Here is a 220,364-nt window from a genome sequence, read left to right as displayed (position 1 = left end):
TCTTTTAATATCCCACCTTCTGGAAGATAAGTGTCTTACCAAGGCATCTGACATACTTGCCATTTCCTGCTCAACCAGTCCAATTTGCATGATGTTATCAATGTGGCAGATCAATATAGTGATGTTTTGAGACGTTTAGCTGGTCGGATCTCTTCAGATTGTTTTATGATAGAGGGAAAAGAGAGCGCTTGTAACATGAGGGTCTTATGCAGCCGTACTCATGCCCAGCTAATTTTTATTTCGTAGGTAGAAATGGTGCTCAGGCATGGCCGGGCTGGTCTCAAACTCCTGACCTCAGGTGATCCGCCCGCCTGAGCTTCCCAAAGTGCTGGGATTACAGGCATGAGCCACTGCACAGCCCAAAACATTTTTGCCATCCCAAAATAAAACCCTATATCCATTAGAGAGTTCCTCCCTATCTCCTATTTCTTGCCTCTGGCAAACACTAGTCTTTCTATTTCTATGGATTTACCTATTCTGGATAATTACATAAATGGAATGATACAATGTATAATCTTTTATGTCTGACTTCTTTCAACTTAGCATAATATTTTCAAGGTTTATCTATGTTGTAGCATGAGTTAGTACTTCATTCCTTTTTATGACTGAATAACATTCCACTGGATTCCACAAACTGCGCTTTTTTTTTTTTTTTTTTTTTTTTTTAAAGGTGGGGTACTGCTCTGTCACCCAGGATAGAATGCAGCGGTGCAATCATATCTCACTGCAGCCTTGAACTCCCGGGCTCAAGCGATCCTCCTGCCTTAGCCTCTCAAGTATCTGGCATTACAGGCACTTGCCAGAATGCCCAGCTAATTTTTTTTTTCTTTGAGACAGAGTCTTGCTCTGTCACCAGGGTGGAGTGCAATGTCGCGATCTTGGCTCACTGCAACCTCCGCCTCCTGGATTCAAGCAATTCTTCTGCCTCAGTCTCCCAAGTAGCTGGGACTACAGGAATGAACTACCATGCCCAGCTAATTTTTGTATATTTAGTAGAGACAGGGTTTCACCATGTTGGCCAGGATAGTCTCCGTCTCTTGACCTGGTGATCCGCCCGCCTTGGCCTCCCACGGTGCTGGGATTACAGCCGTGAGCCACTGCGCCCGGCCTTTTTTTTTTTTTTTTTTTTTTGGTAGAGGTGTGGTCTTGCTTTGCTGGCTAGGCTGGTCTTGAACTCCTGGCTTCAAGCAATCCCACTGCCTCGGCCTCACAAAGTGCTGGGATTATAGCCATGAGCACCTGGCTACTGCAAATTGTTTACCCATTCGTCCGTAGAGGGACATTTGGGTTGTTTCCACCTTTTGGCTATTGTGAATGGTGCTACAGTGAACATTCTGCACAAGTATTTATACTTGTTTGAATACCTGTTTTCTTTCTTTTGAGACACGGTCTTTGTTGCGCAGGCTGGAATGCAGTGGCCTGATCACAGTTCACTGTAACCTCAAACTCCTGTGCCCAAGTGATCATCCCATCTCAGCCTCCTGAGTAGCTGGGACTACAGACACCCACCACCATGCCCGGCTAATTTTTAAAACATTTGTATTTTTTATTATTATTATTACTGTTTTATTTTTTTAGCGATGGTATCTCACTGTGTTGCCCAGGCTGGTTTCAAACTTGGCCCAAGTAAGCCTCCTGCCTCAGCCTCCCAAAGTGCTGGAATTATAGGCATGAGCCACTGCTCCTGGACATTAAAAAAAATTTTTTTTTTTTTTTTTTTTTGAGATGGAGTCTCGTTGTCACCCAGGCTGGAGTGCAGTGGCCGACCTCAGCTCACTGCAAGCTCCACCTCCCGGCTTACGCCCCATTCTCCTGCCTCAGCCTCCCAGAGTAGCTGGGACTACAGGCTCTCACCACCCTGTCTCGGGCTGTTTTTATATTTTAGTAGAGACGGGTTTCACCTGTGTTAGCCAGGATGGTCTTGACCCCTGACTGTGATCCGCCTGCCTCGGCCTCCCAAAGTGCTGGGATTACAGGCTTGAGCCACCGCGCCCGGCCAAAAATTTTTTTTTAAATGTATAAAGAAATTTTGTTTTCGTCCAGGCTGGCCTGAACTTAATGGGCTCAAGTGATCTTCCTGTCTCAGACTCTTGAGTAGCTGAGACTACATGTACCTGCCATCATGCCTGGCTAAGTTTTTAATTTTGATGAAATCCGATGTATCTATTTTTTTCTTTTGCTGCTTACACTTTCAGTGTCATGTTTAAGAATGAAGCCAGGCACAGTGGCTCATGCCTATAATCCTAGCACTTTGGGAGACCGAGGTGGGCAGACCACCTGAAGTCAGGAGTTCAAGATCAGCCTGGCCAACATGGTGAAACCCTGTCTCTACCAAATATATACAAAATTAGCCGAGTGTGGTGGCAGGCGCCTGTAGGTCCAGCTACTCAAGAGGTTGAGGCATGAGAATCGCTTGAACGCAGGAAGTGGAGCTTGCAGTTGCAGTGAACTGAAATTGTGCCACTGTACTCCAGCTCAGGCGACAGAGCGAGACTCTGTCTCAAAGAAAAAACAGAATGAATCAGCTGCCGATTGAAAGAAAGCTGGAGTGACAAAAAAAAAAAAAAAAAAGAAAGGGAAAGAAAAGAAAAAATTAACTGCCAAATTCAAAGTCATGAAGATTTACCCCTGTGTTTTCTCGTAAGAGTTTTATGGTTTAACTCTTTGGTCCATTTTGAGTTAATTTTTATATACGGTGTGAACTTCCTTCCCTTGCATGTGGATGTCCTGTCATTGCAGCACCACTTGTTGAAGAGACTATCCTTTCCCCATTGAGTGATCCTGTCACCCTTGTTGAAAATTAATTAGCCATAGACATATGGGTTTATTTCTGGACTCTCAAGTCTATTTTGTTGGTCTATATGTCTATTTATATGTCAGTTACACACACATTTTTTTTTTTTTTGACATGGAGTCTCGCTCTGTCGCCCAGGCTGGAGTGCAGCGGCGTGATCTCGGCTCACTGCAAGCTCCACCTTCCAGGTTCACACCATTCTCCTGCCTCAGTCTCCTGAGTAGCTGGGACTACAGGCGCCCGCCACCAGGCCAGGCTATTTTTTTGTATTTTTAGTAGAGACGGGGTTTCACTGTGTTAGCCAGGATGGTCTCCATCTCCTGACCTCGTGATCTGCCCGTCTTGGCCTCCCAAACTGCTGGGATTACAGGCGTGAGTCACTGCGCCCGGCATGTTACACACATTTTGATTACTGTAGCTTTGTAGTAAGTTTTGAAATTGGGAAGTGTGAGTTACTCAACTTTGTTCTTTTTCAAGGTTGTTTTGGCTCTTCTGGATCCCTGGTTAATTCCATATGAATTTGAAGGTGTTTAACTTTATTGGGGTTATATTTGTATAAATATGTTATTAATATATGTTTCAGAATTGTCTGAAATTCCTAAAATTCTGATGTCTTAATATATGTTATCAATAATAATTACAGTTATTTTGTCAAATTGTTATATACTACAGAAATAACTATATTTCTTTATCAATTGTGTCATTAACCGTGGCTGGAATAGTCAAACCAAAAGTCTTTTGTCATCCACAGACAATTGTTGTTTTACTTTGATTCTTCTCAAAAAGTGGTTTATGGTTGCGGCATGGTGGCTCACACCTGTAATCCCAGAATTTTAGGAGGCTGAGGTGGGAGGATTGCTTGAGTTTAGCAGTTTTAATTCAGCCTGGGCAACAGAGCAAGACTCTGTCTCAAAAAAAAAAAAGAAAAAAAAAAGAGAGAGAGAGAAATGATAAAAGAAAATAACTTTTTTGGCCGGGCGCGGTGGCTCATGCCTGTAATCCCAGCACTTTGGGAGGCCAACGTGGGCAGATCACCTGAGGTTGGGAGTTCAAGACCAGCCTGACCAACATGGAGAAACCCTGTCTCCACTAAAAATACAAAATTAGCCTGGCATGGTGGTGCATGTCTATAATCCCAGGTACTCGGGAGGCTGAAGCAGGAGAACCACTTGAACCCGGGAGGTGGAGGTTGCGGTGAGCTGACTTCACGCCATTGTACTCCAGCCTGAGCAACAAAGAGCGACACTCCATCTAAAAAAAAAAAGAAAAAGAAAAAAAAGAAAGCTTTTATCTGAGGAATGCCAGTTCTTTTAATTATGAGGCCCTGAGATACATTAAATTGAGACAACAGACCGGGCATAATCCTAACACTTTGGGAGGCCGAGCTGGGCAGATCACCTGAGGTCAGGAGTTCAAGACCAGCCTGGCCAACATGATCAAATCCCACCTCTGCTAAAAAATACAAAAACTAGCCAGGCGTGGTGGTGGGCACCTGTAATCCCAGCTACTCAGGAGACTGAGGCAGGGTGAATTGCTTGAACCTGGGAGGCGGAGGTTGCAGTGAGCCGAGATAGCACCACTGTACTCCAGCCTAGGCTACAGAGCGAGACTCTATCTCAAAAAAAAAAAAAAAAAAGACAACAATCACGTCCTACTCCCCCCGTTTGAGCTGTGTATTCATCTCTTGAAACTGCTTGCTTGCTGGGCAGGGTGGCTCATGCCTGTAATTGTAGCATTTTGTGAGGCCAAGGCAGGAGGATCACTTGAGGCTAGGCATTCAAAACCATCCTGGGCAACATAGTGAGATATTCTCTCTAAAAATTTTTTGAAAAGAAAAAAATCTACTTGTGACTGCTGCTAATCAGAGTGTATGTTTAGGACAACTTCAATCTGTGCTCCTGAGTTGTAATCCCCAAGAGTGGCCCAAACAGACTGTCTACTTAAACATTAATTTTGGCCAGGTGCGGTGGCTCACGCCTGTAATCCCAGCACTTTGGGAGGCCAAGGTGGGCAGATCACCCGAGGTCGGGAGTTCGAGACCAGCCTGACCAACATGGAGAAACCCCGTTTCTACTAAAAATACAAAAAAATTAGCCGGGCATGGTGGCCCACGCTTGTAATCCCAGCTACTCGGGAGGCTGAGGCAGGAGAATCGCTTGAACCCAGGAGGTGGAGGTTGTGGTGAGCTGAGATCAAGCCATTGCACTCCAGCCTGGGCATCCAAAAGCAAAACTCTGTCTCAAAAAACAAAAACAAAAAACAAAAAAACATTAATTTTGCCTTGGCTTCTTCCTTTTAGTTTGATGTATCTTCATGTGGTGATCTCAAAACATGCAACTTTGCTGAATTCATTTAATTTTAATAGCTTTCTTATGAATTCTTTGGAATTTCCAATATATAGTATTTTAGTCTACTCAGGTTGCTGTAACAAAATATCACAGACTGAGTGGCTTAAACAAGAGAAGTTTATTTTCTCACAGTTGTAGAGGCTGGAAGTTCAAAATTTAGGTGCTGATAGGATTGGGTTTTGGTGAGACCGCTCTTCTCAGCTTGCAGATGACAGGTTCTCTGTATGTCCTTACATGGCCTTTTCTCTGCGCACATATAGAGAGAGCTCTGGAGTCCCTTCCTCTTCTTATAGACAACAATCCTCTTGGATTAGGGTCCCACCCTTATGACCCATTTAACCTTAAATTAATCAGTTAAAGGCCCTATCTCCAAATATAGTCACACTGGGAGTTAGGACTTCAGCATATGAATTTTGGGGAATACAATCACTCCATATCATTTTGCTCTCTGCCCCCTCCAAATTCATGTACCTCTGGCATGCAAAATACATTCACCCTATCACCCCCACACTCTCTAAAGGCTAAAACCATTTCAGCATCAGTTCCAAGTCCAAAGTCTCATCTAATATGTAAATCAGATCAGGTATGGGTGAGGCTCTAGAAATGATTCATACTGAGGTAAAATTTCTCTCGAGCTGTGAATCTATGAAACCAGACAGACTATGTGCTTCCAAAACACACTGGTGAAACAGCCATGAGATAGATACTCTCATTCCAAAAGGTAGAAATCAGAACGAAGAAGGTGATGAGCTCCACACAAGTAAAAAAATTGAGCAAGGCAGGCTGGGCGCAGAGGCTCATGCCTGTAATCCCAGCACTTTGGGAGGCCAAGGCGGGTGGATCACGAGGTCAGGAGTTAAAGACCAGCCTGGCCAAGATGGTGAAACTCTGTCTCTACTGAAAATACAAAAAATTAGTCATGTATAGTGGGGGGTACCTGCAATCCCAGCTACTCGGGAGGCTGAGGCAGGACAATCGCTTGAAACCAGGAGGCAGAGGTTGCAGTGAGCCGAGATTGCGCCACTGCACTCCAGTCTAGGTGACAGAGAATGAGACTCTGTCTCAGAAAAAAAAAAAAAAAAAATAGAGCAAGGGAAACTATTAGATCGCAAGCCTTGAGAATAATCCTCTTGGCCGGGCGCGGTGGCTCACGCCTGTAATCCCAGCACTTTGGGAGGCCGAGATGGGTGGATCACGAGGTCAGGAGATGAAGACCATCTTGGCTAACACAGTGAAACCCCGTCTCTACTAAAAAAAAAAAATCCAAAATAATCAGCCGGGCGTGGTGTCGGGCGCCTTTAGTCCCAACTACTCAGGAGGCTGAGGCAGGAGAATGGCGTGAACCCGGGAGGTGGAGCTTGCAGTGAGCTGAGATCGCACCACTGCACTCCAGCCTGGGCGACAGAGGGAGACTCCATCTCAAAAATAAAAAAAAAAAGAAAGAAAAAGAGAATAATCCTCTTTAGCTTGATGCTTCACGGTCCAGAGTCACTGGGGTGGCAGTATCACCTCCATGGCACTAGGTGAGAGCATACTGGAGTGTTGAAACCAGGGTTTCGTTTGAATACTCATAGTATTTTCCTATAGTCCCTTCTATTTTTGTATGGTTGGTAGTAATGTCTTCATATTTATTTATTTATTTATTTATTTATTTATTTATTTATTTTTTGAGATGGAGTCTTGCTCTGTCGCCCGGGCTGGAGTGCAGTGGCCGGATCTCAAGCCTCCCGAGTAGCTGGGATTACAGGCGCTCGCCACCTCGCCCGGCTAGTTTTTTGTATTTTTTAGTAGAGACAGGGTTTCACCGTGTTAGCCAGGATGGTCTTGATCTCCTGACCTCGTGATCCTCCCGTCTCGGCCTCCCAAAGTGCTGAGATTACAGGCTTGAGCCACCGCGCCCGGCCAATTATTTTTAATTTAATTTAATTTATTTTATTTTTGAGACGGATTTTCACTCTTGTTGCCCAGGCTGGAGTGCAATGCTGTGATCATGGCTCACCGAAACCTCTGCCTCTTGGGTTCAAGTGATTCTCCTGCCTCAGCCTCCCCAGTAGCTGGAACTACAGGCATGTGCCACCATGCCTGGCTAATTTTATATTTTCAGTAGAGACGGGATTTCTCCATGTTGGTCAGGCTGGTCTTGAACTTCTGACCTCAGTTGATCCGCCCGCCTTGGCCTCCAGTGCTGGGATTACAGGCATGAGCCACCGCGCCTGGCCTATTTTTTATTTTTATAGTATAGAGACAAGGTCTCACTATGTTGCACAGGCTGAACTCAAACTCCTGAGCTCAAATGATCCTCCTGCCTTCACCTCCCAAAGTGTTAGGATTACAGGTGTGAGTCACCATGCCCAGGCTTCATTTTTATTTCTGATTTTAATTATTTGTCTTCTTTTTTCTTAGCTAAGTGTTTGCCAATTTTATTGATTTTTTTCAAATAACCAAACTTTTGGGTTTGTGTTTTCAATCTGTTGAAAGCCAGTGGGTCAAAGAAGAAATCACAAGGAATATTAGAAAATACTTTGAGATGAATGCAAATGAAATCACAACATATCAAAACTTACTGGATGCAGTGGAAGCAGTGCTCAGAGGAAAATTTGTAGCTATAAATGCCTACTTTCCAAAAGAAGAAATAGTCCAGGAGCGGTGGCTCACACCTGTAATCCCAGCACTTTGGGCGGCTGAGGCGGGCGGATCACCTGAGGTGGGGAGTTTAAGACCAGCCTGACCAACATGGAGAAACCCCGTTTCTACTAAAAATACAAAATTAGCCGGGCATGGTGGCACACGCCTGTAATCCCAGCTGTGTGGGAGGCTGAGACAGGAGAATCGCTTGAACTCGGGAGGCAGAGGTTGTGGTGAGCCAAGATCACGCCATTGCACTCCAGACTGGGTAACAAGAGCGAAACTCTGTTTCAAAAAACAAGCAACAACAACAAAAAATTAGCTGGGCATGGTGGCACATGTCTGTAATCCCAGGAGAATAGCTTGAACCTGGGAGGCGGAGGTTGCGGTGAGCTGACATCGTGCCATTGCAGTCTGGGCAATAAGAACAAAACTCCATCTCAGTAATAATAATAATAATAATAATAAATAAAACAAATAAGAAATATCTCAAATCAATAATCCAACTTTATATCTTAAACTAGAAAAAGAAGAGCAAACTAAACTCAAAACTGGTAGAAGGAAGGAAATAAAGACGGGGTCTCTCCATGTTAGGCAGGTCTCAAACTTCCTTCCGACCTCAGGTGATCCAACCGCCTTGGCCTCCCAAAGTGCTGGGATTACAGGCGTGAGCCACCATGCCCAGCCTCTTGTGCCATTTTTTTTTTTTTTTTTTTTTTAAGGTGGAGTCTCGCTCTGTTGCCTAGGCTGGAGTGCAATGGTGCAATCTCGGCTCACTGCAACCTCCATCTCCCAGGTTCAAGAGATTCTCTCGCCTCAGCTTCCCCAGTAGCTAGGATTACAGGCACCTGTCACCATGCCCGGCTAATTTTTGAATTTTTAGTAGACACGATGTTTCACCATGCTGGCCAGGCTGGTCTCGAACTACCAACCTCAGGTGATCCTCCTCCCTCGGCCTCCCAAAGTGCTGGGATTACAGGCATGAGCCATCAGGCCAGGCCCCTCTTGTGCCATATTTTAGGATGTGACTACTATTCTTTTGTGTTGGTTGAGGACATCCTTGTCAATCCACAAATTAAATATTAGTAAACATTTATTAGATACATATAAATTGAACATCTAATATTTTCTTCTCCCATCCTAATAATGGATTTTCTCACACACCTCCTAATGTAGGTGGTCCTCATTTTGGAGACCACTGGTCCATATTTGCTACTTCCACTTCCTTATCTTCCATTCTCTGCAGCAGTGCAATCACAGTTTGCTGCAGCCTAGACCTCCCACACTCAAGCGATCCTCCTATCTCAGCCTTCCAAGTAGCTGGGACAACAGGCGTGCACCGCCACACCTGGCTAAATTTTTTAATTTTTGTAAAATCACAGCTTGCTGCAGCCTAGACCTCCTGGACTGAAGTGATCCTCCCGTCTCAGCCTTCCAAGTAGCTGGGACAACAGGCGGTACACCACCACACCTGGCTGAATTTTTTATTTTTTGTAAAGATGGGGGTCTCACTTTTTTCCCCAGGCTGGTCTTGAACTCCTGGCCTCAGGTGATCCATCCGCCTGGGCCTCCCGAAGTGCTGGGATTACAGGTGTGAGCCACCCTGACCAGTCACCCATTTGTCTTCTGATGAGTATATAGATTTAGGTTTTGAGCATCCAGAGTTGTGACTATCACAAAAAGAGATACCAGATATTACGTGTCTCCTGATGGAAGAACTCACCGGCTGGGCGCAGTGGCTCACATTTGTAATCCTAGCCCTTTGGGATGCTGAAGTGGGTGGATCACGAGGTCAGGAGTTCAAGACCAGCCTGGCCAAGATGGTGAAACCCCATCTCTACTAAAAATACAAAAATTAGCCAAGCATGATGGCGGGCACCTGTAATCCCAGCTACTCAGGAGGCCGAGGCAGGAGAATCACTTGAGCCCAGGAGGTGGAGATTGCAGTGAGCCGAGATTGTGCCATTGCACTTCAGCCTGGATGACAGAGCAAGACTCCATCTCAAAAAAAAAAGAAAAAAAAAAGAACTCACCACTGTTTATGAAGTAGTCTTACCAAAATAATCAAATCTGAATTTGATCAAATCTTTCAATCCAATACCAATTTACAAAAAATCCATAGGACAGAGGAAAGATGGCACACAATCAGCAAAATCCAGAATGCAGGAAATTATATAGGACAATAATCTGTTTTTTTTTTTTCTTTTTTTCTTCTTTTTCACCTGGAACAGTGAAGGAGATACAATCCAGTTTTTTCAACAAATAAATTGCAAGAGAAAAAAAAAATACCTCAGATGATTTTTTTGTCTATTTCCCCTGAATAGCTCCAGGACAGGAAACGCCTGAGACAGTCATTGCAAGACTGCTGTTACAAGAATAAGAAATATTTTCATTATCTAAGAGCATATTAAATTCCTTTAAAAAATTTTTTTAAAGTTTATATATGCTTAAAATATATCTGAAGGATATACAAGAAACTGGTTCTAGGAAGAGGAGCTGAATACAAGACTTTACTATACATTCTTTTGTACTTTTTATATTTTGTTCATGTTTTATGTGATCAAAAATAAAATAATTGGAAAGGAAAGAAGGAGGAAGGAAGAAAAATTTTAGACCGGTTGTGTTTCTCTATAACTTCTACCAAGCAAGTCTAATTCTATCCTCTGGTTAATCCCTCTTGTATATAACAACCCTTCAGACCTTTGAAAATGTCTCTCTTTTCCCCTTTAGTTTTCTTTTTAATTTAATTTTATTTTATTTTATTTTATTTTATTTTGAGACAAGGTCTTGCTCTGTCACCTAGGCTGGGGTACCGTGGCACAATCATAGCTCACTGCAGCCTCAAACTCCTAGGCTCAAGTGATCCTCCCACCTCAGCTTCTCGAGTAGGTGGGACTACGGGCGTGCACCACCATGCTTGGCTAATTTTTAGACGTTTTGTAGAGATGGGGTTTCCCTATGTTGCCAAGGCTGTTCTCAGACTCTTGGGTTCAAGAGAATCTGCCTGCCTTGGCCTCCCAAAGTAGTGGGATTACAGGTATGAGCCACTGTGCCCAGCCTTTAAAATATTTTTATTTTTAATTTTTAGAGATGGGGTCTTGTTATGTTGCCGAGGCTGACCTCGAACTCCTGGACTCAAGGGATCCCCCTCCCTTTGCTTCAGCCTTCTAGGTAGCTGGGACTACAGGTGCATGACACCATGTCTGGCTTCCCTTACGTTTCTTTCCTCCAACTAAACATCTCTGTGTCCTCATTGGTCTTCGAGTGACTCAGTTAATAATCCCTCCTTGCTGGGCACGGTGGCTCACCCCTGTAGTCTCAGCTACTTGGGAGGCTGATGTGGGAAGATCACCTGAGCTTGGGAAGTCAAGGCTGCAGTGAGCCAAGATCGCGCCACTGCACTCCAGCCTGGGCAGCTAAGCGAGACTCCGTCTCAACAAAACAAAACAAAACAAAATAAAACAACTTAGTAGGACATGGGCCGGGTGCAGTGGCTCACACCTATAATCCTAGTACATTGGGAGGCCAAGGAGGGCAGATCACTTGAGGTCAGGAGTTTGAAACTAGCCTGGCCAACATGGCAAAATTCCATCTCTGCAAAAAATACAACAATTAGCCAGGCGTGATGTTGCACACCTGTAGTCCCAGCTATGCAGGAAGCTGAGGCAGGAGAATCGCTTGAACCTGGGAGGCGAAAGCTGCAGAGCGCCTGGGTGACAGAATGAGACACTGCTTTAAAAACAAACAAACAAACAAAGAAAAACTTAGTAGGACATGGACAACAGAGACAAAGAAAGAGAAGGTTTGGACAAAAGTGGGGTAGACGTAGAGAGCCTCAGAGAGCAAGACATCATGTTTTTGAAAACTACCAAAAAATGGCAGACGGAAGAATGGAGCTCAGTCTAGGTAGGAAAGCCATCTGAACAAATCCTTCAGAAAAATTAAATTTATATAAATGTTAGCAACAGAAGAGTATCGTGTTAAATTCCACACAAAGTTACTATAAGAAAAAAGAGAATTGAGGCCAGGCACGGTGGCTCATGCCTGTAATCTCAGTACTTTGGGAGGCCAAGGCGGGCAGATCACCTGAAGTCAGGAGTTCGAGACCAACCTGGTCAACATGATGAAACCCTGTCTCTACTAAAAATACAAAAATTAGCTGGGCATACTGGCAGGTGCCTGTAATCCCAGCTACTTGGGAGGCTGAGGCAGGAGAATGGTTTGAACCCGGGAGGCAGAGGTTGCAGTGCAGTGAGCCAAGATCATGTTATTGTACTCCAGCCTGGGGAACAAGAGTGAGACTTGGTCTCGTTAAAAAAAAAAAAAAAAAAAGTTAAAAAGAAAAAAGAGAATTGAGAACAGGTAGGTTTAAAAAAAAGAAAGAAAGAAAAAGGAAACAGATAATGAGGACAGAAAAAGATTCATGCCAGAGAGATGCTCATAAAACAGATGAAAATCATAACATTGTATTTTAAAATGAGCTAAAAGACCTTAAGAAAGTAATATAAAGCCAGGTGCTGTGGCTCATGCCTGTAATCTCAGAACTTTGGGAGTCTGAGGCAGGCGAATCACAGCACTTTGAGACCAGCCTAGCCAACATGGCAAAACCCCGTCTCTACTAAAAATACAAAAATTAGCCAGGCATGGCAGCGTGCACCTGTAGTCCCAGCCACTTGGGAGGCTGAGGCAGGAGAATCACTTGAACCTGGGAGGTGGAGGTTGCAGTGAGTTGAGATGATGCCACTGCACTCCAGCATTTCAGAGCGAGAGTCTGTCTCCAAAAAAATATGAAAGAAGCTGGGCGCTGTGGCTTGCACCTGTACTCCAGCCAGGGCAACAGAGTGAGACCTCATCTCTAAAATTAACAAATAAATAAATAAATGAAAGAAAGAAATTTTTTTTGAGACAGTCTTACTTTGTTGCCCAGGCTGAAGTGCAGTGGTGCAATCTTGGCTCACTGCAACCTCCACCTCCCAGATTCAAGCGGTTCTCATGCCTCAACCTCCCAAGTAGATGGGGTTACAGGACTGCACCATGACACCTGGCTAATTTATGCATTTTTAATAGAGATGGCGTTTTGCCATGTTGGCCAGGCTAATCTTGAACTCCTGAACTCAAGTGATCCAAAGTGATCAAGTGATCTCATTTGTCCAAAATGACAGATATTATAATCTGAAAAAGATTATAGGCAACTGCCACCACACCTGGCTAATTTTTGTGGGGTTTTTTTGGTAGAGATGAGGTTTCACCACATTGGCCAGGCTGGTCTCAAACTCCTGATCTCAAAGTGATTCGCCTGCCTTGGCCTCCCAAAGTGCTGGGATTATAGACGTGAGCCACCACACCTAGCTGACATATTTTAAATATTTAAGGAATAACAAGCCGGGCGTGGTGACTCAACGCCTGTAATCCCAGCATTTTGGGAGGCTGAGGTGGGTGGATCACCTGAGGTCAGGAGTTGGAGACCAGCTTGTCCAACATGGTGAAACCCCATCTCTACTAAAAAATACATATATATGAAATAGCCGGGCATGGTGGTGTGTGCCTGTAAACCCAGCTACTTGGATGGCTGAGGCAGGAGAATCGCTTGAACCTGGGAAGCGGAGGTTGCAGCGAGCTGAAATCGCACCACTGCACTCCAGCTTAGGCAACAGAATGGGACTCCGTCTCAAAAAATAATAATAATAAATAAATAAATAAATAAATAAATAAAAAGGAAGAACAGGTGAGCCAAAGCAAAGCTAACCTTCAACTATAATGGGCACAGACAAATTGTCATCAATACATAGGGACTCAGGGATTATTGTTCCCATGACCCCTTCCTGAGAAATCCACTAGAGAATGCACTTTAGACAACCAAACTGGCTAGAGAGATGTCAGCATAAGGGCTGAGGGTCAGTACCGTATATTAGCTACTCATGGAAATGAGACTAAATGAAGGTAAAAGAGAGAGAGCATAGTATGTAATGGCCATATGATCTGATAATGTAGATATTATAACCATAAAAAATAGGAGAAAGGGAATAGCATTTACAAAAAAAGTTTAAATGTTTTTAGTAATCATAATGATGAAGGTATTAATACTAGTTATTCTGAGACTGTTTAATGTATTGTGTAGGATAAAACAAATGAGGAATTATGGAATGTTCTAATTCTCTCATTTCTGTGTCCATAAGAACCATGACTCTTTTTTTTTTTTTTTTTGGTAAGACGAAGTCTCGCTCTGTCACCCAGGCTGGAGTGCAGTGGCCCCATCTTGGCCCACTGCAAGCTCTGCCTCCCAGATTCACACCATTCTCCTGCCTCAGCCTCCCGAGTAGCTGGGACTACAGGCGCCCGCCACCACACCTGGCTAGAACCATGACTCTTGATGGAAGAAAGAAAACACAGACTTTTTGTAGTTTCGTAGTCCCAAATTTGACAAACCCAATAGTAATGAGCATCTTCAATAGTAATGAGCACCTGGTGCAGAGATGGTAGTCTCTAATTACCTTTTTTTTCTCTTTTATAGTTGAGTCTCACTCTGTTGTTCAGGCAGGAGTGCAGTGACACAATCATAGCTCACTGCAGCAATCCTCCTGTCTGAGCCTCCCAAGTAGCTGGAACTATGCGTACATGCCACAGTGCCCAGCCAAGTTTTTTCTTATTTTTTATTTTTTGAGATGGAGTTTTGTTATTGTCCTCTAGGCTGGAGTGCAACAGCATGATCTCGGCTCACTGCAACCTTCACCTCCCAGGTTCAAGTGATTCTCCTGCCTTGGCCTCCTGAGTACCTGGGATTACAGGCACCTGTCACCATGCCCAGATAATTTTTGTATTTTTAGTAGAGATGGGGTTTTACCATGTTAGCCAGGTTGGTCTCGAACTCCTGACCTCAGGTGATCCACCCTCCTCGGCCTCCCAACACCACACCTGCCCCCCACCAGCCAAGTTTTTAATTTTTGTAGAGACCATTGGGCACTATTGTTCCCCAGTCTGGTCTCAAACTCCTGGACTCAAGTGATCATCTTGCCTCAGTCTTCCAAGTCACAGGGATTACAGGTGTGAGCCACTATGCCTAACTCTAATTATCATTTCTCATTAAAGAAACCAAGATTCTTGAATAAATATGTGGAGACTGCTGGATGCTGGGGAAATGGTAAGACAAATGGATTGGAGTGAAAGTGAAGGACACAAATTGCTGAGGTGGGTATGGTTGAGTAAGTGAGCTAAAAGGGAAGTTATTGGAGATTTGGGATTGAGATTTCTAAAATGGTACAGTTTTTGGTGATGCTAAGGTCTAAGTTGAGGCCAAGGCAGGCAGATCACCTCAGATCAGGAGTTTGAGACCAGCCTGGCCAACATGGTGAACCCTGTCTCTACTAAAAATATAAAAATTAGCTGGGCGTGGTAGCAGGCACCTGTAATCCCAGCTACTTGGGATGCTGAGGCAGGAGAATTGCTTGAACCTGGAAGATGGAGGTTGCAGTGAGCTGAGAGTGTGCCACTGCACTCCAGCCTGTGCAAGAGAGTGAGACTCTGTCTCAAAAAAGCAAGAAAAGCAAAGGAAAGGGAAAGAAAAGGAAAAGAAAAGAGAGAGAGTGAGAGGAAAGAAAGAAAGCAAGAGGCCAGGCGTGGTGGCTCACGCCTGTAATCCCAGCACTTTGGGAGGCCAAGGCGGGAAGATCACGAGGTCAGGAGATTGAGACCATCCTGGCTAACATGGTGAAACCCCGTCTCTGTTAAAAATACAAAAAATTAGCCAGGCATGGCAGAGGGCACCTGTAGACCCAGCCACTCAGGAGGCTGAGGCAGAAGAATGGTGTGAACTTGGGAGGCGGAGCTTGCAGTGAGCCGAGACCGCACCACTGCGCTCCAACCTGGGCAACAGAGTGAGACTCTATCTCAAAAAAAAAAAAAGAGAGAGAGAGAGAGAGAAAGAAAGAGGGTCTTGCTATGTTGCCCAGGCTGATCTCAAACTCCTGTCCTCAAGTGATCCTCTGCCTTGGCCTCCCAAAGTGTTGGGATAACAGGCATGAGCCGCCTGGCCTGCATCTGATTTATCTTTGAAACATCCAGGGACTAGTAAAATTGGTGTACCCAGACCAATTTTTTTTTTTAAGACAGAATTTTGCACTTATTGCCCAGGCTGGAGTGCAATGGCGCGATCTTGGCTCACTGAAACCTCAGCCAAAGAATTCAGGCAGCCTTTAGAAGCTGAAAAGGGAAGGAAATAGATTCTCCCCTAGGGCCTCCAGAAGGCACCCAGCTTCGCTAACACCTTGTAGTCCTGTAAGGCCTGTTTCGATTCTGACCTCTAGAACTATAAAATAATAAAACTGAGTTTGTGGTAATTTATTACAGCACCGAGAAGAAACGAATACAACTGCCTGCCACCTGCATCCTTCCCATGCACTCCCATACATGCATGCATTCATTCATTCATTCATTCATTCAGTGTTATGTGTTGCTCCAAACACTGAAGACACAGGAGAACAAGAAACAAGTTTCTGCCTTCAAGGGGCTTACATTCTAGAGAGTGCAGACAGCCAATGAACAACTCAGGGAATAACTTCAGTAGTAAGTGGCATGAAGAAAATGAGACAAGGTACTAGGAAGGTGAGCACTGCTGTGCACCTGGAGGAGCTAATTTAGATAGAATGGTCAAGAAGGGGGGTCTCTGACGCAGTGTCATTTGCACCAAGCTTTAAATAAGAAGGAGCCAGTTGTGTGTTGACCTGAAAGAAGAGCATTCCTGGCAGAGCAACTAGCGAGGGGACAAGGCCTGAAGGAAGAATGAGCTTGGAGGGTCTGAGCAACAGAAAGGAGGCCAGTGTGGTGGAATAGAGAGAATCATAGGGAGGCCATGGGAGAGGAGGTTGTTAGAGAGGAAGGGAGGGGCCAGACCATGCAGGGGCATATATACCATAGTAAGGAGTGTAAATTTTAATTACAGAGAGAAGCTTAAGAATTTAAGTTGGGGCCGGGCGTGGTGGCTCAAGCCTGTAATCCCAGCACTTTAAGAGGCCGAGACTGGTGGATCACAAGGTCAGGAGATTGAGACCATCCTGGCTAACACGGTGAAACCCCGTCTCTACTAAAAAATACAAAAAACTAGCCGGGTGACGTGGCGGACGCCTGTAATCCCAGCTACTCGGAGGCTGAGGCAGGAGAATGGTGTAAACCCGGGAGGCGGAACTTGCAGTGAGCTGAGATCTGGCCACTGCACTCCAGCCTGGGTGACAGAGCGAGACTCCGTCTCAAAAAAAAAAAAAAAAAAAAAAAATTAAGTTGGGGAGTAATGAGATTGTATTTTTGTATTTGTTTTTTTTTTCTTTTTTCTTTTGAGACAGAGTCTTGCCCTGTCACCCAGGCTAGAGTGCAGTGGCTCAATCTCGGCTCACTGCAACCTCCGCCTCCTGGGTTCAAGCTATTCTCTTGCCTCAGTCTCCCAAGTAGCTGGGACTACAGGCACGTGCCACCACACCTGGCTAATTTTTGTATTTTTATTAGAGACAGGGTTTTACCATGTTGGCCAGGCTGGTCTCAAACTCCTGACCTCGTGATCCACCGCCTTAGCCTCCCAAAGTGCTGGGATTACAGGCGTGAGGTACCACTCCCAGTTTTTTTTTTTTTTTTTTTTGAGACGGAGTCTCGCTCTGTCGCCCAGGCTGGAGTGCAGTGGCCGGATCTCAGCTCACTGCAAGCTCCGCCTCCCGGGTTCACGCCATTCTCCTGCCTCAGCCTCCCGAGTAGCTGGGACTACAGGCGCCCGCCGCCTCGACCGGCTAGTTTTTTGTATTTTTTAGTAGAGACGGGGTTTCACCGTGTTAGCCAGGATGGTCTCGATCTCCTGACCTCGTGATCCGCCCGTCTCGGCCTCCCAAAGTGCTGGGATTACAGGCTTGAGCCACCGCGCCCGGCCTTTTTTTTTTTTTAAGAGTCAGGGTCTTGCTCTGTTGCCCAGACTGGAGTGCAGTGGCACTATTTTGGCTCACTGCAGCCTCAACCTCCCAGGCTCAAGGGATCTTCCCACCTCAGCCTCCCCAGTAGCTGGAACTACAGTCATATACCACCATACCTGGCTAATTAAAAAATTTTTTTTTTTTTTTTTTTTTTTTTTTTTTTTTTTTTTTTTTTTTTGAGACTGAGTCTGGCTCTGTCTCCCAGGCTGGAGTGCAGTGGCCGGATCTCAGCTCACTGCAAGCTCCGCCTCCCGGGTTTACGCCATTCTCCTGCCTCAGCCTCCCGACATGCTGGGACCACAGGCGCCCGCCACTTCGCCCTGCTAGTTTTTTGTATTTTTTTTAGTAGAGATGGGGTTTCACCGTGTTAGCCAGGATAGTCTCGATCTCCTGACCTCATGATCCGCCCGTCTCGGCCAAAAAATTTTTTTTGTAGAGATGAGGTTTCACCATGTTGATCAGATTGGTCTGGGACTCCTGGACTTAAGGGATCCTCCCGCAGCACTGGGATTACAGGTGTGAGCCACCACACCTGGCAGCGGTTTGCTTTTTAAAATAATCAGCCTTGGCTGGGCGTGATGGCTCACGCCTGTAATCCCAGCACTTTGGAAGGCCGAGGCAGATGGATCACTTGAAGTCAGGAGTTCAAGACCAGCCTGGCCAACATCTTGAGATCCCGTCTCTACTAGAAAAAAAAAAAAAAAATCAGCCGGGCATGGTGGCACATGCCTGTAATCCCAGCTACTTGGAGGCTAAGGCAGAGGAATCGCTGAATCTGGGAGGTGGAGGTTGCAAGATTGCGCCACCGCGTTCCAGCCTGGGTGATAGAGCGAGACTCTGTCTCAAAAACTAAACTAAAATAAAATAATCAGTCTTGTTGCTGTGTGGTAAAGGAACTGTGGTGGACAAGAATAGATGCAAGAAGGCCGGGTAGGAGGTCCCAATATAATTTAGGTGAGAGATAATGGTGACTTGGATTAGTACCACAGCACTGAAAAAGAAGTCTGTCTTCCATTTGTCCTCCAGTCACCCAGTTCTTTTCCCTGGAGGCAACAACTGTTAATAATTTCTTGAGAATCATTCTGGAAATATTCCATGCACAAATACAGCAAATGCATTTGTAACTTTTTTTTTGAGACGGCGTCTCGCTCTGTTGCCCAGGCTGAAGTGCAGTGGCATGATCATGGCTCACTGCAACCTCTGTCCCTGGGTTCAAGTGATTCTTCTGCCTCAGCCTCCTGAGTAGCTGGGACTACAGGCGCCGCCACCATGCTCGGCTTATTGTTTGTATGTTTAGTAGAGACGGGGTTTCACCATGTTCGCCAGGATGGTCTCAATCTCCTGACCTCATGATCTGCCCGCCTCAGCCTCCCAAAATGCTGGGATTACAGGTTGTAATTGTTTTTTAAGAGGAGGATTTAGAAAGATTACTAGAAAATGGCCAGACGCGGTGGCTTATGCCTGTAATCCCAGCACTTTGGGAGGCCGAGGCAGGCGGATCACAAGGTCAGGAGATCGAGACCATCCTGGCCAAAATGGTGAAACTCCATCTCTACTAAAAATACAAAAATTAGCTGGGCGTGGTGGTGGGTGCCTGTAATCCCAGCTACTCTGGAGGCTGAGGCAGCAGGAGAATGGCTTGAACCCGGGAGGCGGAGGTTGCAGTGAGCCAAGATTGCGCCACTACACTCTAGCCTGGTGACACAGCAAGACTCTGTCTCAAAAAAAAAAAAAAAGAAAGATTAGTAGAAAATTAGCTGGGCATGGTGGCACATGCCTGTAATCCCAGCTGCTCAGGAGGCTAAGGCAAGGAGAATCGCTTGAACCCAGGAGGCAGAGGTTGCAGTGAGCTGAGATGGTGCTACTGCACTTCAGTCTGGCAAGAGTGAGACTCCATCTCAATAAAAATGCCCCAAGAAACAAAAACAAAAAAGATTACTAGAAGTATATCTTGTTTATAGAGTCAAAGAGAGTGTGTCGTTTTATACAGAAATGATTATCTTTCCTAGATAAAACTGTTCCTAGAGTAGAGGAGCAATTTACTACGTCAGCCCTAATCCTGTGCTGATGAAATAAGCCTTAGTTTTATAGTTTGGTCTCCCGAGTTAACTTCCTGGACAGGAGGGACTATCCCAAGAAAGTGACTGATGTTAGTTGTTTATTTTTTTTGAGACAGAGTCTCAATCTGTCGCCCAGGCTGGAGTGCAGTAGTACAATCTTGGCTTACTGCAACCTCTACCTCCTGGCCTCAAGCGATCCTCCCACCTCAGCCTCCCGTAGTACTGGGATTACAGGCATGAGCCACCACACCTGGCAGTGGTTTCTTAAAAAGTTAAGTGTATTCCCTAGGAAGCAGACTCAGAGGAAAAAAATAACGTTAAGTATATGTCTACTGTACAACTCACCCAGCCAGTACTTCCACTTCTGGATACAGCCATGCACCATATGACGACATTTTGGTTGACAATGGCCACAATAATGATGGTGGTCTCATAAGATTATAATGGAGCTGAAAAATTCCTATGGCTTAGAGCCGTAGCCATCATAACATCATAGTACAACACATTACTCACGTGTTTGTGGTGATACTGGTGTAAACAAACCTACTGCACTGCTGGTTGTTTAAAAGTATAGCATATTCAGTTATGTACATCATACTTGATAATGATAATAACTATGTTACTGGTTTATGTTTTGTTTTGTTTGTTTGTTTATTTGAGACAGTCTTGCTCTGTCGCCCAGACTGGAGTGCAATGGCACGATCTCGGCTGACTGCAACCTCTGCCTCCTGGGTTCAAGCAATTCTCTGCCTCAGCCTCCCGAGTAGCTGGGATTACAGGTGTCTGCCACCACGCCCGGCTAATTTTTTGTATTTTTAGTAGAGACGGGGTTTCACCATCTTGGCCTGGCTGGTCTTGAACTCCTGACCTCGTGATCCACCCGCCTCAGCCTCCCAAAGTACTGGGATTACAGGTCTGAGCCACTGCGCCCAGCCTGGTTTACATATTTACTACATTTTTTATCATTATTTTAGAGTGCACTCTTTCTGCTTAAAAGAAACACGTTGGTCAGGCACGGTGACTCATGCCTATAATCCCAGCCCTTTAGGAGGCCGAGGTGGGTGGATCGCCTGAGGTCAGGAGTTCAAGACCAGCCTGGCCAACATGGTGAAACCCCATCTCTACTAAAAATACAAAAAGTTAGCCTTAGGCATGGTGGCACACACCTATAGTCCCAGCTACTTGTAAGGCTGAGGCAGGAGAATCACTTGAAGCCAGGAGACAGAGGTTGTAGTGAGCTGACATCGTGCCATTGCACTCCAGCCTGGGCAACAAGAACAAAACTCCGTCTCCAAAAAAAAAAAAGAAAAGAAACAAGTTAACTGTGAAACAGTCTCAGGCAGGTCTTTGGGAGATATTCCAGAAAAAGACATGTTATCACAAAAGGTGAGTGTTATTGCCCCTGAAGATCTTCCAGTGGGACAAGATGTGGAGGTGGGAGGCCCAGGTGGGTGGACTGATGATCCTGTCCCTGGGTAGACCTAGGCTAAAGTGTATGTTCATATCTTAGTTTCCTTTTCTTTTTTTTTTTTTTTCTTTTTGAGATGGAGTCTTGCTCTGTTGCCCAGTCTGGAGTGCAGTGGCACAACATAGGCTCACTGCAAGCTCTGTCTCCCAGGTTCTCGTCATTCTCCTGCCTTAGCCTCCCGAGTAGCTGGGACTACAGGAGCCTGCCACCACGGCCGGCTAATTTTTTTGTATTTTTTAGTAAAGACGGGGTTTCACTGTGTTAGCCAGGATGGTCTCGATCTCCTGACCTCGTGATCCACCCTCCTCGGCCTCCCAAAGTGTTGGGATTACAGGTATGAGCCACCACGCCTGGCCTCTTTTCTTTTCTTTTCTTTTCTTTTTTTTTTGAGAAAAGGTCTTGCTCTGTCGCCCGGGCTGGAGTGCAGTCGTGTGATCTCAGTTCACTGTAATGTCTGCCTCTGGGCTCAAGCAATCCTCTCACCTTACCCTCCCAAGTAGCTGGGATGAGAGGCACACGCCACCATACCTGGCTATTTTTTTTTTTTTTTTTTTTTTTTGTGGAGACAGGGGTTTCACCATGTTGCCCAGGCTGGTCTTGAACTGGACTCAAGCAGTCCTCCCATCCTGGCCTTCCCAAAGTGTTGGGTTTATAGGCGTGAGCTACCATGCCCGGCCATGTCTTAGTTTTTATTTTTATTTTTTATTTTTTGAGACAGAGTTTCATTTTGTCACCCAGGCTGGAGTGCAGTTGTGCCATCTCGGCTCACTGGAACCTCTGCCTCCCAGGTTCTAGTGATTATTGTGCTTCAGTCTCCCGAGTAGCTGGGATGACAGATGTGTGCCACCATGTCTGGCTATTTTTTTGTATTTTAGTAGACACGGGGTTTCACCATGTGTCCCAGGCTGCTCTTGAACTCCTGGCCTCAAGCAATCCACCCACCTTGGTCTCCCAAAGTGCTGGGATGACAGATCTGAGGCACTGCGCCCGGCCCATGTCTTACCTTTTAATAATTTTTTTTTTTTGAGACAGAGTCATGATCTGTCGCCAGGCTGGAGTGCAGAGGCAGGATCTCGGCTCACTGCAACCTCCACCTCCCAGGTTCAAGTGATTCTTCTACCCCAGCCTTCCAAGTAGCTGAGACTACAGGCGTGTACCACCACGCCCAGCTAATTTTTGTATTTTTAGTAGAGATGGGGTTTCACCATGCTGGCCAGGATGGTCTCGATCTCTTGACCTCGTGATCTGCCTGCCTTGGCCTCCCAAAGTGCTGGGATTACAGGCGTGAGCCACTGCACCTGGCCAAAAAAAAATTTTAAGTAAAAAGATCAAGAATTTTTTTTTTTTTTTTTTTTTTGAGACGGAGTCTTGCTCTGTCGCCGGGGCTGGAGTGCAGTGGCCGAATCTCAGCTCACTGCAAGCTCCGCCTCCCAGGTTTACGCCATTCTCCTGCCTCAGCCTCCCAAGTAGCTGGGACTACAGGCGCCCGCCACCTCGCCCGGCTAGTTTTTTGTATTTTTTAGTAGAGACGGGGTTTCACCGTGTTAGCCAGGATGGTCTCGATCTCCTGACCTCATGATCCGCCCGTCTCGGCCTCCCAAAGTGCTGGGATTACAGGCTTGAGCCACCGCGCCCGGCCAATAATTTTTAAAATAGAAAAAAGCTTACAGAATAAAGATATAAAGAAAGAAATATTTTTGTGTAGCTGTACAATGTGTTTGTGTTTTAAACTAAGTATTATTACAAAAGAGTAAAAAAGATAAAACAGTTAGTAAGTTTATAAAGTAAAAGAATTACAGTAACCTGGTGCCAGAGGCAGTGGCTTGTGCCTGTAATCCCAGCACTTTGAGAGGCCGAGGTGGGAGGATTGCTTGAGCCCAGAAGTTCAAGACAAGCCTTCCCTACTAGTTGAGTAAGATCTTGTGTCTACAAAAAAAGAAAAAAAAGAAAGAAAGAAAGAAAGAGAGAAAAGAAAAGAAAAATTAGCCAGGCATGATGGAGCATGCCTGTAGTCCCAGTTACTCAGGAGGCTAAGGCAGGAAGATCCATTGAGCCTGGGAGGTGGAGGCTGAAATGACCCATGATTGTGCCACTGCATTCCAGCGTGTGTGACAAGAGTAAGACCCTGTCTTTGGGAGAAGAAAAAAAAAAAGTTACAGTAAGCTAAGGTTAATTTATTATTGAAGAAAAAATATTTAAAATAAATTTGCTGGGCACGGTGGTTCATGCCTGTAATCTCAGCACTTTGGGAGGCCAAGGTGGGTGGATCACGAGGTCAGGAGTTTGAGACCAGCCTGACCAACATGGTGAAACCCCATCTCTACTAAAAATACAAAAATTAGCCGGGAACGGTTGCACATGCATGTAATCCCAGCTACTCAGGAGGCTGAGGCAGGAGAATCGCTTGAACCCGGGAGATGGAGGTTGCAGTGAGCCAAGATCGCGCCACTGCACTCCAGCCTGGGTGACAGAGCAAGACTCTGTCTCAAAAATAAAAACTAAAACAAATAAATAAATAAATAAATAAATTTAATGTAGCCTTAGAGTCTTTATAAAGTCAATAGCAGTATACAATAATGCCCTAGGCCTTCACATTCACTCACTGCTCACTGACACACCCAGAGCAGCATCCAGTCTGGCAAACTCCATTTATGGTAAGCACCCATACAGGTGCACCATTTTTAATCTGTTTTTTTTGGAGACAGAGTCTCACTCTGTTGCCCAGGCTGGAGTGCAGTGGTGTGATCTTGGCTCACTGCAACCTACACCTCCTGGGTTCAAGTGATTCTCCTGCCCCAGCCTCTGGAGTAGCTGGGATTACAGCTGCCTGCCACTATGCCTAGCTAATTTTTTGTATTTTAGTAGAGATAGGGTTTTGCCAGCTTGGCCAGGCTGGTCTTGAACACCTGACCGCAGGTGATCTACCTGCCTTGGCCTCCCAAAGTGTTGGGATTACAGGCGTGAGCCACCATGCCTGGCCCCATTTATTTATTTATATTTTTTGAGACAGAATCTCGCTCTGTTGCCCAGGCTGGAGTGCAGTAGCGTGATCTTAGCTCAGTGCAACTTCCACCTCCCGGGTTCAAGCAGTTCTCTGCCTCAGCCTCCCGAGTAGCTGGGATTACAGGCGCTCGCCACCACACCCGGCTAATTTTTTGTATTTTTAGTAAAGATGGGATTTCACCATGTTGGCCAGGCTGGTCTTGAACTCCTGATCTCGTGATCCACCCACCTCGGCCTCCCAAAGTGCTGGGATTACAGGCATGAGCCACTGTGCCCGGCCCATTTTTAATTTTTTATGCCATATTTTTACTGTTCGTTCCCTCGTTCCCTCCTTTTCTCTTTCTCTCTCTCTTTTTCTCTCTCTCTTTCTCTCTGTCTCTTCTCTCTCTCTCTTTCTTTCTTTCTCTTTCTTTTTTTTTCTCAAGATGGAGTCTCGCTTTGTTGCCCATCCTGGAGTTCAATGGCGCGATCTTGGCTCACTACAACCTTTGCCTCCAGGGTTAAAGCGATTCTCCTGCCGGACTGCAGATACCTGCCACCACGCCTGGCTAATTTCTGTAATTTTAGTAGAGACGGGGTTTCACCATGTTGGCCAGGCTGGTCTTAAACTCCTGGTCTCAAGTAATCAGCCGCCTCAGCCTCCCAAAGTGTTGGGATTACCGGCATGAGCCACCGTGCCTGGCCTACTGTATCTTTTCTTTTCTATGTTTAGATATGGTTAGATACACAAATACCATTATGTTACAGTTGCCTACAGTGTTGAGTACAGTAGCATGCTGCACAGGTTTGTAGCCTGGGAGTAGTAGACTCTACCATATGGCCTTGGTGTGTAGTAGGCTATACCATCTAGGTTTGTGTAAGTACAAAGATGTTCATATGACAAAATTGCCTAAGGATGAATTTCTCAGAACATATCCCTGTGCTTGAGGACACATGACTATATTTACACAAGAGAAAAGAAAGCATATGTCCACACAGACTTTGTACACAAATGTTTGTAGCAATGGTTTTTTTCTTTTTTTTTTTTTTTTGAGTCTCACTGTCACCCAGGCTGGAGTGCAGTGGCGCGATCTGGGCTCACTGCAACCTCCACCTCCCGGGTTCCGGCAAGTCTCCTGCCTCAGCCTCCAGAGTAGCTGGGATTACGGGCGCCTGCCACCATGCCCAGCTAATTTATATGTTTTTAGTATACACACATATACACTGTAGGATTCCATTTATGTACAATTCTACAATTCTAGAAATGCAAACTAATCTATAGTTGCAGAAAGCAGGTCAATAGTTGCCTGGGGACAGAGCTGGGAGTGGCAGGATGGTGAGATTACAAAGGAGCAAGAGACAACTTCTGGGGTGATCTGTATGCTAATTATCTTGAGTATGGTGATGGTTTCATGGGTATACACATATGTCAAAACTTTTTGGCGAGGCACAGTGGCTCATGCCTGTAATCCCTGCACTTTGGAAGGCGGAGACAGGCAGATCATGGGGTCAGGAGTTCGAGACCAGCCTAGACAATATGGTGAAACCCCATCTCTACTAAAAATATAAAAATTAGCGGGCGTGATGGCACATGACTGTAATCCCAGCTACTTGGGAGGCTGAGGCAGTATAATTGTTTGAACTCGGGAAGTGGATGTTGCAGTGAGCCGAGATTGCGCCATTGCACTCCAGCCTGGGTGACAGAGTGAGAGTCTGTCTCAAAAAAACAATCAAAAAACTTTTCAAATTGTACACTTTAAATACCTACAATGTATTGTACTTCAATTATCCTCAATAAATCTGCAAAAAAACATTGTTTTTTTAAGACTTACAAAGAGTAAGACTGGGCCAAAAATAGTAACCACTGCCATTTGTAATGTTGCATTCACTGGCAGGTTCTTTGCAAAGTCCTTTGCATAGATTATTTCATGTAGTTCTCAAAATGCTCTTGTGAAGTGTTTTTAAATGAATTTTTGGAGGTTTAGATAGAGTAACTTACCCAAAGCTACACACAAAGCTACCAAAGAGCAAAGGAAGGATTCAAACTCAGGTCTGTCAGACGCTGAAGCTGGGCTCTTAACTCCTGCACGATACTGCCCTCTATGGTCATCCCGAGGTACTAACATCAGTGAGGCCTGGCTTCCTACCCATGACATCATCTTTAACTGTAGCCTGAGGAAGTCACCTAATTTTCTTTTTCTTTTTTTGAGAAAGAATTTCGCACTTCTTTCTTGCCAGGCTGGAGTGCAGTGGCACGATCTCGGCTCACTGCAACCTCTGCTCCCGGTTTCAAGCTATTCTCCTGCCTCAGCCTCCCAAGTAGCTGGGATTATAGGCACGAGCCACCACGCCCAGTTAATTTTTTATTTTTTAGTAGAGATGGGTTTTCCCCGTGTTGGTCAGGCTGGTCTCAAACTCCTGACCTCAGGTGACATACCTGCCTCGGCCTCCCAAAGTGTTGGGATTACAGCCGTGAGCCAAGGCGCCTGGTCCGGAAGTCACCTTTCACTCAGAGTGCCTGGATCAGGGTAAATAGTGCCTTATACTAGAAAAAAGGATGTGTCTTCAGAACTTCTTTTTGGGGTCCAGGGATGTGGGAGGGAGACTGTATTCCTCCTCCCCACCCCAATCTATCTCCTTTCCTAGTGCTCCCCGCACCCCTCCCAATGTTTCTGGGCCTATCTCACCTTGCTGCTTTCCCACACATTATCATATTTCAGAAACGATGAGTGCAACACTGATCTAAGAGAGTAGAGAGGTTAGGAAAATAGCCTTGGGAGGCAGCTGTGAAGTCAGGGTCCCTGGACCTGCAGATAGTGAGTTGGGACTCCAGGTCACACTGCACACTTGGCTTGTGAGCATGATGTTCACCAGGGCTCAGCTGCACCTGTTCATGCAGTCACCACCAGAAGCCCAGGCTTCCAGCTCATTCCACATCTCTCAGATTCTGGTTCTCATGCAGCCCTTTCTGACCCCATTTGCACTGTTACCCATCTTCTGAAACGTTTTCGCAGCTTTCTGGAACCCAGGATTCATCATCAATAAAATCCTCCAAATTCAACATTCCTTTCACCATCTGCTCTGCAGTATAGTCCGCAGACCAGTTGCATCAGAATCACTTGGGACACTATTAAAATGCAGATTCCTGGCCAGGCGCGGTGGCTCACGCCTATAATCCCAGCACTTTGGGAGTCTGAGGTGGGCTGATCCCTTGAGATCAGGAGTTCAAGACCAGCCTGGCCAACATGGTGAAACCACATCTCTCCTAAAAATACAAAAATTAGCCAGGTGTGGTGGCGGGCGCCTGTAATCCCAGCTACTCGGGAGGCTGAGGCAGGATAATTGCTTGAACGCGGGAGGCAGAGGTTGCGGTGAGCGAGATTGGGCCACCGCACTCCAGCCTGGGTAACAGAGACTCCGTCTCAAAAACAAAGTTTGGGATTATCAAGATGAAAAACTAAGTCAATTCTTACCAGCTAGGTTCTTGAAAGTAGAATCCAGAGACAGAATCAAACAACATACTCTGCACTTAGAACGTAGAGTATGTTGTGAGTTTGTAAACTCATAGAAGAGATAGTAGTTAGGACCCATGTGACAGGCTGTGCCTCTAGACACTTCAAGAGGAATCTTGGATCAGCTCTGTAAGTACACCCACAACCACGATTTACTATTTGAATCTGGTTCTGTTGAGCAAGCTGGACTTTGGGATTCAGTACCCATTTTTGCCTTGGACCTCTAATTTTCTTCTATTACTTCCTATTTACCCTTGGTGTGATCAGGTTACTACAGTATAAAGGAAGGAACACTGATGTCTTGAGCCTCTCTAAAGGATGTAGATTATCGCCTACATTCAGTGCTCTTCCAGACTCAGGATTTGCCACAGCTATTTCAGTACATACACTGGTATATTGAGTCAAGTCAGGTTAGCAGTTCCTGTCTGGGATTTCTGTGGGGGAGTGCATTCCAATTAACAGGACAACCTGCACATTCTGAAATACTCTACCCCTTTCTTAGGCTGGGCACGGTGGCTCACACCTATAATCCCAGCACTTTGGGAAGCTGAGGCGGGTGGATCATTTGAGGTCAGGAGTTTGAGACCAGCTTGGCCAACATAGTGAAACCCCATCTCTACCAAAAAAAAAAAAAAAAAAACTAGCTGGCGCACGCTTGTAATCCCAGCTGTTTGGGAGGTTGAGGCAAAACTGCTTGAAACGGGGGAACAGTGCAGGTGACACCCAAATGTCTAAAATCTCCAAGCTATATAGGTGTTACCTTTCACTGGCAAAGTCAGTAACAACAATTCACTCCTAAAGAGATTTTTTTCCTGAATTCTAGAACAAATAAAACTATTGTCACACAAAAATAAGGTAGTGGCTGGGCGCGGTGGCTCACACCTGTAATCCCAGCACTTTGGGAGGCCGAGGCGGGCAGATGATGAGGTCAGGAGTTCAAGATCAGCCTGACCAACATGACGAAACCCCATTTCTACTAAAAACACAAAACTTCGCCGGGCTTGGTGACGCGCGCCTGTAATCGCAGCTACTCAGGAGGCTGAGGCAGGAGAATCACTTGAACCAGGGAGGCAGAAGTTGCAGTGAGCCGAGATCATGCCACTGCACTCTAGCCTGGGTGACAGAGACTCCGTCTCAAAAAAATAAAATAAAATAAAAAATAAATAAGGTAGAGCCTTTCTCTATACTTTCCAGGATGTCTCATGTTTCTAGAAATGCCTTTAGTAGGCTGGGTGTGGTGGCTCATGCCTGTAATCTCAGCACTTTGGGAGGCCAAGATGGGCAGATCACAGGGAGATCGAGACCATCCTAACACAGTGAAACCCCGTCTCTACTAAAAACACAAAAAATAAGCCAAGCATGGTGGCAGGCGCCTGCAGTCCCAGCTATTCGGGAGGCTGAGGTAGGAGAATGGTGTGAACTTGGGAAGCAGAGTTTGCAGTGAGCCAAGATTGCACCACTGCACTCCAGCCTGGGCAACAGAGCGAAATACCGTCTTAAAAAAAAAAAAAGGCCGGGCGCGGTGGCTCACACCTGTAAATCCAGCACTTTGGGAGGCCGAGACGGGTGGATCATGAGGTCAGGAGATCGAGACCATCCTGGCTAACACGGTGAAACCCCGTCTCTACTAAAAATACATTTAAAAAATTAGCCGGGCGCGGTAGCGGGCACCTGTAGTCCCAGCTACACGGGAGGCCCAGGCAGGAGAATGGGGTAAACCTGGGAGGCGGAGTTTGCAGTGAGCTGAGATCCAGCCACTGTACTCCAGCCTGGGCTACAGAGCAAGACTCTGTCTCAAAAAAAAAAAAAGAAAAGGAAAAAAAGAAATACCTTTAGTGTCTTTTCCAAGGTAGGAAAGATGAGCATCTGGACATTAATCCTTTTATGCTCTGAAGCTATCCAAGTCATATACCTATTATTCAACTCGCCCCCCTTCCAGGGGTATAAACACCTCACTTTAAGTCACTTCTCAATGTGCTCCTCACTCAACTAATAGCTTTTCCTCATTCTCCTAATGTTTATCCATTTTTAGGATGTCAACTTAAACTTGATGCGGTTAAATCTAAAATTCACAAAATAAATCTCCCTTTATTTTACACAGCTATGCAAATTGAGGTCAAGGATATGATCACACACAATTTAAGGTTTAAATTTACATAAATAGCTGGGTGAGGTTGGCTCAAGCCTATAATCCCAGCACTTTGGGAGGCCAAGGCAGGTGGATTAACTGAGGTCAGAAGTTCAAGATCAGCCTGGCCAACATAGTGAAACCGTCTCTACCAAAAATACAAAGATTAGCCGGGCGTGGTGGCAGACGCCTGTAATCCCAGCTACTCAGGAAGCTGAGACAGGAGAATCACTTGAACCCGGGAGGCGGAGGCTGCAGTGAGCTGAGATCGCGCCACTGCACTTCAGCCTGGGCGACACACTGTCTCAAAAAAAAAAAAAAACTCAAATAAACTTTCCTCCCCATCAAAGTAGTACGTGTCACATCACACCTGGTCCAACACACACAAAACCCCCACCCTATCTGGCACAGATACACTTAATATGCGATATTAAGTACAATTTCCATTTTATTTTTCTCCAGAGAATAGTCTGTCTCAGTCTTTAAGGACTCAGCTCCTTACATGGGCTTTGGTGGGGGACGTGGGGCAGCACCCTGAAAGACAAAGAAACAAAACAGTAAATTAAAACCCATGGATTCAAGATTCCCTTCCCCGAAAGAACTTGATCACCATCCTCTCACTAACAATGTATTCAAGCTACAAATGCATGGGAAGCTGGTAGAGGTGGAGGGAGAACAATAGTCTGCCGTGTCTCTAAGCATGTTCAGGTGTGGGTCTCACCTGCCTTACAGCTTAACCTGAGGCAGAGACCTTAATCTTATATCCCCTGCACCACAGGAGGATGCAACTTTTTTTTATTTAAGAGATAAGGTCTCACTTTTGCCCTGGCTGGAGTGCAAGTGGTATAATCGTAGCTCACTGCAACCTCAAACTCCTGGGCTCAAGTGACCCTCCTGCCTCAGCCTCTCGAGCAGCCGGGACTATAGGTTCGCACTGTCATGCTTGGTTTCCTTCTAAGTATTTTTTGAAAACATGGGGTCTTGAACTGTTGGTTTCTAGCAATCCTCTTGCCCCAGCCTCCCAAAGTGTGAGGTTATAAGCATAGGACACCGTGACCCGGCAGAGTGAAATTTTTTAAACCAACACTCCCCTGGCTTCCATTCTTTTTAAATACTCACCGCAGGTCTAAATCGGGGAGGGGGTGTTCGGTCCTTGCGGGCTTCACGAGATCGATTTCTGACTACTTTGCTGTGAATTGCACAACTCACACAGTAATGCAGCTTCACATACAGCTTGGGAAGCACATAGGCTAAGGAATAGAAAATAGAGTTATACTAGTATTATACACCTACCTTGCTTTTTTGTTACATGATCTTACATGTTTACGTCAATTAAAACTAAACCTATTTAAATGCCTGTCCCGCACATAAAAGCACCCCCAAAGCCCCTGTTCTTGAGCACATGTACCTGAGCACATGTGTTCATCTTGACACTACAAAGACCAGACTGACACTCTAGATGCAATAAACCAATAATCCAGTTCCTTCTACAGCTACACCCGCCCTAATGCCTACCCTGAACCTTGCTCTTTCTATAAAAATAACTTAAGGAAAAGAAACAAAGCGACGTTCTTATGGCTCCAAACATTATCCTTTCACACCAAACTAGACTGCCTCCATTCTCGAAACGTTGAAGACACTCTTCCTCACCTGTACATTTTCACAAGTACTCAAATAATCATAATATAAGAATTGTCAAATTTACCAAGTTTCCAGTTTTTGGAATCTCATAACCGAAACAGACAAACGTTTACCTCAGAGTAAAGGCTGTGCACTCTATCACAAAAACTAACCTTCTGCCCAGAAAAGAATCAAAACAACAAACATGAGTACATAATATTCTTTTCTACCAGCAACAACCTTACATACGTGGAAAGTGCCTGAGAGGCTCCAACGAACAGAGCCTGCAGAAGGGCGAGGTTGGGTGAAGGCTTTTAAGGTACTGGGATCCTCAAGCAGTTCTAGCCGGTGATCCACTCACCATCAAAGACGCTCGCTTCAGAAATGTCCCTGACCGCTGCGGCCTCCACTATGTTTCGAATGACGAATTTCTTAATGGCCTTGTCCTTGGGCACGCATCGGGCACAGTTAGTGCAGCGAATAGGCTGCACATGGCCGCGGCCCTTTTTGGCACGACCGTTGTTCCTTCTTTTCTTTGTCTGCATCAGGACGGAAAACCTGTTAGGAAGGCGGCGCAACTTACCCAGCCTCAGCCCCTTTCCGGCCACAGGCCGCACCGGGAGCCTACAAGAAGGCGCCGCTCGGATCTCCTGTTTCTCCACAAATCCCGCCAAGCCTCAGAGCAAATGTACACTGTCCACCCCTCAGCTGTGTTCCAGGATCTCAAATCCCCACAATCCCAGGGTCCGCACCCGAACCACCATCCTCACCACGCAACACGACTCACCATTTCGGACGTACGGACCGAAGAAAGGAGGCGGTGCCTGGCAGAGCCCTCTTATATAGCATGAGATCCCTACGCGCACACCGGGAGAATCCTTAGGAGACGGGCGTCAAGAATAGCAACTCACTTTACTCAAATATTCCCTTATATTCAGCATTTGTGCTGAAATCTAGGGTGAAAATGCGTTCCTAGTGTTTATTTATCTGTGGAACAATGTGCACATGGGACTATTTAGCCGGCTGGCGGAAGAAAATCGAGGTTATGTGTCTCCCAGCAAGCCTTGCGCCGCGCCGCACCGGACGCAATGCTGGACGACGCAGTTTTCCGGTTTACGCGATGGTAGGCGTGGAAGTTGCCCGACGCTGGACCACAAGGCGCAGTCCTTATTAGAGGCCAGAGAGGGAGAGATGCTTGGTGGGAATTGTAGTGCGAAGCCAAGAGGCGCCTCTGGCCCCAAGTCCTTAGACCGAAGGCGGCGCTGCGCCACCGGGGGACGCCCTGGGCTTATTTCTCTGACAGTCCTGCTACTAGGTAGGTGTAGGATTACGAAGAGGAAGGCCTGAGAGGAAACAAGCATTTTGTGAATCCCTCCTTCCAATATGGAGAAAACCCCACAATGAAGTGCATTGAGGCTGGGGCTATTTCTCATTCATTTTTTAATCTCTGGACCCTGTTGGCACAGTGCCTGGCACTGTGGTAAGCGCCTTTATAAATATTAACTCATTTAACTTTGAGCAAGCTTGTAGGCAGGTACTATTATTATCCTTACTTTAAAAGTTGAAGAATTTAGCCGGGCATGGTGGTGGGCACCTGTAATTCCAGGTACTCAGGAGGCTGAGACAGGAGAATCGAACCTGGGAGGCGGAGGTTCCAGTGAGCCTCTGCACTCCAGCCTGTGTAACAAGATCGAAACTCTGTCTCAAAAATAAATAAATCAATTTTTAAAAAAAGATTGAAGAATTGAGGTGCAGTAGGTATTCTGGCTCCGCTGTACTATGCTGTATGTCACCTAACAAGTGGGTGGAGGAAATAGCCTGGACTAATGACTTAAACGTTTTTCAACACGAATACATTTTACACTGGTACCCGGTACACACAAACATGATTACATGCACATGCAGAACTGAAACACAAGCTTCATGAAACGATACTTACCCTTGTCATAGGTGTGCTTGTATGTTCTATTCTCTATTTTATATTTTTCTGTTCTCTATTTTATTTTAATAAATGCTGATCAAAAACCATGAAAGTTATTTCACCACTGATTAGTGAGTCTGACCCCTAAGTGAAAGATTCTTGTGTATAAACTCCATTTACCTCTGGAGAGCCATCAGAAAGACTTAAGCCTTAGGCTGGGTGCAGTGGCTTACGCCTGTAATCCCAACACTTTGGGAGGCCAAGGCGGGCAGATCACCTGAGGTCAGGAGTTTGAGACCAGCTGGCCAACATGGTGAAATCCCATCTGTATTAAAAATACAAAAATTAGGCCTGGTGGCACACACCTGTAATCCCAGCTACTCGGGAGACTGAGACAAGAGAATTGGTTGCACCTGGGAGGCGGAAGTTGCAGTGAGCCGAGATTGGGCTACTGTGCTACAGCCTGGGCAACAGAGCAGAACTCTGTCTCAAAAAAAAGAAAAAAAGAAAGCTTCAGCCTTGAGCAGGAATGGCTGTCCACAGACAGCCAACCACCCAGTTGTCTCCAAAGCTGAAGACACTAGGGTGGCAAGGGGGCCTCCTAGCATTGAGACCCAAGATGGTACAGATGGAAACCATTGTTCGTTCATGACTCACTCTAGAGTCTGAACACACCAGATTCACCTTCCCTCCAGCAACCCATCAGGCATCATGGTTTCTTTTAACCTTTAACCCACTTTTTGGTGCTAAAATCTGTTTTCTTACTTTCTTTTTCCTTTTTTTTTTTTTTTGAGACAGACTCTTGCTCTGTTACCCAGGCTGGAGTGCAGTGGCGCCATCTCAGCTCACAGCAACCTCTGCCTCCTGGGTTCAAGCGATTCTCCTGCCTCAGCCTCCCAAGTAGGTGGGACTACAGGTGTGTACCACCATGCCCAGCTAATTTTTATATTTTTAGTAGAGACAGGGTTTCACCATGTTGGCCAGGATGGTCTCGATCTCTTGACCTCATGATCCATCCACCTCAACCTCCCATAGTGCTGGGATTATATGTGTGAGCCGCTGCACCCGGCCCCAGCTAATTTTTGTATTTTTAGTAGAGACAGGGTTTTGCCATGTTGCCCAGGCTGGTCTCGAACTCTTGAGCTCAGGATATCCACCTGATTCGGCCTCCCAAAGTGCCAGGATTACAGGTGTGAGCCATTGTGCTCAGCCTTTTTTTTTTTTTTTTTTTTGAGATGGAGTCTTGCTCTGTCGCCCAGGCTGGAGTGCAGTGGCTTGATCTCAGCTCACTGCAACTCCGCCTCCTGGGTTCAAGTGATTCTCCTGCCTCAGCCTCCCAAGTAGCTGGCACTACAGGCATGCGCCACCATGCTCGGCTAATGTTTTGTATTTTAGTAGAGATGGGGTTTCACCATGTTGGCCAGATAGTCTTGATCTCCTGACCTCGTGATCTGCCTGCCTTGGCCTCACAGAGTGCTGGGATTACAGGCGTGAGCCACCGTGCCCAGCCCTTTTTTTTCTTTTTTAAGATGGGTCTGGAGGCTGCAGTGGCATGATCACACTTCAGTGCAGGCTCGACCTCCTGGGCTGAAGTGATCCTGCCGTCTCAGCCTTCCGAGTAGCTGGGACTACAGGCATGTACCACAATGCCTAGCTAATTTTAAAATTTCTTGTAGAGATGGTGTTGCCCAGTGTTGCTGAGGCTGTTCTCAAACTCCTAGGCTCAAGTGATCTTCCCAAGTAGCTGGGATGACAGGTGTGCTCCACCACTCCCAGCTTTCCTGTCTGTTTTGACTTTGAATTTGCCAGTTTCAATGGGACATGGAAAATAATAGACTCTAGATAGGAGTGTCTCTAGATTTTCACTTCACTGTAATCTCATGGAAAACAAGGCAGACATTACTATATGGAATAGCAATGAGGTAGATGGAAGAGAACAGAAAAAGTTCAGAGTAAAGGGAACAGAAAATAGTTACTATTTAAGACAGAAACAAATTGATGTTCCTACTTTGGATTTTTCTAGCTTAGGGGTTTCACTGGCTGCATTTCCTGGTGTAAAGGGATGAGCACATGCTTTGGAGTCACACACCCCTGGGTTCAAATTCTGGTTCTGTCACTTACTGGCTGATGAGCCTTGGACAAGGTATTTATTCTCTCTTGGGCTTTTATTTTTTCACGAATAATTGTGATCATCCTTTTGTAGGTGTTTCTACAATTCAATGAGTACTTAGCATTTATGAGATGCTCAAGCAGTGGTAGACCCTATGATTATCATCATTCACATTATTTTACCCTGGGCATAGAATGTGTTTTGTGCACAGTAGGTACTCAACAAATGTTTGATTAATTTCTACTTTGGGTAGACAGGCAAGTCAGACTTTCTCTCCTATCCTGAAGGCACTCCTTCCTGGTAGGAAAATCTCCTCCATTTCCCAGTCTAGGCTGAAAATTCTTCGTTTTTATTCACCTCCTAAACTGTTCAGTAGTTGGTATAACATACTGCAAGGAGGACCCCTCCCTCTTAGTAGAAAATCAAGGCGAAGGAAGTCTGCAAAAACAACCAGAGGTGTTAAATTACTCATGTTTATTTATAACAGACTTTCAGCCAGTACAGTACAAAACTTACAGTAGTATATCTCCATTACACAAATATTTACTTACAATATATTACATATACAAAATGCTTTGCAATAAGTCTCAAAAGCTAGTTTAACTCCCCTTGAGAAAGGAGAAAAACTCTTTAAAAAAGTGGGGGAGGGGAAATCAGAAGAAGAGAGGAGGAGGTGAAGGGGTAAAGGTCAAAAGAGACACCAAACATAGGCTACAAAGGAAACCCTAAGAGTAAGGGAGAAGAGAGGTGGTATTGCACTTGCTTCTGTGTTTATTTTTTCTTTTTGTTCTTCATAACTTCTGATTAAAAATATATATTTATATATATATATTATGTACACAAGGAAAGAAGCTGCCAGAGGTATTACAAAATCCTATCTGCAGCTTGGACACTGACACAAAAAAACAAAGGTCTGGAAAAGTGTCTACTTAGAAATTTTTTTGTTTGTGGTATTGATTTTGAATAGCAATATAAAAGGAAACACCTCTTTTCTCCATGTGGGTTTCAGTGTGTGTGTATTTTTTTTTTTTCTTTTTCTTTACTTTTTTTTTATGCAAAAGGAGCTGGGAGAGAGCATGAGGATGTTTGAGGTTCCAGAGCTGGAAGGCTCTGAAAAGTAGGATTTTGTACCTAAGACCCTGGTTAAAGTGCAGTGATGGTCTGGAGAGAGACAGGATGCCCCCTCTCCCCTCCTTAGCACCTGGTCTTGCCCTTCCAGTCTCTGCTCTCATGGGCACAGAGTATAGCCTCAGAGCATAGTCCTTCATGTTCCGGGAGGTTACAGGTGCCACAGTTGACTGGGGAAGGGGATGAGGGCACCCTAAGGCTCTGATACCCCAGAAGGGACTAGTCCTTATGAAGTGTCACCAAATACACAGCAGACACAGAAGAGGTGGGAGGGGGTAGGTCTAACAGGAAAGGCTCAATAACCAGAATAGTTCAGGAAAAGCCCAGATATTAATCTCAGCTCTGCTGACATTCTAAAACGGAGCTAGCACCCGAGGGTGCCGTTGAGGATTCTTCCTTTCTCTAGAGACCACTCTGCTCTGAGCTAACCTCCCCATTCTCTGCCCTTGGCAGCATCTATTTATTGCTACATTGTCAAGGAGGAACAATCACCCCACAATGCTTCTCCCTGCCAATCTGGTTCTCTTGTGGAAATCTCAGAGTGGGGGAGAAAAAGGAGGACAAAGAGGAGAAAGTTTTTTAGGGTCTCCCTTCCCATAAGAAGGTAAGGTAGACTCCTCTCAGAGCCCTTAAGGCCCTAATCTCAGGATCTGTTCCTTAGCCCACCCTTTACCATCCCCCAAAAAATATCCCTGATAGGGAGTGAGAAAAGTAGGAGGTAAAAGAGCCAATAAGGAAAGGACATGTGGAAAGAAAGATGGAAGGGGAAGGAAGGGAAGAGAAAAGGAGAGAGAGAAGGACCAAGAGTTACAACTTGTGAGGTGTTGTGTTTGGTTTTTACTTTTTTTTTTCTTTAAACATAGAAAAACAGCCTTTGGTTTGAATCTCAAGGAAGCAGAGAGTGGGATGGCTGTGACCTCGGGCAGAAAACTCTTGTAGAAAGAGACCTCCACTTGCAGTGGAGTTGTATCTCCTTCTGCCCCTTCTCACTAATCCTTGGTTACTCAAATAGCCAGGGGTCTCTGCAGTAGCCAGAAGTACCCTCTCCTACCCTGTGTTTGGGAGCTGAGTGTAGAAGGGGGTAGTAAAGGATGACCCCATTTCAGTTGTACCCATCCCAGTCTTGCTGGAACAAGGGTGGAATGGGGTGAAGGGCACATGCCCATGCTCATGCTGGGATAATTTTTGGTTATACTGAAAATTAGAAGAGAGAAAAGAGATACCCGTTTCTCCCTGCCACTGATCCTAAGAACAGGGCCCAGGAGCCCGGGAATGAGAGGGTGAACCCTGCTGGGAGGGAGCAGCAGAAGGCAGCATGACTGAGGGGCTGAGATAACCCCTTGTCATCAGGCAGCAACCCACTAGTTTCTCATAGGATGGGGACTGAAGGAGCCCCTGAGAGCCTAGGAAGGTCACTATAGTGAAGAAGTTTGAGAGGTGGAGGAGAAAGAGAAGAATTTTGACCCACCCCTTTCCCATGCCCTGGTTCCCAATTAGGCACCTGAGGCTCCCAATGTGTCAGAGACAGAGGGTTATAGACCTAGCCTTGGCCCCTGAGAATATAAAATTGGGGCACTCCAAGGAGAGAAAAGCCACCACTGAATAGACCGGTAGGTTGAAGGGACTAGAGCGTGTGGAGGGGTAGTTCAAGGAGAGGGACCAGATCTGTCACATCCTAGAGGGAGATCCTGAATGTAGGCTTTGAGAACTCATATTACTAGGGGAACATCAAGAGGACCCTCAGTCCCACAGTGCCTGGGGAGAATTTCTTCAGCCCCTCCTACTTCCAAGTGAGGAAATAATTCTTCATTCATTCAAGAATAGTGCAAGCTGCCTAAAGTGAGAGGGCACAAGAGGTATGGAGTACCAGGTTGAAGAGTCCCAGAGAGGAGATATAATGCCACAGAGCTAAGGTAGGGCTGGGGGGAGGTAAATCAGCATCAAAACTGAAGAATTAGATAATGTAAAGGGTGAGGACTTAAAGCAAGAAGCTTGAAGTCTCTTAGTACTAAGAGGAGCTTCCTACCCCTGGGGCTGCTGGAAGATCTAAGAGAGAAAAATTGACCTAAAGTGGAAAGGAGCTGTGGACAGGAGGGTGGGAGAGTGGCAAGTGACTGATATAAGTTAAAAAAAAAAAAAAGGCAAAACTAAATCAACTAATTAATAAATAACTCAGTATGCTGGGATGAGAGAAGAGAAAAAGGAAAAACATAAGCAAAAGACCTGTTTCATCACAATGCTTAAATCGGTCAGGATAGAGGAGGAGAATAGGTGAGGAGGGGTCAGGGTCAGGCGTGAGGTCAGGTAGCCAGTAGTGAGGGCTACAAAGCAAAACTCCTTGGGAAATGGTGGGGACAGGGATCAATGCCTGTAGGCAGGGCAGTGGAGTGGTGGACTGAGGGGAGAGGGAGAGGTTGCTAGCCCACCTTATGCTCCCCCCGGACAATGTGGGAAGAGAATTCGTACCGGTCCTGGCTGTGATAACCACAGATGTTGCACTCAAAAGGGTCTCTGAAGCCATGGCAGCCCATGTGGATAGTGAACATGACGTGGTCCAGGAAGAGGATACGGCAGTGCTCACACTTGAAGGCCTTCACAGGCTCACCACTCTCGCCCACCACCCGAAGCACTTCCTTGGAGGGGCCTGGGGTGCCCCGCAATAATCCCTCCTGTGGCTTGGGGTCCTCTTTGGCGTAGGCAGGACTGTGCCGGCCCACCACAATGGTGGGAGGTGGCTGGGGTGGGGGACCCTGAGGGAGGGATACCACCCCTGCAACCCGATCTTCGTGGTTGCTTTCTGTGTCTGTGGAGTCCTGGCAGCCATTGCTGGGGGATGCCCCAGGGTCAGTCAGGGGGCCTCGGGCCCGGTAGAGGAGGGGACCTCCATCAGCCAGGTCCTCAGGTCCCTCACCTGCTTCTCGGGATCCTGGAAGCTCCAGTCGACCAGGGAGGGGCTGCATCTGGGTGTAGACAGAGCTGATGACAGGCGTGAGTTCTGAGATGCAATTGGTGGGTGGAAGGCGGAGGGGACGCAGATGCTCTGCACCCACAAAGGCCAGGGAACTTCCAAAGCCAGGTTCCAGGCTGTGGTGTGCCACCAACTCCACATCCTTTTCGTAGCCACCCGAGTTCACGTCATAGGGGAGGTCTGAGAGGCTGAAGCGCATCTGCTTTTCGCCTGTGGAGAAGAGGAACTCAGCAGGACTGGGTTTGGAGAATTCCTACACTTTCCTCAGGATTCTTTGTTTTCTTACCTGCAGGGCTGTGTGTAACATTATTTACTATGCTGCATTTACTTTCCCAGGGTCAGGTCCTTTGGGGGACTGCTCCCTGACTCTGGGCTGTAATCTTAGAGAAGGACTCAGTCCCAGGCCACTGATTAGTAATACTTCATTTTCTTACTCTCCATAAAGCTCCAGGTCCTTAGAGAGCTAATGACTAGTGCTGGGGATAGGGGGAACCACATACTTATTTCCTCTCTCTGACTCTCTAAGGGCCCACACAGAATGAAGTTCTTGTTATTCTTAAAAACTGAGACAGCCTGGGCTGGGTGCAGTGGCTCACGCCTGTAATCCCAGCACTTTGGGAGGCTGAGGTGGGTGGATCACAAGGTCAGGAGATCGAGACCATCCTGGCTAACACGGTGAAACCCCGTCTCTACTAAAAATGCAAAAAAAAATTTGCTGGGCATGGTGGCGGGCGCCTGTAGTCCCAGCTACTCGGGAGGCTGAGGCAGGAGAATGGCATGAACCCAGGAGGCGGAGGTTGCAGTGAGCTGAGATTGTGCCACTGCACTCTAGCTTGGGCGACAGAGCGAGACTCTGTCTCAAAAAAAAACTGAGACAGCCCGATCCCTCAACCCTGTGCCTTAAAACCACCACAAGTCTTCAGTGCTAACCCTTCTCCACTCTCTTTGAGTACATCCTCCCTCTTTACTTTCCTCCTGTCCTGAGGATAGATTTTGAGTAACAGAGGCCACCAGACTGCTTTCTTTCCTTTTTTTTTTTTGAGATGGAGTCTCGCTCTGTCGCCCAGGCTGGAGTGCAGTGGCACGATCTTGGCTCACTGCAAGCTCCACCTCCCAGGTCCACACCATTCTCCTGCCTCAGCCTCCCGAGTAGCTGGGACTACAGGCGCCTGCCACCACGCCCGGCTAATTTTTTATATTTTTAGTAGAGACAGGGTTTCACCGTGTTAACCAGGATGGTCTCAATCTCCTGACCTCGTGATCTGCCAGCCTCGGCCTCCCAGAGTGCTGACATTACAGGTGTGAGCCACCGCGCCCGGCCCACCAGACTGCTTTCTTTCCCTAAACCAAATCTCCAGACCACACAGCTCAGACTTATTTGGGCTGTGGCTTAAAACTGATACCTCTTTCCAACTGGACTCTTACCTACAAACTTCTGGGGTGTGGAACGCTTGCGTTTGGTGAGGCTGTTGGCCAGACGATCAATGAAAGTTGGCCGCTCAGAGGATGAGTGCAGCATGGAGTCTGGCACCATCTCCAGGTCACGTATTTCGTCACCTAGTGGGAAGGAGGTGAGGACAAGTAGTAGCAGTTGAGTAGGGGTGGCATTGGCCCCACAGCCTTTCTCTGGAGAAAACCAGCAGGTCAGTAACCAAGGAAGGTCATACCAGATGCCTGGGAAACTGGGCTCTGTTTACCCTACCTAAAGCTCACTCCAGCAACATTTCAGATCATTTGGGGACAATCATACATATCTGGCCCTTGGTTACTTCTTGTGTTTTCTCTCTCCCATTAGGCCAAGGATATAGACCCAAACTTCCCCTACCTCTCGATCTCCCTAAAGCACCCACCACAGACAAGGCTCTGCACCAACTGGGGTACCTAGAATGGGGTGTTCGGCAGCTTTACTGGGATAACCATCCCCTGTTCCACAGACTTCATCCCTCAGTGCGGGAGATACTGGAATCACCCTTGTCCAGCACTCCCTCTCACCATCCCCTTTTAACTCCCCAGTAGTACATCAACAGCTCTACCTGGTTGGCCAGCCAAAGCTTGGGCTTCAGTGCTGAGACTCTGTAGGTAGTTATGGCACCGCTCCTTGTGCTCCTCCAGGGTACTCTGCTGTTTGTAGCTCCGGCCACAGTAGTTACACTTGTAGGGCTTACCCACTGTGGGAGAGGAGACTGGAGGAGAGCGGAAAGATGGCATCAGAGCTACTTCTCGCTGTGCCCTGGCTCTGCAGATTCAGCCAAGAGCAAGTATACACTGGCATGGGGAGGAAAGGATGTTGCTAAATTGAGTTCTTCTGCTTGTCTTTCATTCCCCAGCTTCAGCTGCAACCATGAACAGATGAACCATATTTGATGATGAGGGATAATGTGCAGTTATGGGAGCAAGGGAATCCTAGAGCATGTGGCTTCAGACTGGTGGTGGGCTTGTTCAACATGGCCAGATTGCTGCTCAAAAGCAGTGAGGACCCAGGGACTTTGTAGGGGATCATCCCTAGCAGGCAGGCAGGCCCCACTGCAGGATCTCAGAGACTGGGGCCCAGACTGTGGTTTAACCTTTCCATTTGGCAGGCGGATGTAAGTGCTGTTTATCAGACAAGGGGATTTTTTGCTTTTTATGAACTATCTGCTTTGGTTTGGGGGAAACTGGTGGGCTGGCATGACAGAAATGAGAGCCCTTAGATCTGCCAATGTGGGGAGGGGGCAGTTTTCATTGACCTTTACTTGTATTTTGACCTCCAGCCCTAGCCTGGTTTACTGATTATTTTGTCTTTCTGTCTCTCTACACTGAGATACCAAGAGAGCTCTAGAAAGCCCATCACTGATGGAGTAATTCTGAAAAGAGAAAAGGAATAAAAGAACAGAGAATAAAATAAACAAGAGTAAAAAAAAGAGAACACCAAATTTGGGTTGTTTTGTTTGTGTGCTTATAATAAAAGAACAGGTTATAAAGATCTTGTTTCTACTGAAGAAAAAAAAAATTGGAAAACAGAGTGGTACTTTATTTAAAGATAACTCTTAAGACATATTTGTGAGAGGAGAGAAACAAGGTATTGTATATTTGATGTATCTTGCTGCTATTGAGCAGGGAGACAGGAGAAGATATCTCTAGGAAGTTGGTAATTACTGTTCACCCCTAACCCTGCCATGCCAAAACTGGGCCTTGACTAAATCAACCTACTCCATTTTACTCAGGCTCTGTAAACCCTTGTATTTTAGGGATGAAATGAACACCATGAATCCCAGTACTTTGGGAGGCCGAGGCGGGCGGATCATGAGGTCAGGAGATTGAGACCATCCTGGCTAACACGGTGAAACCCCATCTCTACCAAAAACACAAAAAATTAAGCCGGGCATTATGGCAGGTGCCTGTAGTCCCAGCTACTCGGCAGGAGAATGGAGTGAACCCGGGAGGCGGAGGTTGCAGTGAGTCGAGATCACACCACTGCACTCCAGCCTGGGCGACAGATAGAGACTCCGTCTCAAAAAAAAAAAAAAAAAGAAATGAACACCATGGTCCCTGTCCACCCAAAGACCCTTGAGGAAATGGTTTAACATCTGGGAGAGGAATGATCCTCCAACTGCTTTCTTATTTTTCAAATTTTAATTGATAATTGATACATAATAATTATACATGCTTATGAGATACATATGATATTTTCATACATGTACACGATGTGTAATGATCAAATTGGGGTAACTGGCATATCTATCACCTCAAACATTTATCTTTTTTTCTTCTTTTTCTTGGAGACAGAGTCTCACTCTGTCGCCCAGGCTGGAGTGCAGTGGCACAATCTCGGTTCACTGCAACCTCCACCTCCTGGGTTCGCGCCATTCTCCTGCCTCAGCCTCCCGAGTAGCTGGGACTACAGGCGTCTGACACCATGCCCAGCTAATTTTTTACATTTTCAGTAGAGACAGGTTTTCACCGTGTTAGCCAGGATGGTCTTGATCTCCTGACCTCATGATCCATCTGCCTTGGCCTCCCAAAGTGCTGGGATTACAGGCGTGAGCCACCGTGCCCGGCAAACATTTATCATTTCTTTGTGTTGGGAACATTCAAAATCATCTCTTCTAGCTATTTTGAAATATACAATAAATTAATGTTAACTACAGTCATTCTACTATGGTGTAGAACACTACAACTTATTCCTCCTATCTAACTGTAATCTTCTACCCATTAACCAGCCTCTCCCTGTCCACCCACTCCCAACCCTTCTCAGTCAGCCTCTGGTAACCACTGTTCTACTCTCTACTTTTTTTTTTTTTTTTTTTTTGACATGGAGTTTTGCCCTTGTTGCCCAGGCTGGAGTGCAATGGCACGATCTTGGCTCACTACAACCTCTGCCTCCTGGGCTGAAGTGATTTTCCTGTCTCAGCCTCCCGAGTAGCGATGATTACAGGCATGCGCCCCCATGCCTGGCTAATTTTGTATTTTTAGTAGAAACGGGGTTTCTCCATGTTGGTCAGGCTGGTCTCGAACTCCTGACCTCAGGTGATCCACCCGCCTCGGCCTCCCAAAGTGCTGGGATTACAGGCATGAGCCACCGTGCCTGGCCTTTTTTTTCCCCCCACCAAGAAGGGGTCTCACTCTGTCACCCAGGCTGGAGTACAATGACATGATCACAGGTCACTGTAGTCTTGACCTCCCAGGTTCAAGTGATCCTCCCTGTCTCAGCGTCCTGAGTAGCTGGGACTACAGGTGTGTGCCACCACACCTGGCTAACTTTTTGTTTGTAATAGAGACAGAGTCTCACTACGTTGCCCTGGTTGGTCTCAAACTCCTGGGCTCAAGTGATCCACCCGCCTTGGCTTCCCCGAGTGCTGGGATTATAGACGTGAGCCACTGCGCCCAGCCTACTCCATACTTCTATGGGATCGACATTTTTAGCTCCCACATGAGTGAGAACATGCATCCAGTCTCTTTTTTCTTATAATAGGGGTTGCAACAGAAAGCACTTCACAGAGATGGGACCTGACAGTATATCTGTGTCTGCTTCTGTTGTTAATAATCTACAGATCAAAATCCAAAATCTACCCAGTTGACCTCACAGCATAGTTGGTAAGAATTCTAGGGGCCAAGCCATCCTTGTTCCAAACCAGCAGGAGGAGCAGCCCCTTTTATGAGGAAAAGGAGTACATATTTCTGGCACTGGAGCTTGATGGGGTTCCAGCTAGGCTGCAGAATAGCTATGTGACCCACAACTCATTTCCCCCCCAACAGCTTCATTTCCCTTGTCAACAAAATGGGGATAATCACATCTACCTTGGAATTGTTATGAGGGTCACATGAAGAAACATAAGTGAAATGCTCTGTAGATATAAAGCATGAATCAACGATGATCTTTCTCCCTGTTTCTCCACATACATAGAGATAAAGAGGTCCCAATTACAAGGTGGGAGAACCTGAAACAAGGTAAGTGGATGGAGAAAGTAGAAGGTGGTGAAATGATTGCTCTGTCCCTTTAAATCCTGGCTCAGGAGAGTTTAAGAAAAGAGAAAAATAGCCAGGAAAGTTTCCAAGGACAGACCCTACTAATTCTTTCCCCCTTCCTTTCTTCCTGCCTTTTCCCAATCTTGAGCTCCCTCCTTCTTGCCAGCTCAGCTCCTGGCCTCTTCCCAAGTCCAAGCCAAAAGCCTAAAGCTTAGTAAAATGCCTAAAAAGTGCTATCTGTCCAGCTGATTCAGACAGATATTGATTCAAACAGTCTTGACTGGGCTAGAAAACCTTGTTAATCCAGTTTCCCAGCACTGTTCCAAACATTGATCTCTAGGCACCCTCTGGACTTTCTCTTGCCTCTGGGAAGGTGACAACCTCTTGGGATAGGGAACAGAAATAGGATACTCTTTTCCTATTTGTAAGTCCTAGGCTCCCTTTTTTGCAATTTGAGAGGCCCATGGGTATTTCCAGGAGCCAGTAGGAAGTAAAGGAGAGGATAGACTGATTGCCCAAAACCTCTGGTGGTGTGGGAGGAAGGAGGGTGAAGATGACGACAGGTGTGGGGCCTGGGGCAGATGGGAGTGAGAGGAGGGATCTCCCAGGGGCTTAGATGTTGGGGGTAATAGGGCATGGATTGTGACATCAACAATCTAAAATACAAAAGTCAGGGAAGGCCAGGCACAGTGGCTTATGCCACGCCTGTAATCCCAGTACTTTGGGAGGCTGAGGCAGGCCGATTGCTTGAGATCCAGAGTTCAAGACAAGCCTGGGCAGCATAGGGAGATCCTGTCTCTACGAAAAAATACAAAAATTAGCTGGGTGTGGTGGCATGTGTGGTCCCACCTACTCAGGAAGCTGAGGTGGGAGGATGGCTTGAGCTCAGGAGATCAAGTCTGCAGTGAGCCAAAATTGCGCCACTACACTCCAGTCTGGGCAACAGCGTGAGACCCCGTCTTGAAAAAACAAAAAACAAACAAAAGTCAGGGAAGGGTGACTGTTAACAGCCAAGAACATTGCCCCTATTCCTTTTGCTGCAAGTCACAGAATATGGTGGATGTAAAATACCCCATCAAGGTGTCTCCCAAATTTCCCATGAGGCCTTGCTGCCCAGAGGATGGGTGAGAGAGGCAGGGGGCCCTATCTGCTCTGTAAATACTCTCCCCTCCTCAATGATAGACACCGTAACTCCCCAAATACGAGAGAAGTCACTGAGCTCTACATACTGGGTATGTTGGAGCCTCATTCTCTCATCCCACTGGACAGTCACTGACCTGAGTGTGTGCGGAGGTGACCAGTGAGTGCATCACGCCGGCGGCAGGCATAGTTGCAGAAGGGACATTTAAAGGGCTTCTCCCCGGAATGCAGCTTGATGTGGCGCAGCAGGTTCCCCTTCTGGGTGAAGGAGGCACCACACTGGTTGCAATGGAAGGGCCTTTCACCTGCAAGTGAAAGAACAAATCCCAGAGGACTGCATGTGAGGAACTTGGAAGGCTGAACCTGTTGCCCCACCCTCTGTCCTACCTTGCCCAAGGGAAGGTGCTCTAAACACATTGCTGACTGGCAGAAGTGCAATGCACACAAACCCTGCTTTATCAAGATCCCTTGGGGATCCCTTGGGTCTTACTGTGGGGAAGGTGTGGATTAGAAGTGTGTGGCAGGGAGAGGGGCCTGGAACACGAGGCCAAAAGACTGTTACCAAAACCTGAGCCCCACAGGGCCCACTCTGCCCTAGGAGCCCAAGGCCTGAGGAAGCTGAGAAGAGAAGGCTTTTGTTTTCCAGTTTTTTTTTTTTTTTTTTTTTTTTTTTTTTTTTTTATTATTATTAGATGGAGGGCCCAAAGAATACCCAGGAGTCTAACCCCTATTGGACCACTGGCTCATTCTTGAGTTTACACTTTCCCCTCCCTCATATACTGAGAAAAATATCAGCTTTTCTTTATAACAGCAGTTGAGGAAAGTGCCAGGAAACTACAGGGCATTGAGGGGAACTAAATTCTGCACCCACCCCCACCCTGCCTCGTTTTGTCAGCTAGAAAATGTGCTGGGTGAGACCCTTCCCTTTCTGAGGCTACCCACTCCCTGCATGGCCTCCTCCAGCCCCATCCCTGCTGTTGTCCCAGCACTGCCCCTGCCTCTCAACCCCACCCTGGGAGCTCCTCCCAGAGACCCTCTGGCTTACTTACCAGTGTGGCTGCGCTTGTGCACCATGAGCACGTTGGGTCCAATACAGACCATACCGCAAACGTCACACTTGAGCTTGCCATTAGGCAGCCGGATGCCCCCAGGGGAGTGAGGCTCTGGCCCACTCCCATCACAGTAGCCCAAGGGCTCAGACAATGAATCTTCCACAATCACACTGTCGTCCTTTTCCAGGAGCCGCTCATCTGGCCCCAGCAGTCTGCTCGACTCCTCATCGCTGTACATCTCCACCTTGATGGAGTTGGCTGAGGGGTGGGATGGTGTTTAGAATAGAGAGAGGCAAAGGGGGAAGCTGCCCCCAGGCCAGAATGGCACTCTTTTTTTTTTTTTTTTTTGTGAGATGGACTTTCGCTTTTGTTGTCCAGGCTGGAGTGCAATGGCGCAATCTCGGCTCACTGCAACCTCTGCCTCCTGGATTCAAGTGATTCTCCTGCCTCAGCCTCCCGAGTAGCTGGGATTACAGGCATGCGCCACCATGCCCAGCTAATTTTGTATTTTTAGTAGAGATGGGGTTTCTCCGTGTTGGTCAGGATGGTCTCAAACTCCCAACCTCAGGTGATCTGCCCACCTTGGCCTCCCAAGTGCTGGGATTACAGGTGTGAGCCACTGCGCCCGGCCCAGAATGGCACTCTTAAAGTTTAAGAGGGTGTCTTTAGGCCCTGAGACATTCGAGCCTTAAATGGAACTAACACCCTAGTATCCCTGCTGCTAGAATCTGAGACAACTTTTTCTCCCACCCACCAGGCAAATAGGCTTCAAGAGAAAAAAGTTGGGCCAGGTGTGGTGGCTCACGCCTGTAATCCCAGCACTTTGGGAGGCGGAGGCGGTGGATTCTTTTGAGGTTAGACATTTGAGAGCAGCCTGGCCAACATGGTGAAACACTGTCTTTACTAAAAATACAAAAATTAGCCAGGCATGGTTGTGTATGCCTGTAATCCCAGCTACTTTGGAGGCTGAGGCAGGAGAACTGCTTGAATTCGGGAGGCAGAGGTTGCAGTGAGCCGAGATCGCACCACTGCACTCCAGCCTGGGCGACAGAGCAAGACTCTGTCTCAAAAAGTAAAAAGTTGGGGGTACATAGGATGTCTTCTGTCACTGAGGAGAGGAGGCGACTAAGGGGAGCTTTTTTCTCTACTCTCTTGTCATTAAGAAAGATGTCTGGCTTGGCCCTGGGCAGGAAGCCAGCAAGTTAAGAGTGGCGGGAAAACGGACCTAGGAAGAGTGAAGGGGGACAACAGGCCAAAGAGCAAAACTGGAAGAGAGACGTGCTTACAGTTCCCTCCCACCCCATTAGACTGAACCCCTCTACCCTCTCCACCTCCATAAAACTCTGAGGCAGGGCAGGAGGGATAAAGGAAGGAGGAACCATTGAGGAGAAGGCTTTGGCTCTAGCTCCAACCTACATTCCTGGCTATTCCAACCATTTAGAGAATGTCACAGATCTAGGGCCAGCTGGGGAGGAGCAGTCATGGGGACCCTGTCTGGGTAGGAGAATGGGCTGTGGGGAGATGGGGAGGTCCTTCTACTCTCTATTTCCTATCTAACTCCACCTGATGACCATTTCTATCTACCTGCTTCTCTAATTCCATAATTTCTCTTTGAAACCTTTACCTTAATCCCACCTATACCTCTTTTAATTCCACCCTAGTCTGCCAGTGACTATTCACTGTCCTTTCAGAAGCCAGAAAAACCCTAGACACTGGTCTCCTTATTGCTCTTACAGACTAAGCAGGAGACCAGTAGGAGGTGACGATGGGGAAATGGTTGCCAGTGGAAGGTGAACTGAAGGCCAAACGCAAAAGGGTGTGCCTACTGCCAGGAGGTGGTAGGAGGTTACACTTACCGCTGAGTGAGCGGCTGGGAGAAGAGTGCTGGCTGTTGGGGGTGCTCACCGAGGGCCCCACTGGGGCCCCGAGGAACTCCTTCTCCAGAGATGAGTCCCCGCTACCTTGGAGGAGAGAACAAGAGGGCAGGTAAAGCTGGAGCTGGAGTTATCTACTGTCCATTGCCTAATCTTTTAAAAAAATTCAGTTAAATTTCACAAATATTTCCTTCATAGCCATGTACAAGGCAGTGTTGTATGCTGGGCACCATACCTTGCGCCCCCACCAGTCTGGATGCCTGGTGCTGCCTTCCGTGAGCTCAGTGGCTGGGCCTTGCCTACCCTACCTTTATCTAGGCCTGAGGGGAAGAGCATCACTGCCTGACGTCCACAGGAAGCCGGGCTGGGGCTGGGCGTGCCAGGGCGGAGAGAAAAATGGGGGCTGCAGAAGGGACAGATGTTCAGGACAGACATTCTTCCCTACTGGTCCTCTCCGGAGCCCCCAGCCAGGTTCAGGATCTGCAGGAAAGGCAACTGGAATTGTCCCTGAATCTAATGATAATATTAGTAATCATCATAGCAGCTAATGATATTAATTGAATACTTACTATGTGCCAGGCTTTATTCTATGCACTTGAAATGAATAATTTCATTTAATCTTCACAACAACTATATAAAGTAGGTGCTAATATCATGATTTTTTCAGATGAGGCAACTGAGGTACAAAAGAGGTTATGTTACTTGTCTAAGGTTACATAGCTGCTAGTGTGGAACTGGGATCATAGACAATAAGTGTCCATGTCCTTCACCACCACCTACCGAGCCAATTGGGGGTCACCGTCTTAGTAGGGAAGAATTTGGGCCCTTTAGACTTTCTAAATTCAGCAAAAATTTGATTACTCCAGAAAGTCTCCTATTGATCTGATTCCAATCACATGTTTACTATTTGATGTCCACTGACTGTTAAGTGATCAATTTATTCTCAGTATATTTGTTTTAATTTTTTGATAAATTGCTTTGTAAAAATGCTTTTTGAGGCTTTCATGTTTTTTGAAATCAGATAACATACCTAAAGAAAGATATGAATGTCTTTCTAAAAAAAAATCCCTCCTCCCCGCAATCTTCTGCACAAATACATAGGTGAAATAAAAATACATGTAGATAAACACACACAGAGACACAGCACATATGTAGATACATATAAAGAGAACATACCTATTGGGATAAACATACTGGTAGCCTTCTACATTATCTGCTAACATGAACATGCATGGATGTGTGCACACAGGCCTAAATATGGACGAGAGAGAGCGAGAAAGAGCAAGAGAGAGTGCAAGAGAGAGAGAGGAAGCCTAAAATTCATCCCTGAAGTCCACCTATTAGTACTTTACCCAATTGCCCAGCTATGTACATACTTACTTTCACAAAATAAAGATTCCATTATAAAATGGTTGGAGTCTTGGGCCTGAGGCAAGAAATCCGGAACACACCCTCCTGAGGGATCCCTCTCCAGCTTTGGTCAGTGGGAAGAAAACAACCACTCAGGACTTTGGGACCATTTCTCATTCATATCCTCTCCTAAAGTCCCGTTTTCCCCATTTATCCCGTCAAAGCCTGAGGAAATTTGTTCACTATCTATAGAAAAAGCCTTATGGCTTGAAGCGGAGTTTTCCCAGCTGGGGATCTTTAGGTGAGCCATGGTTACCTGAAAATGTTGCCTAAAATTGGAACCACACACATATCATGAAGTGAGCATCTCAGGATTGTGGGTTGAGATTTGTAGACTCAGAGCCAGTTTTAAATATGTCCTTTCAACTAAGTGTAGGGTTTACTAGGGTTAGAAGGGCTGAAAAGGGTATCTTCTTATTCCCTTTATTAGTGCTGACTTGCCCTAAATCACTTGATGTTACTAATCAGGGAAGAACAGGGCACTTGGTTTTGAGGCCTTGACCCTAAAAGGATGAGTGAACTTGTTGGAAATCCATCGCTGGTCCCAGCTTATTCAGCTGAGGCTGCCTCTTGAGGCCAGGGACTTGCTATATGGAGGAAAATATATTTAAAGGTACACTTAGAAACACTGAGGGGAAAGTATCCTTTGTGGCTTTCCCAATTAAGGCCCAGAAGCAGGAAGAGGAGCAGGAGTCATACCAGTAATTCAAGAGGCTCTTTGATGCTATTGCCCTCCCTAAGATTAAGGTAAGGGGCCGGGCGTGGTGGCTCAAGCCTGTAATCCCAGCACTTTGGGAGGCCGAGACGGGTGGATCACGAGTTCGGGAGATCGAGACCATCCTGGCTAACACGGTGAAACCCCGTCTCTACTAAAAAAATACAAAAAAATTAGCCGGGTGAGGTGGCGGGCGCCTGTAGTCCCAGCTACTTGGGAGGCTGAGGCAGGAGAATGGCGGGAACCCGGGATGCGGAGCTTGCAGTGAGCCGAGATCGTGCCACTGCACTCCAGCCCGGGCGACAGAGTGAGACTCCGTCTCAAAAAAAAAAAAAAAAGATGAAGGTAAGGGGAAAATCAGGCTCAAGTCTACTTTCATGGGGCTAATATATATGTGTAATGAATCTGTTTCAGGAGTCAGAAAGGCTTTCGTGGGCACCAAGGATTTTGAATTCTAGCTCGGGTGAAGGGGACTAGAGTAAGATTTAGGAAGTTTAGCAGTTCCTCTCTCAGCCCCAGAAACCCCAGTATGGGAATTTCAAAAGTCTGGGACTCCCAAGAAATCCCAGACCGTCAAAGCCAAGAATTAAGGCTGCTCTTAGGTCTCTGAGAAATGTTCTTGCTCAAAGTCATCATAGATTGGCTGAACCCCCAGAGGGCAAAGCCAAATCATGAGGTTCACATCAGAGGAACTGGGAGGTAGGTAAAGGCTGAAAAGTAGGAGGGAGAGAAAGGAACTGGGAAACAGGCCACAAGCTAAAGGTGTTTCACATGTTAAAGGAGGTCAGCCCTCCACTCCTGCTGCCTTTCCTTGAGACCTTTACATAGTGGCTACATCTAGGGAATAGCCATGAGCTTGGAGAACCTCCACACTTCTCTGCAAGGGACCTCATCATAACTGCTTTCCCTTTCTTGACCATGGGCTCCAGGGTGGCAGGATCCTAGCCTGCTAGGAGGGAATAGTGGGTAGAAGAGCAAAGAAAGACGCCCATCCTCAGCTCTTTTGTGGGGAGGAGGCTGAGGCCCCTCAGATCTCTGTTCCAGGCTGAGGCATCTGCTTGCCAAGGCTCCTCTTCCTTACCTTGATTTTCTCCACTACCCCTTCCCACCCAGGCCTGTCTCGGTATTTCACCCCAGGCAGCTCTACCTCTATCCCCAAGGCCTAATCAAGATGTCACCACAGGCTCCCACTGTCCAAGTCGCCGTCTTTGCTTAGCAACACCAAACACCCTTTCCCATCCTCCGCAAGTATAAGGAGGAACGCCCCCTCCCCCGCTACACACATACACACACGCGCGCGCACACACACACACACATACACACACACAGCCCCCATCCTCTCCATCTCCTCAGGCTTGGGAGTAGTTACTGAATTGGCTCCCTAGCCCCAGCACCCCCCTTCCTCCCTCCACTAGCCGCCTTCTGCCTGAACTTACATTATCCTTCCCTTGCCGGTGAGACCCTGGGGTGCGAACGCGGCCGCCGCCTTGGAAACGGCGAGGGAGTGCGGGTGGTGTATGCATGTCTGCGTCTCAGTGGCAGGCAGGGGTGAGCCCAGCCACTCACCTTCCAGGAAGCGTGGATTCCTGGAAGTGAGGGGAACCGCCGTCATTTCGCAGGCAGCAGCAGCGGCACGGTGAGCAGAGGCCCACGGCTGTAGCCAGCAAGAGCAGCTCAGCCCAGGGTGTATGTGTGTTGAGTGTGTGTGTGTGTGTGTGTGTGTGTGTGAGAAAGAGAGAGAGGGAGAGAGAGAGAGGGAGAGAGGGAGAGGGGAGAGCACGCTTGGATGTGCTTGGGGAGGGGGCTGGAGAGAATGTATATGTGTATATGGTGGGGGAGATGCTAGGCTACAGCATCCCTTTTCCAAGACAGTGCAGGGGGTGGGTGGTGGGTGTGTGCACAGGGAGGGAAAGGCAGATGCCGTTGCCCCTCGTGCCCAGCAGACAAAGAGGAACTGCACAACAAATGCCTGAGGGAGGCAAGAGTGTGTGCGAGAGAGCGAGAGAGAGAGAGAGAGAGAGAGAGAGAGAGAGAGAGAGAGAGGGATAGATGGATGGGCCTGCGGGTGGGAGGGAGAAAGGGGGGGCCCCAGGGAAGGCCCAATCCTCTGCCAGCTGGGGAAGCCAAGGCCCCAGAGGTCATGGGGCCCAGGACACGGACAGCTTCAAGGCTCTCAGATCGGCAGAAAGCCCCTCCCCCACCAAACTCTTTCCCTCCTCCTCCAGGAGGAAGGTTGCTCTCTAGATCTGGGGACTGACAGCCTCCTCCTTTCCAGCGGCGAGAGGGCCCAGCAGTCTGGTGTCAGGCTAGTGTTGCTCCATGGCCCTGAGACCTTTCAGATCCCAGGCAAAAAGGCTGGTATGGTCTCCCCACTTCCCCTCCCTCCTGTGCCCCTGGGGCCCCAGCAGCCGAAAGCCCTGGATGAATCCGCCCTCTATCAGGACAAGGCCTCTGCTCCCTTCCCTTTCAGAGGAGCTGCTCACTGACAAACTGACCTACTTTGGAAGACTACATTTTCTGACTCCAAGAATTTGGGGGTGGGAGGGGCTGTGAAACTTTGGGTTGCCTACCCCTGAATCCCTTTCTACCAAAGTTCTCTTAAACATTTAACAGTCTCAGGAAACGGGGCAAGCACTGCTCAGTCAATTAATGGCATGAGCTGGGTTTGAGCAACTCTGTTTCCCTTGAAAGACAGGAAAATGGAGGGGGTGGTTATCTGTGCCGTAAATTAATAGACTCCTGCTTATCTCCCCCTTTTCCCTGCCCCAGAAGGGAATGATCTGCAGCTTTAAAAAGAGAAAAGGGGAGAAAAGATGGATTTTCTAAATCATGTTCTGTGAGGAATTCAAATCTCTTGGAAGAACAGGAGAGATACCCTTTTCATCAAGTGGCCTGATGAGGGAAGGTCACCTGGTGTGGAACAGAAGAACTGTGGGGGCCTGTGGAGGTTCACAGTGTGCTTTAGGAGGGCTGCGTGCTGCAGTCTTTCCCTCTGCTTCCATATGACTCTTCCAGGAGAGATGGGTCAGTGATGAGCACAGCTTTGCCCAGTCCTAAGAGGGGTACTTTTCAGAGCTAATGGTAGCCCTACTTTGACTTTCCCCTTTCCCTTTCTAAGGTAGCTGCTGACATCTAGAATTCTCAAAGTACAGAGGAGGAGTTCCTGGCCTCCACTTCCATTCAGAAACCATCCTGTGCAAAGGCCACTTCTTATCTAGGAAATGCCTATCTGCTGAAAGCAGGGAAAACTTGGTTTCATAGCATGGTGAAGCAAATCACCTCAGTTTTCCACGAGTATCCAGTATTCTCCATAAACAGGTTTGAAAAGAGCTCCACGGGATTTGTAGTTTCTCATTTGCCTGCTTTATGGCAGGGACTGGATTTTATCCATCTGAGTGTTCCCCAGCACTAAAGCAGGGTCCCAAGTGTACTTGTTGCTCAGTAGTGGTTTTCTGAATAGGCTTAACTGAGCAGGAGGTAGGAGGACTGGCTCGCTCCTCACAAGCGCCATGACTTTTGTTCTAATAAAGTGTCTTCCAATTAAACGAGTCTGCCTGATCCCTGTCATTCTGTCAAGCATGTGGCAGGTATTGAATGCCTTTACCCATTCCAACTCCTTCCCTCCTTAAACAAGAAAGGGGCCAGAGTCAACATCTTACCTTACATTACCCGGGTGTTGCCAATGACTCTCATATGTGTGTCTGACCCATCTTGCTATCTCCTTTAGTGCATGCCAATAATTCCTTCATTGGTCCTACTTTAGAGTAAAAAATAAGCTATAGGTCATTTCCACAATGATGCTTGGGTTTCTGATAGGGATACTCATCACATCAAAACCGAGTTTTGGTTTCTATTATTTCTTTTTTTTTTTTTTTGAGATGGAGTCTCACTCTGTCGCCAGGCTGAAGTGCAGTGGCATGATCTTGGCTCACTGCAACCTCTGCCTCCCGGGTTCTCCTGCCTCAGCCTTCTGAGTAGCTGGGACTACAGGCATGCACCACCATGCCCAGCTAATTTTTGTATTTTTAGTAGAGAGAGGGTTTCACCATGTTGGCCAGGATGGTCCCGATCTCTTGACCTCATGATCTGCCCACCTTGGCTTCCCAAAGTGCTGGGATTATAGGTGTGAGCCACTGTGCCTGGCCTAATTTTTGTATTTTTAGTAGAGACGGGGTTTCACCATGTTGCCCAGGCTGGTCTTGAACTCCTGACCTCAGGTGATCTGCCTGTCTCCCAAAGTGCTGGGATTACAGGCGTGAGCCACCGTGCCCAGCCTTGAGTCATTATTTTAAAATGGAGACATTTCATATAAAAATTTGGATTTCTGATTTCTCCTAAACATTTAGAAGTTTTGGCCACACTAGATACACATTCCTGCATGATAAGTTCTAGTGGACACTGAAAGCTGCTGTCCTTTTAAGTGGGACATATGTTCTCTACTTCATGACGGCCCCCACCATTCTTTTCTGCTTATTATCCTAACTTTACCTCACTCATTCACACAACCACCTGGCCCTCGCAGGCCTTTGAGGTTTGAAACCTTGTGCCACTCTATCTGGATAGAACAGGATTTCATGTTTGGCTGGTGACCTCAGAGCAAAGGAGAAGGAACCACGTCTTCTTTCCATCTATTTGCTTCAAATTATTCTTCTAATGATGTCCGCTCATATTCCCCTCCTATTCCCTTCCTCCATCCCCCAAGAAGTCTGGAAAAGAGAATTACTATTTAGGGAATGTAAGATCACCAAAAGAATTGCACACTACCAACGGCCACCAAGCATGAGAGTTAGCTGTGTGACTAGGACATTTAGAGGCTATGTGCCTAGGCTAAAGGCTCTCTGCTCTGCTGTACAGGAGAGCATCTGCTTCCAGCCCCTAACAAACAGAACACACAGAAGGCATACCAGACATATAGGAGCGGCCATTGCAGTCTTCTATGTCCATTTTAAAGAGATTCTGTTGAAAGAGAAAATAGCTGCTATTAGAAGATAGCTCTGGGAAGGGAGGAGGCTTCTCTTTAACATTCTTGAGTTAGCAAGAAACCTAAAGGAGCACTTAAGCATGGTCTGATACTATCCTAAAGAAGAAAAACCTTAGCCAGGCACTGTGGCTCAATGCCTGTAATCGTAGTGCTTTGGGAAGAAGGTGGGAGGATCGCTTGAGCCCAGGGGTTTGAGACCAGCCTGGGCAATATAGGGAGATCCCATCTCTACAAAATATAAAAATAAATAATGCATCGTGGCATGTGCCTGTAGTCCCAGATATTCAGGAGGTTGAGGTGAGAGGATCACTTGAGCCTGGAGGTCGAGGCTGCAGTGAGCTGTGATCTTACCACTACACTCCAGCCTGGGTAACCAAGTGAGACCCTGTCTCCAAGAAAAACCTTACACTTTGTCCTGATGAAAGACAATGTACCCTGATTTACAAACCCCACTATTTCCTCCAATTTACAACTTCTGCAGGCCTCCCCAGCCTCTGAGGTGCAGACACTATCTTAATCCAGAGTGGTCCTTGATTCTGAGATTAGACCATGTATGCAGGTGGAGGTTACACCTCAGCCCTGAGGAGGCAAAGAAACAGCCCCTCAGAGGCTCTATACCTCAGTTAAAGATGGGGTAGTAGGCCGGGCGCGGTGGCTCAAGCCTGTAATCCCAGCACTTTGGGAGGCCGAGATGGGCGGATCACGAGGTCAGGAGATCGAGACCATCCTGGCTAACACGGTGAAACCCCGTCTCTACTAAAAAAATACAAAAAACTAGCCGGGCGAGGTGGCAGGCGCCTGTAGTCCCAGCTACTCGGGAGGCTGAGGCAGGAGAATGGCGTGAACCCGGGAGGCGGAGCTTGCAGTGAGCTGAGATCCGGCCACTGTACTCCAGCCTGGGCGGCAGAGCAAGACTCCGTCTCAAAAAAAAAAAAAAAAAAAAAAAAAAGATGGGGTAGTAATAAGAAGCTGGGTTCAGTCATTCAAGGGATTCTGTCTGGGAGTATGTTGTGTGAGGGATGGTGACAGGAAAAGTAGAAGATGGAGAAGAGCAGCCCACTCAGGGTTCAGTGATAAGTCCTCTACTGAAGGTGTGATAAACAAATTAAACCTGTAAATGGTTATCCCCACCCTCTCATCAATTACTCTGCTATGCTTATTTTTAAAAAGGGGGGGGGGGAGTCTGAATTTAAAATGAAGGTTAAAGTCTATTTGAGGGAAGGCAAGCAGTAATTGGCAGTAGAGTATTAAACAATCAGTAACTGAGAACACTTAAAAGTGATAATTTGTTGCAATGAATTATCTCTTTAGGAGCCTGTGGGAGGAGAGAAAAAAAATCTATCTGGTGGAAATTTACATACATCCAAAATTGCGGCCAGCCTGGTGGCTCACACCTGTAATCCAGCACTTTGGGAGGCTGAGGCAGGCAGATCACCTCAGGTCAGGAGTTTGAGACCAGCCTGACCAACATGGAGAAATCCCATCTCTACTAAAAATACAAAAAAAATTAGCCAGGCGTGGTGGTGCATGCCTGTAATCCCAGCTACTCGGGAGGCTGAGGCAGGAGAATCACTTGAACCCGGGAGGCGGAGGTTGCAGTGACCCGAGATCACACCATTGCACTCCAGCCTGGGCAACAAGAGCAAAACTCCGCCTCTTAAAAAAAACAAATCAGGCCGGGCGCGGTGGCTCACGCCTGTAATCCCAGCACTTTGGGAGGCCGAGGCGGGTGGATCACAAGGTCAGGAGATCGAGACTATCCTGGCTAACATGGTGAAACCCCGTCTCTACTAAAAATACAAAAAACTAGCCGGGCGCGGTAGCGGGCGCCTGTAGTCCCAGCTACTTGGGAGGCTGAGGCGGGAGAATGGCGTAAACCCGGGGGGCGGAGCTTGCAGTGAGCCGAGATCGCGCCACTGCACTCCAGCCTGGGAGACACAGTGAGATTCCGTCTCAAAAAAAAAAAAAAAAAAACAAATCAAAACAAAATTAGCTGGGCGATGGTGTGAGTCTGTAATCCCAGGTACTTGGGAGGCTGAGGCAGGAGAATCACTTGAGCCTAGGAGGTGGAGGTTGTGGTGTACCGAGATCCTGCCACTGTACTCCAGTCTGGGCGACAGAGTGAGACCCGGTCACAAAAAATAAAATAAAATAAAACAAAATAAAATTAAATAAATAAATAAATAAATAAAAATTGCATCCCCCACTCATCTGATGAAAACTAAACGCCCTGAGGCAGAGGCAGAAGCAAGAATGGGGCAAGGGAACAGTCTGAGTTGCTGTGGGGATTCTTGGTCTTTTTGAAGGATCTCACTGAGGCAGACGGATAAAAATTTGGTTTGCTTGTAATGGTATATTGAGAGAGGTGAGGGTGGGGGTGAGGGGGTGCAGGAAGGCACACAGAGGAAAGTATCTGTTTTCCTGTCCCCCACCCAGTTCTTGTCTGGAGTTGAGAGACTCCTTTTAAAGGCTCATGAGAAAACCTGAAACATGGGCTTACCTTCACTTCACAAAGCAATTCTCTCTTAAATTTTGTCAGAGAGATTCCTAGTATCAACCCTATTTCCCTAGGAAGCCAGGGCATAGAGAAAAAAATTCTCTAAGTTTATTAACCCTCTTTTCTTGACATCCTTCCTGGGATGGACTGAACTTTGGGACCAGACCACTAGAACAAGCCACAATAATAAGTGGTTCCTTGAAGGGTCCCTTAGGAACAATGATTAGAAGAGCCCAAGTCCACAGTTGTTAGAGAACTCATACTCTCTGGAACTAGCCATGCAACTTGAGATAGAGATCAAAAGATAAAGGAGGGCAGTCTGGTATTGAGGGCCCCTTTCGTTTCCAAATCGTTAGATTCATAATTGCCCTTTGGGGCTTTTCAAAATGAATGGAAAGCTTGAGCTGGGCGTGGTGTCCCACGCCTGTAATCTCAGCTCTTTGAGAGGGCGAGGTGGGTGGATCACCTCAGGTCAGGAGTTCGAGACCAGCCTGGCCATCATGGTGAAACCCCATCTCTACTAAAAATACAAAAAAATTAGCTGGGCGTGTTGGTGCACACCTATAATCCCAGCTACTCGGGAGGCTGAGGCAGAATTGCTTGAACCGGGGAGGTGTAGGTTGCAGTGAGCAGAGATCACGCCACTGCACTCCAGCCTGGGCAACAAAGGGAGACTCCATCTCAAAAAAAAAAAAAAGAATGCAAAGTTCAAAGTGCCACTTGAAGCTGGGCGTGGTGGCTCACACCTGTAATTCCAGCACTTTGGGAGGCTGAGGTGGGTGGATCATGAGGTCAGGAGTTCGAGACCAGCCTGGCCAACATGGCAAAACCCCATCTCGACTAAAATACAAAAATTAGCCGGGCGTGGTGGGGTGCACCTGTAGTCCCAGCTACTCGGGAGGCTGAGGCAGGAGAATTGCTTGAACCCAGGAGACGGGGGTTGCAGTGAGCTGAGATTGTGCCATTGCACTCCAGCCTGGGCGACAAGAGCAAGACATTGTCTCAAACAAAACAAAACGAAACAAAACAAAACAAAAAAAACCCCAAAGTGCCACTTGAAACTTCCCTCACACACCTCCCCATGCAGGAGAGGCAAGAGTGAGCAGGATTTTCCTGTTTTCTGCTTAGAGAAACTGAGAGAAACTGAGGCTGAGAGCAGTGAAGTTACTTGTCCCAGGGTTCATGGTGAGAATAGAACAAGAACAAGAACACAAGTTGCCTGCCTCTCTGAGGTGTCCTCCTTCTATTAAATCTTTCAAAAGCCAGGCTACTCAAGGCTTTCATGGGTTTTCTTGCTTTTCCCTGTTTTTGTTTTGTTTTTGAGATGGAGTCTCACTGTGTTGCCCAGGCTGGAGTGCAGTGGCATGAGTTTGGCTCTCAGGTTCAAGCAATTCTCCTGCCTCAGCCTTCTGAGTAGTTGGGACTACTGGCATGGACAACCACACTTGGCTAATTCTTTTCCCTGGTTCTAACATCAGGTAAGGCATCTTTTCCTTTGGTGTGATCCCTGTGGGAGTGGGGTCTGTTACTTTAAAAGGAAGAACAAGTCGAGCTGGCTCTACAGGAAGAAATATGCTCGTATTTTTTTTTGTGTGTGTGTATGTGTGTGCATGCAGTATGCCTAATGCCTCCATGAATGAAGGGCTAGACAAGCACTAGGTGGGCAGAACAGGTGAAGCATAGCATTCAGCTAGCACTGGCTCAGGAAGTGTATCTCATTCTTGGACTTCTGCCCAAATGGCCCCAAAACAATTTCCAGAAGGGTCTGAAGGAGTTGTTTTCTGAGTTGGACTTTCTTTCTAACAGCAAGCTGAGTTTTCCTGCTTAATTGCTCTTAACATGTGCTCTGTGACACATCTTGGGCAAAATCAGTACTTAGCTGCCTCCAGCTGGGTTTTTGTTTCTTTTTTTCTTTTTCTTTTTGAGACGGAGTCTCGATCTGTCACTCAGGCTGGAGTGCAGTGGCATGATCTCGGCTCACTGCAACCTCTGCATCCCGGGTTCAAGTGATTCTCCTGCCTCAGCCTCCTGAGTAGCTGGGATTACAGGTGTGCGCCAACACGCCCAGCTAATTTTTGTATTTTTAGTAGAGATGGGGTTTTGCCAGGTTGGCCAGGCTGGTCTCGAACCCCTGACCTCAGGTGATCTGCCCTCCTCAGCCTCCCAAAGCGTTGGGATTACAGGCGTGAGCCACCGCACTGGTTTTAATACCAAGTTGGTAACCCTGGAAGTGAGAGGGTATTGGATTGAAACTCTGCTGTTCTCACTCCTGGTTTTCTGTGCAAACCAGGAGCAAATCAGTAGATGTACTTTACTCTTTGCTCAAGTCTCCCTGCAGCACATCCCGCCCAGCCTTCCTACTCTCTACCCCTCAAAGCACCTCCTCCCCTGCCTAACCAGCCAGGCAGATCTTAGTATCTCCTTAGAGGAACTGGGTCAAATTAGGCAGTGCCAATTGGAGACACATTGCAAGAGGAGGAGGTATAAGGAGAGGGAAGTTAGTTACATGAGACAGTTTTAGATCAAAGATCTTGGAAGGAGATTGGCTTTAAAGCAACATAACTGTCGGCCGGGGGCGGTGGCTCACACCTGTAATCCCGGCACTTTGGGAGGCTGAGGCAGGCGGATCACTTGAGGTCAGGAGTTCAAGATCAGCCTGGCCAACATGGTGAAACCCCATCTTTAATAAAACTACAAAAATTAGCTGGGCTTGGTGGTACGCGCCTGTAGTCCCAGCTGCTTGGGAGGCTGAGGCATAAGAATTGTTTGAACCCTGGAGACAGAGGTTGGAGTGAGCCGAGATCACGCCATTGCACTCCAGCCTGGGTGACAGAGTGAGACTCTGTCACAAAATAAATAAATAAATAAAGCAACATAACTGTCACTCAGTGATGGGGGGGTAGACACATATGTACTGTAAATTGAGCTCTGAGCTGAATACAAAGCAACTAGAAACAATCAGTGTTCCAATTCAAAAGGAATATCTCTGTGAGGAGGGAGGAAACGCTGGTCATTGTAACCTCTGGAGACACAAATTTTCTTCCCTGTTCTTATTTATTATATTTACTAGAGATGGGATCTCACTATGTTGTCTGGGCTGGAGTGCAGTGGCTGTCCACGGGCACAATCACAGCACACTACAGCCTCAAACTCCTGGCCTCAAGCAATCCTTCCTCAGCCTCATGAGTAGTTGGGACTACAGGTGCATGTGCCACTGTGCCTAGCTCTTCCCCATTTGTTTGAATCCACTTGGCATAAACAAGAGTCCTCCATGGCCCTGGCTTTCTCCCACCAACATGATAACACATTTGAACAGGAATGGGCATCCTTTCCAGACAGAAGATTTCCCACCAGGCTCCCTGACAGGCAGCAGTGAGGACGAATCCAGAGTCTGATTTCCAAGAGGAGATCAGGTATCAGCTACCACCCCCCTTTCCCCAGAAACATTCTCACGGCTCTAAGTATTGGTGATAAAAATGTGAGAAAGTGAGGTTTTCTCTATGTGGTGGCTCCGATAAGCCTGAAATAAGACGGACATCACAAGTGATTAAAACTCTTCAAATACTCTAAAGAATCCTGTTGAATCCAGTAACACTTCAAAACTGGAATTTAGGCCAGGCATGGTGGTCTATACCTGTAATCCCAGCACTTTGGGAGGCCAAGGCAAGAGGACTGCTTGAGTCTAGGAGTTGTAGGCCAGCCTGGTCAACATAGTGAGACCTTAAAAAAAAAGCCATTTAGGCCAGGCGCGGTGGCTCACGCTTGTAATCCTAGCACTTTGGGAGGCCGAGGCGGGCGGATCACGAGGTCAAGAGATGAAGACCATCCTGGCCAACACAGTGAAACCCCGTCTCTACTAAACATACAAAAAAATCAGCTGGGCGTGGTGGTGGGCGCCTGTAATCCCAGCTACTTGGGAGGCTGAGGCAGGAGAATGGCGTGAACCCGGGAGGCGGAGCTTGCAGTGAGCGGAGATCGCACCACTGCACTCTAGCCTAGGTGAAAATGTGAGACTCCATCTCAAAAAAAAAAAAAAAAAAGTCATTTAGGCCAGGTGTGGTGGCTCACGCCAGTAATCCCAGCACTTTGGGAGGCCAAGGCGGGCGGATCACCTGTGGTCGGGAGTTTGAGACCAGCGTGACCAACATGAAGAAACCTCGTCTCTACTAAGAATACGAAATTAGCTGGGGGTGGTGGTGCATGCCTATAATCCCAGCTACTTGGGAGGTTGAGGCAGGAGAATCACTTGAACCCTGGAGGTAGAGGTTGCAGCCAGCCGAGATCAGGCCATTGCACTCCAGACTGGGCAACAAGAGCGAAACTCCATCTCAAAAAAAAAAAAAAGTCATTTAACACATGCTTATTGTGGCCTAGGGGGTAAAAGGTCATGAGCAGAATATTGTTGGGAAAGAGGGTGAAGGTAGAGAGAATGGCAAGGATCCATACCATGTTTGTGTTATTATTCCCAAACTATAACAGGCAGAAGTGGAAAATTTTTCTCCATTTTCCCTTAGTACCTGGGTTCTCAGGTGGAGACCAGTGGTTATTAAAAAGACAGAACTTCCCATGTGCCTTGGGTGTGAGCCATTCAGGTGCTACAAGTAGAGCAAACCCACAGCATCATCCTCTACTATCTGTGCCTTCCTGAACTGAATGAAATCTGAGCAAAAACATGTTGGAATCACATAGCTGGCTCTGCTCTCTATCAAAAGCTTTGCATAATTAGGAGGAAGAAGAGGCAAAGGGGCCAGGGAAAGGTATGGAATTAGCCATTGTCTGCAAGCTCCTTTCCAGGAAAAAGATCTAGACATCAAGCAATTTGCAGCTCTGAAATAATCTTTAGGGTCAACCTAGTGCTCTCTGAAGGAAACCCACCAATCTTAGCTCAGCTCATGTGTTTGCCTTTACAGTGGAAAGATCTGACTCATTTTTCACCAGGCTGTAGATGGTGACTTTCTGTCTACATATAATACAGTTGAAGACAGCTCAGCTTCATTATCCAAGTGCTTGGGGAGCAGTGCAGAGGGGATGAATTCCCAGGTCATCCTAGGAATGGCCAGTCTCTAAAATAAAAAGGAGTAAGAGCTGAAAACACAACACCTGGGCAGGGGGAAAATATCACCTCATTTTCTCCTTTTAGATCTCAGATGGATGCATCTTTTCTCTTGTTCTTTGTGCTTCTCTGTCCTCCCCATGTAGACTGCAGAAGAGAGAGAAGGCTAAGGTTTATGAGTGGGAGAAGAAACAATCCTATCCCTCCCATGTCTCATTTCAGGACATAAGGAACGAAGGAAAAGGGCCAAACTAAACACTTTAAATCACTAGATATGATACACAGGAGATGATACTTTTTGGGGTTTTTGGGTATACCCCGAAGTATAGCTCTCTGTTGATAGAAAGTCCTCACAAAGTCACTGCTGTTCAGTGGTATGTTTGGGCAGGGGTGGAGAAAGCAAAGCAGGGAAATTCAATTTGAGTCTTATAATAATCAGTTTTAAAGCCAAAGATGCCCAAAACAGGGTTAGTGCTCTCAAGTGAAGTTTGAAATTACAGGGAAGTCTCAATGAACTATTCTGACTAGGGTACAGTAGCAAAAAATGTAGAAGAGACAGGAACAATTGCCTTTGATTGCAATTGTAGCCAAAAGTCCCTAATACATGCTGATCAAAAAAGCTCACTGTTGTCTGGGCCAGAAAGATGTTTTCAGGCTCCACTGCTAATAGTTTTGCTCTGACAATCCAATTTGGTAAGCCTCTCTTCTTCATGTGGAGGGTCTAGGGCAGGGGTACTCCAGGACCTAAGGAATCCTGGAGCTGAAATGGAGTTGAGAGATGACCTACAATTTCCTGGTTTTTAACAGAAGAAACTAAGCCCAGAGTCACCCATCTGGTTAACAACAGAAGTAGGACATGTAGAGCCCAAGTTACCATTAGAGGGTTCTTTCTACTGGAACACTTTATTAAATCTTGCCCCAGTTGGAAGATTTGGGCCACCCTGCTTGCCTTCTTTCTTGGGTTATTAAATGAATGGTTTTTGGGTCTGCGTCTTGGTGACCTAAATCTTTGAACAGGAAACACAGGCTTATGAATGGGAGGATAAATAATCCTCTTCCTCCTATGTCTCTTTTCAGAGATAATGGACCTGAGGAAAACCCCAAACTAGATGGTCATTAAGTCTCTTTAAAGTAGAAACGGCCTCTTAGCTCGAGGACTACCCCAGCATATGTATTGCATCAGAGCCTACAATGTGGATCCTATCCCCAGCTGGACCAGGTCATTCATATCAACATTCATATCAGCACTACCCTTTCTTAGATGCTTTTGTCTGATAAACTTTGAACCTATCTCTCTGTTTCCAGAACAGAGTTCATAACTCTTTTAAGAAAAGGAAGCAAATCAAAGCCTGGAATTCAAAGCTTTCTTCAGCAGAGTCAACAGACCAATAAAGAAAGGGAGTCCCTCTGCCTGTGGTATTGTCCACACTCACAGGGTCCCACATTCTTATTTGTTCCTACAGAGTAAAATGAGGCTAGAAATACCTATCTTTCTTTTTCTTTGGGGTGTGTGTGTGTGTGTGTGTGTGTGTAGAGACAGAGAGAGGTGGCCAGTTGGGGAAAAAAATAATTCCTTTGTGGATACTGCTGTGTGTGTGGGGTAGGGTGAAAGGTGGGATAAGTTTCTCCCATGCTGGGAAGTTCAAGCTGCAGATTTCAAACTAAGAGGATATAAAGAGACTTTCAGTTGCATTTTCACTGGAAAAAAGTCAGGACTTATTTCTGAGCCAAGTCCTGAAATATGCCTTACCCTTAACCTACTCAGAGGAAGGGGATTGCCCAAAAGCTACAATTCAACTAACTAACTGCACTCAGTGGGCAACAAAGACATTATATTTTGTGTTTGAGACATGAACTTCTATTGACTAGGGCAAGGTATAATTCTGAAGCTGCCAAAATGAGGGCAGCTCTCACCATCCTGAAGCCCACCCCAGAAGCTCCAGTGAAACTTCTCTTGCTTCCCAATGGTAAAGCTATTTTCTTCTTTTAAGATTTTATTTTTATCTCAGGAGCTACTCATCTGACTGTTCTCATGATCCAAGGGGCTGTCTGGATTCTCTAGCTTTAGGCTGTTAGTAGGGAAAGCTGAAGTCCTCCTGCAAATGATGGAGCATGATTCACGGATCTACTGGCAGGTCCATGAGGAGGTGAGGGATTACCAGCTGGTGCCCCAACCAAAGGAAACACTATGCTTTCAAAGATTGTCTGATTTGGCCTTTTATCTGGCCTTATCCTCAGAATCTGAGTTATCTTAAGTGGAAATATTCTAGGTAGTCAGACAACATTTTCATGCTTCCTTAAGGATATGAACATGTATCTTCACCCAGGCAAAGTGAGCAAGTATCAGTAAGGGGAGACAGGCTTCAATGGTCATCTGGTTGACTATGATGTTGGAACACCTAAAGCTGACATGTGAGCATGTCAGGAACATACCATGCCCACCATTGATGCTTTGAGGGCACAGGCTGGGGAGACAGGCACAGTAGGAACTACTAGACATATAAGCGAGGGTTGATAAGAGTCACAACACGAGATAGTTTTGTTCATGAGAGAAGGAAATGGGGCGAAATAAGGTATGCAAAAAATTTTCTGGCCAGGCATGGTGACTCATGCCTGTAATCCCAGCACTTTGGGAGACCAAGACGGGTGGATCACCTGAGGTCAGAAGTTCGAGACCAGCCTGGCCAACATGGTGAAACCCCATCTCTACTATAAATACAAAAAATTAGCCAGGGGTGGTGGCGGGCGCCTGTAATCCCAGTTACTTGGGAGGCTGAGGCAGGAGAATCGCTTGAACCCGGGAGATGGAGGTTGCAGTGAGCCAAGATTGTGCCATTGCACTCAAGCCTGGGCAACAAGAGCGACACTCGGTCTCAAAAAAAAAAAAAAAAAAAAAAAAAAATTCTGGAAGCAGAGTTCATAAGTTCTTGACCTTGGAGGGGGATTGGGGTACAATATTTCATGAACATATCTAAAGGTCCACGTTCCGTTAAACATTTTACTGCTCCCAGACAGGACTAATCATAATTTTTTTCTTTTTTTTTTTTTTGAGATGGAGTCTTGCTCTGTCGCCCAGGCTGGAGTGCTCACTGCAAGCTCCGCCTCCTGGGTTCACGCCATTCTCCTGCCTCAGCCTCCCGAGTAGCCGGGACTACAGGCGCCTGCCACCTCGCCCGGCTAGTTTTTTGTATTTTTTTTTTAGTAGAGACGGGGTTTCACCGTGTTAGCCAGGATGGTCTTGATCTTGTGACCTCGTGATCCGCCCGTCTCGGCCTCCCAAAGTGCTGGTATTACAGGCTTGAGCCACCGCGCCCGGCCCTAATCATAATTTTTTTAAAGGCATATAAATAATATAGAAAATTTAAAAAGCGAGAACCTACAACTCTAGCAGCCAAGGGGTAAGAAAATGGGATTTGTGTGAGGAGGTACAGGGAGGGCTGTTTTGGTACACAGGAAGCAGGCAGCCTGCTTCCCAAGTTTGCAGCTCCCATCTGGATGTCTGCCCTGGGGTTTCCTCCGTTGCATTTCTTTCTTAGGGCTCTTAGGCAGTGAATCTCTTCCTTCCCAGCCTTGCTTCCCAAGTTCCCTACACCTCTCACCCTACAAAGTGCACTTCTCACTCCATCCTAAGTTTCTTCTCTACATGTTTCTCCCAATATGCTCATTGCCTCCCAGATCTTCTCACCTAGGCCTACGTCTTTATCCCCAGACTCCTGTCTTCAGCATTCCTCGACCCAATACCCGGGTCCCTCTCTTGTTTTGTTCAGATACCCTCTCTGCTGCTCCTTTCTCCTCTCTGTCCTGCTGTATACCCAAACCACATCCCCACAGAGGAGACCCGCGGCTGCCAGCTCCAGCCAGTCCTCAGACCCCTGCGGTGATCTGTCTCCCGCCTTTTTAGGACCCCAAGTCCCTGCTACCTCCCTCTTAATACTGGGGCCTCGGGCCAAACTCCCCCGGCCATGTTCCACCCCTCGGGCCCCAGCCCAACGCGCGCCCCTCTCTCAGCCTGGCCCCTTCCCCCGCCCACGTCTCCCAGCTCCTTCACGCCCAAGCCCCTCAGGCCCCGCCCCCGGCCACCGAAGCCCCGCCCTCGCTTTACCCCCCCCAAGCCCCGCCCCTCACTCACCTGAGGCGTCTCCGCGCGCGCGCGCAGGCTGTGAGGGGTGAGGGAGAGGGGACGGTGTTGGGGAAAAGGGAGGCGGGGGGGCGGGGGTCCCCCACTCTGGCCCGGGCGGCCCAGTGCGGGGGGAGTGGGGTCACTGAGGCGGCGGCAGTCGCCGGGCCGGAGCCAGGACCCGGGCGCTGAGAGGCGGCGGCGGCGGCGGCGGCTCCATCTCCATCAGCAGCTTCACCTGAGAAGGGACCTGCCCCCCCATATATCCCCCCCCATCACAGCCGTCCCCCTCCCCCTAACAACTTCCGGTCCCACTACCAGGCGACAGGCGGCGTGGCCGAACACCGAGCGTCCCCAAGCCCGGGAGACTGCTGGGGGAAAAAGGGAGAGGAGCTAGGGGAGAGTAGCCGAGCGCCGAAAGATTCAAGTCCGAAAGGCGCCATCGCCTGCCGAAGGTAACCTAAAAACTAGCCTTTAATCTGCACCCAGTTTGCAATCTAAGCACACACTGGACACCTTATGTGGCCTGGCACGTCAGGCCCTAGAGCCAAGTTTTCCCTCTGTACCTTGTGAATCCCAAAAATCTGAGACAGGTCTCAATTTAGGAAGTTTATTTTGCCGAAGTTAAGGACGCACGCCCCTAACACAGCCTCAGGAGATCCTGACGACATGTGCCCTAGGTGATTGGAGCAGAGCTTGGTGTTATACATTTGAGGGAGACGAGAGACATCAATCAATATATGTAAAGGCGGGACAATTCAAAACTGGGAGGAGGCTTCCAGGTCCTAGGTAGATAAGAGGCAAATGGGGCCAGGCGTAGTGGCTCACGCCTGTAATCCCAGCACTTTGGGAGACCGAGGCGGGCAGATCACCTGAGGTCAGGAGCTCAAGACCAGCCTGGCCAACATTGTGAAACCCCTGTCTCTACTAAAAATAAAAAACTAGCCGGGCGTGGTGGCAGGCGCCTGTAGTCCCAGCTACTTGGGAGACGGAGGCAGGAGAATCGCTTGAAGCCGGGAGGAGGTTGCAGTGAGCTGAGATCGCGCCACTGCACTCCAGCCTGAGCAACAGAGTGAGATTTCGTCTCAAAAAAAAAAAAAAAAAAAAAAGCCGGGTTTGGTGGCTCAGGCCTGTAATCCTAGCACTTTGGGAGGCAGACTGATTGCCTGAGCTCAGGAGTTCAAGACCAGCCTGGGCAACATGGTGAAACCCATCTCTACTAAAATACAAAAGAAATTAGCCCGGCGTGGTGGTGTGTGCCAGTTACTTGGGACACTGAGACAGGAGAATTGCTTGAATTCCGGAGGCCGAGGTTGCAGTGAGTGGAGATCGCGCCACCGCACTCCTGCACTCCAGCCTGGGTGACAGAGCGAGACTCCGTCTCTACAAAAAAAAAAAAAAAAAAAAAAGGCAAATGGTTGTATTCCTCTCAAAGAAGGCAATCAGATAGGCATTTATCTCAGTGAGCAGAGGGATGACTTTGAATGGGAGGCAGGTTTACCCTAATCAGTTCCCAGCTTGACTTTTCCCTTTAGCTCAGTGATTCTGGGGCCCCGAGATTTATTTTGCTTTCACAGCCTCCTAAGACAATATTGATTTTAAACTCCTAGCACCCTTTGCCTTTCCTGCCAAGTGCATTGGAATTGTTGGGGAGAGGGGTTGGAGGATACATGTTTTTGTCACCTCTCCTCTCTTCATGGTATCCTGAAGTCAATCACCTAGGTGTCCCTGCAGATACTGCCAGACCTCAGAGAAGGAAGCCCCCTCTCCCTTTTTTTTTTTTGAGGCGGAATCTTGCTCTGTCGCCCAGATTGGGGTGTAGTGTGATCTCGGCTCACTGCAACCTCCGCGTCCTTGGTTCAAGAGATTCTCCTGCCTCAGCCTCCCAAGTAGTTGGGATTACAGGCGCCTGCCACCACACCCAGCTAATTTTTGTATTTTTGGTAGAGACTGGGTTTTGCCACATTGGCCAGGCTGGTCTCAAACTCATGACCTCAAGTGATCCACCCGCCTCGGCCTCCCAAAGTGCTGGGATTACAGGCATGAGCCACTGTGCCCAGCCAGAAGCCACACTTCTTAACCTACAAGCCTACTTCCTCTGTCTTCCTCCCAAGTTTTGTTTGTTTTGGACTAATCTCATTATACATCCCAGTACAAATGCATCCTCCCTCCTGCAATAGGCTCACTCCCCAGGCCCAAGAGTCATGATCTTAAACAGACTATTTATTAGAAAAGTAGAACTGTAAAGGGAGATGGTTGTGCCCCTTGCTCTCCTCACAACTTTGCAACCTGGAGAGATAATAGTATATACACTTTTCTTACACATGCCACACACATTTCTCTGAAGAATCCAAAAAGAAAAGTAAAACAAGGCCTTGATGGCAGTAGGCATTAGAAACGGAGGTGGGGTACGAAAACAAAATAGTGCTTGTCTCCAGAATTACTTATCTCACTTCTAGCCCCTTGCTGTAACAGCTCACATTTCCTGGCACAGGTTCAAAGGCCAAGAGGGATATGTAACATAGTGTCCAAAGAGGGAGGGGCCCTGGGTGAAATGTGCTATATGTGTACTTGGGTATGGCTTAGGAAGCCAGAGTTGTGATCCAAGAAGTTGAGGGGTGGGAAAGATTTTTCTGAAGCAGTGAGGCTAATGGGTGGGGAAAGGGGTTGAGGTGGCTCTTTTCCATGCTCATGGGGCGACAAAGACATGGACACGATGCCAGGCATTGCTGAGGACACCTCGCAGGTTCCAGATTGGGGCCACAGTGTCTGGCTGCACATTGTAGCCATCATCCACAGCCTTACAAACAATGTTCAGTTCCCTTTGTCCAGCTGGCACAGGGGCTTGCAACTGCCACAGACGCCATGCCCAGGCCTTCCTGGGGCGCTGTTCCTCTCCATCCAGCTTAGCCACCTGCCAGGTTAGGCCCCCATCCAGAGACACATCCACCCGGATCACAGCTCTGCCACCACCACTCCATGCATAACCCTTGATGGTCACCTCCCCTGATTCTACAGTCTCTCCATCCCGGGGCTCTGTGATGGCCGACTGGACAGGAAGTTCCTGAATGGATGGAGCAGAGTCAAAATCTACAGTGTCCCAGTCCACAGATGGAGAGAAGCCTTTGTAATCCCGCCGTTGCCAGTGGCTGTAACTTTCCTCTGGCTGCACACTCACTCTGCCCAGCCATTTGACATGGCGGGCACCCACCACTCCAGGAACCACCACACGCACAGGGAAGCCGTGGTCACGTGGCAGAGGCTGCCCATTCATCTCATATGCCAGCAGGACCTCAGCTTCAGGGTCCATGGCCCGAGCCAGAGGGATGGATGCTCCATAGGCAGTCCCAGTAGGGTCTGAGTCCAGTCCCTCAAAGCAGACGTGGGCCTCAGTTTCACAGGGTTGGTGGCCAGCCTGGGCTAACACATCACAAAGCCGTGCCCCAGCCCAACGTGCAGTGCTGATGGCTCCTGTCCTCCACTCCAGACCTTTTACTTCTTTGACCTGAGTCATCTCAGAGCGCCGGTTGCCGGCACACTGCAGAGTGACTGTGATCTCGTACTTGGGAAAGTTGTGCAAGTCATCCAGGGAAAGGGACAGTGACTGACCCCCAGGTGCTCCTACTATATGTAAGCGATAGGTGTCTGGATCCAGGTTAGGTACAGGCAGATGGTTCCGGGTGAAGAAAATAGGGTTGGGTGTGATGTAGTTTTCTGTCAGCAGCTCAGGCGGGGGCTCTGCATTAAAGGGGCGCTGGCTGTTGACCTTCAGGGCTGGGTGACGTACAGGATCATCAGCATAAGGGTCAGAGGTCTCCACGGTGGGGGCTACTTTGTCTTCGGGGTTCAGCTCCCCAATCTTGTACTGAGCCAGTAACTCACGCACGTGGGACTGGTTGTGAACAGCATAGAGGGCCCAGAAGGGCTCTAGGGGACCCCCAGCTGCTAGCATCAGCTTTGAAGGCCCCCCTGGATGTAGGTCCACAAATTCTGTGACATCAAAGACCTCAGAGCCCAGAGTCACCCAGATCCCAGTCTCAGGGCTGGTGTGGGAACTTACTTCCTCCTTAGTGTATATGCGTGTTGACTCCTGAGCAGCCTGTCGGCAGGGAAGGAGTAAGATAAAAGGGAAGAAACTGTTAAGAAGAAATCACTCGGCCGGGCCTGGTGACTCACGACTGTAATCCCAGCACTTTGGGAGGCTGAGGCGAGCGGATCACCTAAGGTCTGGAGTTGGAGACCAGCCTGACCAACATGGATAAACCCTGTCTCTACTAAAAATACAAAATTAGCCGGGCATGGTGGCGCATGCCTGTAATCCCAGCTACTCGGGAGGTTGAGGCAAGAGAATCACTTGAACCCAGGAGGTGGAGGTTGCGGTGAGCTGACATCATGCCATTGCACTCCAGCCTAGGCAACAAGAGCGAAACTCCATCTCAAAAAAAAAACAAAAAAAGAAGAAATCACTCTAGCTCACCCTGACCCAACCCACAGTGTTGGCCACTGGGAAGTGAAGGTAGCAGATTAGCATATTTCATCTCCACTGTGCATGAAGACTGTCACTGTGGACTCTGTTGTAACTGCAAGAACACAGGTCACAGCCTGGGTTGCGGGTGGAGTTTACTAGGACTGATTCCTTTATTCTGACAATTTTTTTTTTTTTGAGATGGAGTCTCACTCTGTCACCCAGGCTGGAGTGCAGTGGCCCGATCTTGATCTCGGCTCACTGCAGACTTAGCCTCCTGGGTTTAAGCAATTATTGTGTCTCAGCCTCTCAAGTAGCTGAGATTACAGGCGTGCACCACTACACCTGGCTAATTTTTGTATTTTTACTAGAGATGGGGTTTTGCCATGTTGCCCAGGCTGGTCTCAAACTCCTGACCTCAAGTGATCCACCCACCTTGGCCTCCTATAGTTGGCAGGGATAACAGGCGTGAGCCACTACGCCCAGTCTGGTCTGACAATGAAGCACCTTCCTTACTTACCCTGCACCGATGGTCCTGATAGGCCAACACTGCACCGAGACCTAATAGGGTTCCCATGACTTTCCATCCCCGGGTGCTGGAGTTATCACCACAGAAGGTAAGGCTGGGGTACTGGGGCCGAAATGAATCATTTGTGGAGCAGGCCTGAATGTAGATCCTTGAGGGGATTGATTTGAGTCTGGAAGAGAGAGAGGTCTTAGTAGCACATATGGTCATATGAAAGGGTCAGTGAAGGCCTGCGGTCTACTTCTTTCTCCCTGGTTGGCCATTGGTTCCTTCAGTTGGAACTTAGTTTCTCCAGGGATAGGTGGGAAAAGTGGGATCTGGCTTTCTCTCTCCTCCCTGGACACACTCTCTCAACTATCTTATTTGCAAGGTATGACATTGTAAAAGACAACTAAGGGTGGGAGGTAGGGGCTAGGAGGCAAGTCCTGGGATGGGCTGGCTTACCTGCAGGCCTGTTGGAGCCTGAGGACCACAGCTCTGTGCAGCAGCAGCATTGTAGCAGACCTGTAGAAGGAAGATTCTGGGATCAAGATAGGGAGACCCTGGGAGGGGATACTAGGGAAGCCTAAGGGAATGGGTGGGAGGAAGACACAGAGAAGGTCAGCGAGGAGCTTTCTGGGCAAATGGGGAGTCCTGAAAGTGGGAGTCCAAATGGGCCCTTAGAGAAAACTTGGAGCACTTCAGAGACAGACTGTGCTGACAGGATGACAGGTAATGTGGGTGGGGAATGGGGTAGGAGGGATGGGTGCTTCTAGAATCAGAATCACCTCTCTCCCATCTTCCATTCTGAACTTCATCCACCATAGAGAACAATGCCTGGGGCAAATGGCCTAAAGGACCGAAGCCAAATGTCTACTGGCCAGATTATTATTTCTCAAGTCAGCAGAGGATGACTGTGGGTCAGACTGACTTAAACAGGGATAAAAAAAAAATAAAAAAAAAAAGTAGTGGCAGCCTAATTGGGTGAAGGAGCCCAGATTCTGGGGGCAAAATGCCTTGGGTTTGTGAAACTGGATCTTGCTATTCATTAACCATACCGATTTCCTGAGCAAGACTCCAAGCTGTTCTGAACTTGCTTCCTCATCTCTGAAATGATACCTGCCTAGCAAAGCTAACATGAAGAGTCAACAAGTACAGTAGTACCCCCTTATCTACTGGGGATATGTTCTATGACCCCCAGTAGATATCTGAAACCACAGATTGTACCAAACCCTATATTACTGTTTTTTCCCCCATACATACATACCTCTTATAGTTTAATTACTAAATTACCCACAGTAAGAGATTAACAACAGTGGCTGGCGCAGTGGCTCACGTCTGTAATTCCAGCACTTTGGGAGGCTGAGGTGGGCAAATCACCTGAGGTCAGGAGTTCCAGACAGCCTGGCCAACATGGGGAAACCCCGTCTCTACAAAAAATACAAAAATAAGCTGAGTGTGGTGACATGTGCCTGTAAACCCCAGTTACTTGGGAAGCCGAGGCAGGAGAATTGCTTGAACCTGGGAGGTGGAGGTTGCAGTGAGCTGAGATCACGCCACTGCACTCTAGCCTGGGTAACAGAGAGAGACTCCGTCTCAAAAAAAAAAAAAAAAAGAGATTAACAACAGTAACAAAATAGAAAAATTATAACATTATACTGTACTAAAAGGGCTGGGTGTGGTGGCTCACCCTTATAATCCTAGCACTTTGGGAGACCTAGGCAGGAGGACTGCTAGAGGCCAGGAGTTGGAGACCCCGTCCCTACAAAAAATAAAAAGTTAGTTGGGCATGGTGGAGTGCATCTGTGGTCCCATCTACTCTGGAGGCTGAGGTGAGAAGATCTAAGCCCAGAAGTTTGAGGTTACAGTGAGGTGACTGTGCCACTGCACTTCAGCTTGGGCAACAGAGCAAGACCCTGTCTCAAAAAAAAAACACAAAAAAAGTTATATGAATGTGGTCTCTCTCTCAAAATACATTTTTTTTTGGCCAGGCATGGTGGCTCATGCCTATAATCCCAACATTTTGGGAGGCCACGGAAGGAGGATCACTTGACCCCAGGAGTTCAAGACCAGCTTGGGCAACATAGTGAGACTGTGTCTCTAGAAAAAAAAAACAAATTAGCTGGGCATGGTGATGCCTGTCTGTAGTCTCAGTTACTGGGGTGGTGAGGAGAGGAGTGCTGAGATGAGAGGATGGCTTGAGCCCAGGAGGTCGAGACTGCAATGAGTCATGATGGCACCACCGTACTCCAGCCTGGGCAATAGGGTGAGACCTGGTCTCAAAAAAAAAAAAAAAAAAAAAAAAAAAAGCCTGGGTGATGGAGCAAGTGTCAATCATGGCTCACTGCAGCTTCAACCTCCTGGGCTCAAGCCATCCTCCTGCCTCAGCCTCCCCACTAGCTGGGACTACAAGCGTGTGTCACCAAGCCTGGCTAATTTTTCTGTAGACATGGGAGTCTCACTATGTTGTCAGGGCTGGTCTTGAACTCCTGGCCTCTTGCTGCCTCAGCCCCCAAAGTGCTGGGTTTACAGGCATAAGCCACTGTCTGGCTTCCCCTACCCTCCCCTGCCCCCGACAGGGTCTCGCTCTGTTGCCCAGGCTGGAGTGCAGTGGTGTGATCTCAGCTCATTACAGCCTCAAACTTCTGGGCTCAAGCCATCCTCCTGCCTCAACCTCCTGAGTAGCTGGGACCACAGGCATGAGCCACCATGCATGGCATTTTTTTTTTTTTTTGTAGAGATGAGGTCTTACTATGTTGCCCAGGCTGGTCTCAAACTCCTGGGTTCAAGTGATCCTTCAAACTTGGCCTCACAAAGTCCTGGGATTATTACAGGCATGAGCCACCACTCCCAGCCTCAAAATATCTTATTGAACTGTGTTCACCTATTTTCCAAGCGGTTGACCATGGCTAACTGAAACTCAGGAAAACAAAACCTTGGATAAGGGGAGACTACTATAATAACATTGTCTTTGAAGGCCTTTCAGTCCCCAACTCTCCCCCCATTCACCCTAAAAAAAATAAATTGAACCCAGCTAGGAACCGGACCCCAACCCAGGGTCCTGGACCACCTCAATCTTGTCTATGCCACTGTAGTGAGCTCAGCAAATTGAGGAATTATTGGCCAGAGTGTCAGGGGCAGGCTGAAGAAGGAAAGTAATTTTTCTGCCTTCTGCCCTGCAACAGTTTCTTCCTCACATTGCTGAACAGAGAGCACTGACCCAGCAGGGCCGGAGTGAGGACTAGTGAGAAATGTCTAAACTGCTGATGAGATGCTGGAGACCAATGTGTCGGGGTGGGTGGGTCGTGGGTAGGGAGGCGAAGAAACCTAGAGATGGGAATAGGAGCAGTCTTCACCTTGCCCCTAGGCCAAGGGACCCTTACTCTCTCTGCCACCTACCTCAATGCCAGCAGCCTGTTTGTACTAGACCAGAGCAGTGCAGGTAGTGCTGACTCGTAGGTGAACTCAGTCAACCCAGAATCCCAGGTTTGGGAGGGACAGCCTTTTGCTGTAATACAGAAATGCCACCGTTGGTGCAGGTGATGACCCCTCACTCCCCACAGGCACATTAGGTAGGAAGATACGTCCGACATCCAGGCACAAAAGGGTCTTGTGGCAACACCCCGCGATCTCAAGAGCACCCAGACAGAGGGAGTGGAGGCAGGTACTGATAGTTTTGTTGCCCTCGAGGTTCGGAGCACAGCTGGACACCAATGCCCCCTCCGCTGCCCAGCTCAGCAGCCCTTCCTCCCCAGCTTCTTTCCCACCCCCAGCCTCCTTACCGAGTCCAGTGTCCTCAGTAATGCAATTTTACCAGCCCAGCTCTCAGCGAGTTCTCGAGGGGCGGGGCCAGCGCCGTTGCGTCCCGCTGCAGTAAGGGACCACTCATTCCCCTCAGCTCAACCCCTCAGCCATTGGTTGGAAGCGAGTGGCTCAGCCATTGGCTGAAACCCACCTCCTGGAGCCGAGACAGGCAGGTTGCCAAGAAGCCTCGGAGAAGAGGCTGGCTTTTTGCTGTCACTCTCGCAACAGTCCAGAGTCCATTATACCCCTGGTGTGCAAAGAATGGGACCCTCGCGCACCGGGGCTGTATGTCCGGAGCTCGGGCAGTGTGGAAGGTGACGAGTAATCCAAAAGTTGGGCTGAGAGGTGGGAGATTTTGAGTCGCCCCTACCGCCCCTCCCTGGAGGAGGCCTTGGGATCCAGTCCAGTTTCTTCCGGCTGTCATCTCCACTTTAATTAACCCCAGGGTACATACCTCTATCTACCCTGTTGCAACTACAACCACCCTGTTTATCTTTTAGAGAAAGCAAGGTCAGTCGCTCAATTCTTATATTCCAGGAATGAGAACAGAAATGCCAAAAATAGTGGTTCCAAGAATTTGAGATTCCTTGGGCTAGTCGAATTTCTCCCCAAACAAAAATGAACCAACAACGCTGAATAGCCATCTTTTATTTTGCATAGAAAAAAAAATAATAATAATAATCGCCCCTTGGTGGTACGCGCCCGTAGTCCCAGTACTCGGCAGGCTGAGGCGGGAGGATCGCTTAAGCCCAGGAGTTCGAGGTTGCACTGAGCCAAGATCGCGGCACTGCACTCCTGCCTGGACAACAGAGCAAGACCCTATCTCTAAAACAAACTGCCTCTTAACAAGAGCAATGGCAGCTTAACACCCCGAAGTATGAAGGTTGTAGTCTCTTATCTCAAAGTAAGGGGCACAAATATAATACATTTTCTATTACCCTTTTGTCATTTGATGCGGGACAAAATTTATCAAACCTAGTCCCCTAACCCGGACAAATGTATCCTTACACTGCCCTCTACAGGCCAGGGGGTGGAGATACAATTTTAATTAGTTTAAGTGAAGGTGTTCACCTTTAATTTTGAAAGATCATTTCCTTTCCTTTCCTCTCTCCAACTAGAGCTTTTACCAGGAATCAGGGAACGGGGGTGTGGGGTATTACTAAGAGATATAAGGTAAGGGAACCGACAGTGAAAAGTTGGCTTTGGCTCTTAAGTGTTTGGAAATAGAAAGGATTTCAATCTGTATACAATCAAATCATTGGAAGAGGCTGATGCCCAACCTATCCTACTATTCTACCAGTTGTTAAAAAAAAAAAAAAAAAAATATATATATATATATAGAGAGAGAGAGAGAGAGAGAGAACAAGCTTCAACCTAGAAAAAAAGTCTCAGCCAAAGGAAGATATAGAGAAGTCAGTTAGGGATTATCTAAAAGCCTCCTTCCTAATAGTGTCTACTTTTGTGTTACACACATGCTTTACATAATTGACCTTAATCTTCAGCTTTTATTTTACAGATGAAGAAACGAGGCAGAAAGCACTAACTTGATCAAGGCCACAGTTGGTAAGTTGACAGAGACAGGCCTAGAATGCCAGCTTTGTCTGGCACCGGTCCTCTTTCCTATCCTCCTTCAGATTCTTTGGAATTTAAAGCCTCCGGCAACCACACATAATTCTATTTCATCCCCCTTCCCTCAACCTTTAGACTGTGATGGACTGAAGGGTCTGAAGTACACTAGGAGTCAAGAGCAGATCCAAGGGAAATTTTCCCGTTGAGGCAGAAGCTACAAGATGAACCAAAAAAACTAATTCAGTGATGTTTTTCAACCTTTAGGCCATGGACCCCTTTGAGAAACATATAGAAATGGATCCTAGAAGGCCGGGCGCGGTGGCTCAAGCCTGTAATCCCAGCACTTTGGGAGGCCGAGACGGGCGGATCACGAGGTCAGGAGATCGAGACCATCCTGGCTAACACGGTGAAACCCCGTCTCTACTAAAAAATACAAAAAACTAGCCGGGCGAGGTGGCGGGTGCCTGCAGTCCCAGCTACTCGGGAGGCTGAGGCAGGAGAATGGCGTGAACCCGGGAGGCGGAGCTTGCAGTGAGCTGAGATCCGGCCACTGCACTCCAGCCTGGGCGACAGAGCGAGACTCCGTCTCAAAAAAAAAAAAAAAAAGAAATGGATCCTAGAAATATGCACATACGGCCAGGGTCAGTGGCTCACGCCCATAATCCCAGCACTTTGGGAGGCCAAGGTGGGTGGATCACGAGGTCAGGAGTTCGAGACCAGCCTGACCAACGTGGTGAAACCCCGTCTCTACTAAAAATACAAAAATTAGCTGGGTGTGTTGGTGCGTGCCTGTAATCCCAGCTACTCAGGGATCAGGAAGCTGAGGCAGGAGAATCACTTGAACTCGGAAGGTGGAGATTGCTGGGAACCAAGATCACACCACCGCACTCCAGCCTAGCGACAGAGACTCCGTCTCAAACCAAAAAAAAAAAAAAAAAAAGCACATACATTTTTGTATACTACTTCAAATAGCACCCCCCTCCAATCTCATCAGTGGGCCCAAAGATCCATAGACCACACCCTACACATATACATTCCATTATGAGGATCTAAAAAGATATAATAGGGTTTGATTTGATGAACAATCTAGTGGCCTTAGGAGTGATTAAATAGCAATAGAAGGGCTATTTTCTAAACTAGATGTTTAAGAAAAGATTAAAGGGAATAAGGATGTATCAAGATGCAGGGCAAGGTGTGTTTCTGATTCAGTAAAACATTACCGGGTATCCTTTCTTCCAAATTCCTAGTACCTGACAAACAGCAAAAAAAAAAAAAAAAAAAAAAAAAGCAAGCAACACTCCAATGCCCTTTTCTTTTTTTCCTTTTTTTACTTACATTAAATACATCGGTAAATCAGCAGTCGCATTCTGTTACCACGATTGTTATGTTGGGAGAGGAAGAAAGGCAAATGCTTTCTTAGAAGCGAAACAAAAACAAAAAACCAAAACACCCCCCCTTAAAAAACTGACCAGAAGAAAAAAATGAGCTGGGAAATAATACAAAAAAATAAACTAAGATCCCCAAGCCCAACAGAGCTCAAAGGAAGGCAGAAGAGGTGGTAGGAAGTAGAGGGAAGGCAGCCGATAGGCCCAGAAGCTAAGGCCAAATCCTTTTCCTATGGGGGTGGGGGAGGGAGAAGCCTGGGGAAGTGGTTTCCCAGCCCCAAGACAATGAAACATCTTCACTCTGCTCCATGGGGGAAAGCTGCACAGAGAAAGAACTTCATTTCTAGACTTTAGAAAGCCATCCTAGTTCTTCCACTTGTAAAATAGATGCACTGGGTGCTTTGGGGGGGTCAGTGGCTTCTGGGAAAGGAAGGGGGAAATGTGTGTGTTTCAGGGCCATGGGAACTAAGGCTGCCCCTGGAAAAGGAAGGGAATTGAGGCCTAAGTGGAAGAAACTAAGCTGGGTCCTTCAGAATCTCAGCTTCATAGATTTCTCAGCTGTTGTGGGATAGAAGGTAGTCTGCAAGCCAGAACAGCAAAAAGGTTCCAATCCTAGGTCACTGTGACCTTTCCTTTCTCTTTCTTTCTTTCCCAAAACTCTAGGCTGGAACAAGGAACTTAAAGTTCTCTTTTGCCTTGATGGCTTCTCAGAGACATCTTAAAACACCTGATAAGGGATATGAAGAGAGACTAGAGATTCAGAAAGGACCAAGGTCCTCTGATAATATGAGCCAGTTGTAAGGTACCTTCAGTGCTGGTCATTCCCTGTCCACAGGAACAGGTGGTATGATATGAGGGCACCACAGGAGGCCTCTGTGGTACTAGCCCCTAGTGGTACATGGATTAAACCACTGGTTGCATGGTGGGGAGGGATGGGGAGATTAAAGATGGAGGGACTAAATTCAAGATATTAACAAAAGGGAAAAGAAACAGGGCCTGATGGGAGGCAGAGGATAGAACAGACTGTACAGTGGGAATAAAGATCATACCTATTTACAAGGAAGTAGAAAAGACATGGTAATGGATATCAAATTGAGTGTGAAACCTGGGAAAGGAGAGAAAACTCCTCCCTTTTGCCTGACCTCATTTTTATTTCCCTACCTTGGCCTGTGCTATCCTGAGACTCTCCCCAGTTGCTCAGTTAATTCTCCAGGAAAGGCAAACCTATACTCAATAGTTAGGTTGGCAAGAATATAGGTTAAGAATTAGAGTTGGAGGAAGCTAACAGTGGAGATAGGACTTGAGTAGCTGCCACTGGTACTTTTATCTATAACCTCTCCTCAAACCTCGTATTAACCTCAGATTTCATTGAATTAAGAAGGTGGGAGGGGAAGTAAATCAATCAAAACTTCCATAAAATAAGTACCCCAACTGAACTACCATCAATTAAAGTGCAAACTGCAGGGGCATATGGTGGCTGGGGCTGCGGCCATCTAAAGGCCAGAGGGAAAAAAATGCATATGTATAAATCAGAGGATGGGTACCAGAAACTGTCCCTCCTCCAATCAGATCACAGCAGAGCCAAAGATGCAGGCAACCAGTGAAGATTCTTTGGAGGACTCTGGGGTCCAATCCCCATGATAGGGGAAACACTACCTAAGAGGCTGTGTGAGGGGAAACTTGGCCTTTGAAGAGTTACAGAGCCACAGATGACACTGAACCTCCACCTCCGCCCAGTTTGCTTACAAGGCACCTCCTGCCTGGTGCCTGAGAGCTTGCCTCCTCATTCTCACCTCTGCCTAGGAACACCCTCCACAAGGCCAACTCATGGATACCACAATGTTTTCAAATATGAAAAACTCCAACCAAATAAAAACAAAAAGGAAATGTTTCCTTACTCCCTCCTGCTCTGAGCTTTATTCTCCCCCAGGGCCCTTAATGTAAATGAACTGGAAACCTCCTTCCTCAGCTCCTGGGTTCACCACTTTCTGCATCCTGGGGAGAGGAGAAAAGAGGATCAAGAACAGGGATTGACCAAAAGCAGAAGGGGAAGGGACAGGAGTCAGAAGTGTTTTCTGAAAAAATGGGGAGGAACACTAAGGAGGAAGAGAAAAGATAAGTAAGTCGCTGTCTTGTACCTATAATACAAAGTGAAGAAAGTTTGTTTTGGAAGGTAAGTCCTGGGGGGAGTTGACCCCCAAGCCCCAGAGTAGGGGGTAGGAGGCCAGTGGCAACAGCTGCCTGGTGTTGGTTGCTGAAGCGTTAAAAAGTGCCATGACGGAGCTGTCAGGAGGCAGCCCTTGGGAGCCAGGGCTCAGTGTGCTGTTACCGTAGGGGCTGTGTGCTGAGGGGTAGGGATGGAGGTTATTTCTTAGCTCTCGTGCTAGCTCCATACTTGTTTGCTGCTAGCCACCCCCTCAGTTGCTACAACACTGGCTCTTGTTCTGCTGGGACTGTTCATGGAGATCCACACCCCGGCTTCGGCATGCTGTACCTCCCAGATTCTGGGGTTCACTCTTTGGCAACTTCTTAGCTACAGATAAAAAGAGAAGAGAACAAAGTATGGTAGACTTTACTTCCCTACCCCTCTGCCCCCACCCCCCAAAAATGGCTACTGAGTTGGGGAAAGGGAGAATTTGGGAGATTAAAAGAATGTTCTGAAGATGGGAGGGTTCACTGTTGGCAAACTTTTTTTTTTTTTTTTGAGACGAAGTCTTGCTCTATTGCCAGGCTGGAGTGCAGTGGCACAATCTCAGCTCACTGCAACCTCCACCTCCCAGGTTCAAGTGATTCTCCTGGCTCAGCCTCCCAAGTAGCTGGGACTACAGGCGTGCGCCACCACACCCAGCTAATTTTTGTATTTTTAGTAGAGACAGTGTTTCACCACGTTGGCCAGGATGGTCTCTATCTCTTGACCTCGTGATCCGCCCGCCTCAGCCTCACAAAATGCTGGGATTACAGGCATGAGTCATGGTGCCCGGCCCTGAGCCACCATGCCCAGCCAGCAAACTTACACATTGAAGACAAGGGAGCTAAAGCTGCAGCCAAGGATGGAGGTCACAACAGAAAGTTAAGATATTTCCATACCTAAAGTTTTTGCAAAAGGAGATACTTGCACCTATCCTTGATTTGGGTTAGCTATAATTTTGCCTATAAATGAGGGAAAAACGAAGATCTCAGGATGTTCTGACCTTACCTATTGCCAGGAAGAGATCATTCACGTTCATAGCCGTCTTGGCTGAAGTCTCCATGAACAATAAGCTGTTGTCATCTGCATATGCCTGGGCCTCCTGCAAGGAGTGGGGGGTATTGGTGCTCAGAATATAGGGTGGGAATGAGTATTGCCTTTCCACTCCCTAGCACAACAGCTAGGCAAAATCCTAGGTTCCCTCCCCTTAATTAATACCCCTTCGAGCCAGCTAACCCAGATGCATAATTTAATGACAACTCCCTCAAGATGACCCCATGTCCACTCAGTCCAACACACAAATGTCAGAAAACTTAATTATAGGGGAAAGGGTAAGTTAGTTGGGGGCTTTTGGATTCTGACACTTGAATAGTCCCTTACCTCAAATTTAATTGCTCCCTCCTTCCCGTTTTCACACTGGTACCCCCACAGCTGGTACTTCCCTAACCCTCTGCTCTGGAATTTTCTCCTGACTCCTCTAAAAATCTCCTGGCTGTGATTAGGGTCACAGTGTTGCTGTATTTAACTTGGTGTAGAACTGGGGAATGAGACAATGAATGTCCTCAGTTGATGTTTGAATTCAGAGAGGGCTGGTTTGGAGAAAAAAAGGTCCCAGGAACAGAGGAAGTGTTAAGAGAGGAACTCCATGGGCCATCTTACTTCATACTCCACCATACGCTTGTTGGCCAGGTCAGCTTTGTTCCCTGCCAGGGCAATAACGATGCTAGGACTGGCCTGTCGCTGTAGTTCCTTCACCCATGTCTTTGCTCGGGCAAAGGTTTCCTAGGAAAACATGAAGAGAGTGAGTAGGCTGGAATGACTGCTAATCCATATCCATCACCTTTTAAAGTGAGTCTCAAAATTCACCTTTTCTAGGTGGTCTTCCCTCACTGAAACCACAGGTCTCTGATAATTCATTATCTATCTTCTTAGCACTTGCAAGCATAATTTGTACTCTTATTTGCTATTTCAAGAACCCGTTTTCTGCCCCCCCAATCTAACTCCTCTAAACATAAGCAAGGACCCTCTTTTTTTTTTTTTTTTTTTTTTTTTGAGACTGAGTTTTGCTCTGTCACCCAGGCTGGAGTGCAGTGGCTCGATCTCAGCTCACTGCAACCTCCACCTCCTGGATTCAAGAGATTCTCCTGCCTCAGCCTCCCGAGTACAGGCATGCACCACCACGCCCAACTAATTTTTGTAATTTTAGTAGAGACAGGGTTTCACCATGTTGGCCAGGATGGTCTCAACATCTTGACCTCATGATCCACCTGCCTTGGCCTCCTAAAGTGCCGGGATTACAGGCAGGAGCCACCATGCCCGGCCAGCAAGGACAGTCTTCTTTGCTCACTTACCTGATTAGTAATGTCGTAAACCACAATTGCAGCTTGGGCACCCCTGTAGTACATAGGGGCTAAGCTGTGATATCGCTCCTGCCCAGCTGTGTCCCAGATCTCAAACTTGACTGTTGTGTCATCTAGACAAACGGACTGGGTAAGGAAGGCCGCTATGGATGAGAGAATGGAAGGGAAGATGCTGTAAGTGGGAGGATGAATGTGAACATCCCACTCCCCTTTAAAATATAATTGCCCTCACACTAAGACTAGTCACCACCCAGTATACTCAGCTACAGGAAAAGATTTCCAGTTCTCCTTACATTTAAGTATTGGAACCAGGATTAAGACTGCCCTTGACTAAGTCCTTCCTGCCAGAAATGTCACTGGCTAAGGAATGGGGTACATCATAAACTAAGAGGGATAGAAGAACTGGCACTTATAAGCGTCATCTTTCTTCTAACCAAAATAGGAGAATAACAAATGACAGACACAATAGCTTCAGATAAAAGTCACGTCAAGAATTAATTAGAATATTGGGCCAGGCACGGTGGCTCACGGCTGTAATCCCAGCACTTTGGGAGGCCGAGGCGGGTAGATCACCTGAGGTCAGGAGTTTGAGACCAGTCTGGCCAACATGGCGAAACCCCATCTCTACTAAAAATACAAAAATTAGCCAGCCGTGGTGGTGGGCACCTGGAATCCCAGCTACTCAGGAGGCTGAGGCCAGAGAATTGCTTGAACTTGGGAGGTGGAGGTTGCAGTGAGCCAACATGGCGCTACTGCACTTCAGCCTGGTCAACAAGAGCGGAACTCTGTCTCAAAAAACAAACAAAAGAATTAATTAGAGGATTGGCTGGGCGCAGTGGCTCACGTCTGTAACCCCAGCACTTTGGGAGGCCAAGGAAGGCGGATGGCTTGAGGTCAGGAGTTCGAGACCAGCCTGGTCAAGATGGTGAAACCCCGCCTCTACTAAAAACACAAAAGTTAACCAGTCGTGGTAGTGGACACCTGTAATCCCAGCTACTTGGGAGGCTGAGGCAGCAGAATTGCTTGAACTGGGGAAGCGGAAGTTGCAGTGGGCAACCACTGCACCACTGCACTCCAGCCTGGGCAACAGGGTGAGACTCAGTATCCAAAAAAAAAAATAATTAATTAGAAGATTTTAAAGCTTGGTGGCAAGTCCCATCATTATTAATATTATTTGGCTGTTACTTTTTCACCTAATCTGCTGCAGGTCCAGGAATACATTTCGAAGAAGACTAATAAAAAGGGGAAAGCAGCCGGGCATGGTGGCTCATGCCTGTAATCCCAGCACTTTGGGAGGCCGAGGCGGGAGGATCACTTGAGGTCAGGTGCTCGAGACCAGCCTGGCCAACATGGCAAAACCCTGTCTCTATTAAAAGTACAAAAGTTAGCCGGGTGTGGTGGTGCGTGCCTATAATCCCCGCTGCTCAGGAGGCTGAGGCACAAGAATCACTTGAACCTGGGAGGCAGAAGTTGCAGTGAGCCAAGATTGCACCACTGCACTCCAGTCTGGGCAACAGAGGGAGACTCAATCTCAAAAACAAATAAATAAATAAATAAAAATAACAAGGGGAGGGAATAATATGGAGGTTCTCATAAAAGATCCTTTATTGAATTAGCACCCTATTTTGGGGTAGTAGCAGGGAAAAGGTAGCAAAGATGAGAAAGACAGACACCCTTTGTATTTTGCATTAGTTCCAGCCTCTATTTTAACAGATTTTTTTTTTTGAAACACAGTCTCGCTCCTTCGCCTAGGGTAAAATGCACGGGCGCAATTTTGGCTCACTGCAACCTCCGCCTCGGGTTCAAGCGAGTCTCCTGCCTCAGCCTCCCAAGTAGCTGGAATTACAGGCATGTGCAACCATGCCCAGCTAATTTTTGTTGTTGTTGTTGTTTTTGTTTTTTTGAGACGGATTTTCGCTCTAGTCACCCAGGCTGGAGTGCAATGGCACAATCTTGGCTCATTGCAACCCCCACCTCCTGGGTTCAAGCAATTCTCCTACCTCAGCCTCCTGAGTAGCTGGAATTACAGGCACGTGCCACCACGCTCAGCTAATTTTTGTATTTTTAGTAGATACAGGGTTTCACCATGTTGGCCAGGCTGGTCTAGAACTCCTGGCCTCAAGTGATCCGCCTGCCTCGGCCTCCTAAATGCTGGGATTATAGGTGTGAGCCACCATGCCCAGCCTATTTTACCGCAATTTTTTTTTTTTTTTTTTGAGACGGAGTCTCGCTCTGCCGCCCAGGCTGTAGTGCAGTGGCCGGATCTCAGCTCACTGCAAGCTCCGCCTCCTGGGTTCACGCCATTCTCCTGCCTCAGCCTCCCGAGCAGGTGGGACTACAGGCGCCCGCCACCTCGCCCGGCTAGTTTTCTGTCTTTTTTAGTAGAGACGGGGTTTCACCGTGTCAGCCAGGATGGTCTCGATCTTCTGACCTCGTGATCCACCCGTCTCGGCCTCCCAAAGTGCTGGGATTACAGGCTTGAGCCACCGCGCCCGACCTTTTTTTTTTTTTTGAGATGGAGTTTCACTTTTGTTGCCCAGGGTGGAGTACAGTGGCGCAATCTTGGCTCACTGCAACCTCCATTTCGCGGGTTCAAGTGATTCTCCTGCCTCAGCCTCCCAAGTAGCTAGGATTACAGGCAACCGCGAACATGCCCGGCTAATTTTTTGTATTTTTAGTAGAGACAGGATTTCGCCATGTTGGGCAGGCTGGTCTCAAACTCCTGACCTCAGGTGATCCACCCACCTTGGCCTCCCAAAGTGGTGGGCCACTGGGCCCGGCTTCTGTTTTTATAAAGGGTTTCCATTTCTGGGGAAAAGAATGCAACTAAGAGGGCCAGCTCCATAATCAGGTCTTAGATCTCTTTTCAAAAGCCTTACCAGCCAGGCGCGGTGGCTCACGCCTATAATCCCAGCACTTTGGGAGGCCGAGGCAGGCAGATCACCTGAGGTCAGGAGTTTGAGACCACCCTGGCCAACATGGTGAAACCCTCTCTCCACTAAAAATACAAAAATTAGCCAGGTGCCATGGTGTGCACCTGTAATCCCAGTTACTTGGGAGGCTGAGGCATGAGAATCGCTTGAACCTGGGAGACAGAGGTTACAGTGAGCCAAGATTGTGCCACTGCACTGCAGCCTGGGCAACAGACTAAGACTCCATCAAAAAAAAAAAAAGACAAAACCCTTACCAAACATTCAATCTCCTCTTACCCCAAGGCACTCACCTCCAATGGTGCTCTCCTGGTACTCATGGAACTGCCCTTTGACAAAACGTAACACCAGGCTTGACTTTCCCACTGCAGATTCTCCCAGCAGCACCAATTTGAACTGGCAAATTTTGCTGGCCTGGGGTTGCCCATTGGGCCTAGCTGTGCTTCTGCTAGTCATGGCCAGATTATCAGAGTGGGAAAGGGTGGAGGGAGGGGAATGCTGTAAAGGGGGGGGGAAGGGGAGGGGATTTCCAGGCTTCAACACTCCTGCAAGAAAAAAAAAGTGAATTAGACATACATCCATTGAAGCTGCAATCGCTTTTCAGAGGAGGATAGAATCTCTTCATCTCCTTGCTCCTATGAGGACTTAGCTCTTGCAGTCATCTGCTATTGACAGGTTATACCTCTGAGAAGGTCCCAGGCAGCTGACCCTCAGTGGTAAGAGTTGGGAACAGCAAAATAAGAACTGCTTCTGGAGTCTGCCCTACCACATAATCTCTAACTGCCAAGGGAACTGAAATAGAGAGACTGAAAACTGAGAGTTTTTAATTCCCCAGTAATTCCCCACCATATCTTCAAGGTTTTTTGTTTGAGTCACACAAAGTGATCAGCCTTTAGTTGGCCTGAAGAATATCCAGATCCACCCACAGGTACCCTAGATCTCCAGTATCTCCTTGGCATCCTGGTGCTGTGCTCTTCTTTTCCTTTTTTTTTTTTTTTTTGAGACGTCACTCTTGTTGCCCAGGCTGGTGCGCAGTGGCGTGATCTTGGCTTACCGCAACCTCTGCCTCACAGGTTCAAGCAATTCTCCCACCTCAGCCTCCCAAGTAGCTGGGATTACAGGCACGCACCACCACGCCTGGCTAATTTTGTATTTTTAGTAAAGATGGGGTTTCTCCATGTTGGTCAGGCTAGTCTTGAACTCCCGACCTTGGGTGATCCGCCCGCCTTGGCCTCCCAAAGTGCTGGGATTACAGGCGTGAGCCACCATGCCTGGCCTTCTTTTCCTTTTTCTTTAGCTCTCTGTCAAAATGAGAGATTCACTCTAGGGGTGTGGGATAAGAGTCACCCCTCCTAAGGGCAGAAGGGTAGATGCTGATATATCTTTTATATATGACTGGTCTCCCTGATAAGGACATTTCTAAAGATCTAACCAGGGTCCCATTGCCAGAAAATCTATCCTTTCTCATTTTTGGTTGAAGGAGAGAAATACAACCAACAGATCACATTCATTATCAACTCTTTGTTTCATTAACAACTTTTTTCACTTTGTTTCTCCCATCTTTCCAAATCTGAAAGCCTATCAAGAGTCAGTAAGCTTGACCTACTCTCAACCTGCAGCTGTCTTGCTGGTGCCTAGGGATTAGATTACCCTCCACACCAAAGGGGCCAAACAGCTGTAGCCCTCCAAATTAGAGGCAGAGAAAGGTATACCTTCTAAAGACATGCAGGAGTCTCCAGAGGATGGTATAAGGGATAAGTCTGCAAGCGATCAATATTTGATGAAAGAATACACTGAATCAACTCCTCTATCTTCTAAGAGGGCTAAGAAAGCTGCTGGTGGGGCAGGGAACAGAGAGAAGAGTTGGGACTTTGAGATTCTAATTGTCTAAATCTGAATACATTTCATCATCCTGACTCTGAGCAGAAAGGAGCTATGAAATTCAAAGGGGAGTTAGCATGGGCAGAGCATGCAAAAACCTCTCTCCCAAACCTAAGCACTGCTTGAGAGTTGTACTTTGCTTGTTCAAATTGATCTTTCGCTTTTCCAAAGCAGATCCTAGTGACTTCACAGACATTATACTCTGTGGCATATGTGGGGAAACATTATTTTGTCACCACGATTAGTGGGTCTGGAGTTAAACTGGGGTTTAAAAATTTCAGTAATCCCACTTACTAGATAGTAAAGACAGAAAATCACATAGGAGGCAATGCAGAGGAATACAGGCTCTGGAGTCCAATTCTCCGGATTGTTTTCCAGTTCTACTTATTGGCTATGAACCTTGGGCAAGTCACTAAATATATGTGTGCATTCATTTCCTCATCTGTAAAATGAGGTAACAGCCTTATAAGCACCTACTTCAAAAGGGTGTTGTAAGGATTAAATGAGATAATGCATATAAATAACTTAAGTATTTTAAGTATTTGATATATACTAAGTGCTAAATATTAAGCTACTAATCATTACTAATATGACATAAAGAGAATTTCTCTACCTCTCTAAGCCTTACCTTCTACCTTTGTAAAATGGAAAAAATACCATCCTCATAGCTACAAAGTGAAAGATGTGTTTAGCATAGTGCTAATAGCTATTAAAATATATCTCAATATTAGTTGTTATCAATATATTCCTAAAAAGCAGCCACAGGCTGGGTACAGTGGCTCATGCCTATAATCCCAGCACTGTGGGAGGCTGAGGTGGGTGGATAACTTAAGGTCAGAAGTTTGAGACCTGCCTGGCCAACATGGTGAAACCCCGTCTACACTAAAGAAACAAAAAAAATTAGCTGGGTGTGGTACTGCATACCTGTAATCCCAGCTTCTCCAGAGGCTGAGGCAGGAGAATTGCTTAAACCCAGAAGGTAGAGGGTGCACTGAGCTGAGGCTGCGCCACTGCACTCCAGCCTCGGTGACAGAGCGAGACTCCGTCTCGAAAAAAAAAAAAAAGGCGGGCACAGTGGCTCACACCTGTAATCCCAGCACTTTGGGAGTCCAAGGCGGGCGGATCAGGAGGTCAGGAGTTTGAGACCAGCCTGGTAAACATGGTGAAACGCTGTCTCTACTGAAAATACAAAAATTAGCTGGATGTGGTGGCATATGCCTATAGTCCCAGCTACTCGGGAGGCTGAGGCAGGTGAATTGCTTGAACCTGTGAGGTGGAGGTTGCAGTGAGCAGAGGCTGTGGTGACAGAATCACTGGAGCCCAGGAGTTGAAGGTTGTAGTGAGCTGATTGCACCACTGCACTCCAGCATGGGCGACAGAAGAAGACCCTGTCTCTGAAAAACAAAAAGGAGACAGAACTAAAGGGTAAAGAGGAAGTTAGCAAAGGAATGAGAGGTGAGAATTCAAGGTCCCAAGTAGACTACATTAATACAGAGGAACATGACAATTACTTTGATTCTACTGGGTATTCTGTAGTCCCCTTGGTCAGTCAGTCCTAAAAATCCAGATATACATGTACCATTTTATGATTAAGTTTTCAATGGCCTATGACGAAAGGATCAAAATAAAGATGATACAGCAAATTTTTCATTAAGCTAAATTTATTCAATTTAAATGAGTATCTTTAATTATAACATTTTAAAATTTATTTTATTTTTTTTTTTTTTTGAGACGGAGTCTCGCTCAGTCGCCCAGGCTGGGGTGCAGTGGCCGGATCTCAGCTCACTGCAAGCTCCGCCTCCCGGGTTCATGCCGTTCTCCTGCCTCAGCCTCCCATGTAGCTGGGACTACAGGCGCCCGCCACCGCGCCCAGCTAAGTTTTGTATTTTTAGTAGAGACGGGGTTTCACCGTGTTAGTCAGGATGGTCTCGATCTCCTGACCTCGTGATCCGCCCATGTCGGCCTCCCAAAGTGCTGGGATTACAGGCGTGAGCCACCGCGCCCGGCCTAAAATTTATTTTCAATTTTTAGAGATAGTCCCACTCTGGTGCCCAGGCTGCCGTGCAGTGGAGTGATCATAGCTCATTGTCGGCTCCAACTCCTGGGCTCCAGCGATCCTCCACCACACCTGGCTAATTTTTTCTATTTTGTGTAAAGATGGGGTCTCCCAATGTAATCAGTTTATTTTTAAATTATGTATTCATTTTTTAAAACTATGAGTTATCATTTTAAAAAAAGAGTTTTATAAACACTGCTTTGGAGAGGCCTGACACTGAAAGATGGGTTAGTAGGGACGGAAATAAGTTTAGTTTCTGGACAGTCTATAGTTATGGTTACTACTCAAGCACTTCTGGACGAAATTCAGATGAGGACCAAATGATGGGCTTTCCAGGGATCAGAGAATTCTCCAACCCTGCCACTAAAGTTACAGAGCTATCATGAAAGTGGGGAGAGCCAACCTAGACAGAAGCAGTCCTGCAGAGTTGGTAAAGTTTCTGGAATCAGGCAAGATCGAGTTCTGTTCTCTGCTTTGCCACAACCCACTGTGATCTTAGGCTACTCACTCCATTTGTTTTTCTGATCCTCAGCTTACCCCTTCTTCTTTTTTTTTTTGGAGACAGTTTTGCTCTTGTTGTCCAGGCTGGAGTGCAATGGCATGACCTCGGCTCACCGCAACCTCCGCCTCCCGGGTTCAAGTGATTCTCCTGCCTCAGCTTCCCGAGTAGCTGGGATTACAGGCATGTACCACCACGCCCGGCTAATTTTGTATTTTTAGTAGAGATGGGGTTTCTCCATGTTGGTCAGGCTGGTCTCGAACTCCCAACCTCAAGTGATCCACCCGCCTCAGCCTCCCAAAGTGCTGGGAGCTTCCCCATTTATATGGATCTTTGTGGGCGAATGGAATTGGTGAAAGTGGCAAAGAGCAGAATTTGAATTCACTTCCAAAGTTCTGTGTACATTTAAGAAACTTGCTGCTTAAGGCATCTGTGAGGATGAATTACTTCTAAAGCACCTCATATTTACGTGGTATTCATACACACTGTCTCGTAGGAAAAGAGGACAGACCAGCAGAATGGTAAACTTTAAAAAGGTAAACACAGCCCGGCTTGGTGGCTCACACCTGTAATACCAGCATTTTGGAAGGCTGAGGTGGGAGGATTGCTTGAGGCCAGGAGTTCAAGACAAGTGTCGGCAACATAGTGAGACCTTGTCTCTAAAAAAAAAAAAAAAATTAGCCAGGCATGGTGGCACATGCCTGTCATCCTGGCTACTCAGGAGGCTGAGGTGGGAGGATCACTTGAGCCCAGGAGGTTGAGGCTGCAGTGAGCTGTGATTATGCCACTGCATTCCAACATGGGCCACAAAGTGAGACCTTGTCTCAAAAAATAAATGAATAGGCCAGGCGCAGTGGCTTATGCCTGTAATCCCAGCACTTTGAGAGGCCAAGGCGGGCGGATCACCTGAGGTCACGAGTTCGAAAGCAGCCTGGCCAACATATAGTGAAACCCCATCTCTACTAAAAAATACAAAAATTAGCTGGCCAAGGCAGCACATGCTTGTAGTCCCAGCTACTTGGGAAGCTGAGGCAGGAGAATCGCTTGAACCCAAAAGGCGGAGGTTGCAGTGAGCCGAGATTACGCCACTGCACTCCAGCCTGAGCAACAGACCAAGACTCCATCTCTCAAAATAAATAAATAAATAAATGAAGACAGGTGACATAATAATAATAAAAAAAAGGACAGATGATAAGCTGATCAAGTTTCCTTCAGGTGACATATATATGCTGTACTCTCAAGAAACAACAGAAAAAGTTGCTAGTTTTTTCAACTTACTCCCTCACCACATTTTTATGTATTTCAAAGCATGTGATCCAAGGGGTAGAATATTAAGCCTCAATGTTACTACTCTACAATATATGAAAATGTGGGAGTTAGAATGGACTGAATTCTCATAGCTAAACATATCACTTGAGCTCTGGGGGAGTGTAAAGACAGGAAACAGTTGCAGACACGCCTAAGTTGCAAAGTCCCTGTCACTAACTCCCAGAGATGGGAAGTCAAGCCGGAGCCCAGATGTGGTCAGCAAGCTTTCTTGCTACTAAGCAACCCTGGATTCTCAGAGATCAGTAACTACTAACTTAGAAAAGACTACCTCCCACCCTAATATGTAGCCTTAAGAATATGTTGTGGCTGGACATTGTGGTTCATGTCTGTAATCCCAGCATTTTGGGAGGCCAAGGCAGGAGGACCACTTGAGCCCAGGAGTTTGAGACCAGCCTGGGCAATGTAACAAGACCCCACCTCTGAAAAAGAAAGAATATGTCCTGCCTTCTTCCCTGTTCACAGCAATTAACGGGCCACCTCTAAGCTTTGACCTTTAATCTCATCATGTTTATAAGGGTATCATTTAAAAAATATAATAGCTGGACTCTCAAAAGATGGGTGGTACAGAAATGAAATAATACATATAAAATTCAACTGATTTATTTCCTATTCGGATTTTTTTCCCACAATTTTTTTTTTTTTTTTTTGGTAAACCAGTCAAGTGGTATGATAATTATTACCTTCAAACCTGAGGCAAAAAAAAAAAAAGGGAGACAGGGCAGGTTTTTCTTCCTTTCAACCATTTTAGCTCAGAAGAGAAGAAATCAGATTTAACTGCCCTTAGAAGTGCAGCTCTGCTGGGTGCAGTGACTCATGCCTGTAATCCCAGCACTTTGGGAGGCCGAGTTGGGTGGATCACCCGAGGTCAGGAGTTCAACACCAATCTGGCCAACATGGTAAAACCCTGTCTCTATTAAAAACACAAAAATTAGCCAGGTGTGGTGGCTGATGCCTGTAATCCCAGCTACTTGGGAGGCTGAAGCAGGAGAACTGCTTGAACCTGGGAGGCGGAGGCTGCAGTGGGTCGAGACTGCGCCACTGCACTCCAGCCTGGGCGACAGAGCAAGACTCCATCTCAAAAACAAACCAAAAAAAGACCCATTAACTAGGGAGGATTGAGGCCTGACCATGGGTTAGCCCACTGGGGGCAGGAGATGGGGATGGAGGATGTTCTTTAATGTGGGCAGCTCTCCCAAGCACTGCAGCAAAGTAGGCATAACAGGAAAGGTGTCTTAGCAGTGTCAGCTAGAATAACACTCCATTCCTCAAGCCCCCTTCCACTTGTTAGCTTTGAGTCCCTAAACCAAATACTTATGAAGCCTCCAGAAGTCTATCACCTATCAACGGAGACAGAGTTCTCGGTATATATAGCCACTGGAGTCCAACCCAGTACCAGTTGTCAGCCTTAAGGTCCGTCAGGCAGATCAGAGCCAGTCTAGAGGTCATTTAGTCCAGTCTCTGTATTTTACAGGTGAGGAAACTGAGACACACAAAATTAGTCAATTTGGGCTAGGCACGGTGGCTTACGCCTGTAATCCTAGCACTTTGGGAGGGCAAGGCGGGCGGATCACCTGAGGTCAGGAGTTCGAGACCAGCCTGGCCAACATGGTGAAAACCTGTCTCTACTAAAACTACAAAAATTAGCTGGGTGTGGTGGTGCGCGCCTGTAATCCCAGCTACTCAGGAGGCTGAGGCATGAGAATCGCTTGAACCTGGGAGGCAGATGTAGCAGTGAGCCGAGATCACGAGACTGCACTCCAGCCTGGACACAGAACGAAATTCTGTCTCAAAAATAAATAAATAAATAATAAAATAAAATTAGTCAACTTGTCAAGTGTTACCATACAGCCAACTGCTAAGTACTAAATGTAGGACTCCTAGTCAGGTACTCCTGCCTCTTTTATACCACTATACCTTTTTTTTTTTTTTTGAGATGGAGTGCAGCGGTGCGATCTCGGCTCACTGCAAGCTCTGCCTCCTGGGTTCACGCCATTCTCCTACCTCAGCCTCCCAAGTAGCTGGGACTACAGGCGCCCGCCACCACGCCTGACTAATTTTTTGTATTTTTAGTAGAGACGGGGTTTCACCGTGTTAGCCAGGATGGTCTCGATCTCCTGACCTCGTGATCCACCCGCCTTGGCATCCCAAAGTGCTGGGAACCACTATACTTTTTAAGGAAGCAGGAAATGCTGAACTGTGAAGAGAACACCACGACAGGATCAAGAGCTTAGACTGGATAGAGTTCCTGCCTCTATTTAGTTTAGGTAACTACTTGCTTTGGGACTAAAAACAAATTAAGAAGACCCAGGTCTTCCCTGGTAACTGGGATCCAGTCCCATATCCTTCTGACGTAAGAATTAATTCATCACTACTCTTTTCTAGAAGGTCTTTGACCAGCCCCTGCCAGGACAGTTCAAATAGAAGTAATTCAATGGGAAGCAGTAAGAAAACAAGTAGTAACTTTTGCAAGATTTGGTGGGCCCTGCAATTAATGTGAGAGGTTTACTAAGTAGGGAAGATAGAGCAGAAACCAGTAAATACCTTCATCTCCCTCTCCAACTTTGTTTAAACCCAAGTCACCAAAATCTTGAAATGAGAGTTCTACCACTTGGCTCAGCTTTTCATTTTGTTGATCCAATGTTACCCAATAAGTCACTGGATTAAATGAGATTCCTTCCACATCCCCCACCCTTTCCCTTATATTTCTCCAAGAGGCAAAAAGCATACTTACCTTTTACCAACATGGTAGTACAAACTCCCTATTATTGACCTAGGTAAGATTGGAATGCCCATCCCTACTTGTCTGCCTATGAAAATTCTATATATCTCATAAGACCAAGCTCAAATGTTACTTCAGTGAAATTACATAATCACCCTCTCCCCCACAGAATCAATCATTCTCTAGAGGCCCGTAGGGTCCCACAGTATTAAGACTGTATTTCTGGCCAGGCATGGTGGTGCACGCCTGTAATCCCAGCGCTGTGAGAGGCCAAGGCAGGTGGATTACTGGAGGTCAGGAGTTCGAGACCAGCCTGGTCAACAAGGTGAAACCCCATCTGTACTAAAAATACAAAACTTAGCTGGGCATGTTGGCACAGGCTTGTAATCCCAGTTACCCAGGAGGCTGAGACATGAGAATTGCTTGAACCCGGGAGGCGGAGGTTGCAGTGAGCACAGATTGAGCCACTGCACACCAGCTTGGGCAACAAAGCAAGACTCTGTCTCAAAAATAAATAAATAAATAAATAAAGACTGCTGTATTTCTATAATAGTATGTGTCACATTATCACAGTATATGAATTGTATCTGTCTGCTCTGCTACACTATGAACTTCTTTAAAAGAGGGAGTTTCTTCAGAGCACAGCATGCTGCCTGATCCCTAGTAGGTACTCATTAAATGCTCCCTAAATTAAGGCTAAGTAATTCTACTTCTCTCCCCCAATCAACTCCTCCTTTTCTGTACCATCTGGACAGATCTTATTCAATTCCATTTGGGATTTTTTTTTTTTTTTTTTTTTTCCTGAGACGGAGTCTCACTCTTGTCGCCCAGGCTGGAGTGCAGTGGTGCAATCTTGGCTCACTACAAGCTCTGCCTCCCAGGTTCACACCATTCTCCTGCCTCAGCCTCCTGAGTAGCTGGGACTACAGGCGCCCGTCACCATGCCCAGCTAATTTTTTATATTTTGTTTAGTTGAGACAGGGTTTCACTGTGTTAGCCAGGATGGTCTTGATCTCCTGACCTCGTGATCTACCCACCTCAGCCTCTCAAAGTGCTGGGATTACAGTCGTGTGCCACCGCACATGGCCCCATTTGGGAATGTTCTTAATAGGCCTCAGAGAATCAATTCTCTCCCTGACCCCTCTGTGATCTCCCTTGGATGGAGGGCCCCCTTGGGATCTTGCCCACAAGGTACTATTGCAACTCACATGGGCTAACTGCTTTTCCTGTCACCCGTTACTATGCCTCAGATGGCCTAATCACACCCAATATGTGGCCCTACACTGAGGCAACTGTGGCTAAAAACAAAGTTCGCTAAATTTTCAGTTGATGCTGAATGGTCAAAAGTTTTGGGCCACTGTCTATTAATTCCTGACTTGAGAAACACAAGTTTAAACAAAGGAGCCATTAACACCACAGAACCAGGAGACACTCTGAAGATGTACCCACTGTCCCCGAACAAAAGCTACAACCTTGCCCAGAAATGTACACACACTTTGTTCACCTGGGTAGCTCCTTCTTCAGTTCAGTGACTGTTCAGTCAATGACTAAATCTTTCCCAAAAGACTTGTGGGAAGTGGGAGTATAACATGTAGGGTTTTATGGTATCCTTCCTCAAAGAGGGCTGCTGCATTTCCTTATTGTAAGTTCACTGTCTCACACTTTGGTTACCTTCCAATCTGAAATGCTTTAGGATTAGGGAGCAATCTATATGCTTGCTTCTTCTACCCTATGCCTGCTTCTCAGAAGTAAAATTCATATCAATGAGCAATATTTGCTTTCAGTTAAAGTAAGAGAAGATACGAGGTATGTTATGCAGTACAGATTGTCCAAGAAAAAATTTTACAAAGATGTAAGGTATGACTTGAAGGGCAATGGGAAAGTTCTCTTCTCCAAATATAGTTTTGCAAATCCAGGTCTATGTATGAAATTCCTTATTGATAATTCTACTCCTAAACTCCCTCTTAAGACGTAAAAAACTGTTGGAAAAATTAGATAGGATTAAAACACACACACACACATACACACGGCCAGGCGCAGTGGCTCACTCCTGTAATCCCAGCACTTTGGGAGGCTGAGGCGCACGGATCACCTGAGGTCAGGAGTTTGAGTCTAGCCTGGCATGGCAAAATCCCGTCTCTACTAATAATACAAAAATTAGCTGGTCGTGGTGGCGCACACCTGTAATCCCAGCTACTCCAGAGGCCGAGGCAGGAAAATCGCTTGAACCTAGGAAGCAGATGTTGCAGTGAGCCGAGATCATGCCATTGCACTCCAGCCTGGGTGACAAGAGTGAAAATCTAAAAACACACACACACACACACCCCTACACACTGTCTCTAGGATAGGTAAGAAAAGTTCCTTGGGGGAAACAACTGAGGTTTCCGATGGGCACTATACAAAGGCTGGGTACAACAGAGGGCTTTTAAAGCCAGTAAGGACAAATTCAATTAATAAGGTGGTAGTTGGCCGGGCGTGGTGGCTCACGCCTGTAATCCCAGCACTTTGAGAGCACGAGGCGGGCAGATCACGAAGTCAGGAGATCGAGACCATCCTGGCTAACACGGTGAAACCCTTGTCTCTAATAAAAATACAAAAAATCAGCCGGGCGTGGTGGCAGGCGCTTGTAGTGCCAGCTACTTGGGAGGCTGAGGCAGGAGAATGGTGTGAACCTGGGAGGCGGAGCTTGCAGTGAGCCGAGATCGTACCACTGTACTCCAGCCTGGGTGACAGCGACACTCGTCTCAAAAAAAAAAAAAAAAAAGATGGTAATATGAAATGCCCCAGCTGTACTCTGACTCTTGAGATTTAGAGGAAAACCGATTTCAAATCCAGATAAGCTTGGAGCTTCTTGGATCCCCACAGAAAGACACACACTGTACTCCAGCCTGAGCAACAGAGCAAGACTCTGTCTCTAAAAATAGAAGAAAAGAAAAGAAAGACAAATACAGGGGGCTCTTAGGAGAACCATCATCATCATGGATAAGAAAGAGATAGTCAAGTAATGTGAACATGCAGAGACCATGAACATCCAGAGACCATGAATTTGAGATAAGGGTCTGAAATTCCTTTCTTTTTTTTTTTTTTTTTGAGACGGAGTCTCGCGCTGTGTCACCCAGGCTGGAGTGCAGTGGCGCGATCTCGGCTCACTGCAAGCTCCGCCTCCCAGGTTCAGGCCATTCTCCTGCCTCAGCCTCCGAGTAGCTGGGACTACAGGCGCCCGCCACCACGCCCGGCTAGTTTTTTGTATTTTTAGTAGAGACGGGGTTTCACCATGTTAGCCAGGATGGTCTCGATCTCCTGACCTCGTGATCCGCCCGCCTCGGCCTCCCAAAGTGCTGGGATTACAGGCTTGAGCCACCGCGCCCGGCCTGAAATTCCTTTCTTTAGCAGAGATGACAACAATTGTCCCAAACAAAATGATCCTTTCTCCCCATAAAGTTTTGTTCCATCTCTTTGGGCATTTCCTAGGACACCCAGCACATAACTTGGGGTGTGTGTGTGTGTGTGTGTACTGAAGGTGAATAACACACAGTACAGCCCTCTGCTTGTTGGACTTGGTAGAAGACAAAATGAACTGTGAAAGGAACGCAATAAATAACAGAGTATCATCCCAGAAGGGAAAACTGTAGAAAGAATAAGACTAGAGTTTGGTGAGAACATGAAAACAGAACTGCCTTTTGTGGCACATCCCCCAAAGCAAAGCAAGATAAGTCTGATTTGCTGTCTCTGATCCTTGACCTTCCTAAATGAAATATGAGTAAGGTATGTGTGGGAGGATTTATACTTCTTAAACTGCTGTACAGCTTCCATATTTTAAAATATGAACATATTATTTTTGTAATTAAGAAATGTAGCCGGGCGCGGTGGCTCAAGCCTGTAATCCCAGCACTTTGGGAGGCCGAGCCGGGTGGATCACGAGGTCAGGAGATCGAGACCATCCTGGCTAACATGGTGAAACCCCGTCTCTACTAAAAATACAAAAAACTAGCCGGGCGAGGTGGCGGGCGCCTGTAGTCCCAGCTACTCGGAGGCTGAGGCGGGAGAATGGCGTGAGCCCGGGAGGTGGAGCTTGCAGTGAGCCGAGATCGCGCCACTGCACTCCAGCCTGGGTGACAGAGCGAGACTCCGTCTCAAAAAAAAAAAAAAAAAAAAAAAAAAAAAAAAAAAAAAAAAAAAAGAAATGTAGTGATGGCTGGGTGCAGTGGCTCATGCCTGTAATCCCAGCACTCTGGGAGACCAAGGCGGGCAGATCATGAGGTCAAGAGATTGAGATCATCCTGGCCAACATGGTAAAACCCCGTCTCTACTAAAAATACAAAAATGAGCTGGGCGTGGTGGTGCGCGCCTGTAGTCCCAGCTACTTGGGAGGCTGAGGCAGGAGAATCTCTCGAACCTGGGAGGTGGAGGTTGCAGTGAGCCGAGATTGCACCACTGCACTCAAGCCTGGCGAGAGAGTAAGACTCTGTCTCAAAAAAAAAAAGAAATGTAGTGATAAAATATATTGGTAGAGAAGGGGAAAAGGAGGAAGCACAGTAAGGGAAAATCCAATAGGCTCCAATCTATGAGGCACTAAGAAGGCTAGCAGACCATTAAAAGTATGCAGGGAGGAGAGTACTCCACTCTTTTTTTTTTTGTTTTTGGAGACAGGGTCTCATTCTGTCGCCTAGGCTGGAGTGCAGTGGCAAGATCGTGGCTCACTGTACCCTCGAACTCCTGGGCTCAAGTGATCCTCCTGTCTCAGCCTCCCAAAGTGCTGAGATTACAGACGTGGGCTACTGCACCTCTGTATCTTTTTCTCTACTCACCATCTTCCCCAGATACTTCATAGTTTACCCAACTTTTTAACAGCACAGAAATCTGGGCTTTTGAAGTAGACAAAGAACAAGGGGTGATGCCAAGCTTTTGAAATGGAATTTCTCACTCTTCCCCAAATCTCTTCCTCAGTGATATCACCTCATAGTTTCGGACCTGTTAACTCCATTACCTGCCTGGGAAATACCCAAGTCAAGTCTAAGTCCCACAAAAGTTTCACCAACTATAATCAGAAGATTTCCTGATGGCTGAGGATCTCTAAGCCCTTTTCCAATGTAGATAATGAAATAGATTCTCAGTTCTAGGAGACATGGTATTCACTATAGACCACATTATTAAGTGGGAAAGAAGTGGACAAAACATGCCCCCAATCCAACTCTTGGCTCTTTCATAGGACAGGAAACAGTAAGTTAAGAAACAGACCGCAATATAGACCAGCTATGAAGCCAAGAGAAAGTGTAGGGGCTGAGTTTGGAGCAGCCAACAGTCATGGAAAAAAAAAATTACTTTGATCTTCATCCCTACCCTGGGAGTTTTAAAAAGCTTCAAATTACCACATCTAAATACTAAAGGGAACAAAAGAGTGTGTACTCCCAAGACCCAGAGCCTCCAGCCCACCCTTCAGCATTCCCAGAAGCTCCCATAACTGATTCAGGCCCTGCTTCCATTACTTCAACTACCTTAGTCTTCTAGATTAATACAGCCTTCTTCATTTTCCCCAGTTCTCCCTCACTGAACCCAAATCTCTCTCAGCTCAACACCATAGCACCCTCAGTTCTTTTTACAATAGGCACTTTCCCTGAAAAGAACGCTTCTTTCCAACTAAGAACCCTTCTCAGGCCCTTCCAATGAACCTCTCTGGAGGGACCCAGCTCCAGTCACCCCCGGGGCTCGGGCGACAGGTCTGACCCCTCCTCACCTCCCAGCAAATGGGCTTACCTCACCCGCTGCCCTTTCCCTTTCCCCAGCTCCTCCCTCTTCAGCGCTGCTTAATGAGGCCTGCCCCTCCCCTCACTCAAGCACCGAGCCTCCAGCGCCGGGCCCTCGGCCTGGCCGCCGCCACAGCCCAGCCGCCTTCCCGACTCACCAACTTCGGGGTCCCAGCCCGCCCAGTCCCCTCCTCAGCGCCCCCATTAGGCCTGCCGGAGCCCGGCCCCCTGCTCCCCTCTCCGGTGGGCCACTCTAACCCCTCGCTTAGGACCAGACCCGCCTCCGCTCTCAGGCCAGGTTGCTCTCATCTCCTGGGCGCTTCCGCCCCTGCCCTTTGGGGTCCATCAGCTCGGTACCTGGGGCTCCGTCTCCCCCGTCGGCCCCAAGCCTGTGTCGAACAGACAAACAGCTGCAGCTCAACCAAACCCTCCTGCCCCTCCTTCTCCTCCTCGCCCTGGGGCGGGGGCTCCAGCCAATAGCTCGATTACCCGCCTACCATCGGGGGTGGGCTATATGTGCACCCATCCACCAATCCTCTGGAGAAAGGCGGGTCTCTTTGGGCGCTGTCACCAACAAGTACGAGCAAGGGACTCGACAGGCGGGGCCACAAACCAATAGCAAGGGAGAAACCTCGAAGATGGACGAGGTAAGGAGCCATTAAAGAGCAAGCTCCTGAAGACAGGGGGCGGTACAGTGCCGACAGGCGTATGTATCCACCAATAAAATCTCGACACCCCATGACCCCGCCTTTTGACTCATAAACATCTAATCAGGTGAGTGATGGAGGCGGGTCAAAGTGAAACTTTAACCAGTACTACGAAAATACGGGACTTGACTGGCAGGCAAGGAGGGGTTGACGGGAGCCTTAGGAAGGCCGCTATTGACCTTCGCCCCTCCCCCTGGACTTGGCCGGGGCTGGCTCTAGTGCCCCGCCTTCTATGACAAATTCGCGGGCGTAAAGGGAAATACCTCTTCTAGGGATCCGGAGCCTGGGAATTTAAGTAACCCTGACATCAGCGCTTCCTCCCTTTAGTGAGGCTTCAGGGGACAGGAGTATTTGGGGTGGCCGGCGGGCGGTCTGAGATGTTTTTTGTTGGAGTGAGACAATGGCAACTACAAGAAGTGGTAGCTTGGAGACGCTTTTTCAGAATCGTATGTAAATGTAAATAAAATAATATTTGGAAAACTTTGCTGTTTGTGATATGAAACAGAAAGGAAAAAGGGCGGGCTTACTGGGAAATGCAGTGTCGAGAGGCAAATTCCCCGGGAGCCCTTTTCCTGCCGCTATGTATGTGCATGGGGGTGTGTGTGTGTGCATATATGGTGTGTATGTGGTGTGTTGTGTGTGTGTGGTATGTTGGCTGGGGGAAAGGAAGTTTGCTGGTGTGTGGAGAAAGTAGGAAGTATATAGACTTCAGTTTCCCCAGCCATAAATAGGAACGATAATAACCACTTTGTTCACTGTCAGCACTAGCCAAAATGGGGTGGGGTGGGTAGCCATGCACAGAGAGATTAGGAAAAGGGGTCCGAAATCAATGATCACATATACATATTCATATTCTGTTTCTCACCATTCTTTCAGTAAATAGGAAAGAGATGAACTATAAAACTAGGCACATTTTTTTAATGAACTACAAACTAAATTACAAATAACGTTAATAGCAAGAGCACTCAAGGACAAGGGTGACAGAAACAAATCATAAACAAAAAAAAATGCTTTTTTTTTTTTAAGCACTGTCATTACAAAACCCGAAGGTGCACATGGCAACAAATCCACCCACTCTAACCAAAAAAAAAAAAAAAAGCCAACCTTACTATGGGATATAACCTGAAATATAAATATAATTGCTCATCCTTCTTTTAAAGAAATATTTTTGCCCATGCCCTCACTCAATCACAGCCCTGAAAAAGTGTCAGTACTCTCAAAATGATGCCTAAACCCTAATTTCCAACTCCTATGGGGTAGGAGGTGGACTTCAGAGGAAAATGGGATCAGGGATCCCTGGCAACTGAAGAACTAAGAACACTAAAAGGAAGAGAAAAATTCAAACATCTCTCACCTGCCTCATAAGGCCATGGTGAAGCAATAGATTGGAATGAAGCACAATCCCTGTCCCAGGGCCTCCCAAATTCCTCATGCCTGTAGAAGGGACAAACAAGGGGACTGGGGCCAATCATTTTTCTGCAGCCCCACCCGGGCTGAGTCTTGAGTCTCCCAGCCTATTAGGTGAGGCAGAACACTAACCAGGGTATAAACTGATTGGATCTATTTTTTCAACCGAATTCTTTAAAATAGACTCCTCCCAGTGGTTTTGTTTGACTTGGTTCTCAAAAGTTCCAACTTAGCCCCCTGCTATCATTTGGCCTTTACAAACATTGCGGCAGCAGGAGGCTTGGGATCCCGGTCATCTCAAACACTGGAAATAATAATTATGGGGCATTCAGAGATTGGTACGGCAAATCTAACATGTAGGAAGGCTTTTTTTTTTTTTTCTTTTTTTTTTTTTTATAGCAACCCTCTTCAGCAGTAACTAAGAGAAGGGGGAAAGGGTGGTGGAGGCTAACTTAAGTGCATCTAATACTGAAACTTCCTTTCATTTTCACTGGTTCCTCCCTTTCACCCCTGTATTCCCAGAGTTGGCTGGCCAAGACTAGAAGGTGAGTGTTTAAGGCAAGAACAGAGGGCCCACCTGAGTCCAAATAGCCCAAGGCCAAGCCAGGTCAAGCCCACACTGGAGCAGAGGGTGAGATTAGGGCTGGGGGCTTCGAGAAGGCTATCAGAGTCGAAGATGGGGTACTGGCTTGGTCACATCCTGGAAGAAAGGGTGAGCCAGGGCTGCCTTGGCCGAAATCCGCTTGTTAGGATCGTAGTGCAGCATTTGCTAGAGGGAGAGATGTATGTTGACTTCAATCATGTGATAGTGGACTAAATGGGCAGCAGATGTTCCCAGAAATTAGGAAACCAGAACTCCTTCTACCCAAGGCGGAATTCTTACTTCCATCCTCCCATAGCTGAATCAGTGTGCCAACAGGGAGAGCAGGAACCAGGGAAACAAAATACTGAGGCCCAGATTTCAGGGTCTCATCCTTCCTTCATCCTGGAAAAGCCCTTCCCTGGGAGAAATGAATGAGGGAAAACAGGTGCCCACTCTCACCGATAACAAGCTCCGTCCATCTTCATCCAGGGGAGGTACAACTTTACTAAAATCTTGCCGGGCCCACTTGGGGAAACTTGGCTTGTAATCAGGCATAGAAGTAACTCCTGGCCACACCACCTCATCTGGGGTCCCCAGAGTCCGAAAGATCCGGAAGAGCTGGTCAATCTCAGAATCTCCAGGGAATAGGGCCCGGCGAGTCACCTGAAAATGGGGAAAGAGAAAATACCAAGACCTACGTTGACGTCAGTCAAAACTCTCCTCTATACAAAGGAGTTCCCACAGACAGTAGAAGGTCAGCAGGGCCCCATGACTCCCTCCCCAGGGCCTTTCATGGGGTCAGTCACACAGAACCTGAGACAATGAAGTCCCTTCATCTGTCTCCTCGCCCCCTCCTTCCTTCCCCCAACCATGGCTTTGCAGATCCCCAAGGCTGGGTGGGTCTGGGAGGGGCTGAATGTCTGCGATGCCACTGACATGTAGCAAAGGGATCCCAAGCCACTCACGGGGTATGGGGTAGACACTGCAGTCATCCCCCAACCTTGTGATGCAGCCACTTCTAGATAGGAGCACAGCGGGCAGAGGCTCTGTCTTCCATTTCTTCTGTGTTCCCCACAGTACCTAGCATGGTGCTGGCTACCCACTAGGTGCTTAACAAATATTTTTGGATGAATTGAGAGAGGAATACGGACAATTGTAAGGTAATGCACTGGGGGATAAATGCACATTACATATGTACAGGCTAATGGTCTTTAAGCTGTTGGTTACAACCCAGATAAAAGACAATAAAACATATTGCTGATTTGAAGCCTCAGCCTACTGCACTGCACTGTTGTATTAAAGGAGATAGGAGCTTCTACATAAAGCCAGGCCTCAAGGATCCTTCAATCTGAAAAGCCAGAGGTTGAAGGGGGACATGATCTAAATCCTTTTTTTTTTTTTTTTTGAGATGGAATCTCGTTCTGTCGCCCAGGCTGGAGTGCAGTGGTGCGATCTCGGCTCACTGCAACCTCCATCTCCTGGGTTCAAGCGATTCTCCTGCCTTGGCCTCCCAAGTAGCTGGGATTACAGGTGTGTGCCACCACACCTGGCTAATTTTTGTATTTTTAGTACAGATGGGGTTTCACCATTTTGGCCAGGCTGGTCTCGAACTCCTGACCTCAGGTGATCCACCTATACCTCAGCTTCCCACAGTGCTGGGACTACAGGTGTGAGCCACTGCACTCTGCCTAAATCTGCAGTTTAAATGAAGGGTGTGGATAAAGTGACCACAATTGTCTTTACTACATTGCTGGCACCACACAATAAGGTCTACAAGCCTTGAAATGAAGGCCTGAAATAAAAGAGGCACTAAATGGAATCATTCTCCCAAATATACGCAGACTCAGCTAAAATGGCTGCAGAAATGCTTTATGTCATTTCAGGGATAAGAGAAGTATACTAGGTACTAAGGCTGTTTGAGGATATCCTAACATTGTGGTTGATATTGGGGCAACAGTTGCATCCTTTCCCACCATTCCCCTTGGTGCTACTTTAGAGACAGACCCCTGTGATAGAAGGGCCATAGGTCTGGGCCAAGAAACAGTTCTGTTGTTCTTGAATGTGGGGAGGAGGGGGCTGGGTGAACTTGGGCAAGCCTCCATACCATCTCAGCAAAGATGCAGCCCAGGCTCCAGATGTCCACGGCTGTGGAGTAGTATTTGCAGCCCAGGAGGATTTCAGGAGCTCGGTACCACAGGGTCACCACCTGAGGGACAGGAATAGGGAGAGGTGGAGTGGTTTATAGGGTATGGAGATTCCCACATCTCAGTTCCCCAACACTACTCTGCTAACTCATGGCCTCTTAACAAGCAGTTTCCTTCCCTCCCTCTTTCCCCTCTCACTGATTTCCAGTCCATAGTTCTGGAGACCATATTATCTGAACCCCCAATTTGAGATCTTCCTGGAAAAACTTGAGACAAATGGTCATAATTTGATTTCGAAATTTTTTCTTTTTGTAGATTTGTAGAGATGGGGTCTCGCTATGTTGCCCATGATGGTCTCGAACTCCTGGGCTCAAGTGATCCTCCCACTTCAGCCTCCCAAAGTACTGGTATTACAGGCATGAGCCCAGTTAGCAACACAGTATGAATTCCATGCATGCCCTAAGACTCTTGAAGATGTCAAGAGATTATTTCTACCTAGTAAGAAACTGTTAGCCAGATATTTTTAGTAAATTTGTGAATACCCTAGTTAACACCTCTTGGGAAGCTCAGAGAAGAAAGGCATAAAGGGACTCACCTCATGGGTGTAAGTACGAACAGGGACTCCAAAAGCTCTGGCTAGTCCAAAGTCTGCTAGCTTGATAGCCCCCTCTGTGTTAATAAGCAGATTCTGAGGCTTAAGGTCTCGGTGGAGGACCCGATGAGAATGGCAGAAAGCTAGGCCCTGGAGCAGCTGGAACAGATAGCTCTGACAAAGAAGAAAGAGAGGACTGTGTTTCTCCATCACAGTGAGCAGACTGGGTTTGCTCTGTGACCCCAAAACTCTACTAAAGCCTTTACTATGTTGGATTATAGTTACATATTTACAAGCTATTTCTCCCAATGGACTGTCAGCCCAGAGAGGATAAGGACCAAGTCTTACTCAATTTTGCTTCCCTTTTCTACATGCTGTGCATTGAACAAATGTTTGTTAATAAAGTAGCTCTGGGAGTGAAGAATCCAGCCCTAAAATAGACAATAGAGACTTACTAGCTGGTTCTTCCACCAAACAGAAGGGCTTTTTGGAGGAATTTACCAAGTGCTCTCAAATCCCATTTATCTGAGTTTCATCTGACCTCCCACCTGAGTTGCTAGGTTGACTCACTAGAGTTTCAACTTTGATTGTTCAGTCCAACCCTAGGGTTAATGAATATAATGAGCAGGGAAGGAGACACAAAAAGAAGGGGAGTGTGTGTGTGTGTAGGAGATGAGGGCTCAGAAGGAGGCCAAGATCATAAAATATCACCCTGAATTGCCTGCCACCAGTCCCCCAAGACATGCCCATGATGGGAGGAGCTGATGAGAAGCATTACCTTGATGAGGGGAAGAGGAATGCCAGTGAGAGCAGAGGCATCCATGAATTTCTTGAGATCTTGGTGCAGAAATTCAAAAACCAGGTAGAGTTTATTTTCTGTGTGAATGACATCCAGCAGCCTAGAGAAGTAAAGTTTGAGGAAATGGAGCTGCGAGAGAGAGAAAAGCCCACACTGTACAGACAACTCATCCTCCTTTCCAGCTGGATTGCCTCTCAGACACATACTCACTTGACAATATTAGGATGGTTAAGCTCCTTAAGCAGAGAGATCTCTCGGATGGCAGTACTGGGCACACCCTCAGTCTCACTTGGAGAGGTTGGGAAAGCAGAGACAGGAATATGGTTACAAATATTCCCTTTTCCCCCACCTAGTCATTTCTTTCCCCCAAGGAGACACCACCCAGCACCCCCTAGGAAAGTCAGAGAAAAGAAAGGGTGCTGGAAAGAGCTAATTCTTGGGTAGTCAGGGTGTGGCTTTTGCACATATTAAGGTCATTATCTTGTCTTTTCCCAGGGGTAGGTAAGTAAAGCCGTCTGGTGCAGGTGAAGCAGGGAGGCTGTAATGAGGGAAAAAAAAAAAAAAAAAAAAAGCAGGAGTAGTCCCCAGTCTCTCCAGAGGGGCCAGTGAGGTTCAACTGCCATTCTTTGGAAAGAGGAGAGAATTCTAAGGTGAGGGTGGGGCAGTGAGGAGAGCTCTTCATTCAGAAAGGCGCTCCTCGCCGGTTCCCACATAACTCCACTCCATGGAGAGTCTTGGACCTCATCTCAGAGGCCTCCTTTCTCTCCCCGAGTCTCTGTGTTCGCACATTTGGGGGCACGATCCGGCTCAGTTTGGGAAGAAAGTTTTCCATGGATTCCACACCATCCTATACTCTCCCCAGGGAGTATAAGTATGCACTCCACCTTCTACTGGCCCCCAACCCACCTCTCCACTTCTAAAGAAGTCCGTCCCTGTTGTCTTCCGGTCCCTGGACGGCTACCCGCCCGTGGGGGATTGGGGGGGGGACAGTCAAGGAGGTCCCCAGTTAGGAGTCCCGGGTACAGAGGCCACTCACGTGTCCAGGCGGATTTTCTTAAGCGCCACCACTTCTCCCGTCAACTTGTTTCTGGCTTTGTACACAACTCCGTACGTGCCCTCCCCGATCTTTTCCACCTTTTGGAAGTTCTCCATGAAGCGCCAGCGAGTCGGGTCAGCCCGGCCCTGGAGTGGGGGCCTGGGAACCCTGCAGAAGGCGGACCCTGGCTCTCGGGGGCCGAGGAGGGGGAAACAGGGCCCAGTATCGTGCCCCCGGGTCGGGATGGAACGCAGTATACCTCTCGCTCTTGTCAATTTGGCCAACTTGAAACAATGTTGCCGCCTCCCCCCGAGTTCCCGACCGCCACCAGAAGCCCCGCCCCTGCTTCCCGCGTTTCCCTGGCTCCGCCCCCAGGCATTTCTATTGGTCAACGTCAGAGCCGGGGGGCGAGTGCAGCGCTCCTCCCCGCAAATGACCCCGCCCCAGGCAAGTTTGGTTCTTCGGGGGCTGGACAAATTTCTTTCTCGGTGGGGCGGCTGAACAGTCTTCCCAAGTACCTACTTTGGGTCCAAGTTTCCTACCTGTGTCTCTAGTCTGTAGGGATTTCTTGATTTCTAACTCACTATTTTCACCACTCCTGGGGAAAATATGTATCGACCTAAGGTTAAATTCCACCTGGCCCAGGAGCCTCCTTTGAAAAGCAGGAAACTAGGAATCTCGTTGTAAAGAATTCCTGGGCCTCAGAGGAGTCATTGCCTCTGCCTCATAGCCTACCCCGACGCTGTCTCTGTTTTGGGATGCAGGCTTCTGTTTCTGTTTTTTTGAGAAGTTCCTGGTTTAATTCACTCTCCCATGATGAACTGTTGTGTCTGGTATGTGTTATGCCTGCCTTTCAGTCAGCCCTTGCCCGGGAGTATGAGAGTGACCCAGTGAAACCAGAAACTGCCATTGAGTAGCAGGATGGGAAAGCAATGTCTAGGGACCAGGATCCCTTTGTCAGTTTTTCCTTCTTCCTCTTCTGTGGCCCCTCCCAGGCCTTCTCTGAGGGAGAAGAGGAAGGGCTATGCAAATGAGCACCCTTTATAGGGGCCTATCCCAGTCCCCCCAGTGCCTTTGGTTGCTGGAGGGAAGAACACAATGGATCTGGTGCTAAAAAGATGCCTTCTTCATTTGGCTGTGATAGGTGCTTTGCTGGCTGTGGGGGCTACAAAAGGTATGTGTGGATATGTGGACATGAGCAGGTGTGAACTTGGGGATGAATTCCCCCTGCTCTGGTTTCTCTCCTCCTAATGGGAGATAGCGGCAATATTTCAGGCGTCTCCCACTCATTTGATTTAGTGAGAATGTGGGCACCTGGGCTCCCTCCCTACATGGAGATTTGGGATTGAGCCTGAAAATAATCTCATATGCTTGGAGGGGCAGAAGAATAGAAGGTCTCTGTGGCACTGATTCTGAGGCTTCCTTGGCAGTGAGCTGGAGCAGGGGCTCCAAAGGGGTGAAATGTGCGGGAGACTCTTTTAAGAAATGTCTCTTGGGGTAGGAGATTTAAAGTGGGGAGTCAGAGAATGTAGTATTGGGTAAGAAGACTAAGGAGATACAATCCTCTCCCCTTGGGATGGGTACGGGTGAACACAGCCCAGACCTTTTGTTCTGGGGCTGGGAGAGATAGGCAGAGGGGTCTCAGCTGAGCATCACATGAAAGGGCTCTGGGGGATTGGGCCTCGTGACAGGAGCAAGGGGAGGGGGTGAGGTGGTGAGAGGGTCTGGAATGTCCCGTGCTGCTCTGAGGAGAGTTGGAAGTGGAGAATGAATGGGGTATCTTATGACTTCTCTTGCTCTAGTGGTGGGATGCTCAATGAGATGATTCCAGATCCTCCCCCAGCAGAATCAACTAGGGTTACAGCACACATTAGAAAGGGGATGAGGCCGGGCGTGGTGGCTCACGCCTGTAATCCCAGCACTTTGGGAGGCCGAAGTGGGTGGATCATGAGGTCAGGAGTTCGAGACCAGCTTCGCCAATATGGTGAAACCCCGTCTCTACTAAAAGTACAAAAATTAGCTGGGCATGGTGGCGCATGCCTGTAGTTCCAGCTACTCGGGAGGCTGTGGCAGGAGAATCACTGGAACCCAGAAGGTGGAAGTTGCAGTGAGCCAAGATCACACTACTGTACTCCAGCCTGGGTGACACAGCGAGTCTTCGTCTCGAAAAAAAAAGAAAGGGGATGAGGCCTGGCACAGTAACTCATGCCTGTAATCCTAGCACTTTGGGAGGCTGAGGTGGTTGGATCACTTGAGGTCAGACCAGCCTGGCCAATATGGTGAAACCCCATCTCTACTAAAAATACAAAAATTAGGTGGGCATGGTGGTGCGCCCCTATAATCCCAGCTACTTAGGAGGCTGAGGCACGAGAACCACTTGAACCTGGGAAGCAGAGGTTGAAGTGAGCTGAGATCACACCACTGCATTCCAGCCTGGGCAAAAGAGCAAGACTCTGTCTCAAAAAAATAAAAAAGAAAGGAAATGAGGAGGCTCACACCTGTAATCCTAGCACTTCGGGAGGCTGTGGCCATAGGATTGCTTGAGCCCAGGAGTTCAAGACCAGCCTGAGCAACATAGTGAGACCCTGTCTCTACAAAAAGTAAAAAAATTAGCCAGGCCTAGGCCGGGCATGGTGGCTCATGCCTGTAATCCTAGCACTTTGGAAGGCCAAGGCAGATGGATCACCTGAAGTCGGGAGTTTGAGACCAGCCCGATCAACATAGAGAAACCCAGTCTCCACTAAAAATACAAAATTAGCTGGGCGTGGTGGCGCATGCCTGTAATCCCAGCCACTCAGGAGGCTGAGGCAGGAGAATCGCTTGAACCTAGGATGCGGAGGTTGTAGTAAACCGAGATCGCGCCATTGCACTCCAGCCTTCCAGCCTGGGCAACAAGAGCGAAACTCTGTCTCAAAAAGAAAAAAAAATATATTATCTGGGCCTGGTGGTGAGCACCTGTGGTCCTAGCTACTTGGGAGGCTAATCAGGAAGATGGCTTCAGCCCAGGAGTTTGAGGGTGCAGTGAGTGATGAATGTGCCACTGCACTCAGGGTGAGAGAGCAAAACCCTGTATCAAAAGGAAAGGAAAAGGAAAAGGAAAGGAGAAAGAAAAGGGGAAAGGGAAGGAAGTTTCTGCAGGAAAGGGAAAAATGGGGTGAGGGTAGTTTTTGCTGTGCTGAAATATATACAGATAGGAGGGGAGGGGAGAGAGGTTTCTGCAGGAAAGGGGAAAATGGGGTGAAAGTAGTTTCTGCTGTGCTGAAATATATGCATTATATCCCAGCCCTGCTTTCTCCCTAGATGCTTAGTCTCACAGATTTCTAGGAAGTTCTTGATCTGACTTTCCTCGCTGTGCTGCAGTTTCAAGTCTTTTTCTTTTACTACATTCCTTAATGTATCCTGGAAAGAGTCTGTTCACACCCACCCACCCAAGGCTCTTAAAAAAAGATTGTGCTTATATTTCGGATCCTGATTTTAAAAATCATAAGACATTTTTCTAGATATTAATGAAATTTTATATGGACTGAGTTTGATAATTTTGTCTAGCATGAAATGACATTGTACTTATGCAAGAAAATACTCATATTTTTTTAAATTTGTAGGGTTAATACAATGTTTGGGATTTGCTTTTGCATACTTTAGCCAAAACAAAAACAACAACTAGTAAGGATAAACAAAGCAAATGTGGCAAGGTGTTGACAGTTGTTGGACCTGGGTAGGGCAGATGGAGGTCCAGCATATCCTTTTCTTCTCAGACTTCTCTTGGTCAGTTACAATAATTTTGTCTACCCTGTCCCCATGCCCAATCTCTGCCAGCCTCTAATCCATCCTCCTCACTGCTTGCCATCATGATCTTTCTAAAACACAAATTTGATCATATTCAAAAGTAAATTTTTTTTTTTGAGACGGAATCTTGCTCTGTCGCCCAGGCTGGAGTGCAGTGGCGTGATCTCGGCTCACTGCCACCTCCGCCTCCCAGGTTCAAGCAATTCTCCTGCCTCAGCCTCCTTAGTAGCTGGAACTACAGGTGCCTGCCACCACGTCCAACTAATTTTTTGTATTTTTAGTAGAGACAGGGTTTCACTTGGCCAGGCTGGTCTTGAACTCCTGACCTTGTGATCCACCTGCCTTGGCCTCTCAAAGTGCTGGGATTATAAGCGTGAGTCACAGTGCCTGGCTAAAATAGAAGGCCACTTTTTGAGACGGAGTCGCTGTGTCACCCAGGCTGGAGTGCAGTGGCTGATCTGGGCTCACTGCAAGCTCAGCCTCCCAGGTTCCAGGTATTCTCCTGCCTCTCAGCCTCCGGTAGCTGGGACTACAGGCATCCCGCCACCACGCCCGGCTAGTTTTTTGTATTTTTAGTAGAGGCGGGGTTTCACCATGTTAGCTCAGGATGGTCTCGATCTCTGACCTTGATCCGCCATCTCCCGGCCTCCCAGCGTGTGCTTTGGGATTACGAAACTTGAGCTTCCACAGCATCCAGCTAAAAATAGAACACATGGCATGTGAATTATCTTGATTTAAAAACAAAATAGGTCAGGCACAGGGCTCACACCTGCATCCCAGCACTTTGGGAGGCCAAAGCAGACGGATCACTTGAGGTCAGGAGTTGAGACAAGCCTGGCAAATGGTGGCTCGCTAAACATGGCAAAACTAAAAATACAAAATTAGCCAGGTGTGGTGATGAAGCCTGCAGTCCCTTCTGGGAGAGCTGAGAGCGAATTGCTTGAACCCAAGCGGGAGGCTGTAATGAGCCAAGATCAGCATACTGTATTCCAGCCTAGAGGGGTGAGGCAAGACTTCATCTCAAATAATAATAATAATAATAATAAGAAGTAAATAGGGTGTTTTGGTTTTGGTTTTTGAGACTGAGTCTGGCTTTGTTATGAGCTGGAGTCGCGGTGAAACCGGATCTCAACTCACTACAAGCTCCGCCTCGAGAAGTTCATGCCATTCTCCCTGCCTCAACCTCCCGGTAACTTTCGGGACCACAAGCGCCACGCCACTACGCCCGACTGGATTCCCCGTATTTTTAGTAAACGAATTTCACCGTGTTAGCCAGGATGGTCTCGATCTCCTGACCTGCATTGATCCGCCGTCTTTCGGCCTCCCAAAGTGCTGGGATTACAGGCAGGCCACCTGGCCCGGCAGGTTTTAGTTTTTTTTGTTTGTTTTTTGAGATGAAGTCTTGCTCTGTCGCCAGGCTGCCGTTGCACAAGGGCAATCTCGGCTCACTGCAACCTCCCACCTCCGGATTTAAAGCTGATTCTCCTGCCGCCAGCCTCGGTAGCTGGAACTACAGGCGCACACCACCACACCCGGCTAATTTTATATTTTTAGTAGAAACAGAGTTTTACCATGTTGGTCAGGATAGTCTTGATCTCTTGACCTCGCCCAGTCTGCCCTCCAGCCTCCCAAAGTGCTGGGATTGCAGGCGTGAACCACCACGCCCAGCGAATAAATATGAGTTTTTTTTTTTTTTTTTTTTTTTGAGGCCGAGGTCACCGCTCTGTCGCCCAGGCTGGAGTGCAGTGGCGGATCTCGGCTCACTGCAAGCTCGCTTCGGGTTCACGCCATTCTCCTGCCTCAGCCTCGGGGTAGCTGGGACTGCAGAAGCCGCCACCCGCAGCCCGGCTGGTTTTTTGTATCTTTTATTAGAGGCGGGGTTTCGCTCGTGTTAGCCAGGTTGGTCGATCTCCTGACCTGCGTGATCAGCCCGTCACCGGGCCTCCCAAAGTGCTGGGATTACAGGCTTGAGCCACCGCGCCCGGCCATAAATGAGTTTTTAAAATGCACTTCGGCCAGGCGCAGTGGCTCATGCCTGTAATCCCAGCACTTTGGGAGGCCGAAGCAGGCAGATCACCTAAGGTCGGGAGTTCGAGACCAGCCTGACCAACATGGAGAAACCCCATCTCTACTAAAAATACAAAATTAGCCCGCGTGGTGGCACATGCCTGTAATCCCAACTACTCAGGAGGCTGAGGCAGGAGAATTGCTTGAACCTGGGAGGCAGAGGTTGCAATGAGCTGAGATCGTGCCATTGCACTCCAGCCTGGGCAATAAGAGTGAAACTCCATCCCCCCCCCCAAAAAAAAAAGCACTTCGAATGTGAGAATGAATTGGGTGACATGAATAGACTATTATCCCTGAGAAGGGACTGAAAGGATCCTAGGGCCCTTCATGGCACATTCCTTTTAGGACCCAGAAACCAGGACTGGCTTGGTGTCTCAAGGCAACTCAGAACCAAAGCCTGGAACAGGCAGCTGTATCCAGAGTGGACAGAAGCCCAGAGACTTGACTGCTGGAGAGGTAGGAACTTCGAAGTTCCAGGGGAGGGCATGGTAGGAATGGGATGAGGAAAAAAGCAACATGACCTGCACTGAGTGTAGCTTGGGAAGAAAAGGAGGGGAAACATATACAGGCAGGGGAAGCCCAGGACTCCCAGCTAATGTAGCTTTCCTTCCCAGGTGGTCAAGTGTCTCTCAAGGTCAGTAATGATGGGCCTACACTGATTGGTGCAAATGCCTCCTTCTCTATTGCCTTGAACTTCCCTGGAAGCCAAAAGGTATTGCCAGATGGGCAGGTTATCTGGGTCAACAATACCATCATCAATGGTGAGTACTTCTCTATTCTAGGTCCTTATTCCTAGGGCTCAGGTTCCCTGGTATGCCCAGTGAGCTCAGGGAATGCCCCTTCCTCCTCTACTTTTTTGTTTTTGTTTTTGTTTTCGAGACGGAGTCTCGCTCTGTCACCCAGATTGGAGTGCAGTGGTGCGATCTCGGCTCACTGCAAGCTCCACCTCCCAGGTTCACGCCATCCTCCTGCCTCAGCCTCCCGAGTAGCTGGGACTACAGGCGCCCACCACCATGTCCAGCTACTTTTTTTTGTATTTTTAGTAGAGACAGGGTTTCACCGTGTTAGCCACGATGGTCTTGATCTCCTGACCTTGTGATCCGCCTGCCTCGGCCTCCCAAAGTGCTGGGATTACAGGTGTGAGCCACCATGCCCAGCCTCCTCCTCTACTTTTTAAAACAAGTTATAAATGTAATACATACTCATTGTAGTTAAAATTTAAAAACACAGAGAAGGCCGGGCGCGGTGGTTCACACCTGTAATCCCAGCACTTCGGGAGGCCAAGGCAGGCAGATCACGAGGTCAGGAGATCGAGACCATCCTGGCTAACACGGTGAAACCCCATCTCTACTAAAAATCCAAAAAAAAACTAGCCAGGCATGGTAGCAGGCGCCTGTAGTCCCAGCTATTGGGGAGGCTGAGGCAGGAGAATGGTGTGAACCCAGGAGGCGGAGCTTGCAGTAAGCTGAGGTTGCGCCGCTGCACTCCAGCCTGGGCGACAGAGCAAGACTCCATCTCAAAAAAAAACAAAAACAAAAACAGAGAAAGCAAAAAGAAAAGAAAATTATAGCTGTAGTCCCTGCTACTCAGGAGTCTCAGGTGGGAGGATCATGAGCCTAGGAGGTCGAAACTGCATGATCACGCCACTGCACTTCAGCCTGGGTGACAGAGTGAGACCCTGTCTCAAAAAGCAAAAAGAAAAGAAAATTACAGTCCCTAAAGTGGAGGACAGCAGAATTCAGGGGACCTAGAAGTTGAACAGACCTATATTTAAACTTGTCCTTGATATGTGACCTTGGGCAAGTTACTTGTTTTGTGTTTCCTTTTTTTTTTTTTTGTTCTTTGAGACAGAGTCTGGCTGTGTCGCTCAGGCTAGAGTGCAGTGGCAGGATCTCAGCTCACTGCAACCTCCGCCTACTGGGTTCAAGTGATCCTCCCTCCTTAGTCTCCTGAGTAGCTGGGGGTAGCCTCCTGAGTAGCTGGTACAGGCGCATGCCACCATGCCCGGCTAATTCTTTTATATTTTAAGTAGAGACGGGGTTTCACCATGTTACCCAGGCTGGTCTCAAACTCCTGAACTCAAGTGATCTGCCCACCTCATTGTGTTTCCATTTCCGAAGAAAAAAGGATTGTTGTAAGGATTAGAATGTGATAATATGTGTAAAGTATTTAATGCAGTGTCTGCTGCAGCCTACAGTAAAGGCTAAATAAATGTTATCTAGTGCTGTTATTTATTTATGTATTTATTTTTGAGACAGAGTCTCGCTCTGTTGCTCAGGCTGGAGTGCAGTGGTGCAATCTTGGCTCACTGCAGCCTTCACCTCCCAGGTTCCACCAATTCTCCTGCCTCAGCTTCCTGGGTAGCTGGGATTACAGGCTCCCACCAGCACGCCTGGCTAATTTTTGTATTTTTAGTAGAGACAGGGTTTTACCACGTTGGCCAGGCTGGTCTCGAACTCCTGACCTCAGGTGATTTAACCGCTTCAGCCTCCCAAAGTGCTAGGATTACAGGCATGAGCCACTGCGCCTGGCCCCCAGTGCTGTTATTTTTATTCCACTAGCTAGAGCAAATCACTCTAAATATTTTGATATGTGGCTATGTATATACATATATACACATACACATATATCTTCTTTTTGTTTTCTTTCTTTCTTCTTATTTTATTTATTTATTTTAGAGTCAGGGTCCTTCTCTCTCTCCCAGGCTGGAGTACAGTGGTGCAATCATAGCTAATTGCAGCCTCAACCTCCTGGGCTCAAGTGATCCTCCTTCCTCAGCCCCTGGCGTAGCTGGAACTACAGGTGCATACCACCGCACCTGGCTACTTTTTAAAAAATGTATTTTGTAGAGACAGGGTCTCGCTATGTTGATCAGGCTGGTCTTGAATTCCTTGCCTCAAGCAATCCTCCCATCTCAGCTTCCCAAAGTGCTGGGTTTACAGCCATGAGACACCACACCTGGCCAATTAAATTATAGCTTCCGGCCAGGCACAGTGGTGCATGCCTATAAACCCAGCACTTCGGGAGGCTGAGGCGGGAGGATTGCTTAAGCCCAGGAGTTCAAGACCAGCCCTGGCAACATAGCAAGACCATGTCTCTACAACAAAATAAAATTAGCTGGGTATGGTGGTGCATACCTGTAGTCCCAGCTACTCAGGAGGATTGCTTGACTCTGGGAGGTTGACACTGCAGTGAGCTGTGATCACACCACTGCACTCCAGCCTGGGCATCAGAGGAAGACCCTGTCTCCAAAAGAAAAATGTAGTTTCCACACCCTCAGCCCCCGACTGCCACCTGAAATGGTTATACCATGGAGAATGTACTTTCTAGCTAGGGAATATTCCCAGAGCCCCTCTCTGATACCCTGGGAACAATTTTAGGGGTTTTGGTATATAAAAAAGAATGCCAGGGTTTGAGAGTGACTCTGTATTTACCTTTCAGGGAGCCAGGTGTGGGGAGGACAGCCAGTGTATCCCCAGGAAACTGACGATGCCTGCATCTTCCCTGATGGTGGACCTTGCCCATCTGGTCCTTGGTCTCAGAAGAGAAGCTTTGTTTACGTCTGGAAGACCTGGGGTGAGGGACTCCCTTCTCAGCCTGTCATCTACACTTGTGTTTACTTCTTTATACCTGATCACCTTTCTTTTGCCCGCCCCTTCCACCTTAACTTCTGTGATTTTCTCTAATCTTCATTTTCCTCTTACATCTTTTCTCTTCCATAGCACCTAGCCCCCTTGAACTCTATCATAATTCTTTCTGGCAGCTTTTCCTCAATTATAGTCCTACCCCATGGAATGCCTCATTAGGACCCCTTCCCTGTCCCCCCATATCACAGCCTTCCAAACACCCTCAGAAGTAATCATACCTCCTGACCTCCCATCTCCAGTGCCCTGTTTCTAAGCCTGTCCCTCAGTCCCCTTTGACCAGTAATCTCTTCTTCCTTTCTTTTCATTCCAAAAACTTCAGGCCAATACTGGCAAGTTCTAGGGGGCCCAGTGTCTGGGCTGAGCATTGGAACAGGCAGAGCAATGCTGGGCACACACACCATGGAAGTGACTGTCTACCATCGCCGGGGATCCCGGAGCTATGTGCCTCTTGCTCATTCCAGCTCGGCCTTCACCATTACTGGTAAGGGTTTAGGAAGGTGCAAGGCCAGTCATAGGGCAAGAGAAGGCAGGGAGGCTTGGAGGGACTGGAAAGGGGAAAGGTGAAATGCTGTGCAAACTTAAAGTAGAAGGGCCAGGAAGACCTAGGCAGAGAAATGTGAGGCTTAGTGCCAGTGAAGGGCCAGCCAGTCAGCTTGGGGTTGGAGAGTGTGGCTGTGAAGGGAGAAGTTGTGGCTCAGGCCTAGTTCTCACCTTTTCTGGCTCCAATCCCAGACCAGGTGCCTTTCTCCGTGAGCGTGTCCCAGCTGCGGGCCTTGGATGGAGGGAACAAGCACTTCCTGAGAAATCAGCCTCTGACTTTTGCCCTCCAGCTCCATGACCCCAGTGGCTATCTGGCTGAAGCTGACCTCTCCTACACCTGGGACTTTGGAGACAGTAGTGGAACGCTGATCTCTCGGGCACTTGTGGTCACTCATACTTATCTGGAGCCTGGCCCAGTCACTGCCCAGGTGGTCCTGCAAGCTGCCATTCCTCTTACCTCCTGTGGCTCCTCCCCAGTTCCAGGCACCACAGATGGGCACAGGCCAACTGCAGAGGCCCCTGACACCACAGCTGGCCGAGTGCCTACTACAGAAGTCGCGGGTACTACACCTGGTCAGGTGCCAACTACACAGCCCTCTGGAACCACATCTGTGCAGGTGCCAACCACTGAAGTCATAAGCACTACACCTGTGCAGATGCCAACTGCAGAGAGCACAGGTACGACACCTGAGAAGGTGCCAGTTTCAGAGGTCATGGGTACCACACTGGCAGAGATGTCAACTCCAGAGGCTATAGGTATGACACCTGCAGAGGTGTCAATTGTAGTGCCTTCTGGAACCACAGCTGCACAGGTAACAACTACAGAGTGGGTGGAGACCACAGCTGGAGAGCTACCTACCCCTGAGCCTGAGGGTCCAGATACCAGCTCAATCATGTCTACGGAAAGTATTACAGGTAAGAGGACCAGTGTGAATGAGGTTCATGGAGGTGGGGTACCCTACTCTACTCTGTAAGTCTTACCCAGGACTCAGACATTACCTAATCCTTTGCTTAGCACTATGGTCCCCTCAGAGCTCTCACTGGCCTGGCTATAAAGCCCTCCAGTCTCTATTAATGACACGGAATAGATCTGGAGTTCAGGAAACCAAAGTCTTCCCCTAGGCCATGAGAGAAGAGCTTGTTGCTTTCTCTATTGCTGAGAATGGTTGGCGAGACCAGGGAACAGACTGTGATCATTTACATAATATTTATAGCTCATTTTCTGTTCAAGCATAATTGCACGGAAATCCTTCCCAGATTCCGAGATCCTGATCCTTCCATTTCCCAACTCTGTATTCCCATCCCAAAGCAAAAAGGGAGGAATGAAATAGTGATGCTTGAATGAGTTAACACATGTTGAATGTCTAGCCTAGGACCTGGCATAGTGTGAGATGTGATAAACATTTGAGAATTTTTTAAAACTCCAGTGCCACCCCTAACTGTGATTCTGGAGGAGTCATTTTCTTCTTCTAGGCTTCAGTTTCCTTATCTATAGAATAAAGTTTCCCAGGTCTTATCTGATTCCAAGCCAGTGACTCCAGAATCCAGTAACTCTGGTTCAACCTGAAAAAATGCCTGCTTGGCCTCTGCCTCCAGATGAGTCATCTGTCTCTTGATCTTGCCTCCTCAATCCTCTCCTGCCAGGTTCCCTGGGCCCCCTGCTGGATGGTACGGCTACCTTAAGGCTGGAGAAGAGACAAGTCCCCCTGGACTGTGTTCTGTATCGATATGGTTCCTTTTCTGTCACCCTGGACATCGTCCGTGAGTCCTGCCTACTTTGGGGGCTGATGGAGGCAGCTATGTGCTGCCTAGGGCTGGTCAGTGGAAGCACACCTTGGGAGGAATTACTCACCTACATAGGAAGAATACCCAAATGCCAGAGTCCTCATTTGAAAGCACAGGGATGAGATTGGTGGAGCAGCCCTGGGGCTTTCCTGTCTATGGGCTTTTGGGGAGGCCAGGTAGAGGAATCCTAACTTGATAATCTTGCAACTCTGCAGAGGGTATTGAAAGTGCTGAGATCCTGCAGGTTGTGCCATCCAGTGAGGGAGATGCATTTGAGCTGACTGTGTCCTGCCAAGGCGGGTGAGTGTCCCACTAGTGTGCTGATAACTCTTGGGTTGACTGTTTCTCTGCTCTCTGGCATTTAGTGTCCCTTCCCAGATCCCCTTATATATTGTGACACCTCTTCCAGGCTGCCCACGGAAGCCTGCATGGAGATCTCATCGCCAGGGTGCCAGCCCCCTGCCCAGCAGCTGTGCCAGCCTGTGCCACCCAGCCCAGCCTGCCAGCTGGTTCTGTACCAGATACTGAAGGGTGGCTTGGGGACATACTGCCTCAATGTGTCTCTGGCTGATGCCAACAGCCTGGCAGTGGTCAGCACCCAGCTTATCATGCCTGGTAGGTCCTTGGACAAGAGCTAAGATGACGAAGGGAGTGGATAGAGGGTAGCTGGCAAGGAGCAGACACTGAGTGAAGCAGTGCCTGGGATTCTTCTCACAGGCCAAGAAGCAGGCCTTGGGCAGGCTCCCCTGTTCGTGGGTATCTTGCTGGTGTTGATGGCTGTAGTCCTTGCATCTCTGATATATAGGTAAGAGCCTCATCACACAGCTCAGACCCCCTTATCCCTTGTTAGCACTACTCACTCTTCCTCAAGGGAGAAGAAACCATCTCTCCCTTTAAGGAAGCATGGTGTCCAGGAAAGAGCCTAGTCTTGTACGTTGGCCAGACTTGGGCTGCAGTCTTGTTTGTGGGACCTGGGGAAGTAGCTTAACCTGTCTAAGCCTCTGAAAAGTAGGTAAACTAATACTTGCCCTGTGGAGCTGCTGTAAAGATTAGAAACAACGAGTAAAGCACCTGGCTCTGAAGCAAGAGTGCAATAATTGATATTCGTGACTGTTGTTAATAATGTGAAGAGTGGGGGCAGTTTGGGTAAACTGAGTTTTCTTTTTCTTTTTTTTTTTTTTTTGAGATGGAGTTTCACTCTTTTTGCCCAGGCTGGAGTATAGTGGCATAATCTCGGCTCACTGCAACCTCCACCTTCCAGTTTCAAGCGATTCTCCTCCTTCAGCCTCCCGAGTAGCTGGGATTTCAGGCACCTGCCACCACACCCGGCTAATTTTTGTATTTTTAGTAGAGACAGGGTTTCACCATGTTGGCCAGGCTGGTCTCAAACTCCTGACCTCGTGATTTGCCTGCCTCGGCCTCCCAAAGTGCTGGGATTACAGGAGTGAGCCACCATGCCCAGCCTGGGGTAAACTGAGTTTTCTACCTGCAAAGGGCAGATCCCCCAGGCCTGGGGTGGCATGATCCTCAGGCAGGGAAGCTTATGGGGTGAGGGAGGAATGGACAGAGGTTACCACAGAAATAAGAGAGGGTAAACCCTGGAGTTGAGGAGAAGGGGAGGGAGCTAGGATCAAGGCTAAGCAGACTGGGATATAGGTGTGTTCCCTTCTTTGGAGAAGCACACAGACAAGCTACTTTTGTCCATTGCTAACCAGTTTACCCCTTCTCCCAATATCAGGCGCAGACTTATGAAGCAAGCCTTCTCCATTCCCCAGCTGCCACATAGCGGCAGTCACTGGCTGCGTCTACCCCGCATCTTCCGCTCTTGCCCCATTGGTGAGAACAGCCCACTCCTCAGTGGGCAGGAGGTCTGAGTACTCTCATATGATGCTGTGATTTTCCTGGGTTGACAGAAACACCTATATTTCCCCCAGTCTTCCCTGGGAGACTACTATTAACCGAAATAAATACTCAGAGCCTGATGCTGGTTTTTTGGTCGCTTCTTGGGAGAATCTATGTCATTTAAGGAGTGAAGGTATAAAAGAAGGATGTGTACCACTTACTTAGCAGATCCCAAAGGGGAAACACAAGTCATTTTATTCAGATGAGGCACTTTCAATGTATGTGTTTTGGGGTGTGTGTATGTGTGTGCGCAGGGGGAACAGTGAGGTGGTGCAGGATAATAAATACTGTAAGGGTGAAGGAACACTCCCCCAAGCTGGCAGGAGCGTGTGGCAGCAATGTACAGAGCCTCGGGAGTAGAGTCCAGGAATAGGGAGGTGGGTTCACGGCTGGCTTGGAGGCCAAGGGTGTCCCCTTTAGCTCAAGAAGCCAAAGAAATTGGTGGAGCGGGGGGGTGGGCCCATGAGCATGGGCATCTGGTTCTTGTGGGTGATCTTGATCTGGAAGGGAAGGGAGCACATTCAGAGGCAGGACCTGATGCTTTGGGGCTGTGGCTTCAGAGATTTGGAGAGAAATCTGTGGGGTTTGGGGTGGGTTTCTAGGTTCTTAGAGAGGCCACAATAGGGAAACCAGGGGCTGAGAAATCAAGGTTTAGAATGAATGATGTGCAGGGGAAGTTCAGGCATTAGAAGGGTGTAAAGAAGCTGTGGAATGGGGATTTAAGATCCATGGAGCCCAAGGGTTTAGTTTTTGGCTGGGATCATCAATACTCACTGTACAGGGCGTCTGCATCCAGGGTTCTCCATCAATTTGCATGGGAAGGGTTTTTGTGGTGCTATGGGAGACCAAGGAACATTGGTGATTTCCTTACTAATTGAATACCAAAACTCTGCTTCTCAGGTTGACTTTGAGACCTTCTGTCACTGAGGGAGATCTAGTAAAGCTCCTCCCCACCATTCCCATGATGCTTCTGCTGCCCCAGCCCCACACCTTCCCTCAGGGACCCTGGTGGAGTCTTCCTTACTGGAAGGTGATCTCAGAGCACTTGGCCAGTCGACGTCCCGCATTCTTGAGCTTGGTATAGATTTGGCCCATCTCAATTGCACCCTCCAGCCCGACTACTTCCAGTCTCTTGTCACTTAGGTCTGGGGAGGAAGTAGGGAGTTAAGTTTTACACAAATAGAGTATCCCCATAGGGAGTCACACTTTCCCTTGGTCCTGCCCACTCAGCTCCCAAGGCTGCTCCTCTCACCTGGTACACAGGTTTTCAGGATATCAGGGTCGGTGATGACTTTAGCTGTAGCACCTAAGGCCTGGTTGATCCCATAGATATCCCCGTGGGGTTTCCTGGTATCACCCCAGAGGTTGGAGCCACCATGCATGCTAGGGATGTTTAGCACTGCAATGCCTTCTAGGGACAGGTTGCTCAGATCCAGCGGTTTCCCACATATCTGAGGGGAGGGGCACAGTCCCAGTTAGGGAGGGTACAGATCCTCACCTCATGGCATAATCATAGATGTGATCACTCCCTCCACCAGATGACAAACTGGGGGAGGCAGGATTTGGAGATGTGCAAGGGATGAAAATTGGGACTAGTGTATCTTGAGGACTTGGAGAATTGGAGTAGGAGAGCTGGGAGGTCAAAGAAGTATAGGTTCAAGAATATGGGAAGTTCCTAAGGGTGCCATGGAGGGAGAAACTTGGCTATTAAGAAGCTGAAAAGGATGTAGGGTTGAATCTTATTACACACACCTCAACTGTCAAAGACTCCTCCAGCTTTTTGCATGTTGAGAAGATGGATTCAGATGTGGCAAATTCGAAGTACCATAGCTTGTTCTTCATTCTGTGTCAGCCCCAACACAAGGCCCAGTAGGGAGGGACAGGTTACACAGTGCTGGTGGGGGTGGTAAGTGACAGGGAAGGGCATCAACCTCCTAACTTTAGTCCCATGGGGAACAAGGGTAGCTTTGGTTAGGGGATTTCCTAGAGGTGCCACTGCTCTTCTAAGCAATCTGAGTCAAACTTGGTCACAACCTGGCTCCTGACACTGTATGCCCACACCCCCCTCTCCTTTCCCTCACCTGCTGTTGAACTTCTCAGGATATTTCTCTCGCATGATGTGGAATCGATGAGCAATAGAGGCATCCTGGAGAGTTCAGGACATGAAGGTCAGTACAGAGCTCGCTATCTCCCTCCCCGTCTCCCCTCTCTCCCAAGTCCCCATGTTGCTCCCCATAGCGTGTCCCAAGATCTTCTCTTGCAACTCACACCACTGTACTGCACTCCCGATTTCCCTGTGTCACAGGTCACTTAACCTCCCCCCTCCCTTTCTGCTCTCCTCCAGCCTCTGACTGCTTGGCCCCCGCTTTCTTCCTTCTCCCCAAGCCCCATTCCACTGACCACACCAATGGAGAAGTAGTTATTGATGATTTGAAAGGGCACGGGGTCACTCTTTTCTTCAGTTTGTTGAGGTATCACCTCCACGGACCATCGATCCATATGTACCACTTTACTCGTCTCTAAATCCTTGAGGATCTTTGCCAGATTCTGTCCTTCATATCCTAGGAGTGGAGAAGATAGGTTAGCACTGAGTTCTGGTCCCAGAGAGGCCTCTTCTCAGCTCCCAGCTCCACAAATTCCCAGGGGCCTTCTGCCCTGTTTCTGCTGAGCCTCCCAGCCCTAGCCAGTGACAGAGCAGAGTGCATGGTCACAGCTCCTATGGACCTTTCCTCTATACTGTGTGGAGGGTGAATGTTTCCAATGTGTGTGGATATGCAAAGATGGCACCAACAGTCATCTGGAATGTTGGAGAGAATAGCCAGGGGAATGCTGAAAAAGATGGGTGACAAATAGGGATAATCCTCTCTCACACTTGACCCCTGATGCTTTCACTCCCCATTCAGACAGACCACAGTATAAAGCAACCATGTGTAAACGGTGTTATACAGGCAGAGTGAATGGAATAAAAGGTTCAATAGTAAAGAATAGAGAGCCCCCAAATAGACTCAAGTATATATGGAAATTTAGTATGTGATATCATTTCAAATAAATGGGGAAAAGATAGATTATTCAATAAATGGTCCTGGGGAAAGGGAGGAGCAGAATGAAAAACTACCTACTGGGTTCTATGCTCGCTACCTGCACGACATGACCATCCATACCCCAAACCTCCCAAAGTGCTGGGATTATAGGCTACCTGCGCCCGGCCAGAATTTGTACTAGAAGAAAACATTAGTAAATGTTTTTATAATCTTTGAATGAATACAACACTAGAAGCCCAAAAGAAAAAGATAGATAAATATAATTATGTTAAAATTTAAAACTAGATGGACATGGTAGTGCCTATAATCCCAGCTACATGGCAGGAGGATTGCTCGAACCCAGGAGTTCGAGACCAGCCTGGTCAACATAGTGAGACCCCATCTCAGAAAACAAACAAGGCCAGGCACAGTGGCTCACTCCTGTAGCCCCAGCACTTTGGGAGGCTGAGGCAGGTGATCACTTGAGGCCAGGAGTTCGAGACCATCCTGGACAACATGGGAAAACCTCATCTCTACAAAAAATATAAAAATTAGCCAGGTGTTGGTGGCTCACGCCTGTAATCCCAGCATTTTGGGAGGCTGAGGTGGGCGGATCACGAGGTCAGGAGATCAAGACCATCCTGGACAACATGGGAAAACCTCATCTCTACAAAAAATATAAAAATTAGCCAGGTGTTGGTAGCTCACGCCTGTAATCCCAGCATTTTGGGAGGCTGAGGCGGGCGGATCACGAGGTCAGGAGATCAAGACCATCCTGGCTAACATGATGAAATTTTATCTCTACTAAAAATACAAAAAATTAGCCAGGTGTGATGGCAAGTGCCTGTAGTCCCAGCTACTCAGGAGGTTGAGGCAGGAGAACGGCGTGAACCCAGGAGGCAGAGCTTGCAGTGAGCCGAGATCGTGCCACTGCACTCCAGCCTGGGTGACAGAACGAGACTTTGTCTCAAAAAAAAAAAAAAAAAAAAATTAGCTAGATGTACGCTGGGCGTGATGACTCACGCCTGTAATCCCAGCATTTTGGGAGGCCGAGGCAGGCAGATCACGAGGTCAGGAGTTTCAGACCAGCCTGGCCAACATGGTGAAACCCCAACTCTACTAAAAATACAAAAAATTAGCAAGGTGTGGTGGCAGACACCTGTAATCCCAGCTACTTGGGAGGCTGAGGCAGGAGAATCACTTGAACCCAGGAGGCGGAGGTTGCAGTGAGCCGAGATCACGCCACTGCACTCCAGCCTCGGCAACAAGAGTGAAACTCTCTCAAAAAAAAAAATTAGCCAGGTGTGGTGGCATGTGACTGCAGTCCTGGCTACTCTGAGGTGGGAGGATTGCATAAGCCTAGGAGTTTGAGGTTGTGGTGAGCTGTGATCTCACCACTGTACTCCAGCATGGGCAGCAGAGCAAGACTATCTCAAAACAAAGAAAGAAACAAAAAACAAAAAAGGAAAAATGGGCAAATAATACAAACAAGTCTATAATAGAAGAAAAAATACAAATGGCCAATATGCATAGGAAAGGTGCTCAGTATTACTAACAATTTCAAGAAGCATAATTAAAACAATTAGCTAACTTTTGTTGCCTATCAGGTTGGCAAAGTATAAGGAGATTCAGAAAACCAAGTGCTAATGAGTTTATGAATAAATTGGCATTCTCATTTGCTGTTAGCTACGGCATGACTTGATAACTCATTTTTGGAAAGCATTTTGGCAATTTTTATCAAAATGTTATTGGATTTTATCAAAACATAATATTTGCTGGGTGCAATGGCTCACGCCTGTAATCCCAGCACTTTGGGAGGCCGAGGTGGGCAGATCACCTAAGGTCAGGAGTTCGAGATCAGCCTGGCCAACATGGTGAAACCCTGTCTCTATTAAAAATACAAAAATTAGCTGGGCATGGTGTTGGGCGCCTGTAATCCCAGCTACTCAGGAGGCTGAGGCAGGGAGAATCGCTTGAACCTGGGAGGCAGACATTGCAGTGAGCTGAGATTGCGCCACTGTACTCCAGCCTGGGTGACAGAGTGAGACTCCGTCTCAAAAAAAAAAAAAAAAAAAAAGTTGTGTGTTTATGCATACGTGTGTGTGTGTGTGTGTGCATGCATGTAAAAACAGAAAAATGAGTGTAAATAGGAAACAGTGTTTATCTCTGAGGAGGTACATGGAATTTTGTGGGGAGTCTTTAAATTTTTATGGTGACAACATACTGATTATTTATGTCAGTTTTTTTTTTTTGAGATAGAGTCCAGCTCTGTTGCCCAGGCTGGAGTGCAGTGGCATGATCTCGGCTCACTGCAACCTCCGCCTCTCTGATTCAAGCTATGCTCCTGCTCAGCCTCCCAAGTAGCTGGGATTGCAGGCATGTGCCACCATACCTGGCTAATTTTTTGTATTTTTAGTAGAGACGGGGTTTCACCATGTTAGCCAGGATGGTCTTGATCTCCTGACCTCGTGACCCGCCCACCTCGGCCTCTCAAAGTGCTGGGATTACAGGCGTGAGCCACCTCGCCCAGCCTATTTGTGTAATTTTTTTTTTTTTTTCTGAGACGGGATCTTGCTCTCTTGCTCAAGCTGGAGTGCACTGGCTCACTGCAGCCTCAACCTGCCAGGCTCAAACTATCCTCCTGCCTCAGCCTCCTGAGTATCTGGAACCACAAGCTTGTGCCACCATGCCTGGCTAATTATTTTATTTTTCATAAAGATGAGGTCTCACTATGGAGCCCAGGATGGTCTGAAACTCCTGGGCTCAAGTGATCCTCCAGCCTTGGCCTCCCAAAGTGCTGGGATTACAGGTGTGAGCCACTATGTTCGGCTATTTGAATAGTTTTTTAAAAAGAAAATACCGTGTTTTTTTTTTCCCAAGATGGAGTCTAGGTTTGTCACCAAGGCTGGAGTGCAGCGGCATGATCTCAGCTCATTGCAACCTCCGTGTTTCTCCTGCCTCAGCCTCCTGAGTAGCTGGGATTACAGGTGCCTGCCACCACACCCAGTTAATTTTTGTATTTTTAGTAGAGATGATGTTTCACCATCTTGGCCAGGCTGGTCTTGAAGTCCTGACCTCATGATCCACCCACCTTGGCCTCCCAAAGTGCTGGGATTACAGGCGTGAGCCACCACGTCCGGCATGAACATTTTACTATTAATAGTTATTTTCAGGCCAGACGCGGTGGCTCACGCCTGTAATCCCAGCATTTTGGGAGGCCGAGGCGGGTGGATCATGAGGTCAGGACTTCAAGACCAGCCTGGCCAAGATGGTGAAACGTCATCTCTACTAAAAATACAAAAGAATTAGCCGGGCATGGCGGCTGGTGCCTGTAGTCCCTGTTACTCGGGAGGCTGAGGCAGGAGAATGGTGTGAACCCGGGAGGCAGAGCTTGCAGTGAGCCGAGATCACGCCACTGCACTCCAGCCTGGGCAACAGAGCGAGACTCTGCCTCAAAAAAAAAAAAAAAGTATATATATATATATATATATATTTATTTATTTATTTATTTATGGCTGGGTGTGGTGGCTCACACTTGTAATCCCAGGACTTTGGGAGGCCAAAGCAGGAGGATCACCTGAGGTCAAAGTTCGAGATCAGCCTGACCAACATGGTGAAACCTCATCTCTACTGAAAATACAAAAAATTAGCCAGGTATGGTGGCGCATGCCTTTAGTCCCAGCTACTGGGGAGGCTGAGGCACAAGAATCGCTTGAACCGGGAGGTAGAGGTTGCAGTGAGCCAAGATTGTGCTATTGCACTCCAGCCTGGACAACAAGAGTGGAACTCTGTCTCAAAAAATAAAATAAAATAAAATAAAAATGTTCATATTCTCCAAATCAGCAATTCTACTTCTAGAAATCTCTCCTAGAGAAATGTTCATATCTATGCGCAGAGATAGATGTATGAGTGTTCACTGCACCATGGTTTGTAAGATTAAAAAACTGAATGCTACCAATAGGGAACTGTTTATAAATGAATGTCCACCAATAGGGAACTGTTTATAAATGATTACACATTCACACAATGGAACACTATTCAGTCCTAAAATGGATGAAGCAAACCTGACTGTATAGAAATATAATGATAACCAATATGAACTGTTAAGTTAGAAAAAGAAGAAAAACATCTATAAAATGATCTCATTGTTTAAATATATGTTAGTTTGTGTCTAGGAAGTAAAACATGGAGGAACAGCCCCCAAAACTGTAGGGCATAGATTATAGGGAGCTTTCACTTTCTTGGCACATATATATGAAATGTTTGAGCTATTTTTTTTACCACCAGCATGTATTATAATTGTAGTCAGGGGAGAAAAAAGGTTTTAAAAATGTCTCCATAGGCCAGGCGCAGTGGCTCACACCTGTAATACCAGCACTTTGGGAGGCTGTGGGAGGCTGAGGCAGGCGATTCACTTGAGGTCAGGAGTTCGAGACCAGCATGGGCAACACAGTAAAACCTGTCTCTACTAAAAATACAAAAATTAGCAGGCGTGTTGGCACAGGCTTGTAATCCCAGCTACCTGGGAGGCTGCGACATGAGAATCGCTTGAACCAGGGAGGCCAAGGTTGCAATGAGCCAAGATTGTGCCACTGCACTCCAGCCTGGGCAACAGAGGTAGACTCTGTCTAAAAACAAACAAACAAACAAAGAAACGAGGATTTTCAGATGGGAGATCATACTGGATTATCTGGGTGGTACCAGCATAATCACAGGGGTCCTTATAAGTGAAAGAGGAAGGCAGGAGAAAAGAGTTGTAAAAGGAGATGTGACTATGGAAGCAGGGGTTGGAGTGATAAGACCACTCACTGGTTGGAAGGGGGACCTTGAGCTGAGGAATGCAGATAGCTTGTTGAAACTAGAAAAAGCAAAGGATTCTTCCCTAGAGCCTCTAGAAAAGAACTCAGCTCTGCTAACACCTTGATTTTAGCCTAGTGAGACCCATTTTGGAGTTCTTTCATCCAGAACTGTAAGATAATAAATTTGTGTTGCTTTAAGCCACTGTTTGTGGTAATTGGTGACAGCAGCAATGGGACACTAATGCAGACTCCTTTAATAACTCCTCTTCCTCTGCTCAACTGTTAAATAGGGTGTTTACCAGGATCTTGCTGTCCTTGTTCACCTTCTCTTACCTCTTTGCCTGGGTAATCGCAGCTACTCTCAGAATGTCAATTACCACCTAGGCGCAGAGGACTCTTAAACATGTATCTCCTAAAATATTTGACTTCTCTCCTAAATTCCTGATACGTATTTCTAACCACCCACCATAACATCTCCACCTGCCCCAAACTGAATTTTTCTTCCTTAAACTGATCTTCCTCCTGTATTCCCTATCTTAATAAATCCACCCCGAGGCTGGGTGCGGTGGCTTATGCATATAATCCCAGCACTTTGGGAGTCAGAGGCAGGTGGATCACCTGAGGTCATAAGTTCGAGACCAGCCTGGCCAGCATGGTGAAATCTCATCTCCACTTAAAATACAAAAACTAGCTGGATGTGGTGGTGGACGCCTGTAATCCCAGCTACTCAGGAGGCTGAGGCAGGAGAATCGTCGGAACCTGGGAGGTGGAGGTTGCAGTGAGCTGAGATTGTGCCACTGCACTCCAGTCTAGGCAAGAGAGCAAGACTCTGTCTCAAAATAAATAAATAAATAAATGAATAAATGAATAAATAAATGCCACCCCCATCTGCTGAGTCCACAAACCTAGGAAATGTCCTAGACTTGTCTCTACCTCCTCCTCCACAACCTGTCAGTTATCCAGAGCTGTGGCTTCTACCTCATTAACTCCACTGCTGCTGCCTTGGCTTCTGTGTTCATCATCTCTTGTCTGGACTACTGCAAAACAGGTAATTTCCTACAATCCATCTTCCACAGAGCTCCCATAGTGATACTGTTTTCAATCCCCTCTCTTCAAACCTCATGATTTTTTCAGTGTCAACATGTTTTCCTTCTTATTTTTAAATTTAAAGTCTCACACTGTTGCCCAGGCTGGAGTGCAGTGGTGCAATCAGGGCTCACTACAGCCTTGATCTTTTCAGCTGAAGCAATCCTCCCACCTCAACCTCAGCTGGGACTATAGGCATGCACCACCATGCCTGGCTATTTATTTGTGTGTTTGCTTATTTTTAGAGATGGGTTCTTACTGTGTCACTCAGGATTGAGTGCAGTGGCCCAGTCATAGCTCATTGCAGCCTGAAACTCCTGTGCTCAAGGAATCCCCCAGTCTCTACCTCCTGAGTCGTTGGGACTACAGGCATGTGCCACCATGCCCAGTTAATTTTTTAAAAAATATTTTGTAGAGACTTGGTCTCACTTTGTTGTCCAGGCTGGTCTCCAGCTCCTGGCTTAAAGTGATCTTCTGATCTCAGCCTCCTAAAGTGTTGGGATTACAGGAAGGAACCACTGTGCCCAGCCCCACTCTTTTCATTAGTGCTATATTTATGTCCTTATTGTCCTGATTCAGGTTGAGTTACCAGAAAACTGCAATGTTTTCTGCTAACTTGTTTGCTTGGTTATGCTAACTTGATTCTTGTTTGCAGAATACAGGGAAGACATAAAACATGTAATTTCAAAATGTCTAATATTATAAATGAAAAAGTCAGATGTTGAGGATCTGAAAATTGGTCAAAGAATTGGTTATATGTCTACATATAAAACTTAAATTATAATAAGCGCTCAGAGATCTTTCTTCCTAATTTTTCTTTTAGTTACATCTTTTACTTGACATCAAGTTCCCTCTGACTGCTGCTTGTTTGATTGGGTTAAAAAAAAAAAGAAAAGAAAAAAAAGAGTTCGCCCATAGTGCAAGGATTGCACACTCAAATACCTGAGTGGCATGAATGGTAAAGTGGGTTGGGCGTGGTGGCTCATGCCTGTAATGCCAACACTTTGGGAGGCCTAGGTGGGCGGATCACTTGAGGTCAGGAGTTTGAGACCAGCCTGGCCAACATGGTGAAACCTCGTCTCTACTAAAAATACAAAAATTAGCCGGGCATGATGGTGCACACCTGTAATCCCAGCTACTCGGGAGGCTGAGACAGGAGAATCACTTGAACCTGGGAGGCAGAGGTTGCAGTGAGCTGAGGTGGCACCACTGCACTCCAGCCTGGGCAACAGAGCGAGACTCCATCTTAAGGGGAAAAAAAAAAAAAAAAAGAAAGGTAAAGTGAATAAGGGACTAGCAGGGAGCCAACGGGATTGTGACAAACTGAAGAATACATGTCCCACTTAGAAATAATCAAGTACAAAGAAATTGAAAACACTGCAAGGCAACCAATACAAAACAACACAAAATAATTACTGTGGGCTGTCAGCTTGCAATCTCTGGCAGGATAAAATTAAAAACTCCCCGGCACAGTATTCATAACCCTCCATAATCTGGACTCTGCTCAACTAGTCTTCCCTCTCCACGTTTTCCACCTTGTACCCTATGTCCCAATCATAATGAATGACTTACAGTTCCCCCAATGCACCACCATGTTGTTTGGTGGCTCCTCTGGCCTTACACTACTTCCTCCATCTAGAATGCCTTCTGCTGCCCTTAGCAGATCTCTATTCCATAAGATCTCCAGCAAGATCTTAGAGCTGGACTCTGAACCCAATAACCTCAACTCCAAGATTCCTCAAACACAATCTGCCCTACACTGACCTCTTTATCTACCAATGCTATCCCTCAAACTCTTTCTGTTTGAAAGGCACAAGAGATTAGAAACGGGAGAGCAGTTAGGAGACTATTGCAATACTCGGAAAAAAGTCATAGTGAATTAATTAATGACTACTTGGTTAATTGTTTGAATGAGTGAATGAGACATGACCAAACTCCCTGCTAGCTCCATCAGTCAGCATCTGGCTTAGCTGATACAACCTTCCTTATTCTCACATTGTTCCCCACCCCCATATTCCTTGATTCTCTGAGCCATAAGAGTTGGTTGAGGCCGGGCGCGGTGGCTCACGCCTGTAATCCCAGCACTTTGGGAGGCCGAGGCGGGCGGATCACAAGGTCAGGAGATCGAGACCACGGTGAAACCTCGTCTCTACTAAAAATACAAAAAATTAGCCGGGCGCGGTTGTGGGCGCCTGTAGTCCCAGCTACTCGGGAGGCTGAGGCAGGAGAATGGCGGGAACCCGGGAGGCGGAGCTTGCAGTGAGCTGAGATCCGGCCACTGCACTCCAGCCTGGGTGACAGAGCGAGACTCCGTCTCAAAAAAAAAAAAAAAAAAAAAAAAAGAGTTGGTTGGAAGAAACATAAAAATATTTACAGGAAAGGGGACTATCACCCTTGACCCTTCTAGGTTCAGATTGTGGTCCCTGCTTCTTCCAAAGCTGTCTTCTTTTTGGACATTCCACTTTTGTAACTACCTGTCTGTGCCCCTCTTCTTCCCCAATCCTCTTTCTATACCAGATGCCTAGTTTCTTCTCCAAGTGCCTTTCCCATCCTACACAACTCCCCACATCCTACAGCAAAACAATTTCTAACCACTTACCTCCTCCCCATCTTAGGCATCGAGCCAGATCATTTCCAGTACCCAGGGGCAACACAGCAACAGGAGGCAAAACCGGCAAGTTAGCTTTGTCTGCGGAGGCAGGTGAAGAGAAGGATGGAGTGAGTTAGCTCTGCAAGACTACGACTCCAATCTCTTCCTAGAGCCCCTCCCTGCACTGACCAATGGTCTCTAGAATCCAGCCTACTGTGCCATCTCCACCACACACCAAAATCCGGCCATCAGGAACATCCTTGAACAATCGGAGCCTGAGACAAAGGGGAGAGAGAAGATGAAGGATAACAGGACTGAGGTTACCCAACTCCTGGGCAGGCACATTGCTTCTTGTCTCTCATTCCTTAGGACCCTCCTCCTTTTTGTCAAAAGACTTGAGTTTCTATGAAGGTCAGAGAAAAGAACAATGGGGAAAGTTATAGCCACTCCTCAGTGGTTAGGGAAAAATTGGTATCTTCATTCTTGGAGAGCAGTACAGAGATGGGCCAGAGAGCTCGGAGGATGGGATACCCAGTGATCCTAGGGAAGGAAACATTCAGAATTCTGGCCTCTTGGGGATCTCTAGCCCTCCTCTCCCAACTGCGCTCTTTCCTGCACTCTCCTAACATATACAGATACACAGATCAACGAAAACACTGTGATACAGCCCCTAACCTGTGCTCACCCTATCTCAGGACCATCCTTCAGGAGGTTGAACACCTGTCGAGGGTTTAATATATACTGGAACTTCCAGAGCACCCTGTGTGTGGGAAAAAGAAAAGCTCATGGCAGGCGCAGGGGTAGGGGGTGATCTTCTGAACCTCACCCTCTTGATGTGTTCCTCAAGGTATGCCCCTCCAGACACACACATCCCCTTCCACCTTCCAAGTGCTGCAGGCAGGCCCTCCCTCTCATCTTAGAAGGCCCAATATATCTCTCCTCACCTCTGCCCCTGCTTCCCGCCACTCTTAGGATTGACAAAGACAAGAAGTGGGTGAGTGTTAGGAACAGGGTCAATCTGCATTGGGGGAAGAAAGTAAAGATAAAGAAAGCAGGATTTTGTCAGAGTTAAGGTGGGCCCTGGAGACAGGGGCAGAGGGCTGGCATTCCACCAAGATATTTTCCTCCTCCCTCCTGTTTCCCTCCCCTTTCCTCCCCCACCATGGTGGAGTTTCTGGAGAGTGAGCATCAACCGCCCCCCACCAGGCACTCCCACTTCATTCCCACCCATGAGGGATCCAGTGAAAAATCGGCCCCCATCATGAAGCCCCAGACTCTTAGCCCTGTACCCGCAGAGCCTCAGAGGTGCTCAAATTTAAATCATCCATGGTCTTCTGGCTTGTTTTGCTATTTTTACGATCCGGTCCAGAGGCCTGGGAGGGGAAGAAAGCAGAGGGAAGGAAAGCTGTATTGTGCACGAATCCCTAAACAGAGGGGTCTGACTTGAATCCTAAAAGTATGAGCTCTCTATTCTATTTTTTTTTTTTTTTTTTTTTGAGACGGAGTCTGGCTCTGTAGCCCAGGCTAGAGTGCAGTGGCCGGATCTCAGCTCACTGCAAGCTCCGCCTCCCGGGTTCACGCCATTCTCCGGCCTCAGCCTCCCGAGTAGCTGGGGCTACAGGCGCCCGCCACCTCGCCCGGCTAGTTTTTTTTTTTTGTATTTCTTAGTAGAGACGGGGTTTCACCGTGTTAGCCAGGATGGTCTCGATCTCCTGACCTCGTGATCCACCCGTCTCGGCCTCCCAAAGTGCTGGGATTACAGGCTTGAGCCACCGCGCCCGGCGAGCTCTCTATTCTAAATGCCACTCAGTGAGTGTGGGAAATCGGGGAGGCACTCCTGTCCCTTCCCCACTGCGGCGGAGGGTCTCACCAGGACACTAGGATAGATGGAAGATGGAGGCAGGATGTGATCTCGGAGCAGCCCACAGTCACACTCATGGCCCACCGCTTGCAGGCAGTCATCGTGGATCTGAAAGACGAGGTGGGCACAGAGAGATCACGAAGGGAACCCTGTCTCCTCTCAACCTGGCAGTTTGGGCTGGAAAGAGCCCCTGGGGCAACTGTGGCTGTAAGGAAGGTGTGGCTGGGAGGCCCGTGGAGAGGGCAGCTCTGCGGGGCCCTAAGACGCAGCCAGGAGGCATGGCTCCCAAACTGACCTCTAGGTGGCACCATACACAATGCAGCCCGGTTAGACTGTGGTAGATCCGGATCTTTTTCTGACAGCGGTCGCAGCGCCCGGACTCACAGCCTCCTCGCACCCACACATGTGATTGGACCTTGGGGAGAAAGGCAGTCCCTTGTCTGGGAGGGTCTGAGCAGGACCTAGGGGAGGGAGGAGCTGAGGGCAGCAATGGGCCAAGGGCCAGGGTCAGGATGGAGGTGATGTTGGGAGCAGGGGCTTGAGGTCACTCACACCAATGTCCTTCCGAGACTTGGCATAGGTGCTGACTTCACAAGGCAGGGCTTTCATGGCACACTGGTCGTGAACAGTGTACTTACAGACTGAGGGAGAAGAAAGAAGTTGGGAGGCTTAGCTGAGCCCCTCCCCCTATTTCCTTCTTACCTGGGGGTGAGGCAGGATCAGATATGTGATCCCTTGCTTCAGGGTGTACCAGAATAAAAGTTTGGGGTGAAGTGCCCGCTTCCAAAAGCCATGCCTTTTTCTTACTCTTCCTCCTAAAAGATCAGCTGCTACCCCATACCTGCCCCACACCATCCATATGCCAGGCAGGAACTGAGCTGGATGATGCTTGGGAGGCTCAGGTCTAACAGCAATAGTAATCATACTAGATATTTTTTTTATTGCATGTTATAGTATGTGCATGCACCATCTGAAGCACTTTTCTTGCACCAACTTTTTAAATGCTCACAATTACCTCATTTTCAGTTGAGGAAACTAAGGCTTAAAGAAGTGATGTGGCTTTCCCAAGGTCACATAACTAGTCAGTGGCAGAGCCCAGGATTCAAACCTAGGCCTTTCTAAGTTCAGACAGCCAAGCTTCCACAGATAGCTGCGCTGACCCTCTTCCCCTACCTCCCAGGTCCCATTACTCACGGTTACAGCTCAGCCCCTGTTTGCCAAGACCAATGCTTGACTCGCACAGATTGCAGTAAACTGGCCTGGGGAACCTCTTAGGCCTCCACATGTGCTGTCCATCGTCCTTCAGAGTCTAGGAAGGCACAGTAGATGCTAGGGAGTGTCAAAGCCCTTACAGGACCAATCCTGGCAAGCATAACCCAAGGCTGTCTTACTCATCCTCCAAAGTCTCTCCACTCACCATCTCCAGACCCAGCAGCACTAGCAGTGGCACAGTGGTGGCCCCAGCCCGGACCCACTCAGCTTGAGAGACAGAGCCACTACCATCATAGTCAATCTCTTTCATCATCTCCTGAAGGATCTGAGCACAGAGTGGAAAGGGACTTTCAGTGTGAGTGGGTCTTCAGACCCAACACCTCTCCACTGCCTCTTAGGATACCCAGCCCAGTCATCTTAGCCAAGGGAACCAGGTTGCCTGTCAGAGATGAGGTAAGGCAGATGCAGGACTCATCAGGGAAGAAGATACAAGAAGGGACAAGAAGGAAGAGCTGCCTTACCGGCCTCAGCTCAGACACATCCCAATCCAGGTATTCAGCCACTCGCATCATCTGTAGGATAATTTTGTCCACTTCCTGGAGCAAAAAAGGCAAGAGCCACAGTCATATCCCCCTTACTATCACCATCCAAATTCTTTTCCAGAAATCAGTGTTCCGGGGTTCCACCCCAGATTCACACCTCTCATTCTCAGGTAAGTCTGCCAAGTAAATAAATGTGTTTGTATGCTTGTAAGGCAGACCCAATTCATGTCTCCAGCATTCTCTTTGAGGGGTCAAGAGCTTGGGACTTACTTTCAAATTTAGTCCTACAGGACTCAACCTCTCCCCCCATCCTCTTCTGTTTCTTAAGACCCTGGAAGAGTAGGGGCAGGAGGGTGCAGACAAATGAACACATATTCCCTTGCCCAGCATACAGGGTCCCCAACTCACTGAGCTGTCCAGGATCCCATTTCTGTCCGTGTCGTACAGCTTGAAGGTGACTGTGGGGTGTTTTAGGGGGGCCAGGGTCAGTTTGTGAGAGATACTCATAGAATTCATACCAGAATATGGGGGAAACAAAGAGACAGGGAGAGAGCTTTTGGGTGAGAAGCCTAGAGCCTGGGATGGGACTGAGAAAGAGACAAAAAGGAAGGGAAAACAAGCATGGAATCCCCCTCAGTGAATGTGTCAGGGGAGACAATACACAATCCATATCCCAAGGATATCCTAGGCTGCCTACATGGGAATGTACAAGACATGGGTACTGGGGTGACTATGGTGAAGGGTATTAGGTATAAATAGTCTGGAAGAACAGAGGAAATGGGCTCATTCTCTGGCCCCACCTTTGTCTAGACCTGTCAGCCTTTAGGAATCCTGAAGGAATAAGGGAAAGGAGGCTGGGAAACACCTCTCTCTCCCTTCACTGCCCCACCACCTCACTCCAGAAGGGCAACTCACATTCTAACTTGTCTTCTGGCCGACCACCCTCCAGAAGGGAAAAGTAGCAGGAAACATCATTGAGACACACCACATCTGGTTACAAAAAAGCAGATCAGAAGTCAGGGCTCCCTTCACTTTGGCTCATGTTTTATCCTTTGTCTGTTCCACCTCTTCCTTTTAAAAAAAAAAAAAAATTTACTAATTTTTTTAAGAGACAGGGTCTCGCTCTGTCACTGAGGCTGGAGTGCAGTGGCATGATTACTGCTCACTGCACTTTGAACTCCTGGCCTCAAGCAATCCTCCCACCTCAGCCTCCCAAAGTGCTGGGACTACAGATGTGAGCCACTGCCCTCAGCTTACCTCTCCCCTTTACCTTTCCTCCCCTTAGCTCCTAGACCAGCCTGACTATTCTCCACCAATTTCCCCCAACCTGCACAACATGTGACTCAAGTCAATTCTCATCCCCAAATCCGTAAGTTTGATTTTTCTTCCAGAGGCTCAGCCCAGTCCTACCTGCTTGACCATACCTTTTGTCACATTTGCCTCATTTAAGCAGTGATCAGTCTTAAAGGATTGAAACAGTGCCAGGCTTAGGTGTCTGGGAACATTATCCACTTCCAGATAGATTCTCAGGAATTGCTGGAATCCCTCGTACCCAATGGCCTATAATGAGAGTGAGCATTATCCCAGGGAGTCTGCAAGGTCAGAGCTGGGGCTGAAGAATTGGGAGTAGTGAGGACAGGGATAATAAGTGCAGAGGTGAGAAGCATCTGAGGCAGGAGTATGGTTTCTTTGATTAAGTCCTGAGTTAATAGAATCTCCTGTTTTGTCCTAAAGCAATAGCCGGAGTGACAATGGACACTAGGGTATCTCTAGAGGGGACAGCGAGGGACAGGTCCAGAATAATTCCTGGAAATTGGGGATCAAAAACAAAGATGGGAAGAGTTGATCAAGGAGAGAATTTCCCCGCTGCCACTCACATCTCCTTGGACATATTTAGCCATCTCACCATCCTCGAAGAGCTTTAGGACATCACTGACCTTTTTGGTGGAGTCTAGGGTGTGGAGAGAGTAAGAGAACGGCATTATTAGTCCAGCTGAGTTCTCCTGCCAGAGAAATCCAGCAGGAAAAAAGAGTCAAATAACATGAAGAAATTCCAAGAAGAAACAAAGAAATACAGAGGAAAAAATATTTCAGATCCCCAAAACAGTACTACTCTTTACTCCTCTTCTCTGAGAGCTGGAGCAAGCAGTCCAGGTACAGCGAAGGTGGGTAGAGAGCCGAGACCTTGCGCATCTCCCCATCTCCGGCTCCTCCCGTTCCCAGTCATGGGCACATCTAAGCAGCACACTGCTCAAAGCCACTGAGGAAGCTGGAGGGCAGGAGGTGTAATGAGGGGGAGGAGGGATTCTCTGGGGCAGGGTCTCCAGAACTGAAGGCCTGACAGGAAGACTCACATTCCATGTATTTTTGCAGCTGGGCAAAATCACTGGGGCTTATTAGGCCCCTCTCCTTGGCCATCTGTCTGTTTTTCTCAAGGATGGCCAGAAAGGCAGCTTCGTAGTAGTACTTCCGTTGCTTGGACCTCTTCAGAGGGTAGGCCTGGGGAAAGGTGACAGACTGTACAGTGGGAAAAGCCAGCTGTCTGGGTGTCTTTTCTTCTGTCTGTTTCATTCTGTCTCTACTCCCACTATTATTTTTGTTCTTTCCTTCTCTCCTAGTCCCTCCCTAAATATCTTCCTTTCCCTGTGTCCCTCTTCCCTGTGCCTCTACCCTCCCTGACAATGTCTGTCCTCTGTCTCTGTTTCTCTGACTCATCTCTGTCTCTCCATTTCTGGATCCTTCTCCTTCTCCCCCAACCTATCTTGATTCATCTGACTACCCTCACCTTCCCAACCGCACCCGGCTTTCTCAGTCTATATATGTTTCTGTGGGTGTGTCCCTTGTCTGTTTCGGCGTTTCCTCCCGCCATCGTCAATCTCTGCAGACTCTCCCCAGCCTGGGCTCTCTCCCGTCTCGGGTCCTCGGCAGTTCCCGCCCTCTGGGTGACTCTTACTGCGTTAGCGCGTCTTCCTGGCCATGACCCCATTTTGTTCCGCCTCTGGCCCGGGACCCCAGCTCCGCTCAGCCACCCACTCCCCGAGCCACCCACGCCCCGCAACGACCTCTAGCGCTTCTGACGCGCGACATAGAACCAGCTCTGGCAAGGTCCCTAGACCCGGCCCCGCCTGGACTGCGTTCCGCGGAGCTCCACTAGGGAAGGATGGGGACCTAGGCGCGGGGTAGGGAAGAGGCAGGGGAAGAGACTCTGGGTATCCACAGAGTCTCTTCCTCAGAAGAGGGTTCTGGGATACTGACATCCTAGAGAAAGGACTCACCCATCTGGCAGTTTTCAATGACTATAGTCCAACTTCTGCTGCCAACAGATCTAGTGTTTCCCAGTCCCGGGACGGTGGAGCCGAGTGCTAGTGTCTCGACTACTGGGAACTTCCTTCCACTCCGCTAGGTCAGCAGTGCTTAGGAAGCCCTAAGTTTTGGCTACTGGACCCAGGGACCAAGGTGCAGTGAGTGACTTGCCTTGATTCAATAATGATAATAATATATCTTACGTGAATATAACACAGCACGGTTTTGGAACAGAACTAGGATTGGTCATATTTGGGTCCCATTCTTAGCTCTGATACCACTGTGTGACTTGGAGAAGTTATATCTGTAAAATGCGGAGAATGAGAACCCATTTTTCACAGTTGTGTGGCTTAAGTAAAGCAATATATGAAAAGTGGCTTGTATAATGCCTGACATTTAGAAGGCCTACAAGAAATGCTAGTTATTATTGTATTAACAATTAGAATCAAATCCTGAGACATAGGAAACTGTTGGCATAACCATTCTACAGATGAGGAAACGAGCTCAGAGAAGCTTGGATTTCCTAAGGCAGTTGATAGATGGAAAATCCAAGGCTCCAGCCCAAGGCCATGTGGTAGTGCCTCTGCTTGTTACTCTGCCCTTCACTTGTTCCACTATCTCCTCACAGCGGGCCCTCTGGTTTAACTGCACTCCTTTCTGTTCATCAGGCATGCCAAGCTCTCCCCCGCTCAGAGTGATGAGACTTACTGTTCTGTCTGCGGGACACCCTTCCCAGTTTGTAGTGGGTGCTCAATAGTGGTTGTACAAGTGATTGTGTAAAGCTGGGGATTCATAATTTGGGGCTATTAATCCAAATATGGTTACATGGGAATGGGATGCCAGAGTGTCCACCTGACAGTCAGAGGAAAGGAGATAATTTGTGGTACATAGAATAGGTGCTAAATAAATATTTGTTAAATGAATGAATGAATGATCCTGAAAAGCACTCATTGACTACCCCATCCAACACCCTGATCTCCACCCACTAATTTAGGGCTTGTTGGGTTAGGGAAGCAGTTTGGGTGTTCAAGAACAGCCCAGCCCCTTTCCTTTCTGATGGTGCAAGAACCTTCTCTGCAGCCTCTACCCTTGGGACATCTCTGCTGCCTACTTTTATGCAGCACACCATTCCTGTTCCAGCAGCTCTCTGGGAACACTCAGGAGAAGGTTCTGGGATACTGACATCCTAGAGAAAGGACTCTACCCATCTGGCACTTTTCAATGACTGTAGTCCAACTTCTGCTGCCAACAGATCTAATGAATACTAATAGTCTTATGCCTAATGGGGCCTCTATAGCTTAATTGGCCTCTCTGATTACCTCTGGGAATTCTAAGATGACTCCGAAGTTCTAGGAAATGGAATCTGAGGGAGAAAGTGACAGGGAGGGAGCAAACAAGTTACAGTGCATAGAAGAGAGGACAGGCTTCTTCTCTGCCTCTCTTTTTACAATGATCTAACTCTTTCTTGCTCCTTTCTAGCTCCGCAGGTCTTAAACCTGGAGAAGTAGTATAGAGTAGAAGTTAAGAGAATGGACTTGCAAATTGGACAGGCAAGGATCAGAATCCTAGCTCTTTGAGAGGTCATTTCATCTCCCTGAGCCTCAGTTTTCTCATCAGTAAAGTGGGCACCTACAGAAATCAGTTGCAATGTGGGCATTAAATAAGATGATATATGCAATGTACTTAGCAAACAGCATGGCACAGAATAGGAACTCAATGATCATCAGCTATTATCATTCTTACACAAGGGTAGTACCTAGAGAAACATTTCTGGAGATTAGGAAAACCGATGTCTTTGAACCAGGAAGGCATAAATTTCAGGGACTTCCAGCATCAGTGAAGCCCAGTTGTACATCTTACCCCTTGTTATTAATATATCTGTCAGGTGCAAACATGTAGTATCAGGACCGTGAACTATGCCTCTGGGAGGATGATGAGGTAGCTAGAACTAGACTCTCAGCGTTCAAGGACACCCCTGGGCTGGAATCTTCAACATGAGTGCTCCTGGGATCTTTTCAGTGGTTCTCTTGACCTCTCTTACTGAAAATTTAGCTATCCCTGGAGCTGAAGGGCAGCAAACTGTGGGATCCTGGGAACTTAAAGACCTGGAACAAGTCCATTTTTTTCCTCCAGGTCCATCCCAACCCTGAGGCTATAACCTGGGCTAGTCTAGGCAAATGCCAGGGCTGGGAGGGTGGGGTCTGCTGCCAGCCTGCCAGCTATTTGTGACTCACCCTTCCCTTCCCTCCTCTGGTTTCCCTGCCCGCCCCTACCCACTTGGGGTGAGAAAGAAAGAAGTTGACTTGGAGGCAGAGAATCTTAGAACATCCACAGAGCTGAGAGTCACCAACCCTTGTATTTTACAGAGGAGGAAATTAAGGCATAGAGAGAGAATTACTCTCTTAAGGGCACAGACTCTAGACACCTATCCTTAGTACATTCCACTAAATCTTAGAGCTCATGGGTCTCTGGATCTAATTTTAAACATCAAATACTAAAATTTTAACCAAGAGATAAATATTATTTCCAAAGCCTGTGTTAATATTTAAAGTTTCCTTTTTTCACTTAAGCATTCATTGCTCACATTCCAAGTCTTTTAAGTCGACCATTACTCCGGAAATAGCTATGTCCCCAGAATATTGAGGCTGCCCCAGGGGGCAGGAGCTCCGAATTTGAGGGCCCAAGATTGATTACCTGGACTTCTGAATTCCTTAATCATATCATAGACTGTATCCTCCTCCTCTCCTGGACCGCTGCTGCTAGTAGGTAGCCCCCAAGAGGGAATGATTTGCTTGAAGCCTCAAAACTTATTAAGCCTCCACAAACACTGAAGACTGCAGTGCTGCCTGGCTGAGGGGGTTGTGTGTGTGTGTGTGTGCGTGTGTGTGTGTGCATGTGTGTGTGTGTAGAGGGTGTCATTGCGTAGTACAAGAGGAAGTTACGATACTGGCATGGTTGGGGGATGTGGGCTTGTCTGTGCTGAGGCTGAAGAGATGCCCAATAATATATTTGCCTTTCTTCCTCAGGAAGGCTTATTTCTCCTATCTAAGGGTGAAAAGTGAGATTCAGACTCAGGTATTTTCAGAAACTTCCCAGTGACAGGTGGGGAGAGGATGGGGGTGGGAAGTTGGAGACCTGGAGGCCAAACAAGAACCCTTCTCCACCCGTGCGGCACTGTGGAGGTTCCGAAAAGCACTTCCCTCAGAGTCGGGTCCCAGGAACCAGGCTTCACCATCCCTCCGAATGAGCTGGAGGGATGGAGGGAAGGCCTGGGAGACGTTACCCCCCGGGTTCTGGCCCAGCCCTCCCGCTGCACCCCTGCGTCCCAGCGCAGACCCTTCTCGATACCAGCTCCAGCTGTCACGCTTCCTCCTTCCCGACCCAGCACCACGAACGCAGCCCGTGGGTGCTGGCCTTCCCTACCCCTGTCCTGTTCCAATGGGGGAGGGCGGGGCGCTGGGGGGCTCGCGGGGTCTCTACCTTGCTTGGGAGGGCTCGCGGTCGTAGCTGAAGCGCCGGCGCTGGAGCTGGAGCCCGAGCTGGGCTGGAGGGGACGGGCCAGGCAGACGCGGCCGCAGCGGGGCCGCCCCGCTCCTGACGACACAGCTGCCCGCCCCCCACCCCAGCCTGCCCGCCGCGCCCGCACCCGGCGCCCCCAACTCTGGGAACTTCGAAGTTGGAGAGGCCCGTTTGTAGGTTTCCAGTTCACCATAACCTGCTCCTCCCTCCCTTGAATATGTCCCGGGCTTTGGACACATTTTCTCCATTTGCTGCGCTCCTCATCTTCTTCCCGCGCCGGCGGCAGCTCTGCTTCTATTTTCTCTTTCTAATCACTCACAGCCTCTCCCTTCACCCCAAACCTGGGAGGCCAAGATACCGGGCGGGCCGCTAGCAGAACAGCTCAGCAGCTGGGCACCCAACCAACTAGTCTCACTCTCTTCTGATTGCTGCCATCCTGAACTTCCCTGTCCAACTCCCTTCCATCCACCACTGACTTCACACTCAGGAGATCCCACGGGGGCAAGGCCAGAGTCCCAGACTCCACAACCTGACCAAACACCTCCCTCCTGTCCCGGGCTCCACCCTGCTTGAGACAATCTGCCCACCTTCTCCACGTTCCTCTCCTCCCTTTTAGACTTATTTTCTCCAGTCTAAGAACACCTCCTGTCAAGACTCATGTCCTCTCCTTAATTCTAGGGTGGAGGTTTGCACTCTGGTCTGTATCCACCCTTTCTCCACACCCTCATCCTCCCACTTTACCTGCTGGCCCTGGCAGGTAGCACAGAAGGCCCGGGCCAAAAGTAGGGAGTCAAAGGTCCTTAGAGCTTCTCCTGCCTGGAGTCTCTTCTAGAGTCATTAAGGCTCTTGGGGTCGCATGGCTGGTGGTGAAGGTGGTACAGCAAGGGAGAGAGATGGAGGGCAAGGGACTTACTGGCAGGAACTGGAGACTCAGGCATTCTGCTTACTGGCCCCGCCCTAACCCCTGTCTAACTCCCTCCTACCTTTCATTGAAAATGGGGCAGAGTAACAAAGCCTTAAGTTCCTGGAATCTCCTTCTTACACCTGGGGGTGGGAAGAAGGGGGAGGGGAGACCTCTGACTAGAAGGGTATATGCATGTGTGGGTATTGTGGATGCATACATACACACACCTAATATATACATATTTTTGGTGGGAGTTGGAGAGGAAAGGGAATTAATACATGAGGCCCTCTAGTGGAAACAGGGGTATCTAAGCAGTTCTTGATTGTTTCAAGACAGGCTTGTTGGAACAGACTCCTCCACATTTGCCAGAAATATAGCTGCTGAGTAATAGGGTTTGGGAGTATTGTTGTTGTATCTAAACTGGAGATTTCGGGCATAGGTTGAAGAGGGTCTCTTGCTCCTGTGCCCCTCCAGGTCTCACCCTCTCACCCCCAATCATAAAAAGACAAGGGCCAAAAGCCGGGCGCAGTGGCTCACACCTGTAATCCCAGCACTTTGGGAGGCTGAGGCAGGCGGATCATGAGGTCAGGAGATCAAGACAATCCTGGCTAACACGGTGAAAACCTGTCTCTGCTAAAAATACAAAAAATTAGCCGGGCGTGGCGGCACGTGCCTGTAGTCCCAGCTACTTGGGAGGCTGAGGCAGGAGAATCACTTCAACCCGGGAGGTGGAGGTTGCGGTGAGCTGAGATCATGCCACTGCACTCCAGTCTGGGCAACACGAGCGAAACTCTGTCTCAAAAAAAAAAAAAAAAAAAAAAAGACAAGGCCCTTGACACTCCCCATCCTTTGTCTTTACAGTATTCTCTTCACTGTTAGCAAAGCTTCATCTCTCCTTCCTCTATGACCTCCTTAGTCATAGTAAACAAACTTTTCTGAAGGCCTTTTATACACCAAGTCCTGTACTTAGTTCTGCAATACAAGCAAAAATATAGTCCCGTTTAGGGACTATACCAATGAGTGGTGCAATGTGTGTAAAGCCTCTCCACTCTGAGCTACTTTAAACAAACATACAATATAAGAATAGGTCCCCTAACACCTCTGCCTATCAGTTTTCTGTCCCTGGATCTTTCATTTAGAAATCTTGGAACGATATTAATCTCTAAGGCACTCAGCTTGCCTTGCAAATAATGCGTAAAGTAATGCCACCCTACGTATTACCTGTGTTTCTCACTCTATCGTCTTTAGATATGTTCCTAAATAAAGTTGAAGACACTCCTTTTAAGATAGTTTTTGGTACTTCAAAGTGGGGTGTAATGCTATCTCTCTCGAATAAGGAATAAGGTGGAATCAGTCTTACTCTAGACTTCTTTGTGTCTTCTTTAGGATCTGTGCTCCATCATACCCCAAGTCAGTTACTGGGGGGTGTGGGTGGGGGAAGAAAAGCCAAGAAACATCTAAGGAGGCGTTTAATGCCTACAGTTCCAGGTGCTCATTTCTTTAATCAACCACATCATAAAAATCAGAAAGAAAGAAACCGCAATGAACAAAGGGAAAGGAAAAAACAACAGCCTGTTCTCCCCGGCCTTTTTTGCCCCGTTCCTCCTCAGGGTGGGGGGCCACATCCGGGGCCCAGGGTTGGGTCCCAGGCAGGTCTACTAAACAGACAATTGAGTTTCACTTCCTGTCAACCCCAGTGCTGAGGCAGGATGTCTGGGGGTGGGAAGGGGGCCTAGGGTTGGTAGTGAACAGGGGCCACTTTAGGTTTCCCTCCTGCAGAAAGGTTTATTGAGCAGCCTCTGGAAGCTGCAGAGACCACTCCTAAGGTAGTTCAGTCAAGACCAACGTATCCCATTAGTTTGTAGACGCTTCTTCCCACACTCTCTCGTGTAATGGTCTAATCATAACAAGGTTAAGGACAAGATGTTAGACCCTGCAGGGTCTGAAGCACAGTTGGTGAAAGGAGAGCAAGGGTTTAAGACCACAGTGTCAGAACACTTGCAATAACTGTGTATTGTATGCAAATACTTTTTATTTACTTATTTTGAGACTGAGTCTTGCTCTATCATACAGGCTGGAGTGCAGTGGCATGATCTTGGCTCACTGCAACCTCCGCCTCCCGGGTTCAAGTGATTCTCCTGCCTCAGCCTCCGAAGAAGCTGGGATTACAGGCACGCACCACTACACCCAGCTAATTTTTGTATTTTTAGTAGAGACGGGGTTTCACCATCTTGGCCATGGCTGGTCTCGAACTCCTGACCTCCAGTGATCCGCCCACCTCGGCCTCCCAAAGTGCTGGGATTACAGGCATGAGCCACCGCGCCCCGCCTGGAAATACTTTTTAAATGAGCTCCCGCTCCCCACCCCCAGACATTCTGAATTGGCCTCTAGTGGAAGTCAAGGAGATGGAGGACAGGAAGGAAGGCAAGCTGCAGCCCCCAGAAAACTTCTGAGGCCTAATTTGTCTTATAAAGGTCCTAGACGGAGTCTCACTCTGTCCTCCAGGCTGGAGTGCAGTGGTGTGATCTCGGCTCACTGCAACCTCCGCCTCCTGGGTTCAAGAAATTCTCTGCCTCAGCCTCCCGAGTAGCTGAGATTACAGGCGCCCGCCACCATGCCCGGCTAATTTTTTTGTATTTTTAGTAGAGACGGGGGTTCACCGTCTTGGCCAGGTTGGTCTTGAACTCCTGACCTCGTGATCCACCCGCCTTGGCCTCCCAAAGTGCTGGGATTACAGGCCTGAGCCACCGCGCCCGGCTTTAGTTTTGTTTTTTAAATGGGACATGCTGCCTAGTGTAAGAGGTAATCACCAATATTTACCTCCTCCCTCCTTCCTGGTTCCAGGGGTACTGCTGGATATTAAACTAAGCCAAAGTGGGGACATATGGAGGAAGGTAAAAGGATTGATAAGGAAAAAGCTATATAAGGGTGGAGCAGGGCAGGGTTGACACCTGAGGAGAAGAACCTGCAGTCGGGCCCCTCCCAGGCTGTAGGGGAAACAAGTTTAACAGAACTTAGCCCTGAAGGAACAACAGTTGCTGAAATGGGCGGCGGAGGAAACAGCATTTGGGTTCGTCTGAATAGGGAGGTACGGGGCAGGGGAGGACTACAAATGGAGTGACCCTGCGGGACCGGATTATTGACGAGCTGCTTTAGATCCTCAGCGGTTGGACGAGTTTAATTAGAATACTAAGTAGGTCCGCCCAGAAGCCTTCACCCTGCCCTCTGACCCTAGGGCCCAATCCAAGGAGGCACTCAGGGTTAGGAGGTCTGGGAGAGAAGCAAGTAGGGCCCTCATCACTTCGCCGCCGAATCTCCGGCGCCGCCCAGCGGGGCAGAGCCAGGCCAGGGCCGCCCGCCCAACCTGGCCAGCTGCCTCTTCAGCCATGGAAGCTGCCGGCAACCCTGCGGCTACGGAGACAGGTGACCGACCCGTGGCGCTCTCCGCCTTGCACGCCCCTCCCGCGGGTCTCTGGAGGTTGAGTGGGGCGGCCGACAGCAATCGGCACGCGAATTCGACCTCCCCACCTTCTTAGAGAGGGTTACATGGGGTCTTCCAATCGTCCCCAGAAACACTTGTGCGCCCCAGTGCGTTCCTGGAGTTTGTCTGCTCCACGTCACCAAGCTGCTCTCAGGTCTGGGTGCAGGCCAAAGCCTGGATAGTCTTCCTTTCTTCATTTATAAGGCCCCCTTTTTGGGTGCAGGTGGGCCCTGCGCCCTTTTCCCTCGCAGGTCGTGGACATACGAGGAGTTCCTGGGATGAGAGGGACTGTGCCTCGGAACTTCTCTTGGCTCCCCGAGGACTGTTTTACAGGCAGCAAGCGCTCAATAATGGTATCGGTGGCAGTAAAAGAGCCCACGGCTTTATTTTATTAACTATTTCAGCTTCTCCCCTCTTCCTCCTCCACCTCCGCCCATGAAATGGTGCACTCTCCCTTTAAGACTAAGATGGTGGCTTGCTACGATCGGGACTCCACTTCCGGTGGGGAGGGGGGCGGGACCCCAGCCCGCTCACGCCGGAAGTGGTTTGCGTTTTCAAGATGGCGACTCCCTATGTTACTGACGAGACCGGCGGTGAGTGCGGGAGGCGCGGAGCCGCTTCTCCCCGGGCTCTCGGGGCAGGGGTTCGGACTTGGAAAGGGGTCTGTGCCCCGCCCATCCCGGGGCCCCTCCTTTGCCCCGCCCCCCGGACCGCCTTCCCCATTCATTCTCTCCTGCGGGGTGTCTCCTGCGCCCCCTTCTGGTCTCGTGTTTGGGGGTCTCTGCTTCCGGTCACCCAAACCCTGGGGTCCTTCAGTGCTGGTCCCTGCTTCAGGACCCTCACGGGCCCTTAGCTTTTCTCCAGCAGTTGGAGCACTCATATCTCTTATAGGTTCTTCAGCCTTGGGGACTCCTACACTCTCAGTTCCCTCCAATTCCTGCTCTCCTCCTTTTCCCCTCCCCCATCTCAGCTATACTTGCTTTCTGCCCTACCTCAGTCCCATTTTCATTATTTTTCTCGAAGCGGTATTTGCTGAAGACCTTCTCGTTTCTACATAGTACTTTTTCCTCTCCCTTATCTTCATCTGTTGGGTCACTGAGGTTTAGAGGTGTGAAGGGAAGAGAACCCTAATATAACTTTCAGCTTGAGTTTTCTCCCTGATGGAGCTTCGCTGTCTTATCCTGTGATGGTGATAGAAATTGAGGGGTCTAAGGTGGGAAAAGGCAAACAGGAAAGTGTCTAGTGGCTTTTCTCCGAAGCCCTTTGACAAGTGAATAAAACCCACTCTTCCTTCTGGCTAAAGAATTTCCAGCCTGGCTGGTCGAGATGCTGAAGTGTCTGCTGTGTATGTGAGGTGTATGTGTTGGAAACGGAGAATCACAGCTTTTATCTTGGTTTTGTCCCTTCCTAATGGCCTCATCTTTAGAAAAATATGCGTAGTAGTAATAGCTACTCAATGATGATCAAATAAGATATGTGAAAGCAATTTACAAAATGCTGTGCAAGTGCAAAGTGTTTCTGTTTTTGTAGCCCTCATATGTGTAGTCTGTAGAAGCAACACTGTGCCTGTGCCTTGGTACACACGGTCTGTTTTAAAATGTGCCATTTTGCTTCTTGCTCTGCTGCTTTCCATGTTCCTTACACCTCTTCCCCCTGTCTTATGGTACCTGATGACAACCCAGGTTGCTGCTACTTCCTTCATGAATTACCAATTTTTAATATGTGCTTTGAAAATACTACTTATCCAGTATATTTCTCTTTACTCTTAATCATTTTCTTTACCCTGACTCCGTGAAAATCCAGGTATCACATCTCACCCTACCTTGCCACTAAAAGCTGTTTTCTGTTTTTAGTGACTATGTGGAAGAGAAGAAGGAATAAACTGCTTTTTTGTTTTCCTTTACTATGTCCAGATCATTGATCTACCACTGTCACTAATCCTCATGGAAGGTATTGCCATGCAATTATAGCAGTTTCTGTAAAACTTTAGTGTCATCATTTACTGCCCACAAGGACCCAGACCTATTGCATATTTTTTTCTCTCCTCTTTTTCTTGCTGTCATTTTCAGTGTCTCCAGCACCATTGGAATACTCTGATCTCATAGTTCCTCAGCATGAGACGGTCGACTTTGCTTTGTATTTTCAAACCAGTTGCACATCAGAATCACTACAACCTGGATCTCATCTAGGACACCGCTTTTTCTTCAGGTGCTCCCCATCACTTTAGCCTCCTTATCAGTCACTTATTTCACTATCTTAAACCCTCAGGATCAGCTTTGTGTCCTCAGGTTCTCTGGTTCTTGACCTTTCCATTTCATTGAATCTGTCAGTACCTTATGGCCTTTGGTGCTGCCCAGCTAGACCTCTGTGACCAGCCCCTTTGATAATATCCTCTTGCTTTCTTTATTCATTTTGATTTTCTATTCTAAGCAGGCACTTCTGTTATCTCTAATGATGGCTATGATTAGAGATGTTTTCTTGGCTTCTGCTTCTAGGCCACAGCATGTTGCTAGAGAAAAAGTACAGAAGCTATCAGATTCAATATAACTTAATATAACTTCTGCCAAGATCATGGCTTCTAATAATTCTTTTCTTTTTAAAACAATTTTTTGCTAGGCGCGGTGGCTCACGCCTATAATCCCAGCACTTTGGGAGGCTGAGGTGGGTGAATCAACTGAGGTCAGGAGTTCAAAACCGGCCTGACCAGTATGGTGAAACCCCATCTCTACTATAACTACTAAAATTAGCTGGGTGTGGTGGCGTGGTGGTGTGGGCCTGTCATCTTAGTTACTCGAGAGGTTGAGACAGGACAATCGCTTGAACCCAGGAGGCAGAGATTGCAGTGAGCTGAGATCGCGCCACTGCACTCCACTCTGGGCGATAGAGCGAGACTCTGTCTCAAAAATAAATCAATAAATAAAAATTTAAATTTATTTTTTATGTTCTTCCATAGCTGTTTTCCCCAAACTTTTCCAGCTCTGTGTGACCATCCCTTTTAATTCTCCTTCTTTTGGCAGATGACTTCATTTTTATTTTACTGAAAAATCAAGGCCTATAATTTTTGTTTCCTTTTTCTTCATAGCAAGATTTTTTTTTTTTTTTTTGAGACAGAGTCTCGCCCTGTCAGCCCAGGCTGAGGCGTGCAGTGGCTTGATCTCAGCTCACTGCAGCCCGGGCCCCGGTTCATGCCATTCTCCTGCCTCAGCCTCCCAGCTGGGACTACAGGCTGCCCGCCACCTCACCCGCTGTTTTTTTGTATTTCTTTTTTGAGACTGAGTCTGGCTCTGTCGCCCAGGTTGGAGGCATGTGGCCTGATCTCAGCTCACTGCAAGCTCCGGCCCCCGGTTCACGCCATTCTTCCTGCCTCAGCCTCCCGAGTAGCTGACCACAGGCTACCACCACCTCACCGCTAGTTTTTTGTATTTTAGTAGAGACGGGCTTGACCAGAAGAAGCCAGGATGGTCTCATCTCCCTGACCTCTTGATCCACCCGTCCTGCCTCCCAAAGTGCTGATTACAGGCTTGAGCCACCACCGCCTGTATTTCTTAATAGGACGGTTTCACTGTTAGCCAGGATGGTCTCGATCTCTCCTGACCTCGGGTGATCCACCCGCCTTGGCCTCCCAAAGTGCTGGGATTACAGGCTTGAGCCACCTGGCCTCGGCCCATAGCAAGATTTTTGTTTGTTTTGTTTTGAGATCGAGTTCTCTGCCGCTTCAGGCTGGAGGCAGTGGGCTTGATCTCTACTCACTGCAAAGCCCGGGCCTCCGGTTCACGCCATTCTCCTGCCTCAGCCTTCCGAGTAGCTAGACTACAGGCGCCACCGCTACTCGCTAGTTTTTGTATTTTTTAGTAGAGACGGGTTTCACCCATGTTAGCCAGGATGGTCTCGACCTCCTCTGACTCGTGGATCCGGGCCTGCCTCGCCTCCCAAAGTGCTGGGATTACAGGCTTGAGCCACCGCTACCGCCTGCTTTTAAATGTAGGGATGCAGACTTGCTATGTTGCCCAGGCTGGTTTTGAACTCCTGGCCTCAAGTGATCCTCCCACCTCAGTCTGCCAAAATGTTGGGATTACAGGTGTGAGCCTGCACCTCTCCCCAGATTTCTTGAATGTGAAGAAATTTACTCCTGATATTTCTGTTTCCTTGTTGCCTATTTGTTTCTTAACTCTTTGCAGCCATTATTTCTAGCACTACCCTCTCTCGAGTTGCCTATCCCTTTTTCTAATTGTTTGGTGAATATCTTTGCTCTTGGATGTACTGTTATACCTCAAATCCAACCTGACCTAAACCAGTATCACAGTATCAGTTTTTCCATCACTTTCTGTTAAAGGCACCATTGTTCTAGCCAACCCAAGATAAACTTTTGTGTTGTTTCTTTTTTTTTTTTTGAGACGGAGTCTCACTCTGTCTCCCAGTAGCGTGATCTCGGCTCACTGCAACCTCTGCCTCCCTGGTTCAAGCGATTCTTCTGCCTCAGCCTCCTGAGTAGCTGGGATTACAGGCGCGCATCACCATGCCTGACTAATTTTTGTATTTTTAGTAGAGATGGAGTTTCATCATGTTGGTCAGGCTGGTCTCGAACTCCTGACCTCGTGATCCACCCGCCTCGGCCTCCCAAAGTGCTGGGGTTACAGGTGTGAGCCACTGCGCCCGACTGTTTCTTTTTTTAATATTCTAACTATACTTGATTTTTTAGAACACTTTTAGATTTATAGAAAAATTGAGAAGGTGCTACAGAGATTTCCCATATACCCTATACTCGGTTTCCCCTATTACTGTCATCTTACATTAATATGGTACTTTGCTTTTAATTAATGAAGCAATATTGATATATTATTATTAACTAGAATCCATACATCATTTCATTAGTTTTTTTTTCAGACAGGGTCTGCTCTGTCACCCAGGCTGGGGTGCAGTGGTGCAGTCACCATTTACTGTAGTCTTAACTTCTGGACTCAAGTGATCCTCCCACCTCAAACTACTGAGTAGCTGGGACTACAGGTACACACCACCGCTCCTGACTCATTTTTGTATTTTTTGTAGAGGTACAGTCTTGCTCTGTTGCCCAGTCTGATCTCAAATTCCTGGGCTCAAGTGATCCTCACGCCCTGACCTCCCAAAGTGCTGGGATTACAGGTGTGAACCATCACACCTGGCTGATTTCCTTAGTTTTTACTTATTTATTTATTTATTTATTTATTTATTTATTATTTTTTTGAGACAGAGCTTTGCTCTTGTTGCCCAGGCTGGAGTGAAATGGCGAGATCTCGGCTCACCGTAACCTCCACCTCCCGGGTTCAAGTGATTCTCTTGCCTTAGCCTCCCAGGTAGCTGGGATTACAGGCATGCGCCGCCCTGCCCAGCTAATTTTGTATTTTTAGTAGAGACGGGGTTTCTCCATGTTGATCAGGCTGGTCTCGAACTCCAGACCTCAGGTAATCTGCCCACCTCAGCCTCCCAAAGTGCTGGGATTACAGGTGTGAGCCACCATGCCTGGCCTTTTTACCTAATTTTTTTGTTGTTGTTCCAGGATCTTATCCAGGGTACTACATAATATTTAGTTCTCATGTCTCTCTAAGCTCCTCTTGGCTGTGACATTTTCTCAGGCTTTCCTTGTTTTCGATGACCTTGAGTTTTGAGGAGTACTGGTCAGGTATTTTGTAGGATGTCCTTCTATTGGAATTTGTCTGATGTCTTTCTCATGATTAGATGTGGGGTATATGTTTTGGGGAGGAAGACCACAGAGGTAAAGTGACATTTTCATCACATCATATCAGGGTACATAGAATCACAGTGATTTTTTACTGTTAATTTTTTTGTTTTTTTGAGACAGAGTCTTCCCTCTGTTGCCCAGACTGGAATGCGGTGACACTGTCATGGCTCATTGAAGCCTTGACCTCCCAGGCTCAATCGATTCTCCCACCTCAGCCTCCTGAGTATCTAGGATCACAGGCGTGTGCCATCATGCCTGGCTAATTTTTTTTTTTTTTTTTGGTAAAGATGGGATCTCACTATGTTGCCCAGGCTGATCTTGAACTCCTGAGCTCAAGGTATTGTCCCCCTTAGGCCTACCAAAATTCTGGGATAACTAGGCATGAGCCACTATGCCCAGCCTGTTAGTATTGACCATGATTATCTGGCAGAGATATTGTTTGTAAGGCTTCACTGTAAAGTTACGCTTTACCCCCTTCCTTTCCATACTGTAGGGAAGTCACTATTCCTAGCCCATGCATGAGGAGTAGAGAGTTGTGCCTCCTTAAAAAAAGAATTAAGGCCGGGCCCGGTGGCTCAAGCCTGTAATCCCAGCACTTTGGGAGGCCGAGACGGGCGGATCACGCAGGTCAGAGATCGAGACCATCCTGGCTAACACGGTGAAACCCCCGCCTCTACTAAAAAATACAAAACTAGCTGAGCTGCAGGTGGCGGGCCCCTGTAGTCCCAGCTACCGAGGCTGAGGCAGGAGAATGGCGTGGAACCTCGGGAGGCGGAGCTTGCAGAGCTGAGATCCGCCACTGCACTCCAGCCTGGCGACAGAGCGAGACCGCCTCAAAAAAAAAAAAAAAAAAAAAAAAAAAAGAATTAAGGGCTGGGCATGGTGGCATATGCCTGGAATCCCAGCACTTTGGGAGGCTGAGGCTGGAGGATCGCTTGAGGTCATCCTAGGCAACATAGCAAGACTTTGTATCTACAAAAAGATTAAAAAAAAAAAATGAGCTGAGTAAGATGGCACACACCTGTGGTCCCAGCTGCTCAGGGAGCCTGACGGGGGAAGATTGTTTGAGCCAGGGAGGTTGAGGCTGCATTGAGCCGTGCTTGTGCCACTGTACTCCAGCCTTGGTGAGAGTGAGACCCTATCTCAAAAAACAATAAAAAAAAAAAAAAAACACATTATTTGGCATTCTTCTGCCCAGATTTTTTTCTTTCCCCTTGTTTGTTTATTAATTTATGTATATCAATATGGACTTATAGATGTTTATTTTATATGGTAGGTTATAATCCAATACTATTTTATTTGCTTTATTGCTCAAATGTTCCAGTTTTGAACATTGGGAACCCTTTCTATTTTTTTACTTGGCCCATCTCCCTTTGACATTCGCCATCATTGCAGGTTATGATTTTGTTCTCTGCTCCAGTCCTATGGTCTGCCTTTTCTCTAAGAAGCCCTTGTTCTTTTTACTGAAGAATAATGTTAGAAACTAAGATCTGATCACTAGGTGTTTTTATTTGTATGGGAGTATTTTTTTTTTTAAATTTATGGGAGTTTTATTTTTTTATGATTATTTTTATTATCATCTTTTACTTCTCTCTTGCCCTCCTCACGTATATCATTTATCAAAATATCATTCTTTTATTCCTACTGCTGTTACCCTTATCCCATCTTCAGTACTTGTTAGCTATATAACCTTGGGAATCTAAGTCTTAGTTTTCTCATCATTGAAATTGGAATAACTCCTGCAACACAGGATTATTATAAGTATTAACATTTAAATAAAATAATTTGCATGTTTGGCACATAAAAAGTGTCCAACACATTGTTCTGTAATTATTACTATTATGTAAAGGTTATTGTGTGGGTTAGAAGAAATTACTATATACGGCCAAGTACCAGGCATAGTGTACTTGGGCCATTCTAAGTGCCTGTTAAAATTCTAGTTTCTGTTGTCCTGCAAATATTACTGTGACCTCCTAAACTGGTCATCCTATTTCCAGTCTCTCTCTTGTTTCATTTCTTCTGATACACTGCTACCAGATTACTGCTCCTTAAGTACAAATTTAGTTATGTAATTTTTGTTCAATATTAATTCATCAACCCAGAGTCTGCTGTTATATTTGGCATATATCTTTCTAAACTGTTTTAAACATAGCAGAATCAGATGGTATATACATTTTTATATCTTGCCTTTTCATTTAGCCTTATGAGGTAAATGTTTTTCCTTGCTATTAAAAACTCTGTAAACATCTTTTAAAATACTGGCAGAGTGTTTTATAATTTGGGCATGCACCTTATCTTACCTTTCTTCTGTTATTGGACCTGTAGATTGTTTTCAGAATTTTTTTTTTTTTTGAGACGGAGTCTCGCTCTGTCACCCAGGCTGGAGTGCGGTGGCGCAATCTCAGCTCACTACAAGCTCCACCTCCCGGGTTCACGCCATTCTCCTGCCTCAGCCTCCCCGAGTAACTGGTACTACAGGCGCGCGCAACCACACCCGGCTAATTTTTTGTATTTTTAGTAGAGACAGGGTTTCACCGTGTTAGCCAGGATGGTCTCGATCTCCTGACCTCGTGATCCGCCCACCTTGGCCTCCCAAAGTGCTGGGATTACAGGTGTAAGCCACTGTGCCCGGCCCATAGTGTTCTTATAATAAAAATTCTGGGCCGGGTGTGGTGGCTCACGCCTGTAATCCCAACACTTTGGGAGGCCGAGGTGGGCAGATCACGAGGTCAGGAGATCGAGACCATCCTGACTAACACGGTGAAACCCCGTCTCTACTAAAAATACAAAAAAATAGCTAGGCGTGGTGGCGGGCGCCTGTAGTCCCAGCTACTTGGGAGGCTGAGGCAGGAGAATGGCGTGAACCCGGGAGGCAGAGTTTGCAGTGAGCTGAGATAGCGCCACTGCACTCCAGCCTGGGTGACAGAGTGAGACTGCGTCTCAAAAAAAAAAAAAAGAACACTATGAATGTTTTTGTGCATGCATCTTTGTCTGCACTTAGGGTTATTTTCTTTTTCTTTTCTTTTCTTTTTTTGTTTTTGAGATGGAGTCTCGCTCTGTCACCAGGCTGGAGTGCAGTGGTGTGATCTCTGCTCACTACAATCTCCACCTCCTGGGTTCAAGTGATTCTTCTGCCTCAGCCTTCTGAGTAGTTGGAATTACAGGTGTGCACCCCCACACCCGGCTAATTTCTGTATTTTTAGTAGAGATGGGGTTTTACTATGTTGTCTAGGCTGATCTTGAGCTCCTGGCCTCAAAGGATCACCCATCTCGGCCTCCCAAAATGCTAGAACTACAGGCGTGAGCCACCGTGCTCGGCCTGATTTTTAAAATTATCTGTAAGATGAGGTCAGGCTGTGTTTCCCAGGCTGGTCTCCAACTCCTGGGCTCAAGCGATCCTCTCGCCTTGGCCTTCTGAAGTGTTGGGATTATAGGCATGAGCAACTAGTTTTTCTTTTCCTTTTTTTTTTTTTTTTTTTTTTTAAAGAGACAAGGTCCTGCTCTGTTGCCCAGGTTAGAGTGCAGTGGCACAGTCATACCTTGCTGTAGTCTCAACTGTTGGGGTCAAGCAATTCTCCTGCCTCCGCCTCCTGAGTAGCTAGTACTAGTACTACAGGCATACGCCACCATGCCCGGCTAATTTTTGAATTTTTTTATAGAGCTATGCTGCCCAGACTGTTCTCAAACTCCTTTTCACAAGCAGTCCTCCCACCTTGGCCTTCCAAAGCGGTGGGATTACAGGCATGAGCCACTGCACCCAGCCTAGTTTTTCTTTTATCTTTTTCTTTTTTTTTTGAGACAGAGTCTTGCTCTGTCTCCAGTCGCCCAGACTGGAGTGCAATGATGCCATCTCTGCTCCGCCAACCGGGCTCAAGCTATTCTCCTGCCTCAGCCTCCCAAATAGATGGGATTATAGGCACGTACCACCATACCCAGCTATTTTTTTGTATTTTTAGTTAGAGACGGGGTTTCACTGTGTTGGCCAGGCTGGTCTCGAACTTCTGACCTCAGGTGATCTGCCCTTGGCCTCCCAAAGTGCTGGGATTACAGGCGTAAGCCACCATGCCTGGCCCCCAGCCTAGTTTTTCTAAGCACATATGCATATATAACGTAATGTAAAGTGATATATTTGGAATTGTACTGTTAAGATTGGCTGTTATTTTCCAAAATATGAATCCTTGAAACACCTAGTAGTCCTCTGAGATGTGACACAAAATAAATAACTAAAATAGAGCCGGGAGCGGTGGCTCACGCCTGTGATCTCAACACTTTGGGAGGCCGAGGCGGGTGGATTGCTTGAGCCCAGGAATTCAAGACCAGCCTGGGCAACATGGCAAAACCTCGTCTCTACTAAAAATACAAAAAATTAACTGGATGTGGTGACACACACACTCCTGTAGTCCCAGCTACTTGGGAGACTGAGGTGGGAGGAATTGCTTGAGCCTGGGAGGTGGAGACTGCAGTGAGTCAAGGTCTGGCTACTGCACTCCAGCCTGGGTGACAGTGACCTCTCAGAGATAAATAAAATAAAATACAAATAATGTTTCTGTGCACAAATTTTGGGAAACACTGTAAACCATATTCCCATCTTGCATATTCACCTGAGTAAGAACGTAGTAACTCATTTAAGCCTTGCTGTTAAAAAAAAAAAAAACAGAATCTTTTTTTGTGTTTAACCCAGAATTTCCCAAACTTATTTAACAATGTTTAGGGATAATCCCTGTTTAATATCTTATGGGAGTAGTATTTTACATAGCAAAAGCTTTGGGAAATGTGATGAAATGATAGGACTACCTTTTTTATTTTTATTTTTATTTATTTATTTATTTATTTATTTATTTATTTATTTATTTTTAAGACGGAGTCTCGCTCGTTGCCCAGGCTGGAGTGCAGTGGCGCAATCTCGGCTCACTGCAAGCTCCGCCTCCCGGGTTCACGCCATTCTCCTGCCTCAGCCTACCGAGCAGTTGGGACTACAGGCGACTGCCACCATGCCCGGCTAATTTTTTGTATCTTTTTTATAGAGACGGGGTTTCACCATGTTAGTCAGGATGGTCTCGATCTCCTGACCTTGTGATCCGCCCGCGTCGGCCTCGCAAAGTGCTGGGATTACAGGTGTGAGCCACCGCGCCTGGCTATTTTTGTTTTTTTGAGATGGAGTCTTGCTCTGTTGCCCAGGCTGGAGTGCAGTGGCACAATCTCGGCTCAGTACAACCTCTGCCTCCTGGGTTCAAGCGATTTTCCTGCCTCAGCCTCCCAAGTAGCTGGGACTACAGGAACCTGCCACCACGCCCAGCTAATTTTTGTATTTTTGGTAGAGACGGGGTTTCACTATGTTGGCCAGGCTGGTCTCAAACTCCTGACCTCAGGTGATCCACCCGCCTTGGCCTCCCAGTGCTGAGATTACAGGTGTAAACCACCATGCCCAGCCTAATTTTTAAATTTTTTTATAGAGATAGAGGTCTTACCATCTTACCCAGGATGGTCTTGAACTCAGCTCAAATGATCCTCCTACCTCTGCCTCCCAATGTGCTGTGATTACGGCGTGAGCCACCATGCCTGGTCTATTTGTTGTTCATTTCAATTTTTATTTTAGATTTAGAAAATATGCAGGTTTGTTACATGGGTATAATTGTGTGATGCTGAGGTTTGAGGTACGAGTGATCCCATCACCCAGAGAGTGAGCATAGTACCCAATAGTTAGCTTTTTTTTTTTTTTTTTTTTGAGATGGAGTCTTGCTCTGTTGCCCAGGCTGAAGTTCAGTGGTGTGATCTTGGCTCACTACAACCTCTGTCTCCCAGGTTGAAGTGATTCTCCTGCCTCAGCATCCTGAATAGCTGGGATTACAGGCACGCACCACCACAACTGGCTAAGTTTTGTATTTAGTTGAGTTGGGGTTTCACTGTGTTGGCCAGGCTGGTCTCCAACTCCTGCCTCAGGTGATCCGTCTAGCTTGGCCTCCCAAAGTGCTGGGATTACAGGCGTGAGCCACTGCGCCTGGCCCCAGTAGATAGTTTGTAAACCCGTGCCGGCCTCTACTAGTCCCCAATGTCCGTTGTTGCCATCTTTATGTCTGTGAGTACCCAGTGTTTAGCTCCTACTTATAAGTGAGAAAATGCAGTATTTGGTTTTCTGTTCCTGTGTTAATTTGCTTAGGATAATGGCCTTCAGCTGCATCCATGTTGCTACAAAGGACATGATTTTGTTTTTTATGGCTGTGACAAACTACTTTTTATTGAATTAATTTTATTTTTTATTTTTTCTCGAGTTGCAGTCTCACTCTTGTTGCCCAGGCTGGAGTGCAGTGGTGCGATCTCGGCTCACTGCAGCCTCCATCTCCTGGGTTTAAGTGATTCTCCTGCCTCAGCCTCCCAAGTAGCTGGGATTATAGGCACCTGCCACCACGCCCGGCTAATTTTTTTTATTTTTAGTGGAGACGGGCTTTCACCATGTTGGCCAGGCCTGTCTCGAGCTCCTGACCTCAGGTAATCCACCCATCTTGGCCTCCCAAAGTGCTGGATTGCAGGTGTGGTGAGCCACTGTGCGCAGCCGACAAACTACTTTTTAAATTTTTTTTTATTTTTGAGACAGAGTCTCACTCTGTTGCCCAGGCTGGAGTACAGTGGTATGATTGCAGTTTACTGCAGACTTGACCTCCTGGGTTCAAGTGATTCTCCCAGCTTAGCCTCCCAAGTAACTGGGATTACAGGTGTGCACAACATGCCCAGCTAATTTTTGTAAAGAAGAGATTTCACCATGTTGCCCAGGCCGGTCTTAAACTCCTGGACGCAAGCGATCTGCCTGCCTCAGCCTCCCATAGTGTTGGGATTACAGGCATGAGCCACTATGCCCAACCTCAGACTACTTTTTTTTTTTTTTTTTTTTGAGACCGACTTTCGCTGTTGTTGCCCAGGCTGTGGAGTGCAATGGCCTGACCTCGGCTAACCGCAACATCCATCTCCCAGGTTCAAGCGATTCTTCTGCCTCAGCCTCCCGAGTAGCTGGGATTATAGGCATGTGCCACCACACCTGGCTAATTTTTGTATTTTTAGTAGAGACGGGGGTTTCTCCATGTTGGTCAGGCTGGTCTTGAACTCCTGACCTCAGGTGATCTGCCCACCTTGGCCTCCCAAAGTGCTGGGATTATAGGCATGAGCCACCGTGCCTGGCTGACTACTTTTTTTTTTTTTTTTTTTTGAGACCGAGTCTCGCTCGGTTGCCCAGGCTGGAGTGCAGTAGCATGATCTTGGCTCACTGCAAGCTCCGCTTCCCAGGTTCATGCCATTCTCCTGCCTCAGTCTCCTGAGTAACTGGGACTACAGGTGCCCACCACCACGCACAGCTAATTTTTTTGTATTTTTAGTAGAGACAGGGTTTCACCATGTTAGCCGGGATGGTCTCGATCTCCTGAGCCTCGTGATCCACCCACCTTGGCCTCCCAAAGTGCTGGGATTACAGGCGTGAGCCACCGCGCCTGGCCTACTTTTAAATATGGTATTATCACATGCCATGTTTTTGCCTATACCCTCTAGTGAAACTGGGCTGTATAACTGATGTGGAACAGCAGTGCAATGATGTGTAAGCTTTGGCATCAGACTTGAGTTCAGGTTACAGGTATATGCTACCTTTGGAATCTTGACCATGTCTTTTTTTTTGAGATGGAGTCTTACTCTGTCACCCAGGCTAGAGTCCAGTGGCATGGTTTCAGCTCACTGCAACCTCCGCCTCCTGACTTCAAGCGATTCTCCTGCCTCAGCCTCCCGAGTAGCTGGTATTACAAGCATGCGCCACCACGTCTGGCTAATTTTTGTATTTTTAGTAGATATGGGGCTTTGCTATATTGGCCAGGCTGGTCTCGAACTCCTGACCTCAGGTGATCCACCTGCCTTGGCCTCCCAGAGTGCTGGGATTACAGGCATGAGCCACTGCACCAAGCCTTGACTGTGTCTTTAACCTCTTGAAGACTGTTTCCTTGGCTGTAAATGATAATATCTATCTATCGTTTATATTTAACAGGATAATGTATACAAAGTTCCTCCTGTAATGTAGCTACTTATTAATAAATACTCTTTACTAATCATTCTTTTTTTTTTTTTTTTTTGTATTTCTTAGTAGAGACGGGGTTTCACCGTGTTAGCCAGGATGGTCTCGATCTCCTGACCTCGTGATCCACCCGTCTCGGCCTCCCAAAGTGCTGGGATTACAGGCTTGAGCCACCGCGCCCGGCCCTAATCATTCTTAAATACTGAGTTTTCCACTGCTAGGATTTTGCTTTTGTTGTTCCTCTTATCCCCTTTCCCTTTTCTCTGCCTGCAGAAATACTGGCTGCTGATTTGTTGTTATCATTAATTATTACTACTTTCTAGTCTTTAGTGTCAAATGAGGTTTTCCTGATTATCTCCTGTCATCTCTTAGGATACTTTTGACACTATTTTGTCTTAGACTTTGCTTGCCTAATTTGCCCACCTCCTCCTTACTTAGTCTGTAGATTTTTTGAAAATTGGGACCATCTTACTCACCTTGATAACCCTATTAGCACTTATGGTACTTTTCTTCTAGGAGGCTTTTTTTTTTAAAGATGAAGTCTTGCTCTGTCTCCCAGACTGGAGTGCAATGGCACGATTTTGGCTCACTGCAACCTGTGCCTCCCGGGATCAAGTGATTCTCCTGTCTCAGCCTTCTGAGTAGCTAGGATTACAGGCGTGTGCCACCATGCCCAGCTAGGAGGCTTTTAGTGTTTATTGTGTTTAATTTGTAGTCTGGCCTCTTTACCACCATGCTTTTCTGAGGCTGTATTTGCGGAGATAACCAGGGATTTCTAAAATGCCAAAACCAGAACCTTTTTTTCAGTTCTTTATTTGATTTCTCCACAGTATTTAATACTGTTAATCACCTACCTTTACTTTTATTGATTTATTTATTTTTTTAGACGGAGTCTCGGTCTGTCGCCCAGGCTGGAGTGCAGTGGTGCGATCTCGACTCACTGCAACCTCCGCCTCCTGGGTTCACACCATTCTCCTGCCTCAGCTTCCCGAGTAGCTGGGACTATAGGCGCATGCCTCCATGCCCGGCTAATTTTTTCTATTTTTAGTAGAGACGGGGTTTCATTGTGTTAGCCAGGATTGGTCTCCATCTTCTGATCTCGTGATTCACCTGCCTCGGCCGCCCAAAGAGTTGGGATTACAGGCGTGAGCCACTGCGCCCAGCCATCACCTACCTTTACTTAAAATTTTGGTCTCCATGGCTTAGCATGTCCTGGTCTTCCTTACCTATGAATCATTTCCTGTTGTTGCTGTCACCTTTTCCTCCTTGCGGGAAATGATTATGACCATTATTTCAGGGTCATTCCTCCAGCTCTAATCTCTTTGTTATATTTTCTCTATGTTGGAAACCACGTCCAGGTCCTATTTTGGCCCTGAGATCATCTGCAGGCTGAGACCTGTGACTTAGATCTCTTTTCTTATTTGAAGCAGGTCTCATACCTTGAACAACCATGTCCCTACCTCCTTGGAGTTCCTCCATGTCTTGCTATGTTGTCTTTTCACTGTCTACCTGCAACCCCTGGAAACAAGGGCCCTTTCAGTGTAAGGGTTTTTATTGCTGACAGACTTAAGGAAACAGATTGAGAATTAAAAAACGGCAGATGTGAGAAAATGACAGAGCTTAAAAAGATTCTTACAGTAGCAATCCCCAATCTCTAGTTTTTGACTCTGCAAGATATTATCTGAAAGTCCTGATATTCTGCCCTTGGTTTTTATTTCTAGGGGTGGGAACTGCCAAACCTCTCCCTTCTTTTTGACTTCACCCTTGGATACCATCAAGGCCAGAGGATGGAACCAAGATAACATAAAATAGGTGCTCCTTTGTGATAATGGGCTATTTGTATCTCTGAGGGCTTCCACACAGGATGGCCATTCAAGAAACTTCTGCTCTGCCTTTTATTGCAGTCTATCTTTTGTCCTCCTAAACCTTCAGCTATAATCTCTATGCAATCAACTTAAATATATGTTTCTAGTATTGTCCCTTTCTCCCAAATTCCATGTAAAATACTTGTCTAGAATTGAATTGTTGTTTCCACAAAGTTGTTTTCCCCTATGGACTTTGTTTATATCAGTAGTTTCTATTTTCCCAATTTTCCAAATTCAAGAGTGGTATTATAAATAGTTGTATTCTTGTTTGTTATCTTTTTCACTAGAATGTATACTATAAAAAGGCAAGAACCTTGCTTGCTTTATTCATTGTTGTATCCCTAGTTTCTGTTACAGTGTCTGGCACAAGAGTAAGTGCTCAATAAAAATTTAAAATCCATGTGTGAATAAATGTGATTACCATGTGCCCTATGGTATACTGAGAAGAATAAGAATACATGTGAAAAGCACGAGATTAAATCCACAGTGTCACTGTTTTGATTGTTTCCTCTCTAATTCACATCTTGGTAAGTCTTTGGATCCTGTTGATTTAATCTTCACAATGAATTTCTCTTTCATTTTCCTTTCAATACCTGTAGAAACCATCGAAGTCAAGTCTTCTCACATTGCAGCTGTTGCTTTCATTTTCTCTACCTTTAGTTTATGGTACACATTTTTCAGTTTAATCTTAAAGCATTGCTTTGAACAGATCACCTGTACTCCCTTATTGGCCATCAGTATTCTACAGCTTAAGGCTTCAGTCCAAACTCAGTGGAGGCTGGAGACTTTTCATAGTTTCACTAATTTACCCTGAGTCTCTTTTCACATATGCTTTTTGCCCAGAACATTCTGGATTCTTGGCTCTTCCCTAATGAGATACATTAATTTACTCATTAATTCAGTCCGTATTTACTGTCTTGTGTGGGCCAGGCTCTTTGCTATGAAGTTCAAAGACAGTTTCTGCTTTCCAACAAGCAAATAATTATGTCAAGCATTAGAGCAGGATAAAAGCTAAAACAGGTGCTGTGAGTGCAAGTTTTAACTTGGCTTGGCATAAGGAAGTCAGGAAGGCTGCCTTGAGTTGATACTTGAATTTGACCTTAAAGACCAGTAGGAATGAACTTAAGATAAGCAAATAGGCCGGGCGCGGTGGCTCAAGCCTGTAATCCCAGCACTTTGGGAGGCCGAGACGGGCGGATCACAAGGTCAGGAGATCGAGACCATCCTGGCTAACATGGTGAAACCCTGTCTCTACTAAAAATACAAAAAACTAGCCGGGCGAGGTGGCGGGCGCCTGTAGTCCCAGCTACTCGGGAGGCTGAGGCAGGAGAATGGCGTAAAAACCCGGGAGGCGGAGCTTGCAGTGAGCTGAGATCCGGCCACTGCACTCCAGCCGGGGCGACAGAGCGAGCCCCCGTCTAAAAAAAAAAAAAAAAAAAAAAAAAAAAAGATAAGCAAATATAGTCTATTCCAGGCCAGAGGAAGCAAAAGCAAAAAGGCACAGAGAATAGAGACATGAGTCAGGTTGAGATTTGTGAATATTTCACTTTTTTTTTTTTTTTTTGAGACAGAGTTTTGCTTCTGTTGCCCAGGCTGGAGTACAGTGGCGTGATCTTGGCTCACTGCAACCTCCGCCTCCCGGGTTCCAGTGATTCTCCTGCCTCAGGCTCCCAAGTAGCTGGGATTACAGGTGCTCGCCACAACGCCCTGCTAATTTTTGTATTTTTAGTAGAGATGGGGTTTCTCCATGTTGGCCAGGCTGGTCTCGAATTCCTGACCTCAAGTGATCCGCCTCTACCTCCCAAAGTGCTGGGATTACATATGGGAGCCACTGTGCCCAGCCAAATATTTGTTTCTAGAGGAAAGAGTATGGTGGATTTATGCTAACAGACTGAAAACTAGCAAGAGGTAAATCAAGAAGGCCTTTTTTTTTTTTTTTCTTGAGGCGGAGTTTCGCTCCTATTGCCCAGGCTGGAGTGCAATGGCGCAATCTTGGCTCACTGCAGCCTCTGCCTCCTAACTTCAAGCAATTCTCCTGCCTTAGCTTCCCAAGTAGCTGGGATTACAGGCATGAGCCAGTGCACCTGGCCTAACAGAAATTTTTAACAGAAAAGTTATCACCCCAATAGAATTTTCATTATTGCATGTTCTTTTCTTTTTTAATTTTTTGAGATGGAGTCTCGCTCTCTCACCCAGGCTGGAGTGCAGTGGCGTGATCTTGGTTCACTGCAGCCTCCACTTCCCAGACTCAAGTGATTGTCCCACCTTAGCCTCCCGAGTAGCTGGGACTACAGGCATGCGCCACCATGCTCAGCTAATTTTTTTGTATTTTTGTAGAGACAGGGTTTCATTATGTTGGCCGGGCTGGTCTCAAATTCCTGATCTTAGGTGACCCACCTGCCTTGGCTTCCCAAAGTGTTGGCATTACAGGCATGAGCCACTGTGCTCTGCCTTGCACGTTATTTTCAAACAAGTTTTTTAAATAGAGATGGGGTCACAATATGTTGTCCAAGACTCAATTAGTCCTCCCTTCAATTTTCCATTCCCCTATCAAAGTCCATACCCTCCATAAAGATTCCATCCATTCCATTCCTCCCTTCCCCTCCTCTCCCCTCCCCTCCTCTTCCTTCCCCCACTCCCCTCCACCCTTCCCCTCCTCCTCCCCTCCCCTCCCCTCCTTCTCTTTTCTTGATGGGTTTCACTCTTGTCACCCAGGCTGGGTGCAATGCTTCACCGATCTTTCATTTCCACTGCAATCTCTGCCTCCCTGGAATCAGTGATTCTCCTGCCTCCCAGCCTGGGTAGCTGGGTTACAGGCACCGCCACCACTCCCAGCTAATTTTTGTATTTTTACTGGAGACGAGGTTTCACCATGTTGACCAGGCTGGTTTTAAACTCCTGACCTCAGGTGATCCACCCACCTGGGCCTCCCAAAGTGCTGTGATTACAAGCGTGAGTCACCGCACCTGGACTTACTTTTTCAATCTGACTCTGACGTAACAAGAAAATAAAAATATTTTACCCCAAAACATGTTTCTTGCCATATCTTAAAATGGCCCTGCAAAGCCGACCTTTGTGGGGGAAACGGCATCTGTAAAAAATCTCTATTAACAGGCCAGACTCAGTCACTTACACCTGTAATCTCAGCACTTTGGGAGGCCGAGGCGGGTGGATCACATGAGGTCAGGAGTTCTAGACCAGCTTGGCCAACATGGCGAAACCCTGTCTCTACTAAAAAAATATAAAAATTAGCTGGACGTGGTGGCACGCATCTGTAATCCCAGCTACTCGGGAGGCTGAGGCAGGAGAATCGCTTGAACCTGGGAGGTGGAGGTTGCAGTAGCTGAGATGGTGCCACCGCACTCAAGCCTGGGCTACAAGAGCAAAGCTCCGTCTCAAAAAAATAAAATTCTGTATTAACATAGCTAGATCTGTTTCTTTCAGGCCCTCCCAATGCTGAAGAGATTAAAAGTCTAGCACCTTTTAAAGAACTGAATAGGAAACATTTGTCATCTGTTGTCTCTAAGGGTAGCCACTATAAGGCTTCAAAGGAACCTTGGTCTCCACAATCTTTTATCTGAACCTGAACCTTTCTATTGATCCCAGGCCTTTAGACAAACTCAACCAATTGTCAACCAGAAATGTTTAAATTTACCTATAGCCTGGAAGCCCCCCACTTTGAGTTGTCCCACCTTTCTGAACCAAACCCAATGTATTTCTTAAATATAGTTGAGTGATGTCTCATGCCTTCCTAAAATATATAAAACAAGGCACGGTGGCTCAGGCCTGTAATCCCAACACTTTGGGAGGCTGAGGTGGGTGGATCACCTGAGGTCAGGAGTTTGAGACCAGCCTGGCTAACATGGCGAAACCCTGTCTCTACTAAAAATACAAAAAATTAGCCAGGCGTGGTGGTGAGTGCCTGTAGTCCCAGCTACTCGAGAGACTGAGGCAGGAGAATCGCTTGAACCCGGGAGGCGGAGGTTGCAGTGAGCCAAGATCGTGCCACTATACTCCGGCCTGGGCAACAGGGTGAGACTGTGTCAAAAAACAAAAACAATAATTAGCCAGGTGTGGTGATGTGCTGTAGTCCCAGCTACTCGCCAGGCTGAGGCAGGAGAATCTCTTTAACCCGGGAGGCAGAGGTTGCAGTGAGCCAAGATCGGGCCACTGCACTCCAGCCTGAGAGACAAAGTGAGATTCCATTTCAAAAAAAAAAAAAAAAAGTTTATATGTATATAAGACCAAGCTGTACCCCAAGCACCTAGGGCACATGTTCTCAGGACCTCCTGAGGTCAGTGTCACAGGCCATGGTCACTCGTACGTATTTGGCTCAGAATCTCTAAAAATATTTTACAGAGTTTGACTACTTTCCTCAACACAGGTCAGCCTCCTGAGTAGCTGGTACCACAGGTACATGCCACCAACCATACCCAGCTAATTTTTGTATAGTTGGTAAAGACGGGAGTCTCCCTATGTTGCTCAGGCTGGTCTTGAATGCCTGGGCTCAAGGGATCCTCCCATCTTGGCCTCCCAAAGTGCTGGGATTACAGGCATGAGCCACGGTGCCTGACCTTTCACTATTTATTGATAATGCCATAATATTCGTATGATTATCTCTTCCTTTCTTTTTTGTTTTTGTTTTTATTTTTTCCTATTGTAACTATTTATGGTAAATTATTGAGATTACTAAAATAAAAAGTGTATTGAATTATCTTTGATTTCTAACCCTCTTACTCCTTCCCTAGTCACTGAATTACCAAGTGTTGTTGATTCTTTGATAATGTATCTGCCCTTAGTCTCTTACTTTCCAATGCCCCTGTTTCAGCCAATTCTGTCCCTTCATGCCAGTATTATCGCAATATTTTTTCCCTAACTAGTTTCCACAGTCTCTGGTGTTTTTTTTTTGTTTTTTTTTTTTTCCCAAATCACCCTTTTATTATGCTAGATTAAATACTCTAAAACACTGCTTTGTATAAAGGATTCATTCATTTATTCAAAGCCCTAAGACAATACTTCGCATAAAGGATTCGTTCATTTGACAAATATTTGTTGAGTGCATGCCATGTGCCAGATATTAAACTCTTTAACTGGTATTCAAGGTCTGAACATTCCAGCTCAGCCTGACTGGTCTGTTTGTCGTTGCCTAAAAATGCTATCTGCATTCCCATGCGTGAGTTTTTGTTTGAGAACAAACTGTTTCTAATCTACTCTGTCTCCCTTTTTGTTTAGTTTGACTCTTCCTTCAAAGCCCAGCTCTAGTCTCAGTCCTCCCTCCAGGAAGCCTCCCAGTTTTTTTTTTCTTTGGTTTTTATTCTTGTCACAGCTGGGCAAAAATATCCTTAGTAGTTCTCTTTTACTCACCCAATAAAGTCCAAAGTTCTTGACCTTGTTTTTAAGGCTTTCTGTGATTACCCCATTTTTCATTTCCAGGCTTCCTATTCCCTAACATGAACTGTCTCATTCACCTGAACCTCTCTACTTTCTGTTCCCTACTCACGCCCATTCCCACATCCATGCCTCTCTTTGCTCAAGTTTGAGCCCCTTTGCTCATGATTTTTCTTTCTTCCATCCCCTCCACCAGTCAAATCACTCATTGCCTTTTTTTTTTTTTTTGAGACGGAGTCTCGCTGTGTCTCCCAGGCTGGAGTGCAGTGGCGTGATCTCCTCACTGCAAGCTCCGCCTCCCGGGTTCACGCCATTCTCCCGCCTCAGCCTCCCAAGTAGCTGAGACTACAGTCGCCCGCCACCACGCCCGGCTAGTTTTTTGTATTTTTAGTAGAGACGGGGTTTCACCATGTTAGCCAGGATAGCACTCATTGCCTTTAACAACTTTTTTTTTTTTGGAGACAGAGTCTTGCTCTGTCACCCAGGCTGGAGTGTGATGGTACAGTCTTGGCTCACTGCAACCTCCACCTCCTCAGCTCAAGTGATTCTCCTGCCTCAGCCTCTGGAGTAGCTGGGATTACTGATGCCCAGCCACCATGCCTGGCTATTTTTTGTATTTTAGTAGAGACAGTGTTGGCCAGGCTGGTCTCGAGCTCCTGACCTCAGGTGATTGCCTGCCTCTGCCTCCCGCAGTGCTGGGAGTACAGGAGTGAGCCACTGCGCCTAGACTTTTTTGTTTTAATATATTAATGAAATTTGCATTTTGAGCAAAAAACCAATTCATGTAAAAATATATAATTCATGTAGGAGGCCCTAGACTTTTATTTTAAAAGTCTTTTTTTCCTTTTTCTTTTCTTTTTTTTTTTTTTTGAGAAACATTCTCACTCTGTTGCCCAAGCTGGAGTGCAGTGGCACGATATCGGCTCACTGCAGCCTCCACCTCCTGGGCTCAAGCAGTTCTTATGCCTCAGCGTCCCCAGTAGCTGGGATTACAAATGTGCTACCACACCCAGCTAATTTTTTTATTTTTATTTATTTTACTCGTTTTTACTTTTTGAGATGGAGTCTTTCTCTGTCACCCAGATTGGAGTACAGTGGTGCGATCTCTGCTCACTGCAACCTCTGCCTCCCGGGTTCAAGCGATTCTCCTGCCAAGTAGCTGGGATTACAGGCGCCTGCCACCACGCCTGGCTATTTTTTGTATTTTTGTAGAAACGGGGTTTCACCATGTTGGCCAGGCTGGTCTCGAACTCCTGATCTCAAGTAATCCACCCGCCTCGGCCTCCCACAGTACTGGGATTACAGGCATGAGCCACCATGCCCAGTCTAATTTTTTTATTTTTTTGAGACGGAGTCTTGCTCTGTCACCCAGGCTTGAGTGCAATGGCATGATCTCAACTCACTGCAACCCTGCTTCCCAGGTTCAAGCAATTCTCGTGCCTCAGCCTCCCAAGTAGCTGAGACTACAGGCACCTGCCACCACACCCAGCTAATTTTTGTGTTTTTAATGGAGATGGGGTTTCACCATGTTGGCCAGGCTGGTCTCGAACTCCTGATCTTAAGTGATCCACCCGCCTCAGCTTCCCAAAGTGCTGGGATTACAGGTGTGCACCACCACGCCTGGTCTCCAGTTTCTTTTTTTTTTTTTTTTCACATGGAGTCTCACTCTGTTGCAAGATTGGAGTGCAGTGGCGCAATCTCGGCTCACTACAACCTCCAACCCCCTGTTTCAAGCGATTGTCCTGCTTCCACCTCCTGAGTAGCTGGGATTACAGGTGGATGCCACCATGCCTGGCTAATTTTTTTTTTTTTTTTGTATTTATGTAGAGACAAGGTTTTGTATGTAGAGACAGGGTTTCACAGTGTTGCCCAGGCTGGTTTCGAACTCCTAAGTTCAGGCAATCCACCTGCCTCAGCCTCCCAAAGTGCTGGGATTACGGGTGTGAGCCACCGTGCCTTGCCAATCTTTGTATTTTTAGTAGAGGCGGGGTTTTGTCATGTTGGCCAGGCTGTGTGATCCGCCCACTTCAGCCTCCCAAATTGCTGGGATTACAGGTGTGAACTGCCGCACCTGGCCTTAAAAATCTTTTTTCCTTTATTTTTACAAAAGTAATACTTAAAATAAGAGAGCTACAACAAAACATATGTATATAAAGAAGTTAAATTTCTCTCTTAAGGTAACCAGCATTAACAGTTTGATATGTGTCCTTGCACACCTTTTTCTTTGTCCCTCTACACAGACTACATGTCTTTAAGTGTTGCCCCTTACTCCAACAAGAATAGTACCATACTAGCTGGGTGCGGTGGCTCACACCTGTAATCTCAGGACTTTGGGAGGCCGAGGCAGGCAGATCACCTGCCGTTGGGAGTTGGAGACTAGCCTGACCAATACGGAGAAACCCCGTCTCTACTAAAAATACAAAATAGCCAGGAGTTGTGGTACATACCTGTAATCCCAGCTACTCAGGAGGCTGAGGCAGGAGAATCGCTTGAACCTGGGAGGAGGTTGCAGTGAGCCGAGATTGCACCATTGCACTCCAGCCTGGGCAACAAGAGCAAAATGCCATCTCAAAATAAATAAATAAATAAAATAGTACCCTATGTATACCAGTGATTCTCAGAGTGTGATTCAGGACCCTTGAGGGTGTCCCTAAGACTCTTTTGGAAGGTCTGCAAGCAAAATTATTCTTATAATCATGCTAAGATTTCTTTGTCTTTTTCACGGGGTTGACTTTGTATCAATGGTCAAAATACATGGTTTGTGAAACTGCTGGCCCTGCAAGCATGCATTTGTCAGGGCAGTGGCACCAAGCTATATTAATCATTGTTTTCTTCACTGCCACACACTTGCTGTAAATGCCAGTTTCACCTAAGGATATCATTGATGATGCAATAAAAATGATTAATTGTATTAAGCCCAACCCTTGAATATATATTTTTTTAATGTTCTCTGTGACTCATGGGATGTAAGCATGAAACATTTCTGCTGCATACCGAAGTAGGATAGTTGTCTGAATTGCAAGCTGAGCAAACTTTATTCTCGTGGAACTGTATTTTTTACTTGAAAAAAAAAAACCACTGACAAACTATGGTAATTCAGACCTGACTATCCAATGATCATTTTCCTGAAAATAAAGGAAAACAACTGGTAGTTTTTCTCACCAATGATAAAATTCAAACACTTAAGTGAAAATTAGAATTTTGGAAAACTTATTTACTTTTTATATATATATATTATATATATATATATATTATATATATATATATATATTTAATTGAGATGGAGTCTCGCTCTGTCACACAGAGTGTGACGAGGCTGGAGTGCAGTGGCGCAATCTTTGCTGACTGCAACCTCCGCCTCCTGGGTTCCAGCAGTTCTCCCTGCCTCAGCCTCCTGAGTAGCTGGGATTACAGGCGCCCGCCACCACGCCCAGCTAATTTTTGTACTTTTAGTAGAGACAGAGTTTTGTCATGTAAGCCAGGCTGCTCTGGAACTCCTGACCTCAGGTGATCTGCCCACCTCAGCCTCTCAAAGTGTTGGGATTACAGGCATGAGCTACTGTGCCCTGCCAAGAATTTTTGGAAAACTTATAGCTCCCATTCTGAGCTTGATAGCTCCCATGTACTTATACTATAGTGATGAGATTAATGAATATGATCTCTTTTAAATATTGTATAATGGCAGGGTGTGGTGGCTCACGCCTGTAATCCCAGCATTTTGAGAGGCCGAGGTGGGCAGATCACGAGGTCAGGAGATTGAGACCATCCTGGCTAACACGGTGAAACCCCGACTCTACTAAAAATACAAAAAATTAGCCAGGCGTGGTGGCGTAAGCCTGTAGTCCCAGCTGCTGGGGAGGCTGAGGCAAGGGAATGGCGTGAACCCGGGAGGCGGAGCTTGCAGTGAGCTGAGACCGCGCCATTGCACGCCAGCCTAGGCGACAGAGCAAGACTCCATCTCAAAAATGGGCGGGCGCGGTGGCTCACACCTGTAATCCCAGCACTTTGGGAGGCTGAGGCAGGCGGACCATGAGGTCAGGAGATCGAGACCATCCTGGCTAACATGGTGAAACCCCGTCTCTACTAAAAATACAAAAAAAAAAAAAGCCAGGGGTAGTGGCGGGCGCCTGTAGTCCCAGCTACTCGGGAGGCTGAGGCAGGAGAATGGCATGAACCCAGGAGGCAGAGCTTGCAGTGAGCCAAGATTGTGCCACTGCACTCAAGCCTGGGCGACAGAGCGAGACTCCATCTCAAAAAAAAAAAAAAAAAAAGAGAGAAAAATAAATAAATAAATAAATATTGTATGATGATACACATATTACAAAATAACAGTGTAAAGGGGGTCCTGAAATAAAAAAAAGTTAGAGGACCACTACTCCACATGTTATCCTGCAGCTTGCTTTTTCACTTAGCATATCATGAACACTAGTCAGTGTCAGAACATTTATTTTATTTTTTTTGAGACTCTGCAACCTCTGCCTCCCAGGTTCAAGCGATTCTTGTGCCTCAGCCTCCCCAATAGCTGGGATTACAGGCGTGTGCCATCATACCCGGCTAATTTTTGTATTTTTAGTAGACAGGGTTTCACCATGCTGGCCAGGCTGGTCTCGAACTCCTGACCTCAGGGGATCTGCCAGCCTCTGTCTCCCAAAGTGCTGTCTAATTATTCATTTATTGATGGCCATTTAAATTGCTTTCAGCGTTTTGCTAATTTTTTCTTTCCCTTTTTTTTTTTTTTTTTGAGATGGAATCTCGCTCTGTTGCCCAGGCTGGAGTGCAGTGGTGCAATCTCGACTCACTGCAACCTCTGCCTCCTGGGTTCAAGCGATTCTTCTGCCTCAGCCTCCTGAGTAGCTGGGACTACAGGCGCGCTGTAGCATGCCCAGCTAATTTTTTTTGTATTTTAGTAGAGACAGGGTTTCACTATGTTGGTCAGGCTGGTCTCGAACTCCTGACCTTGTGATTCACCCCCTGGCTTGGCCTCCCAAAGTGCTGGGATTACAGGCATGAGCCACTGTACGTGGCCAGCTTTTTGCTAATTTAAATCATGCATCAACGAATACCCTTTAAAGGCCGGGCACAGTGGCTCATGCCTATAATCCCAGCAATTTGGGAGGCTAAGGTGGGTGGATCACCTGAGGTCAGGAGTTCGAGATTAGCCTAGCTGACGTGGCAAAACCCATCTCTACTAATGATACAAAAATTAGCCGGATGTGGTGGCAGGGGCTTGTAATCCCAGATACTCAGGGGGCTGAGGCAGGAGAATCGATTGAACCTGGGAGGTGGAGGTTGCGGTGAGCTGAGATTGCACCACTGCACTCCAGCCTGGGTGAGAGTGTGAAACTCCATCTCAAAACAAAACAAAACAAAAACCAAATACCGTTTATATCCTTGTGTACTGGTGTGTATATATCTATGGTATGAATTCTTAAAAGTTGACCTATTTTTTTAAGGTCCATATAAATAAAATTTCTCCTTCGTTACAACATCTGCTCTTGTCATTTCTCCTCTCTATGGTTTTTGCGTCTTTTTAGCCTCTTGTTCGTTTACCGCCTTCCATGTTCCCATGCTATTGCTTTGGTTTTTTAACAAAATTCTTCCTCTGTGCCTATCTTGTCTTACCTACTAAATTATGCAAATAGAATCTTCTTGAGGGCAAGGATAGTTTGTTGTACAGTGTATTGGCATTCAGTAAATAAATAATGAGAGAGGGGTTGAGTGTTGGTATGAGAAAAGGAGCCTTAATGGTTGCATTTGGATGAATGGGTGCTGAGAGATGGTGTGTACATTTATACATTCTTGTCTCATCTTGTAAAATGTTTGAAAATAAGAGTAATTTTCAACTTAATTTTTCGTATTTTAGGCAAGTATATCGCCTCAACACAGCGACCTGACGGGACCTGGCGCAAGCAGCGGAGGGTGAAAGAAGGATATGTGCCCCAGGAGGAGGTCCCAGTGTACGTGGTTAGGCTTGAGTAAGAGTTTTCTGATGGGGTCCCTACAGAAGGATAGAATATCTTTATGCCTTCAAGTTCAGGGAGGACTCTCCTAAGCCCCAGGGAAATGGAAGGACGGGCAACTGTCAGAAAGGAGAGGAAGGGTCTGGGATTCAGGGATGAGTGAGGGTTACAGATCACTAGTCCTATACTTTTGACCTCTGTTCATTAGAACCTCCAGAGCTCTAAAGCTCTTCTAGGGACTTTGCTGCATCTTTCCTGCAGAGCAGAGGAAAGTTGGGGAGGGACCATAAAGAGAGAAAGGTGGCCGTTGGGCCCGGTGGCCTACATCTGTAATCCAAGCACTTTGGGAGGCCCAGGCGGATGGATTACCTGAGGTCAGTAGTTCAAGAACAGCCTCGCCAATGTGGCGAAACCCCATCTCTACTAAAAATACAAAATTACAAAATACAAAAATCAGCCAGGTGTGGTGGCACGAGCCTGTAGTCCCAGCTCCTCAGGAGGCTGAGGCAGGAGAATCTCTTGAACCCGGGAAGTGGGAGGTTGCAGTGAGCCCAGATTGCGCCACTGCACTCCATCCTGGGCAACTAAGCAAGACTCCATCTCAAAAAACAAACAAAAAACTCCACAAAAACAGCAACAAAAAAAGGAAGCAAGAATGTAATGAGGATGAAGTGTTTGGAAGTTTAAGAAAAGGGATCAAAAAGTTAGTGATTCTCTGAAACTCTTGACATCCTTTGTTTCCTGCAGATATGAAAACAAGTATGTGAAGTTTTTCAAGAGTAAACCAGAATTGCCCCCAGGGTTAAGCCCTGAGGCCACTGCTCCTGTCACCCCATCCAGGCCTGAAGGTGGTGAACCAGGCCTCTCCAAGACAGCCAAACGCAACCTGAAGCGAAAGGAGAAGAGGCGGCAGCAGCAAGAGAAAGGAGAGGCAGAGGCCTTGAGCAGGACTCTTGATAAGGTGTCCCTGGAAGAGACAGCCCAACCCCCCAATGCTCCACAGGGCTCCCGGGCAGCCCCCACAGCTGCATCTGACCAGCCTGACTCAGCTGCCACCGCTGAGAAAGCCAAGAAGATAAAGAACCTAAAGAAGAAGCTCCGGCAGGTGGAAGAGCTGCAGCAGCGGATCCAGGCTGGGGAAGTAAGCCAGCCCAGCAAAGAGCAGCTGGAAAAGCTAGCAAGGAGGAGGGCGCTAGAAGAGGAGTTAGAGGACTTGGAGTTAGGCCTCTGAGGCCTTTGGGGAATCGGGAATGGACTGCAGAACAAACCATGGGGCTCTCTGGGGTCCGGGGGAATATGGGCAACAGCAGTCAGGAGGGGTACCCCTATACTGGCTTACTTCCACCTCTTGCGGCCCAGCTCTGTCCTCCAGAGCCTAGCATCTCCCTCAATCCTTCCCTTTTCTTCCCAACTTCTACTTTTTGGACTTTCCCCCTCCCATTCCCAGTGTTCAAAATCTCAGTGACTACCCCAGGTACCTTTGCTGCTGATTTGGGTGTCTTGTTTTAAAAGAAAATCAGGTGGGTGGGAATCTCTTGGAGAACTGGGGCTGAGGGTAGAGGGAGTATGCCCAAGTCTTGGAGTCTTGGTTCCTGTTCGCGGTGTTTATGGGTTATTTCCCTCTCCATCCCTCATCTTTTTTTTTTTTTTTTTTTTTAAAAAAAAAAAAAGCAAAAATGAGAATAAACACAAGTAGACCTGTCTCTCTTTGCCTCCTTATTTTCAGCTCCTAGTAGATGCTGGATCTCTTAAGAGTTTGGCACAGGGGCCGGGCGCGGTGGCTCAAGCCTGTAATCCCAGCACTTTGGGAGGCCGAGGCGGGTGGATCACGAGGTCAGGAGATCGAGACTATCCTGGCTAACATGGTGAAACCCCATCTCTACTAAAAATACAAAAAAACTAGCCGGGCGTGGTGGCGGGCGCCTGTAGTCTCAGCTACTTGGGAGGCTGAGGCGGGAGAATGGCGTGAACCCGGGAGGCGGAGCTTGCAGTGAGCTGAGATCACGCCACTGCACTCCAGCCTGGGAGCACAGCGAGACTCCGTCTCAAAAAAAAAAAAAAAAAAAAAAAAAAAAGAGTTTGGCACAGGAAGACAAGTATTGGGAGTGATAGTTATTTTTATTTTATTTTATTTTTTTGAGAGAGTTTTGTGCTGTTGCCCAGGCTGGAATGCAGTGGCGTAATCTGGGCTCACTGCAAACTCTGTCTCCTGAGTTCAAGCAATTCTCCTGCCTCAGCCCCCCTCCCGAGTAGCTGGGATTACAGGCGCCCACACACCTGGCTAATTTGTGTATTTTTAGTAGAGATGGGGTTTCACCATGTTGGCCAGGCTGGTCTCGAACTCCTAATTTCAGGTGATCAATCCACCTTGGCCTCCTAAAGTGCTGGGATTATAGGCGTGAGTTACAGTGCCCCACCGATATTTCTTTTTTTTTCTTTTTCTTTTTTGTGAGATAGAGTCTATCTCTGTCTCCCAGGCTGGAGTGTAGTGGGGTGGTTTCAGCTCACTGCAACCTCTACCTCCCGGGTTCAAGCGATTCTCCTGCCTCAGCCTCCTGAGTAGCTGGGATTACAGGTGCGCACCACCACACTCCCTAATTTTTGTATTTTTAGTAGAGACAGGGTTTCAGCATGTTGGCCAGGCTGGTCTCAAACTCCTGACCTCAGGTGATCCACCCACCTCAGGCCTCCCAGCCTGGCCCAATATTTCTTTCAATTTTTTTTTTTCTCTTAGAAACTTTATTGGTCCTGCAGAAAGGGAGGCAAACAGCCCCCGCCTCCCGCTGAGAGTCCCTACAGCCCTCACTGTTCCCCGTTGCCGTTGATGGGGTGGTTGAGGTGCTCAGGGGAGGCCAGGAAGGCCTTGAGCTTGGGCCGGGCCCTGGTGCCACGTAGGCCGAGAGCATTGGGAACACATCCAGGCAGCTGGTGGCCAGGACCTCGTGCATCAGCAGCAAGTCCAGCAGGTTGTAGTAAGCGAAGGAGATCTGGTCAATGAAGGCCTAACCTCACTGGTTCTGGGACGGCAGGGTCTCAAAAGGCTTCAGTTGCCCAGGGAGTGCCTTCACATAGTCACGCTTGCCCACCTCGTAGTTGGTGTAGATAAGGGTGAGGTATTCAATTTTTTTTTTTTTTGAGACAGAGTTTCCCTCTTGTTGCCCAGACTGGAGTGCAATGGTGCAATCTTGGCTCACTGCAACCTCTGCCTCCCGGGTTCAAATGATTCTCCTGCCTCAGCCTCCCCAGTAGCTGGGATTACAGGGTCCCACCATGCCTGGCTAATTTTTGTATTTTTAGTAGAGATTGGGTTTCACCACGTTGGCCGGGCTGGTCTCCAACTCCTGACCTCAAGTGATCTGCCTGTATCAGCCTCCCAAAGTGCTGGGATACAGGCATGAGCCATCACTCCTGGCCTTTCTTTTTGAGACAGGATCTCTGTCACCCAGGCTGGAGTGCAGTGGTATGTTACTGAAGTCTTAAATCCTTGGGCTCAAGTGATCCTTCCACCTCAGCCTCCTTAGTAGCTGGGAGTACAGGCGTGTGCCACCACACCCTGGTAAGTTTTAAAATTTTTTCTAGAGATGGGTTCTGACTATGTTGCTCAGGCTGGTCTCAAACTTCTAGGCTCAAGCAATCAGCCTGCCTCAGCTTCCCAAAGTGCTGGGATTACAGGAGTGAGCCACTATGCTCAGTTCCCATGTCTTAGGTTCTGTTTTGTTTTGTTTTGTTGAAATGGAGTCTCCCTCTGTCACCCAGGCTGTAGTGCAGTGGTGCGATCTTGGCTCACTGCAACCTCTGTCTCCTGAGTTCAAGCAATCCTCCTCCCTCAGCCTCCGTGAGTAGCTGGAACTACAGGCGTGTGCTATTTTTTTTTTTTTTTTTGTATTTTTTTTTTTTTTTTTGTATTTTTAGTAGAGACTAAAAGTTACTAAAACATCACTAAAAGTTACTGCGCCCTGTCCTATGTCTTAGTTTTTAACAAAAGTTTATACAATACAAATAAAATAAAAATTTTAAAAATAGAAAAAAGAGCCAGGCCTGGTGGCTCACACCCTGTAATCCCAGCACTTTGGGAGGCTGAAGCAGGCAGATCACTTAAGATCAGGAGTTCAAGACCAGCCTGGCCAACATGGTGAAACCCCATCTCTACTAAAAATACAAAAAAATTAGCTGGCACTGTGGTGTGTGCCTGTAATCCTGGCTACTCAGGAGGCTGAGGCAGGAGAATTGCTTGAACCTGGGAGGCAGAAGTTGCAGTGATCCGAGATCGCGCCATTGCACTCCAGCCTGGGCAACAGAGCAAGACACCATTTCAAAAATAAATAAATTAATTAAAAAGTTTATAGAATAAGGACATAAAGAAATATTTTTGTACAGCTGTCCAATGTGTTTCTGTTTTAAGCTAAGTGCTTTTTACAAAAGAGTCAAAAAGTTAACAAAAAATTTAAAAGTTTATAAAGTAAAAATATCAGCTGGGCGCGGTGGCTCACGCCTGTAATCCCAACACTTTGGAAGGCCGAGGTGGGTTTATCACTTGATGCCAGGAGTTCGAGACCAGCCTGGTCATCATGGTGAAACTCTGTCTCTACTAAAAAGACAAAAACTTAGCCAGGCGTGGTGGTGCATGCCTGTAATCCCAGCTTCTTGGGAGGCTGAAGCAGGAGAATCACTTGAACCCAGGAGATAGAGGTTGCAGTGAGCTGAAATCGTACCACTGCACTCCAGCCTGGGTGACACAGTGAGACTCTATAACGACAACAACAACACCACTTACAGTAAGCTAAGGTTAATTTATTATTGAAGAAAAATACTTTCTTATAAATTTAGTGCAGCCTAAGTATACATTAATAAAGTCTACAGTAGTGTACAATAATGTCCTAGGCCTTCACATTCACTCACTGACTCACCCAGAGCAACTTCTAGTCCTGCAAGCTCCATTCATGGTGTACCATTTTTTACCTTTTATATCCTAATTTTTCTGTACCTTTTCTATGTTTACATATGGTTAGATACACAAATAATATACCATTGTGTTACATTTGCCTACAGTATTCAGTAGATGCTTGTACACGCCATAGGGGTTTGTAGCCTAGGAGCAATAGGCCATACTATATAACCTAGGTGTGTAGGAGGCTGTACCATCTAGTGTGTAAGTACACTGTATAATGTTGGTACAGTGACGAAAAGGCCTAATGATGCATTTCTCAGAACACATCTCTGTTGCTAAGCAACACACAACTATATTATATATATATAATAAATTTGAAAGCCACTGATACAATCAATTGTGAGGGTCTGAGATATCACACATCCTTTCCTTCTTCTGGTTCCTATATTTGGGATGTGTGAGGTAGAAGGATGTTCTTTTTTCTTTTTTTTTTTTTTTTTTTTTTTGAGACGGAGTCTCGCTCTGCCGCCCAGGCTGGAGTGCAGTGGCCGGATCTCAGCTCACTGCAAGCTCCGCCTCCCGGGTTCATGCCATTCTCCTGCCTCAGCCTCCCGAGTAGCTGGGACTACAGGCGCCCGCCACCTCGCCCGGCTAGTTTTTTGTATTTTTTTAAAGTAGAGACGGGGTTTCACCGTGTTAGCCAGGATGGTCTCGATCTCCTGACCTCGTGATCCGCCCGTCTCGGCCTCCCAAAGTGCTGGGATTACAGGCTTGAGCCACCGCGCCCGGCCTGGATGTTCTTTTAATTACTTCCCCAATGGGACCTTGTAGCTTATGGCAAATTAAATTATCTCCTGACTTTCTTTTCTATTTCTAAGGCTATTTATTTAATATTGCTCTCCTCCTTGCATGTGATTCTGTCATAATATGCAAACAGCAAGACTCTAGGGATCTGGAAGTGAGTTATTTTAGGACTGGTCGTTTACTTTCATGGGCTCAGAACCTGTGTGTTAGTTTATTATTGTCCACTAGGTGGTACTAGGAGGAGCCAATGTTTGCAAGTTACCTTGACCCTAGACTCCAGCTTTTTTTCAGAGTAGCAGACAGGTTTATTTTGCTAGATAATTTTTTCTCCCCAGGCTCCCAAGAATTTCAGGAAAGGGTATGTAGATCTTTCTCTCCTTCCCAAATATAACCTAGATGAACAAATTGAGGAGGATAGAAAATCTAGGATGAAGAAGGTACATTTTTTGGTCAATATTGTCACCTCTTAAAGATCAGGAATGCATTCCATTCTCTGCTGGAGATTAAAGAAGACGCTCTATTGCAGTGGAAGGGATGGGGTTATACCCCAAGTGAACAACGGGCTGTGTGGGGTAATATAATTGGTTGAGAGGAGAAAAGGGAAATGTTAAAGGATCTCTTCCTTGGGAAAGCAACAAGTCATAAAATTTGAATAAATGAAAATATTGAAAATAAAAACATTTTTCAAGAGAATTCTATAGGCCAGAAGCATTAAAAGTTGAATAAATTTTCCTTTCTAGAAACTAAAGGGAAACACAGGTAAATACCCAACCACAATACAGTGTGATAAATACACTAATAGGGACATACACAGGGTGCCATGGAAGCAGCGAGTAGACTCTTTTTGAGATGGAGTCTTGCTCTTGTCACCCAGGCTGGAGTGCAGTGGCGTGATCTCAGCTCACTACAACCTCCATCTCCCAGGTCCAAGTGATTCTCCTGCCTCAGCCTCCTGAGTAGCTGGGATTACAGGTGTGCACCACCACGCCCGGCTAATTTTTGTACTTTTAGTAGAGACAGGGTTTCGTCATGTTGTCTAGACTGGTCTCGAACTCATGACCTCAAGTAGTCCGCCCACTTCGGCCTCCCAAAGTGCTGTGATTACTGGTGTGAGCCCCCGCGCCCGGCTGAGAGTGGACTCTTAAGTCATCTATGAAGATGGGGATGGGAAGGTGTTGCTCAGGGAAGGCTTCCCAGAGGAGATGACGTGGAAGCCAAGGCTGAGTCTGGAAAAATTAATAGGAGCTCTCTAACATCCTGACAATCCACACATTTCTGCTGTACTCAAGTCTCGGTGACTTCATTTACTCCTGTGATTTCAATAATTACCTCTATGCTAAAAATGCCCAGTCTTTTTCTAGCCCAGTCACCTCTCTAAAACCATCAGGTATCTTCTATTTTGGTGTTGGTGCTTCAAATTCAACTTGTCTAAAAACCAAACGCTGAAGGAAGCCTGAGGCTATGAGCTTTTATGGTGATCATAATAATCTGTATCCATATTTTTATTACCCAGGTGGATATCTTAGTTACTTCTCGTCTGGACTACTACAAACCAGTGGTCCACACTAACCGGTCTTCCACTTAGGTCTCTCCCCACCACCCACTTCCCCAGTATGTCCTAAACATTTTGATTTTCAACAAGATTTACCTCCCTAAAGCCCAATGTTGATGGTACATTTCACTGAACGACCACCTTTAGTAGTTCACTTTGCTCTACCTGGTGAAGATGAAGTTCGTCCGTTGAATGATCAATGCATACTATGTTCTGGTCCTAAATTACTCTTTCAGTCTTATACCGTAGAATTCCCTTAAGTGCCTTTTACAGACAAACTCACCTACTTACTACTTCCTGAACATAGCTTATGCTTTTCTACCTCAGGGTCTAAGTTTATGCTATTGCTTTTATCTTGCTTGTCACAACACTCTTTTGGAAAGGGAAACGTTTCCCAAGCATAACATTTATATATAACAGAGAATTATTTATTTATTTATTTATTTATTTTTTGAGACGGAGTCTCACTCTGTCGCCCAGGCTGGAGTGCAGTGGCCGGATCTCAGCTCACTGCAAGCTCCGCCTCCCGGGTTCACGCCATTCTCCTGCCTCAGCCTCCCGAGTAGCTGGGACTACAGGCGCCCGCCACCTCGCCCAGCTATTTTTTTGTATTTTTTATTAGAGATGGGGTTTCACCGTGTTAGCCAGGATGGTCTCGATCTCCTGACCTCGTGATCCACCCGTCTCAGCCTCCCAAAGTGCTGGGATTACAGGCTTGAGCCACCGCGCCCGGCTCAGAGAATTTATATGTTAATATATAAAGAGCTCTTGCAAATCAACAAGAAAAGATAACTACTCCGACAGAAAAACAGGCAAAGTACATAAAGAGACAATTTCTATTGAGATGGTTGGGTTTAAGTCTACCATAATCTCCCACAATGCTGTTTTCTGTTTGTTCCATCCTTTTTTCTTTTTTTCGACAGAGTCTTGCTCTGTTGCCCAGGCTGTAGTGCAGTGGCACAATCATGGCTCACTGCAGCCTCAACCTCCTGGGCACAAGTGGGCCTCCCTCAGCCTCCTGAGTAGCCAAGACTATAGGCACATGCTACCACGTTTGGCTAATTTTTTGTATTTTCAGTAAAGATGGGGTTTTGTATTTTCAGTAAAGATGGGGTTTTGTATGTAACCTAGACTGGTCTTGAACCCATGGGTTCAAGCAATCTGCCCACCTCAGCCTCACATAGTGTTAGGATTACAGGCATGAGCCATAGTGCCCAGTTTATTTTTGTTTTCTTCCTCTTTTCCTGCTGTCTTTGGATTATTTTTGATATTTCACATTATCTCCCCTTATATTTCTTATTTTTTCCAGTGGTTACTCTTAGGTTTATCATAGGTATCTTTAATTTATTAGTCTACATTCAAATAATATATATAAATCATATTTACATATTATGTGATTTTATATAGTGTGTGTGTGTGTGTGTGTATATATATACACACACAATTTTTTTTTTTTTTTTTTTGAGATGGAGTTTCACTCTTATCGCCCAGGCTGGAGTGCAATGGCACGATCTTGGCTCACTGCAACCTCTGTCTTCTGGGTTCAAGCGATTCTCCTGCCTCAGCCTCTTGAGTAGCTGGGAATTATAGGCGCCCACCACCACACCTGGCTAATTTGTTTTTGAATTTTTAGTAGAGACAGGGTTTCGCCATGTTGGCCAGACTCGTCTCAAACTCTTTTTTTTTTTTTTTTTTTTTTTGAGACGGAGTCTTGCTGTGTGGCCCAGTCTGGAGTGCAGTGGCACGATCTCGGCTCACTGCAAGCTCCGCCTCCCGGGTTCACGCTATTCTCCCGCCTCAGCCTCCGAGTAGCTGGGACTACAGGCGCCCGCCACCTCGCCCGGCTAGTTTTTTATATTTTTAGTAGAGACGGGGTTTCACCATGTTAGCCAGGATGGTCTCGATCTCCTGACCTTGTGATCCACCCGCCTCGGCCTCCCAAAGTGCTGGGATTACAGGCTTGAGCCACCGCGCCCGGCCTCAAACTCTTGACCTCAAATGATCCGCCCGCCTCAGCCTCCCAAAGTGTTGAGATTACAGGTGTGAGCCACCGATGCCGGCCCCAAATAATATTATACCACTTCATATGTAATGTAAAAACTTTATAAAATCGTACTTCTGTTTTCCCTTCTCCCATCCTTTTTGCTATTGTTGTCATACTTTGTACTTACTTCTACATATATTATATCCCTATCATATCCCACAATACACTATTACTTTTTTTTTTTTTTTTTGAGACAGAGTCTTGCTCTGTCACCCAAGTCGGAGTGCAGTGGTGCGATCTTGGCTCGCTGCAACTTCTGCCTCCCAGGTTCAAGTCATTCTCCTGCCTCAGCCTCCCAAGTAGCTGGGATTACAGGGATGTGCCACCAAGCCGAGCTAATTTTTGTATTTTTTGATAGAGATGAGGTTTCATCATGTTGGCCAGCCTAGTCTCAAACTCCTGGCCTCAAGTGATCATCCCACCTGGGCCTCCCAAAGTTCTGGGATAACAGGCATGAGCCACTGTGTTCGGCCCTGGCTCTTTTAAATAATTTAAAAAATTAAAAAATATATTTACTTACATGTTTACTATTTCCCATGCTCTTTCTTTTTTCTTCCTCTTCTTTTTTCCTCCTTCTTTTTCTTTTTTGAGAGGGTCTCACTCTGTCACCCAAGTTGGAGTGCAAGTGGTGCGATCACAGCTCACTGCAGCCTTGTACTCAAGCAATCTTCCCACCTCAGCCTTCTAAGCAGCTGGGACTATAGGCACATGTGACCACACCTGGCTAATTAAAACAATTTTTTTTCTAGAGACAGAATCTTGTTATGTTGCTCAGGCTGGTCTCTAACTCCTGCATAGCCTTTTATTGTGTGTGTAGATCTCAGTTACCTTTTTTTTTTTTTTTTGAGATGGAGTCTCGCTCTGTCGCCCAGGGTGGAGTACACTGGTGTGATCTCAACTCACTGCAAACTCCGCCTCCCGGGTTCACGCCATTCTCCTGTTAGCCTCTTGAGTAGCTGGGACTACAGGCGCCTGCCACCATGCCCGGCTAAATTTTTTTTTTTTTGTATTTTTAGTAGAGACGGGGTTTCACCATGTTAGCCAGGATGGTCTCAATGTCCTGACCTTGTGATCCACCCGCTTCAGCCTCTCAAAGTGCTGGGATTACAGGCATGAGCCACCGCACCCGGCCTCAGTTACCATTTAATATCATTTTTCTTCAATCTGCAGAACCTCCTTTAAAATTTCTTGTAGTGCAAATGATAACATTTTCAACTTTTGTTTGTCTAAAAATGTTTTCGTGTTTGATGGGTATACTGTTACTTCCACTGGATACAGAATTCTAGCTTGACATCTTTTTCTTTTAGCATTTTAAATATGTCATTCTATTGTCTTCTGGCCTGCATTATTTCCAATAAGTCAGTGATTATTCTTATTTTTGCTTCCCTATATGCAACTTATCTTTTTCTCTGACTTCTTTTCAGATTTCCTTTTGATAATTTTTTTTTTTTTTTTTTTGAGATACACTATCCCTCTGTCACCCAGGCTAGAGTGCAGTGGCGCCATCTTGGCTCACTGCAACCTCTGCCTCCTGGGTTCAAGTGATTCTCCTGCCTCAGCCTCCCAAGCAGCTGGGACAACAGGCGCATGCCACCACCCCCAGCTAATTTTTGTATTTTTAGGAGAGATGGGGTTTCACCATCTTGGCCAGGCTGGTCTTGAACTCCTGACCTTGTGATCCACCCGCCTTGGCCTCCCAAAGTGCTGGGATTACAGGTATGAGCCACCGCGCCCAGCCGTGATAACTGATTTTCATGGCTGCATGTGGTGGCTCACTCTTGTAATCCCAGTACTTTGGGAGGTCAACATGGAGCTGTTTCTTTGCATAGCTCCCTTCCTTCGTGTCCTCGCTTCCATAACATCTACCTCCTCAGTCTCCCCAACCTCTGATCTTTGACCCTTCAGCTCAGCAAAATTACTGTGCTCTGCTTGGGTTTCCCATTCCTGTGCTATAGTCTGGAAAGTTTCTCTGGGGAGATAGCTGGGATAATTTAAAGGCTTACACAATTTGTTTTCTTTCCTTTTATCAGGGATCATAATCCTATGCTGCCTTTGTCTAACATCTGAAAAATGTTGTTTCACATATTTTGTACAGTTTAAGTTTTTAAAATGGTAGATGGGTTAGTCAGATACCAGTTACTTTGTCATGGTCATAAATAGACAATTCCATTTTCACTGGATATAACATTTTAGGTTGACATTTTTTCATTAATACTTCAAAGGTGTCATTCTATTGTCTTTAGACTTACATTGTTATCTTTGTTCCCATATATGTAATGCGTCTTTGTTAGAAAGGAAAAGTAAAGCAGCAATAAGATATACTTTACTATTGTGTTGTTTAAATAAAAAGAGGCTGGGCACGGTGGCTCACATCTGTAATCGCAGCACTTTTGGAGGTCAAGGCAGGTGGATCACTTAAGGTCAGGAGTTTGAGACCAGCCTGACCAACATGGTAAAACCCCATCTCTACTAAAAATACAAAAAAATTAGCCAGGCATGGTGGCACACACCTGTAATCCCAGCTACTCGGGAGGCTAAGGCAGGAGGATCACTTGAGCCCAGGGGACGAGGTTGCAGTGAGCCAGGTCACACCACTGCACTCCAGCTTGTGTGACAGAATGAGACTCTGTCTCAAAAATAAATAAATTAATTAAATAAATAAAAAGAGTCCACTGTCGGTAAGACTCAGGGAAATGGGTACATTCACATATTTCTGGGGGTGCAAATTTCCTGTATGGACAATTTGTTAAAAGTATTAGAGGCCGATAGCCAAAAAGCAGAAACAACCCAAGTTGGTTAACTCCTCTGTTAATTATCCAACAACAGATGAATAAACAAAAATGTGGTATATACATAGAATGGAATACTATTCAGCCATGGAAAGGAATAAAATTATGAAACTTGCTTCAACATGGATAAACCTTGAAAATATTATGCTAAGTGAAATAAACCGACAGAAAATGAAAAATATTGTATGGTTCTACTTATAAGAGGTACTTAGAATAAGCATATTCATAGAGATAAGTAGAAAAGCAGTTGCCAGGGACTAGGAGGGAGAATTGAGAGTTATTGTTTTATGGATATAGAGTTTTTGTTTGGGATGATTGAAAAGTTCTAGAAATCATGGTGATGGTTATAACACATTGTGAATGTACTTAATGCCACTGCATTATACACTTAAATACAGTTAAAATGGCCAAGTGTGGTGGCTCATGTCTGTTTTCCCAGCACTTTGGGAGGCTGAGGCAGGAGGATTGCTTGAGGTCAGGAGTTTGAGACCAGCCTGGGTAATATAGCAAGAACCCATTTCTATAAAAACGCTAAAAAATTAGCTGGGCATGGTGGTGCGTGCCTGTAGTTTCAGCTACTCAGGAGGCTGGGGTGAGAGGAATGTTTGACCCCAGAAGATCGAGGCTGCAGTGAGCTACGGGTATGTCACTGCACCCAGCCTGGGTGACAGACTGAGACCCAGTCTCACACACAGACAAAAAGATGGTTAAAATGGTACATTTTATGTTATGTATATTTTATCACAATTAAAAAATAAGAAAAAATTTAGGCTGGGTGCGGTGGCTCATGCCTGTAATCCCAGCACTTTGGGAGGCCGAGGCGGGCGGATCACAAGGTCAGGAGATTGAGACCACCCTGGCGAACATGGTGAAACCCCGTCTCTACTAAAAATACAAAAAAATTAGCCAGGCATGGTGGCGGGCGCCTATAGTCCCAGCTACTTGGGAGACTGAGGCAGGAGAATGATGTGAACCTGGGAGGCGACGGAGCTTGCAGTAAGCAGAGATCGCACCACTGCACTCCAGCCTGGGAGACAGAGCAAGACTCTGTCTCAAAAAAAAAAAAAAAAAAAAGAAAAAAATTTAAAATGAGAGGGCTAAGATGGTACATTTTCTTTGACACAGTACTTATACTTGTAAGAATTTTTCCCAAGGAAAAAATGAGATGCGTAAATATTTAGTCACGTGGATTTTTAAAGAGTAGTTTTACAAAACAAAATGAAACAAAACAAAACAAAAACAAAGAGTTCAATTTTAATGTCCCCAAACAGACCACTGGTGAAATATACTATGATATACAATAAAATGCCATATAGCCACCAAAAAAAAAAAAAAACCCAAAACCCACTATTTTTTTTGAGACGGAGTCTCACTCTGATGCCCTGGCTATAGTGCAGTGGTGTAATCTCGGCTCACTGCAAACTCCACGTCCCGGGTTCACGCCATTCTCCTGCCTCAGCTTCCCGAGCAGCTGGGACTACAGGCGCCCGCCACCACGCCCAGCTAATTTTTTTTTTTTGTATTTTTAGTAGAGACGGGGTTTCACCATGTTAGCCAGGATGGTCTCGATCTCCTGACCTTGTGATCCACCCACCTTGGCCTCCCAAAGTGTTGGGATTACAGGCGTGAGCCACCAGGCCCAGCCTCCAAAACCCACTATTCTATCTGAAGATAGATTAGGAAAAAAAATAAAGAACTATGTTGTAAAAGAATAATTTTTTTTTTTTTTTGAGATGGAGTCTTGCTCTTGTCACCTAGGGTGGAGTGCAGTGGCATGATCTCAGCTCACTACAACCTCCTCCTCCTGGGTTTAAATGATTCTCCTGCCTCAGCCTCCCAAGTAGCTGGGATTACAGCCACGTACCACCACGCCTGACTAATTTTGTTGTTGTCGTTTTGAGACGGAGTTTCGCTCTTGTTACCCAAACTGGAGTGCAATGGCATAAACTTAGCTCACTGCAACCTCTGCCTCCTGGGTTCAAGAGACTCTCCTGCCTCAGCCTCCCAGGTTCAAGAGACTCTCCTGCCTCAGCCTCCCGAGTAGCTGGAATTACAGGTGGGCACCACCACGCCCGGATAATTTTTTGCATTTTTAGTAGAAACAGGGTTTTACCATGTTAGCCAGGCTGGTTTTGAATTCCTTACCTCAGGCCATCCGCCCGCCTCGCCTTCCCAAAGTGCTGGGATTACAGGCGTGAACCACCACCTCCAACCTGTTTTTTGTGTTTTTAGTAGAGATGGGGTTTCACCACGTTGGCCAGGCTGGTCTTGAACTCCTGACCTCAAGTGATCCACTGCCTTGGCCTCCCACAGTACTGGGATTACCGGCGTAAGCCACAGCTCCCGACCTGATATGAATTCCTTCTGCCTGGAGTTCCTCTCCTTGAGTGACAAGCTTGTTTTAAACGGGTTGTGAAAACAATGCCTTATCTAACAATAGTGTTTCAGATAATAAAGTGCAGGCTGTAACAGTCCTCAAACACTAAAATACAAAGGCAAATTCAGTGAATTATTCCTATTTATTCCTACTAGATTGGGAGCTCCGCGTGGCCGTAGAAATGACTAGTCTTATCCATTTCTAAATCCCTAATTCTTGATACCTAGTGTATAATGAAACATAATATAGATGTTTGTTTTTTGAACAAATCTAGTCCCTAGGGTTTGGTGTCAGAATACCTGGGTTCAAATCTTAGTTCTTTTTTTTTTTTCTTTTTGAGACAGAGTCTCGCTCTGTCTCCTGGGCTGGAGTGCTGTGGCGTGATCTCAGCTCACTGCAACTTCCACCTACTGGGCTCAAGCAATCCTCTCACCTCAGCCTCCCAAATAGCTAGGACTACAGGCATGCACCACAATGCCTGGCTGCTTTTATAATTGTATTTGTAGAGACAGGGTCTTGCTATATTGCCCAGGCTGGTTGTGAACTTCTGGCTTCAGGTGGTCCTCCTGCCTGGGCTTCCCAAAGTGTTGGAGTTACAGGCATGAGCCATCATGCCCAGCCTAAAGTTAGTTATTATTGATGACATTTTGAAATAGAGAACTGATGGAAAGATCATGGAAAACGATGAGAAACCAGGTATGTACTTCCCAAGACACCTCAACAAAATAGTATTTCTTTTCCTGATGTGTTTACCATGGTCTGGATCTTGCCAACATCCCTACAGACATCTGGTTTTGTCAGCACAGATAGTAGATCCAACTCTTGAGGATAGACTCATATTAGTCAAGTTTACAAGGCTGATTTATAAATGAGAACATATAAATTAGAATGTTAGTTTATCAATTTATACAAACCAAGCCTACCATGAGGAATAGAACATTTCAGTCAGCACAACCAGCACTTTCACTGCCCACAAACATTGCTCCTTGGTTTACCAAGTTACATTCAGAAGGTTACTTGGTGAGTATGCATATTAGTTTCCTGTGACTGCTATAACAAATTACCAAACTTGGTGGCTTAAAATAGCAGAAATGTATTCTCTGAAAGTACTAGAGGGTAGAAGTCCAAAATCAATATCACTGGATCAAAGTAAAGGTGTCGGCCAGGCATGGTGGCACACGCCTGTAGTCCCAGTTACTAGGGAGCTACTAGTACTAGGCAGGGTGAGTTAGGAGGATCGATGGAGCCCAGTGGGTGGAGGCTGCAGTGAGCTATGATTGCACCACAGCACTCCAGCCTGGGTGGCAGAGGGAGACTCTGTCTCAAAAAAAAAAAAAAAAGAGAAAAAAACCAGGCATGGTGGCTCACACCTGTAATCCCAGCACTTTGGGAGGCCGGGTGGATCACCTGAGGTCAGAAGTTCGAGACCAGCCTGACCAACATGGTGAAATCCCATCTCTACTAAAAATACAAAATTAGCAGGGTGTGTGGTGCACACCTGCAATCCCAGCTACTTGGGAGGCTGAGGCAGGAGAATCATTTGAATCCAGGAGGTAGAGGTTGCAATGAGCCAAATTTGCGCCATTGCACTCCAGCCTGGGCAATAAGAGCAAAACTCCATTCTCAGAAAAAGAAAAAAAAAAAGAAAGAAAGAAAAATCAAGGTGTTGACAAGGCTGCACTCTCCCTCCCCAGGGGCTGTAGGGGAGAATCTAATCCTTGTCTTTTCCAGCTTCTGGTAGTTGCCAGCATTTCTTGGCTTGTGACAGCATCACTCCAATCCCTGCCTTTATCGTCACATTGTCTTCTCCGCTCTTCGTGCGTGAAACCTCTCTCTCTCTCTCTCTCTCTCTCTCTCTCTCTCTCTCTCTCGAGGATACAGGTGACTGTATTTAGGGCCCACCCACATAATCTAGAGTAATAAAATCTCAAGATCCTGAACTTAATCACATCTGCAAAGACACCCCCGCCTCGCTTTTTTTTTTTTTTTGCCACATAAGGCATTGTTTACAGGTTGTAGGGATTAGGAAGTTAAGATCTTTTTTCAGGGAACATTTTTCAACTTATCACAGCATGGAAATTGGGACTAGGGAAGTGACCTGGTTTAGATGTGTGTCCCTCCAAATCTCATGTTGAAATGTGACCTTCAATGTTGGAGGTTGGAGGTGGGTGTTTGGGTCATGGGGGCAGATCCCTCATGAATGGCGTGGTGCCCTCCCCATGGTAATGAGTGAGTTCTCACTCTATTAGCTCACACAAAAGATGGTTATTTAAAAGAGCCTGGAATCTCTCTTGCTTCCTCTCTTGCCATGTGACGTGCCTGCTCCCCCTCACCTTCTGCCATGAATAAAAGCTTCGTGAGACCTCACTGGTGCCATACTTGTACTGCCTGCAGGGCCATGAGTCAAATAAACCTCTTTCTTTGTAAATTACCCACTCTCAGGTGTTCCGTTATAGCAATGCAAAATGGACTAATACAGGGAGTGAGTTATACTGCTAGAAAGATTGAAGACATCAGGCTACCATTGTGTGAGGCATTTACTTCCACAGTTGGGATGGCCTAGTCGAGTGTCCTGAATACTCAAGTCCATTGCCAAGATTTATTCTCCGAAATACCATCCTTGAATGATCACTACCAGTGTTTGCTTCTTTTTTTTTTTTTTTTTGAGACGGAGTCTCACTCTGTTGCCCAGGCTGGAGTGCAGTGGCATGATCTCGGCTCATTGCAACCTCTGCCTGCTGGGTTCAAGCTATTCTCATGTCTCAGACTCTCAAATAGCTGGGGTTACAGGCGCCTGCCACCATGCCTGGCTAATTTTTGTACTTTTAGTAGAGACAGGGTTTCACCATGTTGGTCAGGTTGGCCTCAAACTCCTGACCTCAGGTGATCCACCTGCCTTGGTCTCCCAAAGTGCTGGGATCACAGGCATGAGCCACAATGCCTGGCAACTCTGCTCCTTGATAGCTCTATCCCCACCTCTTTTAGTTGTTGATATCACAGAATTATATCTTTTTTTTTTTACTTTTTTTTTTTTTTTTGAGACCCAGTCTCCCTCTGTCACCCAGGCTGGAGTGCAGTGGCACAATCTCCACTCACTGCAGCCTCCACCCCCCAGGTTCAAGCGATTCTCCTCCCTCAGCCTCCCGAGTAGCTGGGATTACCACCACACCTGGCTAATTTTTGTTTGTTTATTTGTTTGGAGACCTAGTCTTACTCTGTTGCCCAGGCTGGAGTGCAGTGGCACAATTTTGGCTCATTGGAATCTCCGCCTCCCAGTTAAAGAAAGTCTTGTGCCTTAGCTAACTGAATAGCTGGGATTACAGGTGCGTGCCACCAAGCTCAGCTAATTTTTGTATTTTTAGTAGAGACGGTGTTTTGTCATGTTGGTCAGGCTGGTCTCAAACTCCTGACCTCAGGTAATCCGCCTGCCTTGGCCTCCCAAAATGCTGAGATTACAAGTATGAGCCACCGTGCCCGGCCTAATTTTTGTTTTTTTGTTGTTTTTTTTTTGTTTTTGAGACAGAGTCTTGCTCTGTTGCCTAGGCTGCAGTGGCGCGATCTCGGCTCACTGGAACCTCCGGGTCCTGGGTTCAAGCGATTCTCCTGCCTCAGCCTCCTGAGTAGCTGTGATCACAGGTGCTCACCCCCATGCCCAGCTCATTTTTTTTGTATTTTTAAATTAGAGACAGGGTTTCACCATGTTGGCAAAGGCTGTTCTAGGACTCCTGACATCAAGTGATTCGCCCACCTCGGCCTCCCAAAGTGCTGGGATTACAGGTGTGAGCCACTGTGCCCGGCCTAATTTTTGTATTTTTAGTAGAGACGGAGTTTCACCATGTTGCCCAGGCTGGTCTTGAACTCCTGGGCTCAAGTGATCCTCTCTCCTTGGCCTCCCAAAATGCTGAGATTACAGGCATGATCCACCATGCCCAGTCAGAATTACATCTTTATACATTATATGCCCTACAACATAAATTAACACTTCTTTAAAATGCATTACGGCCGGGCGCGGTGGCTCAAGCCTGTAATCCCAGCACTTTGGAAGGCCGAGACGGGCGGATCACGAGGTCAGGAGATCGAGACCATCCTGGCTAACCCGGTGAAACCCCGTCTCTACTAAAAAATACAAAAAAAAAAAAAAACTAGCCGGGCGAGGTGGCGGGCGCCTGTAGTCCCAGCTACTCGGGAGGCTGAAGCAGGAGAATGGCGTAAACCCAGGAGGCGGAGTTTGCAGTGAGCTGAGATCCGGCCACTGTACTCTAGCCTGGGCGACAGAGCGAGACTCCATCTCAAAAACAAAAAATAAACAAAAAAAACCCAAAAATAAAATGCATTACTCTCTGAAATGATGTAGAAAACAGAATGTGGATTTACAAACTAAAGTTACAATAATAATACCTTTTAGACTAACAGTTGTTTTTGAAAAATGTGTTAGTCTTTTAAATCATGTATTAAGCAAAAAGTAGTTACAAACCATTGTTACAATGCTATCTTTTATAATTGCCCATGTATTTTCCTTTTTTTTTTTTTTTTTTTTGAGACGGACTCTTACTCTGTTGCCCAGGCTCGAGTACAGTGGTGCAATCTCGGCTCATTGCAACCTCCACCTCCCAGGTTCAAGTGATTCTCCTGTCTCAGTCTCCCAAGTAGTTGGGATTACAGGTGCACGCCACCACACCCCGCTAATTTTTGTATTTTTAGTAGAGATGGGATTTTTGTCATGTTGGCCAGGCTGGTCTCAAACTCCTGACCTCAAGTGATTCACCTGCTGTGGCCTCCCAAAGTGCTGGGATTATAGGCGTGAGCTACTGAGTCTGTCCCTATGTATTTACTTTTGTTGAGGTCTGTGTTTCTTCATACAGCTTCAAGTGACTGTCTAGTGTTCTTTTATTTCACCCTGTAGGACTCCCTTGGACATTTCTTGCAGGGCAGGTCTAATGGTAATGGACTCTCTCAGCTTTGTTTTTTGAGAATATTTTAATTTTTCCCTCACTTTTCCAGGTTCATTATTTGAGAATATCTTAATTTTCCCTCACTTTTGAAGGATAGTTTTGCTGGATATAGAATTATTGGTTGAACTTTTTTTCCCTTTGAATATATCTGGCATTTCTGAAACTCTGAAGTTTTTGATGAGAAATCTGTTCATGATCTTACTGAAGATCCCTTGTATGTCATGAGTCACTTCTCTCTTATTACTTTTGGCTTCTCGCTGTCTTTTGACAGTTTGATTATAATATTTGTCACGTAGATCTCTTCAAGTTCATCTTACTTAGAGTTTTTTGAGCTTCTTGGCTGTTCAAATTCATGTTTTTTTAAATCAAATTTAGAAAGTTTTCAGCTACTGTTTTTAAAAAATATTCTCTGTCCCTTTCACTTTCTCTTCTCCTCTGGGATTCCCACAATGTGTATATTGGTCTGCTTGATGATGTCCCACAGGTTCCTTAGACTCTGTTCACTTTTCTTGAATCTTTTTCCTTTCTGTTCCTCAGGCCTGATCATTTCCTTTGTCTTTTATTCAAGTTTCCTAATTCTTTTTTCTGCCTGTTCAAACTGCCTTTTAGTTAAATTTTCACTTCAGTTATTGTAATTTTAGCTCCAGAATTTCTTTTTGGTTTCTTTAAAAATTTTCCATCTCTTTATTGATATTTCCATTTAGTTTATGCGTCATTTTCTTCACTTTGTCCATATCTTTCTTTAGTTCTTTGAGCATCTTTATGATAGTTGTTTTAAAGTCTTTGTCTAGTTTATCCATCATCATGTCTTTTTCTGGGACAGCGTCTATTGATTTATGTTTTTCCTTTGGGCCCTTTCTTCTTTGTATATTTTCTGATTTTTCACTGAAAACTAGACATTTGAATCTAATAATGTGGTAACTCTGGAAATTCTCCCTTCCCTGAGAGTTCTTAGATATTATTTTTGTTCTTAGATATTATTTTTATTGATCACTTTTTTGTTTTAATTAATTAATTAATTTATTTATTTATTATTTTTATTTTTATTTTTTTGAGATGGAGTCTTGCTCTGTCCCCCAGGCTGGAATGCAGTAGCGCGATCTTCACTCACTGCAAGCTCCGCCTCCTGGGTTCATGCCATTTTCCTGCCTCAGCCTCCTGAGTGGCTGGGACTACAGGTGCCTGCCACCACGCCGGGCTAATTTTTTTGTATTTTTGGTAGAGACGGGGTTTCACCGTGTTAGCCAGGATGGTCTCGATCTCCTGACCTCGTGATCCGCCTGCCTCGGCCTCTGAAAGTGCTGGGATTACAGGCTTGAGCCACCACGCCCAGCCACCATTTATTTATTTTGAGATGGAGTCTTGCTCTGTCGCCCAGGCTGGAGTGCTGCGTTACAATCTCGGCTCACTGCAACCTCCGCCTCCCGGGTTCAAGCGATTCTCCTGCCTCAGCCCTCCTGAGTAGCTGGGATTACAGGTGGGCGCCACCACGCCCAACTAATTTTTTTTGTATTTTTGGTGGAGATGGGGTTTCACCACATTGGTCAGTCAGGCTGGTCTCAAACTCCTGACCTCATGATCTGCCCACCTCGGCCTCCCAAAGTGCTGGAATTACAGATGTGAGCCACCACAACCAGTCTATTTTATTTTATTTTTGAGATGGAGTCTCGCTCTGTCACCCAGGCTGGAGAGCAGTGGCGTGATCTCGGCTCACTGCAACCTCCACTTCCTGGGTTCAAGCAATTATCTGCCTCAGCCTCCTAAGTAGCTGGGATTACAGGCGCCCGCCACCACGCCAGGCTGATTTTTTTGTATTTTTAGTAGAGATAGGGTTTCACCATCTTGGCCAGGCTAGTCTTGAACTCCTGACCTCGTGATCCACCCACCTCGGCCTACCAAAGTGCTGGGATTACAGGCGTGAGCCACCGCGCCCAGCCTGCTTTTTTTATTTTTTAATTATTGTAGGCTGTGTCCATTCTGAGGATTGGCCTGAGATGTGAACTTAGGGTCTTCCTTCTCAGGTCTTTTCTGAGATTTTCGCTGTACATGCATGGTCATTTTCTAATTTTGCCCCACATGTGTAGTTGCTTTTGAATGTCCAAGTCTTTAATGTCTGGGTTCCCAAAGGAGAAAAAGAGAAAAATGAAGTGTGGCAAGAGGAAAGAGTGTTGGCTTTAAAGGATTTAAAGGGGAGAGGTTTGCAATGATGGAAGGGAGTAAAAAAACAAAGGCACCCAACCCTTTTTCTGCAGTTCTGAGACCAGAAGCAGCAATCAATTATGAGAGCATAGATAACCAATATTTGGAAAATAAGGTCCTTTTTTGTCTACCCTGGATCTGCGAACTGTGGCAAGCCGCTCCAGGAACACAGGCACAGCTGCCTGCAGCTGAGGTGTGAGGAATGAGTGGCTAAGGGCTGAAAAAATTTACTGTGCTAAGAAAGCTGAAATTGGCTGGGCGCGGTGGCTCAAGCCTGTAATCCCAGCACTTTGGGAGGCCGAGACGGGCGGATCACGAGTTCAGGAGATCGAGACCATCCTGGCTAACACGGTGAAACCCCGTCTCTACTAAAAAATACAAAAAACTAGCCGGGCGAAGTGGCGGGCGCCTGTGGTCCCAGCTACTCGGGAGGCTGAGGCAGGAGAATGGCGTGAACCCGGGAGGCGGAGCTTGCAGTGAGCTGAGATCCGGCCATCGCACTCCAGCCTGGGCGACAAAGCCAGACTCAGTCTCAAAAAAAAAAAAAAAAAAAGAAAGCTGAAATTGACTGAAAGTAGCTGCAATTTACAGTCCAAGCCCTGCCCTGGAATTTGCAAGCATTCAATAGACTCTAGAGTTTCAGAATAGTTCACACCAGACAGATTCTACCAGTGCAATTATCATGTAGATGGAGAGACAGATTCCCAGTGCTTTCCACTCTGTCATCTTCCTAGAATCCTTAGATAATGTAGATAATCTATTTTTTCTTTTCTTCCTTTTCATTTCTTTTTTACAGGCAGCCCACCAGAACTCGAAGATTCTAGAATAGATTTGGAGTGACTGCCTAGATAATCTATTGATTCCGTTGTTTCTCCTTGGTGACATCCCTCTGGGGCCTACCTCTATGCCTTTTAGTTGGGACTGGCTGCTGCAGCAGCAGAACTGGGCCTGCTATATAGTTGATATCCTGGAAGTTCCCTTTGCCACATCGTAGCAATGATCTTTACCCATCTCATGGGTAGACTCTCATTTTCTGGCCCTCATATTTTCTTTCTTGGCTTAATTCTTTTTGGTGGAGAACACTGAAAGAAATAAAAATATTTTACCCCAAAATATATTTATTTAACGTATGTTGAGATGGCTGTCAGACAGCCAGAAAACAGAAGTAGCTCTGCAAAGCTGTCTTTTGTTGGAGAGATTTGCATCTGTAGAGAATCTGTATTGATGCAGCCATCTCTTGCGTTATCCAGATCCAGAGACGATTAACTGAGAGTTTGATATCTTTAAAGGTCTGAAGGAAACATTTACCATCATTCCTCTTTGAGGGCTGCTACCTGTGAGGTTTCATTTGCAGAACAAGACCACTCTTGCTAGCCAGGCCTCCTCTTCTCTCCCTCCCATAACCTGTTTTGTCACTATAACCTGATTTACCACCATAGTTCGTTTTTGGCCATGCTCTAAGACACCATTCTTTCTGCAACCTCACGATGGTATATAAGCTTCTGCACCACACTGGGGGGCGGGGTAATCATTCTGTGGTTTTCCCCCATGTGCACATTAATAAATATGTATGCTTTTCCCCAATTAGTCTGCCTTTCGTGAGATGATTTTTCTTTTTCTTCTTTTTATATACTTTTTTTCTTAAAAAAAACCTGGCCATCCAGGTGCGGTGGCTCACGCCTGTAATCCCAGCACTTTGGGAGGCTGAGGCAGGCGGATCACCTGAGGTCAGGAGTTTGAGACCAGCCTGGCCAACATGGTAAAACCCCGTCTCTACTAAAAATACAAAAATTAGCTGGGCATGGTGGCGTGCACATGCAATCCCAGCTACTTGGGCTGAGGCAGGAGAATCGCTTGAACCCAGGAGGCGGAGGTTGCAGTGAGCTGAGATCATGCTACTGCACTCTAGCCTGGGCAACAGAGTGAGACTCCATCTCGAACAAACAAACAAATGTATTATATATTTGCAAAAACAAGTGACCTGCTTTTTGGAATGAGAAACATCAGGGAAGAGTGCAAACGCAGTTCCCCACTACCACAAATTGTTTACTTGAGTTTCCCACATTTGGGGAAATTGCAGGAGTCAGCACATCCGGAGTGCAAAGGAGAAGCCTCGCCCTGGAAAAATCCCCTTTGTGATCATGATATCTCCCCTGCCAGGTAAGTATTGTGAGTTGGTTTTTCAGTGAAACTTCAGTGGCTCCTACACTTTTGGCACTGTGAGCAGAAGACCAAGGCTCCACTCTTCTGGAAGCCACAGTGAAGGGAACCCAGTGCGTGACAAGCCGGAAGAAGGCTAAGAATTTCTCAGTCAGGCTTCCAGCCTCTTTCTGTGGAATTCGGTCAGGCAGATGGTAAAAATCACTGTTTGTCCCTTTCTCCTCTGCAAAGTCTAATGGGAGAAAACAATTTGTGTGACTAAATCTTGAGTATAGCCACTCTGGTGTACTTTCTGGTATGACTATTCATATTGTTTGATCTCTTTCCTCCCAGAAATAGTTTCTTCCTTTGTCTTTGTCTTTCTGTGTTGCTCTGTCGTAAAGAGAGGTACCACAGAAGCGCATTATTCCAGCCGACCCTGCAGACTGCTCAGTTCTGTGGTTCTGATCACACTGGCATGGACATTTCGTTGTGGGTCCCCAAAATATAAGCCCAGTGACGTTCCCCTCTCAGCTTGTTGTATGTCCTTGAGAGCTTGATGGATGACCAAGTGGGAGCACTTTCTCGTAGTTTCTGCCATCTGAGGGGTTGTGATTTTCAGGTCATGTCAGGTTGCCAGTCTGAAAATGGCTGGGAACCCAAGACACGTAAGATTTTAAGCAACCTACTTTTTGTTCTGAATGTGTCAAGCTCTCAGGAGACTTTGTCTTAATAATAAGTTCCAGCCAGGCGCGGTGGCTCACGCCTGCAGTCCCAGCACTTTGGGAGGCTGAGAGGGGTGGATCACGAGGTCAGGAGATCAAGATCATCCTGGCTAACATGGTGAAACCCCGTCTCTACTAAAAATACAAAAAAAAAAAAAATTAGCCGGGCGTGGTGGTGGGCGCCTGTAGTCCCAGTTACTCAGGAGGCTGAGGCAGAAGAATGGCGTGAACCCAGGAGGTGGAGCTTGCAGTGAGCCGAGATCGCACCACTGCACTACAGCCTGGGTGACAGAGCGAGACTCTGTCTCAAAAAAAAGAAAAAAAAAAATAATAATAATAAGTTCCATTCATAAGGGAATTTTGTGGTTGTTGTTTTTGAGACAGAGTTGCCCAGGCTGGAGTGCAGTGGCTTGATCTTGGCTCACTACAACCTCCGCCTCCTGGGTTCAAGTGATTCTCCCACCTCAGCCTCCCAAGTAGCTGGGACGACAGGTGCGTGAGACCACACCTGGCTAATTTTTGTATTTTTACTAGAGATGGGGTTTCACCATTTTGGCCAGGCTGGTCTTGAACTCCTGGTCTCAAGTAATACACCCACCTGGGCCTCCCAAAGTGCTGGGATTACAGGCATGAGCCACCATGGCTGGCACATAAGGGATTTTTTTTTTTGTTTCAACCCCTGTTGCCAAATTAATCCAGAGAAGATCCAGTCCCAGGAGGGCATACGGAGTGTCCCAGATTAATGAGTCTGTGACTGCCAGCCCCTGCCCCCACATTTGTGGGTTAGCAAAGGAACTGTATGCACAGACACCATTCTTAACTGTCTGTGGCAACCAGAGTCTTTGTTATCTCAGGCTACTCCTGGGAGTGAAGTTTTGGGTGGAGATCTTTGGGATTGCCTTTTCCACTGCTCTCTAGGAAACACCTCTTTTTCTAGACCTGGAAAATTATGTCGTGGGCTTTCCATGAAGAGACTATTGGATTGAGTCACTATTGGAATAAATGCAACATAGGCAATTCTAATCAGTGGCCAAAAAATGGATTCCTGAAATGAGAAAGACCCCTCAATTAAAAAAAAAAAGATTCTAGAGATTCTCATTCTAAATAACTGTGTTTATTTGTATTTATGAGAGTAAATTAAAAGAAAGACACATAATCATGACATGGCTAGTCTTAGAAATTCTCTTGGCTGGGCTTTGTGGCTCATGCCTGTAATCCCAGCACTTTGGGAGGCCAAGTTGGGCAGATCACCTGAGGTCAGGAGTTTGAGACCAGCCTGGCCAACATGGTGAAATCCCATCTCTACTAAAAATACAAAAATTAGCCGGGCGTGGTGGCACATGCCTGTAATCCCAACTACTAGAGAGGCTGAGGTAGGAGAATCGCTTGAACCCAGAAGGTGGAGGTTGCAGTGAGCCAAGATCATGCCACTGCACTCCAGCCTGTGCAACAGAGTGAGACTGTGTCTCAAAAAAAAAAAAAAAAAAAAAAAAAAAGAAAGAAAGAAAGAAAGAAAGAAAAAGAAAAAGAAAAAACTAATACATGAAGGGCTGGCCCTTTTCTAGTTTAGCGAAAACTAGAGAAGATAAAAAACTAAAACCTGAGGCCAGGCACAGTGGCTCCCACTTGTAATCCCAGCACTCTGAGCAGCAGAGGCCGGATTGCTTAAGTCCAGGGGTTCGAGACCAGCCTAGGCAACATAGCGAAACCCTGTCTCTACTGAAAAAAGAAATACATAAAATTAGCCAGGTGTGGGGGCACACACTTGTAGTCCCAGCTACCTGGGGAGCTGAGATGGGAGAATCACCTGAGCCTGGGAACTCGAGACTCCAGTGAGTCAAGATTGCACCACTGCACTCCAGCCTGGGCAATCAGAATGAGACCTTGCCTTCGAAGAAACAAAAAACCCTGTATTAGTCAGGGTTCTCTTAGAGGGACAGAACTAATAATATATACATATATATATAGTAGTTTATTAAGTATTAATAAATACAAAATATTAGCCACACGTAGTGGCGGATGCCTGTAATCCCAGCTACTTGGGAGGCTGAGGCAGGAGAATCACTTGAACCAGGGAGGTGGAGGTTGCAGTGAGCTGAGATCGCGCCACTGCACTCCAGCCCGGGCAACAGAGTGAGACTCTGTCTCAAAAAAAAAAAAAAAAAAAAAAAAAGAGAAAATTATGTGCTTGGTATCTCTGTTCTCTTACTTTCTAAAGAATTGCTCTCCCATTTACTTCTACTTCTCCTGGCTTCTCTTTCCCCTTCATTAACACAAGAAAGGATCTAGAGGGGACTTTTATTTTATTTTATTTATTTTTACAAATATTTATTTTATTATTATTATTTTTATCATTTAAATATTTATTTTATTTATTTTATTTTATTTAGTATTTGAGACAGAGTCTCACTCTGTCACCCAGGCTGGAGGTGCAGTGGTGTAATTATGGCTCACTGCAGTCTTGACCTCTGGGCTCAAGTGATCCTCCCACCTGAGCCTCCCAAGTAGATGGAACTACAGGTACGTGATGTGCCACTACCCTCAGCAAATGTTTGTATTTTTGTAGAGATGGGGTTTTGCCATGTTGCCCAGGCTGGTCTCAAACTCCTGGGCTCTAGTGATCTGCCTGCCTTGGCCTCCCAAAGTGTTGGGATTACAGGTGTGGGCCACTGCATTTGGCTTAGAGGGAACTTTAAACTACGTCTCTACTAAAAATACAAAAATTAGCCGGACATAGTGGCACATACCTGTAGTCCCAGCTACTCAGGAGACTGAGGCGGGAGAATCACTGGAACCTGGGAGGTGGAGGTTGCCATGAGCTGAGATCGTGCCACTGCACTCCAGCTTGGGCGACAGAGTGAGACTTCGTCTCAAAAAAAAAAAAAAAAAAAACAAACTTCCATGGGGGATGGGCTGATCACAGAGTGGGCTGGTTGGTGTTGCGTTACCCACCAGCTTTGGGGGAATGTCCTTGCAGCAAGGTGCACTGTGGAAACATGGTGCTGTCTCCTGGTATTTCCCTCTTTTGGTGGGACCCAGGATTCAATGTAAAATTAGAATTCATGATTTTTAGGCTGGGCGCAGTGGCTCACACCTGTAATCCCAGCACTTGGGGAGGCTGAGGCAGGTGGATCAACTGAGGTTAAGAGTTCGAGACCAGTGTGGCTGACATGGTGAAACCCCATCTCTACTAAAAATACAAAAAATTAGCCGGGCATTGTGGTGTGTGCCTGTAATCCTAGCTACTCATCCAGGAGGCTGAGGCACAAGAATCACTTGAACCTGGGAGGTAGAGGTTGCAGTGAGCTGAGATCACACCACTGCACTCCAGCCTGGGCAACAGAGCAAGACCCTGTCTAAAAATAAATAAATAAATAAATAAATAAATATATATATATATATAAGTATATATATATATATATATATATTTAAAGAGCTGGGTGCTCTGTTTTCCAGCTGTACCTGCTTTCACATATTTAAATTATTAGGCGCCCCCAAACTGCAAATGCTTTGTTGGCCATGTTCATTAATGGGCCCTGCCCTGAGTTCAGCAATGCAGTGAGAAAACAGAGACTAAATTAAAAACTGTCTAGCTAGGTTAGTCTCCAAAATACAACTTTCTGGGATTTAGCTGGTTATTTTAATAAGATTTCTAAATTCCCTCTAGGCTCATCTATATGTTTCCTTGTAAAATCCTATGGTAAATTCTTGTGATTTTGTGTTTCCTTTTTTTTTTTTTTTTTGAGACAGATTCTTGCTCTGTTGCCCAGGCTGGAGTGCAGTGGCGCAATCTTGGCTCATTGCAATGTGTGCCTCCTGGGTTCAAGTGATTCTCCTGCCTCAGCCTCTCAAGTAACTGGAATTACAGGTGCCCGCCACCACGCCCAGTTAATTTTTGTATTTTTAGTAGAGATGGGGTTTCACCATGTTGGCCAGGCTGGCCTTGAACTCACAACCTCACATAATCCACCCACTTCAGCCTCCCAAAGTACTCGGATTACAGGCATGAGCCACAGAGTCTGGGGCTTTTTTTTAAAAAAAAACTCCTGGCAAGCTATGAATGGCATTCATTTTTAATCTTTATCTAACACACCCAAACTCCTTTTTAACATCGGGAGTTCGCTACAGGTCACCCAGGCTGGAGAGTGTAGCAGCACTATCTCGGCTCACTGTAGCCCGCCTCCCAGGTTCACGCCATTCTTTCCTGCCTTCAGCCTCCTCCGGAAAGTAGCTGGGACTACAGGCTTCACCACCACGCCTCGCTAGTTTTGTATTTTTTAGTAGACGGGTTTCACCATGTTAGCTGGTGGGATGGTCTCGACCTCCTGACCTCGTGATCCACCTCGCCTCGGCCTCCCAAAGTGCTGGGATTACAGGCTTGAGCCACCGCCCCCGGCCCAAACTCCTTTTTCAAAAAGCTTAAATTTTCTTTCTGTGCTTTGAGGTATAAATTTGCCACTTTGTTTTCTCTAAAACTCAGGGCTTCAGTCATGTGAAACAAACCTTACAGAAGGAGCAGGAATGAAAAAAAAATACACTTTAAACTTTTCCATTTACAAAGGCAGAGTTTTAATCCAACTGTCCTTTTAAACTAGTGAGTTTTACCAGTCTCATGGCTAAAATTAAAAAAAATAAAGATATAAAGTCTTTATTTGTGTTTGTTTGTATATATGTGTACATGTCTATGTTTATATATTGTCTGTATGGTATCAAACTAGATTATAAATAAATGAATATTCATAAATTAAGTAAATAAGCCCAAATACTTTTCAAGTTCAAGTGACTTTAATAATCTTTGGTAAATAAAACCAGTTCAAAAATTGGTAAAACTCAAACAGAAACATCTTCAAAATTTAATTTAGACATTGTTTTGCCTGGGTCTATCAGTCTACCAGGTTTATGTTATCTCTGCTAGATATTTCAAAGTCATAAAATTATTGCTTTTATGATATTTTTTGATACTTCCTTGTTTTGTCTGTGAGCTTATGTCTTTGAATTTGAGCCTTTAGATTTCCAGGTCTAGACAAGTGGCCATGGTGAGGCCCGGGGACAGCACCCAGCCCCATCCTCACTATTCCAGCTGTGCCTCCTGGCCATGCTGGAGTGGCTGGATCCTCCAGGCAGCGTCTTCACAGATCTGTCCTTTGCCCTGGGATCTGCACCTGGTACGTAATTAAAATTGCCTACTTCGTAGGTTTTACACTAAAAATTAGGGTTACTAAGAGCTAATACTGTAATGAATATGTGTAATTAAAACTACTAGATATAAAAGGAAAAAGACAAACAACAAAAAAACAAACAAAAAACTACTACATACAAGAGAAACAGTTCTGTATGCAAAGTATATAAGAAAAGTAGGATGCGGTTTTGATAAAAGTAAAAAATGTTATAAGAAGACATGAGAATGTGGTTTTTGTTAAAGGAAAACTGATTTTTTGTCTACTCTAGAGGTTTTTAAAAAGTTGTTTTAGTGCTGGGCGCTGTGGCTCACACCTGTAATCCCAGCACTTTGGGAGGCCGAGGCAAGCAGATAACCAGGTCAGGAGATCCAGACCATCTTGGCTAACGTGGTGAAACCCCATCTCTACTAAAAATACAAAAAATTAGCCAGGCGTGGTGGCAGGCGCCTGTAGTCCCAGCTACTCTGGAGGCTGAGGCAGTAGAATTGCTTGAATCTAGGAGACAGAGGTTGCAATGAGCCAAGATGATTCCACTTCACTCCAGCTGGGGCAACAGAGCGAAACTCCGTCTCAAAAAAAAAAAAAAAAAAAAAATTCCAGGCATGGTGGCTCACGCCTGTAATCCCAGCACTTTGGGAGGCCGAGGTGGGTGGATCACGAGGTCAGGAGATCGAGACCATCCTGGCCAATGTGGTGAAACCCCGTCTCTACTAAAAAATAAATAAATAAAAAAAAAAAAAATTAGCTGGGCATGGTGGCAGGCACCTGTAGTCCCAGCTACTTGGGAGGCTGAGGCAGGAGAATGGTGTGAACCCAGGGAACGGAGCTTGCAGTGAACTGAGATGGAGCCACTGCATTCCAGCCTGGGTGACAGAGTGAGACTCCATGTCAAAAAAAAAAAAGAAAAAAAAAAAAAGGAAGTTATTTTAAATTGAAGAATGATAATAGATAAAACAAAATGCGTATAAAAAGTTGGAAAAAAAGGGAATGGAAAAATTATTAAGAGGTTATAAAAGGTTTATGAAAATGTTACCTTGTGTGGTCAAAACTGGTTGAAATTAGATAGATTTCTTTATGAGATTTTATTAAAATTAGCTTTGGCATTAATAATAAACATGCAAAGAGAGAATTTGGCTTTCTCTTTTAAACAAGGTTTTTGTGCAGTATTAATAAGAGATAGTAAAAGATTTTTGCTTACTTTTTTTTTTTTTTTTGAGACGGAGTCTTGCTGTCGCCCAGGCTGCAGTGCACTGGTGCGATCTCAGCTCACTGCAAGCTCCGCCTCCTGGGTTCACACCATTCTCCTGCCTCAGCCTCCCAAGTAGCTGAAACTACAGGTGCCCACCACCACGCCTGGCTAATTGTTTGTATTTTTATATATTTATTTATTTTTGAGACAGAGTCTCACTTTGTCACCCAGGCTGCAATGCAGTGGTGCCATCTCAGCTCACTGCAAGCTCTGCCTCCCAGGTTCACGCCATTCTCCTGCCTCAGCCACCCGAGTAGCTGAGACTACAGGCGCCCGCCACCATGCCCGTCTAATTTTTTTGTATTTTCAGTAGAGACAGGGTTTCACTGTGTTAGCCAGGATGGTCTCAATCTCCTGACCTCGTGATCCGCCTGCCTCGGCCTCCCAAAGTGCTGGGATTACAGACATGAGCCACCGCGACCAGCCAATTGTTTGTATTTTTAGTAGAGACAGGGTTTCACTGTGTTAGCCAGGATGGTCTTGATCTCCTGACCTCGTGATCCACCTGCCTCAGCCTCCCAAATTGCTGGGATTACAGGTGTAAGCCACCACGCCTGGTCAATTTTTGCTTACTTTTTAATTAAACTGCCAAAGCTACTTGGCCTCCTGACTAGCTGACTAATGTCACAAAGCCTGGCTAATTTAAACAATATTTGTAGAGATGTGGTCTCACTATGTTGCCCAGACTGGTCTTGAACTCCTGGGCTCAAACAGTCCTCTGACCTCGGCCTCCCAAAATGCTAGGATTACAGGTGTGAGCCAATGCACCTGGCTCCTTGTTTTGTTTTTTAGAGACAAGATCCCAATCTGTCACCCAGACTAGTGTACAGTGGCATGATCATTGCTCATTGAGGCCTGGAACTACTTCTGGGCTCAAGTGATCCTCCCACCTCAGTTTCCCAAGTAGCTAGGACTACAGGGCTATGCCACCGTGCCTGGCACCTACCTATTTTTAAAAGATTTTGCAGAGATGGGGTCTTGCTATGTTGCTCAGGCTAGTCTTGAACTCTTGATCTTGTGATCCACCCACCTTGGCCTCCCAAAGTGTTGGGATTACAGGCATGAGCCACTGCACCCAACTTTTTATTATTATTATTATTTTTATTATTATTATTTTTGAGACAGAGTCTCTGTTACCCAGCCTGGAGTGTAGTGGCATGATCTTGGCTCACTGCAACCCCTGTCTCCCAGGTTCAAGTGATTCCTGTGCCTCAGCCTCCTGAGTAGCTGGGATTACAGTCACATGCCACCATACCCAGCTAATTTTCCTAGCTTTTGTAGAGACAGCATTTCACCAGGTTGGCCAGGCTGGTCTTGAACTCCTGATCTCAAGTGATATACCTGCCTCAGCCTCCCAAAGTGCTGGGATTACAGCATGAGCCACTGTGCATGGCCTAATGCTTGTTTTTGAGACAAAGTCTCTCTCTGTCACCCAGGCTGTAGCGTAGTGGCACAATCATGGCTCACTGCAGTGTTGAGCTCATGGGCTCAATCAATCCTCCTCAGTCTCCTGAGTAGCTGGATTACAGATGCATGTCACTGGATAATTTTTGTATTTTTTGTAGAGATGGGGTTTTGCCATGTTGCCCATCCTGGTCTGGAACTCCTAGGCTCAAGTGATTTACCAGCCTTGGCTTCCCAAAGTGCTGGGATTACAGGCATGAACCACTGCACTTGGCCTTGAGCTATTTATAGTTTATAACAATATTGTAAATTATACTTCTATGAGTAAAATCAAAATATTTACTTTTCTCTGTGCCTGATTTCTCCAGAATTCAGAAACTATTTGTGAGTATTCTTAGTTTATGGCAATATGGTTATTTGAATAAGTTTAATAATAATCTATTTTATTTTGTGATGAGACACAATTGGAGTCTTATTTTACTAAGGCTGTGACTGGATTGGCATATTTTCAAATATGACCAGATTGCTTTCAGGAATTGAAGTAGACTTTGTAGAGCTGATATAAAGCCTCCTGGAAAGCCTGACCTGCTACCTTGTCTACATAGTTCCCTTACAAGGTTTCTGACTTGTGATAAGTAAAGAATGTCACTTTCTGGTAGGTCTAGGAATTTATTTTATTTTATTTTTATTTTTATTTTTTATTTATTTATTTATTTATTTATTTATTTATTTTTTGAGATGGAGTCTGGCTCTGTTGCCCAGGCTGGAGTGCAGTGGCCGGATCTCAGCTCACTGCAAGCGCCGCCTCCCGGGTTCACGCCATTCTCCTGCCTCAGCCTCCCGAGTAGCTGGGACTACAGGCGCCCGCCACCTCGCCCGGCTAATTTTTTTTGTATTTTAGTAGAGACGGGGTTTCACCGTGTTAGCCAGGATGGTCTCGATCTCCTGAACTCGTGATCCGCCCGTCTCGGCCTCCCAAAGTGCTGGGATTACAGGCTTGAGCCACCGCGCCCGGCCTTATTTTTATTTTTTAAGACAGTGGTTCACTTCATCACCCAGGCTGGAGTATAGTGGCGTGATCTTGGCTCACTGCAACCTCTGCCTCCTAGGCTCAAGTGATTTTCAAGCCTCAGCCTCCCGAGCTGGGATTATAGGCGCCCACTGTCATGCCTGGCTAATTTTTGTATTTTTAGTAGAGACAGGGTTTTGCTGTGTTGACCAGGCTGGTCTCAAACTCCTGGCCTCAAGTGATTCACACGTCTCAGCCTCCCAAACTGCTGGGATTACAGGCATGGGCAACTGCACCCAGCCCAGGTCTAGGAATTTCAAGGTATTTTGAAGACCTTGAGAAGAAAAGAATTCAGCAGATTCATATAGGTGTTACAAACACAATCTCATGATAAATCTTTGACGTGAGTTTCTAGCCTTCAGGCTTTTAAAAGTCTAATATAATATTCCTTATTAAAAAATTCTGGCCAGGCACGGTGGCTCATGCCTGTAATCCTAGCACTTTGGGAGGCTGAGGTAGGAGGATCACTTGAGGTCAGGAATTCAAAACCAGCTTGGCCATCATGGTGAAACCCCTATCTACTACAAATACAAAAAATTAGCTGGGCATGGTGGTGCACACCTGTAATCCCAGCTACTTGGGAGGCTGAGGCAGGAGAATTGCTTGAATCCGGGAGGCAGAGGTTGCAGTGAGCCAAGATCATGCCACCACACTACAGCTTGGGAGACAGAGTGAGACTCCATTTCAAAAAAAAAAAAAAAAAAAAATCAGCAAAGACAACTTTAAAAGAGCCTATATGACCAATTCTTGCTGCACTTTATGCAGATAATCAGGCCACGTATAATAAAACTAAAATGTATTTTGCAAATAAATTTATCCAATTATTATTTGTCTTTGGTAGAAATGGGGAACTGGAAAGAGAAAAATTATGTTTCAGAAAAAATATAGTACACATGATATTAGATTGTAACCCTGGCCATTGTTTTTGAATCTTTATTATTTGCCTATAATCTGGACAGAATCTGAATTCTTTCCCAGACACAAGTCTCCAAACTAATGTTTTCAACAAATTTTCCTACAATTTTTCTGACTTGGACTCACTAAAAATTAAAATTGTGCCTTTATTGAAGCCCTGCATACTGAAGCTAGATAGCCTGATGTAACCTCCAGGAGAAATCACCACAGCAACTTATGTAGAAACAGCATTTGTGCTTGTTAATGTATAGAATACTCAGAACATTCACCTGAACACCTTGTTTGAATTACAATTCAGAAAAATCTGTCAGATTGCATTGGCAATCTGAAGATACCTTAGAGACTCTGCAAAAATGAATTTATAGACTACTCCAGACATTAACTTTTGTTTTTCTTCTGTTTCCATAGAAATGACTCTTACTAAAGATCTGTTTGTCTGCATCATATATAGAGGCCTAGCCCATCTGCAGTAGCACCTCCTGGAATGGGACACAGCTGTTTAACCAAACTGATCTATTCTCAGAACTAAGACTGATTAATGAAGATATGGGATGATATATTTAAATTTGCTCTTTTCTGCTTATCCAAATTTGTCAGCTCCTTTCTCTATCTCCATCTAACAACCTTCAACTCAAATCTCTCCAAAGCTATCAACCTGACTTTTAATATTTGAATCATTTTAAAGTTTCAAAGCGGGGACGGAAGGAAATAAAAATGTTTTACCCCAAAATATATTTATTTGACATATTCTGAGATGGCTGTCAGAGAGCCAGAAAATAGTAGCTCTGTAAATCTGTATTTTGTGGGGAAGATTTGCATCTGTAAGAATCTGCATTGATACAGCCTGGCCTTCCCTTGCCCAAATCCAGAGAAGATTCACTGAGAGTCTGACACCTTTAAACCTCTGAAACATCAATCCTCTTTGAGGGCTGCTGCTTGAGAGGTTTCATTTGCAAAACAAGACCACCTTTGCTAGCCAGGCCTCTTCTCTCCTTCCCATTATCTGTTTTGCCACTATAACATGACTTACCACTGTAACCTGTTTTTGGCCATGCTCTGAGCCCCGTTCTATCTGTAACCTCAAGATGGTATATAAGCTTCTGTACCACACTGGGGATAGGATAATCATTCTACAGCTCTCTCCCCTGTGCACATTAATAAGTTTGTATGCCTTTTCTCCAATCAATCTGCCTTTTGTGAGTTGAGTTTTCAGTGAACCTTCAGAGGTTAGAGGGGAAGTTTTCCTTTGGCCCCTGCAACACCTTACTGAGAAAAGGTACAAGAAAGATCAATTGTGAGCTTGAATTTCTGAAGATGCCTTTATTTACCTTTCACGTTTGACTTATAGTTTGGCTGGGTATTTAATTCTAGGTTAAAAAAACTTCTTTCAGAATTTTAAAGGCATTGCTCTTTTAATGTTAGCCTTCAATATTACATTGACAAAACAGGTGTCATCTGATTCATGATACCTAATATATGACTTGTGTTTTCTCTCTGAAAGTTTTAGGAGCCAGGTGCGGTAGCTCATACCTGTAATCCCAGCACTTTGGGAGGCCGAGGTGAACAGATCACCTGAAGTCAGGAGGTTGAGGCCAGCCTGGTCAACATGGTGAAACCCCATCTCTACTAAAAAAAACCCAGAAAACAAAAAAAGGGCCAGGCGTGGTGGCTCATGCCTGTAATCCCAGCACTTTGGGAGCCCGAGGCAGGCGGATCATGAGGTCAGGAGATCGAGACCATCCTGGCTAACATGGTGAAACCCCATCTCTACTAAAAATACACAAAAAAAAAAAAAAAAAGAAAGAAAGAAAGAAAGAAAGAAAGAAAAACTAGCTGGGCGTGGTGGTGGGCACCTGTAGTCCCAACTACTAGGGAGGATGAGGCAGGAGAATGGCGTGAACCCAGGAGGCGGAGCTTGCAGTGAGCTGAGATCTCACCAACGCACTCCAGCCTGGGCAACAGGAGTGGCACTCCTGTCTCAAAAAGAAAAAAAGAAAGCTAGAGAGTTCACGTGCCATGTCCCAGCACTTTGGGAGGCTTTGTTTCGGCGACAAGGGTCAGGGAGATCAAGACTATCCTGGGCAACACATGGTGAAACCCTGTCTCTACTAAAAATACAAAAAAATTAGTTGGGTGGTGGTGTGCTACTGTAATCCCAGCTACTCGGGAGCTTCATTTGCAGAATTATGAATCTTGGAGGTGGAAGTTGCAGTGAGCTGGAGATCGCCGCGACCACTGCACTCCAGCCTGGGTGACAGAGCGAGATTCTGTTTATTTTTTATTTTTTAAAAATTAGCTGGGTGTGGTGGTGGGCGCCTGTAATCCCAGCTACTCGGGAGCCTGAGGCAGGAGAATTGCTTGAACCCGGGAGGCAGAGGCTGTAGTGAGCCAAGATTGTGCTACTGCATACTTCAGCCTGGGCAACAGAGTGAGACTCTGTCTCAAAAAGAAAAAAAAAAAAAAAAAAAAAGAAAGTTTTTGGGATCTGCTCTTTAACTTGATGATATGATTGGTAAATTTCTATCTTTATTTTTATCTTTCTGAATGCTTAGGACACTTTTTTAAATTTTGAGACTAATCTTCAGTTTTGGAAAGCATTTTTTTGAGACAGGGTCTTGCTCTGTCACATAGACTGGAGTGCAGTGGCACAAACACAGCTCACTGTACCCTTGACCTCCCAGGCTCAAGAGATTTTCCCACCTCAGCCTCTGGAATAGCTGGGACTACAGGTGCTCGCCACCATGCCTGGCTAGTTTATTTTTATTTTTTTGTAGAGATGGGGTCTTCCTGCGTTGCCCAAGCTGGTCTCAAACTCCTGGGTTCAAGTTCTTCCTTCCTTGGCCTCCCAAAGTGCTGGGACTACAGGCTTGAGCCTTTGTACCTGGCCTGGAAAGCATTTTCACATGATTTCCTTGGTAATTTCCTCCTTATTTCTCTCTCTGTTGTTCCTTTCTGATATTATATCTTCTCAATTGACATTTGAGTTTTCTACCCTTTTCACTTCTATTGTCACTTGTTCAGTCTTTTTGTTCTACTTAGAGATTTCCTTGACTTTAGCTTCCAGCTTTTCCAATGGAATGTTTTTAATGTTGGTTATCATACTTTAAATTTCCATGACTTTTTTCTTCTTCTTTGAATTATGAAAAATAACACCTTTTCATTTTGATAGGCCAAGGCAGGTGGATCACCTGAGGTCAGGAGTTTGAGACCAGCCTGGCCAACATGGTGAAACTCCGTCTCTACTAAAAATACAAAAAGTGGCCAGGCGTGGTGGTGCTTGCCTGTAATCCCAGCTACTCGGGAGGCTGAGGCAGGAGAATCGCTTGAACCCAGGAAGCAGAGGTTGTAGTGAGCCAAGATCGTGCCACTGCACTCCAGCCTGGGCGACAGAGTGAGACTCCATCTCGAAAAAAAAAAAAAAAAAGAAAAGAAAAAAAAATAGCATCTTTCATTTCATGGCATTGATGTTTTCTCTTATCCAAAAATATAAATTATATATTTAAAAAGCAATCTTTTTCTGTTGCTTATTCCCTTTGTTTCTTCCAAGTCTTTATTTATTTATTTATTTATTTTTTCTTGTTTGTTCTGGTCTCAGTTTTCCATATTGGAAGTTTTCCTCAGATGTCTTGTGAACTGTGACTGTTCATTCATATGTAAGAGTGTGTAACTAAAAAACCTGGTTAGAAGCTCTGTGTGTTTCACAGTGACCTGCTGATGAGATTCACTGTGGGGAGGCAGGCAGTGTGTTGGCTTTTTGTCAAGGGGCACCCAAGTATCAGTGTTTGTGTTTTCCTCTGGAGCCATTCAGTCCTGCCAGAGAAGAATACTCCAGCTTTCTGTATGGTGGGTGAAATTTTGGCTGCTAGTACACTGGCAACGGGGAAGCAAAAGGAGTCTCATTCTTCGGTGTGGTAACTCTGATAGGCAGAAAGAATGCCCCCACCTCCAGAGATATATTTTCTTCCTATTCCCCAGGACCTGTGACTATTACATTATTTGATGAAAGAGTTAAAAGTACCTTACATATGGCCAGGTGCAGTGGTTCAGGCCCGTAATCCCAGCACTTTGGGAGGCTGAGGTGAGCGGATCATGACGTCAGGAGATCGAGACCATCCTGGTCAACATGGTGAAACCCCATCTCTACTAAGAATACAAAAAATTAGCTGGGTGTGGGGGCAGACGCCTGTAGTCCCAGCTACTTGGGAGGCTGAGGCAGGAGAATCCCTTGAACCTGGGAGGTAGAGGTTGCAGTGAGCCAAGATCACACCACTGCACTCTAGCCTGGTAACAGAGCAAGACGCTGTCTCAAAAAAAAAAAAAAAAAAAAATTACCTTGTATAGCAAAAGATGTGATTAAATTAAGGATTTTTAAGAAAAAGATTTTTATTCTGCATTATCCAGGTGGGCCCGAAACACTGTTACACACACCTTTATAAGAGAGAGGCAGAGGGAAATTAGATGGTTAGATGGAGACACTCACAAAGGAGAAGATAATGTGAAGACGAAAGCAGAGATTGGAATAACGTGGACATAAGCCAAAAAACACCTGGAGCCACCAGGGGCTGGAAATGGCAAGAAACAGATTTTCTCCATGGCCTTTCCAGGGTGTGTGACCCTGCTGATGCCTTGATTTCAGACTTCTGGCTTCCAGGACTGTGACAGAATACATAGCTGTTGTTTGAAAGCCAGCCAATTTATGGTATTTTGTTTCAGCAGCCATAGGAAACGAATACAGTGACTTTCACTTAAACCCCTGCTTTCAGTCTGGTTTCATGCCCCGCTCTGCCTCTCCAGGCTCAATTTCTCTGGAGAACAAATCTCACATCTGCTGGGAATTTGCCTGGGCCTGGTGAGAGAAACACAAGTATAGGAGCCTCAATACATTTTATTTGTTCAGGCAGATTCTTGCTGTGTCAACCAGGCTGGAGTTCAGTGGCATGATCTTGGCTGACTACAACCTCCACCTCCCAGGTTCAAGCGATTCTTGTGCCTCAGCCTTCTGAGTAGCTGGGATTACAGGCTTATCCCACCGCACACACACCTGTAATCTAATTTTTGTACTTTTAGTAGAGATGAGGTTTCACCATGTTGGTCAGGCTGGTCTCCAACTCCTGGCATCAAGTGATCTGCTCGCCTCTGCCTCCCAAAATGCTGGGATTATAAGCGCAAGCCACTGTGCCTGTCCCACAGACTTTTTTTTACTGCGGATCTTATATAAACTATATGTCTTATTTATTTATTTATTTATTTATTTATTTTTTGAGACGGAGTCTCACTGTGTCTCCCAGGCTGGAGTGCAGTGGCGCGATCTCGGCTCACTGCAAGCTCCGCCCCCCGGGTTCACGCCATTCTCCCGCCTCAGCCTCCCAAGTAGCTGGGACTACAGGCGCCCGCTACCGCGCCCGGCTAGTTTTTTGTATTTTTAGTAGAGACGGGGTTTCACCATGTTAGCCAGGATAGTCTCGATCTCGTGACCTTGTGATCCACCCGCCTCGGCCTCCCAAAGTGCTGGGATTACAGGCTTGAGCCACCGCGCCCGGCCTATATGTCTTATTTAAATTATCCCTTACCCCTGCCATCTGAGAGACCGATGCCTTCCATTGCTGATACTTCTGGAATAAAAGAGACAGGGTCGACCAGGCATGGTGGTTCACGCCTGTAATCCCAATACTTTGAGAGGCCAAGGCAGGTGGATCACTGGAGGTCAGGAGTTCAAGACCAGCCTGGCCAACATGGTGAAATCCCGTCTCTACTAAAAATACAAAGAATTAGCCAGGTGTGGTGGCAGGTGCCTGTAATCCCAGCTACTCAGGAGGCTGAGCAGGAGAATCACTTGAACCCGGGAGACAGAAGTTGCAGTGAGCTGACATCATGTCATTGCACTCCAGCCTGGGTGGCAACAATGAAACTCTGTCTCAAAAAAAAGAGACAGGGTTGGGGCATAAATTGGCTTGCTTCCTGTTTGTTTCACCTTCCATGGGCTTTTAGGCTTCAACTCTCTCCAAACTAAATGTTATCACTCCTCTATTTGATTTCCCTCTTCCAAAAATATGTTGTCATCTCCCAGGCATTGACTCTTCTCCTGTTCTCCTGGTCCTTGTAGGTTTATTCCTTTATTATCATTTTAGAGGACAGAGTGAACATAAATTCATATATTTATTTTATTAATTAACTAATTCATTTATTTTTGAAACAGGATTTCACTCTGTCGCCCGGCTGGAGTGCAGGGGTGTGACTACAGCTCCTCATAGCCTTGATCTCCTGGGCTCAAGCAATCCTCCTGCCTCAGCCTCCCGAGCAGCTGGGACCACAGGTGCACACCACCATACTTGGCTAATTTTTGTTTTTGTTTTTGTTTTGAGACAGAGTCTCACTCTCCTGCCCAGGCTGGAGTGCAGTGGCGCGATCTCAGTTCACTGCAACCTCCACTTCCCAGGTTCAAGTGATTCTCCTGCCTCAACCTCCTGAGTAGCTGGGATTACAGGCACCTGCCACCATGCCCAGCTAATTTTTGTATTTTTAGTAGAGACGGGTTTTCGCCATATTGGCCGGGCTGGTCTCAAACTTCTGACCTCATGATCCACTGCCTTGGCCTCCCAAAGTGCTGGGATTACAGGCGTGAGCCATCGCACCCGGCCATTTTTGGTTTTTCGTAGACATGGGATTTTGTCATGTTGCCCAGGCTGGTCTTGAACTCCTGGGTTCAAGGGATCCTCCTGCCTCAGCCTCCTAAAATGGTAGGATTACAGGCATGATCCATCACGCCCAGCCTGACACTGATCTTTTTACTGTTTCCATGATTTTGCCTTTCCCAGAATGTCATATAGTTAGAATCATACATACAAGCTACATCATAGCATGTAGCCTTTTCAGATTGGCTTATTTTATTTTATTTATTTATTCATTTATTTTTGAGAATGGGTCTCACTCTGTCACTTAGGCTGGAGTGAAGTGGCACGATCTCAATTCACTGCAACCTCCTCCTTCTGGGGTGTAGCGATCCTCCCACCTCAGCCTCTGAGTATCTGGGACCACAAGTGTGTGCCACGACATCAGGCTAACTTTTTTTTTTTTTGAGGTGGAGTCTCACTGTGTTGCCCAGGCTGGAGTGCAGTGGCTCGATCTTGGCTCACTGTAACCTCCACTTCCCAGGTTCAAGCGACTCTCCTGCCTCAGCCTCCCGAGTAGCTGGGATTACAGACACCCGCCACCACACCCGGCTAATTTTTTTTTCTTTTGTATTTTAGTAGAGACAGGGTTTTACCATGTTGGCCAGGCTGGTCTCAAAATCCTGACCCCAGGTGATCCACCTTCCTTGGCCTCCCAAAATGCTGGGATTACAGGTATGAGCCACTGTGCCAGGCCCAGATTGGCTTCTTTTACTTGGTAATATGCATTTAAGTTTCCTCTGTGTCTTTTCACAGCTTGATAATTCATTTCTTTTTAGTAATAAATAATATTCTGTTGTCTGGATGTACTACAGTTTATTAATACATTCACTTACTGAAGGACATCTTGGTTGCTTCTACATTTCAGCAATTATGGATAAAGATGCTGTAAACATCCATGTGGAAGTTTTTGTATGGACATAACTTTTCAGTTCATTTGGGTAAATATGAAGGAGCACAACTGCTGGATCATATGGTAAGAGTATGTTTAATTTTGTAGGCAACTGCCAAACTGTCTTTCAAAGTAACTGTACCATTTTGCACTTCCACCAGCAACGAATGAGAGTTCCTGTTTCTCCACATCCTTGCCAGCATTTGGTATTGTCAGTGTTTTGGATTTTGGCTATTCTAATAGGTGTAAGTGATATCTCACTGTTGTTTTAATTTGCAGTTCTCTAATGACATATGATGTCAAACATCTTTTCATATGCTTACCTGCGATCTTTATGTCTTATTTGATGAGATGACTCTTCAGATCTTTTACCTACGTTTTAATTGGGTTATATATTTATTGCATTTTAAATGATCTTTGCATGTTAGTCAGCAATCCTTAATCAGTAAACATATCTGGTAAACAAATCAGATTTGTTTATTTTAATTGCAAATAAACAAATATTTGCAATTAAGATATGCAAATATTTTCTTCCAGTCTGTGTCATGTCTTCTCATTCTGTTGACATTGTCTTTAGCAGAGCAGTTTTTAATTTAATTTAATTTTATTATTGTTATTTTTTGAGACAGGAGTCTCGCTCTGTCGCCCAGGCTGGAGTGCAGTGGCGTGATCTCGGCTCACTGCAACCTCTGCCTTCTAGATTTAAGCGATTCTCTTACCCCATCCTCCTGAGTAGCTGGGACTACAGGCGCCCGCCATCACGCCCGGCTAATTTTTTGTACTTTTAGTAGAGATGGGGTTTCACCATGTTAGTCAGGATGGTCTCAATCTCCTGGCCTTGTGATCCACCTGCCTCAGCCTCCCAAAGTGCTGGGATTACAAGCATGAGCCACCGTGCCTGGCCAGTTTCTAATTTTAATTAAGTCCAATTTATCAATTTTTTTAATGAACCATGTCTTTGGTATTGTATCTAAAAAGTCATTTTCATACCTAAGGTCATCTAGGTTTCTCCTTACATTCCAGGAGTTCTATCGTTTTGCATTTTATATTTAGGTCTATGATCCATTTTGAGCTAATTTTTTTTTTTTTTTTTGAGGCGGAGTCTGCTCTGTTGCCCAGGCTGGAGTGCAGTGGCATGATCTCGGCTCACTGCAAGCTCCGCCCCCCGGGTTCACGCCATTCTCCTGCCTCAGCCTACCGAGTAGCTGGTACTACAGGCCCCGCCACCATGCCTGGCTAATTTTTTCTATTTTTAGTAGAGACGGCGTTTCACCGTGTTAGCCAGGATGGTCTTGATCTCCTGACCTCATGATCCACCCGCCTCGGCCTCCCAAAGTGCTGGGATTACAGGCGTGAGCCACTGCGCCCAGCCGACGAGCTAATTTTTGTGAAGGATATAAGGTTTGTGTCTAGATTCATTTTTTTTTTGCATAAGGATTTCTAGTTGTTCTAGCACAGTTATTGAAAAGACTATCTTGCTCCATTGTATTGCTTTTGCTCCTCCATCGGAGATCAGTTGACTATATTTATGCAGCTCTATTTCTGTTTCTGGGCTTTCTATTCTGCTCCATTGATCTACTTGTCTATTCTTTTTTTCTTGAGACAAGATCTGGCTCTGTCACCCAGGCTGGAGTGCAGTGGTGCGATCTTGTCTCACTACAACCTCTGGATTCAAGCCAACCTCCCACCTCAGCCTCCCAAGTAGCTGGGACTACAGGTGCACGCCATTATGTCCAGCTAATTTTTGCATTTTTTGTTGAGATGGGGTTTCACTATGTTGCACAGGCTGGTCTCAAACTCCTGAGCTCAAGCGACCCACCCACCTCAGCCTCTCAAAGTGTTAGGATTACACGTGTGAGCCACTTCACCCAGCCTACTTGTCTATTCTTTCACCAATACTACCTGTTTTGATTACTGTGGCTTTATTAGTCATGAAGTCAGGTAGTATTAGCCCTCTGACTTTGTTCTTCTCGAATATTGAGCTGACTATTCTGTTTTGTTGTGTTTTGTTTATTTTTACCTTTCCATATAACCTTTAGAGACCCTGTGTCAAATAAAAGAAAAAAATTTAAAAAAAAAGAACAAGCAGCAAGCAGAACAGGTGTTTGTAGATGATTTTTTGAGACAGGGTCTTGCTGTGTTGCCCAGGCTAGAGTGCAGTGGCAGGATCACAGCTCACTGCAGCTTCAACCTCCCAAGCTTAAGTGATCCTCCTGACTGCATCCTCCAGAGTACCTGGGACCATAGACATGCGCTATGACATTTGGATAATTTTTTTTTTTTCTTTTTGATATGGAGTCTCTCTCTGTCACCCAGGCTGGAGTGCAGTGGTACTATCTCAGCTCACCGCAACCTCCACCTCCCGGGCTCAAGCAATTCTCCTGCCTCAGCCTCCTGAGTAGCTGGAATTACGAGTATGTGCCACTATGCCCAGCTAATTTTTGTATTTTTAGTAGAGACAAGGTTTCACCATGTTGGCCAGGATGGATTTTTTTTTTTTTTTTTTTAAAGATGGGGGCTTCCCTATGTTGCCAGGCTGGTCTCAAACTCCTGGGCTTAAGCTATCCTCCCACCTCAGCCTCCCAAAGTGCTGAGATTATAGGTGTGAACCACCATACCTGGCCTAGAATACCTTTGATGGAATACAGACAGGGAAAGAACATGAGGGTCCCTTATGGGGTACCTGAAATATTTTCTATCTTGATCTGAGTGATGGCTTCATAGACCAATATACACATTTAAAAAAAAAATCAAAATACACACTTAAAATTAGTCCACTTTATACATTTTATTGCATGTGTGCTATCTCTCAATTAAGACAAATATATTAACCTAGTATTACATTAAGTAGAGAACATCCACAACCAAAAAAGAGAGCTAGGGCATCCACAGATTTAGGTTCCCCTT

At 46.7% G+C, this 220,364-nt stretch overlaps 8 protein-coding genes and 1 non-coding gene across 32 annotated transcripts; 2 read left to right on the top strand and 7 right to left on the bottom strand.

Moving 5' to 3' along the window:
* Positions 1–30,291: 30,291 nt before the first annotated feature.
* RPS26 (ribosomal protein S26) lies at positions 30,292–32,578 on the bottom strand. The gene is made up of 4 exons (XM_003906564.2): positions 32,269–32,578; positions 31,843–32,020; positions 30,981–31,111; positions 30,292–30,395 (listed from the first exon to the last, which is right to left on the bottom strand). The coding sequence occupies exons 1-4, from the start codon at positions 32,269–32,271 to the stop codon at positions 30,360–30,362; spliced, it is 348 nt and encodes a 115-aa protein (XP_003906613.2). The 5' UTR covers positions 32,272–32,578; the 3' UTR covers positions 30,292–30,359.
* Positions 32,579–35,967: 3,389 nt separating this feature from the next.
* Positions 35,968–68,163, bottom strand: IKZF4 (IKAROS family zinc finger 4). 6 transcript variants are annotated; one of them, XM_021922492.2, is made up of 12 exons: positions 67,905–68,163; positions 63,845–63,922; positions 56,149–56,200; positions 54,904–55,001; positions 52,681–52,830; positions 50,500–50,593; positions 49,102–49,206; positions 47,243–47,503; positions 46,331–46,498; positions 41,642–41,791; positions 41,034–41,165; positions 35,968–39,818 (listed from the first exon to the last, which is right to left on the bottom strand). In XM_021922492.2, the coding sequence occupies exons 5-12, from the start codon at positions 52,765–52,767 to the stop codon at positions 39,058–39,060; spliced, it is 1,758 nt and encodes a 585-aa protein (XP_021778184.2). In that variant the 5' UTR covers positions 52,768–52,830; positions 54,904–55,001; positions 56,149–56,200; positions 63,845–63,922; positions 67,905–68,163; the 3' UTR covers positions 35,968–39,057. The 6 variants fall into 6 exon arrangements, with proteins under 6 accessions (XP_021778184.2, XP_031506399.1, XP_031506400.1 ...); XM_031650539.1 differs by lacking the exons at positions 50,500–50,593; positions 52,681–52,830; positions 54,904–55,001 and having other exon boundaries at positions 67,905–68,162; XM_031650540.1 differs by lacking the exons at positions 50,500–50,593; positions 52,681–52,830; positions 54,904–55,001; positions 63,845–63,922 and having other exon boundaries at positions 67,905–68,162.
* A 1,933-nt stretch (positions 68,164–70,096) lies between these two features.
* SUOX (sulfite oxidase) lies at positions 70,097–78,640 on the bottom strand. Of its 4 annotated transcripts, XM_003906558.4 has the most exons (5): positions 76,645–78,640; positions 76,262–76,370; positions 73,328–73,387; positions 72,878–73,055; positions 70,097–71,991 (listed from the first exon to the last, which is right to left on the bottom strand). In XM_003906558.4, exons 3-5 carry the CDS (start codon positions 73,375–73,377, stop codon positions 70,582–70,584), a joined length of 1,638 nt encoding a protein of 545 aa, XP_003906607.1. In that variant the 5' UTR covers positions 73,378–73,387; positions 76,262–76,370; positions 76,645–78,640; the 3' UTR covers positions 70,097–70,581. The 4 variants fall into 4 exon arrangements, with proteins under 4 accessions (XP_003906607.1, XP_003906608.1, XP_017801428.1 ...); XM_003906559.4 differs by lacking the exon at positions 76,262–76,370; XM_017945939.3 differs by lacking the exon at positions 76,645–78,640 and having other exon boundaries at positions 76,262–76,621.
* Positions 78,641–79,541: 901 nt separating this feature from the next.
* Positions 79,542–101,822, bottom strand: RAB5B (RAB5B, member RAS oncogene family). Its single transcript, XM_003906561.3, has 6 exons — positions 101,684–101,822; positions 87,392–87,643; positions 84,160–84,311; positions 83,468–83,590; positions 82,817–82,910; positions 79,542–82,153 (listed from the first exon to the last, which is right to left on the bottom strand). The coding sequence occupies exons 2-6, from the start codon at positions 87,552–87,554 to the stop codon at positions 82,038–82,040; spliced, it is 648 nt and encodes a 215-aa protein (XP_003906610.1). The 5' UTR covers positions 87,555–87,643; positions 101,684–101,822; the 3' UTR covers positions 79,542–82,037.
* A 1,102-nt stretch (positions 101,823–102,924) lies between these two features.
* Positions 102,925–109,032, bottom strand: CDK2 (cyclin dependent kinase 2). 2 transcript variants are annotated; one of them, XM_009180921.4, is made up of 8 exons: positions 108,595–109,032; positions 107,769–107,846; positions 107,538–107,658; positions 106,763–106,933; positions 106,128–106,229; positions 104,989–105,132; positions 104,483–104,686; positions 102,925–104,209 (listed from the first exon to the last, which is right to left on the bottom strand). In XM_009180921.4, the coding sequence occupies exons 1-8, from the start codon at positions 108,708–108,710 to the stop codon at positions 104,105–104,107; spliced, it is 1,041 nt and encodes a 346-aa protein (XP_009179185.1). In that variant the 5' UTR covers positions 108,711–109,032; the 3' UTR covers positions 102,925–104,104. The 2 variants fall into 2 exon arrangements, with proteins under 2 accessions (XP_009179185.1, XP_009179184.1); XM_009180920.4 differs by lacking the exon at positions 104,989–105,132.
* Positions 109,033–109,040: 8 nt separating this feature from the next.
* PMEL (premelanosome protein) lies at positions 109,041–122,401 on the top strand. Of its 2 annotated transcripts, none has more exons than XM_009180922.3 (11): positions 109,041–109,768; positions 114,793–114,903; positions 115,062–115,208; positions 117,889–118,023; positions 118,414–118,575; positions 118,827–119,549; positions 120,279–120,395; positions 120,635–120,719; positions 120,829–121,034; positions 121,116–121,224; positions 122,158–122,401. In XM_009180922.3, the coding sequence occupies exons 1-11, from the start codon at positions 109,693–109,695 to the stop codon at positions 122,291–122,293; spliced, it is 2,007 nt and encodes a 668-aa protein (XP_009179186.1). In that variant the 5' UTR covers positions 109,041–109,692; the 3' UTR covers positions 122,294–122,401. The 2 variants fall into 2 exon arrangements, with proteins under 2 accessions (XP_009179186.1, XP_009179187.1); XM_009180923.3 differs by having other exon boundaries at positions 109,642–109,768; positions 121,137–121,224.
* Positions 118,569–145,360, bottom strand: DGKA (diacylglycerol kinase alpha). 6 transcript variants are annotated; one of them, XM_021922491.1, is made up of 24 exons: positions 144,215–144,305; positions 139,786–139,930; positions 139,309–139,382; positions 138,842–138,991; positions 138,347–138,421; positions 137,840–137,889; positions 137,411–137,485; positions 137,095–137,214; positions 136,872–136,986; positions 136,230–136,318; positions 135,973–136,092; positions 135,687–135,785; positions 135,106–135,189; positions 134,761–134,834; positions 134,502–134,576; positions 134,006–134,091; positions 133,826–133,915; positions 124,722–124,882; positions 124,403–124,467; positions 124,074–124,164; positions 123,574–123,772; positions 123,346–123,466; positions 123,096–123,156; positions 122,405–122,821 (listed from the first exon to the last, which is right to left on the bottom strand). In XM_021922491.1, the coding sequence occupies exons 7-24, from the start codon at positions 137,459–137,461 to the stop codon at positions 122,738–122,740; spliced, it is 1,785 nt and encodes a 594-aa protein (XP_021778183.1). In that variant the 5' UTR covers positions 137,462–137,485; positions 137,840–137,889; positions 138,347–138,421; positions 138,842–138,991; positions 139,309–139,382; positions 139,786–139,930; positions 144,215–144,305; the 3' UTR covers positions 122,405–122,737. The 6 variants fall into 6 exon arrangements, with proteins under 6 accessions (XP_009179188.1, XP_021778183.1, XP_017801427.1 ...); XM_003906548.3 differs by lacking the exon at positions 144,215–144,305 and adding an exon at positions 144,995–145,360 and having other exon boundaries at positions 122,483–122,821; positions 138,856–138,991; XM_003906549.5 differs by having other exon boundaries at positions 122,483–122,821; positions 138,856–138,991; positions 144,215–144,966.
* Positions 145,361–148,356: 2,996 nt separating this feature from the next.
* On the top strand, positions 148,357–177,314 carry PYM1 (PYM homolog 1, exon junction complex associated factor). 9 transcript variants are annotated; one of them, XR_634733.2, is made up of 5 exons: positions 148,799–149,231; positions 150,708–150,846; positions 164,120–164,210; positions 175,515–175,608; positions 176,359–177,314. XR_634733.2 is itself a non-coding variant. In XM_009180918.4 (3 exons), the coding sequence occupies exons 1-3, from the start codon at positions 148,544–148,546 to the stop codon at positions 176,840–176,842; spliced, it is 615 nt and encodes a 204-aa protein (XP_009179182.1). In that variant the 5' UTR covers positions 148,357–148,543; the 3' UTR covers positions 176,843–177,314. The 9 variants fall into 9 exon arrangements, 4 of the variants coding, with proteins under 4 accessions (XP_009179182.1, XP_009179180.1, XP_009179181.1 ...); XR_634732.4 differs by lacking the exon at positions 148,799–149,231 and adding an exon at positions 149,241–150,588; XR_634735.3 differs by lacking the exons at positions 148,799–149,231; positions 150,708–150,846 and adding an exon at positions 148,357–148,580.
* A 21,906-nt stretch (positions 177,315–199,220) lies between these two features.
* Positions 199,221–199,384, bottom strand: LOC116269093. The gene has a single exon (XR_004176405.1). It is a non-coding gene; the product is annotated as a U1 spliceosomal RNA (small nuclear RNA).
* Between the last annotated feature and the right edge of the window lie 20,980 nt (positions 199,385–220,364).

The sequence above is a fragment of the Papio anubis genome, chromosome 9 (assembly GCF_008728515.1).
Source record: "Papio anubis isolate 15944 chromosome 9, Panubis1.0, whole genome shotgun sequence".
Classification (NCBI taxonomy): domain Eukaryota; kingdom Metazoa; phylum Chordata; class Mammalia; order Primates; family Cercopithecidae; genus Papio; species Papio anubis.
This window is presented reverse-complemented; position numbering and strand designations above follow the sequence as displayed.

Bases quoted from the DNA above. Each gene is read 5' to 3' on its own strand.
- RPS26 (XM_003906564.2), bottom strand. The intron at 31,112-31,842 runs GTGAGTGGATCA...TCTATTCCTTAG, and splicing joins TGAAGCGAGCGTCTTTGATG to CCTATGTGCTTCCCAAGCTG. The intron at 30,396-30,980 runs GTGAGTATTTAA...TTTGTCTTTCAG, and splicing joins CTCCCCGATTTAGACCTGCG to GGTGCTGCCCCACGTCCCCC.
- IKZF4 (XM_021922492.2), bottom strand. From the start codon at position 52,767: ATGCATACACCACCCGCACTCCCTCGCCGTTTCCAAGGCGGCGGCCGC. The intron at 50,594-52,680 runs GTAAGTTCAGGC...CACTGACCAAAG, and splicing joins ACCGGCAAGGGAAGGATAAT to CTGGAGAGGGATCCCTCAGG. The intron at 46,499-47,242 runs GTAAGTAAGCCA...TTTCACTTGCAG, and splicing joins GCACAAGCGCAGCCACACTG to GTGAAAGGCCCTTCCATTGC.
- SUOX (XM_017945939.3), bottom strand. From the start codon at position 76,455: ATGTCGGACGTATCTTCCTACCTAATGTGCCTGTGGGGAGTGAGGGGT. The intron at 73,056-73,327 runs GTAAGCCAGCCC...TCTCTCTTCCAG, and splicing joins AGGCTCCAACAGGCCTGCAG to ACTCAAATCAATCCCCTCAA. The intron at 71,992-72,877 runs GTAAGTAAGGAA...CCCTGCCGACAG, and splicing joins ATCAGGACCATCGGTGCAGG to GCTGCTCAGGAGTCAACACG.
- RAB5B (XM_003906561.3), bottom strand. From the start codon at position 87,554: ATGACTAGCAGAAGCACAGCTAGGCCCAATGGGCAACCCCAGGCCAGC. The intron at 82,911-83,467 runs GTAAGATGGCCC...CACTCCTTGCAG, and splicing joins AGCGTATGGTGGAGTATGAA to GAGGCCCAGGCATATGCAGA. The intron at 82,154-82,816 runs GTAAGGTCAGAA...TTTTATCTGTAG, and splicing joins TGATCTCTTCCTGGCAATAG to CTAAGAAGTTGCCAAAGAGT.
- CDK2 (XM_009180921.4), bottom strand. From the start codon at position 108,710: ATGGAGAACTTCCAAAAGGTGGAAAAGATCGGGGAGGGCACGTACGGA. The intron at 107,847-108,594 runs GTGAGTGGCCTC...AACCTCTCCAAG, and splicing joins AAGAAAATCCGCCTGGACAC to TGAGACTGAGGGTGTGCCCA. The intron at 104,687-104,988 runs GTGAGTGGCTTG...CCCCATTTTCAG, and splicing joins CAGTGTCTACCCCATACCCC to GTGACTCGCCGGGCCCTATT.
- PMEL (XM_009180922.3), top strand. From the start codon at position 109,693: ATGGATCTGGTGCTAAAAAGATGCCTTCTTCATTTGGCTGTGATAGGT. The intron at 114,904-115,061 runs GTAGGAACTTCG...TTTCCTTCCCAG, and splicing joins GAGACTTGACTGCTGGAGAG to GTGGTCAAGTGTCTCTCAAG. The intron at 121,035-121,115 runs GTAGGTCCTTGG...TGAGTGAAGCAG, and splicing joins CACCCAGCTTATCATGCCTG to TGCCTGGGATTCTTCTCACA.
- DGKA (XM_017945938.3), bottom strand. From the start codon at position 140,002: ATGAAACAGACAGAAGAAAAGACACCCAGACAGCTGGCTTTTCCCACT. The intron at 138,992-139,308 runs GTGAGTGGCAGC...CTCTCATTATAG, and splicing joins CTAAATATGTCCAAGGAGAT to GCCATTGGGTACGAGGGATT. The intron at 134,577-134,760 runs GTGAGGAGAGAT...TCCCACACACAG, and splicing joins GGCGGGAAGCAGGGGCAGAG to GGTGCTCTGGAAGTTCCAGT.
- PYM1 (XM_009180916.4), top strand. From the start codon at position 148,544: ATGGAAGCTGCCGGCAACCCTGCGGCTACGGAGACAG. The intron at 148,581-175,514 runs GTGACCGACCCG...TTCGTATTTTAG, and splicing joins CCCTGCGGCTACGGAGACAG to GCAAGTATATCGCCTCAACA. The intron at 175,627-176,358 runs GTAAGAGTTTTC...TGTTTCCTGCAG, and splicing joins GTGTACGTGGTTAGGCTTGA to ATATGAAAACAAGTATGTGA.